At 38.0% G+C, this 257,184-nt stretch overlaps 2 protein-coding genes, 1 long non-coding RNA gene and 1 pseudogene across 6 annotated transcripts; 3 read left to right on the top strand and 1 right to left on the bottom strand.

Annotated features, from left to right (window-relative positions):
• Positions 1-80,361: 80,361 nt before the first annotated feature.
• Positions 80,362-146,345, bottom strand: SPOPL (speckle type BTB/POZ protein like). Of its 4 annotated transcripts, XM_055261439.2 has the most exons (11): positions 145,994-146,345; positions 103,207-103,344; positions 102,897-103,018; positions 102,470-102,621; positions 100,841-100,968; positions 94,293-94,470; positions 94,155-94,210; positions 92,570-92,692; positions 88,656-88,798; positions 88,513-88,566; positions 80,362-84,630 (listed from the first exon to the last, which is right to left on the bottom strand). In XM_055261439.2, the coding sequence occupies exons 2-11, from the start codon at positions 103,282-103,284 to the stop codon at positions 84,486-84,488; spliced, it is 1,179 nt and encodes a 392-aa protein (XP_055117414.1). In that variant the 5' UTR covers positions 103,285-103,344; positions 145,994-146,345; the 3' UTR covers positions 80,362-84,485. The 4 variants fall into 4 exon arrangements, with proteins under 4 accessions (XP_055117414.1, XP_063487386.1, XP_055117416.1 ...); XM_063631316.1 differs by lacking the exon at positions 88,513-88,566 and having other exon boundaries at positions 145,994-146,265; XM_055261441.2 differs by lacking the exons at positions 103,207-103,344; positions 145,994-146,345 and adding an exon at positions 99,020-99,116.
• LOC129472503 (uncharacterized) lies at positions 145,568-184,591 on the top strand. Its single transcript, XM_063631138.1, has 5 exons — positions 145,568-145,627; positions 145,732-146,782; positions 147,222-147,349; positions 169,662-169,738; positions 182,584-184,591. The coding sequence occupies exons 1-2, from the start codon at positions 145,568-145,570 to the stop codon at positions 146,527-146,529; spliced, it is 858 nt and encodes a 285-aa protein (XP_063487208.1). The 3' UTR covers positions 146,530-146,782; positions 147,222-147,349; positions 169,662-169,738; positions 182,584-184,591.
• Positions 184,592-196,859: 12,268 nt separating this feature from the next.
• Positions 196,860-227,883, top strand: LOC134735603 (uncharacterized). Its single transcript, XR_010118857.1, has 3 exons — positions 196,860-197,003; positions 199,712-199,931; positions 227,754-227,883. It is a non-coding gene; the product is annotated as an uncharacterized lncRNA (long non-coding RNA).
• A 4,987-nt stretch (positions 227,884-232,870) lies between these two features.
• On the top strand, positions 232,871-234,124 carry LOC129472501 (E3 ubiquitin-protein ligase RNF14-like; annotated as a pseudogene).
• The last annotated feature ends 23,060 nt before the right edge of the window (positions 234,125-257,184 follow it).

The raw sequence follows: 257,184 nt of genomic DNA, 5'->3' as shown, positions 1-257,184 counted from the left end.
AGGCAGATCATGCTCCTCCACTGTCCACAATTCACAAGACTACTTTCTCATTCAGAGGAAAAACCGAAGTGCCTACAGTCACCCTCACCATCTGACCCCTCTACTTCTCTAATCTCATTTCCTTCAGCTCTACCACAGCTCCACTCACCTCCTCGTCTTCTGCAAACCCAGCTGGCATGTCCCTGCCTTGGGACACTTGCCCTCCCGTCCTCTCTGTGGAAGACTTCTACCCCCAGAGTCACATGGCTCTCGCCTTCACCTCCTTGAATCTCTGCTCTAATGTTCTCTCGCCAAGTGAGGCCACCCTAGCCATCTGATATAGTTTGGATATTTGTCCCTGCTCAAATCTCATGTTGAATTGTAATCCCCAGTGCCGGAGGTGGGGCCTGGTGGGAGGCGTTTGGGTCAAGGGGGTGGATTCCTCATGGCTTGTGCTGTCTTTGCAATAGTGGGTTCTCGTGAGATCTGGTTATTTAAAAGAGTGTGGCACATCCCCTTACCCCCACTCCATGACTCTCTTGCTCCTGCTTTTACCATGTAACATGCAAGCTCCTGCTTCACCCTCCACCATGAGTAAAAGCTTCGAGAGGCCACATCAGAAGCCATGCTTCCTATACAACCTGTAAAACCATGAGCCAATTAAATCTCTTTTCTTTATAAATTACCCAGTCTCAGGTATTTCTTTATAGCAATGCAAGAATGGGCTAATACACCATCCTCATCCCCATTATCTATGCTCCTTTCCTGCCCTATTTTTCCCCACAGTTTGTAGCACCATCTACATTCTGCATATTTTTACTTTCATTTTTCTTATTTCTCTTCCTCACTCCCAAGAATAAAGCCCCAAGGGGAAAGGAGCTTTGTTTTGTCTTCTTAGCTAATCACCTACATCTAGCCGTGTGCGTGGCACATAGTATGCACTCAGTAAATAATTATCGGGAGAATGAGAGATCGAATGAATAGTAGCTAACTGCCATAGGAGAAATATGGATAAAATATTCATTAGTTTTTTTCTTTCTTCTTATACTTGTTATTTGACTCCTCAAATATCGTTCAATAAAAAAATTTTGAGTTTTTTTCATTAAATTAGTGTATCTCTCTAAAATTGTGTTGCACTAGGAAGCAATATTCTAGTACCTCAGTATCTCTAGGTCAAGAATCAGCAAATTTCCCTCTCAAAGGACAAGATAGTAAATATTGTTTGCTTTGTGAGCCAAAGAGTCTCTGTCACAACTCAAGCCTACCACTGTAGCTAGAGCAGCTCTAGGTGATACTCAAGAATGGACGGAGCTGTGGTCCAGTAAAACTCATTCACAAAAGTGGGCTTTGGGCCAGATTTGGCCCTTGGGCCTTCGTTTGCCAACCCTTGCTCTAGATGAAATTCCAACAGATCTGCTGCTAATCCTGGGGTATAGATTCCCACAAATAACTAGCTCTGCCAAAAGATGGGCATGCAATCCATTTTAGGGGGGGCGGGGGGGAGTATAGGGTCTTATTCTGTTGCCCAGGCTGGAGTGCAGTAGCACAATCTCGGCTTACTGCAGCTTTAAACTCCCAGGCTCAAGTGATCCTCCCCAGTCAGCCTCCCAAGTTGCTGGGACTACAGGCATACATTACCATGCCCAGATAATTTTTGTATTTTTTGTAGAGATGGGGTTTGCCATGCTGCCCAGGCTGGTCTCAAAGTCCTGGGCTCAAGTGATCCACGTGCCTCAGCCTCCCAACGTGTTGATATTACAGGCATGAGCCACCGTGCCTGGCCGCAATCCAGTTTTCAATGAACTGGACTCAATAGGATGCAAGCAGAAACCAACTTGATTCTTGCTGTCACTGCCCTCCTGCCTGATCTATGAACCATGTTTTCTTTTCTCTCGCCTGGAGGAAATCTTGGGCTTTTCCAGTCACCCTCAGATAACAGATAGTTTCTGCTTACTTTAAGATAGCAAAAAGTCCCCTTCAATATTTTAATCACGTAATTTCATCACCTGTTCAAACTCCACCACTCCTTCAAGGCCCTGCTCCTCCCTGAATCTCCTCTGGTCATTGTGGCCTATACCATGTCCCACACCTCCTGCCCACTGCAGTGTCACTATGGTCTATGATCTCCATGTGAATTTTGTCAAAATATCTTACCATATGAAACTTCATATCTTTTCTATTTATTGATAATAAGTTCTAAATCTTATAGACCCAGACAGAGGAGTCTCCCTCACCTCCTATATCCCGTCCATCTGGCAGTCTCATTGATTTTTGCTTTCCAATCACCCACACCTCTCCCTCTCCACTAACCACGTGTGCTCCGGCCATTACCCACCCTGTGTGCAGGGATGTAAGCCTACATATCTGTCTCATTCCATCTTGGCCCTCCCCTTGAATTCATTCTCCACTCTGCAGCTGGAATTATCTTTCTCTTTCAAAATGTAAATCTGATCCTCTCTTCATACTGTCCCAGTTTTGGGTTCCCCAACCCCTTATTTAAATCCTTTATTTACTTGCCATTGTTCTTTGAATGAAGACACCTCTCTTTAATTAACTCAAAAGACAATGTGTGCCTGGTCTGATCCCCAACTTTCCCAGGCTCACTTGGCCCCACCTCCCCACCTTCAGTCCCTTCGGCCACCTTGGTTGTCTTTGAGTCCCTGGTAATCATCAAACTCTTTCCTGCCTCTGTCCTCACACTGTCCTCTGCATGTCCCTTCATCAACTTACAGTAAACCTTCCCACTTCAGCCCAGTTGTCACCTCCTCTATTATTTGACTTCTAAAAACATTTGGAGGAATAAATTGTGTACAAAAGTAGGAAATTATCTATGTGTACTTGTAGTTTCATTTACTGCAATTTACTTCTATTTTCACTTAACTGTATCAGCTAAGATGTTCTCATGTGTAAGTAACCCAAATTCCAAATCAGACTGGCTTAAAACGTCAAATAAATCTCTTAATTCATGTAATACAAAATCCCCGAAATAGGGCTGTTTTAAGAATCCAGCTAAATTTTTCTGCAATTCTGTCACCTTTGCCCTTCCCATCGGTTGGCTTCATTCTCAGGCTCACTTCATTATTTGTAAAAGCAAAAAATAGTCTTGTCAGTGTTAAAAGAAAAGCCTTAGACAAATTAAATTTAACAGAGTTTAATTGAGCAAAGAATGATTCGAGAATCAGGTTGCCCCAGATCAGAATAGATTCAGAGAGGCTCCAGTGCAACCGCATGGTCAAAGAAGAGTTATGGACAGTAAAAGGAAAGTGAGGTACAGAAAATGGAAGTGAGGTATAGAAACAGCCGGACTGGGTTATAGTTGGTGTTTGCCTAATTAGAACACAGTTTGAATAGTTGGCCTCCTTTGATTGGCCAAAATTTGGAGACTGACACAAGAGTAGGTTGCAGTCGTTTAAGCATCCATTTAGATCACAATTCACTATGCACAGAGAAACCTTTAAGCCAACCTTAAAAGTTTTAGGAGCCAGCTCTAGGCTAAACTTAATTTAACATCAGTTTTAGACTTGGTATCTATATGCCACTTCATCCAGAAGGGAATCAAGAGAAGAATCATGAAACACAAGCCCTTAGTTTCTATTCTCATGGCCCTACTTAGGAGAGGTGCTTCTCCCCATTGAGGAAGTGGGTGGGCTAGAGGGCTTAAGCTCATCAGAGCTCACCCTCGGGTTGGCAGCTGAGGGATGGGAGAAGCAGGGTCTGTTATTCCCAGATTCCATGGCTGCTTCACCAAGGGAAGGATTGAATTTCTGAATTGGAAGATGAGGCCACTTTGGCAGAAGGAGCAGAGACTTGAATGCTGGGAAAACAACCAACTGTGTACTACAATAACAAAATATGAACACTTCCCATCTGATTTAATCATGAGCTAAAACACTACATTTAAAGTCTTCACAGCCACTGTGGAGTAGTGTTCTACTCCATGATTATGCATGCCTAATTTTCTTCGGCAAAGAAGTTATTTCTAATGTGTTGCTATGCTATTATAAATAATACTGAGATAAACAGTTTTTGTGCATAAGTTTTTTTCTACCTCTCTGACTATTGCCTCAGCATAAATTTATAAAGGTAGAATTAATGGGTCAAAGACCAAGACTACTGACACATAAATTGTCCTCGAGAAAGACTGTACCAATTTGCACTGTACAGGCCGACCCTCAGTGCACAATTCTGCTGGTTTCTTGACATTTTGCTAATTGACATAAGCCTCCCCTCCAAGTGTTGAGTTTTCGTCCCCTGAATGCCTTTGTTTCTGTCATATACTCAGCCTGGCTAACTTCTACTCCCCTTCCAATGCCCATGACCTTGTCTTGAAAGCATTTCCTCACCATCTCTGCCAGGTTCCCTTTGTTCTGTGTTTTCGTCATAACTCTGGCATCCCCCAAAATATAATACATTGCGTTTACTTGTTCGTTTGTGTGTCTCTTAATCTAGGTAGTAAATTGAGGAAATAGACTATTATTATTGCTAATGTTAAGATTATTGCTATTCAATCCTACCTTTTTGCTATTTGGCTCTGTGTCTGAAACACAGGAATTACTCAGAACTGTGCTATAAATTAAAGAGATATGGAAGCTGAACATCTCATGGTATGATCCAAGGGGTCCCCTCAGTCCACAGCTTTGTTACTCCATTCAGCCTGGCTCTGCGTGAATCACTTGGTATCTGGCTCAGCTCTGAAGAAGAGTGCTTTTCTCCAGAGTACCAAGGGGCATTGCTGGCCATGGGATGTTACCCAACCTATTCTTCAGGTGTTGCTAAAAGCAACAAAAGAACATCAGATCAGGGAGATAGGGCTGAGTTCAAGACAAGACTTTGCTCCACCTTCTTTCCTCCAGGATCTGTTTACATTCATTAGTTTGCTTGGCATGAGCTTTGTTATTGAGCAGAGAGGGAAGAGGAGGGGAGGGGAGGAGGATGCTATTCAGAGAGGAGTGGGAGTGGATGAGGAAGCCCTGAGTGGGGAGCTAAGAGACTAAGAGCAGAAAGGCATTGCTCCCCAATCAGTCAACAGACTTGATTTGAGTCTCTATCACTAGAATTGTGAAACTGTCCCCACAGGGTTAACAAGAATTGCATGCCAGGTTCTGGACAGAAATATAGCTATAATGCGGCACTAATCAGGCTACACTCTGGCCCACCCCCTTGTTGCTAAAAGTCGGATACTGACTGGGCACAGCAGCCCACACCTGTAAAACCTGTACTTCGAGAGGCCGAGGTGGGCAAATCACTTAAGCTCAGGAGTTCGAGACCAACCTGAGCAACATGGTGAAACCCTGTTTCTATCAAAAATACAAAAATTTAGCCAGGTGTAGTGGCATGCAGGGGGCAGAGGGCGGGGGGCGGGGGTAGTTAAAAAAAAAAAAAAAAAAGACCATTTTCATCTCCAGTGTTCCTATAGGTGGGATGTCTAACACTAGGGTCATAAGACTGTTTAGGAATTGATTTGCATGCTCATTGTTCCTTTAGACAGGATCTCTGACGTTAGAACCAGATTTTTTTTTAAGGATGGTTTAAGATGTTTTTTCAGGCCCTGAGTTCCAGCAACCAGTTTGAAGACCCCCACAGAGGAACGGAGCAGCATGAGAATGCAGCTGCTTCATCTCCCTGCCCCTTGACTTCACCTTGCACTCTTGACTAATCAAGAACCTGCACACTGGGCCCTCTCCAAAGCTCTTAAATCCCTAACCTGAAATTCCTCAGGGAGGTGGACTTGAGGTTTCCTCCCCTTTCCTCATGCAGTGGCCCTATGATTAAATCTCTTTACTGCGACCCGGTGTCTCCACATATTGACTTGATGTGTGCATCAGTCAATGAACCTATTACAGTTACAATTATAAGACAAGACCCAGAAACAAATAAAACTGGTTTTGTTGGTGTGTTTCCTTGCTGTTTAATGAAAGTAATGGAGAGACATCAGGGCAAGGTGAAAGCCAGAAGCTGATGGTTCCCTCTCCTTCTGAGCTTAGGCTGAGTGGCCTAGGGGTGAAAGGTGGAAAAATGGCAGAGCAGAGAGCATGGGGCGCTGTGTCCTGGGGCTGCAGGATTGCTGAGCAACACTGGCTCTGAGAGCAAAGCTGTGTTCACCCTGTGGCAATTGTAACAGTAAGGTCTCAACAAACCTTGCAAGCCATGGCCTTGCAAGCCATGGAAGTGGACGATAGAAGAGAAACCAGAAAAAACAAGCAGGGAGGATATAGCTGGAAGCACATGAGGAAACCCCTTCAATGACAGTTTCCCAAATAATAGGCAGCTTCCTCCTTCCCCTTCCCCTTCATCAGGTTCAAAGTACACTCAGTGTACCTATACTCAGTGAGGCTTGAATTGTGATGGGAGGCACTAGCTTATCCAGGACCTTATTTTCAGCTGGTGTGGACAGCAGATTCAGCAAATGAATAAATATTTTGAGAATAATAGGAGTCTGGTTTTTCATTGTCAGATAAGGGAATTACAATTAAGAAAAATAGAATGCTAATAAGCCTTATAGTGCTGGACCAAATTGGCTTATAATAAACTGACTTCAGATAGATAGATGATAGATAGATGATGATAGATAGATAGATAGATAGATAGATAGATAATAGACAGATGATAGATAGATAGATAGACAGACAGATAGATAGATACAGATACAGATACAGGTGTATATATGTGCATACTTACATAGATTTCCTAGCACTGCCCTATGATAGACTCTAGAAACAACAGCACTGGGGGTCACATCTTGTTTCTTAATATCTTTCTCCATTAAAAGAAACCAAGTCTTCTTGGAGAAATGGGTCTCTCCAGGGCTAGGGCAAGAAAAATTCATAATGAAATGAAAACATTTTGTGCCAGAGGGCAATGATGGGGATATCAAAGGGAACCAGCTTAAAGAGGCTCCTCTTGGCAAAGTCCAGGACAATTGGAGTGTTAAATAATGACTGTAACATATTGTAACCCCTCGAGTAAAATAAGAACCCGTGAGTACAGGCTGATATAAATGAATAAAAAAATGAAGGGGAAGAGTAAGCTCCACCTTGCAGTAGATTGCCAATTCACAAATCCAGAAGGAATAATGGAGTTAAATTATTTGCCATTGCCTGGTTCACCCACTACGATAATCAGAGGCAGCAGATAGGAATATTCTCCCTCTTCTCCCTGGTGAGGTTCATTTTTCTCTCCACTATATGCACTTTATTTATCATCCTGAATATTTTCTTGGTATACTGTTGATCTTATCACTATTTGTAGTTATTTATTTATTTAGACGGAGTCTCACTCTATCTCCAGGCTGGTGTGCAGTGGTGCAATCTCAGCTCACTATAAACTCCACCTCCCAGATTCAAGTGATTCTCCTGCCTCAGCCTCCCAAGTTGCTGGGACTATAGGCACCCACCACCACTCCCAACTAATTTTTGTATTTTTAGTAGAGACAGGGTTTCACCATGTTGGCCAGAATGGTCTCCATCTCTTGACCTCATGATCCACCCACCTCAGCCTCCCAACGTGCTGGGATTACAGGTGTGAGCCACCATGCCCAGCATCTGTAGTTATCTTTTAGTCTCCAAATTTAACCTCCTCCCAGTTTGATTAGGTGGGACCTGCCCTCAATGCAATATTCCCTGTTTTCACCTCCCTCATGGCTTCCTTTATGTTCTTGCCATGCCCTCACCTCCCCTCATCGCCAACCATACCCTACATACAGAGCCCTCAGACAAGGGAAGACACAGAGTAATTTCTGCTTTATAACATGAAGACAATGGAGACAGTTTTCTTTGTCTTTCAGGAACTCATCATATTCTCCCTCAGTTGAATCTGAAATGTGTTTCCTGCAATATTCCTGCAGTATTGGCTGATGTTTAGTACTCTCCCTTCCCCCTCGTAGTTGAAATAATACAAAAGTCACCTAAAACTGTGTGCTTCACATAGCATGTGTTCTGCATCTATTACAAGGATGAAGGGCAAACAGACGGTCCAGCAGTTTGTTTTCCTCTCTTTTCCTCTTATCCCATTGATCCTCTCCCTCTCCTATCCTTCATCCCAGGAATTACTATTTTGATTATAAGATAGATAAAGAAGCAGCAGGCATGTAACCCAAGGATCTGGATTATTGCCTGATTCTGCAGCACAAATTGACCTTGTATGAGCAATTTAACCATTTGGGCTTTCATTTCTTTGCTGAATAAACGAGGGGTTGAACCTCATAACCTCTTAGAGCCTTTTTATTTCTGAGTCCATGAGCCTATGATTTGAGCTTTAAATGTTGGAATACTCCTGGGCATGGCCCTCAAAATTCTACTCTTCTCTACTGACAGCGGTCTGTTACTATTGGTTTCATATACCAACACACTGATAACTACACACTGCATTGCTGCAGCCCCAGTCTCCCGTTTCTCCCCCTATGAGCTCCCCATATCCAATTGCCCACTTGATATCATCAGCTGACTACTTCGTAGGCTTTATAAACTAAATGTCTAGAAGAGACTCCTTCACGTCTGTCTCCATACCCTCTCTATTCTTCCCCATCTCAGTAAATGACACAACCACTTACATAGGTCCTACAACAAACAGCACACTTCATTGATTCCTCTCTTTCTTTCATTCTCCACATCCAGTTTGACAGAACTTGTGTTGGTTTTTCCCTTAAAAATGTCTTCCAAATCAAACTTCTCAGCACGTCACTACAGCCATGATCTGCTCCAGGCTATCATTTCTCCCATGAAAGATTGCCATAGCCTTTCTTACTCCCTCTAGATAGTCTCCAAAGAGATTTCAAGGTGTTTTTAAAATATTTAAATCTAAGCTCATCACTTTATTTAAAATCCTCCAGTAGCATCCCAATTTACTTAGGAAAACAATACAAAGTCCCTAATGAGACCTCAAGACCTTACCTGCCCTAGCACTTGCCCACCTCTTGAATTCATCTTTTATTCACTCAGCAACAGTCATTCTGGCCTTTTGCATATTTTTTATATCTCCTGAGGAGATTGAGTAGCTGTTTACCAAGCCTCGATCCTCTTTCTACTGGACACACAGCCAGGTTGCATATTCCAGTCTTCCTTGCCGTTAGGGGTAGCATGTGACTAAGTTCTGGCCAGTGGAATAAGAACATAAGTGATACATAACATTTGCAGACCTAACTGGTAGAAACTGCCACATGATCCATTTCCCTTGTTAGATATGAGTTTTAAATTTCTCTTCAAAGAATCAGTATGTCAGTATGTCGGTATGTTCAATTCTTTGCCTGCCTTCTACTTTTAAACTTAACTTCCTCGTAAAGCAACATTTTTCCATTACCTGCTCCACCCTGACTCATTCCAATTATCTGCTCCACCCTGACTCATTCTGATTACCTGCTCATTCTCCACTCTGACTCATTCCGATTTCCTGCTCTGCCATAACCACTTTTCCAGCCAAACCACTCACGCCGTCACTCTCTTTAAATTAGCCAATCGGAATTAGTTTAGCCTGTGCAGTCTAACCCTAGCCAATAGGGGAAAGACACAGCAGTAGGGGCAGCATGCATCAGGGATAAGAGCCCCTTCCCCTCCCTTGTCCAAGTGTGTGCTCACCATTGTTCCATCTGTAAGGGTGCACCCCTCTATAGAAGTACATTGCCTTGCTGAGAATTAAAAAGAAAATTTTATATTCGAATGCTATTTCTTTTGCGGCACTGAAACTTTATTTATAACACCCTCATCAGCCAATGAGCTGCAGAAGATCTGGCAGAGGACTCAAGATCCTAGAGGGCCATAGAGCCACCTAGATGTTTGGAGGAATACATAGGGACAAACTTCTTTTGTGTCAAGCTGCTGAGTTTTGGTGGTGGGGTGGGTGGTATTTATTAAAGCATTTAGGCTCCTCTAACTGAAGCATGAACCAAACTCCTTTCTGTGCCACTTATTTCTTCTGCTTGAAATCTTTCTGTATTCATATGGCCTACTTCATTAAATCTTTACTTAAATGTCACCTCCTCAAGAGGCCTTCTCTGATGACTCATCTAAAAAAATCTAGCTCCACTTCAATCCCTCTCATCTATTTTTCTTCGAAGTATTTACCATCACCGAATGTTGCTATGTATTTAATTATTATTTGTTTATTGTCTCCCTCACACTAACACATAAGATCCATGAAGACAGTGACATGTTTTTTTTTCCATGTGCACTTCATATCAGTGTCTAGTGCACAGTATGAATGAATGAATGAATTCTAGCTGTCCTTGAACAGCCTAGCCCTGTTTCAGCTGTCACCATCACCACAAATCCAATTTCTTCTCACACACCTCATTTTCAGATGTACAGCAGCACCTATGTCGTCACTCTCCATCACTTAAGCTTTCACATCCCTTATCTTAACAGCTCGAAATGGGGCAGCACACCTCCTAAAAGGTGATATTCTGTCAAGGCTGCAAAAGTAGACAGAAGGAAAAAAACAAAAGTGAACTCCAGTAATAAAAATCTAAACCAGCCAAGGAGCCAGGTGATGGGGGGAGAACACAGCACTTGCGTTCACCTGGTCTGGGACTGGACGTACATGTAGGTGCAACCTGGGTCCTGCTTTCAGGCAGGACTTTGCAGACTGCTGGGACCTCCCTCCTCCACTGCGCTATAGTCCCTTGGCAGCCCTTTCACCTCGGTACCTTTGCAAAGAACCCTGGTGTAGTTAGGAGTCATGCAGCCTTAGGTTCAAAGCCAGGGTCTAGCCTTATTGGGTTCATCATTCAAAATGGGGCTACATTCATTAACTCAACACTATTTACCAAGGGCTTTCTTTGTGCAATACTACACTAAGTGCTGGAAAAACAGCCTTAAGATAGATGTAGAGGACACCATTGCAAGGAGCTTACACTGTAGAAGGAAAGACAGGCATAATTTTACAATTGCTTGGTTACAATTGTGATAAACTTCCTAAAGGAGAAGCCACTTGTTCCATGATGGTTCACATCACTCTAGGCTGTGGGATCAGGAAACACTTTCAAAATATAATTGATCTGAAACCTAAAGGATGAGGAATTAACTCACCAAAGCTGGACAAGGAATGAGAGTGATGAGAATGTGCTGGGTGAACTGAGGAAGTACCTGGAATATTTAAAAACATGGCACAAGGACCAGGCGAGATGGCTCACACTTGCAATCCCAGTGCTTTGGGAGGCTGAGATGGGAGGATTGCTTGAGGCCAGGAGTTCGATAGCAGCCTAGGCAACATAGTAAGACCTTGTCTCTACTAAAAATAAAAATTAAAAAACAGAAAATTAAATTAAATTAAAACATGTCACAGGACCAGCATGGCCAGTACCTAGTGAGCAGAGTGGAAATTGGTAGAAAGGAGGCAAAGGAAGATGGTTCCCAGCCTGATGGACCAAATCTAGGACATTGGTGTTATGGTAAGAATATGGGAAATCATTGAAATATCTAAGCAAGAGAGGAGGGCAGGGCATAATCAGTTCTACATTTTGTAATGATTGCTCAGGGTTCTTTGAAAAGAACGAATTATTAGAGGGGCAATCATGGCAAAAGGGAGTCAGTTAAAAAGCTGTTGCAAGATCCAAGTGAAAAATAATGATTCCTTGACTTAGAGTGTTAACTGTAAATATGAAGAGAAGCAGATGGACTTGAGAGGTATTTAGGAGGCAAAATCAATAAGACTTTGTGATGGATTAGATACAGGCAATGAGGGAGGCGAGTGCACAGGGGAAGATGCCTAGGTTTCTGATCTGAGCAACTGGTAAGAGGACACTGCCATTCACTGAGTTAGGCTGCACTGGAAGCAAGATAGGTTGAAGGGAAGATCATGACTGTAATTTTGGACATTTTGACTTTGCAGTTGCAGCTACTTATTTTCTGAGTCTTGAGCCCACATGTGTAATGGTGAGAACATGGCTATCCTGCAGAGTGGTTAGGAAGCCTGGCACATCACCCAGCAAAGGGCAAGAGCTCAACAGTGTCAGCTCCCTTTCCCTTCTCACCCCTTGTCCTTATTCATTAATTCATCCGACATATATTAAGGGATCATTTCCTGAGTATTGGTACTCTTCTAGATACGTGATTGAACTCATAAAGTCCCTGCTTTCATGGAGTTTACTTTTTTTTTTTTTTTTGGAGACAGAGTTTCACTCTTGTTGCCCAGGCTACAGTGCAGTGGCGCAATCTTGGCTCACCGTAACCTCTGCCTCCTGGGTTCAAGTGATTCTCCTGCCTCAGCCTCCCGAGTAGCTGGGATTACAGGCATTCGCCAACACACCTGGCTAATTTTGTATTTTTAGTAGAGACGGGATTTCACCATGTTGACCAGTCTGGTCTTGAACTCCTGACCTCAGGTGATCTGCCCACCTCACCTCCCAAAGTGCTGGGATTACAGGCGTGAGCCACCACACCCAGCCATGGAGATTACTTTCTAATAAGGGTATGCAGATAATAAAATAAGCAGACATATGCTGTAGCTAAAGCCTGGGAGGATAAATTGAGCAGAGAGGGGAGGTGAGAGAGTGCTGCAAAGAGAGTGCTGTTTTACGTATAGTGGGTGAGGAAGGCCTCTCTGTGGAGGTGATGTTTTAGTACAGACCCGAGTGAAGTGAGGAATCTAGCCATAAAGATGGGATGGAAGAAGAGTAGTCCAGACAGACGGAACTGAAAATTGTAAAGAGCCTGAGGTGCAGTTCCTTGTTCTGTTCCAGGAATAGCACAAAGGCCGGCGTGGCTGAAATGCATTGAGCAAGGGGAATGTAGCAAGAGTTGATGCTGAGGAAGTGGCCTGGGCTAAATCATGCGCGGACTTGCAGACCAAGGTGAGGACTTTGGCTTATCTCTGAGTAAGACGGAAACCACTCGAGGTTTGAGTCCAGGAGTAACAAGAGCCATAACCAAAATACAGAATGTTTTTGTCTATGTCTGAAGCCAGAAGTCTTAATCCACAGAACCAACTCTCTCTAATGCTCTCTTTTTCTCCTATTTCCATTTCATCTCAATGAATAAATATAAAACATCTATAGAATCAAATTAATTTTTAATGAGATTTATGGAACATTTACTGTGAGTCTCTGCCAGGCCCTTTCACATGTTGCAAGTGATTCTAATAGCAGCCTCCTCACATGAACCTTTGCTGGAGACCAGCCAGTATTAGTGTGTTTGTATGTTATTTCATTTAGTGCTCATGACAACCTAGGAAGGGGATTTCATTACCTCAGTTTTACAGATGAGGAAACTGAGGCTCAGAGAAGTTAAGTAACTTGTGTAAAGTCACAGAGCCAATAACTGATAGTCAGGGTTCATCACATGTGCCCAGGGCTTCCAGACTCAAGTTCATAACGTTCCATGACTCTATACTGAGTTGTCCCAACAGCACCTGATTCTGCCCCTGAGCTTGCTTTATGTTGAAGGGGATGCATCTGAAAACAGGCAGGTGAATGCCCAGCACATAAGTGTATTCACATTTCTAACAGGATGCATATTAACTGCCACTCAGAAAAAAAAATTCATCACTAACAACGAATAGAGGAGTGCGGTTTGAGGGCAGAGAACTCTTCTGGCAGGAACTTTTCACATTGCATAGGTCATCGTCTGTTTGTTGGGCCAGGTAAGGGTTGCTTTTTAGAATTGCATGACAAACCTCCAACTGGTCTAATTTTCCAGGCAGCAATCATTTACCAGAATAAAACACTTCAATGGAGAAAAATTCCATGAGTTTCAATTCCCCTGAATGACACTTAGTACTTGTTTTTATCCTTCAAACTCCAAATACCCTGGCATCTCTTGGTATAACAACGACAGAAGCAGCTACTGCCAAATGTGCATCAATCACATGTCTGGTGTGCCAGTCACTTTTTGTACATCGCCCCTAGCCTACACCATTCAAATGTTTTGGCTCTCATTTCTACAAATAAATAAACAGAAGCACACACAAAACCCCTAAATACCTTTTTAAAGGTCACTCAGCTATTCTTGCTCTGGTCTGACACCCTTTTCATCATCCCACAGTGTTCGTGCCATCCCAAGGGCTAATAGTTTAAAAGTGGAGACTTTGAGAGTGACACTTAACCTAGAAGAGCAAACACCCAGAGTGGAGTTTCTGACCTTGCAATGCTGGAGGGTAGGAGAAATTTGGACAGTTGAATCGCAAAGACCCCTTGTCCCCTGGCCTGATTCCCCAAACTTGCGGATTGACCCACAACTTGTCCTTCTGCAGCATAATTGCTGATCACATTCCTCTCTAGGTGGCTTATTTGGAGAAGTCTTCTTAATGAAAAAGGTTTTCACACCCAGATCCATTTGTTTTTCCATACTGATACAATTTCCCAACATTTGGGGGAAACTTGGACCCTGTCAAGCAAGCACCTTCCTTCAGCGTGTGATGGAAATCAACTCACAGACAAAGGTACGGCCATCTCAAATTTTCATGGCAACTGATACATGGCAGGAATGAGACTAGGTTCTGGCTCCTCGGAGGAATCAAGAACACTTCCTTCAGAAATTTTCTAGTCCATTCCCTCTTTTCAACCATAACTCAATCTAGATGAACAACCCTCAGAAGAGATGACATTACCTAGCTCCTCAGTCAACAATTCTCACTGATAACAAATCCTACCTCATTTCTCATCTCTATATGCCAAGTTCTGCAAATCTAGTTCATTTCTGTAGACTTGCTCTTATATAAGAAGGTATCCGTGTCTATTTGAAGTGAAAAGTGTTTGAACATTGAAGGCATACAAGTGAAGGAGTTGGTGGTGGTCATATTTACCTTTGGGGATCCCTCAAACTTCCCCACATGGTTGGCCAGCTAACCCTCCTTCTTTGGGGATCTGAGTATCAGCCAAAGGAAGATACAATTAGAAGACCAAAGAAGGAGCATCATGAGTAAAGAAAGCATAGATTTGGAGCTAGACACACACTTGAGTTGAAGTCCACACTCTACAACATGATTGCAGTTAAATGTGTTGAGATTATTTTTATAATAATGATAACAATATGTACCTTGCAGAATTATTGTGAAATGAAATGATTTATTTATTCATTCAAGAAATAGTTATTTTGTTTTTGTTATGTAACGGGGTCTATTTTAGGCACAGTTGAGATGGTCATAATGGCTAAAGAAGAAATCTATAACATGGTAGAGGCATAGGGAGTCCCAGAGTCAGATGGAGGGTGCTGCCATTTTCTATAGGGAGGTCAGGAAAGGCCTCTCTGAGATGGTCTCGTTCGAGCTGAGCTCTGAAGGAGCTGAAGGGATGTGCCACGTGGCTCTCTCGAGGAAGAACCTCCTTCCAGGCAGACAGCATAGCAGAGTGCACATACTGTTTCCATTTTTCCCAGTTATTTTTTATTTTTGCATAATACACAAAGTGTAAAATGTATCATCTAAATCATTTTTAAATGTACAGTTCAGTGTTAAATACATGCACAATATTGCACAACCATCACCTCCCATCGATATTCACAACTCTTTTCACCTTGTAAAACTGAAGCTCTGTACCCATTAAACAAAAATGCCCCATTTCCCTCTGCCCCCAACCCCTGGCAACCACCATTCTGCTCTCTGTCTCTGTGACTGTGATGACTCTGGGTCCCTCATGTAAGTGGAACTGCACAGTGTTTGTCTTTTGTAACTGGCTTATTTCACTTAGCATAATGTTCTCAAGTTTCACCTATGTTTTAGTATGTGTTGGCATGTCCTTCCTTTTTAAGGTTGAATAATATTCCTGCACTTATGCTAAAGAACCTATCATAGTGATTCCCCACCCAAGCCGAAAGAATCACCAAAAAGAGAGAGTGTGCATGCATGCGTGTGTGTGTTTGTGTGTGCACATATTCCACACATACACATATATACTCTGGCGTCATTTAAGACCTATTAAATCAAAATGTCTTCAAAGACCCCAGGTCGATTCCAGTATTCAGCCAGGATTAAAGACACTGAGTTGCTGGGTGCAGTGGCTCACACCTGTAATCCCAGCACTTTGGGAGGCCGAGGCGGGCAGATCACGAGGTCAGGAGATCAAGACCATCCTGGCTAACACAGTGAAACCCTGTCTGTACTAAAAATACAAAAAAAAAAAAAAAAAAAAAAAAAAAAAATTAGCCGGGCATGATGGTGGGCGCCTGTAGTCCCAGCTACTAGGGAGGCTGAGGCAGGAGAGTGGCGTGAACCCGGGAGGCGGAGGTTGCAGTGAGCCAAGGTGGTGCCACTGCACTCCAGCCTAGGCGACAGAGCGAGGCTCCCTCTCAAAAAAAAAAAAAAAAAAAAAAAAAGAAAGCACTGAGTTATATATTGCTAGACAAACTTTATTGTCCACATCCCTGGATTTCTCCTTTGTTGGTTCACCCATGGGGCCCCAAGAATCTGCATATTAATTATTAGCCCTGATGATTCTAATGCTGGTGGTGCCGAGATTGTGCTGTGAGAAGCTTCATAGTCACAATTCACTAGATGATAATAATGATCATATTTGCCAGAGGCAGCCATTTGGTCTACAGGTAGAAGGAAAGTAAAAGGCAGTAGAAGTGTTTAAGAAGATGTTGAAAGTTAACCTGAGTAGCAAAAAGCATGAATCAGCAGAGTTCATCCAGAACCTCAGTGGCCCTCTGACTTCGAATGCACCCACTTTAAAAAATAAATAAACAAATCAAGAACTATTTAATACTTTAGGAAATTTGTACCCAGTACAAATAGGAAATACTGAATTCATAGAATTTCAAACAATTTCAGAAAAAGGTACTGCGTCTTTTCACAGTTTCCATTTTCCAAGTGGTTTCTAAGTGCTTTTAATATGGAGGGCGATAACTTGGGTTTTTTTTATAGTGCACAGCTAATTACCAGACGTACCCATACTGCAAGCACTTAATGCCAACATAAACCATGGGGCCATAATGAAGATAATTGAAAGTATGACTTTCATCAATATTTAATTAGCATTTGGTGCTCACTCATTATTTTGGTACAATTAATTTGACATCTTGCTATATGTCCTGAACAGATTTCAATCCAGAGGGCTGTTTTACTGGCGAGACATGTGTAACATCACACATGCCCCTGCCCAGAGGAAACAATATGAAATATGGGGGAGATGATTGACAATTTAATCTAGTTCTGAATAGCAAAGCCTAATATATTAAAACCAAATAAGCATGTTTACTTAGCAAGGCAAATCCAGTACTAATGAAAATCCTGGCCTGGTTCAAGAGAGTCCGCAATAGAACCCCCGCTGTTTCAGCGCAACTTCGCGGGTGTCAGCTGTTGCACTGGTATCAGGAAATGTTCAGAATAAGGGCGCATTGCTGCTCACCTGCAATAAAAAACGTTAATAACTCACATATCTATACAGCCTGAGAGGCTCAATGTATTATCCTGCTAAAGGCAAGGGATTTAGCAGCAGGAGGAGAGCACAGAACAGGCGTCCAGGAGTCCATGGCCCTGGATTTTATTCAGGTTCTATGCTGTCAACCCTTATCAGCCTTTGGGTATGTTTCTGAACGTCCCTGCGGCTCAGTTTATATACGTGTGGAAATAGTGAATAGGCCCATTAAACCAGCATCTCTCAAACTATCCGTGGTGAAGGACCACACTTGTGTTTTACTGTTTTAAAATTTTCAATTTTAAACTGTGAATTGAGACTTTCTTAAAATACAATAAAAAAATAAACAAAAACTACAGAACTATGGTCCTGACACTATATTGGGCACTGAGGTGATGATCCGACAAATAAATATACAAGCAGGTTTCCTGAGTCTATGACCCTTATATTCTAGCAAGAAGGAAAAAAATAGTACATAAGTAAACAAATAATGGAAAAGATCATTTGAGGTGACGATGAGAGATGTGAAGAAAACAAATCAGGTAATGGGCCAGTCAGTGACGGAGAATGATGAGCTGCTTTGTAACTGGATGGTGCCTGAATGAGTCTCTGAGGCCAGCACTTTGAAAGTTGATACTGGATGGCTGGGCACTGAGAAGAGCCGGGCATGCCAGCCCTTGGGGAGAGGTGCTCCAGTCATATTTATCAAGTGCTGACAACATGCCAGGTACTAGCACAGATTCAAGGGTTGCAAAGAGTGATAGAGCACAGTCCCACTGTTGAGATGCGGTACAACCCTGCTGTTGAGAACATCATTTTCAAATTAACAATCATAAATAATTGGAACATTTTAACGTAAGAAAATCTGGGTTGTTTTATTGTACTCTTGATTTGGTTAATTGTTTTTTAAAATTATTAATTAATGTTGAGTGCCTACTATGTGCAAGGTCGTCTTGTAGGTAATTTTTATATACTCGCAGAAACCCTGTAAGAGAGGTTTGATGAAGATTATATTATTATTATTTAACAGTTAATAAAAAAGCCACAGAGTAGGTAGTTTCCCAAAATCACAGTTAGCAAGTAGAAGAGGCAGAAATTAAAGCACAATAGTCTGATGTCAGAGGAGCACTGTTGACATTTTGTGTTAAACGGCAACTATTCCTTTCTGGGTTAGTAAACATCTTTTCTATATGGAGTTCAGAGGGTTTGTATGTTAAAGAGAGAGAGGAGAGAGAGACAGAGAATCTTTTCATTTTGGAGCAATACATGTTTTTCTATGTCAATATTCAATTCAATTACTCTGCAAAATAGAAGGTAATATAGTTCTCATTAAAATAATTTATAGCTTGAGAAAATACTAGAAAAAATAAAATTAAAATAACATATAAAATAAAGCCCCCAATTGTCATTATCAAATTTAATAGATGCAAAATGGCTCTTTCAGATTGCTCTAACGGTTTCTGTACCTTCATTCTCTGTTGTCGTACCTACCATGTTGTGGATTGGTAAACGTCTGCAGACCACACTTGAGGGGTACTGCTTTAGACTTCCTCAGAGTTGTGAGAACCAGTGAATTTAATTGTTTTAATGAATTTGAAAAAGTGAAAAGCGCTCTATGAATATAAAATACTACTTTTTTTTTTTTGAGACAGAGTTTTGCTCTTTCACCCTGGCTGGAGTGCAGTGGCATGATCTCAACTCACTGCAACCTCTGCCTTTCAGTTTCAAGCGATTTTCCTGCCTCAACCTTCCAAGTAGCTGGGATTACAGGCGTGTGCCACCATGCCCGGGTAACTTTTGTATTTTTGGTAGAGACAGGGGTTTCACCATGTTGGCCAGGCTGGTCTCAAACTCCTGACCTTGTGATCTGCCCTCCTCAGCCTCCCAAAGTGCTGGGATTACAGGCGTGAGCCACCACACTTGGCCAATATTACTTCTTAGAGAAAGAGGCAGCAGTGGCACTTGGCTTTTCTTATGATTCAAGGAAGAATGACAGTGATCCCCAGTTTAAAGTTAGTTTCCTCTCTCAGATCTCCTGAGACACATATTCAGGAATAACATAGTTTGTGTTGAGCCCTCCTATAAACGCAAGGGGAATGAACTGAGTGAATTAGTATGCCAGGAGTATATATGAAATATCAAAACCTTTAAAAATCAGAGAGAAGTCTGGTTTAAAATACCCTAAGATAGATGCTGTGTGTCTTTTTGTTTGTTGGTTTAAAAAGTCTTGTTGAGGTTAACTTGGCATAAAATAAACTGCATAGGTTTAAAGCACACAACAAGACTTTTAACATATGTATACACTGGTGAAACCATCTCCACAATCAAGATAATGACCACACCAAAAGCACAGATGTAGGCTCTAGGACATATAGGTCCATATTCCTGCCTTACTACTTTTGAGTGTGCAAATTTAGAGGCAAAATACTTAATTTCTCCTACTCTCACTTTTTACATCTGTAAGATGGATAGAGTAATTGTACTTCCCTCGTAAGGTTATTGTGAGAATTATATGGCATAATGCATATAAAGTGCCAATAACAATGCTTGACATAAGGGAAATTCTAAATCATTGAGTTCGTTTTAATGATATTGTGTACACTTAATATTGTATTTCTTGTGCCTAATACAGTTTATGACACATTGCATGTATATGCACCCAGTAAATGTTGCTAAATGAATGGGTGTGGGGGTAGGGAGGGGAAATGAACACACTCATCATCCCCCAAATTTTCCTTATTCCTCCTTTAATCTTTCTTCCCTCTATTTCCTATCTTCCATCCCCATCCCCCAACCCATACCCATGGTTTCTGTTTTCAATACTATAGATTGACATGCATTTTCTAGAAACTTATGTAATTAGAATAAAAAATATGTTCTCTTTTTTATCTAGCTTCTTTCATTCAGCATAATTATTTTGAGATTTATCCATGTTATTGCATATTTTGACAGTTTATTCCTTTTGAATACTGAGTAATATTCCACTGTATGGATATAAGACAATTTGTTTATCCATTCACTTGATGATGAATATTTAGATTGCTTCCAGCTTGGGGCTATTTCAAGTAAACCCATCATGAACATTTAGGTATAAGCCTTTGTATGGACTTATATTTTCTCTTTAGTAAATTTTATTTTCTCTTGAGTAAAAATCTGGGAGTGAAACCAGTGGATCATATGGTAGATGAATATCTAACTTTCAGAAAGTGCCAAATTTTCCAAAGTGGTTGAACCATTTTACATTTCTACTAGTTTTGCAGAGTCCCACTTTTTCCATGTTCTTGCCAATACTGTGTGGTCAATCTCTTATTTTCTACTTTAAATTAAATTGCCATAAAATAACATAACTATTTTAAAGTGTACAGCTCAGTACCATTCAGTACATTCACAATGTTGTATCAGTACATTCACAACTACCAACTCTATTAGGTTCCAAAATATTTTTATCTCCTTCAAAGGAAACACAATGCCCATGGGGAAGTCACTCTAGGGATTTACCTGTTTTAATTGTTTGATAGAAATATAATCATATAATATGTGACCTTTTGTGTCTGGTTTCTATCACTTAGCATAATGGTTTTGAGTTGTAGCATGGATTAGTCCTTCATTCCTTTTTACAGCTTAGTAATATTCTGTTATATGGATATAACACATTTTGTTTATCCATTCATCCGTTAGTGGACATTTGGCTATTATGAATAGTGCTACTATAAATCATTCATGTATAAGTATTTGTTTAAATAGTTGTTTTCAGTCTTTTTTGGCATATTTTTTGGTAAGCAGAATTACTGGATCATGTGGTAATTCTGTTTGACTTTTTCAGGAGCTGTCAAATTGTTTTCCACAGTGGCTGAACCATTTTCCATTCCCACCGGCATTGCACAAGGATTCCAACTTCTCATCATTCTTACCAACACTTATTTTTCATTAAAAACTATAGCCATTCCATGGATGTGAAGTCATATCTCATGGTGATTTTGATTTTTATTTCTCTAATGGATAATGATGTTGAACATCTTCTCATGTGCTTGTTAACCATTTGTGTGTCTTCTCTGGAGAAATGTCTATTCAAGTCATTGACCCATTTTTAGTTTGGTTTTTAAAATCTTTCTGTTGTTTAGTTGTAACTGTTTTTATATATTCTAGGTGCTGGACTCTCTCAGACATACGACTTGTGAATTTTTCTCCTATTCTGTATATTGTCTTTTCACTTTCTTGATGAGTTCACTAGTCCTTTTAACTCTTCTAATACACATGTAACGGTATAAATTTTTGGCTTCAATTTACATTTTTCTAATGACTAATGTTAAATAACCATGTGCTTATTTGCCATCCATATATCTTCTTTAATGAAGTGTCTGTTCAAACATTTTGCCATCTTTTTTTAAACTTGGTTGTCTTCTTATTATTAAATATAAATACATGTTTCTCATTGTGCATGGATTCCGTATTTGCAAATGTTCCTACTTGCTTAGATGTATTTGTAAATTCAAAATCAGTACTTACAGCACATTCATAGTCATTCATGGACACACATAGACTGCTAAAAAATTTGTGTGGCTTGGGCACATGCTCTCTCCCAGATGAGGTTGAACAAGGCAGTGCTCTGCCTTCTAGTTTAAGCTCGTGTACTCTCTAAGCAAGTGTCCTTTTCACAGACTATCTTGCACCATGTCTTTTGCATTTTTGTGGTTTCTGTTAGTGTTGCCACTGTTTTAAATGGCCTCCAACCCTAGTGTTGAAGTCCTCTCTAGTGTTCCTAAGCACAAGAAGGCTGTGATGTGCCTTATGGAGAAAATACATATTTTCCATAAGCTTCATTCAGGCATGAGTTACAGTGATGTTTGCAGTGAGTTTAGTGTTAATGAATCAGCAATGTGTATTAAATAGACATATTTGTTTAAACAAAATCACATATAAAACAAAGTTATGTTTTGATTCAGTGATGAAAGTTGTGACCAGAGGCTCGCAGGAACCTAATCATGTATTTCCCCTAGCAGCAATCATTCAGTAATTCAGGTTTGGGGTGACTTTATATAACATAACTACCTTGAATAATGAGAATCAGCTGTATAGAGAACAGCTGAACTCGAGTTCTTTATTGGTTCTTCTTCTTTTTTTTTTTTTTTCTTTTTGAGAAAGGGTTTCACTCTGTCACCCAGGCTGGAGTGCAGTGGCACCATCTCAGCTCACTGCAACTTCAGCCTCCAGGACTCAAGCGATCCTCCCACCTAGCCTCCTGAGTAGCTGGGACTACAGGCATGCACCACCACACCTGGCTACTTTTTGTATTTTTTGTATGGATGACGTTTCACCATGTCACCCAGGCTGGCCTTAAACTCCTGGGCTCAAGGGATTCACCCACCTTGGCCTCCCAAAGTGCTAGGATTACAGGTGTGAATCATTGTGCCCAGCCAGATATATGCTTTTCAAATGCAAGTGTTTTCTTTCAGTTTGTGATTTAGCTTTTTGTTCTCTTAATGGTATCTTCCAAAGATTAAAAGTTTTTAATTTTGATGAAGTTTAACTTATTGTTTTTTCTTTGTGGGTCATTCTTTTATTGGTATATCTAAAAATCTTTTCCAATTCAAGTTCACAAAGATTATCACCTGTGTCTTCTTCTAGATATATTATAGTTGTAGGTTTTACATTTTAGTCTGTGATCCATTGTAAGTTAATTTTTATATATAGTATGAGATAGGCATGAGTTTTTCTTTTTGCATATGATATCTTATTATTTCAACACCCTTTGTTGAATAGAGTATCTTTTCTCACTTAATTGTCTTTGACATTTATTGAAGTTCAGTTGACCATATGTGTGTAGATCTACTCTTTTACCCTCTATTTTGTTCCATTGATTAATTTGTCTATCATAGCACCAATACCACACACTGTCTCAATTACTGTAGCTTTATAATAACTTTTGTAGTTGCAGAGTTTGAGAACTCAAAATTATTTCAGCCATTCTAGGTCTATTGCCTTTCAATGTGAACTTTAGAATTAGCTTTTAAATGTCTACACACAAGCTTGCTGGAATTTTGAAAGGTATTGTGTTGAATTTATAGATCAATTTGGTGAGAACTGACTTCTCAACAATAATGACTCTTCTGTACCATAAATACAGCACGCATCTCCATGTATTTAGGTCTTCTTTATGTTTCCTTAGCAATGTTTAATTTTCAATATATTGTTATCATCCACCTTTGATCTGAGTTATCCCTAAGGATTTTGTATTTTCCCATTTTTATTATACTTTAAGTGGGATTATTTTTTAAATTCAAGTTTTAATTGTTGGCTTTTAGCATATGGAAGTAAAATTGATTTTTAAAATATCCTCACTTATCATACATCTAACAAAACTAAAGGGAGTTCCCCAGGGATGGCAAATTCTAGAAAGTACAGCTGCCTTTGAGAGGGAAGATGGTTAGCAGGACTTGTCATGGCATGCAGCCTGCCTTTCTCAAAGGCAAACTCAGACTGTCTTCATCTCACTTGGGCCCCAGGAGAGTAGCCTCAGGCACTGAATTGCCTGGTGGTCCTGGATGTGTAGGAAGTAATCCCATGAATAAAGCATGCCTAATTCCACTGGGAAAATTGGCTCAGTGCAATGTGCTAGTCATTACCTCTGTTAATGGATCCACTGCTGAATATTCTGAAGACTGTTGGGCTAAATACGGAGTTCAAAAGGAAGGGAATAAATGGACATTTAGGTCATGAGGGGACATGACTATTTAAATAATTCTGGTCCCCATGTAGAAAAGTCTGCACCTCAAAAGGAGTGAGCCCAGCCAGGGGCAGTGGCTCACACCTGTAATCCCAGCACTTTGGTAGGCAAAAGTGGGTGGATGACTTGAATCCAGGAGTTCGAGACCAGCCTGGGCAACATGCCAAAACTCTATCTCTATTAAAAAAAAAATACAAAAATTAGTCAGGCATAGTGGCACATACCTGTAGTCCCAGCTACTTGGGAGGCTGAAGCAGCAGGATCATTTGAACCTGGGAGGCAGAGTTTGCACATGAGCAGAGATTGCACCATTGCACTCCAGCCTGGGTGACAGAATAAGACCCTGTCAAAAAAAAAAAAAAAAAAGGGAGTGAGTCCTGGGATAAAATATTTTTACTGGAATAACCAGCTCTATACAAAAAGATTCAAACATCATTTTATAGGGAGAGATCTCAGCTCCTTGGTTACCTAATGCCAATTAAGTTGTGAGTGTCCAGATATCATGAAGGAGACTTTGAGAGCAACAGTCTTACAGGGAGGTTACAACAGCCTCATCAACAGAGGACTAAGCTGCTAATCAATGATAGACAGACAGTGGCCAAGCTAGGAGTAGAACCCAACCACTGGAGAGTGATATGGTTCGGCTCTGTGTCCCCACCAAAATCTCATCTCAAATTGTAATCTCCATAATCCCCACTTGTAGAGGGAGGGATCTAGTGGGAGGCGATTATATCATGGGGGCAGTTTCTCCCATGCTGTTCTCATGATAGTTTTCACAAGATCTGATGGTTTTATAAGTGTTTGACAGTTTCTTCTTCACACACTCTCTCACCTGCTGCCATGTAAGATGCGCTTGCTTTCCCTTCCGCCATGATAGTAAGTTTTGTGAGGCCTCTCCAGCTATGCAAAACTGTGAGTCAATTAAACCGTTTTTCTTTATGAATTACCCAGTCTCAGGCAGTTCTTTATAGCAGTGTGAGAACGGGGTAATTAGGAGAGATTTTGCCATTAGAGGAATGTGGGTGGTTCTGTTGATCCAGTACTGAGCAAAGAGTACTTACTTAGCTTTTAAAAATGTACCACCGGGCCTGGGATTTGTAGCTTGCACAGATAAAAACATATTGTATGAAAACAATTTGTTTATTCAACGAATAATGCCAAAGGGCCAAGAATTAAGAAAAGAGTAATAGCAATGCTTATATTTATCAAGCTGTTGTTTTTGAAGCCTTGGTTCCTTGGAGATCCGGTGGGTGGGAAAATTGTGAGAAAGTGACTTACATCAGCCTTGGCCCTCTTGCCTCTTTTCATTCAGAAAAGTTTTATTTTTCTGGTTGAGGTTTCTCCATAACATCTTATTTGAAATAAGGGTTTTTTTTTTTTTTTTTTTTTTTTGCTCTAAATTTGGTTGAAATACACTAGACGGAAAACTTTGGAGATTTCCTCTAGCTGAAACACTCTAGGATTCAACAATTTCTAGATTTGAAGCTATAAAACTAATATTCCAGACCCTTGAATTTTAAAATTTATTTCTTCTTTGACCTGGAACTGAATAATTTCTACAAGTGTCCATCTAAAATATTAATGTTCTCACACAAGAATTCTTAATGCATACAGACATGCATACATTATTGGCTTTTCATTATTTCTCAGGGAAATCAATAATTCTCTTTTTTAGTCGGATTTTTTATAACAGCAAACAGGATTTACTAAGAGTGTGATCAGCCCACAAAGCCTTATCTCTGCCAGTGAAAATTTCCAGTGAAAATAAAAATGTGGAAAATATTTTTGCTCCCCCTGCCCACTAACTTCACAGTAAGTCGAGGAGGAGGCACCAGTTTTCTGACAGCACCCACTTCACTTCATTTAAAGATAACAAATGAGAGAGACGCTATCCTAATAGGAATCAGAGGACTGAAGGAGTAATTATTTTCCCTGGAGCTGACTCTCCCCACCCCGTCGGAGGCAGATTTTCCTCCGGGAGCACTCCTGCATTGCTGATGATGCCACCTTGTACAGCGGAACAGCAGCAGTCGTCACTCTAAAGGTTCAAATGCTCAGAGCCTAGGGTTCTAGTGAAACTTAGTTTCCTGAGTGTCATGGGAGAGGAACTGGACTAGGATTCAGGAAAACCAGATCTAGTCTTGGCTTTACCATGTGACTTTGCTGAGTCTCAGATTCCTTATTTTAGAGATGGGAATGAGGATCTTTGTTCTACAAATCTCAAGGGGTCTTCATAAGACAAGGTTCATGAAAGATCTTTGAGGGTGAAGCACTATAAAAATTAATAAACTGTGTGTTAGAGAGTATGGAACAATCTGCTCAGCATTTATTACAACTTCTTTCTAGGATGACTTTCTGTATTACAGAGCCTAGAAAGTTAAAAACGTTTTTCAACCTTGCAACTTGGCAGTCTGGGTGTGACTTGGATTTTGCCAATTATACACATTTATGAGAGACTTGAGTATGAAATTGGATTAATTGACTAGTTTTGCTGTGCCAATCATAACAGAAGTAGCACAGTTCAGCAGCTGGCAGCAATAGAGGCAGCCTCTAGGCTCGGAAGGCAGTTTTCTGACTATGGTTGAAGCAGCAGCTCCCTTGTCAGCCTGGCTCTTGGTGCAGCGTTGGGAATCATTACTGGAAGTTGAGTCTATAGTTAGTTCCCTTAGTCTTTCAAATGATTCTGTCAATTGTTTAATATTCTTCTACATAGCCTGCCTTAAGCTAACTAGAGGCAAAGGTAGTTCTGTTTTTCTTAAGTGCAAGCATCAAGGACAGAGATGATTTCGGACAGAGGTGGAAACAGGTCTTCAGATCAATGTTTAGGAGATGTTAAAATATCTGTGTGAGGCCAGGCACAGTGGCTCATGCCTATAATCCCAGCACTTTGGGAAGCAGAGGCGGGAGGATTGCTTGAGTCCAGAAGTTCAAAACCAGCTTGTGCAACACAAGGAGAGCCCATCTCTACCAAAAATTAAAAAATTAGCCAGGTGTGGTGGCTTGTTCCTGTAGTCCCAGCTACTTGGGAAGCTGAGATGAGAGGGATGGCTTGAGCTTAGGAGGTCAAGGCTGCAGTGAGCTGTGATCATGCCACTGCACTCCAGCCTTGGCAACAGAGCAAGATCTTGTCTTAAAAAAAGAAAAAAAAAATGGGGCTGGGTGCAGTGGCGCACATCTTTAATCCCAGCACTTTGGGAGGCCAAGGTGGGTGTATCATGAGGTCATGAGTTCAAGACCAGCCTGGCCAACATGCAACATGGTGAAATCCCCCTCTCTACCAAATACAAAAATTAGCTGGGCATGGTGGCAGGTGCCTGTAGTCCCAGCTACTTGGGAGGCTGAGGCAGGAGACTTGCTTGAACCCGGGGGGGCAGAGGTTGCAGTGAGTTGAGATCGTGCCATTGCACTCCAACCTGGGCAACAGAGTGAGACTCCGTCTCAAAAAAAAAAATTGTGTAGTTGGAACACAATGTCTCAGAACAGACAGGCAGGAGTAGATTGAGGAGATGATTTGTGGACAAATGGTGAAGGATCGTGTATGTCACACTGAACATATTACACTCTTACTTTGTAGCTAATGGAGAGAAATACATTCTTAAATGTGTTTCTGAATGATCAGCCAGGATAAGCTAGGAAGAGGGAACAAGCCTAGAATTGTAGTGGCTTTAAAGGGTGATGGATTATTTCTTGCTTATTCTGCATGTCTGATACTATTAGACCTTAGCTCAGTTTCACTTGACTTTACTCCAGGACCCACTGATAGAGCAACTTCTACTTGAAATATTGCTGGTCTCATGGGAGAGGGAAAAGAAAACCTAGAAGACTGCACGCAGGTGCTTATAGCTTTTGTTCAGATATGTCCCAGGATACACATTTCCCATTGCACTGACCAAAGCAACTCACACAGCTAAGCCTGACACTGGAGCAGAGTAGAATATCCCCCCAGAAGGATGAGCAGAAACAGTTTTGAACAATAATACAGTTTACCATACTCTGGAAAGGCTGTAGAGAATAAATTGGAGGGGTATCATGAAGCCTTATTCATTCATCCCACAATACTGAACACTTGTTTTATACTGTACATTCTGTTGTGCTTGGCAGCAGGGATGGAGTGGTGAATAAAACAAGCAAGCCCTTTGACTTTATGGAGTTTTAGGATAATACTTTTTATGAGCACACACTATTATAAATACATTTACACGCATCATCTCATTTAATCATCATACTAATATGATCTCTTGTTTATAGCTCCATAAACTGAGGCTTAGAGACATAAAATAGTTTGACCAAGACCAGACAGAATGTGGCAGGTCAGATCTGAAACCAGGCAGTGTGACTCCTAAGCTTCCTGTACTAAACCTTCATGGTAAATCATCACTCAGCTGAATAGTCCTCGGGAGACGTGGTGAAGACCTGTGGCATGGAGGTGAGGAAGAAAGAGCATCAAGAGATATTAATAGTCAGCAAGGAGAAATGCCTGGGCTTGATTACAGAATAGATGAGAGTAGTGAGAGACAGATGTCTAAGCTGAATTAGGAAACTTGGCAAATGAGTGACCAGTTTAACTAACCTTTACCTAATATAAGTTATTCAGAAGAAGCCTATTTACAGTGGAAGATAGCGAACATGGTTTTGAAACACTTTTGAGGCACCCAGATAAATTTTGGAAAAACCAGTTTGAAGCCCAGGAAAGAAAAATGAGAAAGAGAAATCCAGAGAACCATGGCTTTGTAGATTTTTTATTGGTATGAAGTAGGAGAGACTGTATCCCATGTATAGATTTGCTTAAAATGGTCAGATTGGCAATTCTGAAGTTCTGCAGTCACAGGAAAATGTCCAATTGTACAAATCAGGGAGTAGCTTGGTGGATCGTCGCTTTACGAGGTTGGGGGGCATTTTTCAGGTGATGCGCAATTCGGAAGTTACTCTCTTTTCAAAACTCATCCACTAATAGGCAGCTGGATCAGATCCTTTGCTGAGTATGGATTAAAGAGAGTAAACCTTTTCATGTTTTGTAATTGCATGGATCTTACTGTAGCTAAGAGGAGCAGAAATAAGTAGGAAGGCATAAAGAATTGACACATACTCTGTACTTAGTGTCAGAGCTAGACAGATATTCTCTACATCTGGAAGACTAGTGCTGTTATAAGGAAGTAAATACTTGAGTGCATAAAAGTATGAAATATAAACCAGTTTTGTACCAAATATAACCATCAAATGCAGAGCCAGAACGGGGGTCTGACAGATTGGAAAGGGAACAATCCCATCGGGCCACCTTTGGTGACGGCTTTCCCCACTGTCCTCATTAGCATGAATCTGGGTTACTCCTAGAAGGGACTGAGGGTTCAGTTTTTCTTAAGTTGGGCATTTGATGTTATGGCTCTATGCAGTTTCTGGTGTTCTGGTTCAGAAACCCTGATTTTTCTTTGTGCCCTAACTTCTCCATGTTCTGGAAAGAGTCCTTTTCAGTCATGAACATGTAAGATAAGGACCCAAATACTGCCCTTAGGGAAGCTTTGCATGCAGCAAATATAACCACTTAAGACTAAAATATTAAGGCAACTGTGTAGCAAAGTAAGTTGAATATTTTAGACAAGTGTGTCCCTGAAGTATTAAATAAATTCTTCACACTAAAACAGGACTAGCTTGTCCTGTGCTTGCAAATTGTGAGTTGTGGCTGGGCCCAGTGGCTCACGCCTGTAATCAGAGCACTTTGGGAGGCTGAGGCAGGCGGATCAAAAGGTCAGGAGTTCGAGACCAGCCTGACCAATATGGTGAAACCCTGTCTCTACTAAAAATACTAAAATTAGCCAGGCGTGGTGGTGGGCACCAATAGTCCCAGCTACTCGGGAGGCTGAGGCAGGATAATCACTTGAACCCTGGAGGCAGAAGTTGCAGTGAGCCGAGATCACACCACTGCACTCCAGCCTGGTTGACAGAGCGAGACTCAGTCTCAAAAATAAATAAATAAATAAATAAATAAATAAATAAATAAATAAATAAAATTATGAGTTGTGATTGAGAGATGCAAATAAATTCTCTCCACCTGTTCTCTGCTCTGGAGGACGTCTGCACTGGAGGACCAAAGACAATGGGGAGGGCAAGACTGCTCTTTGGCACCTTGCTCTGGGAATGAGATTTGTGGTTTCCATGTGAGCTGCTGCACAGCTGAATGAACAAGCCCGGGAAATTCCAAGAAAAGTGAGTTTCTAGGTGCATTCCTGAAAGGCAGGCATTTTGAGTCATCCCTATCATAGAGCTGCAGGTCAGGACCTAGATGACAAGGGCCCTCTCAAAAGACATTGCAGTTAGACTGAGTGAGATTGGTCCTCCTGGTAGCAGTTGTAAGTTTCAGTTTGTGTTGTACTTCTACTCTCCCCAAGTTTATAGTCAGGTCTATTTAAAAGTCACATCATGGTGTATCTCAGTTGTGCTCAGAGGGTTACCAAGAGCGCGCTGTTTTTCTCCCTAAAGCTAGTGGGGTTTTAACAGCAGTCCCCATCAGAGAACAGACGTGACCAGCAGAGTAGCCATCACCTGAGGGAAGCAGCAACACAGGTCCATGGGAGATGTTGGGCCGTTTTTTAATTTGTGCAAAGGCTCACTCTACTTGGGCTAGTGGCAGCCTGGCTTTTTTTGGTGGGAGGAAACCTTATCCCCAATCTTGTCCGGTGATGGCTCCTGATGCCCTTTTATTTCACATCAAGAAAGCAGTCAACAAACTTCCTCTGTGTCTCCATCTTGTCCTCTCTAAGGACACGAAAAGGTCTCTGAGTTCAGATGTTCAATTCAGTTCCCCAAGAGGCATCCTTTAACCCAATTCATCCACTCCAACCCCAACAATCCCTAATCCACCCCTTCTCTTTCACAGTGAATGTCAACCAAACACCCCCATAAAGGAACATACTTGAAAATGTGATCTTTTGAACAACTTTATTTATTTATTTACAGACAGGGTCTCACTCTGTCACCCAGGCTGGAGTTCAGTGGCATGATCATGGCTCAGTTCAACCTCTGCCTCCCAGGCTTAAGTGATTCTCCTGCCTCAGCCTCCCAAGTAGCTGGGACCACAGGTGTGTGCTACTATGCCTGGCTAATTTTCTTCTTCGTTGTCTTTGTTGTTGTTGTTGAAATGGGGTCTCACTGCGTCACGTAGGCTGGTCGCAAACTCCCAGGCTCAAGCAATCCACCTGCCTCGGCCTTCCAAAGTGCAGGGATTACACACATGAGCCGCTGCACCTGGCCCTGGACAACATTTTAAATGGCAAAATAAAGTTGTAGAGTCCTGACTCTTCATCCTGAAAGAACTCGAGGTTTCTTTACTAGTTCTTCCTTCTCTTATTATTCTAAGTTAGTGCTCTTTTTCTTGGTTCTCAAAGTATGAGAATATTTTGCATTCAATACTTTATCACAAAGTACCTGGACTGCTGTGTGGTACCTCTAGGTTTCAAGCCAAACTATTAACATCGTGTCATGAGACACAGCATCCAGAACAAAAACAGCTCAAATGGAACATTGAAGTTATCTTCCAGGCAGCAGCTTTCCATCGTATCTGAAATTTGAGGTTTATTCAAACTAAAATTATTAAGTTAAAAATTATTTGAGCTTTTCTACCCATTTCAGCCAATATGCTTGCTTTTTCCTCCAGGTACTCATGTGCCCCTCCCTATGTGCTTTTCAACAGGGCGAGGTTTGGAGAATCGAGCAGGGAAGTATCATGTAAGACATTTTGGTTGAGGATCAGAAAGCCTGGACTTTAGACCCCATGCGGGTGCCTTTTTAATGTTTGACTTTGAACACATAAGTTAAACCTCCTATTTTTAATTTCCCTTTATGTAAAAGTAGTATTATTACAATGGCATAAGAAAAAAGATATAAGGCAAAAGAGCATCAAAATTGTTAAGGGCTTGCTGATGAAAGATGCTGACTCTCTTCCTATGGTTTTTTACTGCTTGCTACAATCCATGGGAACACTTCTTTTCTTTCTGTCTTTCTCTTTTTTTTTTTTTTTTTTTTTTTGACATGGGCTCTCACTCTGTCACCCAGGCTGCAGTGCAGTGGTGCGATCTCTGCTCACTGCAACCTCCATCTCCCAGACTGAAGCGATCCTCCCACCTCAGCCTCCTGAGTAGCTGGGATTATAGGAGCCCGCCACCATGCCTGGCTAATTTTTTTGTATTTTTAGTAGAGATGGGGTTTCCTCCTGTTGCCCAGGCTGGTTTTGAACTCCTGGGCTCAAGCGATCCACCCGTCTCGACCTCCCAGAATGCTGAGATTAAATATGCGAACCAGTGTGCCCAGCCATGGGAACACTTCTGATGGCAGAAATTTGGACTTTATTTCAATGGAAACTTCACAGAGTCCTGAAAGTAGTTGACCTTTATATGATTTGGTGTAAACATGAAGAAAAGAAGTGCACACAATAAATATTTAACTTTCAAGTTGTATTTTTCTTTCGATGTTTATTACAATTCCAAGACAAAATGTTTAGATAGTGCTTTATCCTGGGTTCCCAGGAGGTACAGTCTGGGGCAATATGTATGTGCTAATATTGATTAGAGAATACAGTTCCCCGGAGGCAGAAATAAGGAGGAGCCAGTAGGCAGGAAGGAATCGTCAGCACGCTGGCTGCCATGTGCTGGATCTCAAGGGACTGAGGAGATCCAGGTGACCGGGACTCAGGTTGGTCCTCACTCTAGGGGAGACAGAAGAATGTATTTCTTCTCCCTTTCCATGTCTCACTGGCCAAAAGTTTGCCTCTCTGGTTTGTGTTGACTGCACTGTACTTCCAGTTGGCCTCTATCTGAATAGTCCAAGCATCTCCCAACTCTTCAGCAAGACACTTTGGCGAGGGCTGAGCACCATCATGTTGCTCCTGTGTGAATTCAGACAGAGCTGCAACAGCAACTGGGGCCAAACAAGAGCCAAAAAGCCCCAGTGGGAGGCAAAGCCACCAGGACATTCGGTTGTGCTTAAGAGGTGTCAGTTCAGAACATCCTTAGAATTTACTTCAGGATTACTTTATTTTGCCAAGATGTAGCACATATGTATTTATATGTCTCTATTATTGTTCATAAGATAGTCCGTTTGGTGGGTAATCCATCAAAATATATGTAGAACATTCAAAAGACCACATGCTGTCTGAAATATCCAGAAATATTACAGAGCATCATGGAATACTTTTCCTGTCACCCCTAAAAAATAAATTTTCCCTGCTTAATACTCTAGAGCCAGAGGTTTTCTGTGCCCTCAGTCAGAAGATGTGAACTTTCAGATAGTGCTAAGGAGGTGGCTCTAGATATTTCTTTAGGGTTAACCATGTAACCAGGCCAAACTTCTGGCACTGGCTGTAAGGCAAAACTGTGATGGTGGCCTTTCCTTTTCCACTCTCAAATTTTTTTTTGAGAACAATTCTCTCACCTTCCCCATCAGTCAGGCCCCTGGACTCCCAAAATTCTCACCCTGCTCTGTGAGCAAGTTGATCTCCATCCAGCCTTGACTTCCCCAGAGAGCGAGTCCATATGTGCAGACACTAGCACTTTTCCATCCTGTCATCGATTTATTTTATTTATTCACTTATTAATTCATTTATCAAATATATTATCAAGCATCTACTTTGTACCGGGCACCCTCTTATGCTTTGGAGATACAGTGATGAACGGGCAACTCCTAGCTCTTGTGGTGCCACACTCTAATGGCGGGAGCAGATAATAGGAAGGTTAGCTAATCTTTTAAAAGTTCAGATTGTGATAAGAGATACAAGAGAAATAAAACAGCGTAATGAAATAGATTCAGTCTTGTACAGCCTAGAAATCTAACCCTGACGTATTTATTCATGACTGACACTGGTTTTAACGTCTTGCTATGACTATAAGCATTACCAGCTGGGCATGGCGGCTCATGCCTGTAATCTTGGCCCTTTGGGAGGCTGAGGAGGGCCAATCATGAGCCCAGGAGTTCGAAACCAACCTAGGCAGCATGGCAAAATCTCACTTCTACTAAAAATAATAAAAAAAAATTCAGCAGGCGTGGTGGCCTGCTCCTATAGTTCCAGCTGTTTGGGAGGCTGATGTGGGAGGATCACCTGAGCTTGGGAAGTTTAGGCTGCAGTGAGCCAAGATCATGCCATTGCACTCCAGCCTGGGTGACAGAAGTGAGACCCTGTGTCAAAAAGTAAAATAATTTAAAAAATAAAAAAGCATTACCCTGTGAACTCCTTAGGGCCTCAAGAGGGTATTTCATTTTTGCATCTTCAATGTGTTCCTAAGTACTCATTTAAGTGTTGGATGTTAACAGAGACAAAATATTATTAGTCCAACAACTATATCTTCTTGAGCAATGGTGGGATGTAATTTGAAGCATCAGAAGCCTTCTTCCAACACTCCCTCCCACCTCACATGATGCCTGGAGATTCTGCCCAGGAACGTTCTATAGGTGATATCCTATAGTAGAAGTTCAACGGCTTTGAAAGAATTTGGCCTGCCCACTTTTAGTGAAAGTTCTTCCTTTTATTATTAGACCTAGACTCAATATATTGGAAATAAAGACTGTCACAACCAAACTCCAAATTAACCCAATTTTTAGGCTTATTTTTCACCCTTTGAGTGGAAAAACTAAAACTGTTTTTCTTCTGCTCTCAACCATAGTAACAATCAATCAACACAGAAGACTTCTGTGACCAAATATGTGGGGGGTTTTCCCCACCAAAAAGCAAGCAATCAATTCTGCAGCAGACACCACTGCGTGCCATCTAATTCAACTCAATTCTGACACTACCTACCTGGAAATAGCGTTAGATCCCACAGAGTGAGTGCTCAGTCCCTAAGACTACCCCACCCCACCCCAGCTTCTGATGCCGATTGCTAACCCCAGGTTGTTATTCTTGTGCTTCTGACCGACTGGCTATGAATCAGCGGTCTCATGATGTCCCGCCCCTTAGATTTGAATAATTTGTGAGAACAGCTCACAGAACACAGGGAAACATATTTACTGTTTATTAGAAAGGATATTAGAAAGGATACAGATGAAGAGTTACACAGGGCAAGGTATGGGGAGAGGTGTGGAGCTTCCAAGGCTCACCACCCTCCGCGGCTCACCATCCTCCAGGAACCTCCATGTGTTCAGCCATCTGAAAGCTCCCTGTCTTCTTGGGCCTTTTATGGAGACTTCATTGGAGAGGTGTGATTGACAACAGTGTAGAAATGAGATGTGATAAAAAGTGTATGACTTAATACTAATAGGCAGAGTGAGGAACCCAGCAAGTCCTGTCTTTCAGATTTTTCTTGGCCTCTCTATGCAGCATTATTTCCTCCCAGGTATGGGTCAGGGTTCCTTCTGAAATGGGGGTCTTATGATCTACAATCAGACAAGCTAAGTCATAAAATTTCTTTTTGGATAGGTGGGGGAAGATTAGAGTCTTGCTTTGGAGGAAAATAAAGGAGGAGGTGAAACGAAGGCGGGAGAAGATCAGAGAGAAAGCTTCTATTTTCTGAGGCCTGTTTCTGAGGCTCAAATCACCCCAGCATTTTAAGAAAAGCCTATAACAAGGGCTATGGGAGTTATGAGCCAGGAAGGATGAAAACATATATATATATATATTATATATATATAAAACATATTATATAGTATATTATATATATAACACATATATATAATAATATCACACATCCCAATGTACTCCTTACACTCTCAAAGGAAAGAGAATAGACAGAAGAAAAGGCAGAACAATGCAACTAGACAAAAGCTTTAGAAGTCTTCCTTCTTTTACTGTATTCACACATTATTGGTCAGAATAGGCCAGCTTATGCTATAGTAACAAATACTCTCAAAATCTTGGTAGCCTAACATAACAGAGGTATCTTGCTCATACAAAGTCTGCTGTGGGTCCAAATGACTCTACAGAACACCTTCCCTCCAGTGTTACTCAATCATGCAAGCTGTGCATTTCAACACAAGTCCAGTTCAGGTGCCACGGTGGCTTGTCTATGCGTTGGCCTGGAAATGACACACATCTTCTCCAGTCACAGTCCCTGAGCCAGAACCAGTCTTGTAACCCTGCCTACCTGTGCAGGTGCTGAAAAATGTGAGGAAACAACTGGGATGTTTGAGGAACACCACTGCCTTTCCCACATTAGTCACTAAGGGTATCGAGGAAAGAACACTAAAAGCAAGGAAGTGTTCATGGGTCCCTGAGCCTGGTCTTTGTCTGACATACTCTCCTACCAACACCAAAACGGGGATCCTGGGAGGTTCTTACACAGTTTTACACAGCAGGTAGAATCAGTTGGCAATAAAGCCTGGAGACTTGTCTCACTATCTCTGAGATTCTAGCCACCATCACCGCCCCATCCGTGGCTATGTTTATAAAAATCTCTCCTTAAAGTTGTAATTTCCAAATGATAGCTTACCCCAAATATCAATGCTTCCCCAAAACAGTCTAAAAGACTTTCATGACAGATTCTGAAAACAGGGCCGAAAACACATTAAGGCCGGTCATGGTGGCTCATGCCTATAATCCCAGCACTTTGGGAGGCCGAGGTGGGCGGATCACTTGAGGTCAGGAGTTCAAGACCAGCCTGGCCAACATGGTGAAACTCCATCTCTACTAAAAAGCATAAAAATTAGCTAGACATGGTGGCATGTGCCTGTAGTCCCAGCTACCCAAGAGGCTGATGCAGGAGAATTGCTTGAACCCAGGAGGCAGAGGTTGCAGTGAGCATGGATCGCACCACTGCACTCCGGCCTGGGCAACAGAGCTAGACTCCATCTCAAAAATGAATACATAAATAAACAGACACATTTGCAAATAACCTGGTTCGATCATTTGGTGACATGGTTATGGACATAAACACTTTGATTTTTAAAAAATTTTGTTCAAAGTCAGAGGAGTGACTGATAGCCGCTATTTAATATTCCCCTTGGAAAACAAGAGGCTGGCATCTTGTTTCCCACAGATTCTTTGGTGTCACAAACAGGTTCTGCAAACTACAAAAGACCTTCCGCAGGGCCCTGCCCTTGTGACTAAGGGAAGAGAAAGAATCTCTGTGTGTGTGTGTGTGTGTGTGTGTGTGTGAGAATATGAACAACTAGCATCACAATTTCATACTTTTGTCATTTCGCCAACAACAAAACTGTGGATGGTAAGTTCTAACTAGAAACCTCTGGAAAAGAAAAAGGATAGGGAGAGGTAGAGGGAGAAAGTATGTTCCTTCTCAGGATAGTGCCCACCAGACTTTTAATACATACCTATTTTTCCATTCTTAGAGATCTCTCATTCACTCATCCATTCAACAAATATTAAGGACCAATATCAATCCCTGTAAAAAGCACTGAGCAATCAGTGGCCAGTAACATTAACACAGCCCTGGCGCAGTCTGGTATGGGAGACAGATAGTGTACAAATAACCACATAAACAAATATGTAACCTGCAGTCATGAGCCTATGCTTGTTTGTTCTCAGAGCTGTTTTCCTCTCCTCCCCTGCTCTGCTATATTCCCTTTGCCTTCTGTCTTTCTGGTAGGTTCAGTCAACAGAAGACCCTGGCAGGAGATGGGAGGGGAGGAGGAAGGGAAAAGCCAAGGGATGTTTTTCCCCATCACTACTTCTCCTCCCATCACCCAGCAGGCTTTCTCCAGCTCTCGGGTTCTGATGACACCACCTCTCCCCTTCATCCCTTCCAGTGCCAGGGATGGCAGTGGCTTCCATCAATTGTTTCCCACATGTCCATCACCTCTATAGCCGATTCCTTCATGGATTTCCTTCCTGGGCAATCACATAACAATAAAACCTGTGTTGAGGGCCAAAAAGGAAGAGTATGTTGTGAAGAGAGGACAATCAAAGATCTGCTATAGTCTTTATGAGTGAAAAAAGCTTCTCTGAGAAAGAGACATTTGAGCTCAGATAGGAGGAATGAATCAAAGTCAAATAGGCAAAGAATGTGGTTTAAAACTTCCTAGAACAGAGGACAGCACAGGCAAAGGCCGTGCATCAGAGGAGCTTAGAGCCAAGAAGGAACTGAAGTAAGCGGGTGTTACCAGGGTTCGGGGGCAAGGAGAGAGTGGGTTATAGAATGGGATGGCAGTTAGGAAGAGGCTGGATCATGCAGGTCCTATAGGCCATGTTTAAGACTTTGATAGCTATTATGAGGATAATGGGTAGCAACTGGACAGCTTTAAGCAAGAGAATGATAAGATATATATGCATTGTTAAAATGATCACTGTCTATAGTGAAAAGGCTGTGATAGAAGTGGGTGAGAATGGATGTCAAGAAACCAGACAGGATGTACTGCAGGAACCCAGGCAAAAGTAGACAGCAGCCTGAGCAAAGGACAGTGGTATCAGAAATGGAGAAAGATGGATGGACTCAAGGGATATTTAGAAAATAAATCAGTAAGACTTGGCAATTGATTAGTTTAGAAAGGGTGATGGAGAGAGGGATGTCAAGGGTGACTCTAGGGTTTGGCTTATCCAGGTAGGTGGATGGATGGTGGTGCCATCCACCAAGACAGGAGAAGCTGAAGGAGGGATGGGCTGTGTGTGCATGTATGGAGTGAGGAGGAGATGGATCATAAGTATAGTTTTGCTCAGGTTGAATTTAAAGTGACTTAGAGACATCCAAATGCATTTGTCTCTCCTAGGCACCTAGATAAATGGGGTTAGAGCTCTGTGGCATGCTGGATTTTTGTTTCCAATTCTTCACTCGCTTGTAATAGAATTTTACACTCACAGTCCTTGCCATGTAACTTTCCTAGTGGGAGGGGTGTATTTCCCCACCTATTGATTTTAAATTTGGCCCTGAAACTTACTTTGGTCAGTAGAAGATTAGTGGCCAAGATGCCAACAGAGACTTTTAACATGCTTTCATGTTTGGCTTGTCCTCTTGTGCTCTTTCATGAGAAGAGTGTGCTTTAGCAAGCCACTGCCCCCCCAGCCCATGCCTTACAATTAAGATGTGCTGTTGACCCAAACACAACCAGGTTCTTGGGTCTGGCCTAATCCAGCTGAGCAGTGCCTTGCCTAGCTGATCTGCAGAACTGTGAGCGTTGTCGTAAACCACTAAGCTTCTGAAGTTATTCGTTCTCCAGCAGAAACCAAGGAATATAGCTCAAAGGAAAGGACCAGACAAGAAACATAGTTTTGTGAGTCACTGATATGAAAATGGTAACTACAACTTGTGTCGTAGATGAGATCTTTCAGGGATCAGAGTCATTACACGATTTTAAAACAAATCCACTTTGGATAGGGCTGGACAAACTTTTCTTTGATCATCCCTCTGTCCTCTGAGCCAGGTAGTGCATCTCATCTAAATACCTTTAACCTTCTCTTCCGTGGCACTGCAGTCAGGCCTGCTAATCAGAGCCTCAGGCTCCAAACTTGTGTCACTGCCTTCACACCCAAACTCTTTGTCCTCTACCCATCTTTTGGCTTAGACATCTGTGGAACATTCTGATTTGGTATGTCTTTGAGTGGCAATGGCTTATGCCTCTCAAACATTTGCTTTTTAAATGTAAATTTCAATGCCCTTGGGCCAAAGCTAGCTAGATATCAGGCTATGTGGAGTTAACATCTTTGCCAAAGAAACCCTCTGTCTACATCACAAAGGTGACTGCCTGCAGCCATCATTGTAGAACATCATTCAACTTTCTCCAAATGCCCGTGACAGGACTTGAAACAAGATCTTTTTTTTAATTATTTTTATTTTTATAAGTTCTGGGGTACACGTGCAGGATATGCAGGTTTCTTACATAGGTACACGTGTGCCATGGTGGTTTGCTGCACCTATCAACCCATCACGTAGGTCTTCAGCCCAGCATGCATTAGCTATTTTTCCTAATGCTCTCTTTTCCCCAACACCACCCCGACAGGCCCCAGTGTGTATTGTTCCCCTCTCAAAACAGAAACCTTTTGAAGACTCCATTTAGATTTCTTGACAGGAAGAAGAAAAGGTGGAAATCCATGTTATGTATGTTGATTCCTGGTTCCTCCAATTAAGGAATCCACATGGTTGCTCCAGTTTAGAGTTATCTCAAATTCTCATCCTCTTTCTTCCTCTCTCCTCATTATTTTTTCTTTCTCTCTTTTTCATTTCTCTCTCTCCACTCAGGCTGCATTCATTAAGCCCTCTTTGCTTAGGTTTGACTAAAATGAGCACACTGAAATATTTAGGTGATTTCCTTTTCCCTTTCCCTGTGCTAATTCCTTAGCCAATTCACTACCATAGTAGAAGTTTATTTTCACTTTTCTGCATTTCTCTGTTCTCTGTGTTTGAAGAATTCTCTTGAATATTCATTACATCTGGTAATCTAACTCTCTCTATTTCGTAAATGATTCCCTTCATCTTTCAGGGGATATCGAATGTATTTTTTTCCTTCCCTGTTTGAAATCAATCTGCAGTGATATTTGAGTTCTATGTGGATCTAATGGAAAAGATAAGGAAAAAACCCACAACATCCACATCCCTGATGGTTACCACTCAGGCCTCTTCACTAAGTGTTTTAAAGAGCACCCAGGCAGGAGCTGGAAGGCTTGAATACCAGCTCCAGCTCTTACACTGGGTAGCTATGTCACCCTAGATTGTATTCTCCTTATCTTTTTTGTTTTGTTTTGTTTGGAGATGGGGATCTCACCCTGTAACTCAGCTGGAGGGCAGTGGTGTGATCATAGCTCACTGCAGCCTCCAACTCCCAGGCTCAAGTGATCCTCCCGCCTCAGTCTCCCCAGTAGCTAGGACTACAGGCACAATTTTTAAATTTTTTGTAGAGATGGGGGTCTTTCTATGTTGCCTAGGCTGGTCTTGAACTCCTAGCCTCTAACAATCCTCTCACCTTAGGCTCCGGAGTTGCTGGGATTTACAGATGTGAGCCACCATGCCTGCCCCCTCCTCCCTGCCTTTAAAATGGTTATAATATTATGCTAATTATCTTACCTGACTGTTGACCTAATTAAGCTGAATAAGAAAAATTTTAAATATGATTAAATATTGAAAGCTGTAGCAGTTAGGAACATATTTGGTAGTAGAAACAAACTAATCAACTCACAGTAACTTTAATAGCTGGGGTTATTTTTCTCTTAGAACAAGAACAAAGTAAGTGATTATCTGGGTGGGTTCAGTGGATCAACAGCCTTTGTCTTCATCAGGAGAGCAAAAATTGCCCCAGAACATACTCCTAACAGATTTGCACTTGTTTTTCATGGCTGGAAGTGAGTCATAGGGCCACACTTAGCTCAAGGGAGACTGGAAAATTGAGTATTTGGAGGTCAGTGGGTGGTAAAAAGAAGGGTGTTGGAAATATTTTGGGGATAATCATTTAGAATTATCTGCCTCAGGAAGTTTTGAATTAAAATCATATTAATTAATATACCTACAACCTTCCTTTGGAGGGAATGCAGTGCTTCTAGAGGCCTCAAACTTCTGTTTTCTCAGAGAAAGCAGAAACCCAAGAGGACAGCCAAGTGTCTGCTGTGCCTCTTCCTTGGGGCTACATCTTCCCTAGCTCTAGATTGCTGATCCAAGGGAATGTGGCCACTCAGGTGGCTTCATCAATGGAAATTCTCAACACAGAATGCTCCTCTTCCACTGTGAGATGTTTCACCCTGTAAATAAAAGTGCAGAATCTCAAGTCATGGGGCACAGGTGGAATTCTGACTCTTCTTTTTTCTAACTCTTGATCTTGGACAAGCTTATGGTTAAAACACTCACATTGCTAATTTGAAAATGGGAATAACAATGTTACTTATCTCTTTTCTATGGCAGTGAGGATTAAATGGAAAACACTAAATAGAGTGGCTTGTTGCGGGAAGTCAGGGACCCCAAACGGAGGGACTGGCTGAAGCCATGGCAGAAGAACGTGGATTGTGAAGATTTCATGGACATTTATTAGTTCCCCAAATTAATACTTTTGTAATTTCTTATGCCTGTCTTTACTGCAATCTCTAAACATAAATTGTGAAGATTTCATGGACGCTTATCACTTCCCTAATCAATACCCTTAGGATTTCCTATGCCTGTCTTTACCTTAATCTCTTAATCTTGTCATCTCGTAAGCCGAGGAGGATGTATGTCGCCTCAGGAGCCTGTGATGATTGCGTTAACTGCACAAATTATAGAGCATGTGTGTTTGAACAATATGAAATCTGGGCACTTTGAAAAAAGAACACGATAACAGCAATGCTCAGGGAATAAGAGAGATAACCTTAAACTCTGACCCCCGGTGACCGCCGGTGAGCCGAGTGGAACAGAGCCATATTTCTCTTCTTTCAAAAGCAAATAGGAAAAATATCGCTGAATTCTTTTTCTCAGCAAGGAACATCCCGGAGAAAGAGAATGCGCCCCTGAGGATGGGTCTCTAAAATGGTCCCCTTGGGAGTGGCCATCTTCTATGGTCGAGACTGTAGGGATGAAATAAGCCCCAGTCTCCCGTAGCGCTCCCAGGCTTATTAGGACGAGGAAATTCCCACCTACTAAATTTTGGTCAGACCGGTTGCTCTCAAACCCTGTCTCTTGATAAGATGTTATCAATGACAATGGTGCCCAAAACTTCACTAGCAATTTTAATTTCACCCTGGTCCTGTGGTCCTGTGATCTCGCCCTACCTCCATTTGCCTTTTGATATTCTATTACCTTGTGAAGTACGTGATCTCTGTGACCCACACCCTATTCGTACACTCCCTCCCCTTTTGAAAATCCCTAATAAAAACTTACTGGTTTTGTGGCTTGTGGGGCATCACAGAACCTACCAACATATGATGTCTCCCCTGGATGCCCAGCTTTAAAATTTCTCTCTTTTGTACTCTGTCCCTTTATTTCTCAACCCAGCCGACGCTTCGGGAAAATAGAAAAGAACCTACGTGACTATCAGGGGCAGGTTCCCCAATAGTGGCCACCATATGTAACCACTCAGTAAATGGTAACTGCTATTATTAACATTAGTAGTTGCTATGGACTGAATCTCTATGGTCCCCCAAAATTGATATGTTGAAACCTAATCCCCAATGTGATGGTATTGAGAGGTAGGGCTTTTGAAAGTGATTAGGTCATTAAAGTGAGGTCCTCATAAATGGGATAAGCACAGTTTATAAAAAGAGACTCTCGAGAGGCCCCTTGCCCTTCAACCCTGTGAGAACACAGTGAGAAGATGGCTGTCTGTGAACCAGAAAGCAGGCCCTCACCATACACAGAATCTGCAGGCACCTCAATATTGGACCTCCCAGCCTCCAGAACCGTGGAAAATAAATGTTTTTTGTTAAAGCTACCCCATCCAAGATATTTTTGTTATAACAGTCCAAACAGACTAATGCAGTAACCATAAACAGTAACACTTTTTAAATGTATAGATTTTCCAACTCTATGTCAACTTTACTCCAAAAGGTTAGTTAACAACAAAAATTATGTGAATAATGATTTATTTCTATTTGCATCTAAAATTAAACCACATGAGCTTATTGGAATTCATCCTAGAATCTCTGTAATTGTTAGTATTTGAATGACAAGCTCTCCCATACATTTACTAAAGTTGGTAAAGAAAGCTATGCCATTCTGGAGTATGATGATCTGTCCCCGTAACGTATCTAGTAAGTTCATTACTTGTCTGTAGTCATCTCTTGCCAAATTCAATTTGCAAAGACAATAGCTTCATAGCCATTTCTTTTAATCTTGTTTGTAATATTGCTCATTAAATAGAAGATATATTATGCCAGATCTTGTTCATTTCAAAGCAAATTATAGAAGGTGACTAAATTGTGCACCAAGAGAAAGAGTCCAATGTTTTACCAGCAAGGCCACAAAATCAACATCTGCTTTTTGACAAGCTGAGAGATCCAAAAGAATCTTGATGTATCTTAATGCTGTCTGTTATATACCACAATGTTCATCAATTATTTCTTTGTGAAAGAATGACTAATTATTATGCCTACATGGGGATCATTTGCATATTCAAGCTCAAGTGTTTTATGGAGAAAAGAATGTTGATTTGTTGTGAGGGCGAACTCCTTCCCTCCAAATTAAAATACTTCTTTTTACACATGGTTACATTAGGCTTGCTATTGAAACCCAGGGAGAGAGAAAATATAATTCAGGAACTGAGTCCAAATCTATTTTCCCATTTCCAAGAAAAAGGAAAACAGTATATTTTTCATGTATTTTAGACTAAATTTTTGAAAAATGTGCCATGCAGCTGCCATTGTTCATAGGGGAAAATGATCTGGATACAATTGGCCTAATCAACTCTTAATCTGAGAACGTAAGTGGATGATTTCACCTAGTGTTACCCACACAAGCAGCTGCTGACAACAGGGTCCTTTTGAAAATGCTGCACCTGAGATTGATGCCAGGTAGATGGCACTGGGGATTTCAGACTCCAGAACTGAAAACAAGCTGAGCATCTGGTGGAGCCATCCACTGACCCAAAGGCTGCTCTCTACAGATGAATGAGTGTTAAGACAGCTGTCCTTCTGGCCAGCTGGCCAGGGTTGCTGCCTGCCAAAAGGGTGGAATTGGGAGAAACCAGGAGTCAACCACAGCTACCACAGTCTAATGAGTTAGTTTGACACCAGGGACATATTAGGAGGATTTGCTGCTGCCACAAGCTGCACATGACTCTTCTCAACTGCAGAGGAAAACCAATATGATGCCAGGCTAGAAGCAGCATCATCACCATCAGCCTGGTCACATTCTACTTATAGCCCACTCCATCTGACAGCATAAAGCTAGACTTGCCCTGGGCTGCCAGTAGCATAAAGCCAGACCTGCCCTGGCTGCCAACAAAGTCTTCCTGAAAGCCATGAATCGCATGCAAAGGAGAAATATGAAACATCTAAGTGAATATAGAGGAGAGGGCATTTCTGATAGACACTCATGAGTCAGGCTCACAGGCTTAAAACACAATGATACCTGTACTGGTTTCCTATGGCTGCTGCGACTCAAAACGACAGACATTTTTTCTCCCACAGTTCTGGAGGCTGAAATTCTGAAATCAATGTATTTTCAGGGCCATGCTCTCTCTGAAGTCTGTAAGGAAGAATCCTCCTTTGCCTCTTCCAGCTTTTGGTGGTTTCTGGCATTCCTCGGTTTCTGGGAACCTAAATTCAGTCTCTGCCTCCATCTTCATTCACATGGCTTCTTCCCTGGGCCTCTGTGTGTTTCTCATAGTCTTCTTATGATGTCACCAGTTATTGGATTTTGGACCCACCCCACGCTAGTATGATCTCATCTTAACTTGATCAGGTCTGCAAAGTCCGTATCTCCAAATAAGATCACATTTACTGTCACAGGGAGTTAGAACTTTAACATACCTTTTTAGGGAACACAATTCACACCACAACACTGGCACATGAAGAGGGAATAGGAAGTGTCTAGATGAATGTGGGGGAAGAGGGTATTTTCCTCCTCTATAGTCACTTAGAAAGAATGTCATGAATCAAGCCCAAGGGCTTGAAACGCTCCAGTGCTTCTGTAGAAAACCAGCAACGCCTCACTCCTCACTCCTGCAGGATGCTTTACTTCCCCTGTGGTAAGACCAGCAACACTTATGATTATTTGCTCCTTGTGTGGGTAGAAGGGTCACTTGTGTAAGTATAACACATCAGCCCACCCCTAAAATTTTCAGGGCTCAGGATAAGAATACAAATGGAGACCCAAGAAGCATACGTCCAATTATTTCAAAGTTACATTTCATGCTACAAATTGTTAAGCCAAATATGTTCTGTTCTCCTATTTTGACAAATACACCTTCATTACTACAAAATTTTTATAGGAATTGGAAAGCTGTGGTTTTTATTTAACTGAAAGTTGGCAAAATATCAGATGGTCTGTCTGGGTATTCTGTTGAAAGGCTGATGATGTTAGGATGAGTAATAAAATAAAGACATACAAAATTCATAAATTATCATATATTTATTTCACAGAATTTACTGTCTTTCCTTTATTTCAGAAAATGTACTAATTATGTTGTTGCTGCTGGGGGTGATGGCTCACGCCTGTAATCCCAGGACTTTGGGAGGCCGAGGCGGGTGGACTACCTAAGGTCAGGAGTTTGAGACCAGCCTGGCCAACATGGTGAAACCCCATCTCTACTAAAAACACAAAAAATTAGTTTCAGGATTATTTGCACATATTATTTGTTTTTCCTTAGAGTCATTTTTGTTTCCAAATTCTAATTTTCTTATATTTTATTGATATGTCATTTTTATTGGGTAACTCACATGTAGTTTCTATTACTTATAAAAATACATTTTATAATTAAAATACTATGATATGTTATATACATATAATATGTGTGTGTGTTAAATCTCTTAAAAGTAAAAGAAGACTAGATTTGTTTAGGGTTTTGTAAACTTTTTCTAGCATTATTAATAGCACTCATCCATTTATACCAAATAACTGCACAAATTATACTAATTATAAAATTTATACTAATTATACATTACTTTGATTTTCTGTGATGACTACAATTTTCTTTTTGAGCATCTTTTGCTTAACTCTCTTGGTGCAACTTGTATTTCTTTACGTGTCCAAGAGATGCTGTAAGGTTTAATCGAAACATTTCATATTTTAAAAAACCAGAGAATATTACATATAATCTATGTACTATTCCCAATAGTGTCATGGATAAGGGCACAGTAAAGGCCATGCCTCCTAGTAATGAGCACAAAGGAATTACACAAAAGAGTGCCAAGTACAAAGACAGATTTGGAGCAAACTCTTGGCTTGTGCACCTTTTCCTTTATCAGCCATGTTAGCACCATTTTAGGAGGCTTGTCATTGATTAACTTTTATTTTGAAAAAGAGATCTGTTAAAGAATACAAAATTATAGCCAGATAGGAGAAATAAGTTCTAGCGTTCTATAGTACACTAGAGTACTGTAGGATGATTATAGCTAAAAAGTTATAGTTCCAAATAGATAAAAGGAAAACATAGAACATTCCCAACATAAAGAAATGATAAATGTTTGAGATGATGAATATGCTAATTAATTACCCTGCTCTGATCACTCTGCATTACATGTATTGAAACATCACTACCTACCCCAAGAATATGTACAATTATTATTTGTCCATTAAAAATACAAAACATTTAAAAAGCAAAGAAAATCTGTTTTTAATATTTGTGTTTTATTACTGTTCATGTAAAATTAAAACTTAAGAATTCTAGCTTTCAATGTCCTTTTGGTTGCTAAGTTAAGAGGTGATATCAAATTTCTGGCATTACATAGATATATAATATATATTATGCATATTATTATATATAATGTGTATATGTATTATATATTATATATTTTATATGTGTGTGTATTGATACACTTATTGGATTATTATGTATTACAAAATGTTCCTCAGTTACCATGTGTACTGTAGCACAGTGTTAATTCATGGGTCTTTCCCGAATCACAAATTAGAACACGAAGAGAAATAAGAAAATGGATGCTGAACACTACTATGAAAAGATACTTTGTTAGACAAAAATCTAGAGCACTCATGGTATCAGAGAGGGAAGACTGGATAAATTAATTAAGTTGCCTTTTCTCTTATCAAGTGCTCCTGCCACCCAAATCCTCCTCAAACTCCAAATTAGTGTCTGTTTCCAAAGTTGGCAGTGACTAAACCCGCAAATCTTCACAAGTAACTATTCTTTCAAGGATATAGGGTATATAATTTGGCATCTCAGGGACTTGATGATGGGGGTCCTCTAACATACAGAGCCCAAGGCAGAAGCCTGTCCCACCCAGGCCTTAGGGTAATGCTGCAAAAAGTCAGTTCCCTGGGACTTTATTCAGTACAGCTCATGGCTCACTGGCTCAGTACCATAGGAACTTAATGGAAAAAAGTGGCCATTCTAAACATATGCATGAAATAGGACCTCTCCACAGCATATGAGTATGCATATACATACCTATACTGGTAAAGTGAGTTTTAAAAGTCCATGTGCATACTTCATTGAAGTCATTTTGTGATGATGAGGGTGATATAAATAATAATTTTTAAAAAGACAAGAAGAAAGGCAGCTACTGCTTTTCAAATAATTCCTACGTACCAAATACTGTGCTATATACTTTATGCAAATTATCTCATTTACGTTTATTATCCTTATTGTACAGATGAAGAAACGGAGAACAAGAGAAGTTGCATGACTTACACAAAGTCACATAGCTGATAAGTATTAGGAGCAGATTTGGATCACAGGTTAGTCTGACTATATAAAGTTCATGTTCTTAACCACTGTATTCTTGCACAGCATTTAATTTGACAGAACAAGGCAACATGAATCATTACTCTATTTTTCTCTATATTTTAATTATTAAAATGAAAATCATTCACAAGTAATAAAAGATAACATTCTCATGTTAAAAGAGTCAAGAAACACCAAACTATAGAAGTCAAAAAAAAAAAAAAAGCAAAAAACTAAGGTCTTCTTTTACCTTTCACTAGAATTCTTTTCGTTTTTCCAGGTAACTACTGGATGTAGCTTAGTGTATATAGACAAGTGTATAGCTTCCTTTACATAAATTAAGTAAAAAATTATGTATTACTCTGTGACTTGCTTTTTTTAAATGTAGTAATGAGCCATGAGATATTTTTACATTTGTATCTCTAGATGTATTTCATTGGTTTCAGTGGCCCAGCATTTTAACTATTCCTATAGTTCTGGAATTTAGGCCATTTCTACTTTTTGCTTTTAAAAAGTGCTGCACCACGTCTCAAGTTATCCTGTCCCAAATCCTCACAGGCAGAAAGAAGGGAAGCTGGCAGGGCAACAAGTGTGGCCAGTCAGAACTGCTTTGCTGTGAGGAGCTTGGAAGTGAAGGGCTTCAACATGAAGGAGACAAGGAGACTGGATATTGAGTAGGCGACTGGTGGTGTCTGCTAAAGAAAGCCAGTTGCAGAGAGAGAGAAAGAAAGTCTCTATTGGTATATTTTGGGCATTGGCTGGGATCAATTGCTGTTACTACGAGACAGCACGGCTTACACTTGCTTCGATTTGCTTTGGCTCCTAGCCAGCTCTTTACTGCGGTACCCGCAGCTGCCCCTGGAAGGACGGGAACACAAACTTCTATCTTAGGGACAGTGGGGAAAAAAAGTCCAAATAGATTGTCTAGGAATCTCCCCAACTTTCTAAGTACAGCTCTTTGGCAGGAAAGAAAAAACCATCATTACAGCTGCCTCTTCATAATTAAGTATTTTCAAAAAAGAGATGAAAGCTAGAAAACGAAGTAGAAAGGCCAACTGCTTCCTTCACCTACTCTTTTTTTTTTTTTTTTTTTTTTTTTTTTTTTTTTTTTTTTTTTTTTTTTTTTTTTTCTAAAATGTCTTCTCCTTGAGAGTCCAGCTCTTTTAAATCATTGTGGATTCAATCTTCAGTGTTCATATTTTGCACATAATATTGTTCTCTGTGCTGGTGATATAGTATTTCTTAAGAGTGTTCTGCTGTTGCATCCAAGATTTATTCTAAACTGTTGATACTTAACTCTGTAGGTTTCAATGCTAGTTATCTCCTTCTGGAAGTGTCATTCAAAATATTGCCGACATCAACCAGTACTCATACTGCCTCCCCAAACAGTGCTTAAATGGTTTTTTGACTGACATGCCAAGGGATTTCAATCATGTCACCAGGAAAGACAGCCAGGTTCCTACAAGCATAGGCAATAACAACAAGGTCACACTGCTACGTGGTCAACAGAAATTGAGGACACATCCTGATTTCAGAGATGTCAGAATAAAGAATAAAGCAGGCCTTGAATTGATGAGATATGGTAATCCTCACTTCTTGGTTTACTTTATATTTTTGCTATTTTTAAGATAGGGAATATGTTTAGTTGTAGTCTTTCTTCTATAATAGTAAAGATATTTAAGGCTATAAATTTTTTATGAGACTAGCTTTTGCAGTGATCATTAAAGTTTTTGTATAAAGTATTATTTTTACTGCTTTTAAATAGATTGTAAATTCCATTTTTATTTCCAACTGGACCGAGTATTATCTATTTATTTTTATTCTCCAGGTAGTGCTATTTTGGTTACTTTCCAGTATTTGTTTGTTTATAATTGTATTGGATTATGACCATACAACTTGCCTCATAAAATCTCTAACTTTAAATGTAATAAGACATCTTTTGTGGAAATATGTATAACTAATTTTATAAATTCTTATGTACACACAAAAATGTATAAGATTTATTCAAAGAAAATAAAATTAAACTAAAACAGAATTTACTAAGAATCAAAAAAAAAAAAAAAAAAAAAAAAAAAAAAAAAAAAAAAAAAAAAAAAAAAAAAGTGCTGCACCAAAGAGCTTTATATATATGCCTTGGCATGTACATTGCCTTTGAATAGGATTTGAATTGCTAGGTTACAAAGTATACTCTTTTTCAACATTTTGGTAGAAATTTTGGTTGCATCTGCCAAATTGCCTTCTAATACTACTTATTTATATTCACACCAAGAGCAGACATAACTTTTTCTGCCATGGGAGATAATTTTATTTAAGGGGGTATATTTGGAACTCCAGAGCTAAACCAGCACTAACTATATCCAAATGGTGCCCAAAGTTTATACAAATCTGTTTAAAACATCTAGCAGGCCGGGCGCAGTGGCTCACGCTTGTAATCCCAGCACTTTGGGAGGCCGAGGCGGGCAGATCACAAGGTCAGGAGATCGAGACCACGGTGAAACCCCGTCTCTACTAAAAATACAAAAAAAATTAGCCGGGCGTGGTGGCGGGCGCCTGTAGTCCCAGCTACTCGGAGAGGCTGAAGCAGGAGAATGGCGTGAACCTGGGAGGCGGAGCTTGCAGTGAGCCGAGATCGTGCCACTGCACTCCAGCCTGGGTGACAGAGCCAGACTCCATCTCAAAAAAAAAAAAAAAAAAAATCTAGCAATGAGTGGATAAATGAACAATAAACTATTTTTCCATAAACAGAGGTACACCTTTCTCTGCATAAATCTTTGCTACAACATACCGTCTGCAACTTTTTCTTCCTCATGAAGAACAAAACCATGAATCAATTGCAAATTCAATGTAAATTGGGTTTTTCAGGTTTTGGGGTGATGATGATAAAACCTGCATTAGTACTGTGCTTTTAATTTTCAAGCTACTTTTATTAATCTTATTTCCTCCATTAAGTCATAGGATTTTTAAATAAAAAGAATCTGATAAAGTTTTATTGGATTTGGCTGTGTATAAAGGTAGATACTGAACTTTCTCCAGGTTGGAATGTGACCTCAAGAGCAGGGACTCTTGTGTTTTGCTCATCAAAGTCTGCTCATGTCTTTGCACTGTGTTTGACATTTAGGAGACAAATAAATGAAGTAAGAGAGCCTGGTTCAAGCTTTCCCTTGGTAGAATAGGAAACAGAGTGCTAGAGGGTTTGAGTTACTTAAGCAAGGACATGAAATTTATTAATGGCGTTAATCGGAAGTCTTGGCAGCCACAGTTTGCTGTGCTTTGCTGTTGCACACAGCTTTGGTCATAGGTGGCTCTCTACTCACAGCCAAAGTGTGCCTTGATCAATTGGTTCTTAAAATCGAGGGCTCCTCTGAGTATATTTTTTACTGTGTGCTGAATGCAAAGTAGCTATTCGGTTCAATTTTTCCCCCTAATTTACAATCATTTCCCCCCACCCCCACCAACAACCACCACCACTGTTTCATCTCGTAAGTTAAGTAGAGAAAACACACACTCTGTCTGTCTAGGCATCCAACTGGATTTCCCTATAGTCTCATTTGGCACACTTCATTGTTTTACAGCTTCTCCTCTCTCCTTTACCACAGTACTTTCAATTTTCTTTCTGGCATTGCATGCAGATTAGAGATTGGTGGGAAAATACTACATACATAGACCTGTAATTCCTAATTTATTCAGCCAAGGAGCCTGACATTAAGGGAAGCCAGGCAGCAGTATGGAGCAGAATCAGATACAGCCTGTCTAGGAGAGCTTCTCTCTGAAGCTTTGACTCACAGATGGTGCACAGCTGCTGGTGACACTCTCTGACCTGGTTAGGAATCCTGAGCATAAAACACCTGAATACTTGCCTTCCCACTGTTTTTTAAACTTGGGACTTCCATTGTCCAGTCCACAATAACTCTGACAATCCTGGCATTCTTGTTTAAAAGGTTCAGACTGAGCTGGTTCTGGAGCCAAATGCATTATCATATAGGCCACACCCTTCTTCAAGGAAGGAAAGCAGCATCCCTGCTTGACAGCCCTAGCACTGTGTCTCTGACCCTGTCTTCTGGTGATCTAGAGGGCTTACTCTTTTTTTTTTTTTTTTTTTTTTCCGAGAAGAAGTCTCTCTGTCGCCAGGCTGGAGTGCAGTGGCGTGATCTCGGCTCACTGCAACCTCTGCCTCTCAGGTTCAAGTGATTCTCCTGCCTCAGCTTCCCAAGCAGCTGGGAATACAAGCACGTGCCACCACACCTAGCTAATGTTTGTATTTTTAGTAGAGATGGGGTTTCTGTGTTGGCCAGGATGGTCTTGATCTCCTGACCTCATGATCTGCCCACCTCAGCCTCTCAAAGCACTGGGATTACAGGTGTGAGCCAGTGTGCCCGCAGAGGGCTTAATCTTTATACCTCCCAAGTGCTAAAGCAGAGGGCCAAGTTCAGTGACACCTACAATTATGATAAAGACATGGCCTCTGGCCTCCAAAGGAACATTTTGGTAGGTAGAGTAGGTCATGTCTTCAAATAACAGGAAAAACCAGTATGTGATCAACATCTTAAGAGAGAAGTTCTAAGCCTCTAAGAGAAAATAATTAATTCTATCCAAGGTGGCTGAGGAAAAGATAAAAAGCCCAGAGGCCAGAGAAAGTATTTGTTAGCCCATTACCACATGCCCACACCCAAATGGCCAACATGGTCTACTCACACCATCTCTTTCACGGGAATAGTGCTTTCTACTCACTGCTAACTAAGCTCAAAGGGATGCACCAAGCTAAAAAGAACAAGTTCTTCTAAGGGAACATGTTATAAACTCATTCACAGTTCAATCAGAGGAAGACCCCAGCACTCTCACTAGTATTATCTCTAGGAGTTAAGAAAAGATGTCAGCAATTCAAGCCAATTCAAATTACTTATTATAGGTTGAGCATTTATTTAGCAAAATCATAGTTTCTTTAAAAGTGCACTGTCATTGTCATTGATTTCATAGTGATTTGTTATATAGTTGGGTTGCTGGGGCTTTTAGCATGGCCCTAAACATATCTAGTAATTTTATAGTTAAAATAAATATAAGGTAGAATATATAAAATATGCAAATATTTAAACATATATGTTTACTTTATATATTATATATATGCTCATATATATATAATAGGTTAGAATAATATAGAGAAGCAAAGAGGAACTAATGGTGTTGATGAATTGTGTCTGTTTATAAAATACCCTAAGGGCTGGGTGCGGTGGCTCACGCCTGTAATCCCAGCACTTTGGGAGGCTGAGGCAGGCGGGTCATGAGGTCAGGAGTTCGAGACCAGCCTGGCCAGCATGGTGAAACCCTATCTCTACTAAAAATACAAAAATTAGCCAGGTAAGGTGGCACACACCTGAATTACCAGTTACTTGGGAGACTGAGGTAGGAGAATCGCTTGACTCCAGGCAGCAGAGCTTGCAGTGAGCTGAGATCACACCACTGCACTCCAGCCTGGGCGACAGAGCTATCTAAATAAATAAATAAATAAATAAAATAAAACACACTTCAAGTAAATTATTGGTAAGACTGGTTCTTTTTGGCAGTTCTTACACTAGGTAATTGTGTATGTGACTCCCAAGAAGTAATATAGAAGTCAAGGATAGTAATGATATGAAAAAGGTATAATTTCAAATCAACTGTGACGGATATTAAAACAAGGGGTATATATTTGAAAAAAATTAGATACCCACCTCTTACCAGGTATTGAAATAAATTATATATGTATTAAGTATCTAAGGAATAGACCAACTTGACATGTAGGTTTGTTTCTATATTGAACATAGAAATCTATACCCAACAACTGCAGAATGTACATGAAACATTCACCAGGATGAAACATTTTATGCAAGGCCATAAAATAAGGCTCAATTGATTTCACCTTAAGAAGCTACAAAAAAAAGAGAAAGTCAAACCTAAAGTAAGTAAAAGAAAGGAGATAATAAAGATAAATGAAAGCTAAGGAAATAGAAAACAAACAATATAAAAAGTTAAAACAAGAAGTTCACTTTTAGAAAATATTAATAAAATTGATAAACTTTTAGCAAAACTGGATCAAGATGAAAAGAGATAAAACACAAATTACCAATTTTAGTAATAAAGAGGGAATGTTATGACACAGCTTGCCAACACTGAAGAGATAAAAAGAGGATGTTAAGAACAACATAATGCCAACTATTGAATAACACATGAACTGGAGAAATACATTTAAAAAACACAACTTACCAAAATATACTGAAGAAATAGAAAATTTGAATAACATTAGATTTATTTTTAAAATCATGTGTAATTAGAACATTTTCACAAAGAAAATTCTAGGATTAAATGGCTTCATTCACTGAAAACTAAAAACTCCCTGAGAAAAGTTAAAGAAGCCTTAAACAAGTGTGTAAATATAACATATTCATAGATTCAGAGGCTCGATATCATTAAGAAGTCAATACTTCTCAAAGTTTGAATTTATTTATAAATTCAATACCTTCTGAATCAAAATATTACCAGGTTTTACTTTAATAGAAAAATGACAAGCTAATTTTAAGATTTATAGAGAAATACAAAGGACTTTGAGTAGTCAAGATAATATTGAAAAATAATAAAGTTGGAAAACTTTTACAACATGATTTTAAGACTTGCTATAAAGCTACAGTGACCAAAAACTTGCTTTGCTGGCTTATGACTAGATATATAGGTTAATAGAACAAAATCAAGACCCGAACATATTGGTCAGCTCATTGATTTTCAAAAAAAAGTATAAGGGAAGGCAGAATGGGGGAGTGACTGCTTAATGGACATGGGGTCTCCTTTGGGGGCAAAGGAAAGTTTATGGACTAGATATAGGCGATGGTTGCACAATCTCAGGAAGGCACTGACTGCCACTGGACTGTACACTTTTAAATGGTTAATTTTATGTCATATGAATTTTACCCTAACAAAGACAGCAGAAGGGTATCAAGCAATTCATGGGGGTAAAGAAGAGTATTGCCAACAAAATGGCACTAGGATCAACAGAACAGGATATCCATTCTAAATTTAAAAAGAATAAAAGAACCTTGAAACTTTACCCAATGGCATTCACAAAAATCAATTCAAAATGAGTCATAAAACTGTATGTATAATCTAGCATTTGGATGTGTTAAAGGAAAACAGAAAAAAATGTCAACATGAATGTAGGGTAGACAAAAATTGTTTTAGACAGGACACAAAAATTACTAACCATACAAAATAGAAAAATTATATTTTATCAAAATGTAAAACTTCTTGTTCCTCAAAAGTTACCATTAAGAAAATGAAGAGACAAATCACAGACTAAGATTTTCTTAAATGGTATATTTGGCCAAGGATTTATATCTGGAATATACAAATTACTGTAAATTAATGATAAAAATTAATAATCATAAAATAATACAATAAAATAAAAACATTTAAAGTAGATAAAACTCTTGAACAAGCACTTTATAAAAGAAGATATATAGATACCCAACAGTACTTAAAAATGTTCAATGTCCCTGTTTTCCTGTGTGTAATCTGAACTTAATCATGAGGGAAAAATAATCAGACCTATCTAAATTAAGGGACATTCTACAAAATAATTGACAGTAATCTTCAAAAATGTCAAGGTATGAAAGTCAAGGAAGGACTGAAGGAAGGTAAACAGACATCACAACTAATTGCAACATGTGACACTGAACTGGCTCCTTTTGCCACAAAGAACATTGAGACAATCGTTGAATGTGAATGGGGTCTCAGATTAGATGGTGTGATGGTCAACTTTACGTGTCAACTAGACTGGGCCACAGGATGCCCAGATATCCTGTAAAATGTTATTTAAGGGTGTTTCTGGAAGAGATTAGCAATTGAATTGGTGGACTGACTAAAGCACATGGCCCTCCCCAATATGGGTGGGTACCATCCAGTTTTCTGAGGGCCTGAATGAAACAAAACGTGCAGGAAGGTCGAATTCTTTCTCTGCTTGACTGCTTGAGCTGGGACGTTGATCTTCTCCTACCCCTGATGCTCCTGGTTCTCAGGCCTTCAGACTCAGACTAGAATCCACATCATCAACTCTCTGGTTCTCAGGTCTTCAAACTATACCAGTTTGCAGACAGAAGACTGTGGGACTTAGCCTTCAGTCATGGGAGCGCATACTTTATAATAAATCCCTTTATATACATGCACTTATCCTTTTGGTTCTGTTTCCCTGACCTAACTAATATATACAGTCTTGATGCATTGATGCTGATTACCTGATTTTGATTTTATTGCATAACATCCTTGTATGTTGGAAATTCACACTAAAGTATTCAGAGTTATGGAGAATTGGGTCAGTAGCTTACTTTCAAGTGGTTAGTAAAATAAGTTCTTTGTTTTGTGCTTGCAGCTTCTCTGTAGGTTTGTGGTTGTTTCAAAAAATATTTTAAAAGACAACTATGTAAAGGTATAGGATACAAAGTATATTCCAAATATGAAAATATAAAACAAACATGTATTGTTTTATGTAGATAAAGGAAATGCAAATAGCTCTGTAGAGCTTTAGATGAAGAGTGGTTACATTCGGGAAAGATAGTTGATTGGAGAAATTAGGAAAGATTCTAGTTTGTGATTCAAAATCTTTCTATGTTGTTTGACATTTTTATACAATGATAATATAGTCATATATTGCTTATATGAAATGAAAAAGAGGAGATAAAACCACCACTGCTTTCTGATTATGTGATTTTAATATTTGGGGAGTTTAAAAATCAACTAGAAAACTACTACAAGCAGTAAGAGAATTCAATAAGGTAGCAGAGTATAAAATTAATATACAGAAATCAATAGATTTCATGTATACCATGAAATCAGAAAATGTACAAGCCAGGAAATGTCATAGAAGACAAAAATCTCATTTCTAATTGCAATAAAAAAGATATAATGCTTACAGGTAAAAATAACAAGAACTATATAAGTCCTATGTGAGGCAAGCATTTCAGAAGGTCAAGAGACTTAAGCAAATAAAAAGGTATTCTTGCGTGAAAGACTCATCACAAAAATGTTACTTCTCCCTAAATTAATTTAGAAATGTAATCTCAAAAGTACCAAGAGGATACTTTTTAAATAACTTAAAAAAGGTGATTCTAAAACTCTAAAAAAGAAGAGCATTGGAAAGAGCCTTGCGATAGTTTTCTCACTCATAGGTGGGAATTGAACAATGAGAACTCATGGACACAGGAAGGGGAACATCACGCTCCGGGGACTGTTGTGGGGTGGGGGGAGCGGGGAGGGACAGCATTAGGAGATACACCTAATGCTAAATGACGAGTTAATGGGTGCAGGAAATCAACATGGCACATGGATACATATGTAACAAACCTGCACATTGTGCACATGTACCCTAAAACCCTAAAGTATAATAAAAGTAGATATACATAAAAAAAAAAAAAAAAAAAGAGCATTGGAAAGAGCCTAGGACTACCAGATGTTAAAACCGATGATAAATTCTCCATAATGAAAACAGTGTGTTATAGGTGCAAGATTAAGCAGAGTAAGCAATGCACAAAATAAATACTCAGAGACAGATATAAATTAAGGTGGCATCTGAAATGCCACCTGAAAAGGCTGACAAGCTGGGCTTTTCAATAAATGATGATGGAAAAATTAGCCACATTAAGAAAGAAATACGTTGATCCAAATCTTACATTCCATAAAATGAAAAATTTTATATGAGTCAAATAATTGAATGTCTTTTTTGAAAAATAAAGATGCCAGATGAAAACATAGCAAAATCTTTTATAACCTTGGAGTAAGGTCTATGACTCAAAATCTAAACTCTATTAAAGAAAAAACAGATAAATATATATGTTCACACCCATAAAAATAAAATCTTGCACTTGGTAAAACAAAAATATAAGCAGAGTCAAAATATAGGTGAATAACTGGGAAAATAATTACAATTTATATTAGAAACATAGTGCTAATTTCCCTAATATATGGAGAGCTCCCAGAAAATGATAAGACTAAGATCCATACTTTAAAAATAAAGGGAGAAAAAAGATGAATAAACTTCTTAGGGGAAAAATATACAAATGATATTTAAATGAAAAAATACTAAGCTTTATTCATAATAATAAAAATACGAACTAAAACCATACTAAAACAGTACTTTCCCCTTATCATATTGGCAAAAACTCAATCATTTTACAGCACATTTTGTTGATGATGCTCTGGAGAAATGGCATTTTCACTCAATACTCAGTAGGAGCACAAACTGGCTGTGTGGAGGCAATGTGGCAGTAACTATCAAAATTGCAAATATATGGTCAGGCGCGGTGGCTCACGCCTGTAATCCCAGCACTTTGGGAGGCCGAGGCGGGCGGATCACGAGGTCAGGAGATCGAGACCATCCTGGTTAACACGGTGAAACCCCGTCTCTACTAAAAATACAAAAAATTAGCCGGGTGCAGTGGCGGGCGCCTGTAGTCCCAGCTACTCGGGGGGCTGAGGCAGGAGAATGGTGTGAACCCGGGAGGCAGAGATTGCCGTGAGCCGAGATTGCGCCACTGCACTCAGGGCTGGGCAAAAGAGTGAGACCAAAAAAAAAAAATTGCAAATATATTTCCCATTTGATTCAGCAACTCTGCTTCTGAGAATTTATCTTAATCATACAATCTGCATACATAGACATAATGTCAATGTTATTCACTACAACATTATTTATAATAGCAAAACATTTGTCTTATGTTATCAGTAGTCATCTTACAAAAAATATCATAAACCTGAAAAGTCATCAGTCAGGGTTGGTAAAGTATCTCATGCTACATTCTTACAATGGAATACTTACACTATTAAAAAAATAAAGAGGAGGGAGGGTGACAGAAAGCTACTGATATATAAGATACATTTTTTTTAGAGCAAGGCCTATAATGGTGAATATGGTGTACTCTTTCCAAGAAAAGGAGAAAAATAAAGAATAAGTATTTTTATTTGCTTACTTTGATGTACAGATATTCTGGAAGAAGATACAATAAACCATTGAAACGATCATTAGGTTTAGATGGAGATGGGGTGGGAGAAACTTTTCTCTATATAACTGATCTTTTTAACTCCATGAGATATGGGGTTAACCTACAAGAAATTGGCAATATTTAACTATTTCTGACCTACAAAAATGTTGATTTTTAATAGTTACTATTACAGTAGTCCCCCACCTACAGCTCACTTATCTGCGGTTTTACTTTCTGTGATTTCAGTTACCTGTGGTCAACCTCAGTCCAAAAATATTAAATGGAAAATTCCAGAAATAAATAATTCATAAGTTTTAAATTGCACACCATTCTGAGTAGTTTGACGAAATCTCACACCATCCCACTCCAGCCCAGCTGGGATGTGAATCTTCTCTTTGTCCAGTTTATCTGCGCTGTAGATGTTCCCACCCATTAATCACATAAAAGCCATTTCAGTTATCAGATGTGCTATCCCAGTACTGCAGCTCTTATGTTCAAATAAACCTATTTAACTTAATAATGGCAACAGTAATGGTGCTGGCATTTTGTTATAATTGTCCTATTTTATCATTAGTTATTATTGTTAATCTGTTACTGTGCCTAATTTTTTAAAATTTTATTTAAGTTCTGGGATACATGGATGTGCCAGTTTGTTACATAGGTAAACGTGTGCCATGGTGGTTTGCTACACCTATCAACCCATCACCTAGGTATTAAGCCCCACATGCATTAGCTATTTATTCTGATGCTCTTGTTCCCTGCCACTCCCACCCCCTGACAGGGCCCAAGTGTGTGTTGTTCCCCTCCCTGTGTCCATGTGTTTTCATTGTTCAGCTCCCCTTTATAAGTGAGAACATGCAGTGTTTGGCTTTCTTTTCCTGTGTTAGTTATCCTCAGCAAACTTACTGTGCCTAAGTTATAAATTAAACTTTATCATGGGTATGTATGTATAGGAAAAGAAGAGAATACGTAGAGTCCAATACTATCTATGGTTTCAAGCATCTACTGGGTGTCCTGGAACATATGCCCCTTGGATAAGATGAGACTACTACATTATTACCATTTTATAGATTTATAGATCTTCTCATTTATGAGGATATATGAGAGTATTGGAGAACATGGGAGATGCTAGGTTTATTGAAATGTTGTAATCTATAAATTACATTAAGAAATCAAAATTTAGGAAAATGCTATTTGAGGAATTGATACCTTCCTTTGGTAATGGATACTATCCATTAACATTGGATAATGTTAATTCATTAGCTTTCTCTTTTTGCCTTGGCTAACTGGAATCTCAAAAACTTCTTATTTAATGATTGACACATTTTGTCTTGGTTTTTCTTTAATTTTTAAAGTTCCTATAGTATTATAAAGTTTACTTGTAAAAGGTGTGGTATAAAAATAATTGTAGTTGGTATAACTGGTGATCTTCCCTATCTAAGAAAATGGAGGACCTAAATAGTAGTCAGATGTAATTTGATAAATTAAGCCTTGAGTTCAGACAGTAACATAAGAGGAAGAGAAGGACACTGAGTGTGTTATCGAAGAGTCAAGATATACACAAAATTTTGTTGTCATTTGGACCTTTGAAGATAGATCCCTAGTTAGAGTAAGTGGAGGAAGACTCAGGAAATAAACTATTAAGGAGAACCCTGGGGACGAAGTGAGGAATGTGCATTAAACACAGATAAAAATACAGATTAAACCTCAATTTCAGGTGGCTGGAAAGATATACGATCTCATCTAACGGTTTTCAAACTTTTCTGCGCCATGAATGAATATTTTCTCAAAATGACATTTCAAGCAGGATAACATTGGTACCTCTCCCAGAAGCAGAGAGATAAACTCCAGTTCACTACAAGAGAAACTTAAGAAATACTTACCTCTTACTCTAAGTTCATGATAATTCACTTCTATTGGTCTGAAATAAGTGGCTCACAAAGTCTTCTCTCCTAATAAGTGTGATGTTCTGATTTCACCATTGGTTGCAACCCAGCGTCGGATCCCAATGGTCTCTAGGCAGAATCTGTCCTCTTGTTTGATGTCATCAGTAGTCATCTTGTCAAGGTGGAATGAGTCCCACCTTATCCTCCCAGTAGAGAGGATAAGAATTACCAGGTAATTTTTCTCTCTCCAGCTTTGCATTAAACACAGATAAAAATACAGATTAAACCTCAATTTCAGGTGGCTGGAAAGATATACGATCTCATCTAACGGTTTTCAAACTTTTCTGCGCCATGAATGAATATTTTCTCAAAATGACATTTCAAGCAGGATAACATTGGTACCTCTCCCAGAAGCAGAGAGATAAACTCCAGTTCACTACAAGAGAAACTTAAGAAATACTTACCTCTTACTCTAAGTTCATGATAATTCACTTCTATTGGTCTGAAATAAGTGGCTCACAAAGTCTTCTCTCCTAATAAGTGTGATGTTCTGATTTCACCATTGGTTGCAACCCAGCGTTGGATCCCAATGGTCTCTAGGCAGAATCTGTCCTCTTGTTTGATGTCATCAGTAGTCATCTTTTCAAGGTGGAATGAGTCCCACCTTATCCTCCCAGTAGAGAGGATAAGAATTACCAGGTAATTTTTCTCTCTCCAGCTTTTCTTGAATGACAACAAAATGCAGGAGAAGTGTGGCCAGGGAGAATAATAAAGAACAGGGAAATCGAGGGGAAAAAAGTAAGGATCAGCCAAAAAAAAAAAAAAAAAAAAAAAGGTTTGAACATTGTAAGCAGAAGGTCACTTAAACCAAGGCAATTTTGGGAGAGGTTCTGAGCAACTTTTTCATAGAACAGACTCAGAACCCTAAGAGGTACAAGCATTGACCAAGATAGGAAATCACTAAACTTAAATGTAGATGAAATATGGAGGTAAATGTTTTATTATACCACGAGCTCCAAAAGGAATAAAGATAGCCATTACTTAAAGGCCTTTCTACAAAATATAAAATGAAAGAAAATTTTGGAGAGAAAGGGAAGAAATGAGATGCTGCCCAATTGGGGCACACAAACGAGCAGATACCTGATCCAGGCAGAAGGCGTAGAGATGCTGTGAGGAACACTGAATTTACAGATCAGCAAGATGCTGCAGCTTCATCTATTTGTTCTTCTGGAATTTCATTCCCCACCTCAGGAAGTCAACTTCCTGAGAGTTGAGAAACAGAACATAAGTGGTCTTATTAAAGGACAGCTTGTTTCAACTACAAAATAAATAAATAAATAAATAAATAAATAAGTAAATAAATTAACTGATGCAAGTCAAATTTGAAATAATTAGCTCTTCTTTAAATTGATTTGAAGTTGCCCACCTTTTTCTTTACTATCTATGTATTGAAAGTCATTTTTCTCCTAGGGAAACATCAAGGGACTTGGCCTTAGAAAGTAAGAGATTGGTAAGTGCAAAACTCTGAAAAAAGATCAGAGAAAACTACCCAATGCAGTATGACAACTGTCCCTTAAATGAGAATTAATCCTATGGTAAATCAATCTATTGGGCTGGCTTGCTCTTTAGAATTCCATGAGAAAAAAAAAATCACAGTGGAAACCTAGTTTATTTACTCCTTACTATTTTCAATGTGTAATTAATGACAAGATCCTTAGAAGTTTACAGAGATTCTTGATGGCTAGTAATAGAATAAATTGAACACATTCTTAATAGGAGTTTGCGTTTGAAATATTACCTTGTGAATATCTGCAATATTAATATTGCATTTGTAATCACTGAAACACAGTGCACCTGGTTCTGTTTCAGAAAAAATGTAAGCCCAACTTCTAATTAGTAAAACATAAGTGGGATTTCCTTGGTTTACCCTATTTTTTTTTCTCTAAAGAGAGAGAGAGAGAATTAAGGTAAAGTGTTTCCTTGGAGCAATAACAGAGAGAACAACACAAACTTTTATTTTGGTGTCTCAAGGTCCTATGTCCTGATTGCCCCATATTGCTAGAAGGAAACAGGAAGGCTTGAGAAGTCTCATGCTCATTTGAAAGAGAAAGTCATTAAGCACAAAGATACCCAAAGGCTTTGGACAATATCTGCTCTAGGATGCAACTGACCCATTATGCAGAATTAAAGAGTCCATAGCTAGGTACTAAAAGCAAAGAAGTCAATTTCTGAGAGTAGTCCCATCTGTGGAATGATTCATTCCAGTTTAGTAACAAACTAGATGCTCTCAGCAGTGTAAGGAGTGAACTAATGTCCCTTTCCAGAAAACCTGTCCTATCTTGCATTTTCTCACTGTCAGGGGCCATTACAGGTATTGTGAGGCTTGAAGTTTATACATTTTTAGGGGGCCTCTATAAAAAAACTAAATTATTATAAAAAAATTAGGTAGAAAAGTGAAGATTTCAAATGAGAAAAGGAATTATAATAAATTACAAACCTTGAAAAGCTGACATAGACATCACAAAATCAATGTACACAACACAATGTTTTATTAATTGTCTGATATACAATATACTTCTTCTTTTCCCACAATTTGTTTGGCATAAAACCTTTGAACACTTGTTCATATTGACAATTTTCTAATATCTCCAAAAAGGTACTAGAAACAAAATTTAGTCTGAAACATGGCTGATGAAATTTGTGTTATAGGACTGATAGTTTTTTTTAAAAAACTTCTGCCTTCACAACTTGTTACTGGTAATGAGATGCAGTATGTTAAGATGCATAAAACATGACTTCACATGTCATGAAGCTGAACAGCTGTTAGGAGTACTGTACAGGTTTTGTGCCCTACATACATAGAAATTGTGATAAATTTCACACAAATTCCATCAAAAAAGAAAAATATGATTATGCGTTGGTAATTATATATGTGCATTTCTGAAAATATTCTTACAGAACACAACTTCCATTTTGTCTAGGTATTAATGAGAAATGAATTTACCTCTTGAAATGTTACATATCTGAGAGTTGGAAGGCTTTCCCACAGGCCATTTGGCTCCATACATTTCAAACATTGTTTCTCTATTTAATTACCCATTTACTTCGATGCCGGGTGCAATAGGACATGTTTATACCATGTACAACATCTAGCTTTTCACCTTTTTTACATGGTTTCAGAGAGTTAGCCTGGTGGGCAAGATTATTCCTAGAACCTGTTGTGTGCGCCACATGCACAGATCCCACAAAACACAGCAGAAATATATTTCCAACTCAGTTTCCTTAGTTGGAACCTCATAACGCCTGTGGCCACTCCATTACCTCCCCAACACTAGGGGAAGAGTGACAGAAAGTTGGGGAGTGAATAGAGGCCAAAGTCTTAATCAACTGCAGTCAAAATATTTTATTTTGTAAATCTTATGAAAATATATGAATATGCAATTGCATTACTAGAATCCCTCCCAGAGCCTTTAAAGGAGCTCATGTGTGCAGTGATGAGCCTTGAAGCTGAAGTTTCATCAGTTTCACTCTAAACCTACATCTTCGTGCTAGCACATCAGCACAGTTGGGCAATATTGGGTCTGCTCCTACCCTCCGTGCTCACGGCCATGAACTTGAGATGGGACTTCAGCACCTATTGTCCTAGAATTGCTTTGTCCTCTTCCTATTCCCAATCTCAGCCTCTTTCCCTTTCCTATGCTACTGTCATCTTCATTTTGTCTTCACACTTCCCACATCAGAACCTCAAACTGATTGCCAGTGGCCTCAACGAAAGGCGAAAACTCTTGACTCTCTGAAGAACAATTTCTTGCCTGCCTTCCTTTCCCTTCTTTCTCTCCTCCCTTCCTTTCCCTTCCCTTCCCTTTCCTTCCCTTCCTTTCCTTCTTTCCCTTCTCTTTCTTTCTTCTTTTTTTCTATCTTTCTTTCTTTCCTTTTCTTTCTTTCGAGACAGAGTCTCGCTCTGTCACCCAGGCTGGAGTGCAGTGATGTGATCTCAGCTCACCACAACCCCTGCCTCCTGGGTTCAAGCGATTCTCATGCCTCAGCCTCCCGAGTAGCTGGGACTACAGGGGAGTGCCACCATGCCCGGCTAATTTTTGTTTTTAGTAGAGATGGTTGGGTTTTCGCCATGTTGACCAGGCTGTTATTTATGTTAACTACCAAGTGTCAGTTGGTGGTGGAGGGCAACTGACAGCTGTTTTCTCCAGTAGTCAGAATGTATCTGTATGTTTGCCAGTTGTGATAGCTGCATTCACAGGCTGGGCTGCAGTAGCTCACGCCTGTAATCCTAGCATTTTGGAAGGATGAGGTGGGCAGATCACTTGAGGTCTGGAGTTCGAGACAAGCCTGGCCAACAAGGTGAAACCCTGTCTCTACCAAAAATACAAAAATTGGCTGGGTGTGGGTGGTGCATGCCTGTAATCCCAACTACTCGGGAGGATGAGGCAGGAGAATCTCCTGAATCTGGGAGGTGGAGGTTGCAGTGAGCTGAGATGGCGCCATTGCACTCCAGCCTGGGGGACAAGAGAGAAACTCTGTCTCAAAAAAAAAAAAAAAAAAAAAAAAAAGACAGCTGCATTCACATCTACTCTATCATTCAATCCTCACAACATTCCTATGAGATAGTAAAGTTATCAACATTTTTAAAGATGAGGCAATAAACTCAGGGGATAAGTAATTTGACCAGGATTACACAGTAAGTGGTGAAGGATTCAATTGCAGACATTGATTCCCAATAGCTCCGATTAAATCAGTATGTGCTGAGAGCAGGGAAATACAGCTGATTGGCTCATCCAAGTCCTAATCATCCGACTTAGATTGAGTGTCCCTTCAATATCTATGCAGATCTCTCTAGTCACTACTATCAGATTTACCAAATCCTTCCTCCAGGCACAAAACATATCTATCTGGCTCATTAAGACAAAGTTATGCACAGGAGGAGACTTTGCTCTATACCCCCCATTGGATTTTAAGCTTGTTTGAAATCTTGACTATATACCATCCAAAGCTCAGAAGGGGTTCAGAAATTACAGAGATGACATGGACAATTATGATTTTTCCTCAGATGCTAACAGCTCTCAGACAGTCATAAAGCTGATTTGGGTTATTCAGAGAGCAGAAAAAGAACATACCTTTGAAAGCCTACAAATGTCTTTTCAGAAAATAAACCTGAGACTAAGTGGAAGGAAAGGAGAAACCCTAAAAGGAAACACAGATAAAATAAACTAAGAAGTAACATATCAGGCTACAAGGATAAACATGACAACAAAAATAACTAAAAAAAAGTTAATCAAAATTTTGAAAATGAAAAAGAAATCTTATCTTTGTTAGTTCTCAGGTAAAAAGCATTTTGATTCTGCGTTTTCATTTCACTCTCATGCTGATTTCTTCATAGAGAAAACAGAACCAGAACACCCGTTTCCTACCACCATATATACAAAACTGTTACAGTAGGTAGCTAGTCAGGCAGGAGTGGGGCAGGAGATGGTTCCCCACCAACCGCCCTACCCCCCACCCCACCACCAGAAATGTCAGAGGTGACCATCAGATGATGGTCCGGCAGTTATCACACTGGCTTTCTAAAATAACAATTGGTTGCAGCCAGTGCCAGAGGAGGCAGTTTCCTGATGGGCCGGCAGTTGTCATACTAAAATGGTAATTGGTCCAGCCGGTGCCAGGGAGAGGCAATTTCCCAATAGATAAAAACACTTGAGATTGGTAATCAGCAGTTTCCAATAAAATATTCAGGAACTGGGTGAGTGGGCACAAGCATGCACATTAAGAAGCAAAATGGTGGATTATAACCTTCCAGGGGCATTCCACTGGAAATGGGAAGAATGCTTCAGGCAAGCACGCGTACAACTCCAGTAAACACACTGCACATGCTTACCTCCAAAGTGTTAGCAGGTCACCGTGTGGGTGACCCACCCTAAGGGAAGAAACATGGCAAAAGGGATTCAAGACCCTAGAAATATGCCAACATATAAACCCCAAGTCAAAAGGTCAAATGGCATAGTTGACCCTCACAGTGCCCGCTTGGGTCTCTTCCAAGTGTACTTTTCTTTTTTTTCCTGCTCTAAAGCTTTTTAATAAACTTCTACTCCTGCTCTGAAACTTGCCTTGGTGTCTTTTTCTACCTTCTGACCCTAAGTAGAATTCTTCCTTCTGAGGAGGCAAGAATTGAGGTTGCTGCAGATCGGTCGGATTCACTGATCGTAACCTGGACATTTGCCACCATTAACAAAACCTACCATAACCTACTTTGATCCTACTCTCCTTCCCTCTTGTTAAAATGGACAAGATTAACTATCCTTTCTCCTATTTAAGGCCTCTTACTTTACTGAATACCATCACAATGTGCATGAAATTATACACAACCCATTAGCCTGTTTCCTGTATATTCATGCCCTCCCTCTCACTTGGATATTCCCATTAGCTTAACAATTTTTGTTTGTTATCAGAGTAGTACATGTACATAATATAAAGAGTCAAACAGTAAAACAAAACTTATTTTGAGAAAGCAGCCCCATGCTTTGTCACTTCCTGCTTCCTGTAGACAAACCCTGCCAACTCTGAACTCTTCACTCTGGAATTTACCTTCCTCTTTCCAAATTCCAAACTTGTTGATATGGCTATTTCTTGACTGTATATTTTTGTTTGTATATTTGCTTTAGTTGTCTATTTATCAAACATTAACTTATTCACAAACTCCCTGCCAGCACTCTATAAATACATGCAAAAATACTACATGGAAACTCAGATCTGCAGGAATAAGTAAAGAGCATTGAAATAGTAAATATGTGGATAAATAGAATTTTTTTTTCATTTTTCTTCTCTTATTTTTTAAAAAAATATATTAACTATTTAAAATAACTACAACAGGATATTGTAAGGCTTATAATGTATTTAAAAATAAAGTGTATGACAACAGTGGTGCAAAGGGTGGGGAAGCAATAAATGAAATTAAACAGTTGTATATTTTTTATAGTTTACATGAAATGATGCAACATTAACTTTAAGTAAACGAATCTTTTTCATTAAGGATACATATTGTAATGTCTAGAATAACCACTAAAAATGCAAAAAGGTATAGCTAAAAAGGAAACAGAAGAAATAAATTAGGATATTGAAAACTTTTTTAAAAACACATAAGAGAGGAGACGAACAAAAGAATGAAAAACAGAAGGGACATATAAAAAAGAAATACTAAGATAGTAGATGCAAATTCAGACTTATCAGTAATTACACAATAACATTTACGTAACATATTTATAGTTTACACACACCAATCAAAAGGCAAGCTTATTAGACTGGATAAAAAGCTAAGACCAACATTTGTGTTTTCCACAAAAGACTCACTGTAAATATAAAAACATCAAGTTGATAGTGAAAGGTGAAAGTGTGGAAAAATGTGTACCATGAGAATGTAAGCCTAAAAAAGGTAGTGTATATTAATATTGCTAAAGTAGACTTCAAGACAAAGAGTGTCATCAGGGATACAGAAGAATATTATTTAATGATAACAGATCAATTAATTAGGAAAACATAAAAATCCTAAATGCATGTGTATCTAATAAAAAGAGATTGAAATATAAGAAATAAAATGGACAGGACTGAAAGGAGAAATAGACAATTCAACAACTATAGTTGGTGAGATCAACAACCCTCTCTCAGTAACTGATAGAAAACAGCACACAAAAATTAGTAAAGTATAGAAGATTTGAATAGCATTACCAATCAATTGGACCTAATAGACATTTGTGGATTGCTACAGAAAACAACCGACAGTTACATTCTTTTCAATGCATTTGAAACATTTACTAAGAGAAACTACATGCTGAGTACTAAAACAAGCATCAGTAAATATCAATGGCTAGAGTATATCCTTGGGCCACCAGAGAATTAAGATAAAAATTAAAAATGAGATATATAGAAAAATTCCAGCTATTCGGAAATCAAGCTAAAACACTTCCAAATAACTCATTGATAACAAAAAAAATCACGAGGAAGTTAGAAAATGGTTGAAATGGAACAATAATGAAAACACAATAAAAATAATTTCTAAGATGCTATTATAAGATTTTCTTAGAGGAAAGTTTTGGCTTTAAATGCTATGTCAGGAAGGAATAAAGGTGTAAAATCCATGATCTAAGCTCCTAACTTAAAAAGCTAGGAAAAAAATGGAAAAATTAAACAGCATAATGAAAAAGAGGGAAATAATTAGACAAGTTGGAAATCAATTAAATAGGTAATAAACAACAGGAAAAAAATCAAGAGATAAAAAAATTGACCTGTGAAAAGATTAAAGCTGATAAACGTTTACCAAGAGCAATCAAGAAAGGGGAAAAAAGTACCAAAATTAGAAACGAAGAAGGGCTATTATGTCATGTCCTACAAACATTAAAAGGTTAACAAAAAGGGAATATAATGAACAAACAACTTTATGCCAATAAGTCTGACAACATACATAAAATGGTTATGATAGGAAATAGTCAGTAGAAGACCCAGCTATGGCCTAGAAATTGAAATACCAAAGATTTGAAACTACAATAAAAATGTTGAGGACATAGTGGAAAGATGAACAATATGCATGAAAAGAATAAGAAATTTTAGTAGAGGCATTGGAACACTGAAAGAATCAAATGGAAATTCTGGAAGTAAACTCATTAGGTGAGCTTAACAGCAAACTGGACTCGATTTAGGAAATAATGTGTGAACTTGAAAATAGGTCAATAGACAATATCCAAGTTGAAAAACCAGTTAAAGAATGAAACAAAGAAAACCAAAACAAAGCAGAGCATCTGAGATATGTGAGGCAATATCAAATGATTTAATATATGCATAATTGGAATCACAGATGGAGAGGAAAGAGAGCATGAGGAAGAAAAAATATTTAAAGAAATAATGACTGTAGATTTTTGAAAATTGATGAAAGACATCAACCTATAATCTGAAGGAGGATCAATTCAGAGAAAATCATACCTGCAGTAAAACTGCTGAAAACCAAAGATAAAGAACAAATTTTAAAAGCAAACGAAGCAGGGGAAAAAACCACATTATTACACACAGTGGAACAATACAAACCACCACAAAACAAAACAAAACACGAAAAAAACCCCAGAGACCAGGACCCAATGAAATAACATCTTTAAAGTCTTGTGGGGGGCAGGGTGGGAAACGCCTATCAACTTAGCATTCAATAACCAGTGAAATGGTCATTTAAAAATGGATTCTTCACCTACTCATCTGACAAAGGGCTAATATCCAGAATCTACAATGAACTCAAACAAATTTACAAGAAAAAAACAAACAACCCCATCAAAAAGTGGGCAGAGGACATGAACAGACACTTCTCAAAAGAAGACATTTATGCAGCCAAAAAACACATGAAGAAATGCTCCTCATCACTGGCCATCAGAGAAATGCAAATCAAAACCACAGTGAGATACCATCTCACACCAGTTAGAATGGCCATCATTAAAAAATCAGGAAACAACAGGTGCTGGAGAGGATGTGGAGAAATAGGAACACTTTTACACTGTTGGTGGGACTGTAAACTAGTTCAACCATTGTGGAAGTCAGTGTGGCGATTCCTCAGGGATCTCGAACTAGAAATACCATTTGACCCAGCCATCCCATTACTGGGTATATACCCAAAGGACTATAAATCATGCTGCTATAAAGACACATGCACACGTATGTTTATTGCGGCACTATTCACAATAGCAAAGACTTGGAACCAACCCAAATGTCCAACAACGATAGACTGGATTAAGAAAACGTGGCACATATACACCATGGAATACTATGCAGCCATAAAAAATGATGAGTTCGTGTCCTTTGTAGGGACATGGATGAAACTGGAAAACATCATTCTCAGTAAACTATCGCAAGGACAAAAAACCAAACACCGCATGTTCTCACTCATAGGTGGGAATTGAACAATGAGAACTCATGGACACAGGAAGGGGAACATCACGCTCCGGGGACTGTTGTGGGGTGGGGGGAGGGGGGAGGGACAGCATTAGGAGATACACCTAATGCTAAATGACGAATTAATGGGTGCGGGAAATCAACGTGGCACATGGATACATATGTAACAAACCTGCACATTGTGCACATGTACCCTAAAACCCTAAAGTATAAAAAAAAAAAAAAAAAAAAAAAATGGATTCTTTCTGATCATTTTAGAAGGAAAAAATAAATTTTAAAAGATGAAGGAGAAATAAAAGCAATTTGAGACACACAAAAGCTTCAGTAGAAGAAATGCTAATAGAAATTCTTCAGGCTAAATGGAAATTATGCTAGAAGGAAATAAAGATCTGAAAGAGGAACAAAGAGCCCTGAAAGGGCAAATATTTGGGTAAATGTAATTGACATTTTTTGTGGAAAAATAAAAATAAAAAAAAGGGGCAGGTGTGGTGGCTCATGCCTGTAATCCCAGCACTTTGGGAGGCTGAGGTGGGTAGATCATAAGGTCAGGAGATTGAGACCATCCTGGCTAATACGGTGAAACCCCGTCTCTACTAAAAATAGAAAAAATTGGCCAGGCGTGGTGGCGGGCACCTGTAGTCTCAGCTACTCAGGAGGGTGAGGCAGGAGAATGGCGTGAACCTGGGAGGTGGAGCTTGCAGTGAGCCAAGATGGTGCCACTGCACTCCAGCCTGGGCAACAGAGCGAGACTCCGTCTCAAAAACAACAACAACAACAACAAAACTCTGTATGTATAAATATATGTTTTAAATGTACTTTAAAAACTCTTGCCTATTTTAAATTTAAAAAATGTATCTTGTGTTTTATATCATGTGTAGAAGTAAAATATAAGCAGATAAAAGCACAAAAGGTTGAACAGAATTAGACTGCTATATGCGAAGTGTCGTATTAGTTGAAATAGACTGTGCTAAAGGTACTTATTGTAATCTTTAGGGTAACTTGAAAACAGATCAAAGAAATTGTAGCAAAAGTTTGAACATGCAAGATAAAACAGAACATGTTAAAGTGCAATTCACTCAGTATAAAGCAGGAGAGGAGAAAGAGGGGAATAAAAAATGGATGGAATAAATACTAGATATCAAGATGGAAGAGTTAAACCCAAACTTAAAAATAATCACATTAATTGGAGTAAACACTCCAAGTGCAGAGATTTTCACACTGGATAAAAAGCAAGATCCAACTATATGCTATTTACATGAAACACACTTTTAAATATAAAGAGAGAAGTAAACTGAAGGTAAAAGAATGGGTAAAGGTAACTTTTAAAACAGTATAAAAAGCTGATGTGACAACAGTAATCATTAAAGCAACTCTAAAATAAAGAGGGTCTCACTATTGATAAAGATCTTTCGTGAAAATTAAAAAAAATCAGCGAATCAAGAAGACATAACAACCTTAAATATGTGTGCCCTTAATAACAGAATTTCAAAATACACAAATAAAAAATTAACAGAACTAAAGGGAGAAGCAAACCAATCCATGGATAAAGTTAGAGATTTTAACACCATTGTTCGGTAATTGCTGGAAAAAAGGAAACAAAGATGAGTAAACATATAGATTTAAATAGTACTATCAATCAGCTCTGCCTAATCGTCATTTGTAACACACAACACTTAACTGCAGAAAACACATTCTTTTCAAATGCATATAAAACCTTCACATAGACCATATTGTGCCATAAAACAAGTATCAACAAATGTCAACTGATTGAAATTATAGAGAGTATATTATCTGACCACCACAGATTTAAGTAAGAAATCAATAAAACTATGATACCTAGGAAAATCCTTCCAAATATAGAAGGTAAACCCATGAGCCACAGAATAAATCCCAAGGCATATTAGAAAATATTTTGAACTTGTGATAATGAACATACATACGACAAACAAAATATTATAGAATGTAATTAAGGTAGCAGATAGAGAAAAATTAAAAACTTTACATGCTCATAAGAAAAGAACTATATAAAAATCAAAGATTTAAGTCTTCACCTTAAGAAGCTAGGAAACAAAGGGTAAGTAATAAAGCTAAATGAGGACACACTGATGAAACAGAAAATGGAGACCAACAGAGAAAATGAACAAAGTCTGTTTTTTATATCTAGCAAGATTGATCATTATTAATTAATAACTGTTTCTCTAATTGTCAGCAAGGTGAAGTAAAGTAAAGGACATGTCTTTTTTTGTATTTTTCTTTTGGCATCACTGTGTCTTATACCAAATAAGGGCTCAATTGTATAATTATTACTAAAAGGAAACACTTGTCCATTCAGCCTAAAACCTTAACTCCCAAGAGGAATGGATTGGATCAAGACTTTGGTGTGCTGAGTTCTTTTATGCTTGAATGTTACCAGTTCTCCCTCCTCCTCCTCCTCCTCCTCCTCCTCCCTCTCTCTCTCTGTCACACACACACACACACACACACACACACACACACGCACACACGGAAAGTGTTTTTCTTTTTAATTTTTTTAGACAGGGTCTCAATCTGTCACCCAGGCTGGAGTGCAGTAGTGTGATCTTGGCTCACTGCAGCCTTAACCTCCTGGACTCAATCGATCCTCCCCCTCAGCTTCCTGAGTAGCTGGGGCTACAGGCCCGTGCCATCATGTCCCCAAATACAAAATTTTTGCAGTTTTTGTAGAGATGGGGTTTTTGAACTCCCAGGGTCAAGCGATCTGCCTGTCTCAGCCTCCCAAAGTGCTGGGATTGTAGGCATGAGCCACCACACCCAGCCGGAAACTACCATCAGAGAATACTATAAACACCTCTATGCAAATAAACTAGAAAATCTAGAAGAAATGGATAAATTCCTCAACACATACACCCTCCCAAGACTAAACCAGGAAGAAGTTGAATCCCTGAATAGGCCAATAACAGGCTCTGAAATTGAGGCAATAATTAATAGCCTACCAACCAAAAAAAGTCCAGGACCAGACAGATTCACAGTCGAATTCTACCAGAAGTACAAGGAGGAGCTGGTACCATTCTTTCTGAAACTATTCCAATCAATGGAAAAAGAGGGAATCCTCCCTAACTCATTTTATGAGGCCAGCATCATCCTGATACCAAAGCCTGGCACAAACACTACAAAAAAAGAGAATTTTAGACCAATATCTCTGATGAACATCGATGCAAAAATCCTCAATAAAATACTGGTGAAACCGAATCCAGCAGCACATAAATAAGCTTATACACCATGATCAAGTGGGCTTCATCCCTGGGATGCAAGGCTGGTTCAACATACACAAATCAATAAACGTAATCCGGCATATAAACAGAACCAAAGACAAAAACCACGATTATCTCAATAGATGCAGAAAAGGCCTCTGACAAAATTCAACAGCGCTTTATGCTAAAAACTCCCAAAAAATTAGGTATCGATGGGACATATCTCAAAATAATAAGAGCTATTTATGACAAACCCACAGCCAATATCATAATGAATGGGCAAAAATGGGAAGCATTCCCTTTGAAAACGGGCACAAGACAGGGATGCCCTCTCTCACCACTCCTATTCAACATAGTGTTGGAAGTTCTGGCCAGAGCAATCAGGCAGCAGAAATAAATAAAGCACATTCAATTAGGAAAAGAGGAAGTCAAATTGTCCATTTGCATATGACATGACTGTATATTTAGAAAACTCTATCGTCTCAGCCCCAAATCTCCTTAAGCTGATAAGCAACTTCAATGAAGTCTCAGGATACACAATCAATGTGCAAAAATCACAAGCATTCTTATACACCAATAACAGACAAACAGAGAGCCAAATCATGAGTGAACTCCCATTCACAATTGCTTCAAAGAGAATAAAATACCCAGGAATCCAACTTACAAGGGATGTGAAGGACCTCTTCAAGGAGAACTACAAACCACTGCTCAATGAAATAAAAGAGGACAAAAACAAATGGAATAACATTCCATGCTCATGGATATGAAGACTCAATATCGTGAAAATGGACATACTGCCCAAGGTAATTTATAGATTCAATGCCATCCCCATCAAGCTACCAATGACTTTCTTCACAGAATTGGAAAAAACTTCTTTAAAGTTCATATGGAACCAAAAAAGAGCCTGCATGGCCAAGACAAACTAAGCCAAAAGAACAAAGCTGGAGGCATCATGCTACCTGACTTCAAACTACACTACAAGGCAACAGTAACCAAAACAGCATGACACTGGTACCTAACAGAGATATAGATCAATGGAACAGAACAGAGCCCTCAGAAATAATACCACACATCTGCAACCATCTGATCTTTGACAAACCTGACAAAAACAAGAAATGGGGAAACGATTCCCTATTAAATAAATGGTGCTGGGAAAACTGGCTAGCCATATGTAGAAAGGTGAAACTGGATCCCTTCCTTACACCTTATACAAAAATTAATTCAAGATGGATTAAAGACTTAAATGTTAGACCTAAAACCATAAAAACCCTAGAAGAAAACCTAGGCAATACCATTCAGGACATAAGCATGGGCAAAGAAATGTCTTTTTAAAATAAGAGGAATTTACATTATCCTAGTAATTGCATGCCACATTGCTTCCAAATGATTATAAACATCTCATCAGTAATGATGGTCTGCATAAGAATTAAATATAAACTGCCAAATCAACCACATGACCTATAATATTACCTTTCCCTAGCTGGGTGTAGTCAATGATTTCACTAATTTACTGTTCTTGATTTTACCATCTTTACCATTCTGGATAGCTTTGATATACTCACTTGCCCAGAGTGTACATTTTAAAAATATTTAACCTTTTTTCTTATTAATAATGTAATACATTGTTTTATGAAAAGCTTGGAAAATGAAGTACATTGGAACAAATGATCCCCAGTACATAATCTGAAGACAAATATTATCATTATATTCTTGTTTTATATTTCCCTCAAGTATATTTTTATTAAATATTGGTACATAATAGCATGGCTTATTTTTTCTACTTTATGTAGCATTCATTTTTTTCCCTATCTTCCAGTAGAATTTTGTGGGATATTTTCTTCCTTGTAGAGTCCGCAAATCTCAAGACAAGAAAATTCCTAGACTTTTTCTATTTTCTGCCACTGTGATTGGGATTTTATTTCCCATCGATGGTTTCCATCAGTACATATATCTTGTGGATTATCTCTAGATTTTCCTGGCCATTTTACCAAGCTGGCATGAAATTCTAAATTTGAGTCTCCTAGGAAGACAATTGTATATAACTTCCAAATATAGGCCTACTTTCTCCTATACTTGGAGCATCCATTTGCTCGCTCAGATTCTACTTCTTTCCTCAAAGATTTCTTTCATTTCTTCTTTGAAAAATCTTTTACATTTTAACTTCCTATTTGGCCACTGAGCAGTATGTGACACTGTTAGCCATTTCTTTTCTTGAAACATTCTCCTCTCCAACTTCCTGGAGGGAAACTTTCCTGATTTAATCTTATTATGCATCCTCTTTTGCATAACAGTAACATTTTATCTGTTTCTGCCCTGAGCTGCCTTCTCTTCAGCCTACATAAGCAGATTATCATTTGTGTATTGATGATTACTTCCTTTATAACTGAGATCACTTTTATGATTCACATATCCAAGCAGAATGCACCATAGGAACCCTAAGTTCAACAGCCTCCAAATGAAATTTTTTTTTCCAAAAATATTCCCATGCTTGTGATTACTCTATCAGGGAACAGTACTACCCTCCACCCAGTCAGCCAAATGCAAAACCTGGAACCTGGAAGCCACTATTAACTCCTCTTTCTCCCTTCTACCTATGCAATTTATTTTCAAGTTGTTTCAGTGTTTCCTCTCAAATCTCCCGTTAATGGAAAAAGCCCCCTCCAAACTATGTAAAGATTGATAGATTGTTGATCAGCATGACATACCCCCATTTGAAACACTTCAGTCCTCCCAGGTTGTCAGGTTCCTTTAATAAGGCCTATAATAAACTGTAACCCTGCCTTACTGGTTTGTAAGTCCTTTCTTCCCCTTACACAGTAGGATATAGCCATGTTCATTTTCATTTCTATAAATGTTCTATATGAACCTTGGTCAGCCTCTAAGACTTCAAATAATGGGCTGGATGACACCCTCACTAAGCTGCTTAATTCCCACTGAATCTCAATTTAGACGTCGCTTCCTCAGAAAAGCCATCTGGGACTTCCACCCTCACACTAGTCTAGGGGCTCCTCTTGTATTCCTATCACAATTATCACATGCTATTATATGACTGCATTTTCTTCAAGAAAATAAACTTTATGAACACAGAGAGTATTTCTGCTTTATCACTGCAAACAGCTCCACACAGTGCCAGGCACTCCATTTAATTAACTGCTAATATAAATTAAACTGAATTGTCTTTTTCTTCATCTCTCTATTCTTGTCCTTATAATCTGGGAACATTTCTCAACCTTGTCTTCTACTGATTCAAATGTCTGCTTTATCATTTCTGGTGTTGATCAAATTTAATGCATCTAACTTTAGTACCTTTTTTCAACTGCATGCCATTCTCATTTTTCATCTTTGCCTGTTATAATGACCATCACAATTTTTTAGGACTTTATAAAACACATATTCTAAAAACCTCTCCTTATGGCAATATATCTATTTTAGAGCAGAATAGCAGAGTTCTCAGTGCACTTTTTTTTTGTTTTTGCTGTAATTGTTATTTACAAATCCCACCTTTTTTTCTCTTTGCTTGTTATCGATTAAGGCCTGGTTTGAATCTGAGCAAATGGGTAGGATACCATAGAAATTGTTCAGGTGTTATGTCACAGACTGGCACAAGACTACACCTGCATCCTTTACAAAAGGAGCAAGGGGGTGGGGGAAGAGCCAGGGAGAGGTGGAAAGGAAGCACAACAGGAATGACAAACCTTTTGTTTGCCAGTGTACACTGCAGATGCATGCTGACCTCTCTGGTACTCCCCAACAGCCCCCCCAAAAGCAACAACATATTATGTGAAAGATTTCTACCAATGTGTCTTCTATTTAAAAACAGTGATCAAAGCAAATGCCACTCTTGGCCTTCTCTTAGGAACAAATGATTCTGAGGTGGTAGACGGAGACATCACATCCCAATGTTCTCAAAGTATTAAGGGGATTGGCTGCGGCAGAGTAGGAAGCAAAAGGTAACATAGAGTTCATTAGTAACATTTATTTATTTTATTTTATTATTATACTTTAGGTTTCAGGGTACATGTGCACAATGTGCAGGTTTGTTACATATGTATCCATGTGCCATGTTGATTTCCTGCACCCATTAACTCGTTATTTAGCATTAGGTATATCTCCTAATGCTGTCCCTCCCCCCTCCACCACCCCACAACAGTCCCCGGAGTGTGATGTTCCCCTTCCTGTGTCCATGAGTTCTCATTGTTCAATTCCCACCTATGAGTGAGAACATGCGGTGTTTGGTTTTTTGTCCTTGCGATAGTTTGCTGAGAATGAGGTTTTCCAGTTTCATCCATGTCCCTACAAAGGACATAAACTCATCATTTTTTATGGCTGCATAGTATTCCATGGTGTATATGTGCCACATTTTCTTAATCCAGTCTATCATTGTTGGACATTTGGGTTGGTTCCAAGTCTTTGCTATTGTGAATAGTGCCGCAATAAACATACGTGTACATGTGTCTTTATAGCAGCATGATTTATAGTCCTTTGGGTATATACCCAGTAATGGGATGGCTGGGTCAAATGGTATTTCTAGTTCTAGACCCCTGAGGAATCGCCACACTGACTTCCACAATAGTTGAACTAGTTTACAGTCCCACCAACAGTGTAAAAGTGTTCCTATTTCTCCACATCCTCTCCAGCACCTGTTGTTTCCTGACTTTTTAATGATGGCCATTCTAATTGGTGTGAGATAGTATCTCATTGTGGTTTTGATTTGCATTTCTCTGATGGCCAGTGAAGATGAGCATTTTTTCATGTGTTTCTTGGCTGCATAAATGTCTTTTGAGAAGTGTCTGTTCATGTCCTTCGCCCTCTTTTTGATGGGGTTGTTTTTTTCTTGTAAATTTGTTTGAGTTAATTGTAGATTCTGGATATTAGCCCTTTGTCAGATGAGTAGGTTGCAAAAATTTTCTCCCACTCTGTAGGGTGCCTGTTCACTCCGATGGTAGTTTCTTTTGCTGTGCAGAAGCTCTTTAATTAGATCCCATTTGTCAATTTTGGCTTTTGTTGCCATTGCTTTTGGTGTTTTAGACATGAAGTCCTTGCCCATGCCTATGTCCTGAATCGTATTGCCTAGATTTTCTTCTAGGGTTTTTATGGTTTTAGGTCTAACATGTAAGTCTTTAATCCATCTTGAATTAATTTTTGTATAAGGTGTAAGGAAGGGATCCAGTTTCAGCTTTCTACATATGGCTAGCCAGTTTTCCCAGCACCATTTATTAAATAGGGAATCCTTTCCCCATTGCTTGTTTTTGTCAGGTTTGTCAAAGATCAGATAGTTGTAGATATGCGGCATTATTTCTGAGGGCTCTGTTCTGTTCCATTGATCTATGTCTCTGTTGTGGTACTAGTACCATGCTGTTTTGGTTACTGTAGCCTTGTAGTATAGTTTGAAGTCAGGTAGCGTGATGCCTCCAGCTTTGTTCTTTTGGCTTAGGATTGACTTGGTGATGTGGGCTCTTTTTTGGTTCCATATGAACTTTAGTTTTTTCCAATTCTGTGAAGAAAGTCATTGGTAGCTTGATGGGGATGGCATTGAATCTATAAATTACCTTGGGCAGTATGGCCATTTTCACCATATTGATTCTTCCATTAGTAACATTTAGAATATTATTAACCACTTATCCTACTTTACTATACTTGCACAGATGATGTTCTAAATTTTTCAACCCTCTTTTATTCTATTAGGGAAATTTCAGTGCATGTATGTGTGTCTGAGGTACATGGAAGGTTTTTCACTGTGCCTCTCTACTACCACATTGGCCATAATTTTAAAGCACGAATTGTGTTACTGTTATTAAACTGGTTCAGGAATATCCTGCCCCAATTTGCTTTTTGATAGCATCAAATGATTAAATTGTCTGGGATAACTGAAATTAAGACAGGATAGGAATGACAGGGAAAAGGTGATCTCTAAGTGTTACATTAATGGTACGTAGCATTAGAATAAGTCATCCAGTATTGATGGTTCATACATATTAAAATAAATGCACATTAATATTTCACAGTTAAGAATGTCTTCAATTGGTTTCAAAAAATAAGAGCTTCCCTATGTAGAAAAGACAATTACTATGCATGATTTATCATATCAAATACATGGCTCTTTTGCAAAGCAGCATACCAACCTGAAAAAAAGAGTATGTATTTTTCAAATAAACAGAAGATAAGCCAATTAATCTTGAATAAGTAGTAACAACTTTATTTTAACTCAATGTGTTGAAATGCAAAAAATATTTTCAGCAACAAGATACAAGTTTTATGTATCTTATCATTAACATCAGCTAATTAAAAACGAGGCTGAAAAGTTCAATATAAGTTTTTATACATTTGAATCCTGAAAATCAATTTCCCCAGGAACTAATTTTTAAATAATTTTTGCAGAATTTCATTTTCAAAAATGAGACGTAAGTTACATCTTCATTTTTTAAAACTGAATGCAAAATTTACTGCGTTACAGTATACAATGATAAACTCTGATAACAGAAAAATTTAAATATAAGAATTTCTTTTCAAACATAAAGTTCACATACTGCAAACAGAAGACACTGTGTGATTTCATTCCTAGTAAGGAGTTAAGTCTTACATATGGTAGGCACTCAATATTTGTTCAACTGGACCTAAAATTTACATCATTCCATGAACACTTAAAGTAGAGCTCATTAATTTGTATAAAAAAGGTTTGTAAAATACACTTTGTGTGCGGAAAGTGCTGTCTTTATAATCTGAGAACACTAAAACAAACCCACTCACCCATCCACCTTCTTTTGTAAGAATACATTGAATATTTTTATTTTATCCATCAAAAAGCATGCATGTCCAAGTCAGAATAATTCACCTCTTCAAGTATACTTGGCTCTAGGCCAAGTATACTTAAGTATGTTGAGCTGGATTTTCACAATCTGTGTTCTATTTTAGTAACACTGGGTCATATCTATGACCCACATTTTATAAAGAATTCTGATTAAGATTTTAAACTTATGAACAAAATTTAAATGGGTATATTATTAATTCTAATTTTGGCCATCTAAGCTCTTATTTAGATCCAGTTTAAAAATAAATGAACAATGTTAATGACAACTTTTTGAGATCTTTAATATTTTAAAACAATTTTATTATAATTGATGTCCTAAAAAGGCACTGTTTTCACATTTCATCATGCAGTAAATTGATCACATTTTTGAAAATTATCATTTCCTCTGTTAATCAATTGTCCTCCAAAGTAAAGCAATTTAAATGAAATATTTCTGCTAACCTGAACTTTCAACATTTAACTGATTTCTATTTCCAGAAATTCACTCTTTTTAACATACCACACACAAGCCCCAAGCAAATACAGGTATGTACACACACACAGACACACACATGCGCGCGCACACACACACACACACGATCACATATTTCATGCAAGGTTCTCCAATTACCAATTCAAGACAATGACACATGACTATTCAAGGAGGTAACATTGGCAAGCCATATTATGGCACCTTCATTATTTGTGCTCCAAATATCAACACACATTAAAATTAAAAAATGAAAAGGCACAAATATAGTATTTCTAAGTGTTGGTCTAAACAACAGTTACCCAATGATTATTTTTATAGTATGCAACATCTTAAACCATTCATTACTTTCTCAGAAAAAGCCTTGATTAGGTGACAAAGGGAAACAGGCTAACAGGCTAATAGCTCAAAAGGCTGGACAGAATATCTATACCTATTTTGAAAGTAATGTATGCAGTTTAAAAATGAGGGGGAGGAGGCTATTAGAGCACTCATGTCAGAATACATTAAGTGTTTTTATCATTGCCTCAAGAACCCACAATACCAAAAATATACATAATAAATAAAAAAATAAATCAACTACCATATGATTCTGTTAGTATAATGGTAGGCATTATATTATCTGAAAAGTGGACATTTCTACAAACATGGATATTCTTACAGCACAGTGTTTGACATTTTTGGTACAAAATGTGCTACCAAACTAAAGAAAAAAATCTTTATAATAAAATCCTTAAGATTTGCAATAAACTCTCGAGTAAATAAGAAGCTGAAATGTTCATTACATGGTATTTTTACTGAAGTCACTGTGGTTAGAAATACAGATTCAAGCGGTGAATTAAATCACATGTGCCGGGGTGGTGTGCATTGGATATAAATGGATACATCAGTACTTTTCTGATATATGACAACATAATTCTATAGCCTGAGGGAATTTTTGTTTTCTTATAAGACCCTCGCAAAATCTTAAACTGGAAATGTATACATATGTATGTGTGTACGTGTATTTTTTAAATTGTATATTGCAAACTCGAGGCTCAATCTTATGATGGATTTAAGGAAGTGAATTTTTACTTCCCATAATACCTTTGCACAGGATGAAGGATGAAGTCCATCACCAGGTAAGAATCTTTCTTCTATCCCAAGAGATTCTTCCAATTTCAAATTTAAGTTACCACGACAAAGAATGAAACTACATAGAAAGTAATGAAGACAGGTGAAAATACGATCTTTTTAAACTCTAGGTTGTTGTGGATAACAAATGCTTAGTTGAGTTTTTTCAATGTAAATATGAATCCAAATGAATCTGGATATATTAAAATTGCTTCAGTTAACACCTAACAAAGAGATAGCAAAAATAAGCTCTATTTGAAAACACCTCAAGCTTCATTTTTTCTTTTGTCCTGAATTCAAACATTAAATAAACAAATTATACCAATTTTAATCTGAATAGTTATGTTTGCAAACATAGGTATATGCGTTTTTTTCCAGTGACACACTTTTTCCCTTGTGGTCAAATATAAATCTTGCCCTTAAGAAGCACATTGTTACCACCACAGTAAGTCAGATGTGGTACCCCAACACTGACTGCTTCTGCTTCTCCAGGACAATGCACCAGAACAAACCTCCCTTAAGAACACAACTATCAAACACTGAACGTGTATATGCATTTAAAGCTAAAATTCATTTATAATAAAGAACTGGCCCATGAAAAGCAGTTTATAAATAGTTTATCCTGTTCACATTATGCAGAATTTCAGTATCATCCACAATGTTAGTACAGTAACTGAAACACAATGAAGAAAAATGGGGAGTAGGGGGGAGGTTCCTAGTGTGACCTGACATAGTCTAAGAGTTCTCTCCTTTTGTATGCATCTCCCAAAGGCAAGTATCGGTTCATTGTTTGAAGGAGAGTAGACTATCCAGGATTCACTTATTGTTCAGGTGTCTTTTCCAAAGTGTGAGAAAATAGGAGTCAATTCAATAATGAATATCTGTAATCCAAACCAATTTAACTACAATCAAGGATGTCTTTCTCATCTATTATCACAAACATCCCAGTTGCCTCCATCTAAAAATTTCTTTGAAAAGTTAAGACACAATTAATTATACCTTATTAATTCCCTCAAAAGCAAAAAAATATATGTACCATTCAGCATACAAAAGTTACACAGTAAAAGTGCATATATATCTTTCTTAATTGGCCCACTCATTAAATTTGGATTTGGTCATCCTTACTTTTAACATGTACAGAATTCTTCATATAAATGTAGGTCAGTATAAATTAAAAAAAAATTACTTCCACACAATACGTGCTTTCTTCATGAAATCTTAACCTCAATCAGTTCTCAATCATTGTAAACTTAGAATAAACCCACAGTTTGTTGGACAGTTAACATACAAGACAAACATCACAAATGTCACTAAAAATCTGGGCCAACTCATTGCATATGTGCCCCCTGAAATGAAAAATAAATTAGAATTGAAGCAGTGTATTGCCATAACTTACCTTGAAGGTAAGAGGGTTCTCCCATATTTATAGAACTTAGACTGGAGACATTACTGGTAATCTCCAATACAAGTGCTTTTAAAGAGAACTTAAACTTTGAGATATTATAGGACAAACCCCATAGAATTCATATTTCTTTTTGCAAAATAATGGAAGATCCTTTTGAAACTTAGTATCTTCAGTTATCAATATTACTGCATTATGGAGCTAGTGCAATCCTGCATAGCCTTGGTCAAAATGACAAGGCACAATAAAAAAAAAATTAAAGTATTATATGAACAAGAGAAGTCATTGAAGATAATTTAAGGCCTTGAAGTGAATTAATCAGTCTAATTTAAAGCTGAAGAATAAACCATAAATTATCCACCTGAAATGCAAGCAATATGCTTTTTCAGCTTCTGTTCTGTGGACAAAATAACAGAAACAACTCTTGCTTATGGTTTGTGTATTAGAATCCTTCTGGACCTGGAGGAGTGAAAGTCAATTCCATTTTTCAACTGTTCATGGAAGATTTCAGGACTGTTTTAGCCGTTTGCGTGGAATGCCAAACTGTGGACACTGTGCAGATGCTAGTGCTCGAAAGGCTTCTGCTACTAAATGAGGGTGAGACTGAATCATGGACTTCCACCCCGATGTTTCCATTATGTCGGTTGCTTGGCTGAAAAATAGAATTAAAAGATATTTACTAAAGAATACTTTTCAAAATGCACTGTTGCACTGTCAATTTTTTAAAAACTTGCAAATTTCAAAATATTTGAACACTTTTTACCTATGTATTCAAATCATTTGCTTTTATTAAAATACCATCTTTATCTTACTGGTATTTTCTGTGGCAACTGAAACTATTAAATTTTTCTGAAGTTCTGCTCCCTTAAAGTACGTGACACGGGTCTTCATAGTTCAACTCTCATCGTTACCATTTCTGTACCAGCTCTTTCAAGAGCCCCTTTCTCTTCTTTTACATGCCTCTTACAAGGCAGATTTTCTCTTGAGTTACAAATATTGAACTCTACTCTACTCCCTTAACACGCATTATTCATTCTATCTCATCCACTCTTCACAATTTTAACTATGAAATTCAATGGTGTTATCTACCAATTTGCTAAATTCTAGGGCTCCACACAAGGTTCATTTGCAACCACTTGGTTTTTTGTGCCTCAAGACCCATAAATTCAGGATTGTCAGATAAGAGCTCATCATCCCTCTCCCCAACCCCAAATTCTTCCTCCTACCTTTCCAGTCACCTAAAGCTTCCACCATCATCCAGTGATGCAAGCTAGAAATCTGGCAGTCACCCTAGACTCTCCTCTCCAATCATCAAAACCTTATTTTAAGGTTTGAAAGGCTTCAAAGATGTCCTGAATCCCAGTTTAAGGCCCCCATCATCTCACGTTTGGATTATGACAACAGACTCCTAAGTGGTCTTCTAGTCTCCTGCTCCCCTTAAACTGAGCTTCCATAATATTACCTTGATAACACAAATATGACTATATGAGGCCCTCGTCATTGCTCCCCACTGCCCATATCCAAGTTCTTTAGAAAGAGAAATACAGCATCATATTATGTTTGGCTTCTTAGTCTACCCCCCACTTCCATGATCTGGCATTTTATACTCTGATATTGAACTGCTTATTGTACCCTATGTACACTATGCTCTCACCAAACAATAACAGTACATAAATGCTCAAGCAACAAATCTAGTTACCCTTCCTTGCCTCATTTCTCTACTTTATGCCATCTACCATCCAAATAATATCCAAATATTAGATTCTCCCTTCAAAATATTTACTTTCTTTTCTCTCTAGCCCCACTGTCACCAATCAAGTCTAATTTCCACCGTTCATCTCCTGCCTGAGCTACTCCAGTAACTTTCCAGCTGGTCTACCTGTATTCAATCTTGTTTCTCAACTACTGTCGCCACCATAACCTCCCCACAATTCGTTCTCCACCCTGCATGCAGAGATTGTTAAAAATGCAAAACTAATCATGTCTCACTCTGGGTGAAAACCCTTCACTGGACACCCACTACTCTGAATACCTAAAAATTCTAATGTTATTTTACATGGCCTTTCAGGGTCTGACCTCTGCCTGCTTTCTCCAGCTTCTGCTCATTACCTACCTCCCTGCCCACCACACACACACACACACACACACACACACACACACACACACACACTATACTGCTCTTTCTCATTGTTAAAACTTTGCGCATCTCATTTCCTTTTTCTGGGGTGTACTTTTCTTCCTCTCTTCCCTCTTCTTCACCAAGGTAACCTCTACAATATCTCTGGTATTTAGTTTTGTGCTCTGATTCCTAGATTAGGTTAAGTCTCTGCTATATGCTCCTATGGGTATGCTACATATTCTCTATCATCACGCTTTGTTGCAATTACCTATTTAATCTGCTGCTAGACCATAAACTCCATGAAGGGAGGGAAAATATATGTCATGCTCACCACTGTATTCTCTATACTGTGCACCATGACTTGGGAATTTACTGGATAATAAAGGATAAGTATCTGTCAAATGAATGATCAACTACTATTTTACGCTTCTATACTTTGGTTCATGCTGTCCCTTCTCTCTGCAATGCTTGCTACTTCCTTCTTACTTCTGCTAACTCCTATTTGTATTTTAAGACTCAGCTATATCCAGGAAGCCATTTCTAAATTTCCAGGGTTAGTCAAGTGCTTGTACATATTCTCTTCTATTGTATTACTTACCATATTATAATGAAATGATATATTTATATATCTCTCTCTATTAGATAACTTTCCCCAAACCAATAATTTTCCCTTGAATTTTTTTTTATATGCAGCACCCTAGCATTGTACTTGAAACACAGAAGATGCTAGAGTAATGCTCACTGAACTAAATAGTAGCTGATACCAACAAAACAATTTTTTAAGTTGGCAAACATCAAATTAGGTTGGTGCAAAAGTAATTGTGGTTTCTGCCATTAAAAGTAATGCCAAAATCTGCAATTACTTTTGCATCAGCCTAATACCAGTATGTCATTGTGTTCAAAATTTCAATTAGTTGTTTAGAATCACATAGATACCAATTATACCTTTTTCATCTATTAATAAGTATCTATTGATGAATACGAATACAGCTTCTCCAAGGGGGTACAAAACAAGCTATTTTTTTTGACACTGAAAAAGTTATAAAACGTAAAGTATTTCCTTAGAGTAAAACTAGAGCTTGAAAATGGCTAAGTACAAAGGATCATAAATTGCCATTTGATGCTAATATAGTATACTTTAAACTCAAACAATTTTTCTCTAGGATCAAACACCATGATGATATCATATTAGCATACACTGATCAACATATTATACAAGACAACCAATAATTTTAAAGTAGTCACTACTTTTTACTTTCAGAAAACAGAATCTACAAACTAATAAGATGAACTCAGTTAAACAACATATATCAAAACAGATTAAAGCAATGGGAAACAATTAAGTCAACAAACTAATTCATTTCATTCTTTAAAAACTTTTGGCCGGGCATGGTGGCTCACTTCTGTAATCCCAGCACTTTGGGAGGCCAAGACAGGCAGATCATGAGGTCAGGAGATCGAGACCATCCTGGCTAACACGGTGAAACCCCGTCTCTACTAAAAATACAAAAAAGTGAGTGGGGCGTGGTGGCGGGCTCCTGTAGTTCCAGCTACTTGGGAGGCTGAGGCAGGAGAATAGCGTGAACCCAGGAAGTGGAGCTTGCAGTGAGCCGAGATCACGCCACTGCACTCCAGCCTGGGCGACAGTGCGAGACTCTGTCTTAAAAAAAAAAAAAATTTCCCACTTTCTTATATCAACTTTTGACAATTTGAGGAAATGAAATTTAAGGGTTTATAGGCAAAACTAATCAAAAGCAGATGCAAACACTTCAACCTATTGGCTCTTTCCCCATTTTGATTTCAAATAATTACAAAGAATATAAAAGTCATGAAAAGAGAAGGGAAAAAAGTAGAATAGTATGTTCATATTCACAAGATCCAGTCTTAGAAAGATATAGCAACTATCCAACCCCTTATAGCTTCACTAGGGAAAAGGGAATGTCAAATCGGTACCATTTTTGGACTATTAGGAAGCTAGCCTAATATAGCATATTACTCAAGGTACCTGGCTAACCTAAGAAGCAGTGAGTCAGCCTTCAAACATAAAGGCTTTCTCAGCAAATCTGGAGGGTAACATTCCTCATAGGAGTAAATGAATTATTTCCCACACTTTTTGGAATGCTTTCTGAAGGGGCATGGACTGGATCTCTAGCAATACCTGGACTCTGCTATATACTACATGGCATTATGCACTTAAGATATTACAGCATCCATCCGAGGTTGCATTAGAAGCTGACCTACAAGGGAGCATAGCCTCAGGAATCCACTAAGTAGTCTTTGTTTGTTTTTAATAACTGGCAGTTTGCTTCATATAACATTTGGATTCACACTTATTGTAGATGAACAAAAGGCTATGCAAACACTTAATTTCACCTATGCAGAGCAACTTTAAGTCAGAAACTGATGTCGTCTTACTTGCTGTTCCAGTTTTTCCCATCTTTACACCCAAGTTGTCGAAGTACACTGCACCTGCATTGAAGATTTAAACATACTTAAAAAAAAGTCCGGTGAAAAAATATTGAAGGTGTCATGCCCACTGAAATACAAGCATAGCTTACCTATTAATAAAGTCTATGGCTTGTGCTTTCAACTGTTCTGCACTGTGCAAATCTGCAAGGACAAGAGTATCCGCAACATTCTCTACTGAGAGGTTACTACACAAAGCTTCTTCGCACATGACCTTCAGTCGTTCCAGTGCATACTATCCAAAATGAAAACATAACCATTAAACATTTACTCCAACTAAGTTCCTGAATACATGATACATTTGCAATTTGGAAAATAAAGTTAAAGTAGATTATTATTTACAATTATTTTAAAATTCTTTAAGTTACTGTTTTAACCTAATATGAAGTAAATATAAATGAATGCACTTAGAAGAAAGACTAATTTTCTTTAGGAAACTGCAATTTGCATAAGTGTATTTTTAAAGTAAGATTTATTCTAAAAAGCTACCTTATTACTCAATATTCTTATAAATATACTTCTCTTCTCTATTACTTCAAACACTAATGTGTACTACCAAGTATACTGCATGTTGCCACTGCTCAGTATTGAAGGATGAATTCATTATAACGTTAAATAAATCATACTTATAACCACTAAACATTCTTGCAGGTATTAGTGTATGTTATATAACATGTTGAGCAGCTTTATTAAGGTATAATTGACACACAATAAAGTACACATAAGGTTCACACTCTGGTAAGTTTATACAGCCATAAAACCATCATTAACTCTATAGTAAATACACCAATCATCCCTCAAAGTTTCCCCTATCTCTTTGTAATCTTTCCCTCTCGCTCCACCCTAGGTGATACCTCTGATATGCTTTCTATCACTATAGATTAGTCTGCATTTTCTGGAGTTTTCTATAAATGAAATCACATACTACATATTTGTTTTTGTCTGACTCCTTCATTCAGTATAATTATTTTGAGAATCACGAATGTTATTGCCTATCAATAATTCAATCCTTTTTATTCCATCATACATAGATATACAACAATATGTTTTACACATTCAATTGCTGATGAATATTTGGGTTGTTACCAGTTCTTGGCTGTTACAAATGAAGCTATTAGTCATATACAAGTGTCTGTATGGGCACATGCTTTCTTTCTGCTCAGGTAAAAACCTAAAATTGGACTCACTGGATCACAATGTAAGTTTATGTTTAACTTTCTGAGAAACTGTCAAACACTTTTCCAAAGCGGTTGTACCATTTTACATTTCCATCAGCAGCATATGAGAGCCCTAATTTTTCCATGTCTTTAACATGAGAATCCAATTCTTCCACATCCTTGACAACACTTAGTATGGTCTTTGTACTTTTAGTCATTATAATGATATGCAGGAATATCTCATGATGGCTTGAATTTACATTTCCCTAATGACCTAATGATGCTGAGTATCTTTCATTTTTGAGACAGGGTCTTGCTGTGTTGCCCAGGCTGGAGTGCAGTGGCACAATTAGGGCTCATTACAGCCTCGACCTCCTGGGCTAAAGGAATCCTCCCATCTCAGCCTCCTGAGTAGCTGGGATTACAGGCACATGGCACCACACGAGGCTAATTAAAACAATTTTTTTTGTAGAGATGGGGACTTACTATGTTGCATAGGCTGGTTTCAACCCCCTGGGCTCAAGTGATCCTCCAGCCTAGGCCTCCTAAAGTGTTGGGATTACAGGTGTGAGCCACCATGCTTGACTAGAATATCTTTTAATGTATTTCAGATATTATTTCAGAAAATGTTCACGCAAACGTTTTGTCTACTTTTAGAAATGACATTGTTTTCTTAAAACTGAGTTTTGAGAATTCTTTATATAGCCTGAATACAAAAGTCAGATATATTCTGAATAAAAGTTGTTCATTAGATGTCCACTGTGCAAATATTTTCTCCCAGTTTGTAGCTCATCTTTTTATACTGTCTTTTGAAGAAAAGAAGTTGAAATTTTATTGAAGTCTATTTTATCATTTTTTTCTTTTACAGATTTTTTGGTGTCACAGCTAAGAAATCTCTGCCTAACGTAACATCACAAAGACTTTCTCCTATGTTTTCTTTTAGAAGTTTTAGATTTTTAGGTTTATGATCCATTTTGCATTACTTTTTTTTTTTTGAGATGCAATCTTGCTCTTTTGCCCAGGCTGGAGTGCAGTGGCACGATCTTGGCTCACTGCAACCTCTGTCTCCTGGGTTCAAGCGATTCTCCTGCCTCAGCCTCCCAAGAAACTGGGATTACAGGCACACACCGCCACACCCAGCTCATTTTTGTATTTTTAGTAGTGACAGGGTTTTGCCATGTTGGCCAGGCTGGTCTTGAACTCCTGACCTCAAGTGATCCGTTCACTGTGGCCTCCCAAAGTATTGGGATTACAGGCGTGAGCCACCATGCAAGGCCTGCCTTACTTTTTATATATGGTTTGAGGTGCACATGTAGGTATTCAACTGCTCCTGCACCACTTGTTTAAAGATTATCCTTTTTCTACTAAACTGTCTTTGCACTTTTGTCAAAAATTAAATATTCATAATGTGATGGTCTATTTTCATATTCATATTCTTTATTCTGTTCCATTATTTGTCCATCTTAACACCAATACAACACTGTCTTAATTTCTAAAGCTTTATAGTAAGTCATGATATCAAGTAGTGTTAGTCCTCTACTTTATTCTTTTTTTCCCCAAAGTTATTACACATAAAATTTTAAATCGGCTTGTCAACTTCTGAAAAAAAAAAAAAAAGAAAGAAAAAAGACTGCTAGGATCTTGAGAGGAACACGCTGACTCTACTATCAATTTTAAAGACAACTGACATTTTAACAATATTGAGACTTTCAGTCCATGGACAAGATTTATGTACTTATTTAAGTCTTCCTGAGTTTCTTTTAGCATATTTTGTAATTTTCTTTTTTTCAACTTTTATTTTAGAATCAGGGAGATACATGTGCAGGTTTGTTACAAAGGTATATTGTGTAATGCCATGGACATAAAGATGGGAACAACAGACACTGAGGACTCCTTGAGCGGGTAGAGAGAGAGGGGGGCAAGGGCTGAAAACTTACCTATTATTGGGTACTATGATCATTACCTGGGTGATGGGGTCAATCAGACCCCAAACCTCAGCATCACACAATATATCTTTGTAATTTTCAATGTGCAGGTTTTAACCCTCTTTTTCCAAATGTATATATCTATGTATTTAATACTGATGATGTTATTGTAAATGGTGTTTTTAAGTTTTTATTGAGACAGTCGTAGACTCATGTGCAGTTGTCAGAAAAAATAGATTCCATATACACGTGGTCCAATTTCCCCAATGGTAACATTTTTCAAATGATGTGTATATATACACACATACCATCCATTGACACATACACATGCATAAGTACATATATACACACATACATGCATATGTGAACTTGTATACTGAATGTGCTTTTAGGATTGAGAACCATTGGCTTAGAGATTTTTCTGATGTTTTCTGCAGTTTCTCTACCTTCAACAAAATCACCATTACAAAAAAGTATTATAAAATTGTTAATATTGCTTTTGCTCTTTCTATGCTATCATAATGAAAAATCTCTACGTGTAGAGAATTAAGTTACATAATATCCAATATTTTTTCCTTTTTTTAAAAAAGGTCATGCACTACATCTCAAGACTAAAAATATCTGAAAATTATATATGCCAGTGTGTGTGTTCTTTTAAATGAAGTCCATATACACTCAAAACGACTGAGTTTACAGGTTACTCTCCCATGAAAAAAGCCACTTCTTTCTGGCTCAAGATACTTTCACATTGTGACTTAAAAAAAAAAATTTCATTTCCAGATTACCCCACTGTATGCTATTTCATAAAGCTCTCAAGAGCCATCTACAAATAATACAAGTTTTTGGAGTTTTCATTTGATGACAGTTTTCTATATAAATCAAGCTTGAGGGTATATTTTGGTTCCTTAAGACCTAATTACTTACTTTGTCTGCAGCTGCCAACAAGTTGTCAGCCATTTTGTCAAGGTTTGGTGCTTTCCCTGTGTAAATGAATCTCATCATTTCTTTAAAAACTTCAGGGTCTAAATCATTTATTTCCACTCGATTCTGATATCGAAAAACATCACAAGAAAGTTAAAAAAAAGCACACACAAATGAACCAAAGTGAATCTTTGACAGTAATTTAAAAGCCCTAAATCTACACTAAAATAGTGTATAACTCAAATACACATATACAGATATTCCTAAATTCTACTTTAAAATTGAGGTAGGTAAACTTCATTAAGTACTTCGGCAAAGTGAAGTGGACAAGTCCAAGAGGAAAAGCATACACTATCGGAGAGGTGGGAACCACGACCAGCTGGGAGAGCCCATATCCTGATATTCAGACCAAGCCAAGCACCACCATGTGGAAAAAGAAGCCCCGATTTTTCAATTAAAAACAGTTAAAAAAAAAAAACAAGTAAACAAACAGAAAACTATAAGCCAAATAAAATACATCTGTGCTAAGTTTCTGACCACTATTCTAAAGGACACTGGCTATTAACCCTTTCTTTGTTGAATCCCTAGGTCTTAATACAACACCTAAGATCCTATAACAAACAGTTCTTAATTCCCAGAATGAAGCAAAAGTAGGGCAAGGTACTAGAGGTAACAATAAAGCCCACTACCTCAGAATTCTCCCATTTGCAAAAATGGCATGTATTATCATATACTGGCACTTCCTTGCTTACCTGAAAAATAGTCAAGCCCAAAGAGTGCTTTTTTACTGCGTGTTTTTGTATTTAGTTTCTTTTCTGAGATCGATAAAGCTAAATATCTAACTAAATGACAGCAAATTTTTCTGACCCCTTGATGTCAATAGTATATGACATCATTGATGTCTCCCAACTTGGAAGTGATCAGAAGGCTGATCACAGCATCTCCCCAAACCAAATTGGAGAAAGAAAGCAGTTATTTTATTGCAGCATCTAGTTCTGCAGAAAGAATAAAATTGAGACACATGAAAAAACTCTGGAGTTGTCCAGCTGGAGCCCTACGGTTCACAAGTTATGCAAACAGCAAAGAATCAACCTCTGATCTCTAACATAATTACATTTCATGATGACAAGTAAAAGAGAAACATCTGGGGGAGTCAAGTAGGTAACATCCTGATTATAGTTGGTATACAGTAATACTGATGTCATCTATGTTACTTTTGTTGCTAGAAAACAGATTGTAAAAATCAATCCATAAAAGTCTATAAAGGGAGAATATATACCTTGAACAGAGACTTCTCAAATAGCTATGGACCAGAATAGTCCTTTGGATAACTATCCTTTTGGATAACAACTATCCAATTTACCTACCAGATGGCCATAAAAAATAGCTGTTCTCTGGAATATTGACTTCACATCCACATTGAGCTACATCTATTGTTCTATTATAGAACACATTTTTTCCTGTTCATAAACATTTTCCCTGCTTATCACAGTATGACAATGAGAACATTGCACTATTACTTTTAAAACATACACCCAACTACTTTACGTTTACATAAATTAAATATTAGCCTTTAAACCATGTTTACCTTTTTGCTTTCTTCCATTTCATGTTCAAACATGGCGTTAAAAACGGGAGATCGAGCTGTAACAAGATTATGCATCATTATTTTATGCATAAATGTATTTTTTTAAATGTACTATATTACCCCATAAGTAGAAAGTACCTGCAAGCACAGATTTATGAGCTTTAAATTCTTGTCCTCTCACAAAAAAACTGCAGTCTGTAAATCTTGTGTTTTCCCAGAGATTACCTAAATCTTCTGCTAGACGACATTCAGGCACCTTCAAAGTATTTGTATTAGTATGTCCTGATATGTTTACTGAATCTTGGACCACACTCACCTAATAAAAAAGGGACAGCAGGAAAAACACTTTCACAAAGTAATATCAATAATTAGTTTAAGTCTATACTTCAATTTTTTATGTTTAAGATTATTTGGATAATTCAATGTACTCCTAATCAAAATTTCTAATATCCAGAAACTGAAATTAAAAACACAATTTAAAGAAGAGAAATAAAAAAATTAGAAATAATATAGATCTTTTTCAATTTATTTTATGTAAATAAATGGCTTATCAATTGGTCAAAATGCTTGATTATTAAAGTAATTACAAAAATATTTCTCAATAGAAAAGCCACAATATGATATAAACTCAAACAAGAACATATCTTTGTGAGGTGGAGAAAAAAATTTTTTTTATTTTCTTATACTTCAAACCTACCTGCATTTAAATTTTACTATATGTACATAAACATAGTATTTTGTTTAGAAGTCAAAATGACTTTTTACAGTATAAAAAAGTGATAAAATTACAGTCTATGATATGCAAACTGAGAAGTTTTTAAAGTGTTATTCCTAATGTTTCACTTCTAGTAAAACTAATTTAAATACATATTAAACTGATTTAAATTTTAAGGTACAAAAACTTCCACAAAAGCAATTGTAATTATTAAAGTTCATGAAAATCTTTTATGGAAGATCAACAGCAAGAGCAATATAATTTAGTTCAATTTGCAGACTTTTATTTACTTAATAATAAAAGGTATGATTACAGTATTATTTTTATGGAGATTCCAATATAATATGGATCAAGTTATTTCCCATAAAAGATGACTACATACTGAATAATATCCTAAAACACTATTGACTAAGTCTTGCACACCACTTTTTTAAAAAAATTATTTATTTATTTTTTATTTTTGAGACAAAGTCTGGCTCTGTCACCCAGGCTGGAGTGCAGTGGCGTGATCTTGGCTCACTGCAACCGCTGCCTCCTGGGTTCAAGTGATTCTCCTGTCTCAGATCTCCCGAGTAGCTGGGATTACAGGTGTGCACCACCACACCCAGCTAATTTTTGTAGTTTTTAGTAAAGAAGGGGTTTCACCACGTTGGCCAGGCTGGTCTTGAACTCCTGACCTCAAGTGATCCACCTGCCTTGACCACCCAGTGTTAGGATTACAGGAGTGAGCCACGACACCTGGCTGCACACTACTTTTTTAAAAAATGGATTCTACTATGCTATTAAAAATTTCACATTACATTTAATACATGTAAAAAAATACATTTAAAGAAAATACTACCTTAACTAGTAAGTACATGTTTCAAAGTAAATTACTTTTTAAAAAAAAAAACAAAAAAAAACAAAAAGTGCTACATTACTTATCTATTGCTGTTTTCAACTTCTAAGTTTTGGGATCATTTGTTACGCAGCAATAGACAGCTGCATTAATTTAACAAAATTTCATTAGGCTTTTATAAAATAAAAGTATAAATAAGGACATACATATATACAGTAAATTATGCAGAAAACAGAATCAGAAATAAATAAATTTGCTAAACTACCAACATGCTAACAAACACAAAGTCTAATAATGGTCCAATATAAAATGTTTGGAGAAGATTATGTCTCAGAAGTCCCAATACATCCAGACATACAAACATATATCTCATGTGAATGAATGAATACACACTTCTAAAGAAAAACTAGAAAATCTTTATTTTTGTGAGGATATTTTTATTAACCGCTTTTGCCCTCAATTTACATATTAACCTTTTGAAATCATATGTGTCATAGAAATCATCTAATCTATTCACTTTATTTTATAAAGAGATTTCAAACCGTGATAAAGACAAGGCAAAGAAAGTATTCCAAACCACATTGTGCTGGCTTGTACCAAGGGAAGACTAGACCTAAATCTCCAGATTCTTTTGTTTTCTTTTTATTTTATTTTTTGAGACGGGAGTCTTGCTCTGTCACCCAGGCTGGAGTGCAGTGGCGCGATCTCTGCTCACTGCAAGCTCCGCCTCCTGTGTTCATGCCATTCTCCTGCCTCAGCCTCCTGAGCAGCTGGGACTACGGGCGCCTGCCACCACGCCCGGCTAATCTTTTGTAGTTTTAGTAGAGAAGGGTTTTCACCGTGTTAGCCAGGATGGTCTCGATCTCCTGACCTCGTGATCCACCCGCCTCAGCCTCCCAAAGTGCTGGGATTACAGGCGTGAGCCACCGCGCCTGGCCCAGATTCCTTTCTTTACGGCTCTTTGTACAATGTTTTTTGATATTTTTTAAAATTAGTAAAATTAACACAATTATGATTGAAAAGCATTTATTACAACAATCTTATGAGATGTTTCTCTAAGTATGGGAGCCACAAGATATTGTATAAATAAATAAATCTGCCAATAAAGATTCTCCTATCTTACCAAGTTTTTAATCAAATTATGTCTAAAATTTTAATAACTATAAAAGAGAAAAAAAGTTTCACTAATCCTTGCCCAACTGCCCTGTTCTATTACACATTATAACCTAATGATATAGACACAAAAAATGTTGGTGTTAATATTCAAGGTTTCGTAAGGGATCAGCTCTTTAGACCCAAACAGCATTTATTTGTTCATATCAAGCACTGCTCTTGAAATTTCTAGACAGAAAAAATTGGATCTGTTCAATGGCTTGCATGATATATACAGCAGAGTTACAAAATGTGATGATGTATTTAATTTCAGAAATGATTTCTTGAATTCTACTGTCTCTTAACAAATTCAAAATAATGTATTTAATGTAAAAATTTGGCAAAAAATCAGGTAATGAAAGAAAAGGATTAAAAAATAAAGACAATATTATCAGACACAGATATTGGTATTATATTTGTATTTTGTATGAGCAAGAACAATTCAGAAGATTTGTATTATTGACATACCTATCTACATAGTATTATCACAGCAACCACAAATTTTAACTAAGACACATAATTAACACTTCATACTCCAAAGAGCATTCAAGAGACTTCTTATAGAACATAAATTAATGATCTAATTAAAAATGGACATATGCAATGGATTCTGATTATTTTCTTGATACCTATATTTAAGAAAATGTTAAAAATTTGGTTTTATCTATTACATACTCAAATGCAGGTAATGAATACTCTTACTGAATGGAACCTAGAATAAAAAATTCAGGAAAAAGGCTGAGATTCTTTCCTGAGGTCAATGTTATGCTTCTTTCAAAAAAAAAAAAAAAAAAAACAAAAAAAACAGGCAAATGTGCAATCTTCAAAATTGTTAAATGTTGCAAAGCAAAACCTCAAAGTCATTTGACATTCCTTTTTCAAATTTGCTTTTTGCTCAACTCAGAGAATATAGTTAAGACTGACAAGGAACATTTGAGGGATCTAATCTGTGACTATCCTGAAAAACGTGGGTCTCTTCTAATGCAGAGCTAAGGTAACTATTGGTTCCAGTTTTCGAAATTTGAATTTTCCAACTAATTCTAAAAGCCAGGAATTTCCAATGCTAAATAGTACTACAATTTTGCCATTTTAATCAACTAGCCAAACACCCACCACACTGGCTCCAAAGTGAGAAACTTTTAACAGTTGAATTTCACATGAATATCTTCCGGAATAGCAAGTTTTAGACTTTCTGATTTTCATAGATTGGTGTCATTAAAAAAAAAAATCTGGTGACAGAAATAGGGTAGTCAACTTTTCATTTTGCCAAGAAAGGGCTTTTTAGAAAATAAATCCCAACTTCCACCCGCTATCATATATAATTATTTTAAAACAGAAAGGCTATCTGCTATGATTTGAATGTATTCCACAAAGATCATATGTTGGAAATTTAATACTCAATGCAACAATGTTGACAGGTGAGACCTTTCAGAGGTAATTAGGTCATGAGGACTCTAACCTCATGAATGGATTAATGTGTTTACTGAGACAATGGGTTTATTAAAGCGAGTCTGGCCTGCACACATACACACACACACACACACACACACCCTCTTACCCTACAATAACCTCCACTCTTCCCCTCACCTCTTCTGTCTTTCTCACCATGTGATGACTTCCACCATGTTATGACGTGAGAAAAAGGACCTCAAGAGATGTAGCCTCAATCTTGGACTTAGACTCCAGAACCATGAGCCAATAAAAATTCTGTTCTTTTAAAATTACCTAGTCTCAGGTATTCTGTTAATGGCAACACGAAATGGACTAAGACACTATCTTAGCAAAACATAAACAGGATGGGAAAAAAGACGTGTCCTTAAAAATGAGCTAGTTAAACCTCATGAAATACTTATTTATATATATTTTATCTGTACATATATTTTTCCTGTATATCATGAAATGGCATGATATACAGGAAAAAGTCTATAGACTATCAGAGTATTTAAAATCTGTTGGATTTCAAAAGATAAGTTCAACTAACCAGTTTTCTAGTTTTCCTACTTATTTCTCAATTCCTATTTTCTGCATCACTTTGGGAAAGAGGGCAGAGCTGCCTACACACTGCTACCAATCTCCATCTCTGGCTACTTTAACCACTGTAGGGAACTTGCAAGATTAAGTTATGTTTTGTGCAAGAAGGGTAGCACCCAACTGCCTTACCTGTCTACAGCACCACTTGCAGGGGAGGGGGAGGAGGCAGTTCTTTAGGAAGGGTAGTGCAATGCTTCCTCCTCTTCTGCAAGCAGTGCTGGAGATTCTGTAGAAGGAAGGGCATCCGTGAGCGGGGTGGAAGAAACAATGGAGGGCATGAAGCATGTTAGTTAAAAGTACCTTTTGCCCACCTATGCTAAATACGGTGCCCAGGGTATAAATATCTATATCAGCAAAAGGATGTATATTTCAGGATCCAAAAATGAATCTGATCGATGCCAACTTTAAAATATATGTCATGTTGGGTTTTGTTTTTGGGGGTCACTAGCATGTAGCATATGGATACCAAGTATACAAAAAAAAATCTTAAACTTAATTTCAGCCTTATTTCTGAATTTCTTGGTTGTCTAGGTTCCAGCACAGTGTACTTAGGAAAATATCTGTAAACACTGTTTCAATTCTAAAAAAAAAAAAAGTATTTTCTAAAAAGGTTCATTTCTAAAACTATTTTAGCGAGTCATTTTTTGTTTTTGTTAAAATTGGATTAAATAGCCTTTAAGACCCTTTCTGTTCTAAATTAACATTTAAACAATTTACATGTTGAAATTTATGATAACTGCTAAAATTCTGGAAGACTCTACAGTAAGGATGGTAAAAATTTTATATAGTATAACCTATATTTATTTAGAATACTACTTAGAATATCTGCTGATTAGCAACAAATACTGTTTTCTTCCCAATTACTTAATGATAAGACTTGTGCTATGTGTTTTGTCAACCAAATAATTGTGTTCATAATAAATTCATCATACAGTTCATTTAACTTGTCTTAGTAAAAAATAAGATGCAATTATATAGTCTCTGGGGGCATATTTCAGTTATTCTTTTGACATAATGTCATACAATTAGTTTTTAATCTTGCCAAGAAACCTTATACACTTACTATAAAAAGATTACAGCTAACTCACAGTTAAAGAAGTTATTATATTCCTAAGACACTCATCTGTCCATGATAATCTGTTGAAATATATCTAATGTTGAGTACATGATAAAAAATCTTTTCAACTATCTTTCTTATGAAAATTATCAACTGCCTTAAACATTTTGATAAAATTGTTACTGATGTATATTCTCTATAAACTGTACTGGTTAAAAATATTAGATAAAACTACCTAATGATAACATGACAAAAGCAAATCCAAACATCAAATTAGGACAAATCGTAAGTGTACGTTATCGGCAGAGGCAATGCTAGTAACTTTCAAAATATCCCATTCTCTGCACATAATTACACCTTGTAAGCTTGTCAATAGACACAGGCATATCTTAAAAATTTGAGAACTATTTCTTAGAATGCTGTTTAATTAGATTAATCCAACTGCCTGAACAATCAGAAAAGCTTTTCAATGTTTTCCAGGTACTTCGGGTTCAAACTGATAAACTCTGAGTAATAATGTTTAATACAATCAATCTGAAATTTTTTTTTTAATTGACAATCTATGTCAGTTACTCAGAATGAAGAAAATATTTAGGAAAGTTCACATATTCACATTCACAATCTTTTCAAGAGGAAGAAGGATGTAGTATGTTGTAGTATAAGTGTACACACAAATTATAGCTAGAAATATGATAAAATGTTTCCAGACCGTGGGTCATTACATTGATTTGTAGTCAATAATTTTCTATAGCTTTTTCTAGTCAAGAATTTACAAATGAAACTTGATGAACTATACCAATTACTTAATTTTTAAAGTGTTATTAATCCAGTTTATACTTTTGCCATATCACTAAATAAACCATGGGGTTCCTTAGAATAAAAGATGTACCCACCTCACAAAATAACGTAAGCTTGTCATCTGGTAAAAGACCATTAGCTTCGTCAAGCAAAAAGTCCCTTCTAATGAATTTTTTAAAACCCCAGTCCTTCCCTTGCACAAATCGATATGCTCTTTGGCTTTCTGGTGGAAAACAGAACAGAGTTTAAATAAAATAAATATCCAAGAGACTTTTTAAACATGGTAACACAGTTAAATAAAATGTGTGAAAACAGGACTTGTCAATACATCCATCATAAAAATTACAGATATTTGTGTTTATAAATCGAATGTCATAAGAGTTTTAAGTCAGGTAGAAACAGTAACTCCATATGCCTACTCAATTTGGGCCATTGTCAATGAGCTTAATTTCAGACCTCTGGATCTCAAATAGAAAAGTCAGATCAAATCTCATGGAGAAGGAAGAGATCTTTTTAACAATCTAGACCCTAAAAGACAATGAAATAGGATCAAAGTATGTTGGTATAGGCACACTACTCATCATCTAATATCAAAATCTGGTAAGAAACATACATCTTATTTCCTGCTTCTCCCTTCAAAAATGGATGTTCTAAATATCAAGGCATGTTTAAGCTTTCCTGGCATACCCATCCCACTGATTTAAGTTTTATTCAACTATAGAAAATTCCATGAATCTGTGAAAAAGATAAAGTCTTTTATCATTCCTAAGTCTCTAGACATAACTTCCTTTCCCCTAAAAAGAATTTTTCATAAAAGTCCAAAAGATGCTTTTTGTGTAATTTGTAATAGTTTTAATAAATACCTGAAGTAAATATTTCAAATGCCTAAGGTAGTCTATAACAACTATATACTAGGCAGTAAACAAGATCCTCTACAGAAAGTATTCATCATCTATTATACAAAGAATAAAATGGAAGTGGAAAATCAGTAATCAACCTGCCTGAAATACTCCACTATCTTAAGGTGAGACAACGTGAAAATATATATTATTTTAGCAATACATTATTTAAAAATGTATGTGAATGTGAATTTTCTATAATCAAGTTACTTGATTCTGTGATTCATTTCTAGAAAATATGATTCTCCTGTCACACACAATGTACATTTCCTACGTCACTCTTCTATTATGAAGCTCAAGGCTACTGCATTTCAGCTGGCTATATATGTGAATTTTGGACTGAAATTAATAGGCCCTGAAACTAAGAAAAACGGCTCCTTTCAATCAGTGTTCAATCTACTGCTCAAAAAATTCTAGTGACAAAATATCAGGGCACTCTATCTCTTTCTCATTGTTCTTCAGATTTTATTACCTGGCAAAAAAGGAAAGAGAAAAATGCTTCCTGAGCACCTATTATATATGCCAAGCACTGAACCAGGCACCTTGCCCTAACAGCAACTATTTTTCTAAGTGACAACTGGATGTCATTTTAGGACATGAAGAAGTAATATTATTAATCATTTTTACATGTTTTACGAAGTCTAAGACTCAGTAAAACAATTATAGCTCTATGCTGGATTTAAATAATGGTCAAATTAAAAGTTTCAGGTTAAGCAGATTTTAGCAGAAAAAAGTCCCAGACTTTTCTAGGTAAAGGTGCAGAAGAAGTCACAATATGTAGTTATATATACAGAAATGTCTTCGCTCAGTTTACAAATCACTTACCCATTGCTTTTGTTTCTTCCCTTTTAGCATTCAGAAGGGAAAATTTGAATTTTGCTCGAACTTCACTTTTGGGGCAGCTGACTAAAAGCAAATATAAGGACAAGTAGTCTTTACTTTCATCATCTAATCCCTTTGGGTTTACCCTCAGGCACCTAAAATAAAACAATAAGCTCACATGGAGGAATATAATACTTGAAAAGCATTAGAGAGAGAGAACACTGAAATCACGTGTTAATGTCACAAACAACACTCCTGTCAACATCTCACAGTTCTTTATAATTCCCCACACTATTAGGAACATATTACCAATCTAATATGAAATTACATTAATACTCATTCAGGAACAATAATAACAACAAAATCATGAGCAGCTGATAATCACATCAAAAACAAAACAAAAAAAATCCAAAGCAAACAAAAATCTTACCATTTCATTTTGTCACTTGGGCCAGATGAAAATGTTGAACTTTTTAACACTTCACCCATTTCCTCTCGACAAAAACTGAAGTTATTAATGGTCCACATGTAGGAAAATTTTACTACTTTAACCTAAGAAATTCAGAAAACCACTTTTATAATGATGACACTAATACTTTTAACTTGCTATATGTTCAACATCCTATGATCCAGTCTTCTAACACTTCTAATAACTATGGCAAAGTGTTTCACAATAATATTCTCAACATACTGTAAAATTTATAAGTGACATAAAGTGAGGGATTTTTAAGAGCATGTACCTGTGTGTAACACCAGCTTTCTGCTATGGGACCAGTAGACATATCTCCAGGTAGAGGTGGGGTGGGTTCCCGAGACATTGCCACTTTACTGTAGTCTTTTAGGATTTATGTAGTACCCCACACAGTTGAGTACTTTACCTACAAAGGAAAGAAGTTTGATGTACTGATTAAAAAGTTTAAATGACAGAATCAAGAGGGAAAACATACTTAAACAGACATGAAACAATTACTATCCCAAACTAGATTAGGAAGGAACATGTGAGAATTTTAAATAAATTTAATGATTTTAAGAAATAAGTTTTTGTAACATGTAACATTTGAAATCTAAACAAACTTAGTATTTATAGACAAGATTATTTTATAAAGCCATGTTCTCCAAAAAATCACAAATTTAAAAATAACATATAGTTTAAGAGTAAGAGCATATACATAAAATCACAAAATATCATGGAAACATAATGACATCAGTTAATATCTGGTTCACCTTCCTTTACCTTTTATTGACATAGTCATGAAAACCAAAAGGTTTGCAAAGTTAGAACTATAAATACTAGTTACCCATCTGTCAGACTCCAGAAGTTTTTGTCAAGTAAAACATAGAATGGAATGTAACAGGCAACGAATGGTCTGTAAGAAGAAATACAGACTTTCTACAAAAGTCTACGTCTATCTCAGACAACAGGTTCTCTGATAAGACTTCATCCCTAACAGAGTGCTTCTTACCGAGACGTACTGTTATAAAATTTCCTCCCAGTTAGCTGTTCTTGTACTATATCCAATGGTAATGCATAATTACCTCTTCATAACCTAACCAGGATATTAGTGACCAGATGCTGCTGCTTTGTAACTTACTAAAAGAAAGAGGCACAATCAGAATAAGCTACGTAAGTAGTGCACTCTGGAGGTGCAAGAGGGTTTCAAGATTACATGACAATATATGTACTGAAGTCTGGAGAACCCTATGCTACCATAGACAAAACAGACTTTAAGACAAAAATTTTTATGAGAGACAAAGGATATTATATATTGATAAAAGGGTCAATTCATCAAGAAGGTATGACAAGTACAAACATATATACACCACATAATAAGAGTCCCAAACTATATCAAGCAAAAACTAACAAAGTTGAAGGCAAAATAGACAATTCTATAGTAATAGTTGGAGACAGCAATACCCAACATTCAATAATGCACAGAACCAGGAAGATCAAAAAAGAAACAGAAGACTTGAACAGTAGTATAAAACAACTAGCTAGACCTAATAGCCATTTCATCCATCAACAGCAGAACACACATTATTTTCAAGTGCATGTGGAACATTCTCCAAGAGAGACCACAATTCTTTTCTACAGACTTGTGAGTAGAAACAGGAGCAGAAACAAAAGTTGAATATTTATTTTAGGCAAATTCATAGTTAATTAAATAAATGTACTGAAAGAGTAATGATTATTAGACTTATCTGTTAGAAAAATCTCTAGTAATATACGAGAGAGATGTGTCCTGGTCAATACTTTTGCCAGTGACTGTAAAAAAAACCTGATAAAATAAACCATTATGACCAATTTCAAAAACAATAAACCAAGAAAAATATCTGAAATGCATATAGCACATAAAACTAATTTCCTTAATATATAAAGAATTTTTACAAATAAGAAAACAATTAGCAAATAACTCACAGGAAAGAAACTTATAATTAGAAAAATTAAAATTAAAACTAAATTAAAAAGCCACTTTTTACCTATCAAACTAGGAACAATCCAAAAGATGAGTGAGAATGTAAGGAGAGGCACTCTCACACTTTTCTTGTGGGAATATAAATAGTATAATAATCTCCCTTATTATTTCATGGTGAGATTTCTGGCAAGAAGGGAATGATGCTAAAATATAAGCTACCAATTTCTAAAAGTATAAAAATGCAGACGGTGTTATTTGATGTCCATGAAAGCATTTATATGGTTTCTGGCAACTTGCATTGATTTCAAAAACATTGACACACACAAAAAAATGATGAGATGAGTAAGCATTTCACAGAAGAATGATTACCAAAAAAAAAAAAAAAAAGTTTACCTTCACTTGTAATCAATGAAATAGAAAAGGAACCCTCAACATTTTCTACCTACTGCACTGTCCAAGATTATTTTAAACCGTCAAGCCCTACAGCCAGCAAAATTGCAGAGAAGCAGACATCACTATACTGGGGATAAGGCTTTGCTATAGATCAATTTTATAATTAGTATCAAAAGAAATTTTGTCAGATTCATCCTATAAATACATCCTAGGAAAATGATTACAACTGTGAAAAAGATAATTTTGAGCACAGTATATTTCTGTAATATTAATACATGGAAAATGTGCAACCATTAAGAGTGTATTAAATTTTCTTAATGACAGGGAAAAGTGTTCAGCATATGTTATATATCTAAAAAAATCAAACAGTATGCCTAACAGGACATTGCTTTTATAAATATAAATAGTATATAGAGGTACTGGTGCATAAAGAAAAACAGACTGGCAGGTGGAGGCACTGAGTTGTACTTTGGCATTTCAGTGATAATGTCAAATACATCTAAATATTAAAAGGTTATCTCTGGATGATGAGATTTTTTCTTATTTTTATTTATTCATATTTCATAAATGTGTTGTTTTAATTAATACAGAAATACAAGTAATTATTATTATTTTTTTTTTTTGAGACGTTGTCTCGCTCTGTCGCCCAGGCTGGAGTGCAGTGGCGCGATCTCGGCTCACTGTAAGCTCTGCCTCCCGGGTTCACGCCATTCTCCTGCCTCAGCCTCTCCAAGTAGCTGGGACTACAGGCGCCCGCCACCACGCCTGGCTAATTTTTTGTATTTTTAGTAGAGACGGGGTTTCACCGTGGTCTCGATCTCCTGACCTCGTGATCCGCCTGCTTCGGCCTCCCAAAGTGCTGGGATTACAAGCGTGAGCCACCGTGCCCGGCCGACAAGTAATTATTTTTAAAAGTAGTGGAAAACATGGTTATTTTCAAACTCATATGGACTACAGAAAATATGTAATATCTTGTGTCTATGTTACTGTTTAAGTAATAGATCCTGGGGTAGAAGGTAAAAAGAAAGAAATCAAAGAAAACAGTAACCTGAATCTTTAAACTTTTATAAAAAGATACTATTATAATTTAATACTAACAAAAAACATAAATAAAAAACTTTTAGAAACCCTGGAGGGTAAAGGGAAAGTTCTTCAATATCTCTAGAAGAGTTATTATCTTCGGGAAGTATAACTCACAACATACCTCCTATATAAAAATATACTTCATATACACTTCAAATGCAATTCATATATAAAAGCAAACTACGGTCAGGCATGGTGGCTCACGCCTGTAATCCCAGCACTTTGGGAGGCTGAGGCAAGCAGACCACTTGAGCCCAGGAGTTCAAGACCAGTCTGACATGGTGAAACTCTGTCTCTACTAAAAATACAAAATGAGCCGGGCATGGGGGCGGGCACCTATAATCCCAGCTACTCCGGAGGCTGAGGCAGGAGAATCATTTGAACCTGGGAGGTGGAGGTTGCAGTGAGCCAAGATCACACCACTGCACTCCAGCCTGGGCAACAGAGTGAGACTCCATCTCAAAAATAAAATAACATAAAATAAAATAAATAAAATAAAATAAAATAAAATAAATAAAATAAAATAAAAAATAAAATAAAATAAAATAAAAAATAAAATAAAAAATAAAAAATAAAGTAAAAAATAAAATAAAATAAAATAAATAAAATAAAATAAAAAATAAAATAAAAAATAAAAAATAAAATAAAATAAAATAAAAAAAGCAAGCTACATAAAAGGTTACAAGGATTTTTTTGTTTGTTTGTTTTCTCTCCAGCTACTCCTCAAAGGATGTAGTTACAAGACAAGGGTATGGAGAATCTGAGTGAACAGACTGTATGTGTGAGCACTTTACAAGATATTATATATGTTGTTCATTCTTCAGTAGCTCTGTGAGATGGGTGGTAATACCCCATCTTAATGATGAGAAAATAGACAGTTTAGAAAGTTTACTTTAAAGTAATTAGAAAATAGTTGAACACAAATTTGCCTGGCTCCAAAGTCAATGCTCTTTCCATAGAATCATGCTGCCCTTCCAGATTTTACAAAGCTTAACAGGCCTTACCTATCTGTTCCAATTCTTATTTTACAAATGAGGACTGGCACAGAAAATAAGAACTGTCCAAATTTACACTGTTAAATGAATATTAGAACAAAGAACAAAGGCAAAGCTCTCCCAAAGTCCACTTCAGTGCTATTTCCAGGATTCTATTTTTTTTCCTCCTCTTTGTAAGAAGAAAAATGAAAATAAAAACAGTAGACTATCAACTACCTACTAACATTCAGGCCCTCCTACCCTCATTCTTACAGAAAAAGCCTGCAGAGAAGGTACAAGGAAACTAAGATCTAGAGAAAAACACAAGACAATCAATCTATATACATCAACAAATAAGTAAAAGATTCTTCCCTATTCCATCATATAAACTAGTCTTAAGCATTTCAAGTGTGACATTTCCTACTTTTACTTATTAAAGGGAAAGCAAGATTTGTTATTCAAATAAACATATACAATACTTTCTACTTCAACAAAATGCTTGAATGTCACAATGTTTTATATATGTCATATAGACACACACAACTAACTTTATATAAAAATTTCAAATATTCAGAAAACATAAAAAGAATCGCATGTCAAACAATCATGTACCCACCATCCTGGTGCGTCCCTACCACCATCATGTTTCCTCTCTTTACCAGAAGTAATCTGTATCCTGAATTGCTGATTATCATATCAATAAATTTCTTGACATTCTTTAAAAATATCTATGAATCCCTAAACTATATAGGTAGAAATTCATAGACACGTAAAAATGTATATACATACAGATGTCACAAAATAGTAGAGAGCTCCAAAACTCCATCCGTCCACAAAAGAAATGAATAGCTGGTGAAATGGTCAGAATCAGCTTGTTTGAAACTCTGGAACTGAATCAAAAACTTAACAGCTGGCCGGCCGCGGTGGCTCACGCCTGTAATCCCAGCACTTTGGGAGGCCGAGGCGGGCGGACCATGAGGTCAGGAGATCGCGACCATCCTGGCTAACATGGTGAAACCCCGTTTCTACTAAAAAATACAAAAAAAAAAAAAATTAGCCAGGTGTGATGGCAGGCGCCTATAGTCCCAGCTACTCGGGAGGCTGAGGCAGGAGAATGGCCTGAACCCGGGAGGCGGAGTTTGCAGTGAGCTGAGATTGCGCCACTGCACTCCAGCCTGGGTGACAGAGCGAGACTCCATCTCAAAAAAAAAAAACAAAATAACAACAACAACAACAAAAAAACTTAATAGCTAAGGGAATGCTTAATGAAGAAGCTACTGAATTTCAGTGAGAAAGGGCTGTGGCATTTCAACACACCTGCTTACTATGGCTCCCTCCCCAAGTTTGGTGGTCCGCCCAAGTCATCAGCCCTCATTCCTGATATAGGATGCTGATATAAAGTCATTTGCCCTCATTCCTGGTATAGGGTGCTGGTACCAAAGACAGCAAGAGGGACTTTATTCTAAAACACACTGTCATGTACTTTGACCAGTCTGGCAATTCCCTGAAGGACTGACTGAAGGGCCAGTTTCACCTGCCTTGGAGCTTCCCCGAGGTAGGGGACAGCATTCTGGGATCTGGCATTTATCAAAAGCATTAAGAGGCAAATGTATTAGTTATAGCCACCTAGAGAAGGAATCAGAGCTGGCACAAGCAACGACCAGGCAAAAAAGCATGGGAAAGAAGAAGCTAGGGAATAAAAGCTTTGAAAAGCTCTCATATATACCAGGAAATCTAGAAAGCCATGGGTAAGCCCAGGGGCAAACACATGCTTGAAAACAGGTAAGAAGGTCCTAAGCTGGCTGACAGTGCTGAGCCAACAGGAAGTGAAGACTAAGGCACAGTTGTAAATGGCCTGGCTAAGCACTGAAGAAGTGATCCAACAGATAGGCAATCTGAAAAGACTGGAAGAATATTGTTAAGGGTTCTTGTGTTTATGGAAATCAAAAATAGATTGAAAGTGAAAGGATGAAAAAAGATATTTCATGCAGAAGAGAGCTGGGTGGCTATGCTACCATAAGACAAAACAGACTTTAAGTCAAAAATTGTTACGAGAGGCCGGGCGCGGTGGCTCACGCTTGTGATCCCAGCACTTTGGGAGGCTGAGGTGGGTGGATCACAAGGTCAGGAGATCGAGACCACAGTGAAACCCAGTCTCTACTAAAAAATACAAAAAATTAGCCAGGCGTGGTGGCAGGCGCCTGTAGTCCCAGCTACTCGGAGAGGCTGAGGCAGGAGAATGGTGTGAACCTGGGAGGCGGAGCTTGCAGTGAGCTGAGACTGCGCCACTGCACTCCAACCTAGGCAACAGAGCGAGACTCCATCTCAAAAAAAAAAAAAAAAAAAATTGTTACGAGAGACAAAGGATATTATATATTGATAAAAGGGTCAATTCATCAAGAAGGTATGACAAGTACAAACATATATACACCAATTAATAGAGCCCCAAACTATGTCAAGCAAAAACTAACAGAATTGAAGAGAGAACAGACAATTCTACAATAATAGTTGGAGACAGCAATACCCAACATTCAATAATGCATAGAATGAGGAAGATCAATAAAGAGATAGAAGACTTGAACAGCAGTATAAAATAACTAGACCTAATAGCCATTTCACCCATCAACAGTGGAACACACATTCTTCTCAAGTGCATATGGAATGTTCTCAAGGATGCTACCTAGGCCACAAAACAAGTCTCAACAAATTAAAAAAAAATTAAATTATACAAAGTATCTTCTCTGATTGCAGTTGAATGAAACTTTAAATCAGTAACAGAAGAAAAAATTTTAAAATTCACAAATGTGGAACTACCGAAACTGAGTCAAGAAGAAACAGAAAATGTGAACAGACCCCCATAACCAGCAGAGACTGAACCACTAATGAAAGAAACTTTCAGCATGACAACTTGAGGAGTTCCATGGATACACTCCCCAGAAAATTTGGTGAAAAATATAAAAACACTGCTGGAAGCACAGAACAAATGAAGAAACATTTATTCAAGAAAATTTAGTAGAGACTGTGAGAAAAGTGAGAGTCTGTGATCTTTGAACCAAGACCTGCTCTGTCCTAACTCAAGGAGTCAGAAACTCCTAGACTGGTGTAGCCACAAACACTGTGTTCCCTCTTCCAACAGGTCCAGTCAAGTTCTTCCTGTGACAGGAAGCATGTCAACATTTCTCATCCTGCCTCTAAGGGAAAAGACCACCCTTCATATTGTCTTGTGTCCAATTTCTGCCTCCAAAGAAAAAAGAAGTAAAAACTAAAAGGCAGAAATGAAATCCATAGGCAGACAGACCGGTGCCATGCCCTGAGCCTGGTAGTTAAAAATCAATCCATGACTTAACTGCCTGTGTTATCTATAGATTCCAGACACTGCACGGAAAAGCATCGTGAAAATCCCCATCCTGTTCTGTTCCGTTCTGATTACCGGTGCCATGCAGCCCCCAGTCATGCACCCCCTGCTTGCTCAATTGATCATGACCCTCTCACATGGACCCCCTTAAGAGTTGTAAGCCCTTAAAAGGGACAGGCATTGCTCACTCGGGGAGTTCGGTTGTTTGAGATGTAAGTCGGCTGACGCTCCCGGCCGAATAAAGTCCTTTCCTTCCTCAACTCGGTGTCTGAGGGGTTTTGTTTGTTTGTTTGGCTCATCCTGCTACACCTCTAGCTACTTAGTGCTGATGTTCCAGGTGAATGTAGCCAAGAGGTAAGGGGCTGGCTCCCTTCTTCAAATCAGTCACTGCTGGAAAGGTGGAGGCTCTACTTTGGGCATGGTCTGAAAACATGATCTGAAAAACAGTAGAGGCTGTGAGAGGCAAACGAGAAGAGACTGAAGGAATCAATGGATACAAAGGCTAAACTACAGGACAGTTGATTTGCCCAAAAAAAAAAACAGGAAAAGAGACAGCTGAGAGAAGCCCACCTGGGTTCAGAAGAAATTTCAAGCACTGACTTAGGGAACTATTTCTTCAAAGGAAACCAAAGTTGATGAGTCTGTAGAACAACATAATGCCCCAAGGCATTGTTGAAAACAGTGCAATTAGCACTAGATTAATGGACCTTAACAGATGAGTGTAGTCAGGCAAAAAGAGAGCCCTGCCAAACCACCATCACCCACGGTAACTGGGAATACCCAAGGCTGCTTCCCCAGAGGTGCAACATCACAGGCTTAACACTGTGTGTGTGTGTGTCTGTGTGTGTGTGTGGTGGTGGTGGTGGTGGGGGCACTAAATAGACTCCACTAAAACAGTCCATAAACAAAATAAGCAAGAAGCAACAGCATGCACTGGAAGGAAGAAACCAGTTCCAAGAATTTCTCAATATACTACATAAAATATCCAGCTTTGAATAGAAAATTACAAGGCATGAAAAAACAGAAAGTATGACCCATACGCTGGGGAAAAAACAGGTAACAGAAACTGTGATTAAACTTATATGTTGGATTTAACAGACAAAGCATTCCAAACAGCCATTAATAAGTGTGTGTAAAGAACTAAAGGAAACCATAATTAGAGGAAGGTATGATGACAATGTCACATACACAAAAATAAAGAGTATCAACAAAAAGGTAAAGGTTTTTTTTTTTTAAAAGAACCAAATAAAAACTCTGGAGCTGAACAATATAACTGAAATGAAAATTCACTAGAGGAGGTCAACAGTAGATATGAACTAATAGAAGAATTAGTGAACTTACAGACAAATCAGTAGAGATTATACAATCCAGATAGAAAAATATGAAGAAAAATGAACATCTTCAGAAAACTGCAGGACATTATTTTAAGCACACCGATGTGTATATAACGGGAGTATCAGAAGGAGAAGAAAGACAAAAGAAGCAGAAAAAAATAACTAAAAAAAAAAAAATGGCTGAAAACTTCCCAAATTTATTGAAAAGCAATAATATACACATTTAAGGAGCTCAATCAACTCCAAATAGGTTAAATGCAAAGAAATCCACAAACACATAGGTCACAGTAAAAATACTGAAAAAGACCAAAAAAAAAAAAAAAAGAAAAAGAAAAGCCACTAGAATGGCAAAAAAAAAAAAAAAAAAAAAAAGGAGTGGAGATGGAGAGTCACCTGCACTGACAAGGATGTAGAGAAACTGGAATCCTTGGACATTGCTTGTAGAGATGTATAATGTTTTAACCACTGTGGAAAATAGTTAAGGATTCCTCAAAAAATTAAACATAGAATTACCATATGATCCAGCAATTCTACTCCTAGGTATATATCCAAAAGAACTGGAAACAGGTGTTCAAATGACTGAGACATAAATGTTCTTTGCTGCAGTATTCACAATAGCCAAAAGGTTACTAGCTAATAATCCATCCATTGATGGACAATCCAAATGTTCACCAAGGAATAAATGAATTTTTAAAATGTGGTACATGTACACAATGAATCTTCCTTTTTTTAAACAGGGTCTTGCTCTGCCACTCAGGCTGAAATACAGTGATGCAATCACAGCTCACTGCCCACACCTGGGTAATTTTATTTCTTACAGAGACAAGGTCTCACTGTTGCTCATTTGTGGTCCTGAACTCCTGGGCTCAAGGGATCCTTCCACCTCAGCCTCCCAAAGTGCTGAGATTACAGGTGTGAGCCATTAAGCCTGGTCACACAATGAAATAATAGGTAGTCATAAAAAGAAATAAAGTATTGAGGCATGCTACAACATGAATGAATCTCGAAAACATTATGCTAAGTGAAAGAAGATAGGCACAAAAGGCCACATTGTATCATTTCACTTATATTAAATATTGGGCAGATCCATACACACAAAAAGCAGATTAGTAGTTGCCAGGGCCTGTGGGGAGGGGGAAATGGTAAGTAATTGCTTATGGAGTTTCCTCTGGGACTGATAAAAGTGTTCTGGAACTAGACAGAGGTGCTAGTTGCACAACATTGTCAATGTACTAAGCCACTACTGAGCTGTACTTTTTAAAAAAGTAAAAATGATAAATTTTATGTTATATGAATTTTACCTCATTTTTAAAAAGTACCTGCACCTACATGTCCATATGCACATATATACACAATTCTTTTGTGATTAAAAAGTAATCAAAGTTGTCCTTTTGTTTCCATGGGAGACTGATTCCAGGACTCCCACGGATACCAAAATTCACAGATGTTCCAGTCCCTTCTACAAAATGGCATAATATCTGCATTTGATATACACATATCCTCTGGTATCTTTAGATCATCTCTAGATTACTTAACACCTAATACAATGTAAATGCTATGTAAATAGTTGTTATACTGTGTTGTTTTATTTGATTTTTTAAATTGTTGTATTGTTAATTTTTTTTCCCAAATGTTTTTGATCCACAGTTGGTTGAATCCTCAGATGCAGAATCGGTGGATACAGAGGGTCAACTCTATAAAACATCTTCTACAACTATTGAGTCTATATTAGCCACTATTAGAGAATAAAGTACTAATTGTTATTTTTAATCACCCAAAGGAAAAACTATTAAGTTTCTTTAACAAATGTCTTCAATTGTGCAGTATATCAAGTGTGTTAGCTATCAAGCTTCTAGACCAATAAAATATATAAATTACCCAGCAAAGTAGGGTTAAAAAAACATGCTGTCTAAAGAGTATTATCAAAATTTTATCCAGTTATAAAATGAGACTGATGTTTATGAGCTACGTCTTTCATTGTCATCTGCAATCAGCTCATTCATCTTCTAGGAGGTAGCTTAATCAATTGTGATTTAATTATACATATAGTATTTTTGTTTATTCATTCTACAATTAACAAACGGTAAATTACTTTACAATTTTGAAATACTACCATATTTATGCTAAAAGTCCTCTGAACTGCTTCAGGATGTTACAACAAAATACTGCCTGAGGTCAAAACAACTTTATATATATGATGAAAAACAGTTAATATAATACGTAACTTAACATATAATGTTCAACAGTTTTGCTAGGACTGTACCAGGGAGAATAATTAGATTCTAATAAGTGTTTGTAAAGGTGATAAAATAGTAATACACATATAAATTTCTTAAATCTATTCAAATTAAGTATACAATGACTTTAGGGAAATACAATAAACATTTATTATATGCTTAGATATATCACGCACTCTAATAAACCCTGGGGTACAAAGATAAGTAAAACACATTCCCTACTCTTGGCAAAAACTGTAACAGTAGAGGATACAGACACTGAGATCTTTTGAATATGATAATATGAGAGAGAACTGTACAGAGTGATAATGAAGCACTTCAGGACAGAAAGAATGTCCTGAAGATATTCCCTGAGCTGTATTCTATAGGAAGCAAACAAGATTATAGAAAGACCACAAACAATAGCATAGATTTTAATAGCAAGAGTTATATACTGAGACCAATGTGAATCAGTGCTTTGCCATGAATTCTGTGATCTTACAGATAGTGGGCCTCTCCTTTGTCTATTAAATTATTATAGCACCTCATTGCCCTATGGTTGCTGAGTGGATAATAGGAAATTTTATACATATACACACTCTTAGCACAAAGTGAGTACTGGAGTGGAAACAGTAAGTAAAACTTTACTGGTGACAGCTGACGATAAAGATGGGCAGGGGAGATAAGCCTGGTAATGATCAAAACAATTAACGTATATAAAAAGTACTTAGAGGCTATTATGGGATGTTCTGCTTCTGGAGATAATGGAATAACTGGCAGGTAAACTAAATTCTGCTGAGAAATAGAAAAACTTGAATAAAAATAAGTAGGTTTAAAGGTATCTAGAGCTGCTCAAGCAATCAGGACAAAAGGTCACAAGATTCTAGAGAAGGGAGAACAACCTAAAGGTGGTCATTTCAAGTCATTACAGAAGTGAAAAATGAAAAAAGGCCCAGCGCTGTGGCTCATGCCTGTAATCCCAACACTTTGGGAGGCCGAGGCAGGCGGATCACAAGGTCAGGAGATCGAGACAATACTGGCTAACATGGTGAAACCCCATCTCTACTAAAAATACAAAAAAAAAAAAAATTAGCTGGGTGTGGTGGTAGGTGCCTGTAGTCCCAGCTACTCGGGAGGCTGAGGCAGAATGGTGTGATCCCGGGAGGCGGAGCTTGCAGTGAGCCAAGATCGTGCCACTGCACTCCAGCCTGAGCGACAGAGCGAGATTCTATCTAAAAAAAAAAAGCGAACAAAAATTAATAAATAAATTGGGCTGACAGACTACAGCCACTTTTCTCCCCAAGAATATTTGCAGATTCTAACCATAATGCAAGAGCGAGAATCCATACTTTACCCAGACAGAGCCACTGCCATGGGGTGAAACTATCAGCAAAGATTCTGTTGGCCTTACGGCGCTGGAGATAAAACAGGGTACCCAAGGGGCTAAGATCCTGGTGAGGTGGTCTTTAAGACTTCTGCCAAATGCTGACTTTGCATGCAGCAGGAAGCCAAGAAGCAAAGTTTTCAGACATCTTTTTTTTTTTTTTTTTTTTTTTTTTGAGACAGAGTCTCGCTCTGTCGCCCGGGCTGGAGTGCAGTGGCGCAATCTCGGCTCACTGCAAGCTCCGCCTCCCGGGTTCACGCCATTCTCCTGCCTCAGCCTCCGAGTAGCTGGGACTACAGGCGCCCGCCACCGCGCCCGGCTAATTTTTTGTATTTTTTAGTAGAGACGGGGTTTCACCGTGGTCTCGATCTCCTGACCTTGTGATCCGCTCGCCTCGGCCTCCCAAAGTGCTGGGATTACAAGCGTGAGCCACCGCGCCCGGCCCAGACATCTTATATTGCAAACGAGACAAGGATTAGAGTTCAGATTTGCCGGAGAGAGTGTCCCAAGAATTTAAGACTCTAAATTGAAACGCCTGTAAAGTAAAACTAGACTGTATGAAGACAAATCAAATGTACAAATAGCCTTAAAACAGTCTTGATTCACTTTAGTCCCTGACTGGATAAAAGTTATCAGCTCCCACACTAACATGTCTAAGAAAAGAAAAAATAAATCCTGCCTAAAAGAGATTATCATCCGGAGCCTTCACAATTTTTACAATGACAGTTATTCAATCAAAAACTATCAGGCTGCCAAAAAACAGATGCTTATGAATAAAAGCTACGAGGAAAAAAAACCCAACAGGCAACAGAGTTTTACCAATAATTTAATTTTAAAAGAATCAAATGGAAATTCTAGAACTGGAAAATAACTGAAATTACTACTTAATATAAGTTGAATAGACTAAACAGCAAAAGGTAAGACTAGAAAACTTTTTAAAAGATCCATGAAGATATTTTCACTAAACCAGAGAAAAAAATACAGGTATTATAAAGAGCCTAAGGCAAACGTGAGACACAGTGCAAGAAGAGTCTAACATCTATTTAGTGGAGTCACAGACGAAAAAGAGAGAAGCAATATTTGAAGAGGTAAGTAAGAATTCTCCAAAACTGGCCAGCGAAAAATTGCAATGTCTTGGGGCTTAAATATAAGTAGAATTAAAATGCATGCCAACAGTAATGTAAAAATCATGAGGGATAAATGCAGTAAAAAGTGTTCTTCATGGGGAAAAAGGTATTCTAAGGTTTTAGCATTCTCGGGGAAGTGGGGTAAAAATAATGATTGGTAGCAGCTCAAGTAACTCCATGAAGTATACTCTAATCTCTACAGTAATCACTACAAGACAGCATAACTAAAAATAAAATAGATTTTAAAAAGGAGAGAAAAAGGAAAAGATTGTAAATAAGTATATAATTATATTATTTATAATTACATTTATACATAAGCCAAAATACTCCAACTGTTAGACTAGATCAAAATCAGAATTTATTAATGTAATTTATCTCATTAACAGAAAAAGAAGGGAAAAGATCACTTTGATAGTTGCAGAAAAAGCATTTGGTAAAATTCAATACCCATTCAGGATGAAAACGCTGCAAACTAGGAATAAATCCTTAATTTTAAAAGTGTCTTAAAACACACACACACACACACACACACACACATACACCCTACAGTAAGGTTTCCCTGAGAAACGGCAATGAGACAAGAAGACCACTATTACCACTTCCATTCAACATGTACTAGAGGTCCTATCCAGTACCTTAAGGCAAAAATAAATAAATGAAAAGCGTAAGAATTGGAAAGGCATAAAGAAAATGGTCACCATTCACAGATAACATGCTTGAGTCACACAAACTAACAGGAATAACAAGGAAGTCTGTCAAGGATGCTGTATACAAAGTCAGCATATAAAAATCCATTATATTTTTATGCTAGCAACAATCGGAAAACAAAAATTTTAAAAGAAACCAAAGTATAATTTAAAAGTCTACTTCCTAGAAATAAATCTAATGAAGGAGGCCATCTTTACACTGAAAACTACAAAATGATATTAAGAGAAAGTACAGGTAAGCTAAGTTAATGAAGGGATATAAAATATTCATGAATTAGAAAATTCATTATTGTAAAGACATCAATTTTAATATATTCAGACTGACTTCAACCATTGTGGAAAACAGTGCAGTGATTCCTCAAAGACCTAAAAACGTAACTACCATTCGACTCAGCAATCCCATTACTGGGATATAGCCAAAAGAATATAAATCATTCTATCATAAAGACACATGCACACATATGTTCACTGCAGCACTATTCACAATAAAGACAGACATAGAATCAACCTAAATGCCATCAATTGTAGACTGGATTAAAAAAATGTCATACACCACAGCCACATAAAAGAACGAGATCATATCCTTTGCAGGAACATGGATGGAGCTGGAGGCCATTATCCTTAGCAAACCAACACACGAACAGAAAACCAAATATCACAGGTTCTCACTTATAAGTGGCAGCTAAAAGATGGAAACACATGGACACATAGCAGGAAACAACATACACAGGGGCCTATTAGAGGGTAAAGGGTGGGAGGAGGGAGAGGATTAGGAAAAAGAACTAATGGGTACTAGGCTAACTAATACCTGGGTAACAAAATAATCCGTACAACAAACCCTCATGACAGGAGTTTACCTGTATAACAAACATGCACATGTACCCCTGAACTTAAAAGTTTAAAAAAAGTATGTATTTTCAGACTAACATATAAACTCAATGTAATAACAATAAAAATCCCAATGCTGCTTCTTGTGGAAACTGACAAGTTGATTCTAAAACTTACATGGAAATGCAAATGGGTCAAGAATACCAAAGCAATCATGAACAACAAAGTTGAAAGACTTAGAAGTAGAAAACATAAACCTAAAATATAGCAACTGTAATTAGGACAGAGTGGTACTAGTGGAAAAACAGAGAAGTTGACTAATGAAAAAAGAGAGTCTAGAAGCACACACACACACACACGCACATGCATACACACATACACATACCTACACAAACAGTTCATTTATGGCCAAGGTAACAATGAAGTACAATATGGAAATGGGGTGGTCAAAAACATATTCAAAAGGGCCATAAAGAATACATCATATTCATTATAGCTTTATAGAAGTACACACAGAAAAATGATACGAGATGAGTATTACTTATTGGCTTCCTATGAGCCCAGTTATGCAAAGAGCTCTACTATTCCAGCAGGTGCTTCCTAAGAGGGACAACCATTTCTAGTAGCTAACTTCTCTCTGCAAGTATACTTTCTACTCATTCCAGCAAGCCACTAACAAACTTATTCACCAAGAGCTTTCAACCCATAGTTTTTCTCCCCAAATACTACAGAGAACTATTTTGAAATTTGTTTTATAATAAACTGCTTCACAGCCAACTTTGCAGAAACTTATCCGTCCTATAAGGAAGGGGCTATCTAAAATGTATAAATAACATTTTCCCGAAGAGAGGCAATTTAAAAACAATGAGAACAGAATTTTTCTAAAGGTTTTCAACATGCCAGGCTTAAGTATTTATCTAATTGATTCTCAAATTAACTCTAAGAGGAAGATAATAACTGCCTCTGTCAATATTATAGGTAAGTAAACTAGGTCGCAAAAATGCAAAGTAACCTACCCAAAGTTCTAGCACTGAAATTTGGCAGCACTTGACTGGATTTGAGTCCAAGCTTACACTAAATTCTTTAAGACATGTCCTTTCCAGCATGTAAGTAACAGATAATGTTTGGTTTTAATAACCTAGAACAAAAGGGAGTCATACTGTCTTGTCAATTCATATGTGACAAAGTATACAGTTTTTCTATTAATTTTCTGATTTCTAGATACCTGAGTCATATATTGCACCCAAGATGGAACTTCGAGAAAAATGTATATGGTTCAAGGCAGTGAAATGAACACATTTATCAATCTCTTTTATTTCCCAATACGATACTCAATGAGATGACAACAAATTTTTACAAAATAATAAAACCAATAACAACGTTAGAAAATAAGAACGGGTGTGACACTGGTAAATCAGACATTTTTAAAAATTCAAGTCAGAGGAATGGCAATAAATTAGCAGAGACATAAAGGTAGATAAATCACAATCCAGAGTACTGTAAGTATCCATGTTTCTTTCAAGAAGGCCCAAAGAAAAATTAACCTTTCATCACATACACAAAGAGCAGGAAGAGGCCAAGTGGCAAGCCTTAGAGTAATTATTTTAGAAACAGTATTTAGGCTAGATGAGACAGCTGAGGCTCTACCCTTCCCCAAGGGTGGCAGCTGTAGCTTTTACCATCACGCCAAAGCCCAACGATTGCCCTCTAAAGGAAGACGGCCACCTGTCTGGGTATGTTTCTCGTGAGAACGCCAATTCCTGAGAGACAAACAGGATACAGGTTGGACTAACTCTCAATATCACAGCAGACATTAGGAATGAGATGCGAAGAAAAATAAGGAGAAAAGATAACTTCTAACAGAAATTAAATAGTATCAGAGCACTCTCCCACACAAAAAAAGCCCTCCTTACTTTGACATGTGTGACAGTTCCCAACTTACACATGCAACTTCAGGGAAGTCATGTTGAGACACCTTGCCCACTTACAGTGAAAGTGTTCATAACCTTCCCATTCAAGGAAGAGGATGCTGGGGAAACAGATCTACACAAATGCCCTGAAAACCATGACAGCCAGATACCATCTTTTAGCAACACAGTCCCTCATCCTAACACATGAACGGAAAGCCAAGGATAACAGACATTTGGGGAAAACTAAGAGGTAAAAGAGAAGATCCAAAATGAGAAGAAAAAAATTAACAAAGAACTCTCATAGAAATGGAGACAATTCAGGGGATTGAATGGTATACTTTAAAAAAATTTCTCATAAAGTACAATTGAATAAAACAAGAACAAGCGGCTTTGAAAAAGTGGTCAGAAACAAAGACTTCTTGATTAAAAATAAATGACAAAATAAGTTTAATGTGCAAGATAAATAATAATATAGTCATAACTGATGCATAAGTAGAAAATAAAAGATAAAGACGACTTCTGAGGAGACAGATTAAAAACACAAATACAGGAAATATGAGAAATCAGGGAACTGTGGGTCATATCGAGGAGGTCCAGTATTGATCTGACAGGTGCTCTTAAAGAAGGTAAGACTAGGAACAACAGAGATATATAAAGAGAAAAACACAAGATTATTTCCATAATCTGAAGGCAGACACAAGTTCATAGACAGGCCTCATCAACTGCCAAGAATGATTACTGAGAAAAGATCTATACCTAGACACATCTGGATAAAACTTCAAAATTCCATTAAAAAAAGAAAATCCTAAAACTTCTATGTTATCTACAAAGGAACAAGTCAGACTAAAATCTGAATACTGTATTAAGGCAAGGGGTAAATGCTGTTAAGAAAAAAAAAGCTTAACTTAGAATTCCACACTCAGGTTGGGTGCCATGGCTGCTGCCTATAATCCCTGCACTTTGGGAAGTCGAGGCAGGTGGGTCACTTGAGGTCAGGTGTTTGAGATCAGCCTGGCCAACATGGCGAAACCCTGTCTCTACTAAAAACACAAAAATTAGCCGGGTGTGGTGGCAGGTGCTGTAGTCCCAGCTACTTGGGAGGCTGAGATAGAAGAATTGTTTGAACCCAGGAGGTGCAGGTTGCAGTGAGCCAAGATTGCGCCACTGCACTCCAGCCTGGGTGACAGAGTGAGACTCTGTCTCAAAAAAAAAAATAAAAATAAAAATAAAAAGTTCCATACTCAAATTTATTCAAGAATGAGGACCAAATAAAGGACATTTTCAGACAAAACATACTTGAAAAGTTTGACATCCTATATTTAAAATGTATTCTGAACCCAATTAAACTCTCAATTTTTTTGTAAGGCACACCCTTATGAGTAAAAAAAATCAGAATATACTCTCAGCATAGTTTTATAAAAATATACATCACTATATTAATATATGTATTGTAAAACATACCAAAAAATTAAAAATTACAGATAAAAATTACCACATAATTTAATTTCTAATGAATCCTGATACTCCCCTAAATTATTTTGTGTGCCTCCTTTTACATGAATGTCTCACTTTAAAGACCACAGCTCTAACCAAATGAAGAAGAAAACATGGAAGTGAAGACACAACAGAGCTGAATAACCTCAGAGGAAGAGTAGGAAACAACAACAACAATCAGATAAGAGTCCACTAGAATTTTCCACTTGGAAAATTTTCAATTGATGAAATTTTCATGTACATAGGATTACATTTCATACTCTGTGGGGCCATTCCACTTTGTTCTAAAGTAAGTATTCATATAATCATCTATTTCTAGGTTAAAAAATCATTAGAATTGATTTAAAAAGTAAAAAAAGTTATAGTCAGAACAAAATGCAAATACCTTGATGATGCAAAATTAACAACTAATTAAAATTGGGAGATTGAAGGAGTAAGGAAAGGAACAAGACTATGATTCAGAAACATGGGTAATACTATCTAGAGCTAATAAAGAACATATAGAACATTATAGAAACCACTAACACAAGTAAAAGCAAGCACAATAAAACTGGGAGTGAAGGTGAGAATGGATGATATCCTATTGTCTCTACTCTCTAATGTAATGCAAAAATTGATACAACTTTTTTTTTTTTTTTTGAGACAGGTTCTCATTCTAACTCAGGCTGGAGTGCAGTGGCACAATCAAGGCTCACTGCAGCCTCAACCTCCCAGGCTCAACAGATCCTCCTGCCTCAGCCTCCTGAGTAGCCGGGACTACAGCCATGTGCCACCATACTTTGCTAATTGTTTTTTTTGTGGTGTTGTTTTTTTTCTGCTTTTTATACTGATGCAGGTCTTGCTGTTACCCAGGCTGGTTTCAAAGTCCTGGCCCTGAGCAATCATCCTGGCTCACAAAGTGCTGGGATTACAGGTGTGAGCCACTATGCCCAGCCACAACTTCTATTTTTTAAAAATGACTATTAAGTAGGAAAAAAAGCAGTATATAACACAGTATGTCAATTATCTGGAAAACTGAAATCAGTTACTGACTGCCAGTCAGCTCATGTGAAACACTTCTACCACCCTGATACAGTTTGGCTCTGTGTTCCCACCCAAATCTCATCTTGTAGCTCCCATAGTTCCTACGTGTTGTGGGAGGAACCCGGTGGGAGACAAGTCATGGGGGCAGGTCTTTCCCATGCTGTTCTCATGATAGTGAGTGAGTCTCATGAGATCTGATGGTTTTAAAAATGGGAATTTCCCTGCACAAGCTCTGTTCTCTTGTCTGCCACCACGCGAGACATGCCTTTTGCCTTCTGCCGTGATTGTGAGGCTTCCCCAGCCACGTGGAACTGTAAGTCCAATTAAACCTTTCTTTTGCAAATTGCCCGGTCTCAGGTATGTCTTTATCAGCAGTGTGAAAACGGATTAATATAGTAAATTGGTACCAGTAGAGTGGGGTGCTGCTGAAAAGATACCCGAAAATGTGGATGCGGCTTTGGAACTGGGTAACAGGCAGAGACTGGAACAGTCTGGAGGGCTCAGAAGGAGACAGGAAAATGTGGGAAAGTTTGGAATTCCCTACAGACATGTTGAATGGCTTTAGCATACATGAATGCTAATAATGATATGGACAATGAAATCCAGGCTGAGGTGGTCTCAGATGGAGATGAGAAATGTGTTAAGAACTACAGCAAAGGTGTGTCTTGTTACGTTTTAGCAAAGATACTGGTGGCATTCTGCCCCTCCCTAGAGATTTGTGGAACTTTGAAGTTGAGAGAGATGACTTAGGGTACCTGGTGGAAAAAATTTCTAAGCAGCAAACCATTCAAGAGCTGACCTGGGTGCTGTTAAAGGCATTCAGTTTTATAAGGGAAACAGAGCATAAATGTTTGGAAAATTTGCAGCCTGACAATGTGACAGGAAAGAAAATCCCATTTTCTGAGAAGTTCAAGCCAGCTGCAGAAATTTGCATAAGTAATGAGGAGTCGAATGTTAATTCCAAGACATTGGGGAAATGTCTCTAGGGCATGTCAGAGCCTTTTCAGCAGCCCCTCCCATCTTAGGCCTGAAGGTTTAGAAGGAAAAAATGATTTCATGGGCTAGGCCCAGGGTCCCTCTGCCCTATGCAGTCTAGGGACTTGGTGCCCTGGGTCCCAGCTGCTCCAGCTGTGAGTAAAGGGGGTCAAGGTACAGCTCAGGCTGTGGCCTCAGAGGGTGGAAGCCCCAAGCCTTGGCAGCTTCCATGTGATGTTGAGCCTGCAGGTGCACAGAAGTCAAGAATTGAAGTTTGGGAACCTCTGCTTAGATTTCAGAAGATGTAGAGAAACACCTGAATGCCCAGGCAAAAGTTTGCTGCAGGGGTGGGGCTCTCATGGAGAACCTCTGCTAGGGCAGTGAAGAAGGAAAATGTGGGGTCAGAACCCTCCCCCACAGAATCCTACCGGGTCACCTCTTAGTGGAGCTGTGAGAAGAGGGCCACCATCCTCCAGACCCCAGAATGGTAGATCCACTGACAGTTCGTACCGTGTGCCTGGAAAACCCGCAGACACTCAACACCAGCCTGTGAAAGCAGTCAGGAGGGAGGCTGTACCCTGCAAAACCACAGGGGCAGAAATGCTTGAAACCATAGGATGTTGCATCAGCGTGGCCTGGATTCAAGACATAGAGTCAAAGGAGATCATTTTGAAGCTTTAAGATTTGACTGCCCTGCTGGATTTTGAATTTGCATGGGGGCCTGGAGCCCCTTTGTTTTGGCCAATTTCTCCCATTTGGAACAGCTATATTCACCCAATGCCTGTACTCCCACTGTATCTAGGAGGTAACTAACTTGCTTTTGATTTTACAGGCTCATAGGTGGAAGGGACTTGTCTCAGATGAGACTTTGGACTGTGGACTTTTGAGTTGAGACTTTGGGGGTTAACTACTCAAAACCAGTTGGAAAGGCATGATTGGTTTTGAAATGTGAAGATATGAGATTTGAGATGGGCCAGGGGCAGAATGATATGGTTTAGCACTGTGTCCCCACACAAATCTCATCTTGTAGCTCCCACAATTCCCATGTGTTGTGGGAGGGACCTGGTGGGAAATGACTAAATCATGGGAGCGGGTGTTTTTCGTGATGTTCTTGTGACAGTAAGTCTCATGAGATCTGATGGTTTTAAAAACGGGAATCTCCCTGCACAAGCTCTCTTCTCGTCTGCTGTCATGTGAGACGTGCCTTCTGCCACGATTGTGAGGCTTCCCCAGCCACGTGGAACTGTAAGTCCAATTAAACCTTTCTTTTGTAAACTGCACGGTCTCAGGTATGTCTTTATTGGCAGTGTGAAAACGGACTAATACACACCCCCATTAGCCTACTTCATTTATTGTCTTTTACTATAGAGTTTATGTGCATGGCTGTGGTATTACCTAAGTATAATATCATCTCTATTTTATTCATTTCTGTAAGGCAAAGCCTAGCACAACACTCAGTGTTGGTTTAAAAATAAAATGAAAAAGGAAGGGGGCTATTTACATATTTTGAGAATTAATGGAATAGCTAATTTTGACCTACACATGAAAACAGAAAGTCCATCTTGTAGTTTTAATTACTCAAAACCAGTTTACTTAAAGTTGACTAAAATGTGTACTAAATGGAGAGGCTCCTCTCTGAAATAGAAACAGCTGTGTCTTTCAGCAGACTGATTAGACTAAGTGGCAGAGCTGGACACCACTGCTATTGAAAAGAATGTGCAGGGGCAAGAAGAGGGGGTGGTTAAAGATGCAGTAATGGCAACAGCTGAACCCTCAAGAAAAAATAATTGGCTAAGGACAGGAAAAAATATTCCTTCTTCTTAGTTATATATATTTCTATTTAAAGGGGAAGCCAACAGAGCTGGGGGAAAGAGAGGGAGGGATGGGTACACTGAAGTAACTGGCATTGGTAATATATTTACGCAGGACCCCAGTTTTGAAAAAAAGGGTGGGGGTGAACAAAAATACCTTCATTTACCTCATAGTCCACTTACCTGGGTCCTGGAGGCATAAGTGAAATAGCTATTCTGTAGTGTGAGCTCTCTGCCCCAAGCAAAAGGCAACCTCCCTTCAAAGTCTGACAGGGTTTTTCAGTCAATTGTATCAGGTTGAATTACATGACACTGACATTTTTGTATGTCAAAAGCATAATATTGGTAATTTCATGTGGTCCTAAAGCAACAGTCCCCCCCTCTAAGTGATTACAATGGTAGACCTTAAGGCTTTATGTTTTTCTAGGGCAGTAAGTCTCAAAGTTAAGTGTGCAGTAGAATCACCTTGGAGGGCTTGTTAAAATGCTGGGCTTCAATCCGGGTGTTAAGGGTTCAGTGGGTCCGGGTCAGGTTCCCAAATTTGAATTTCTAACAAAGTCTCAGGTGGTCCTGGGATCTCACACTAAGAACCTCTGTTCTACTCTGAAGGCTGAACCAGGAAGCTATCCATACCACTAACACAAAAAAAACTCATCATCATTCCCCCAGCTGTTCATTTGTCCTCCATCTCTGAATAAGTCTTCCATTTTACTTGGGTACTATCCTGAGGAACTGGACTACTTTCAACTTCCTTTTTGGGGCATCTTATTCCAACGTTAGGGAATCTCTTTTGAAATCTACAACATCCTCCAACACTGAAAGCAAGGAAGTAGTTTTAATTACATTTTATAGATACATGAAAAGTTTACAAGGGTAAAGACTTCCAGATATTTTTGGAACAACTCTTTTTCTACTGGATAATTCCTAAAAGCTATTAACACATGCTGTTATAAAAGAGGAGATTTAGAGCCTCTGTTTACTGCTGCCTTGTCACTTACTGCCAGGGTTCTCCCACAAAAAAAAAAAAAAAAAAAAAAAAAAAAAAAAAAACTAAAAATTAAACTAAGAGTGAACCCCTGTGTACCACAATATAACCCCACAAAATCACTTCATTTCTGTTGCTTTAATGTATTTTCAATGAAAAGATTAAAAGCAAGAAATCATCTAACAACATTTCTAGATATGGGCATAATGTCATTTTCCATGGCAATAGTAAAAATGGAAAAAAAAAAAAAAAAGCTCTGGGGGCCATGTGCTGAGATACCTGGATTCTACTTCTACCCATTTCACGTTTCAGGCTGTGTACTCTTTGGCTCATCACTGAGCTTCTGGCTATAGACAGAACTGGAGGCAAGAATTGCTAAATTCTGTCCAGTTCTACCATAAGTTAATACAGATTCATAAACTGTAGTGTAGGATTTACTCAACAACACCAAATAATTTCCTCACACTGCAATTACCTTCTTTTACAATACAAACTACAGGTCATTGCAGAACCTGATTACTTTTCCTATAGATTAACATATTCAAGATATTCTGGATCTCTGGAAACCATTTTTTAAAATCATCATTTGCAAACAACTACATTTATGTGGCATACTAGTTGCGACAAGTCCAATTTTTTCTATTATGTATTAATAATATTGTATAAACAAGGCATATAAGAAAAGACAAAGCCCAGTGTACCTATGTTAATAGTCTTATACAGTATTAGGATTTTTAAAAGTCAACTTTATTCAGTTAGCATCACAGTTTATAACTACAGTTATAAGAGGTAAGATTTCAAATTATAGTAATATATAAACAGGGTAGTAAACTACAATGGGTCAGACTAGCAGTCAGGTGACTACTCACAACGGAAAGTTGCACAGCCTCTTAAAATCATTCATTCATTTGTTCACTCTCCTCTCTTATTCATTGACCCATTTGAGTATTTTGGGGGAACCTACACTAATGTAGGCCATGTAGAAACAAGGAAGAACAACACAAAGACAGCCTCTAACCTCATAATTTGAACTAGCTCTCAGAGGTCCTCCAGATAAAATCTTCTACAACTTCCCATGTGCTTAAGTGAATAAACAAAATAGCAGAACCTGACCATGCCTTTTTTGTTAAAAATTACAAATAGCTGAAACCAAATGTTGTGACCCAAATGTATGTCTGTGTACATGTATGTACGCAGGTATGTATGTATTTTTAAGCAACACAAACACGATAAAAGGAACAGGATCTTAATGCCAAAGCAGTACCTTCAAGTTCACCATAGTCTCTAAAAACAAAGTTACTTGAGCACTGGCCTACAAAGTTTTGCAAATTTCAGCAATGGCTTAAAGCTCTTAAAAGACAGAAGGAATCAGAAATTACCTATGCATAATCAGTCTTTTATAAAAGATTATGGAATACAAAAATATACATCTTTGATATAACAAAATTTTTAGTCAATTTAATTCAAGCTCTAGTTTATAAACTATAGTAATACACTTCTTTTATTCAGCTCATAGAGGAATAGGTTATTTCAACTACTAAGTGATAGATAATTTAACCTTATCTGTTTAAGCACCAACATTGCATTTTAATCTTAAATGTCACCTCTTCCGTAAAACTTTGACTAACCACCCTTTGTCCCTATACCATTTTCCTGGGTAAAAATTACTCCCAAGCTACCTGGGACTTTCACAAAAAATGCCACCCACACAGAATTAATCAAAAGTATTGTAGTTAATAGTACAATAATCTGTAGGAGTTTGCTTTACACATTAAAACTTTACTTTTTAAAAAATTTATTTTTTATTTTATTTTTCTGACAGTCTCTCTCCGTCACTCAGGCTGGAGTGCAGTGGCGCGATCATGGCTCACTTCAGCCTTGACCTCCCAGGCAAGCAATCCTCTCGCCTCAGCCTCCCGTGTAGCTGGCACTACAGGCGCATGCCATACCCGCATAATTTTATGTTTGTTTTGAGACGGGGTCACACTATGTTGCCCAGGCCAGTCCTGAACTCCTGGGCTCAAGTGATCCTCCCACCTAAACTTTATTCTTCACATACATTATTTCATTTGATCCTCTAGACCTGTTAAGTATTTACTTCTATTCTACATATAGGGAAACTGAAACACAGAAAAGCAATGCTACTTAAGGTCACAGAGTTTTTTGTTTTTTTTTTTTTTAAGCCCAACAAATCAGAAATTGAATCCAGAATTTTTAAGTGAAAACACTATGATTTTTTTCCAATTCATCAAATACGCTAAGCTCCTTGAGATTACCACATTTCCATCTTTATGCAACCACTGCCTAGTATAGAATGTGACAGAGAGTAAGCAAAGATATGCTGACTGGATAAGAAGTCAACCACTAGTAAAGAATTAGATGTTTACAAAACGGTACATAATTTAATGCCTTCTAAAATAAAGCACCAAAAATACTTTAGTATTACAGAATGATCCAGAGAACACCATCACAGTTAAAAGTTTAGTTTCTGATATCAGACTTGGGTTCAATCCCAAAGCAGTGTAAGGTCTCGGGGTCTCAGTTTTCATGTCTATAATACGGGAATAATAAATGGTAATTACCTCAAATGACTGGTATATTGAATGGGAATGTACAGAAGACACCTAGTACAGTGTCTGGTAGATAGAAAGCACTCAATAAATTATTCATATGAGTATCAATATAAAACTCAAAGATAGAGCTTGTTTACAAAATAGAAATAATCTTGGGAACTATGAAAGACAGCAGAGTTAAATTTGTCCAAATATAGTTTTAAAGGTTTTATTCTTGCTGTTTAAACTTTTATTGCTTGGCTCTCCATCAGGTATACACCAGCTATTAATTCTGCTCTTCTCACACTGCTTATCTCTAGTAGCTCCAATCTGCCTTTTAATATAAGCAATGTGGAGGTGCAGTTGGAAAAAGACAGACTGATGTCTAACATGTCCCTCAGGAATTGTGTAACCTTTGAGCGAACTTTCTGGAGTAATGTAAACGATCTATATCTTGATTTGGCTGTTGTTACACTGGTGAATACCTCCTTCGAAACTCACTGAAATGTATCTGTAAAGTCTGTGTATAAAACTTTGTAAATTAAAGAAACTTAGGTTTTATACTCTTGAACAAGTTACTTTCCTTTTCTGGCCCTTAATTTTCTCATTTTCAGAAAGAGAATAATTCTTCATTCAGAAAAGTCATATTATAGGAGTATTACAAGAGATAAGGTCTATAAAGTACTTAGGGTAGTTCCTGCACAGTTATTGCCAATTCTGGATCTACTAATATTAACCCTAAGCATTTTTCAAATTTACCTTAGTTTTACAACAAATTCATCTATAATAAAAGCTATGTTCTCTCCCTCTTCCTTCTCTCATTCTTCCCCAACCTCTTCTGTTTCAGAACAATTTGGCTAAACATTTCATTAAAGCTTCCCCCACTTCCAAAGTTTTCTTTCTTTTCTATTTTTTTTTTTTTTTTTTTTTTTTTACAAAATCATAATAGAGTCATTTGCCTTATTTCTCTTCCTTCTTCATTTACCAAGTCAGAATTTCTTTCTTTTTTTTTTTTTTTTTTGAGACAGAGTTTCACTCTTGTTGCCCAGGCTGGAGTGGAATGGCACAATCTCGGCTCACTGCCACCTCTGCCTCCCGGGTTCAAGTGATTGTCCTGCCTCAGCCCCGCAAGTAGCTGGGATTACAGGCATGCGCCACCACGCCCAGCTAATTTTTGTATTTTTAGTATTTTGTATTTTTGCACCATGTTGGCCAGGCTGGTCTCGAACTCCCGACCTCAGGTGATCCGCCCGCCTCGGCCTCCCAAACTGCTGGGATTACAGGCATGAGCCACTGTGCCTGGGCCTAGATCAGATTTTTTTTTTTTTTTTTTTTGAGACGGAGTCTCGCTCTGTCACCTAGGCTGGAGTGCAGTGGCATGATCTTGGCTCACTGCAAGCTCGCCTCCTGGGTTCACACCATTCTCCTGCCTCAGCCTCCCAAGTACCTGGGACTACAGGCACCCGCCACCACGCCCGGCTAATCTTTTCTATTTTTAGTAGAGACGGGGTTTCACCATGTTAGCCAGGATGGTCTCGATCTCCTGACCTCGCGATCCTCCTGCCTCAGTCTCCCAAAGTGCTGGGATTACAGGCGTGAGTCACCGCACCCGGCCAGAAATTTTTTACTTTAAATTACTGAAGATTTCTTTACCCATCTTGCCCCAAAATTAATCTGCTACAATTCAATCCTCAAAAGCCTAATGCTCCAATGAAAGGAAACAACAAAGTAAGCAGCAGTCAGAGATCAGAGGTGTAATAATTGTCGAAAGTTCTAAAAGATATGCATCGATTCCATAATATCCTCCTGCCAACCTCTAAAAACCAAGAATATTCTCTCTAACATCCCAACCACCCTCCACAATCCATCAAGAAACTGTCATCCACCTATTTATGTAAAAAATTATGTAATTTATTTCCCGTATTATGCCTGTAAACATAAACATGTCTCATTATAGTTATGGTACTTAATTCCATACTTTGAAAATATAATTGTGTTAAAGTAACAGTTCTTTTACTAGTTTTCAAATCAGTTTTTTTAAATGTCTAAGCAATGCTCTTTGTTCTACAATTCCAGGACACTGGCACAATTTCACATTTGTCTAGCATTTATGGAACAAACATTTATTAAGTACCTAAATAGGTCAGGCACTGGTGAAACAAAGATTATGAAGATAAGGTCAAAGAGGTAAATACCTAATTAAAGCAGATAAACCAGAACTGCTCAAATAATATTCTTTTCTTACACCTGTGAAGGATCTAGAAAAAAGGAATATGGAGCAATTAGAGTTCTTTCAACTCCCTGATGTTGTTTCCAGACCACTTTTCCAGCCTTCTTCCAAAACTGTTTGGCAACTGTGTGAGTCAAATGCTATATCCTCTTCCCCTCTTTTCCCTGGCTATCATGGGCTCACCTCTTCTATTAATAGTTAGGTTCTCTTATTGAGGACTTCATCAGTACTTGTCTCCCTCCATAGTTTTCTTCACTATTTCTATCATCACCTTGGATGAGTGCACCCTGTGGACTTTGAACCTACCAGCATCAAATTCCTTGACATTCCTGAATGATCTCACCCACATAACATTATAGCAATCTTTTCCAAACAAACTTATTACCTAGAATAGCTTGACCAACTCTGAAAATAAACCTCAGTATATCTTTTACAACAGACCTTATTCCTGTTCTGTCACCAATTTAATCCCTCAATATCTCTTATTACCAATACTTCCTTAGCCCCTTCCCATTTTTTTTAAGTCATTATTCCCATTATGGCTTCACTTCCTTCCTTGTCAAACCTCAAACCCACAATGCATCACCACTTCAAACATGCTCTAGCAAGCATGCTTAACATTTCACTCCTTTGTTCTTTTACCGCAACCATCCTGTAAACCCTCCACTCCATATCAATCTAACCACTCACTGTCTGCTTATTTGAGCTGATGAACAATGCTGTAAAAAATCTTAAAAAGCAGAATAGCAGCTTTGTAAATTATGCTTTCATTAAACATGTACTTCTGCTTTTTGTTTTTTAGCTAGTTGCTGTCTAACAGGTTTATTCCAAAATAAAAATCTTACAAATAATGAATGACATCTTAGCTCTTCTGATGATGAGCTAATAATTCCAAGAGTCCTGTGACTAGCAATAATCAGGAAATACTTTTGAATATGTAGAGCACAAGTATTTATCAAATGGCTGCTCTACCTTAAAACAGTACTTTGCAGCAATAAGAAATGAAGCCAGTTATAAAAATAATAGCTGTAAAAAGTTAGGCATATAAAATGTAGAAAGGGAAAACTATGAGTTTATCTGGAGTTAAGAGTCGATGTGCATATCTTAAAAGAAGAAATCAACAAATATTATCCCCAAAAGGTACAGGAATGACACTTCCCTACATATGATTCTAACATAATCTACAATGATTAAGGAATGAGAAAAGATTAACTACAATCCTGACACTGAAAAGGATACAAGGGAAAAATGTCTTTTGCACTCTTGGATTTTCACTACAAAATGACAAAAAATACATTTTAGCAAAACTTCTGTGAAATTTAAAAGAAAAAGTCCACAAATAACAAGAAATTAGATATAAAACAATACACAGCATGCTGTGAGTAAATGGTAAAATCTATTTTGTCAACTTTTTTCAAGTTCTGAAAATTGAGAAAGACCTGCTTATATAGCGTTTCCCTTCTTTAAACTGTAACAAAACCCCACAGAATAATGAACACAACCTGCAATCTGGGTAGATGGTCAAGTAAGAACAAGCGCATTCCAGCATTGTGTAATTAGAGCTTTGGGCCAGTGTTGCAAACTCACTCAGTAAAATAAAAAAGCCTACAAAACTTTTCACCAGCTTGCAAAATCTTAAAACTCATCCATGTTTAGCAAGTTAGAAGTGCACTATTTGTCAGAAAGTCAATAAACTACACTATGGAGCTATAATTTTCATGACCGTCTCATTTTCCTTAAATTATACTTAAATTTGTTGTATATTCTGCATCTTACCAACTGGCAAGGTGACCAGAATCATCTGATAGGTTTTATGAAAATATACAGGTCTCTGTTCCACTTTCTCCTGGTGTGCACAAAGGAGGGGACCAAGGGTAGGAGTGGGGAAAGAAATCATGTTTATTTTGAGAAAATAGCCTACCCACAACTTAATACCATGTTACACCCACCAGAATGGCTAAATATATGAGACAGAATATCAAGCCAATGTTCCAGAGTATATGGGACAACTAGAAATTCTCATCTACTAGTGATGAGGTTATACATTGGTACAACTACTTTGGAAATCACTGGGTTATACTAAAACTGAACAAGTCACACATATGACCCAATGATTACATTACAAGGTACATTCCCCACGGAAATGCACACATGGGACCAAAAGACATGTACAGACAGGAATACAAGGATATTTTATAGGGACTCTATTCATGACGGCCCCAAACTGGAAACAACCTAGATGTCCATTAACAGTAAAACAGACAAATCATGATATACAGGGTCATACAGTGGAAATTATGAAGCAGTGAGAATAAACTATTGCTACAGACAACATGGTTGAATCTGTGAAAGGAAAAAACCCTTGGGGCCCCAAAATCACTAAGCTAAAGAGAAAAGTCAAGCTGGGAACTGCTCAGGGCAAACCTGCTTCCCATTCTGTTCAAAGTCACCCCTCTGCTCACTGAGATAAACGCATATCTGATTGCCTCCTTTGGAGAGGCAAATCAGAAACTCAAAGGATTGCAACTATTTGTCTCTTATCTACCTATGATCTGGAAGCCCTCTCCCAACTTCGAGCTGTCCTGCCTTTCTGGGCCAAACCAATATTCATTTTACATATGTTGATTGATGTCTCATGTCTCCTTAAAATGTATAAAACCGAACCATGCTCTGACAACCTTGGGTACATGTCGTTAGGACCTCCTGAGGCTGTTACCCCACCGCAGGTCCTCAATCTTGGCAAAATAAACTTCCTAAATTAAATGAGACCTGTCTCAGATATTTGGGGTTTACAGATCACATAACCATATATGTATGTTTAGGGTAAGAAGCCAGGATAAAAGACCATACATGCTGTATGATGATATGTGCATGTCTTTGCATGTTACACTTCAAAAGTTTACCTAAAATAAAAAAGCAAAAAAAGTTTAACAAATAAATAAGCACCCTTGATGCCTTGAAGTGTATAATAAAATTCCGCTCCCAGTACCATATTCCCTCTACCCTAAAATTGGGACAGGATACTTTTTTCAATCTTCCCTCATGCTAATTAATTTTTTTTACATTAAAAATTTATTTATATCAAAACAAAGAAAGGTATGTTAACAGAATGCAAAAGCCAAATTTATTTATTTATTTATTTATTTTGAGGTAAGGTCTAGCTCTATTTCCTAGGCTGGAGTGCAGTGACAAGACCACAGCTCACTGCCTCCTCAAACTCCTGAGCTCAAGTGATCTTCCTGCCTCAGCTTCCTGAGTAGCTGAGACTACAGGCGTGCACCACAACACCAACATGTGGCTAATTTTTTAATTTTATTTTAATTTTTATCATTTTTTAAGATGGAGTCTCACTCTGTCGCCTATGCTGGAGTGCAGTGGTGCAATCTCGACTCACTGCAACCTCCACCTCCCAGGTTCAAGCGCTCCTGCCTCAGCCTCTCGAGTAGCTAGGATTACAGGTGTGTGCCACCACACCCGGCTGATTTTTGTATTTTTCGTAGAGACAGGGTTTCGCCATGTTGGCCAGGCTAGTCTTAAATTCCTTACCTCAGGTGATCCACTGGCCTCGGCCTCCCAAAGTGCTGGGATTACAGGTGTGAGCCACTATGTCTGGCCTAATTTTTAAATTTTTTATAGAGACGATGTCTTGCTATGTTGTCCAGGCTAGTCTAGAACTCCTGGCCTTAGGCAATCCTCCTGCCTTGGCCTCCCAAAGAGTTGGGATTACAGGCATGAGCCACCATGGCCTCAAATCATTTGTAAGAGAAAACACTAAATTGAAAAGAATTTTAACATCAAAGCTCTCTCCCTTCACCACCAGCATTACCACACTCAGATTGTCACCTCCCTTTGATTCCCCAAGAGTTTCCTCTTCTCTGCCATCTATTTAATAGAAACATTCAAGAAGCACTGACCTACCTTAGCAGTGTAGTTACGAAGATTAAATCAAAAGATGTATATATAAAGTCTTTGGCACCATGCCTAAGTACTCAATGACTAGACACTCAATAAATCCCAAATACTGAGTTCTTCCAGGTCAAGGGCTATTTCAAACTCATCACTAAACACAGGACCCTGGCATTTAACAGTCAGTCAATAACTATTTGTGAAGTAAATGAATAACGTGAGTCCAAAATAAACAGAAAAACAAAAAACAATGAAAACAAAGCAAAAGTGGGAATGAAGGAAAAAGCAAGAAGTTCAAAGGAAGGTCTTAACCCATTTTTGTTATCAGGGTATAAGAAAAGATTATATTTTATTTTTATAGAACTGTGGTTCAGAAAGATGACAAGATTTTAAATTTCAAGGTGAACCAACAAAATCACGTGCATATAAAACTATTACAAAACTGTTTCGGTATTATCTTTCCTCTATACACTGTACAATGAAAAAGCAGTATATTTTAACTGAAATTAAAACACGCGTCAATAATACTGAAACCCTTTAAAAAAATTTCTGAATCAGTTTCTCATGAGGTTGACAGGAATCCCAACTATATCACAGGTTATTTTCAAGATATCCATCATAGCACATCAATATTCTGACTAAATATGTCATAACAGAGATGAAAGGAAAGCAGATTTCAGCTAAAACTTTATACAGTATTATTTTTATGAAAATAAAAATGTAATTTAGATGTCAAAATTGTCAAGACTGCAATCTTACAATAATTTTAAAAGACAAATCAATAAAATACTTTAATATTTATTATGTGCACAAAATATCAATGAACCATTTGATAAGGCTCTTTTCCTCTCCCTTTTAAGCAAGCATCTACTTAGATCAGAAACAACAATACTGTTTTAATTAACCAATATATATGCAAAGCATTTAACCTCAGGGAAAGCACATTATAAATATACATACAACTCTTTCAGTTCTCATAACAACTATATGGTTTTACCATTATCATTTCCATTTCCATTTCACAGAAGAGAAAACTAAGTAACTTCCCTAAAGTCATACAGCTATTAAATGGCAGGGTGGCTGTATGCTCCTAGTCTCTATGCTCTGATGCCTGGAGAGCTCTGGAGTGAAGCAGACCGACGTTTGTCCTGACTTCACTTCATTTTGGGAGGTAAGTTGTCTTCAGAACCCTGAGTGATAACCACAAAACAAGGTAGCACTAATTCCACCTTTCACTAATTCTAAGACAGCTATTTTTGTCATATTTTAACATTTCTGAAATTGATAGCATCTTACAATTATAATCCACAGTGCTCTCTCTCTGGGGTACATAAAATAATAATCCATCTGGTAATTGACAGCAATTGTGATTCAAAAAATTATGATATTATTTATACCTCATGGATTAGTGATAAGAAGTAAATGAGATGAAATGTCTTAACTACTCAACACAGTGTCTGGCACAAGTGCTTTACAAAGGGTACTTCTTCTCTTTTAACAAAACAATCTATGAGGAAATTTGATGTAAAGGTTATCTTTACACTGTAGAAAGTTGTCAGTTTCTCAGGCCCATTTGTGAATACACCTGGTATACTCCCATAAGAAAAAATACTGGTTTCATTATATAACTTAAAGATGAAATTTTTGTTGATAAAAGACTTGGGGTAGGGAGAAGCAGAGAGACAACAGTAAAAATAAATCAGACACCTGAGAAAATAAAATGATCAATAATATTAACACATAAACCAAGATACTCCACAATTCAAGCCAGTTCTCAAACACCATTGATAAAATGCTTATAGGAAAAAGTATTTTCATGTTTTAAAAGAGGTACTTTATTTATTTATTTTTATTTTTAAATTCTACATGCAGGATAAAGGTTGCACTTTAAATGCAATCAGAAATGACCAAATCTGCTTAGTGTGTGCCCATGCCCCACTTGAGCTTTTCCACCAAAACTTAATTCCTAAACGGTTAGTAAAGGTTTAAACTGATCCAAAGTGTTGTCACCAAAAAAATTTAATTAAATGAAATTAAATTCATTTAGATATATGGTAGCTTCCTGTATCTGTATTTGCCTTGGCAATCTCAGAACAAATTTATATTCACTGTTATTTTATTTCACTTTTTTGTCTTATAAAAACTACAGAGGAATTTCCTACTAAAACATTAAAAAATATATCCAAATGACAGCTGAAAAAACATCTTGAGACTATTGCAATCTTTACCTTAAAGATCGCTCAATTATACTTAAATGTGAAGAAAGTTATCAGGAATAAAGAGGGGCATTATAAAGTGATAAAGAGGTAAATTCTCCATAATTCTTAATTTGTATGTACTTAACAGAGCATCAAAATATGTAAGGCAAAATCTGATTTGCGAACAGAAATAGATGAATCCACTACTGTAGTTGGACACTTCAACACCCCTCTAACAGAAATGGGCCGATCTGGCAGGTAGAAAATCAGTAAGGACAAATTTGAACTCAACACTATCAATCAACTAAACATAATGGACATCTACAGACTACTTCAACCAACAGCAGCATAATACCAAATACTGACAAGGATGTGGAACAACAGGAACTCTCACTCATTGCTGATGCGAATGCAAAATGGTATGGCCACTTTGAAAGACAGTTGGGTGGTTTCCTACAAAACGAAACATACTCTTACCATGCTACCCATCAATCATGGTCCTTGGTATTTACCAAGAGCTGAAAACTTACGTCAACACAAAAACCTGCACAAGGTTGTTCGTAGCAGCTTTATTCATAATCTGCAAAACTTGTAAATAACAAAGATGTCCTTTAGTAGGTCAATGGATAAACTGTGGTACATCCAGATAACGAAATATTATTCAGTATTAAAAAGAAATGAGCTATTGAGCCATGAAAAGACACAGAGGAAACTTAAAATGCATAATACTAAGTGAAAGAAACTAATCTGAAAAGGCTACACGCTTTGGAAATGGCAAAACAGTAAAAAGATCAATGGTTGCCAGGAGTTGCAGGAAGGAAGAATGAATAGGCCTAGGTCAGAGGATTTTTACGGCTGTGAAAGACATCATAATGGTAGATAGATGTCATAAAAATTGCCCAAACCCATAGAATATACTATACAATACCAACCATGAATCTAATGTAAACCATGCACTCTGGATGATAATGATGGGTCAATGCAGATTCATCAGTTTAAAAAATGGGTCACTGTGGTGGGGAATGGTGATAATGGAGGAGGCTACGTCTGTATGGGTGCAAGGGATGTATGGAAAAGCTTTGTAGATTCTGCTCAACTTCTTCAGTGAACCTAAAACAGCTTCAAAAATATAAAATCTATTTAAAAAAAAAATCACCTAACTGGAGGGTTCGAGGAGGGGAGATACAAATGTATTTTACACATGAAAAAAATTGTTAAATTTGCTTCAGAAAACATACTCAAACAAGAAACAATGGTATTTTCTTTGTCAATAAATACAACACTGTATTTTGTTATTTTTGCTTTTTGAATTTAATCTCAGCTCATACCTATAAAATATTTCAAAAGCATACTACTTTATAGATATGCTATTAACCTTCAGTTCTGCAGAAAATAAAAACACCTCTTTGTTTTTAATTGTTAACCCTAAATATTTTTATTTATTTATCTAACAAAGGATGAAAGCAAATACACCAACTCCAAAGAAGTGTGTGTGTAGGGGGAAGGGGACTATTTTCTAAATGTATTCATACTGCAGAGACGAGTGTCTTCATCATACTTTCACTTCAGGTATATATATATATATATATATATGTATCTCCTATCTACCCTGTCCCAACCATGGTTAGAGGTGCAAAAATTTCATACTTGAGAATAAAAAAAAGATTTTAATCTGCTAGCTTTTACCTATGTAAAATTTAATCTCATGTATTGCACAATTCAGAATATAATGCTAATAATTATCCTGACCTCTTTTAGAACATGTAAGTAGGTATAAAGAATACCAAACAGGAGCTATAGTTATGTTCAACATAAAGATAAAAGGCCTCTAAAAGGGCACCTGTAAGAGCCATAATAAATACATGAAAAGCACACAGTTGTTATATAAGACATACAAAACTTAAAACCAAGGAGAAAGCAAGCGCAAAAGATTTTAAAGCCAGTATGAACTAGTAAAAAGACATTTTCAAAGTTATAATTTTCTTAACTCCCTTGAGGCCAGGAGTTTGAGACAAGCCTGGGAAAGACAGCGAGACCCGTCTCTGCCAAAAAATAAAATAAAGTAGATGTCTTCTAGAACTTTTCATTTACTGTGTTTTTAAAATTCACTTTGGCCAGACCCAGTGGCTCACGTCTATAATCCCAGCACTTTGGGAGGGCGAGGTGGGAGGATTACTTGAGGTCAGGAATTCGAGACCAGCCTGGCCAACATGGTGAAATCCCGTCTCTACTAAAAATACACAAGTTAGCCAGGCATGGTGGCTGTGCCTGTAGTCCCAGCTACTCAGGAGGCTGAGGCAGGAAAATTGTTTGAACCCGGGAGACAGAGGGTGCAATGAACTGAGATCATGTCACTGCACTCCGGCCTGGGTGCAGGGCAAGGCTCTGTCTCAAAAAATAAATAGATAAATAAAATAAAGAATAAAATTAATTTTAACAGAAGTTTCCTTTCTATCCTATTATTTTCTATGAGACCCTGCCCTTGCCAATTAAGGTTTTGCCAACTACAGTATTCTTCAAAAAGTTTATCTATGTCTATAGATAAATTGTATTCTACCCATGGTCCAAGAGAAAAGTCCAGGGATTTGTAGACTCTTTGATGTAATACAACCACCTAAAATAACATTTAAGCTATCAGAGGATGGCTGTCATTCTACTGAGCCCAGAAACACCATCACTGACCATATACCCAAGTTTAGTAGTACATCTTCACCAATCCTTAGCAAGGCTTTCCTTTTAAACTCCCTAAAATTGAGAGAAAAAGTTACATGTATAAAATTTCTCCCATAATAAGTCACTGGAATGTAACTAAAATATTTAAGTATCCTATCAGTTATTGAATGAACCTGTAAGTATAGATTTAATCATATAATGTAAAGCTAATCAGCAAAAATAAAACACTACCTTGGGCAATAAATACTAAAACAAAGAAATATTTAATTCTTAAAGATATTAAAAAGATACCTCCACATTTAGTGACTATATGGGTGGTAAGGATATTAATCAAAAAAATCCAAAAAGGATACCAGTTCAAGCGAGAAACCTTTCAATGGCATGGCCAACCTCCCCAATCTACTACCCGTGTACTGTAGCCCCAATTTCTGCCTTTGCAGGCTTTCAAATTACTTAAAGTATCATTTCTTTAAACTCCTCTGCCACCTATGTTTAACTCGCCCTCTCCACCTATGTAACTTGACTTTCAGAAACACTCTGCTCAAGGGTCATTTTCCTTAGAAAGCCTCCCCTGATGCCCCTGCTCTGTGCTTCCAAGGCAACCTGAATAAACTGCCATGACAGCACTAATCACACAAGAAAAACAAATATTTGTTTAATCGTCTACGGTCCCTAGTCTCTGAATTCTAATCCCATACCTAGAAGTCTAGTATTCAGTGTCTGATAAATAGTATTTAAAAAATACATACTATGAATGAATAAGCTGTGAAAAGTTTAAGCTGTGGAAAGTTTTAGATACTTATAGAACAGCCAGATGATAATAAAAACACGTCTCAACTCAGGAAGACAGATACGGTTCATGTCACAGATTTAACATTTTATTTTAATTTAGGATTGTAGCTTCGGCAGATTAATACAAAATTCATCATCAAACAGTTTATGGGTGTATTGACAACCAGAAATATAAAATTTTCTTCATGTTGCTGAATTCAGCGTATGCTCTTTACTTTGCCATTTAATTTCCCAGTTGCATTCAAAATATTCAACTGGCCACTCCCTTCTTTTCCAGTCTATTGCCTTGGCTTCAGTGATACCAACAAAATTTTCTTCCAACCTCTAGCTTCTTCCGTCTCAGCCTCTTTTGTTCCATTTCTTTTCACCAAAGTTCAAATGTGAAAGATTCACGGGGCTTACTCATAAGCCCCCTTATCTTCTCTATACTCTCTCCTTAAGCAATCTCATCCCTCACCCCCAGACATCAATTATAAACTGTACGCTATTTCCAAATTTATTTCCAGTCCAAACCTCTTTGCTGAGCTCCAGACCTATATATCCAATTGCTACTAGGCATCTCTACTTATATGTCTCAGTCTCAAGTTTAATAAGTCTCAAATTGAAAAATGACCAACACCTCCCCCTTCCCTGAAACTACAAAATAAAAAACTGCTCCTCCCCCAGTACTCTCACCTTAGGCACAAGAAATACTGGCCCTGGAAGTCAGCCTTTTCCTCTCCCCAGGACCCCCAAATCTCATCCATCTCTAAATCCTATCAATTTTTCCTCCCAAATATTTGTCAAATCAGGCTAGTTTAACTCTATCACTGCCATCCTGAACCAGGGTTCCATCAACTCTTGACGACATTATTGTAACAGCTAATCTAAATGCTATTCAAATTGTGATCTGTGCACTGACACTGGTCCACAAACTTTTGCTATTGGTCTGAAATGAAATAAATATAGAAACCTAGAGAAAGCATTTAGGAACGTTTACAGCAGTTTGACACTGCCACAACAAACAGCTTATTGTGTGTTACTAAATACCAGTATGAACAGAAAATTAAAACAAAATTGGTCCTTCAACACAGACAAGTTTGAGAAGCAATGACTTAACTAGTCTCCCTGTATTTACACTTGCCTCTTTCCAACCTGTTCTCTGCAGAGCAGCCAACTGATTTTTTTAAAGCAAAAATTTGGGTAACTTATTCAGCTGTTTAACATTCTCTGGTGGCTTCCTATTGCTCTTAGGATTAAGTACAAAATGCTCAGCATGGATTCTGGCCATTGTGACCTGCTCCAGTCTATTCCCCATTAACCAACCTCACGTGCTAAGGTTCAGTTCTTACTGGACCTTTCAGGTCCAGAAAGTTGAAATTGCCAATATCACTTGGATCACTACAGTTCATCCTTTAGGTTTCTGCCTAAAAGTCATTTCTTCAGAGAAGCATTCCCTGATGGATTGGTGTGCCTTCATTCTTCACAATGATCTTCCTTTGTAGCAGTAATGGCAACTAATTACTTTTTATAATTTTTATTTTTTTTTTTTGAGACAGAGTCTCACTCTGTTGCTCAGGTTGGAGTGCAGCTCACTGCAAGCTCTGTCTCTGGGGTTTGAGAGATTCTCCTGCCTTACCCTCCCAAGTAGCTGGGTGTGCCACCACACCCAGCTATTTTTTTTTTTTTTTTTTTAAGAAGAAACGCAGTTTTACCATGTTGGCCGGGCTGGTCTCGAACTCCTGACCTTAAGTGATAAGCCCACCTCGACCTCCCAAAGTGCTGGGATTATAGGTATGAGCCATGGCACCTGGCCTATAATTTTTTTTCTTTATTTTATTCCCCAAACAGACTTCTGCCTCCATGAATACAAGTAATCTCTTTCCATTACCACATGTCACCAGAGACTAGCACAGTGCCTGGCACAGATGGGTTGTTAATAAACTTTCGTTAAGTGAACAAATCCAAGTAAGGAAACAAAACAGTGAGCATGACCACTAAATGTAAATGCCTTCAATATTTAGTCATATATAAGGTTTGACATAAGACTTTTGATGAAGTGCTTTACAAGAGTTACATCTCCTTTACTTTCTTCACTAAACGACATGAAAAGAGAAGGAAACTCTGCTGTGAAGTGTAAATTTATAAAAAATAAATAAATAAGATATTCAGAAAGGTGAATAATTTTCTCTAATCAACAAGGAAGTGAGTCTTCTCTAAAGTAAATCAACAAGGAAGTGAAAGGTGTGAGAGGCAAAAGAGTAATAGATGAGAACTATGTTGCCTGGCTGCAAAACTTTCTCAATTGTCTGATTTTGCAGAAGTTAAGTGATATGTTTCTCAAATTCCTCATTTGTAAAATTGGAATAAAAAAGCCTTCTTAAAGAATTATTATGGGGTTTAAATAAGTTAATATATATAAACTGCCTGTCAGTGCCACATCAGAATAAAATTACAAAAAAGCAGAGACTGCATATTTCTCTTCTCTGTACAGGAGCTTTTCTCAACTAGGGCTCTGCAGAAATTAAGCCCTACAAAAACTGACTGGAGTAACTACTTCCTTAGTTCTCTCAAGAACGGTACATAGCTAGTACTATTCTAGGTGCACAGGAGATGAGATAACTCATTACGTAGCTTAGATGCCTAAGAGCATTAGGGTTTGATTCTCACCCAGAAACATGGTTGAGAAGGGCCACTCTCATGTAGCCCCAATGTCTGGCACATGGTAGATGCTCATTAAATATTTTTGGAAAGAATATTTACAAAACCAAAGAAATAGTGCTAGGCATAGAGTAGACGCTAAATGTCAATTTTATCCCACCCTTTCAAAGTCCTATAAGCTTTAAAAGTCTGATTCTAGGGGAGTTATTTTTCTTCAACCTGCACTGCTTATATAAATTCATGGCCCAAAATGCAGATATAGACATTAGGAAAGCCAAGAAACTAAATGTTGGCAGGAATTATGTGGAAGCAGTGAGAGGTGAAAATCAGGTAGAACCTGGATATGCAGGAGAAAGAGCAAAGGTTATTCTAGGTCAGAGAACAGCATTACCAAAAACAGTGTCACCCCCCAGTATGGAACATGCTCCATGGTGGCACAAGAATGATTTTAAACTATAAATGGAAAGACATTTTTCTTTTGATAGTTACATATGTACATATTTTTACATGTAATTAGGACAGCAAATAGTGATTTCAAACTTTTACTATTTAAAACAACACAAAAGTAATATCTTCAGATCTTTTAATGTGAGTCCTTTAAAAATGTAATAAGTAAGCAATAGTGCACAAGAGGTAAGCAAATACGGCAAAAACTGTCAGCATTTTTTAAAGTGAGTAAAGTTCTGTAAACACCAAGCCAAGAAGACATGTGAACATGAATGAACATAACACATTAAGAGAAAACGGCCACCAGTCTTCTGAATGAAGAGAAGCCAAAGCTCTATCTCGAGTAGTGACTGAAGATAAAGGTCAGATGAGTATGAAGAATACCACCAGTTTTGAGTATTTAATTTACAGTACTAAAATTTTTATCTGTAAAATCTCATTTTCCAGTATGATGTATCTGTTATACACAGTACTTTCACTTTGTTTACTCTCAAAACAAAGGTAAAATTGTAGAAGTTCCAAATAGACATCTGAAATAAGGACTGACCTATCTGTAGCTTGGTAGTTAGTTAACTTGAAAACGGTGGGCTAAAACCCTGTAGTTTTCAAATCAGAAGGAATTAATTTATACAATAACAAATTATAAATGCTATCTATATCAAAAAAGGATGTTAAATGACAAAGAATAAGAAGGTAGCTTTCCACTCCCACCTTCCTGTCTTAGAATTAATCTACCCACAAGCCAAATCAAGTCAAACCAAGAAGTGATGATAAGGATAACATTTATCAGATATTTGCCCTGTGCCAGGTACTGTTTTAAGTACTTTACTTGTATTTACTTGTGCAATTACTAGCGCCATCCTATGAGGTAATATCATAACCCCATTTTACAGCTGTAAGAATACTGAGGCGAAGAAATATTAAGTAACTTCCCCAAAGCCAAAGCTGGTAGATGGCAGAGCAAGGGTTTATACCCTGGCAACTACACTAGTCTGAGCTCTAGAGAAGAGTTCTTAACCACTAGGCAACATTTCTCACAAGAATGATGAAATGGTAATTTGAAATATTCCACCAATCCCATTGTGGCAGGAGAGATATAATTTTTCAAGGTATGAACCTTTTACCTCTGTCAGTTTCTAGTCGAAGACACAGAGGATTCAACTGCAAGTGGGAAAGTGAGTACCACAATGGGCCAAACTAGGCCCGAGATTATTCAAAAATAGACAAAGCATCAGAAGCCTGGAAAGAATCATTGAATGACACAGTTGTCAGGAAAGAGACAAGAGAAAGTTAGGATAAGCAGATGGTGAATCTTATTTCTACTGAGTTGTGTGACTGCTTTGAGAGAGAAAATGCTACCATCCCTTTTATGTTGAATCAATATACAAATACGTTGACTCAAAAAGAATTAGGAAAAAGGAGAGCAGCAGGAATAAGAGTGAGATCTTTGAAGACTTGGACCCCGAACCGCGCGGTTAGATTGATGGACTCTGGTATAAGTGAGCAAAAATGTATTAGAAAGCAGGTGGAGAGGTTAAAGGCATGACCACCGGAGTGGAGGTACTGAGCGGTCTGCGGAGCTGAGAACTCTGCCTAAAATGGGCTAACAGGGACGAGAGTTTCAAGTGCCTGTGTTTGGGATGAGGAGGTATGAAAGTGGACGCAGCGCGGTGGGAGAGCATGCAGTTTCTGGCTTTGGGCAGCACTCAGGTAAAAAGGGGCAGGCGTGGAGGTATACAGGTATAGAGGAGGAGGGAGGCCAGAGGAAAAGCAGGGGCGAGGCCCGGGGGTAAAACTAAAGGGGATCCTGGAAGGTGGAGGCTGGGAAATCAAGGAGGGATTGGGGGCATCCCCGGGGAACGTGGCGCCGCCGCGCGAGGGAAGGGCGGTCCGGGGACGTGGGAGGTAGCCCCCAGAGCAGGCCGGAGCTCGCCGCCCGAGCGGGGGTCCAGGACCCAGAGGGAAGAGGGCGCAGTGAGGCGCGAGCAGGAGGCCGCCGGTCTACGGCGAGCCGGGGGAGGGGAGCAAGCGCCTGGGGCTGCCGCGGGGACCGGAGGGAGGGGGAGGGGCGCCTACCTGGACGTGCAGGGCGGCAGCGGTCAGTCCCGGTGGAGACTCCTCTCTCGCTGAGGCGGCGGCCGTGTCGGCCCTGGGAGCTCGAGGCTGCGGTGGGTGGCAGCAGGGGTGATGGCGGCAAGTCCCTGTGGCGGCCGCCTCCGCCGAACCGCATCCCTCCTCCCCGACCCGCCCTCCTTCCCTATCTCCCGCTCCTAAACTTCTTCCCCGGGATAAACAAACCCGCCGCCAGGGGCGGCCACCTCCGCCGCTCCCGCCCCCGCGCAGACCCCACCCCCCCGCCGCGGGCCCGTCTGGGCTCCGGCTTCCGAGTTACGACTCCAGCCCCGGCCCCAGCCCGCGAGGGCGCGTGCGCGCGGCGGCGGCGGCTCCCGGGCCGTTGCTCCCTCCTCCAGCGCCGGGCACTTCCGGGCGGGTTCCGATTTGCCGCCGTGCTTGGGGAGCCGCTGCCGCCGCCGCCTGGCACTGGGCTCCCGGCTGGGCAGGCTCTGCAGCCCGCACCGCTCTGGCTAGGCGCACGGAGGCGCCTTGCTTAGCTTGACCCCTATTTGGCCAGCGTAAAACTTGTCCTGCCTAAAAGCCTGCTGAGACCTCCTAACTGGTCTAATCCGCGGGAGACGCCAAAGGCGGCGGCCGTTTGTGCGCACAGGATTTTTCTTGGAGCTGTAGCAGTCTAGGAAGCCAGGGTGGAACTTTTGCTAAGCTCCCGTTGTGAGCCCAGAGCTGTAATAACTGCTGAGACACAACCAGCAGTATACAGGCTCCAGTTGGAAATCGAGAACTTTCCAGGTAGATGAAGTGCCCCATGGAGCAGTTTTCGGGTGGAGGGGATGAGGCTCAGCTGGAAGTCTCAGGCCAGAAGGAGAGCCTGCCGAGGGGCGGCCAGGATGCCTAGGAAGTGAGTGCGGAAGAGCAGGCAGCCTCCTGGGACCGCACAGTGGGAAATAAAGCTGCACCTGCACAAATGTGTGAAGAGAGGATGGGATTGCCTTGTTTCTTCGGACGCTCAGTTTAAAAAGCGGGGGGACAACTGAACTCTTTATTCCCCACGGCCATGGGACAAAGATACTTAATCGAGCTATCAGGAGTAAACTTCGTTAAAGAAGTTTGGGGGACCAACAATCCAGGCTTTGCCAGAACAGACATCAACGTCATTCAAGGATCCCAACTCTTTTTACTTTAACTGTGCATAGGTCAGCAATTTTTGTTTTGTTTTGTTTTTTGACAGGGCTGTCACCCAGGCTGGAGTGCAGTGGTGCCATCACAGCTCACTGCAGCCTCGACCTCCTAGGCTAAAGTGATCCTCCCAACTCAGCCTCCCAAGTAGCTGGGATTACAGGAATGTGCCACGCCCAGGTAATCTTAATTTTTTGTGGAGACGAGGTCTTGCTGTGTGGCCCAAGCAGATCTCGAACTCCTGAGCTCAAGGGATCCTCCCACCTTGGTCTCCCAAAGTGCTGGGATTTGCAGGCATGAACCACCACACCTGGCCATAAACCACCTTCTCATTGCTTACCTGGCTTTCCAGGAAAAGAGAGAGGGCAGAGGGAAAATATTATTTTGCTATGTGCTCAGTATTCTAAGCATAGTCTTGTATCACCTCTGTTCTCTCAACAACCTCTCTAAAACTTCAAGGTAGAAATTTCCATCTTAAAATTAAGCAACAAGAACTAGAAATGGCAAGTAATTCATCCAAGGGTTACTGAAATTTGAATACTGGACAGGCACATCCCCCTCATTTCAAATTAATACTACATTAGCTATCTTTTTTATTTCTTTTTTCTTTTTGTTTGTTTGAGACAGGATCTCGCTTTGTACCCCAGGCTGGAGTGCAGTGGCGCGATCCTGGGTCACCTCCTGGATTCAAGCAATTCTGTGCCTCAGCCACCAAGTATCTGGGACTACAGGCATGAGTCCGGCTAATTTTTGTATTTTTAGTAGAAAGAGAGTCTCCCCATATTGCCCAGGCTGGGCTCAAACTCCTGGCCTCAAGTGATCCTCCCACTTCTGTCTCCCAAAGTTCTGGGATTAGCACCTGACCTTACATTAGCAATCTTATTGACTTATTTAAGACAAAACGTGCTTTAAGACAAAATCTGTGCCAAAAGTTTTCAGATAAAGATGAAGTTAGCAGTGTAACCATAAAATTCAAAGTTGCCTTGGGCTGAGTTGGTAGAATGTTTATGCAGATCAAAGAACTCCAAAAGTTAAAAAACAGAAGTGGAAGTGAGCATTACGGAATGGGGGAAGAGTTGGTGGAGAGAGGAAATATTTGTGCAAACATTTCACCATCTCCAAACACTAGCAAAGAACAGTTGGAACTATTTGCTATACCCACTGTGCAGCCGTGTTAACTTTATGGTATGTGACATACAGCAAAAATTACATGTAATTTTTGAGTAAGCCTTTTAGCTCTTTCAACCCCTTCGTAGTATGTCACCCCGTCTCTTCCAATAATTAAAAATCATAAGACACCTAATAAATATAATACACTCATAGAATTAAATTATAAATGCATCAAGTACATTTCCAATTGGAAGTTAAGAGTGATGCTGACCCTTCACAGTTGACTGGGCTGAAGTTGGGAACTGATTCAATAAACTTCCACCACAAGGATGTCAAATTGCTCCTCAGCGTATTCTCAGAGAGTCTTTTCCCTAGGCTTGATCTCCTTACCCTAAGTGGTAGGACACACCATTCCTCTCTTGCTTGCAGTATTCAGTGACTTTACCCACTAGTAAAATGATAGTAAATAGTAAGAGTGAATATGGCTTGTAAGTAATGCTAACAAAACTGTGATGGCTTAGCAAAGTAAAAGATGGTTTTATGGTCAATAAGCTTGGATTAAAGCTTACTAAAGCTTGATTCTTTATTACCAGTCTGCTAAAGAACTACCTTCTTAATTTGATTTCCTACTTACTGGATACCTATTGGAAAACTAGAGAGATATGATAGGCTTTCATTTATTGCTGCTGTAAGTAAATTTTTAAAATAGAGAAATAACAGCTTTATCATTAGTGTAGAGCACAGTTTGCCTCTGCTAGGTCAGTATTGGGCTTGCTTCGTTTAAGGCATTAACCGTTAGGATCACCCAACCTGTCCTGCCTAAAAGCCTACTGAATAAATATGCATATAACTTTTGCATATTTATTTTGCTACTATTTGTTAATTTTCTATAGGAAACTATTTATACTCCTCAGTGTATATGGCCAACTTGGAAGTTCTACTTCCTATAATTATGTCAGCAGTTAGTGACGATGATCAGAACAGCCGTTCTGAGTTTAATAAACAGATGAGCCTCAGACTCTGGATCTCCATGACCCAACCCTATGAGGCTCTGCCTGAAGAACCAGTCAAGCTTCCCACTTTGATATTTTAGTGACTGTAGCATCTTGTTCCTCTTCTAAATTAAACAACACAGATGCTCCCATTTCATGGCTGTGTAGGCACGATGGACTCACCACTGCCGTCCATACCACCACCTGGTTTATACAATAATTTTCCAATTCTAGTTGTCAAAAATTAAGCTATACAAAACTCACAAATCCATTATTATCTTCCATGTAAAGATAAAAAAGCAAGGAATATGCCTGTTAGCAAGCATGCAATACTTTATGAATCCTCAGTGATGAATATTTTGGGCTCGCTGGTTCTGGAGATTTTGCTAATGCCCCTACACGTTTTAATGCAGTCCACCAAGCTCTTTGCTAGTAAGCTGTTTTCCACTTTTTTTCTTTTTCCTTTTTCTTTTTTTTTCTTTCTTTTTTTTTTTTTTTTTTTTTTAAACAGACAGGATCTCCCTTTGTTTCCCAGGCTGGAGTGCAGTGGTTATTCATAGGCATGATGATGGCTCACTACAGTTTCAAACTCCTGGACTTAAACAATCTTGTCTCAGCCTCCTGAGTAGCTGGTACTTACAGATGCGCCCTACCATACCTGGCATCCCACATATTTTTCTAATCATTATCCCCTTCTTTCCCAAATTTTCTTCAAGGAAACCAAACTCAGTCCCAACTTCCATAAGCTAACACTTATACAATTAAAATGACATTTAGTTTCTGGAATTAATGTGGAAAGAAATGACAACTTATTTGCTAATTATTTTTCACTGTAGTAAATATTAGGCCTTTTATCTGGAAGGAAACACCAAAACCCTTGTTTAATATTAATAACTTGTAAATTATTGTACACGTAATTTCATTCTCTCTTCTCATGTCTTCATTTTTCTGCCTCTGGTTTCTCACCTTGCTTGTGAATTCCTAGTTTTGTAGTACTTTTGTATTACATGATACTAACTTCTTAAGGGTACAAAAAACTTAAGAACTCAAGCAATTCCACCTGTAAGCCTTGTCTAGTGATGCCTATGGCAAGAAAGGACCCATACATTTGATGTACTTATCACTCAAAAATCATTCCCGGAGAATTCTCAGGAAACTCAGAACAGGGCCTACCTTGAATTCTGAGAACAGGACCATTTTTAAGTGCTTTAAGTCCTTCATTGACACCCTTCCTTTCTCTTACTTTCTTTTCTTTCTTATTTTTCTCTTTCTTTTCTTTTTTCTTTTTCTTTTCTTTCCTTTCTTCCTCCTTTCCTTTCCTTTCCTTTCCTTTCCTTTCCTTTCTTTCCTTTTTTCCTTTTACTTTTCTCTCTTTCTCTCTCTGTCTCCCCTCCCCTCCCCTCCCCTCCCCTCCCCTCCCCTCCCCTCCGCTCCCCTCCCCTCCCCTCCCCTCCCCTCCCCTCCCCTCCCCTCCCCTCCCCTCCCCTCTCCTTTTCCTTCCCTGTCCCTTCCCTGTCCTGTTCCATCTTGCTCCGTTACCCAGGCTGGAGGGCAGTGGTGCAATCATAACTGAGTGCAGTCTTGACCTCTTGGGCCCAAGGGATCCTCCCATCTCAGCCTCCTGCAGGCATGCACTATCAAGTCCAGGTAATTTTTTTTTTTTTTCATTTCATTTTTTCTGGAGACCGGGTTTTACCATGTCGCCCAAGCTGGTCTGGAACTCCTGGCTTCAAGTGATCTTCCTGCCTTGGCCTCCCAAAGTGCTGAGATTACAGGCATGAGCCACAGTGCCTGGCCCACACCCTTACCTTTATGTCCCCAGTCACATTATGTCAAATATTTCAGAATACTTCTTTGTTTCAAATTAAATACACATTCATAAATTTACTGTTTTGGTTCTTTGGATAATCTGTCAGGTCTATAGGAGAGATGATTTTTGTTGTTTTTCTTGTGAAAAATGTGAAGAATAAGTTGAATGGTTGGCATACTGCCACATCTTATAGCCGTTCAGTTAAATATTCATTTGAATTAGGTTTAAAACGTGGTTGAGGCTCTTGAAATGCTAGTAATCCATAGATTCTTTATCATTAGTGCCTCACGCATTAGAAATGGCAGTACTTCTGCTGGGGAATATATCATCTGGGAAAAGTCTTGGCTACCCTACCTGCAGGTCCTCTATTCATAGTGTAATAAAAGAAAAACAATAAAAATGATCTCTTCTACAAGATTATCCAAAACTCCTACAGCATCCCTCCAGGCATCAGCTGAGGGCCCTTATCCAAAGTCACTTACTGTTGCTGGAATTATTTTATTCTGCCAGGATCCAGGCAGTCGCTGCTGCCATGATCTAGTCCCTAATGACCTCTCTCTTCAGCTTGGCCAGCTAAGCTCTCTCCTGCTGGTGCCCTGGCCCTGTCCCTTCTCTGCTCTCAGGTAACAGAGAAAGAAGAGTTGTGGTTGACCCTGGAACCTGGATACAGACCCAGGGGAAGTCTAAAGCTCTCCACTCTGTTCTTCAGCCAGAGGCCACCAGCCTCTGCACCAGCCCTAATTGGCTCTAGAGTTGCAACTGATCGGTCTCCTCCTCTTTTATCTCTGCTCAGTCATCACAATGTCTCCAGGTCAGGATCTGTGGTCTCCTCAGAGAGACACACCCTCCTCCCTATCAGGGCTGTACCTGGCTAGAAGAGTTTGTTTAAACATCTGCCCCTGCAGTGCATACTGGGTGGTTTCCTGTTTTTGTGTCCTTCTCCTAAATTGGAGCCACTTCACCCCAGTCACCTTGGAACCTGACTCAAGAAATGGCAGTTCCATGCCTATTTCTCTGGACACACAAAGGGGTCCTGTCTCCAAGGTAATATCAGATTGGATCACCCCTTGTTTCACTTAGACTCAGGTGCCCCTCCTCTCAACAAGGATGCATATAGAATAGAATTAGGCCCTGCTCCCAGACAAGCAATCTAGAAGTCCATTCTCATTGGTTGACCTTCTGTGGTGTTCCTGAAATTGCCTTGTAGCCAATCAGACACTAAGTAAACCCAGGAGCCTTAGAACCTCTGGACCTCAGTGTTCCTTGAGTCACTGATTTTCCACTGGTCTGGTGCCTCAGAAGAACCAGATTCTCCTGTTCAGTCGTCACTTCCCTTCTGCTGCTTCCCCGCTTTAGAAACTAAGCCCTGTCTTGCTTTTGTCAATTCTATGTTTATACCCCCACACAAAACTGAATGGCCACTGGCCTCCTGATGGTTCTCCTACACTTCAGTCTTTCACTGCTAGCCTGCCTGCCGAATTGGAAACCCTGGTATGACCATTTCCAAAATTAGAAACCAGAGTGCACCGTCTCCAGGGGCACTGTGCCTGCATCTCTCAGCACTCAGTCAAGCCAACCTCTGCAACTCTCCCAGACACCCGTCCTTCCAGTCTCTTCTCCTCCCCTCCCTCACATTTCTGGCTGTGGTGGTTTGGGCTTTTTCCTTCCACTGTTTGCCCAACCTTGCTGAAGTCTTAACACATTGGACCTCCCCTGCCTGAACTATGCCAAGCAGAAGAAAGGCGAATTCAAGGGTTACATAAACCCTGGATATTCTTTCAGAGGCCTCATCCCACATCCTATCAAACACTGGAAAATATAGTCCTATCCCACATGAAAAGCACAATGTTGCCGGGCGCGGTGGCTCACGCCTGTAATCCCAGCACTTTGGGAGGCTGAGGCGGGCGGATCACAAGGTCAGGAGATCGAGACCATCCTGGCTAACACGGTGAAACCCCGTCTCTACTAAAAAATACAAAAAATTAGCCGGGCGAGGTGGTGGGTGCCTGTAGTCCCAGCTACGCGGGAGGCTGAGGCAGGAGAATGGCGTGAACCCTGGGGGGCGGAGCCTGCAGTGAGCCGAGATCGCGCCACTGCACTCCAGCCTGGGTGAAAGAGCAAGACTCCGTCTCAAAAACAAACAAACAAACAAGAAAAGCACAATGTTTTGTTATGAAAATTAAAGGAATTCATGTAATTTTCCTCTTGAAATATTTATTAATTTCATTTTATAGTTTGCTTTGTGTTTTAGAGCCAGGACATTTTCTTGTCCAGCTCTCAAACAATTTTATAAGACTGAGAAATGCTTATGAGTTCTGGGCACTGCACCTATAGTGAGAACTTGAGCCTTAAAGGATTAGAAAAATGCCTCTGGGAGGAAAGCAAACACTTACACACGTTTCTATGATGCAGTTCAAGCCCCTCACCCCCATCATCACTTAAATCTCTCTCTTGCCCAGTTTCTATATCCTAATGGGCTTCTTTGCCTGATACCCTGTCTTGGCTACTCACCTTCTGCCAGCAGCTCTCAGGCAGACACTCCCCTTATTCCCAAAACGAGCTGGTCTGCCTGGATTTCAAGAGTTTCACCGGCCCTTAGATTCCCTTTCAAGCCCTTGTTCTATCTCTGAGGACCCTGCCCCCAGGTGACTGCCACTTTGGACTATGGCATTTGTTTGCTTGACCCTGTAGAAATGATAACTGGACTCTCTTAAGGCTGCAGCTTCATCTGGCTCTCTGGAGCCCCAGCCCCCTTCAAAGCCCTGGTCTGGGATTGCATATTGGGTGCTTCAGTCTTGCCCTGCCTGCTGGGACTGACCAGCCATTTGTGTCCCAAGTAGGACAGCTACCAGAAATCGCACTGCACGTTTTCCTACGTAAGGTGCCTGCTTACATTTCCCTGTGCTTTGAGTGTCTCCTTCTCTAAAGTAGCCTTTTATGACTCAGTTACATGTGGCATCCCTGCTACACTTCTCTGTGGCTTTTCTGATCAGTTATGCAGATTAAGAACATGTACAAGAAAGCCAAAATATCCCCAGCAATTACCCCAGATTACATCTGTTGGAAATGTTAACCATTACTCGGTTGAAATAGCCATTAATAGTTGGCTTTTGTGTTCCAGGATTTCTGAGGTCTCTATACTAGTGATTCTGCAATTTCAATATATTTCTTAAAATTGAATTACACATATTTTGGGTACACAGTGATCCAGTTAAGAGGGAGAGTCTGCAATTATATATTTTTGTCTCTTTAGTTTCCTTTCTCATTTTTTTCCCCAGAAGGGAAATCAGACTAGCCTTTTAAAAATGGTGTTCTGCTACAGTCTGCAATTTTGAGAGGAAAGGTGATGAATGCCTTTATTTTCATGTCATCAAAAGCTCAGCAAGAATTTGCCTCTATTTTGACTGTGGAGCCTACTGTGTGCAAAACAGGTGTGACAAAATCCCCCCTATTAGAGCTGTTTTCTTTCTATTTTCTATTTTAAAAAAACTTTTCTCTCTGTGGTAATCACTTAACCCTAAAAGGCCTGGATATTTATACAAAAAGATACCGTGCTTCATTTGTCAAATACTCTTTCTCTTCTGAGTTTGATTTTTATTTTAGTTATTTACTTGTTTGGTCCAGGATAGACTTAAAAAGTCTTATTTTGAAAGAAAACATGATTAAGTTCCTGGAATATTTACTTGATCACTTGAACCAATCCATGGTGTTCCTCCATTGGCATTCCTCCACGGGACATGTGATCACTAGCCTGCTAGTCCTGGAAGATACTCCTCCCCTGCCCTTCTCTGTCCTTATCTCAGCTGGCTTCTACAGGCTGTTTTCCAGACCATGTGTCAGCTGGCTTCCTACTGGGCTAGGCTAACAGGGAGCACTGTCAGGTGACTGGTGGGTGGGAGAAACCAATGTATCTCCCCATCTCTTTCTGCCTTAGGCACCATCCCCTGTTGCTGTCTCCCCAGAGGCTCCCTCTCTTGCTGGACAGGCCTACCATGAAATCAGCCCTGGGATCTGACAATACTACCTCCTTCTGCCACCTACTTAAAAGTGCAATAGTTTCCTGTGGTTGCTTCTCTGGGGAAGAATTTCCCCTGGATTCTTCTCAGTTTTTCCATCACCTGTGCAACAGATTCCTTGTATCACATTCTTTGTTTGAAGAAATAAGTGTAGTTTCTGTTTTTCTAGTTGAATTCAGCAGATTTATCCATTTTGTGTTTTTTTAAGGGTCTTACCCTGCTTGGGGGAGAAGGAATGATTTTCACAGGAAAGCAGTCACATTCAGTTTAGGAATCTGCCTGTGCTTCTCCAGCTGGCTTTAGTAATGTCATTGTTTTTTCCACCTCTTACTCCCCATACTTGCTCCTCACTTCCCATACCCAACCTATGTTTCTCCTGCTTCCTCCATTCTTAGAGCATATGACACCTATCTTCTGGGGTCACATCCCCAGAGGTACACAATGATTTGTTTTTGTTTATTTTTAAATTTCTTTTCATATAGTGTCCTTAACAAGAATGTCACCGCTATAGGATAGGATAGCAAAGGAGCACTGGGTTTTTCATTCAGAATGTGAATCAGTGTGGCTTCTTTGACTCCTATAGCCTTGTCCTGCACAACAGTGCCCTTGATAGCGGAACAGGAAAAAAGATAATTTCACCACAAATCTATGAGGAGAAAATGAGATGAAACATATGAAAGGATTGTGCAAAAGATAAAAGGCTAAAAGAAAATAAAAAGAAAAGGCCAGGTATGGTGTTTCATGCCTCTAATCCCAGCACTGTGGGAGCCCAAGGCAGGAGGATCACTTGAGCCCAGGAGTTCAATACCAGCCTGGGCAGCATAGAGAGGTCCTGTCTCTATTAAAAAATTTTTTTTTAACAATAAAATGCTAAGCAAATAGGAAGTTATTATTTTGAAATAGTAAATAAGCCTAAATTAGTTGTTTTTCTTGAAACAATTGTAATTTTAAAAGTTACCACAAAGGTATTTCTCAACTAGAATTTATACAGAAGCTTAACAATATCACAGTCTTGATTTAACACATGACTTCTCAATCTCAGCTCTATTGACATTTGAGGTTGGATAATTCTTTGTTGTAGGGAGCTGTCTTGTGCATTGTAAGATTTTTGGTGGCATCTCTACCAGTAGCACCCACCTGTCCAGTTATAACAAAACATTTCTCAACATTGCCAAATGTCCCCTGGGGGTAAAAAAAAAGAGACAAAACCACCCCAAATTGAAAACCACTGATCTAACAAAACCTACTTGGAAAGATGTCCCTTCTTTTTAATATAAGTTGTTAAAACAAACAATAATTAAAAGAAGTCTGGCTTTTCATAGATTGTTTGGGAAAAGTGTTTTAAAAATGCAGTTCAGTCATAAAATATAACCTTAAAGATTCATAAACCCTATGGTGAAAGTCAGTGGTGATTGTCACAGCAGTGGTGTATGTTACTAAGTATTTATGTTGGAGAAGCTAATCTTCCTGTTAAGTATTGTGGTCAGACTACCTAACCAAGATGGGCTTTCTTCTTCATACAATTAATAGCATTGTTATTTTTACTAGGTGTTAAAAAAACCACACTAACACTTTATATCTGACAATTGTATGTTGAAATTCTTTGATGTCCTTTAAAAGGCCAGGTAACTCAGATTGAATATTAGTAGGAACATATATTTCACTCATAACATGACTCAGATGTTCTGAGTTTGTACTTGTATGGACTACCTTGAGTAGCTGCAGGACTTAGAATTTTATGAGCATCACAGCTAAGTCATAGTCTGTAGAATCATTCATATTTCAATTCCTAATATGATAGTCTTAGCTACCATTTAATTTCTAGAAAACTGGAAACCAAAGTATAACTATTTAAAGTCTAGAAATTATTGTATTTAAAATATTGATTCCAGCTCTCCAAATACGTCTCTTCTAGCTTATATCAATAGGTTTCTAAAACCAGTTTTCCATCTCCACTGTGTCAGTTAGCTTTCTTCCCAGCTAAAGAAAATATTGACCAAAGCAAGTTGCAAAACAGGTGAAACTGGTTGTAGTAAAAGAGTTACTTTTTGCTGGGAAGATAAAAGAGATGTAACTACTGTCCTTGACATGAATATATTGCTAAGCTTTGTGGACACACATTCTGAGACTGGTAAAATACTTGCTGCTTCAGGAAAATTACACTTATTTCCTCATCTATGATTTTGCATTCTCCTAGTTAATCTTCTTCTAGGGGACAGTGAGCCTCCTTTGAAGGACTTACGGGCATTAATAATAATATCACTATACAAAAATAATATGTATTGCTCTTTTAAAGATATTTTTGTACAAGATATTTTAATAAAACAATCTTATTCAGTGCCACTTATTGTGGTTGGTGAAAGATAAATAAATTAAAACTGTCTTATAACTGAGGCAAGTGGTCAGAGTTTTGGATGCAGACAGTGGGATTAAGTTCAGTCAGAAAGGGCACTTTTATTTGCTGTCATACTTTTGAATTTGAAGGACTTTGGACCAAGCCTGTCTCTCCAGTTCACTGTCATGTTCTCAGTTCATCACATATTACATCTGGCTTACACTTCACATCTGTCAAGCCTCTGTGCAGACATTTGGATCTGTAAACTCTGCCAGGACAAAGCTTGGGCTAGCATCCCATACTATAAATGACTATTACTCAGTGGAATATTTTGTTTCCAAAAAAGAAATCTATTTGAGGTATCAGTGCTTGCCCCATCTGTTTTTAAGATCTGAGAAACAACTATGCAAATATACATAGAAATGATTTGAGTCAAAGCCCTCATTCTCATCATAAATAAGGAAGGAAAGGCATTGACGATGGGCCATTTCAGAGTCCTCCCTGCTATCTCTGATTTAGAAAAAATATATGGTCAAGGTGGAGTAATAGAACTAGATTTACCCTCCTACCTGTAACAACTAAACACGACAAAAACAGACAAAAGACATGAAACAATGGTTTTTATGACACTAGATATCAAGCAATGGACATGGAGATTCTTGAAATACAGGAAATAAAAGGGATGAGATCTACTGTTGCCCCAGCTTACTAATTTGAGAGAGTTTTCAGGTCATGATATGTGGTAGGAGAACAGAGGTGGAGCCCAGTTATGATTCTGAATTGAGGCAACATTGCTGAGAGTCCAGGAAGATCAATGCAGTGAGAGTTTTTAGGAAAGAGTGACAGAGGAGAAAGCTGCACAGAGTGAAGCCCGGGGGCCTGCAGAGGGATCTCTGTCAAGTATTCAGAAGAATTTTGATCATAACTATGAAGAAACTACATGAGGCCTAGAAAAGGACCATCTGGAGGAAGTAGAGAGAACCTGTGGCCGTAACATACATAGGGCCAGAAATAGTGTCTGTTCCCACTACCGGCCAGATTGGAAAAACTCATAATTCATAGGCACTGGATAAAGTACTCGAGAAGGTCTTGCCTCAGTGATGGGAAATAATTAGCCCTAGCCTGAGAACTGCCCTCAACCTGCCAAACAAATCATAATAGCAACATCTGAAAAGATCAAGCTGTTTCCAAGTAACTTAACATCATACCTGAACAAAGCTCAAGAAGATTTATGAGAGTTCAAGAGTATCCAGCACCCAACAAATTCACAAAGTATGCATGCAGTCAAAGATTACCAGGCATACAAAGAAACAGAAAAACACAACTCATAATGGGGAGAGCAACCAGTAAATCAAAACGGACCCAAAATTGGCACAGATGATATAATTAGCAGACACAGACACTAAAACAATTATTGTGACTATGTTCCAAATGTTCAAAAAGCTAAGTAGAGTTGGAATATATTTTTAAAAGACCCAAATCTGGTTGGAATTTCTGGTGGGAATATAAAATGGTGCAGCCACTTTAGAAAAGTCTGGCAGTTCCTCAAATTGCTAAACATGTAGTTACTACATGACATAGCAATTCTACTCCTAGGATGTACCCAAGAGAAATGAAAATACTTTCGCACAAAAACTCATACATGAATGCTTATAGCAGCCTTATCTTTAACAGCTGAGAGGTGGAAACAACCCAAATGTCTATCATCTGATGAACAGATAAACAAAATATGGTATATCCATAAAATAATTGAATATATTTAGTCATAGAAAGGAATAAAGCATGGACACACACTACAACCTTGCAAACATGCTAAGCGAAAGAACCAGACACAAAGGCCCATGTATTGTATGACTTCACTTGCATGAAATGTCTAGAATAGGCAGACTTATAGGGACAGAAAGAAGATAGTGATTGGCAGGGATTGGGAGATTCAAAAGTGACTGCTAATGAAGGTGAGGTTTCCTTGGGAAGTATTGAAAATGTTCTGGAATTAGATAGTAGTGATGGTTGTACAATCTTTTGAATATACTGAATACCACTGAATTGTATACTTTACATGGGTAAATTTATGGTATGTTAATTATATCACAACAATGATGGTTAAAAATAGATGCAATCAGAATCAGTTTATCTTTCTACTACCATATTAGTTGTATAAACTCTTCCATTTCACTCCTCGTATTCTGTCCCTAACCCATCCCATCTTCCCACTAATACGGTTTCACAAGGTTACCAGTGACCTGAATATATCTAATTAATTGTCAGCCTCTGTTCAGTTTTTCCTCAATCTCTCAGCAGCATCAAAATCTCTCAACATTGCATCCTTTTAGTAACAGCAGCATCTTTTATAGATTTCATGAAATACACTCACCTAGTTTTCTCTTACCGGACTTTATAGCTGCATACTCATAATCTTTACTTAAATGTCCAGTAAGTACCTAAAGCCTAACATGTATATGACAGAATTCTTACCTACTTGCTATAACCGCATCCTACAAATACACATTAGGTAGGCCCATACCTACTCTTCCCCTAGTCTTTCCCATGAGAGTTAACACACAATCATATATCCAGGTGCTCAGGCCAAAAACTAGGGAGTTGTTTACCATGTTTTATTGCTCTCTTTCCCTAATCCTACCACATCGAATCCACTGACAGGTCTTAATAGTTCTACCTCCAAAAATCTATGTGGAACCTGTCTCCATTCTCCAGTTATTTATTCAAAGGTTAAAGAGGAGACTGGAATGGTGCCTGAGGGATTAGATTCTATCTGGTCTTGCGAGCCGTTATATGAACATTCACCTTTATTCCAAATGAGGTACAGAGTTTTGACCAAAGTAATAACATGATCTGACTTAAGTCCTAAAAGGATCACTCTGACTTCTGTAGTGAAATCAGACTGTGGGGGAAAATGAAAATAGGGAACCCAATCAGGAGGCTATTGAAATTTTAAAAAAGGATTATGGTTTGGACTAGAATGTTGGGGGCAATGGAGGTGTAAGTGGTGATTGAGTTCTATTTATACTTTTAATATAGAGCCAAAAAGATTTGCTGATAAAGTAGATGTAGAGTGTGAAAGAGAAATTAAATGATGCCAGGACTTTGGTGTGAGCAAATGGAATGATGAATATGCCATTTGCTAAGTAGAAGATCATTGAGTGAGCATGTTTGGATAGGAGGATATAAATTTGGTTTTAAAATTTCCAGTTGGAACTATTTATCAGGTACCAGATAGAGCTATCAAAAAGGATAGTGGATATATAAGTCTGGAATTCAGAGGTGAGATCAAGCTGGATAAATAAATTCTGGAATTTTCATTTTATACGTGATATTGAAAGCCACAGAAATTAACAAAATCATAATGTAAGCAGCATAGATAAAGAAAAGTTCATGGGTTTAGGCCTGGGGGCCCTCCAATAGTTAGAATCAAAGAGACAAGGCAAAACTAGCAAAGTAGGCTGTGGCAAAGTAGCCAGTGATGTAGAATAAAAACCAGTTGAGCATATTATCATTTTCGGATGGGCAAAATTGCAGCATATTTGACTGCTATGAAGAGGGAAATTTTGGGATGCAGGTAGAGCAAGATGAATTGCTAGAATTATATCCTTCAGTAGGCAGGAAAGTATGGGATTAGAACACTAGAAGACATGTTGGTCTGGATAGGCACCGGGTGTTCATTTATAGTAACAGAAAAGAAGGCAGTAGGTGGGCACAGATGCAGAGATACAGGTAGGTATTTGGTAGGAGATTCTGGAGGTTCTCTTATGAAGGACAGATAAGATCATTGAAGAAGAGAAGAGAGAAAGTCAAGGAACTGAGAGGCCGTGGAGTTGAAAGGATCATCCACATGAATATTACAATCACCAAGAATTATTATAGGAATAGCGTTTGATAAAATATCAGTCAGCTAAAGGCTAAATCTTTAAGGAATAAGGAGGAGTAGTCAAGGGAAACACAGGGAATCATAGCAATATTATGGTGGGAAAATATGATATTAAAAGCTGGAGTTTTAGGGGAAGAAGAGAAAATGATCTGGAAGCAGTAAGGAGCCCCCCACTGGCCTAGTGGTATGTGGCATCTGAGAGAAGATATTGGCACTACTTGAGAGGGCTACAGGAGAAGCTGTGTTTCCAGGGGAGAGAGAAAGACATGTGGAAATATGGAAATGCATGTATTACGTTTTGGGCTGTCACAGTAACTAGTGGAATTCTGTGTCCAAAGAAGAGACATGCTAAACATCCTGAAAGGTAATGGCAAGATTGTATGACATAGACATATGCTACCCAAATGCCGGTAGCACCCCTGTTAGGAATCTAAAAGTAGAAAGAACATTCAGAGAAAAGGCTCCGATTGATTGCTTTAGTTGAGTTTCTCCAGAAACAAATTTTGATTGTAAGTAATTTATTCAGAAGTACTGGGAAAACCAGTAAAGGAAGAGGGAAGTGATCCAGGGAAAGAAGGCAGTCATCCAATGGTGCGGTATTGAGCCAAGGTACTGCCATGGGCAACTGGAGTTTAACCTTATGGGAAGCTCAAATGAGGAAATCTGAGAAAGATGAAAAACACACTTCTCACAATTATTTAACCTCAAGAATGAGATAGCTGAAGTGAATACACACCAGCTTCTGAGAGTCATTGGTAAAAGGCTGCAGGTCTGATGAACGTGAGCAGAGCACCGACAGCCTCTGTTATAGGATGTAGAATAAAGGTTTATCTCTAGGATAAATTACAATGAGAAGAATCTTCTGGGTCTAAGAATAAGTACATGTGTGATTTTGATAGATACCTGCAAATTGTCCAACACAGACAGTATACTAATTTACATCCACCCCAGAAATGTATGAGAATATTTCTTTCTACCCTCCCCAAGTTTATATTCTATTAAACTCTCTGCTTTTTGCTAATCTTTAGTAAATATACATTTCATTGTAATTTTCATTTTCATTTATCTTATTAGGAGTAAAATCGAACAGCTTAACATATATTTAGAAGCATTTTTTATTTCCTTTTCTGCAAACTGTTAACATTCCTCGTTCATTTTACTTTCAGTTATCAGTCTTTTTCTTACTGATCTGTAGAAAAGCAATATGAGGTTTAAATATTTTCCCAGTCCATTATGTCTTTGGAATTTTTCTTTTTTTTTCTTTCTGTTTTTTTTTTTTTTTTTTTTTTTTTTTTGGTAGAGTCTCGCTCTGTCACCCAGGCTGGAGTGCAGTGGCACGATCTTGGCTCACCACAACCTCCGCCTCCTGGGTTCAAGCGATTCTCCTGCCTCAGCCTCCTGAGTAGCTGGGACTACAGGTGTGCACCACCACACTCAGCTAATTTTTGTATTTTAGTAGAGATGGGGTTTCACCATGTTAGCCAGGCTGGTCTCGAACTCTTGACCTCAGGTGTTCTGCCCACCTCAGCCTCCCAAATTGCTGGGATTACAGGTGTGAGCCACTGCTCCTGGCCTGTCTTTAGAATTTCTTTATGGAATTCTGTCCATTTCTCTTCATCTCCTCTACTGATCCAAGCCTCCTTCTCTCAGCTCCCACTTACACTAAACCCTCGCCTCCTACTAAATCTCTCCTTCCACTCTGCCACCAAGACACTATTATTTTCTGTGTACAAGACAAGGTGCAATATGAAAAATATGAATCAGATCATACTACATCCCTACTAAAAATACCCCAAGGACTGCTTCTTAGCACACATAAATCTAGACCCCATGCTATGGCCATTTTGGCCTGGTATGATTCACACCTTGCCTACTCATGTCCTACCCTAAAATTTCACGTTGTTCACTTTCTTCTTCATTTAGCAATCAGCATGATATCACCCTCTGAGAAAAGTCAACCCTTGCTTTCTGAGTCAAAATGGCATGCACACCACAGTGTGTGACCAGTGAGATACCCACATCTCCAGCTTTCCGATCTCTTTCTGCCTCTTTGTATTATATTTCTCTTATTATTTAGTATGATGCCAAACACATAGTAGACTTAATACTTTGTTCAAAAGTATTCCTCAGAATAAAAGGATATTGTCTTACATTCAAGTTCTTTTAAGTCTTTCACATTTTAGAGCATTTTCTAAATTATTTTTAACAAATATTATTTGGGGAACACAAACTGAAATAATCCAAATCAATACTAGATTTATTTATTTATTTATTTTTCCTTCAACTTTTAAGTTCCAGGGTATGTGTGCAGGATGCGCAGGTTTGTTACACAGGTATGCATGTGCCACGATGGTTTGCTGCACACATCAACCCATCACCTAGGTATTAAGCTCAGTGTTCATTAGCTGGTCTTTCTGATGGCCTCACTCCCCCAACCTCCCCCTATGAAAGGCCCCAGTTTTTGTTGTTCCCCTCCCTGTGTCCATGTGTTCTCATGATTTAGCTCCCACTTATAAGTGGGAGCATGTGGTGTTTGGTTTTCTGTTTCTGCATTAGTTTAATGAAGATGATGGATTCCAGCTCCCTCCATATCCTTGCAAAGGAAATGATCTCATTCATTTTTATGGCCGCATAGTATTCCATGGTATATATTTTATTAATCCAATCTATCACTGATGGGCATTTGGGTTGATTCCATGTCTTTGCTATTGTGAATAGTGCTGCAATGAACATACGGGTGCATATATCTTTATAAATAGAATGGTGTATTTATTTATTTATTTTTGGAGACCGAACCTCGCTCTGTCACCCAGGCTGCAGTGCAGTGGTGCAAATCTCGACTCACTGCAGCCCCTGCCATCCAGGTTCAAGTGATTCTCATGCCTCAGCCTCCTGAGTAGCTGGGACTACAGGCACATGCCACCACACCTGTCTAATTTTTGTTTTTTAGTAGAGACAGGGTTTCACCCGTTGGTCAGTCTGGTCTCAAATTCCTGACCTCTAGTGATCCACCTGCCTCGGCCTCCCAGAGTGCTGGGATTACAGGCATGAGCCACTGCATCCGGCCTATAATAGAATGATTTATATTCCTTTGGGGATATATCCAGTAATGAGATTGTTGGGTTAAATGGTATTTCTGCCTCTAGATCTTTGAGAAATCATGACACTGTCTTCCACAATTGAACTAATTTCAATTGAACTAATTTACTAATTTGTTGAACTAATTTACACTCCCACTAACAGTGTAAAAGTGTTCCTGTTTCTCTGCATCCTCACCAGCATCTATTGTTTCTGGACTTTTTAATAATCGCCATTCTGACTAGTGTGAGATGGTATCACTTCAAATCCCTATCAAGGTCACTGGTTTTAAATGCTTATAGAACTGGTTTAAAGTGGGGGGGAATAGGGCATGATAACGTAAAAGATTCAGTTTTTCTGGGAGGATTTTACAATTGCAAGAATACCATGTAAACATGCTTTTCAAATATCACTTAGAAAGCAATGTGGCAAGTATAAATATTGTGAAGATAAGATGAATGGAAACAAATCAAGTGAGAGACAAACCTATCCTGCAAAATAGAAAATAGGAGAAAATATTTGCAAACCATATGTCTGTATAAAGAATTAGTATCCAAAATATATAAAGAACTCTTACAGCTCCATGCCAAAAAACCCCTCAAAAGCCCAACAACAAATAATCTGGTTAAAGATTGGCAAAGGATCACAATAGATATTTCTCCAAAGAAGACATGCAAATGTCCAACACTTATATCAAAAGTGCTCAACATCACTAATCATCAGGGAAATGCAAATCAAAACCACAGTGAGATATTTCCTCATACATATTAGAAGGACTATTAATAATAAAAAAAAAGTTAAAAAGTATTGGCCAGGATGTGGAAAAAAAAAGGAGCACTTGTATACTGTTGGTGAGAATGTAAATTGGTGCAGCTGCTATGGAAAACAATAAGGAGATTCCTCAAAAAATTATAAATAACCCCACCATATGATCCAATAATCCTACTTCTTGGTATTTATCCAGAGGAATTAATGTTAGGATCTTGAAGAGATATCTGTATTACTAGGTTCACGACAATAGCCAAGAAATGGAAACAACCTAAATACCTGTTGATGGATGAATAGATAAAGAAAAAGTGGTATATACATACAATGAAATATTATTCAGCCTTAAAAATGTAAGAAATCCTGCTATTTGCAACACCATGGATGAACCCAGAAGATATTATTCTAAGTGAAATAAACCAGACACAGAAATACTGCATTATCTCGGTTATATGATGAATCTAAAATAGTCAAATTCATAGAAGGAGAGAGTGGAATGATGGTTGGCAGGGGCTGGATGGAGGTATTAATTGGGAAGTATTAGAGTGTATAAAGTTTCAATTAGACAAGATGAATAAATTCTAGAGATCTAATGTACAGTATAATGCCTATAGTTAACAATACTGTAATGTATAAGGTAGACTTTTTGTTACATATTCTTATCATACACACATACAATAATAATAAGGGCAGGAGAAAACTTTGGAGGTGATGTGTAGATTTATGGCATAGATTATGGTGGTGGTTTCATGGGTGTATGCCTACTTCCAAACCCATCATGTTGTGTACATTTAATATTTATGACCTTTAATATGTCAATCATACTTCAATAAAGTGGTTTAGCAAAAAAATTACACACAAAAAAATTTAATAAGCATTGACATGAACTTGTTATTCTAGAAACAATTTCAATGTGCAAATACATATAGGCATCATTCTCCTTAAAACACAAAAACAGAAAACAAAAAAATAATATCCTAACATTATATCAATAGATGCTTGTGGCTTAGAACAAAATTTAGAATTGATAGCATCATATGCCATTTAAATAATTCTTTAAGAAAATTTTGACAAAACTAAAAATGATATGCTCTGAAACCCACTGGAAGATGAGAAATGCAGCATCAATTTTTTGACTCTTTGGATGAAGGACTTTAGCCTGAAGAGTCACCTTGTCCTACAACAGACTTAAAGTAAACAATTACAAAATTTTGTTTTATTAATCTACTAAGATATGGTTTTCAACCAAAGTGTAACCTAGCCTATACTGACAAATACAACTGTCTACAGTATTTCCTTGAATTAACCTAGCCATCTGAACATAGATTCATACGGTTTGTATCTTTGTAATGTCCCTTACTTTCTTTTAGGAACAAACCAGTGTATAAAATAACACTTATATAAATAAGTCAGTCTGGACATGCTCTCCAGAAATATTCTTACCTACAAGTGTAAAATTTAAAAGACTATTACTTTTGAAAAATAAAAATATTTCTAAGTATCATCAATCATATCATGTTTATATTAATTTGCCTTTAAATATTGTTACCACAGTTTGAAAAATCAATTTGTAGATCTTGTTTTAAAATGTCTGCATTTTTACAAGCAATATAAAAACCAAAAAATTTTATTCTAAAATAAGTTGGAATATGCATGGTCACATGCACTTAGAATTAGAAATGATAATTTACCAGATAGAGGTCTTTGTCTACACTGTTAATGTAAAGAATCAAATCTCTAGTTTCATAAAATGTGTGTTAAAAATATTTCACAGAAATATATGCTTCAATAACTTTAATAACATTTTATAACAAGATGTATTTTGTTTGTTTGTTTGAAATGGAGTCTCGCTGCGATGGCCAGACTAGGGTGCAGTGATGCGATCTTGGCTCACTGCAACCTCCCCTTCCCAGGTTCAAGCGATTCTTGTGCCTTAGCCTCCTGAGTAGCTGGGACTACAGGTGCCCGCCACCATGCCCAGCTACTTTTTGTATTTTTAGTAGAGACGGGGTTTCACCATATTGGCCAGGTTGGTCTCGAACTTCTGACCTCAAGTGATCCGCCTGCCTTGGCTTCCCAAAGTATTGGGATTACAGGCGTGAGCCACTGGGCCCAGCCTATAACGAGATGTATTTTTGATAGTAAACTGTATTTTCTATATCCTTATTTTTTCCAGTGGAAATAAGGATTTCTCAAAAGCTGGCTTGAGTCACCACCCAACCATCTTGAGATATCTGCAGAAACACCACTTCTCACTTCTTAGTGCATACCGTGTGGTAATCTGCTACCTCGGAAAACCAGGGTTTTGGCTTAGCTATGCTTGGTGGAGAATGATGGCTTTCTCTGGAATAAGGGTAGCATAGTGTAAAGCCCATTATTCCAATTTGGAAATATCCCATTTTAGGTTTCCTATATCCTTCTTTATCAGGTCTTCTAGTCTCATCCACCAAGGGGCACAGGGAACACATGCAAATTTTTTTACCACACTTCAGCAGCATGTGCTACCATATCTTTCTGTATAGTGATTTCATTTTTTTTTGTTTCTTTGATTACAGTCTTGACTTGAATTTTATCCCCAACCAGAATATATTCACTGTGATATGAAGGCATTGTATAATTATAAGCATTGGTATGAGAATATTAGAAATTATAAACAATGACTCTCCTATTATTTACTGCTTTATTAAGAGGAAAAAATGTGTATTATTACCCATACTTACTCTACAAGACCTATTTAAATTTTAATAATAAAGTTGTTTTTGAGAAGACACTCTTTAATCATCTTCATCTAGCTTGGAAATTTCACAAAACTCAATTACTGAGTTAATGTCTATGGCCTGGTTTATAATAACATAGCTTAAATCAGCCACAGATCTAGAAGAGAAGCAGCATGGTGTGGTAGATCAAGGCTCTCCACAAGAGGTAAACATGTCCTGGATTTTCTACCCTCTTATTTGCTGTGAGACCTGAGCATAGCATTGAACTCCGTAAAATGAAGGCATATGTCTACTTATCTTTTATTGGTTAGAATATAGGAGATAGGGCAAGATAATCTTTTCAGACCTCTTATAGCACTAAAACCATTGGCTGTTATATTAGGGTTAAATTAAAAATTAAAAGTTACAGAAATTACTTGACTCTTTGGAGGAGATCTATTTATCTGGAAATGATGTGCCTGTCTATCCCCAAACCATTAACTAGATAGAAAAAGTTACCTATCCTCTTAAAAAAAAAAGTATCCCAACTATTAAAGGATATTTTAATTTTAATTTTTGTTGTTAAATAGTAGAACTCTGAGAAATGAAATAAAGAAAAGCCAGTGAATGAATATTCTGTGAATCAGGACAGCCTTTATAAGGGGTGACTTCATAATTTTTGCCTTGCAAGTGTATCAGAGGGACAGATGAAGATATATTCCAAGTTTTCCAGGTCCAGGTTTACTGTATCTGTGGACTGAGGGGAAAGTAATTGGATTGGGTTGCTGAATAAAGCTCTTTTGGTAGGCCAAGGCATTTTCCCATCCACTTTAAGTCTTCTCTTACCAAAGAAAGTAGAATGACAGCCCATTCAGACTTGGAAAAGTGCTGATTGATATCCTGCCATTCAACATCCTGCCACCAACACTCTGTGGGATCAGTTGGGATGAAACAGGAAAAAACAACAAAAACACCTTCAGCCACTTCATTAAAGATGTATCTGTTTAAAATCTCTTTTTGACTAGTTGCTTTTCTTGATGACTTCCTCAGACATCTGTTTTGGTTTGTTTGTTTTTTTGTTTTTTTGAGACAGAGTCTTGCTCTGTCACCCAGGCTGGAGTGCAGTGGTGCGATGTCGGTTCACTGCAACCCCCGCCTCCTGGGTTCAAGTGATTCTCCTGCGTCTGCCTCCACAGTAGCTGGGATTACAGGTTTGCACCACCATGCCCGGCTAAACTTTGTATTTTTAATAGAGACGGGGTTTCGCCATGTTGGCCAGGCTGGTCTCGAACTCCTGATCTCAGGTGATCCACCTGCCTTGGCCTCCCAAAGTGCTAGGATTACAGGCGTGAGCCACCGCACCCGGCCCAAGACATGTGCTTTTATTTCCCAAGTTTTTTCAAAGGCTAATGAGATTTTTTTTTCACACTCTACTGGAAAAATAAAGTATAGATGTATAGATTATTTACATCCTTGCTTTGATCATCATTTCCATGATTGTCCAGTAGGCTTCATGAACTATTACTGAGATCAAAACATAACAGTTCCTGTTACCACACTGAACAAATATCTGTCTGAGTAAATGTGCAGAAGTTTATTTTCATTCGCCTGCTCAGAAATGTATAGCATAGGACTCCCATAACCCTAGTCATTAAAAACTCTGATTCCTTACTGACAAGGGTTCCTTGGACACAGCATATATAATAGCTTTGAAATAGGACTTGTGTCGCTTCTTTTTATGTAGTTACAGATATGTGCCTGTTGTCCTTAATGAACTTATTTTCTTTACTTTTGTATTTTCCAGGTCCATCCAGCTGAAGTCAAAAATGCACCTCTCAGGCTGCCCCCAGTGACTCCAGTTTCCTAGCAGAGCCTAACCAGGTCAGGTGGTAAAAGCAGTTTTCTTAGCACCGCCTATAGACAGAGTCTAGAAGTATTCTTCCTGATTTGTAATTGGTATGGTCCTGCCAAGCTCCTGGAGCATGTAAACCTTTTGTTGTAGGGTTTTTGTTTCTCCCCTGTTACCCATTATATTAATTCAGATCATCAATCTGCTACGCTTTCCTTGCTGGGCTTGAGATACTCCTCAAGCTGCAATTCACTTGGCTGTGACTCCAACTCCCTATGTGGCTTGTATCAAGCCTCTCTCCTGTGGATCCTGGCTACTGGCAAGAAGCTTGCTGTGACAAGAGTTATGATCAACATCAGATGGATTTCTGTTGCTTTCCCTACCTGACTGATGCGGACCCTTAGTTACTTAGCATTGGGCTTCCATATCTTTTGATTTTTGGGCATTGGAATTCCTGGCTAGTCCCCCAGAAGCTAGCTGTTCAAGATTGGCAGGTCTTACGTTCTTCAAAGTCTCAGCTTTTGCTCCTTTCTTATTGATACAAATTGCTAAGGTACCAGGATGCCTCATGTCTCGGTCTGCCTAATTTGTAATACTATAGTGCTTATCCATGTATACACATATAAATGCATTTGTTTTTATTACTGTAAGACAAAATACACTAAAGAATAAGGCATTGTATCTCCAACTTTCATTAGAATCCTCGGATCATGATGTAGAAGGAATATCTTGAAAGCCCTGAAGCCACTGCTTGTTTGATCCTTGAGAGCCAAAACTACTATCTATAACTTGCTCATGCACTTCTGCATCTATGACTCACCTAAATGAAATTTCATAAACCTACCTGAGGTCTAATAGAATGCACTGCTCTTAATTCCTTGCTTAATTTCATTACTTGATGGTTTCTGGACTACCCAGAACTTCAGAAGGCATTCTTTTCCCTAACAATCTAATTTACATCTAAAGTTGCATTAAATTTAGTCTTTGACTAAGTTGAGCCAAAAACATGATGCTGATATCTAAATAACATGATTTTACTTTATAGACTCTGATAGTTGAGAGATGTCAAAGTTGTCACTCTGGTACGAAAGTTTCCCCACAGCACAACCTGAATAGTTCTGAATTTCTTTCTATCAGCTAAACACATTTTTCTATCAACATATGTTTTAATTCCCCTTTGCCTCCTGGAAACCTTTTCCTTCCTGGCACATTTCCATGATCATTTTTTAAATGCTATTCAGAAACCTTCATTTTCTCTAATACAAGAAACCATGGTGAAGTGTTCATTTCTCAGACTTTCTTTACCTTGGGCTTTTGTAATGGAGAGTAGATTCTTCTTTGGAATGTGAGGTTTATATTAATAGTAATCTCAGGCAAAAGCATAATTATGGCACATGCAAGGCTCCAGAACAGTCTCGTTGATGTCCCTGCTTTCTGGGCTTACAGTGAACTCCAGACAGACTTCTGTGGTTCCACCAATGAACTGCCGGGCAACTGTTGTCTTAGTCACTAAGAATTACTGTCAATATTGTTTTTAATTCTTTCTGACTTTTTTCTTCCTCTCAAGCTACTAACTTCCACTATTCTGACACGTGTGAGTAAACTTCAGCTTGCAAGTATCTGTTCCTGTTTCCCTTGTGGACGTTAGACAGCCTGTTGAATATGGTTCACAAGTGTTGTCCCAGGGATTTTTAGTCAGTTACCATCATCGGGAGATTCCCGTTATCACTCCTTTAAATTTAATCCTCTGTTTGCTTGACACTAGTCTTCCTCTTTCTTTATTTACTTCTTTTTCATGAAGACTTTGCCTTTGTCAGGCAACTAATGGAGAAGTTCAGTCAGAGTTCAACCAGAAAAACAGAACTAATAGGCAATATATACTAAGGAATTTTTTTTTTTTTTTGAGTCGGAGTCTCACTCTGTCACCCAGGCTGCAGTTGTGGGAGCTGGTTAGACAAGTCCAAAATGTATCAAGCTGAAGTTGATAGATAGAATTTCTTCTTCCAGGAAACCTCATTCTGCTGTAAAGCTTTTCAACTGATTGAATTAGGGCCACTCAGATGATATAGGATTATCTATTTTACTTAAAGTCAACTGACTGTAGATGTCTATTTTACCTATTCTTTCTTTCTTGAGATCTGAAAGATTGTCTCCTGTCTGTAAGAAAGCTTGCAATCTGGAATATTGTCTCACCAGGCTGTAAGCTTGGTGAACCACCCTTATTTATTGATAGAATTTACCTCAGGTGACCTAGATATAGTCTCTCTTCTTCTTGGATAGTACAAATTTTTATGAATCTTTATTTTTGATACCACCTTTTCTAGCTTCGGTTTGAATTACTGGGCTTCTATAAACACATCCCATCCTTTCTACAGATGGATTTGATTGATTAAGTTTTTTTTTATTTACATTTGATTATTTGACTGGATTTAGATCTCCTCAGGAAAAAGAATATCTCTTGAATATGAAACTTCTACAGTTGGCGACTTTCAACTTCTGTATTTTAATTCTCAATGGTTTCATTCTCATATTTTGGCCTTTTTATGATCTGGCCTAAGCTTCTGAGAGTTTATAATTGTAGCCATCCAGATAATATAAGCTACATGTAAATTTGAACTTCTAGTATGAAGATTCTAAGAATCTTGACATTCTGTTCTTTAATCACTGGAAAGCAACTTTAAAAGTTTAGCATCCAATTTCCTGCTACTATGACAAATTCCACGCTAAACATCATGGGAAAAATACATTCCAGCTTCATCCACATTAGCAATGAATTTCAATTCATAACCTTACACAGTTGGCTTTAGAAGTACTAGCATTCCCTTCCCACGTTCTTATCTATAGCTGCAGCCTCCAACCCATTTCCCGAGACATATGGTTCGGTAGTTCTTGGAAGGTTCACAACAATTCATTACTACATTCAAAATCCCTTGAGTCCAGCTACAATGCAGGGTAATTACTCCAATGTGGAGAAGAGTCAAACTGCATGTGAATGTGCTTCTCCAATAATTATAACCCATATCTTCAAAAGAGCGACAAGCATTTTTGCTTAACTTTTAGAATTATAGGGTGGAAGCTCAGTTAAGTACTTTGCATAATGCTACTTTAGACAGTAATCATTGGGAGTACATAGGCTTTATTCAGTATTGAACCATTGGTAAGCATTTAAAAATATTTGTACACACACACACAAAATAAAAAACAGGACTTGACAATATCACTGCCCCTGCTCAATAGGAGCTTTGTCAACAAGCAAGTAGAGTCACCGAAGTGAAATATTCACTGTCAATTAGCAGTTGGGTCAATGTTACTAATTGTCAAACTTTTTTTGCTATAAAACACATTTACACACAATCTTGTGTAGAAACCCACTATATAAAACAGACAAGGGCCAGGTGCAGTGTCTCTTGCCCATAATCCCAGCACTTTGGGAGGCTGAGGCAGGAGGATTGCTTGAAACTAGATGTTTGAGACTAGCCTGGGCAACATAGGGAGACCCCACCTCTAAAATCATACAAAAATTAGCTGAGTGTGGTGGCACATGCCTGTAGTCCCAGCTACTCAGGAGGCTGAGGCAGGACAATTACTTGATCCCAGGAGGTCGAGGCTGCAGTGAGCTGTGATGGAGCCATTGCACTCCAGTCTGGATGACAGAGTAAGACCCTGTCTCAATAAATAAATAAAAAGAAAAAGGATTAGGACGGAGTTGCTCAGCTTGAAGGATATGGGATGCGCAGAGCGACGTGAGTTTAGCTTCCTCCTCATATCACAGTGGTCAGTGAGGCACATCTAGAGAATCCCAGAGCTCTGCAGAGTATACTAGGAAACCACAAATTTATGTTATTTACAAGAACATTTTGGTTATTCACTTAGCATATTGGCTATTTTCACCACATAAAATTGTCAAAAGACAAAATTACAGCAAATTTAGTTATAGATAGAATTGGCTTTTATCTGTGACTCATGAATGGGGCAGCTTCTATTCTTCAAGATAGAGTAAAGCTCCCACTGGGCAATGGCAGAACAGTGGGTTTTGTAAAGTGGGGACAAGGAAAAGAGCAATATAAAAATCACTGAGGCTGGGCATGGTGGTTCACACCTGTAATCCCAACACTTTGGGAGGCTGAGGTGAGCGGATCATGAGGCCAGGAGTTCAAGAGCAGCCTGGCCAACATGGTGAAATCCCGTCTCTACTAAAAATACAAAAATTAGCCAGGTGTGGTGGTGCACGCCTGTAGTCCCAGCTACTCAGGAGGCTGAGGCAAGAGAATTGCTTGGACCTGGGAGGCGGAGGTTGCAGTGAGCCAAGATCACACCACTGCACTCCAGCCTGGGCGACAGAGCAAGACTCCATCTGAAAAATTAAAAAAATAAATAAATAAATAAGTAAAATAAAATAAAAATCTGAGTGGGGCTGGGCCCAGTGGCTCATGCCTATAATTTCAGCACTTTGGGAGGATGAGGCAAGAGAATTGCTTGATGTCCAGAGTTTGAGAGCAGCCTGGGTAACAAAGTGAGACCTCATCTCCTCAAAAAACAAAATAAAAAATTGGCTGGGCGTGGTAGTGTGTGCCTGTAGTTACTCAGGAGGGTGAAGGGAGAGGATCTCTTGAACCTAGTATTTCTATGCTGCAATGACCCATGATTGCACCTCTGCACCCCAGCTTGGGTGACAGAGACCCCACCTAAAAAAAAAAGAATAAAAATAACTGCTTATTTAATATCAGGTTACTTTTTTGTGCAGGTTCAAGGAGAGAGGACTTCCTTATTACTCTGACTCAGGTAGACTAGAGTCTCCTATTTTCAGGAGATGTTGGTCCATTTGGGATCTATTTGATTTCTTAAAGCTTTAGTTTGATTATGTGCCATTTAGCATGAGTGACCCCGTTTTGGTTTGGTCTAATTTGTTATGGACTAGTGCAGGAATTCCATCCTAAAACAATGGCCTCCCGTAATTTTTGTTTCACAAAACGTAGCCAGTAAGTACCAGTTAGTGGCTAGTTTTTGAAGAATTCATTGTGCATAGTATTAAAATAAGCATTGAGGGGAAGAAGTTGCTATGAAAAAATCTTGGAGCCTGGAGACAAGCTGAAATGAAAACAAAAGAAGGAGTCTTTTGTGAAAAAAAACTTGAAACATAAATGAATATAATCACAGGAAGACGTTAAACAATACACTAAATAGAGCACAACTGATCTTGTTTGATATGGGAAACTAAGTAGAGCTGATCTTGTTATGTTGACAGCAAATGCCTAGGGTTACCAAGAGCTATCTAGATACCAGATAGTTTCAGGGCAAAAATGTTCTTGGGTTTAGCAGGAATCTATTCAATATAATGCTTCACTCACCAGCACTTTGGCATAGTTGTTTTGCTTTTGTGAGCATCAGTAAAACAGACAAACCATGATCCTAAAGTACTTGATGAGTCACCAGGAGAAGATTATACTACATTCAGCAGAAGTACCCATATATGATTATAATATGATTTAATATAATATGATGTAATAGAATATCATGTATTATTATTGTTGGAAACCTGTTGGAAATGTTATATGGTATGTCAAAAGCATATCTTTCCAGAAGCCAGAATATTGTAGAGCTGGGATATTGCATTCCCTGACTGTATCATATAAGAAAAGTTTCTCTGTATAAGTACTAAAGAGTAGCTAAAGTCATTGAAGGGACCGGAATCAAGGACATGAAACAAAAAGGCTTTGAGAACTTTAAATGTAGTAAGAAGATTTGGCAGAGAAACTTAGAAGAGGGCATTTCTGTTAAAGAATCTCCTCATACTTACATAGCTTAAATTCACTTTGTTTTCCAATTGGTGTATTTAGAAGGCACTTGTTTTCCAAAAGTAGATTTATATTTCAATGATAATGGTAATAATGCTTTCTTTGTAGAACCTATCTGTGTGATCTTGGCCAAATCAGACTGGGTGAAACATAGAGCACACATTTGCTTCTTCTGAATGGTGCTTCATCTCAGTGGCTGAGCCACGTGGATGGCATTCAGAAATAACAGTTGTGCTTCCACACAGCGGTGAGCCAATCCCCAGTGATTCTAAAGGCTGAATGTTCTGGTTCTGCAACCAAATGAATACAATTATAGATACTTAGCCGACCCTGACTAGGTTTCATTCTTTCATTAATTAACGCATGTATTTAGTTTTTTATAGGCACTTATTTGGGCACTGCAGAGCTGCCGTAGATCATCTAAAGTTTAATTCAATGTGGCTTTCCCCCCTTAGAATCTTGTTATGATTATTCTTATATCTTCCCTCCTGCCCATCTCTGAAAATTTCTCACTTCTCCTCTTGGAACACCATACTATGATTAGATTCGCTTCCAGGGACTGGCCATGGCTTAGAAAAATGATTCTCTTACTTGCCAGGATCCCTGCACAGACGTTGCCGAGTCAAATTTAGTGCCAAAGGGAATGTGTGCTTTATTTGATCAGCACTGATTTCTGAGCTGGGCCCTGGAAAAAGAAAACATGGATTTTGTTAGTATCTATGGAGCCAGAAAAAAGTATCCTTATTGAAATCTGTCTTGATTACAGCTGTGCTGGTACCAAGTGTGGCACTCAGAATATCCAGTATGCTCTCATGGCAACCAAACTTAATTTCTGTATGCAGCAAATGCTAGGGCCTGTTAAATGGATGAACTGTACAGCTTGTAAAATATCTGCTTCTTAAGTTGGAAGTGACTTTGTCTTTGATAACTTTGCCTCTCCAAAGAAAATCTTCTACCACCCACTCAGAATGTCAGGTTCCTCCTGGTCTTCATGATGATCCATAAATATCTACCCTGAACTCATGATGATGATTGGATTCAACATTGTAATTGCATATGCCTGACTTTTCCACTCTGTCAACAGCCTTTTTTCTGGAGTATCTCCCAGTGATCATGTCATATCCTGTTAGGTAAATTGTGAACCTATAGGACTGTATCTCCTAGTTTTATGAGTGAAGATCACATTTAATTCTCTGTCATTTTCAGAACAAAATCCATGTTTTCTTTTTCCAGGGCCCAGCTCAGAAATCAGTGCTGATCAAATAAAGCACATCGTTAGTGCTTTAAAAGGATGAAACATGCAGGGCATTTATAAACTTTAAAAGTACTTTTTTATCTGTTATTTTATGCAATCTCTACAATTATCCTCTGAGGGCGGGCAAATCCCGGTTTAACAAATGAGAAAACTGAGGCATAAAGGCTAAGTGACTTCTCTGAAGTCACACAGTGACAGAACCAGATTTAGGATCCAGTTCCCTTGACTCCTAGACTCAGACTTTTTTTTTGTTAAGTATTGTATAGTCATATTACTACTGTCTGAAAGCTATTCCCACCAGAAGTCTCATTTTAATTAGATATTTCATACCTTTAAACTCTGTAGTGTGGCTAGCATTTACAAAATCATGCTGAGTAGAGGCAGTGAACACGGCTTGGGTTGCCAAAAGCAGAAAAAAGATATAAAGATGAAACCACCAGACAGATTTTATTTATGACTGTTTTAGAGAGGGTAGTGCAACCTCAGATTCTCCTTAACACCAAGTTATGCTGAAACTCAGTCTTTATCACAGCAACCACTGGGTGCCTTTCTCATGGCCACAGCAGCTTGGTTTACAACAGTCTTCAAACAGCCAGGCTGTGCCCCAGAACTTCACTGGGCTTCCTTCCATAACTTTGGATCTGTGAGCATCACTTTAATTTCAGAGCGTGGAAGAGACCTTAATAAGAATCATGAATCACATTTTACAAATGAGGATACACAGGATGTAAGGTTAAGTGACCTGTCCTATCAGGGCCACAAAGCCAGTTAAACTTCTTTATTTATTAACTGAGTCACTTAAAAAAACATTTATTTAAAAACCTATTTTGTTCCAGGAACTATTCTGGGTACTGGAAATACAACAGTGGAGACAGAGAGAGGGGAAATAAAAAACAAGACAAAAATTATTGCTTTGGTGAAGTTTATATATTCCACTGGAAGAAGGTAGATAATAAATAAAAGTGAAAAAGTACATTATAAGGTGGGAGGAAGGCTCGAGCCTAGGAGGTTGAGGTTGCAGTGGGCCGAGATTGTGCCACTGCACTCTAGCCTGGCAGGGCAAGATGTTGTCTCAAAAAAAAAAAAAAAAAAAGGAAAAAAAAGTAAATTATAGAGTATCTTAAAAGGTGACATTACATGAAAGAAAAACAAAGCAGAAAAAAGGGTAAGTAGTTCTGGGCACCAAGTACATTTTAAACAGGGTGGTCAGGGAGTTATTGACTGAGAAAGTGACGTTTTTTAGCAATAACTTAAAATAACGAAGAAGTAAGCAATGAGAATATCTGAGGAAAGCCTGTGCAAAGCCCGTAAGGCAGGAACATGATGACATCATTGGGAGACCAGAGCTAGGAATACTGGGGCAGCATGAGCCAGATGCAGAATAGTTTGATATGAAATCTTAGGGGTCATGAAGAGCCAGATTTATGTAGGGTCTTGTAAAGATTTTGGTTTTTAACCTGGGTGAGTGAGATGAGGAAACATTGAAGAATTTTGAGGAATGGAATCATATCTTTGAGCTTAGTTTTAAATGGATTATTCTGGGTTTTGTGGTAAAGAATAGACTAGAGCGAGGACAGCATAGAACTAGGGAAACCAGTTAGAGATCTATCACAATAGATTTATTCAAGAGAAGATGGTGGCTCAGATCAAGTGGTAGAGGTTGAAATGGTGAGAGGAAGTCAGATTCTAGATGTGTTTTGAAGAAGAAGCCAAGAAGATGTGTTGAAAAATCAAATTTGGGGTGAAAAAAGAAAAGGAGAAATTAAAGAAAACTTGAAGTTTATAGCCTGAGCAATTGAAAAGATATATTTGCAGTTAACTAAGATGGCAAAGCCTTCAAAAGGACCAGGTTTGGAAAGTGATGAACCATTCAGGTTTAGAAATATTTAGTTTGAGATGTATATTGGATATCCAAGCAGTAGTGTCAAATAGGCAATTGAGTATGAATTTAGAGTTCAGGTAAGAGAATTGAACTAGAGAACTTAGCTGTCAGCAGAGTATAGGTGATATTGAAAGCCATGAGAATATGAAAGGAGTGAATGTAGATAGAGAAAAGAAGAGCCATCTAAGGATTAAACCCTGAGATACATTTGGTATGTTAGTCTAGAACTCAATCATAGGTTCTTAACATAGTGCGCTCTGGAGTATTGGTTTAAGGCTCATAGAATTGGATTAACCCTGCTTTGTGCTACTAAAGACAAAATTTCATAAAAGCCTCTCAAGAATCCAAAGTTTATTATAAAACAAGCTTTCCTTAAATGTCAAGTATGTTGAAGTATTGTTCATATTCATGGAGTAAAATGAGAGCAACATTTCATAGGGCTGCCTCCACCCCCAACATTTTGGGTCTGGTGCTAGTTTGTTCTTCATTGTTTCTGTGTACTTTCTCCATGAAGACTGCAACCCCTTGAACAATTAGCCCCCAACAGACTGAGTAAGTACTAGCCGAACACTAGATTCCTACAGCTATGTTAATGTATTGCTTTGGGGACTATGGAGCTTTCAGATAACGATGCTCTTTTTTTCTTGTAGAATGAGAGCATTTTTCTAGGAGTTAGTTTTAAGATGGTCGAATCCATATTAGCTTTGTATCCTTATCCTCTAAGCACTAGTTCAAGCATTTAAGTGTATGCAAGAATCAGAATATGCTTATTTAAAATGCAGATTCTCTGGTCTTTTTTAAGTATAATTTTAAAAAATTTCTATTTTTCATTTTTTTATTGATATGTAATAGTTGTAGATTCTCTGGTCTTATCTTTAGAGATTCCAATACTTCAGGTCTGGAGTGGAGCCTATGAATTGGTACAACAAGTGATTCTGATGCTGATTCAGAATCAGAAGAGGCAACTTACTTTTGACAGTGGACAAGTGATTCTGTTAGGCCATTTCTTTGATATAGGAAGAGAAATTTCTAGGGTTGCTAGGAAGATTATGGACAGATTATGATCTTGAAAGAAGTCCTAAAAGTGGACTGTATTAAATAAAGTGTATATTCTAGGAAAGAGGATGTAAATCCATATGGGGAGGTTTCTTTTTCTAATAATCAACTTTATCAAGGGAAAGATGCTTGTGAATGTGTTTCATCTTTGAAGAATAAAAGAAAATATCAATTTGAGATGTCATAGAGGAGGTTCCTCTGTGGGAAATAAGGTTTTACTAGTTGACTTCTAAAGCTGCCATAAATTATTTTTTAGAACAAGACAAAGAATGTATAAAGAAGTAGCCTCTTGGGTTTCTACCAGCTCACAGATTCTTTGGGTGTTTTTAAGGCATTCAAAAGATAAAGGACTAGCTCATATTTTTATTGTAGTTTTTGCCTACTTTCTTCAACATGGGGGCATCCTGGTAGAGAAAAACAATTTAAAACTGTTTCCAGATATTTTGGTAAAAGTTTCCACTCTGCTATGGGTAAGTAGTGAATTAGAATTAGCATGACTAGGATTGCTACTATCTTTGGATGAAACTTATAAACCACATGAATGATAAGAAAGAAACTGTTATATGAAGAGTTTGGCCTGGATGATTTCTAAGAGCTCTTTACTTCTAGGTTCTCTAAGTTCTAAAACTCTATAGGTTCACATGAGTTGTTATCCACCCTTATGAAAAACTGCTAGAGAACTCACAGAATTTCATCGCTGGATGAATGGAATGAGGGAATGGAATGAGGGAATGAGTCAGGGAATGAGGTCTTATCTTTAGAGATTCCAATACTTCAGGTCTGGAGTGGAGCCTATGAATTGAATGGAATGAGGGAATGGAATGAGGGAATGAGTCAGGGAATGAGGTAGGGAGATGACTCCAATAACCCCAGCTCCTTATTCCATCTTTTAAATGATTTTTTTATAAATTTCAGTAGGTTTTTGGGGAACAGGTGGTGTTTGGTTACATGGATAAGTTCTTCAGTGGTGATTTCTGAGATTTTGGTGCACCCATCACCCAAGCAGTGTACACTGTATCCAACGTATAGTCTTTTATCCCTCACTCCCCTCCCACCCTTCCCCCTGAATCCGCAAAGTCCATTGTATCATTTTTATGTCTTTGCATCCTTAGAGCTTAGCTCCCTCTTATAAGTGAGAACATACAATGCATCGTTTTCCATTCCTGGGTTACTTAGAATAATGGTCTCCAAATTCATCCAGGTTGCTTCGAATTCCATTATTTCATTCCTTTTTGTGGCTGAGTAGTATTTCATGGTATATGTATATATACCGCATTTTCTTTATCCACTCATTGATCAATGAGCATTTGGGCTGGTTCCATATTTTTGCAATTGCGAATTGTGCTGCTATAAACATGCGTGTGCAAGTGTCTTTTTTATATTATGACTTCTTTTCCTCTGGGTAGATATCCAGTAGCAGGATTGCTGGAGCAAATGACAAATCTACTTTTAGTTCTTTAAGGAATCTCCATATTGTTTTCCATAGTGGTTGTACTAGTTTACATTTCCACCAGTGGGGTAAAAGTGTTCCCTTTTCACCACAGCCATGCCAACATCTATTATTTTTTGATTTTTTAATTATGACCATTCTTGCAGAAGTAAGGTGATATTGCACTGTGGTTTTGATTTGCATTTCTCTGAAAATTAGTGATAGTGAGCATTTAAAAAATATGTTTGTTGGCCATGTGTATATCTTCTTTCGATAATTGTCTATTTATGTCCTAAGCCCGCTTTTTGATACGATTATTTGTATTTGTTGGATTTTTTTTTCTGGTGATTTGTTTGATTGCCTTGTAGATTCTGAATATTATTCCTTTGTTGAATGCTTCATTTGTGAAGATTTTCTCCCACTCTGATGGTTCTGTTTACTCTGCCAATTATTTCTTTTGCAGTGTAGAAGCTTTTTAGTTTAATTAAGTTCTACCTTTTTATCTTTGTTTTTGTTGCATTTGCTTTTGGGTTCTTGGTCATGAAGTCTTTGCCTAAGCCAATGTTTAGAAGGGTTTTTCTGATGTTACCTTCTAGAATGGTTATGGTTTCAGGTCTCAGATTTAAATCTTTGATCCATATTGAATTTATGTTTATATAAGGTGAGAGATTAGGATCTAGTTTCATTCTCCTACATGTGTCTTGCCAATTATCCCAGCACCAATTGTTAAATAGGGTGTACTTTCTCCACTTTATGTTTTTGTTTGCTTTGTTGAAGATCAGCTGGCTGTAAGTATTTGGCTTTATTTCTGGGTTCTCTATTCTGTTCATTGGTCTATGTGCCTATTTTTATACCAGAACCATGCTGTTTTGGTGATTATAGCCTTGTAGTATAGTTTGAAGCCAGGTAATGTGATGCCTCCACATTTGTTTTTTTGCTGCTTAGTCTGGCTTTGGCTATGCAGGCTTTTTGTTTGTTTGTTTTAGTTCCATTCAAATTTTAGGGTTGTTTTTTCTAGTTGTGTGAAGAATTATAATGGTATTTTGATGGGAATTGCATTGAATTTGTAGATTGCTTTTGGCAGCATGGTCATTTTGACATTATTGGTTCTGCCCATCCATGAGCATGGGATGTGTTTTTATTTGTTTGTGTCATCTATGATTTCTTTCAGCAGTGTTTTGTAGTTTTCATTGTAGAGGTCTTTCAACTCCTTGGTTAGGTATTGTGTAAGGCCATGGGAGCCCACCTCTTACATCAGCATAACCTAGATGTGAGACATAGAGGAAAAGGAGATCATTTCAGAGTTTTAAGATTTGACTGCCCCGCTGGATTTCAGACTTGCATGGGGCCTGGAGCCACTTCATTCTGGCCAATTTCGCTCATTTGGAACAGCTATATTTACTCAATGCCTTTACCCCCATTGTATCTAGGAAGTAACTAACTTGCTTTTGATATTACAGGCTCATAGGTGGAAGAGACTTGCCTTATCTCAGATGAGACTTTGGACTTGGACTTTTGGGTTAGTGCTGGAATGAAGCTTCTGGACAGCAAAAGAACCCATCATCAGAGTGAACAGGCAAACTACAGAATGGGGGAAAAATTTTGCAATCTATCCATCTGAAAAAGGGCTAATATCCAGAATCTACAAGAAATTTAAACAAATATACAAGAAAAAAACAACCCCATCAAAAAGTGAGCAAAGGATATGAACAGACACTTCTCAAAAGAAGACATTTTTGGGAGGCCAAGGCAGGAGGATCACCGGAGGTGAAGAGTTTGAGACAAGCCTGGCCAATATGGAGAAACCCCATCTTACTAAAAATACAAAAATTAGCTGGGCGTGCTGGTGGGCACTTGTAATCCCAGCTACTTGCGAGGCTGAGGCAGGAAAATTGCTTGAACCCCAGAGGCGGAGGTTGTAGTGGGCCAAGATTGTGCCACTGCACTCCAGCTTGGGTGACAAGAGCAAAACTCTGTCTCAAAAAAAAAAAAAATACACCTGTAATCTCAGGACTTTGGGAGGCTGAGGCGGGCGGATCATGAGGTCAGGAGATCGAGACCATCCTGGCTAACATGGTGAAACCCCATCTCTACTAAAAACACAAAAAATTAGCTGGGCATGGTGGCAGGCGCCTGTGGTCCCAGCTACTTGCGAGGCTGAGGCAGGAGAATGGCGTGAACCTGGGAGGCAGAGCTTGCAGTGAGCTGAGATCGTGCCACTGCACCCCAGCCTGGGCGATAGAGTGAGACTCTGTCTCAAAAAAAGAGAAAAAAAGAAGACATTTATGTGACCAACAAACATGTGAAAAAAACTCATCATCACTGGTCATTAGATGAATCAAAACCACAATGAGTTACCATCTCATGCCAGTTGGAATGGCGAACATTAAAAAGTCAGGAAATAACAGATGCTGGAGAGGATGTGGAGAAATAGGAATGCTTTTACACTGTTGTTGGGACTGTAAACTAGTTCAACCATTGTGGAAGACAGTGTGGCAATTCCCCAGGGATCTAGAATCAGTAATACCATTTGACCCAGCAATCTCATTACTGGATATATACTCAAAGGATTGTAAATCATTCTGCTATAAAGACACATGCATATGTATGTTTATTGCAGCACTGTTCACAAAAGCAAAGACTTGGAACCAACCCAAATGCCCATCAATGATAGACTGGATTAAGAAAATGTGGCACATATACACCATAGAGTAATATGCAGCTATAGAAAGGATGAGTTCATGTCCTTTGCAGGGATATGGATGAAGCTGAAAACCATCATTCTCAGCAAACTTATGCAGGAACAGAAAACCAAACACTGCATGTTCTCACTTGTAAGTGGGAGTTGAACAATGAGAACACACGGACACAGGGAGGGGAACATCACACACTGGGGCCTGATGGGGAATGGGAGTTAGGGGAGGGATAGCATCAGGAGAAATACCTAATGTAGATGACAGGTTGATGGGTGCAGCAAACCACCATGGCATGTGTAGACCGATGTAACAAACCTGCACGTTCTGCACATGTATCCCAGAACTTAAAGTATTAAAAAAAAAAAAAGACTTTGGGGGACTATTGGGAAGGCATGATTGGTGTTGAAATGTAAAAGAGACATGAGGTTTTGGAGGGGCCTGGGGCAGAATGATATGGTTAGGTTTTGTGCCCCCACCCAAATCTCATCTTGAATTGTAATCCCCATAATCCCTACCTGTCAAGGGAGAGACCAGGTGGAGATAATTTAATCATGGGGTCAGTTCCCCCATGCTGACCTCATGATAGTGAATTCTTAGGAGATGTGATGGTTTTATATAGGGCTCTTCCCTCCTCACTCAGCACTTCTCCTTCCTGCCACCTTGTGATGAAGGTGCTTTGCTTCCCCGTCACCTGCCATGATTGTAAGTTTCGTGAGGTCTCTGCAGTCATGCTGAACTGTGAGTCAATTAAACCTTTTTCCTTTATAAATTACCCAGTCTTGGGCAGTTCTTTACAGCAATATAAAAATGGACCAATAGAGGTATATTCCTAAGTGTGTTTTTTTGTTTTTTTTTTTTTTTCAGCTATTGTAAAAGGAATTGAGTTCTTGACTTGATTCTCAGTTTGGCCTCTGTTGGTGTATAGCGGTGCTACTGATTTGTGTACATTGATTTTGTATCCTGAAATTTTACTGAATTCATTTATCAGATGGGGAAGCTTTCTGGACATGTCTTTATGGTTTTCCAAGTATACAGTTATATCATCAGTGAACAGCGATGGTTTGACTTCCTCTTTACCAATTTGAATGCCGTTTCTTTCTCTTGTTTGACTTCTCTGGCTAGGACTTCCAGTACCATGTTGAATAGAAATGGTGAGAGTGGACATCTTTGTCTTGTTCTAGTTCTCAGAGGGAATGCTTTCAACTTTTCCTCATTCAGTATAATGTTGGCTGTGGTTTTGTTATAGATGGCATTGATTGCCTTAAGGAATGTCTCTTCTACGCCAATTTTGCTGAGAGTTTTAATCATAAAAGGATGCTGGATTTTGTCAAATGATTTTTCTGCGTCTGTTGAGATGATCATGTGATTTTTGTTTTTAATCCTGTGTGGTGTATCACGTTTATTGACTTGTGTATGTTAAATCATCCCTGCATCCCTGGTATAAAACCCACTTGATCATGATGGATTATCTTTTGATATACTGTTGTATTTGGTTAGCTAGTATTTTGTTGAGGATTTTTGCATCTATAGTCATCAGGGATATTGGTATGTAGTTTTCTTTTCTTGTTATGTCCTTTCCTGGTTTTGGTATTAGGGTGATACTGGCTTCATAGAATGAAATTAGGGAGGATTCCCTCTTTATCTTTTGGGATAGTGTCAATAAGATTGGTACCAATTCTTCTTTGAATGTCTGATAGAATTTAGCTCTGAATCTATTCGGTCCTGGTCTTTTTTTGTTGGTGATTTTAAAAATTACCATTTCTATTTTGCTGCTTGTTATTGGTTTGTTCACAGTTTATATTTCTTCCTGGTTTAAACTAGAAGAATTATATCTTTCCAGGAATGTATCCATCTCCTCTAGGTTTTCTCGTTTGTGCGTATACAGGTGTCCGTGGTAGACTTGAATAATCTTTTGTATTTCTGTGGTATCAGTTGTAATATCTCCCATTTCATTTCTAATTTAGCTTATTTGGATCTTCTCTCTTCTTTTCTTGGTTAATCACACTAATGGTCTATCAATTTTCTTTATCTTTTCAGAAAACCGGTTTCGTTGGCCAGGCACAGTAGCTCACGCCTGTAATCTCAGCACATTGGGAGGCTGTGGAGGGCAGATCACCTGAGGTCGGGAGTTCGGGACCAGCCTGGGCAACATAGCAAATCCCTGTATCTACTAAAAAAAAAAAAAAGAAAAAATTAGCCAGATATGGTGGCAGGTGCCTGTAATCCCAGCTACTTGGGAGACTGAGGCAGGGAGAATTGCTTGAACCCAGGAGGCAGAGATTGTAGTGAGCCGAGATCACACCACCTCACTGCAGCCTGGGCGACAGAGAGACTCCATCTGAAAAAAAAACAAAAAAAAAAAGAAAAAAAGCAGTTTTTTGTTTCATTTGTCTTATGGATTTTTTTGATTCAGTTTCATTTAGTTCTGCTCTGATCCTTGTTATTTTTTTCTTCTGCTGGGTTTGAGTTTGTTTTTTTCTTGTTTCTCTAGTTCCTTGAAATATAACCTTAGAGTGTCTATTTATGCTCCTTCAGACTTTTTGATGTAGGCATTTAATGCTATGAACTTTCTTCTTAGCACTGCTTTTGCTGTATCCCAGAGGTTTTGATAGGTTATGTCAATATTATTGTTCAGCTCAAATAATTTTTAATTTCCATCTTCATTTCATTGTTGACCCAATAATCATTCAGGAGCAGATTATTTAATTTCCATTTATTTGCATGATTTTGAGGGTTCCTTTGGAGTTGATGTCCAATTTTATTCCACTGTGGTCTGAGAGAGTACTTGATATAATGTTGATTTTCTTCAATCTATTGAGTCTTGTTTTGTGGCCTATATGGTCTGAGAGAGTACGTGATATATAATGTTGATTTTCTTCAATCTATTGAGTCTTGTTTTGTGGCCTATATGGTATTAGCCAAAAAACAAGGTCTATCCAGCCAGGAGGTGGAGCTTTCAAGAGAGCTTCAGCTGACACAAGATAGACCTTGGTCTATCTTGGAGAATGTTCCATGTGCTGATGAATAGAATGTATATTCTGCAGTTGTTGGGTAGAAAGTTCTGTAAATATTTGTTAACTCAATTTGTTTTAGGGTATAGTTTAAGTCCATTGTTTCTTTCTTGACTTTCTTTCTTGATGACCTGTCTAGTGCAGTCAATGGAGTATTGAAGTCCCATACTATTATTGTGTTGCTATCTACCTCATTTCTTAGGTCTAGTAGTAATTGTTTTATAAATTTGGGAGCTCCAGTGTTAGGTGCTTATATATTTAGGATTGTGATATTTTCTTGTTGGAGTAGTTCCTCTATCATTATGTCCCTTTTTGTCTTTTTTAACTATTGTTGCTTTAAAGTCTGTTTTGTCTGATATCAGAATAGCTACTCCTGCTCACTTTTGGTGTCCATTTGCATGGAATATCTTTTCCCACCCCTTTACCTTAAGTTTATCTGAGTCCTTATGTGTCAAGTGAGTCTGTTGAAGACAACAAGATACTTTGTTGATAAATTCTTATCCATTCTGCCATTCTGTATGTTTTAAGAGGAGCATTTAGGCCATGTACATTCAATGTTAGTATTGAGATGTGAGATACTATTCTACCCATCATGCTAGTTGTTGCCTAAATACCTTTTTGTTTCATTGTGTATTCTATTATAGGCCCTGTGAGATTTATGTTTTAAGGAGGTTCTGTTTTTTCTATTTTGAGGTTTTGTTTCAAGATGTCAATCTCCTTTTAGCAGCTCTTGTAGTGTAGTCTACCAGTTGGCACTGGTAGTGGTGAATTCTCTCAGCATTTGTTTGTCTGAAAAAGACTTTATCTTTTCTTCCTTTAAGAAGCTCAGTTTCACTGGATATAAACTTCTTGGCTGAAAATTGTTTTGTTTAAGGAGACTAAAGATAAGACCCCAATCCCTTCTAGCTTGTAGGGTTTCTGCTGAGAAATCTGCTGTTAATCTGATAGGTTTTCCTTTATAGGTTACCTGATGCTTTTGCCTCACAGCTCTTAAGATTCTTGCCTTCATCTTGAATTTAGATAACCTGATGACTATGTGCCTAGGTGATGATCTTTTTGTGATGAATTTACCCGGTCTTCTTTGAGCTTCTTGAATTTGGATGTCTAGTTCTCTAGCAAGGCCAGGGAAATTTTCCTTGACTATTCCCTCAAATATGTTTTCCAAACTTTTAGATTTCTCATCTTCCTCAGAAACACCAATTGTTTTTAGGTTTGGTCATTTAGCATAATCCCAAACTTCTTAGAGGCTTTGTTCTTTTTTTTTTTTTTTTTTTTATTCTTTTTTCTTGGTCTTTGTTAGATTGGGTTAATTCAAATGCTTTGTCTTCAAACTCAGAAGTTTTTTTCTTCCACTTGTTTGATTCTGTTGTTGAGATTTTCCAGTGTATTTTGCATTTCTCTAAGTATGTCTTTCATTTCCAGAAGTTTTAATTGTTTTTTATTTATGCTATTCCTCTGGTGATTTTTTCATCCATATCCCATATTTTTTAAAAAATTTCTTTAAGTTGGTTTTCACCATTCTCTAGTGCCTCCTTGAGTAGCTTAATAATCAACATTCTCAATTCTTTTACTGGCAATTCAAAGATTTCTTCTTGGTTTGGATCCATTGCTGGTGAGCTAAATTGATCTTTTCAGGATGTTAAAGAATCTTGCTTTGTCATATTACCAGAATTGTTTTTCTGGTTTCTTCTCATTTGGGTAGACTATGTCAGAGGAAAGATCTGGGGCTCAAGGGCTGCTGTTCAGATTCTTTTGTCTCATTGTTCTCCCCCTTCCCTAGAGATGGAGCTTCCTGAGAGCTGGACTGCAGTGTTATTGCTATTCTGAGACTAGCCACCCAGTGGGGCTGCCAGACTCTGGGCTGGTACTGGGGAGTATCTGCAAAGAGTCCTGTGATTGGTTTTCAGGTCTTTCAGCCATGGACATCAGCACCTGCTCCGATGGAGGTAGTAGGGGAGTGTGGTGGACTCTGTGAGGGTCCTTGGTTGTAGTTGTGTTTAGTGCACTGGTTTTCTTGAGTGCTAGTTTTGCTAGCTGTTGGTTGGTCTCCAGCCAGGAGATGGTGCTCTCAAGAGAGCATCAGCTGGGCCAGGTGCAGTGGCTCACGCCTGTAATCCCAACACCTTAGGAGGCCTAGGTGGGCAGATCACCTGAGGTCAGGGGTTTGAGACCAGCCTGACCAACATGGAGAAACCCCATCTCTACTAAAAATACAAAATTAGCTGGGCATAGTGGTGCATGCCTATAATCCCAGCTACTTGGGAAGGCTGAGGCAGGAGAATCACTTGAACCCGGGAGGCAGAGGTTGCGATGAGCCAAGATCATGCCATTGCACTCCAGCCTGGGGAACAAGAGTGAAACTCTATCTCAGAAAAAAAAAAAAAAAAAAAAAAAGCATCAGCTGATACAAGCTTGCCCTAAGGTTGCCTGAATAAGAATTCTGGTTTCTCAGGTGATGGGTGGGCGGGGGGAGGGGCGGGTCATAGAGGTCCCAAGAGATTATATCTTTTGTCTTTGGATACCAGGGCTGGTAGAGAAAGACCATCAGGTAGGGGCAGGTTTAGGTGGTATGAGCTCAGACTCTCCTTGGGCAGGCTTGCTACAGCTGCTCTGGGGTATGGGGGTGTGGTTCTCAGGCCAATGGAGTTATATTCTCAGGGAGATTATGGCTACCTCTTCTGTTTCATACAGATCACCAGGGAAGTAGGGGAAAGCCAGCAGTGACAGGCATCACCCAACTCCCATGCAGCCAGCAAGGCCGGTCTCACTCCCATCATGCCCCATCAACAGCACTGAGTTTATATCCAGGCAACCTGTGAGCAGGGCTGAGATCTTGCACCAGGCTACAAGCTTTCCTGCTAAGAAAGTAAGCAGGGCTTTCAGGCCCCACCCCTACCTACTGGCCATGGCTTCTGTGCTCCTATCTGCATTTCCCTTTTGCCCCCACCCACCTAACTGTGTCCAGGAAAATTCGTGTTCAGTCAAAATTATTACAAAGATCTGCTAGAAGTTTCCTTCTCCCTGTGATCCTTCCCCCATTTCCACTGGCAGCCCTCCCCAAGGACCCCTGTGAGATAAAATCAGAAATGGCTTCCCTGAGGACTGGCAGTGCCTAAAGGGCTCTTCCCACTGCTTCCTCTACTTTTGTATTTCTCTTGGCTCTCTACATTTGTTTCAGATCTAGGTAAGGTTAGATCTTTCTCCTGTGATCTGGATTGACAGGTTCCCCAGTGAGAGTGTGTGTTAGAAGGTGGACTTTCCCCCTGTCACACTTTGGGCGCTCACAGTTTTTTGGCTGTCTCACGGAGTTTGCAGCAGCAACCTGCTTCTTTCAAAGGGTCTCTTGTATTCTTTTGGTGTTTCTGATGTGTTCCCGTGGTAGTTTTTAGAGCAAAAGTTCACAATATGAGTCTCCACGTGCTGTTCTATCCATCTCAGGTGGAGCTGCAAGTTAGTCCTGCCTCGTATCTGCCATTTTTTTCATCTTTTAAATGATTATAGATATCAAATACTTAATTCTGCCAATGTCTCATTATAATCAAGGAAAACAGTTATGGCAGTTTGCAGAAAAGGTTTTAATTTCTATGTATGTTTTTCAAAATTCATTTCAAAATATACTCACTATCTTGTTTTGAATTCTTACTATCATTTTTCTCTAGGTATTTGGTATATAATGATTTGCCAATCAATGACATTCTTATAGTACATCTCTTTCAGAATTCTAAAAGCACATTAGCAGTGGTAAAACCCTCAGAGGTAGGCATATTTAACTGTAAGATAACATTGCCTTTTAGGCATTGTTTGCCATGTGTCTTTGAACACCTAGGAATTATATTATCTCATTGTAGCAGAAGTCTTAGTGTTTTCTAATGTAATTATGTGATGAAAGAAAGTGTAGTTTGGATTGAACTATATTTTGCTGCTTATGTTTTTAAGTGACAGGTTTAATAACAATAAAACAGATAACTGTAAGTAGCATACTAAGAGAATAATATAAAATTATTCTAACCTGATGTACTGAGAACTTTCTAACATAAGTCTCTGTAATGATTAAATGGGATAATCTTAAATCAGCATAGCTATTGGGTTTATCTGAGGCAAATATCTCCTTCTATAAAATGTTTTAAATCTAAACAAGACATTTTGGTCTGTAATTTAATTTTTAGTGGTCCAGCATTCTTTTCTTTCTTTTTGTTACAATACCATGATTTCCTTTCTTGAGTTACCTTTTGCCCAATGTTTGTAGTCTTATTAACTGTCAAAGTCCCCTGTCCTCAACTGGCCAAGGGGTGAGTATAAGGACCAACTAAACATTCTTGCTCAAGATTTAACTTTTAAAAAGAGTGATATAAAGATAGGAAAAATAGAACTAATTCATCCCCACAGAGGTGACCTAATAAAACCACAGAGTAGTTCCTGCTACTTGGCTCTTGCTACTTGCATCCCTGGGTTCTTTGCTGAGCACACTTCAGCAGTTATTACTTTGCTTCTGTGAGCCACCCATATCCTTCCTGTAAGTCCTTTATTATTTTTCAAGTTTGCCAGTGCTAACCTTTTTCATTGCAAATGAAGATCTCTAATTGGTACAGAAAATCTTGTACTCCTCCTCAATCTTTGTGTTACTTTTGTAAAAGATTATACAGAATTTAACATTTGATATCAGTATACAGATATCAGACATTTACCCATTTCCACTGATATGTATGTGTGTGTGCATGCTTGTATGAATGAATGTGTGTTGGTATGTGAGACTCATCTGCAAATATCAAGCTTCCTCTTGCCTTTTATTTTTTGAGACGGAGTTTCTGGTCAGCCAGGCTGGAGTGCAATGGCGTGATCGCGGCTCACTGCAACCTCTGCTTCCTGGGTTCAAGTGATTCTCCTGTCTCAGACTCCCAAGTAGCTGGGATTACAGGTGCACACTACCACACCCAGCTAATTTTCATATTTTTAGTAGAGACGGGATTTCACCATGTTGGCCAGGCTGGTCTCGAACTCCTGACTTCAGGTGATCTGCCTGCCTTGGCCTCCCAAAGTGCTGGGATTACAGGAGTGAGCCACGGCGCCTGGCCTCCACTGGCATCTTTATGAGACCTTGATCTTTCTTAATTAAAGGAAACAAAGCAGAAACAGGTATATTCTAAGGAGTCTCCCTTCAACACTCTCCAGTTAATCGGTAAGTTTCTAAGTCCTTTTTTATTTGAATAAAAAGAAAAGAGCCCTTTTACAGCCAGAAGTTTCCTACATATTCTTACAGTATTAAATACATACTAATATTATAACAGGTTTGCATCTGATATCTGGAGAAAGTAACTTAAGTTCTCTTAACTATGGTGGATTCTATTTCTATTATTAGACAGTAAATCAACATATGAAAAGATTGTAGAAACATTGCAATGATAACATTTCTGGAATGTTCACGTAGATTTCTTAAGAGGCTCATGAGTATTTAGAAAGATATATTATGGTCTACAGTTCTGAAGCCTGGGAAGACTGAGACTTTGGACATAGTCTTGCGTATGCTAATGGATGATCTTAGATATTAATTTAACCCTTGTCAGCCATAATTTCCCCACCTGTGAAGATAATAATTTCTTTATATCATAAGGTTGCATGAAGATCAAATGAGGTGTCCTCCAAGTAGTTTAATGGAAAATGTACTTTTGATTAGAAGCCTATAAAAATAAAAGTTAAGATGAGAAACAAAGGAAATAGAAAATAAGGTAACCATTGCATAGAAGGACTTATAGAATTTGTGTGGGGGACCCAAAGTAAATAAAAACACTGAAAAACAGATTTAAAGCAGTGCTAATCAAAACTGTATAAAACTTATTCAAAAGGCAAGTTTATGAGGTGTGCAACCATTTTTAAACAAAAGTACCCTTTTTGTTTTTATAATAAGTATTATGAAAATTAATATCTATTAAACATGTACTATTTCTTAGGTTCTCTGTTAGCTATACTTTTTTCTCATTTAATCCCTTAAACCAAGTGAATTGGGTATTGTTATCTTCATTTTACTGAAGAGAAAACTCTTTTGAGACTCAGAGAAATAAAATTACTTGTCAAGGTCAAAAATGATAGAGCCAAGATCCACATTTCTTGTGAATGCCCTTCCCACATTGAGTCTAGGTTTGACCTTGGGACTTGCTTTTGCCAATGGGACATTAGCAAGCATGACATTAATAGAGGCTTACTAAGCACTTGGACTTAGGGAGTTTGTCTTCTTTGTAGTGCTTCCTCTTGGAACCTTGAGACTACCATGATACGAGGAGCCCAAGCTAAGAGTCAGAACCAAGACTCCAGACATACGGCCTCCATTTAGCCATTCCAGCCAGCTCTTAAGTGACCTCAGGTGAGGTACCAGACATCAAAGAACAGAAACAAGTTATTATCATTGTACATTGCCTAACTACTTGACCCACAAACTCATAAGTATATAAAATAGTAGTCATTTTATGCTACCTAAGTTTGGAGTGATTTACTGCGTAACAATAGATAATTGATATTTAACTTAGGTTCAGTCTAAAGCTTGAGTACTCTTTACCCTGCAATATGCTGTCATAAATTATTGAACTTTCCTGCATATTCTCAAATGAAGTCTGGAACCTTGTTTTGCAAAGACTTGAAACAAACTTTTATTAAAAAGTAAAAGAAGCTTAATAGAGAAAAGAGACAATCCACAGATTGGGAGAAAATATTTGCAAATCACATATGGGATAAGGAGCCAATATCCAAAATATATAAATAACCCAAACTACTCAATAACAAGAAAACAACTCTATTTAAAAATGGGCAAAGGACTTGAATAGATACTTCTTAAAGTGGCCAACAGATACATGAAAAAAATGCCCAACATCTTTAATCATCAGAGAAATGCAAATTAAAACCACAATGATATATCACCTCATAATTGTAGATTGACTATTATCAAAAACATAAAAGATAATAAGTGTTGGTGAGGATGTGGAGAAAAGGGAACCCTTATACACTGTTGGTGGTATTGTAAATTAGTAGGCATTTTGAAAATAATATGAAAATTTCTTTAAAAACTAAAAATAGAATTACCATATGATCCAGCAATCTCACTACTGGGTATATACTCACAGGAATTAAAATCAGTATGCCAAAGAGACATCTGCACTTTCATGTTCATTGCAGCATTATTCACAATAGCCAAGATACGGAAACCACCTAACTTTCCGTCAAGGGATGAATAGATTTTTAAAATGTGGTATATGTACATAATGGAATACTATTCATCCTTAAAAGATAACTGAAATTCTGCCATTTTCAACAACATGGATGAACCTAGAGGATATTGTGTTAAGTGAAATGAGTCAGGCACAGAGAGACAAATACCATGTGATCTTATGTATATGTAAAATCTAAAAAAGGCAAGCTCATAGAAGGAGAGAGCAGATTTGCAAGTAATTCTGATGCTAAAATTAAAAAAAAAAAGAAAAAAAATAGAAGTAGGGAGCAGAATGATGGTTACCAGGGGCTTGCGTTGGGGGAGGTAGATGGACAAAAGGAGAGATATTTGTCAACAGGTACAAAGTTATAGTTAGGAGGAATAAGTTCTAGCTGCTCTATTGCACAGCAAGGTAACTATAGTTAATGTATTAGATATTTCAAAATAACTAAAAGAGAAGTTTGTAAATGTTCTCACCACAAAGAAATGATAAGCATTTGGGGTAATGGATATACTAATTACCCTGATTTAATCATCACACAATGTATACATGTATTGAAACATCTCATTCTACCCCATAAATATATAGAATTATTATTTGTCAATTAGAAAAAAGTGAAAGAAGAACATTAAAATGATTCATATCCCTCCATAAAGAGATTTATAGTTGTTGGTTAATATTTTGTCTTGTTTACAGTCTTAGTTTTAATAAAATAAATTATTCTGCCTTGTAAATACTAAGTGTATTTTTAGAAGGAATTCAAACACTGCAAAAAGTACAAACATGGAGATTTAAAAATCAATTAAATCTCACCACATAAGAAGAAACTTGGTTAATATTAGATGAACTTTATCCAGGCATGTTTCTTTAAAAAATAGACAGCTAGACATGAAGGAAATGCTTTAAAATATGATTATATTATAGATGACTTTTTTTTTTTTTAAAGAGTCAGGGTCTCACTTTGTAGCCCAGACTGAGGTGCAGTGGCACTATCATGGATTACTACCACCTTGAACTCCTGGGCTCAAGGAACCCTCTGGGGTATCTGGGACTACAAATGCATGTTATTATGCTGAGGCAATTTTTTTATATTTTGTAGAGATGGGGTTTAGCCATGTTGCCCAGGCTGGTCTTGAACTCCTGAAATCAAACAATCCACCTGCCTTGGCCTCCCAAAGTGCTAGGATTACAGGCGTGAGCTTGGACTATGCCTGGCCTATTATAGTTTTTTTTTGTTTTTTTTTTTTTTTGAGACGGAATCTTGCTCAGTCGCCTAGGCTGGAATGCAGTGGCATAATCTCGGCTCACTGCAACCTCTGCCTCCCAGGTTCAAGCCATTCTCCTTCCTCAGCCTCCCGAGTACCTGGGACTATAGACGTGTGCCACCCTGCCTGGCTAATTTTTATATTTTTAGTAGAGATGGGGTTTCACTGTGTCAGCCAGGCTGGTGTCAAACTCCTGACTTAGGTGATCTGCCCGCCTCAGACTCCCAAAGTGCTGGGATTACAGGTGCGAGCCACTGCACCTGGCCTATAGATGTTTTTTTAAAGTGAAAAAGAAACAAGCAAATTTCTTATGACCCAAACACACACACACATGCATACATACACACCAAACAAAAATTCCCAAACACCCTGATGGAAATGTAAGCTTCAAATAAATATTTTTTTTTCTTTCAACATAAAAAGTTCCTCTAAGACTGTGGAAGAAATTTTGGAAAAACACATATGTTAAGAGATTGGAGGGGCGGGCGCGGTGGCTCATGCCTGTAATCCCAGCACTTTGGGAGGCTGAGGCGAGTGGATCACCTGAGGTTGGGAGTTCAGGACCAGACTGACCAAAATGGAGAAACCCCGTCGCTACTAAAAATACAAAATTAGCCAGGCATGGTGGTGCATGCCTGTGATCCCAGCTACTCGGGAGGCTGAGGCAGGAGAATCGCTTGAATCCAGGAGGCAGAGGTTGTGGTGAGCTGAGGTTGCACCATTGTACTCCAGCCTGGGCAACAAGAGTGAAACTCCATCTCAAAAAAAAAAAAAAAAAAGATTGGAATTGGAGTCTTTTTTTTTTTTAGGTCTCAGTTTTAATAGTGATTCCCTGCTGTAAATGATGAGGACATTAACAGTCACATACTTTCTGTCATCTCATTCTATCTACCTTCCAGGTTTTATTAAAAATTGTTTTTAACATAATAGGACTATTACAAGGTACTATAACTATGATTTCCCCTCAGAACCATGAAGATCTCCAATTATCAAGGAATCTGAGGCCAGTGTGATTACTTCCCCCGTGATAGTGATTGGTGCTTTTGGTCTTTCTTGTTTGAATTCTTTTCCTTAATGCTTGATAGTAGCACAACTAGCATAAAGAGAATAACCTAACTAGAATATGAATTGGCGTTGACTACTCTGCATCATATTTCTTTCAAATTCAGTGTGTTCTTTCAGTCTGCAGCATTTGCCTTCAATTCAGGGAAATTATTCTTGTTTCATATTTTCAAATGACTTTTTGTATTTGTTTGGTTCTTTACAGCCCAGTATCTACGTTAGATCCTTTTTATCTAACTCTCTATCTGTTAGTTTCCCCGTAATCTCTTAGATCGGTCCTCCTTCTCTTCCTTCTTCTTTTCTTTTTTACATCACTATTATTATCGTTAGCCATTTGCCTATGAGAACAATTCTATATTTATCAGAACCTTTTTTATTTTCTTTGCTCCTTTGAAATTATTCATTTTTCTCAATTTGGCCAAAGTCAGTATCTGTATTTGCAACTCAGTTTCGATGCTGTGAGGAAACAGAATTTGCCCTATTTGCTTAAAATTTAGACATATTAAGAAGTACTGTTGAGGTGAGAATGAGATTAAGAGAAAAAAATAAGAAATAGTGAGATTCCAGAGACTAATAACTGCTTGAAGCTGCTACAGGCACAAGGGGAGGAGGTAGCATTCCTGGAGTCAACTGACAATGAACACAGAAAGGTGGGTCCCCTCTCATGCCAGCAGAGTGTGGAGTGCTGTATCTACTGCCAGAGACCTACAAAGCAGCAGGGAAAAATTGGAGAAAAACATCTTGGCCTCTCCCTCCTCCTACCTTCTGATCTCCTGCCCAACTGGAAGCCCAAGGACAAAGGAACAAGGGTGATAAGTCCTCAGGGGTCAGCTTTACCAGACCACAGCATATTAGAGAAGGTCAGAGAATGATAGTGGTGGCAATGGTATTGAGGGGTTGGCCAGTGAGAATGATCAGCACATACTTGTCATTTTATGTGATGTTGCTGAAGGAACACAAAGACTTTAACTCTTCAATAGGTCTCAAATATTTACTCCTTTCCACTGGTGAGTGTGTGTGCATGCACACATGTGCATTTGCCAAGTTTCTACCAAAGTCTTCATGAAGCCTTGATCTTTCCTAATTTGAAGAGAAGATGTATTATCTTTAAAGCAGGAAACAGGCGGTATCTTAGGGAAGCTCTTCAAACAATGAGTCTGCTTTATTTCCTGAGTTCCTAAGCCCTATTTTATTTGAAAGAAGAGAGAAGAGCCAATGAATTTTATGGCCTGAGAACAATGTTATCCATCCTTAATTGTTTTTTTCTCAGACTGACAAACTTCTTTTTTTTTATTATTATTATACTTTAGGTTTTAGGGTACATGTGCACAATGTGCAGGTTTGTTACATATGTATCCATGTGCCATGTTGTTTTGCTGCACCCATTAACTCGTCATTTAGCATTAGGTATATCTCCTAATGCTGTCCCTCGCCCCTCCCCCAACCCCACAACAGTCCCCGGAGTGTGACGTTCCCCTTCCTGTGTCCATGAGTTCTCATTGTTCAATTCCCACCTATGAGTGAGAACATGCAGTGTTTGGTTTTTTGTCCTTGCGATAGTTTACTGAGAATGATGTTTTCCAGTTTCATCCATGTCCCTACAAAGGACATGAACTCATCCTTTTTTATGGCTGCGTAGTATTCCATGGTGTATATGTGCCACATTTTCTTAATCCAGTCTATCATTGTTGGACATTTGGGTTGGTTCCAAGTCTTTGCTATTGTGAATAGTGCCGCAATAAACATACGTGTGCATGTGTCTTTATAGCAGCATGATTTATAGTCCTTTGGGTATATACCCAGTAATGGGATGGCTGAATCAAATGGTATTTCTAGTTCTAGATCCCTGAGGAATCGCCACACTGACTTCCACAACGGTTGAACTAGTTTACAGTTCTACCAACAGTGTAAAAGTGTTCCTATTTCTCCACATCCTCTCCAGCCTGACAAACTTCTTTTTTGATCCCAGACTGTTGTTTGATCAACTCATTTTTCAGTTCATTTTTAAAATCCCTTGAATTTATATTCTTATTAAATTCATCTATAGCTTAAAGCAACTGTGAGGTATTTCCATCTCATTTTTAAGCTATAATTTCTTCCAAGCTGGGTCCTTTTACTTTGCATTAAATATTTGTTTGTTTTTGCCATGAGATTTATTTTAATCTTGATCATGCCCAGTTAATTCTCCATTGATACAGTACAGGTGCATTCTTCCTACCATATGAGAAGAATTTGTTTCCCTCTTAGCCACAGGTCACTACCTGTGACTACTTTTCATTGTCTCCACTTTTCTACAGCCTGAGAGAATGGCAGGGGCAAGAGGCCCACCCAGCTTGAGAGAATGTGTACAATCTTCATCTTCCTTAGAGTGCCTGGTCTCTGTCCTCTTTTGTGAGGGTTTCTGAAAGCCCAGCACCAGCTTTCTATGTTCCAGTCCCATAGAGACAAATTTCCAGCTCTGTGCTTGACAACCATTGTTAAAAAAATATTGGAGTAAAGCATAGGTCAAGCATCAAGGAATTAAGTAAATTGACTTTTCTAGATGAAGCCAGAAGACCTTAGATCTAGAAAGCCTATAGTTTTCTGAGAAGATACAAGTCTTACTTGGCTCTCTTTGGATCTATTACCTATAACTAGTAGCTACATAATTTCATTGTTGGCTATATAATTAGAAAGAGAGGATGGCAACCAAGAAGTTGGGAAAACCTATGAGCATTATCCTGAAAACAAAAACCTAAACAAAAGTTAGGCAGAGATCGTTCTAAACAGTACAACAAGAAGTGAGTCAGTGAAAGGAGCTAAGAAATAGCTGGCTTAATTCCACTGACATTTGCATAAACTCCAGAGGGAGATCTATAAAAAATATTAATCTATACAGTTTTTTGTCATTGTAATTTGATTTTTTTTGTTATTTTGTTCTCTTTATTTAAAAGTCTTTAAAAATATTACAGGGCTTTTGTGTAAAGTGGATATATATATATATATATATTTTTTTTTCTTTCTAGCATTTCTCTTGAGGACAATCCCTGGAATTTTGATGAAACTATGAGGAAAGAGACAATTTGCTGGTGTGGGGAGGGCGAGGGATAGGCTATTGTCTGTAAAGATGATGGAAGCCTAGAGCTGCTGGTGGTCATCTTTGCCACTATGTGGGAAGAATCTGCCCAGAGAAAAACAGAGATAGAATGGGAAGGTCAAATCTTTAAGACGTAATTTGAGCACTATGATCTAGCCATGCCTGAAGTTCATTGGTAGAACTTCCCAGCTAGAAAGCCAGACAAGTCTGTTTCTTCCAAGTAGTTTAGGTAGGCTTTTTCTTACTAAAAGAGTTTTCGTATTAATATATTTTGTTTCCTAGGGAACTAATGGCTGGACTTTAGAAATAGGTAGGCCTGCACTTTTTTCCCTGCTAAGAAAGGGAATACTTAGCAGCTGTGTTGAAGAAAACACAATGAAACAAAGATTAACAACGAAACAGCTGAATAATTTAAGTCACCAAGTGGCTCCTCCTGGAAGCAGGGCAATCTGTGATTATGATGTTTGTCATCCCAGGTGATTTGGCTGATTTGCCTAGCCAGGTGAGTATCCTTTCCCTCCCTTTCTTGTGTTTCCTCAACAAAGTTCCTCATCAGGTAGCGTATACATCAGGGGATTTCCTGATGGGAGGTTGGGATGGGGGAACCCTTAGGAATTGAGGATGGGTGTCACTACTACTGCTTTCACTTGTGTGTGACTTTGATCTTCCTGAACCACGGACTGTGTCCTCTCTTGCTTATTCATTACAGTATTCCCAGTGCCTGGGACAGTGTTAGCCCACCATGTTACTTAATAAATGTTTGTAGCAGAAACTATTAAGTTTACTTCTATGTCAAAATCAGTTCTGCTGGAAGCATTCTTCTCAGAGGAATGGCACAAAAAGAGAGGACTCAGAAAGGCAAGGAACCAAGTATCAGCTTAAAGCCTAGCTTATGGCTAAGAGGTACTATTAGGTACTTGACACATTCTCACAATTACTAAAAAAACCAAATTGTATGCAGGGAGAAAACAAATGCTGCAATGTAATATACATCTGTTTTGCATCAAAATTTTAAAATTATGCTAATTTTGTGAAAAATGACCTATTTTATAGCCACAAATTTTAGTTCTTAAGCTATCACTCTGTGATTATCAGTATTTTGCCTTTTTAAATTACACAATAAAATTCTAAATAATAATGTATCATGTATATGTCATGAAAGTGTAAACTTTGGAAATCAGAAGAAAAACAACATTACTTCATTCTTTTTTTTTAAATGGAAAGTTGTAAAGCATCTTTGAAACATCATGATAAAGATCCCACTGCAGTTGAAGATTTGCTTATCTGATTGCTTGACTTAATGGAATCTGTGGAACAGGCTGACCACAGGCTGTTTAAAATTAGATAGTAGGTTGGGAAAACGTGACATCATAATTTGAGACAGCCTTAGACAAAGTTATAAAGCAGGTGAATTTGGCCTTCAGAAGATACTGCCTTTTCTTTTTCACCTGGTGCTAGCCAGTTTTCAGTAGTCTTCTTTCTATGTTGACCCTGTCTGAGAAAATAAACACACCAATCTGGCCATTTATTTTTTCTTTAAAGTGTTCTAATGACCTTTGACTCCTTACAGGATAAAATCCCACCTCTTTAGCATGATAAATTTTGTTTCTGTGATCTGGAACCTTCTTATCTCAGGAATTTGCCAACATATTTGATGTATTTTTGAGTTCACTGTTTTTTTGTTTTTGTTTTTGCCCCACACTATTGGAGGTCAAGGGGGTCTTCTAAATAGCACACATCTTGTCATACAGGTTCTGAATACATTAAAAATAAGACAAAAACAAAAGTATAAGGCATATGGGAACCCAAATGTGATATTTGTTACCGACAGAGCTGATACTTGAAAAATTGCCTACTGGTGGACAAGTGGGCTAATACTAGTCCCCAGAATTAGATGATTATACAAACCACGTCATAGGCAGTTCTGGATGATAGCAAAAGCCCCCTGACAGTGGGTGGCAATGTGCCCGGATAGTACCATATGGAAGCAGCACAGCATAAGATTCTTCCTATAGACAACTGGCTCCCAAGCAGAAGGAGAGGAAATGGCTGCACTGCTTACACCCAGTCTCTCCTTTCAAATTTTCCCATCATATTAAGATACTTTTCTCAGAGGAGGACTAGTGAGCTGGGGGTGGGGTGGGGAGAGGAAGCCCAGGGCTGTGATGCAAGTGGAAGACCCACCATATGGAAGGGAACACGGGAGTAGAGAAGAAGCATCCCTCCAGTAAGACGGACTGAACCTCCAGCTTCACTACTGTTATTGCCAAAGCACTGAGTTCTTTTAGTGAGGATCTATTTTTAGACTCTTTATTGCTTGTATGTCTGAAAACATCTTTATTTCTCTCTCACTTTGGAAAGATTATCTAGTCTGATGGTTTTCAGAAAAGAGAATCAGATGTTTCCTAGATCTTCCTCTGAGGCTATTGACCGGGAAAAGAGAGGGGAAACTGTTAAGCTGGTAGGATATGGGTTCTACATTGCAGCCGTAGCGATTTCCTCTTTATTTCTTATATATATATTTACATATTGAGTTTCTACATAATATTGTTTAGAAGAAATGATCTTATTAATAGATAAAATCTGAAAGATGTTATTATAATCTAATCCATCTTATAATAATAACAAACACTTAATTAGCACTTATTATGTTTCAGAAACAACCTTAAGTTATGCCTGTGTGTATATGTGTGCATAAACACACATGGTAATTTAATGCTCAAGACAATCTTATGAAATAGTTATAATGATATCCCCCTTTTATTGATGAGGAAACTAAGGCACAAATATTTTATCTTTTCTGAAGTTACGCAGCTGATAAGAGGCACAACTAGAACTTGGCCCCAGTTTTCTGAATTGGGAGTGTATATTATAAACAATTTCACCATTGTGAGTTCTAGAAAGTTAGAATGAATCCCACAGCTAGATAGTGGAATGAGGAGAAAAACAAGAATCTAGATTTCCTCACTTTCCTGCTAGACTTTTGCTACTACGTCATAGCATTTTCAAGGTGACCACCTACTCTGTGCTTACATAATGTTGAATCTGACCAACTTTGTGTTCACTGTTGCTGATGTCCTTAGTTTAGTGGAGATGATGACTCCAGACTTGGATATTTAGCATCCTAATTGATTTCACCTGTTGGATGACTCACACGCATCACAAACTTTAGAAGTCCCAAACAGAACTTGTGATTCCACACCCCATGAACTTATTTGCCCTACTCATCTTCTTTCAGCAAATGACATCATCATTTTGTTAGTTGCTCAAGCCAGGAACTTGTTCATCTTTTTTTTTTTTTTTAAGATGGAGTCTCACTCTTGTCACCCAGGCTGGAATGCAATGGTGCAATCTCAGCTCACTGCAAACTCCGCCTCTCGAGTTTAAGCGACTCTCCTGCCTCAGCCTACTGAGTAGCTGGGACTAGAGGTGTGCACCACCACGCCTGGCTAATTTTGTATTTTTAGTAGAGATGGGGTTTCACCATGTTGGCCAGGCTGGTCTTGAACTACTGACCTCAGGTGATCTGCCTGCCTTGGCCTTGCAAAGTGCTGGGAATTACAAGGTTGAGCCACCATGCCCGGCCTTGTTCATCATTTTTAACTTCTTCCTCTCTTCATCTCCCACATCCAACCCACCAGTGAGTCTTTTTGGTATACACATAGTAATACAAAATACAGCTGGAATCTATATAATTCTCTCCAACACGGTACCATCCTAAGAAGAACCACACAGTAGCTATTACCACCGTATCTTTTTCTTTGTTCTCCCGAAACAGAATGAAATCCCTCTGTACACCATCTGTCCTTTCCAAGGTTTACACTCAATATACTCAACAACAATACTCCATCCAATCCTTTTTACTGTTTTGCAACCCCATATTGTGAGAAATAAAAGTCACAAACACCTCAAAATTTGCCCTCAAGAATCACATTTCACAAAATTTTCTTTTGAAAAGGATAAGAAATTATAAATACACACGCAACTGTCTTATCCCAATTTATTCTATGCTTGATCTAATTTCTAGTTCATACTGTTGCAAAGTTGTTAGAGTAAGCTATTTGGGAATATTATGGAAATTTGCCACAAAAACCTTTTGCTGTTTCAGTATTTAACTTTTCAAGATTTGATATCAAAATATATATTTGGGAAAGTTTAATTTCAAACAAAGTCCTTAAGCTGTACTGAACTTGTTTAGTTTAGTCATATTTTAATCTTCCTGTTATTATATTGGCATGTTACAATTAATGGCCTATTTGAAATTCCATTAAATCTTCTATTATCAGCAGTTCATAACTGCAGCATAAAAATTTTTCTCTAGGCTGAAACTTGTTATACAAAGGTCTCAGCCTAGAACCAATTAAAAAAATTAGTCATTAAATAGTTCGTCTTTGAATGCAGACTTGTCATTTTCATTATTTTTGGACTAAGCTGTTTAGCCAGGTCTATACTACTACATGCTAATGTTCTAAAAATTGTTTTTGAAATGTTAATGGAAAAAGTTATGAAATGCAAGGAAAAATACTATCTCATTTTAGACTGGGGAATGATTTGGCTCTTTATGTCCAGTATTCCCCAGTCCTGCACTCTCTGGCCCTCCCTTACCATCATATAAGTCTCAGTTCCTCTTCCAAGGTTGGGGAGGATCTGTCTATGCAAAGTGCCTGTCTATGCAAAGTGAAGACTAAAATTTTAATCAGATTTTCAATGACTCTACCTGTTTTGGGTCCTACATTCACCTCTCATTTTTAGAGGTACCAGGTACCACCTGTTTCTTTGCCTCCTTGGGGTTTTGCAATGAACGTCTGCTCTTCTTGGTTTGGTGAATGGAATGATAAAGAGTACTGCTACTCAAGTTCACATCTTGGCTATATCATTCACTAGTCTTTTAATCTTAGATCAAATACTTAACTTCTGGCTGGCCCAGTGGCTCATGCCTTTAATCCCAGCACGTTGGGAGGCTGAGGTGGGTGAATCTTGAGGCTAGGTGTTTGAGACCAGCCTGGTCAACATGTTGAAACCCTATCTCTACTAAAAATACAAAAACTAGCCTGGCATGGTGGCATGTCCCTGTAATCCCAGCTATTTGGGAGTCTGAGGCTGGAGAATCACTTGAACCCAGGAGGTGGAGGTGCCTTGAACCCAGGAGGCGAGGTTGCAGAGATTTGAGCAACTACTGGTGGCCACAATCACACCACTGAACTCCACCCTGGGCAACAGAGTGAGACTCTGTCTCAAACAAACAAACAAACAAACAAAAAACAAAAAAAACACTTTTTTTGAGCCTCAGTCTCCTTATCTACAACATAGGGATAACAAACTGTCACAGGGTTTTTGCGAGGATTAAGTGAGCTACTGAGGGTGATGTTTAATGTAACAGAGGAATGGATCAGGCAGAACATGAAAGGCCAGTTAAGGACTTGGCTTTTACTCTAAGTGAAGTGGAGAGCCATTGCAAGGATTTGAGTGGAAGGGTGACATGATCAGATTTTTAAAAAAGAAAACAATCAAGGTTTAGGATTTTTCTGACAGATTATATGTTAAAGAAAGAGAAGTGTCAATGTTGATTCCAAGAGTGTTGACCTTCAGCAAGGATAGAGTTTCCATCAACTGAGACAGGCAAGGCTGTGGGTAGAGTGGGTTTGGAATGGTCAGGAGCAGTAATTTTGTTTTGGTTCTCTGTTGGACATTAAAATAAGTCAGTGGAGAGAGAGTTATGGGCAGGAATGTGACAGTTGAGAGTCTTTGCATTGAAATTGTGTTTAAAGCCCTGAGGAAGAATGAGATCACAAGGGAGTGAGTATAGATAAAGAGGACTGTGCCCTGGGGCACACTAATACCAAGAGCTCTGGATTAAAAAGAGGATTGAGACTGAGAAGGAGTGCTCAGTGAGGTGCGAGGACACCAAGAAAGTTGTCCTGGATGGCAAGGGAATGAAGTGCATTGGAGAGAAGTGAGGGATGAATTGTGTTTCATGTGGCTGATAAGTCAAGTATAACTAGGACTGCTGGATTTAGTACAGTGAAAGTCACTGAAGATCCTAATGAACAATTTTCATGGAGGATTTGAGGAGAAAGTAAATGAAGTGGTTTTACAAGGTAACTGAAGAGGAGGAATTGGAAACAGCAAGGCAGATAACTCTAAAGGATTTTTCTGAAAAGGGAATAAAAGAAATAGAGTAGTAGCTTGCAGGGGTCAGGAATCAAGAAATAACAGCTTATTTGTATATTATAGGAATCAACTCCCATGAACAGAATTCTAGAATACTATACAGTCCACTTCTAGATGCAGAACTTTTACTTATACAGCATATCCTCAAATAACATCGTTTTGTGCAAAGTCATTTTATAATGCCATCAATGAAAAAATCTTAACTCTGGGACAGGGTCACTGTCTGTGTGGAGTTTGCATATTCTTCTTATGTCTGCATTGATTTTTTTCTCAAGTATTTCTGTTTCCTCCCATATCCCAAAACTGTGCATGTTAGGTTAACATGTATGTCTAAATGATGCCAGTCTGAGAGAGTGTATGTATATGTGTGTGTCCGTGTGTGTGTGCATGTGTGTGCCCCACAGTGGAATGGTGTCCTGTCCAAAGCTGGTTCCCTCCTGGTGCCCTGAGCTGCCAGGAAAGGCTCCAGCTACCTGAGACCCTGAACTGGAATACTCAGGTTGGAAAATGAAGAATGAATGGAAATGATGGTAAAATAAAAATTTGTAAAGTATACAATAATCATACAAATCCAGGACAATAAACAATTTGGCATGAAAGCACTCAGTGAACATACCATATTTATGATTTTTTGGACTGTGTGGTGGCTGGAGGTGCTCATTACAACTTTCACTTTGCAAATATTTATTTCTCGATTGAACCCACCACGACTACTACTGCTGTGACTCACTGATTCACTAAAAATTAGATTTCAGTAATTATCTTACTTGTTTTTATTAATCTTTCTGAAATGTGCATGTAGGCCACATTTATTTCAATGTTTACTATTAGAAGTGGGTCTTTATTAAGAAGTTTGGTGATGTTTTTGTGACCAGAAATATGCCACAGGATCTTAACTCTTATTTATATCAATTAGCCTATCGTAAAATCAGTTTTGTTGAATATCACTTTGTTTAAACCTACAGGTTCCAAGAATCCATTGACGATGTTAAGTGAGGACTTACTGTAATAGTTAATAAATGGAATCAATTTGAGAAAAGAACATTTGTAAGCCTAAAGCACAATGGTTAATTGCATGTATCAAGTTATGTAGTCAAAATGACTTATCTTCAAATTCCAACTGTAATATATATTGGCTCTTTGATAGGAATAATTATGCCTACTTTGAAGAGTTTGTTGAAGGTGGCTTCAGTCAACCAACATTCATCATATGCCTAATGTATGTCAGGCACTGTTTTAGGTGCTGTGGATAGAGCACTGGACAAAACAGATAGTAAATGCTAATCATTTGTCACAATGCCGTATCATAGAAAACACTCAATAGATATAGGTTGTTCTCATAATTTTTTTTTCTCTATTGTTATCTTCATCAATATTAATTACAGAATATCTGGAGGGGACCAAGGTCATGAAATATTTAAAAATTTATAGTAAAATCACTGATCATTAGAGAAATGCAAATCAAAACCACAATGAGATACTATCTCACACCAGTCAGAATGGCTATTACTGAAAAGTCAAAAAATAACAGCTGCTGGCGAGGTTGTGGAGAAAAAGAATGCTTATACACTACTGGTGGAAGTGTAAATTAGTTCAACCATTGTGGAAGACAGCGTGGCAATTCCTCAGAGACCTAAAGACAGAAATACACAATGCCATTACTGTGTATATACCCAAAGGAATATAAATCATTCTATTATAAAGACACATGCACACATATGTTCATTGTAACACTATTTACAATAGCAAAGATATGAAACCAAGCAAATGCCCATCAATGACAGACTGGATAAGGAAAATGTGGCACATACTTACCATGGAATACTCTGTAGCCATAAAAAAAGAACAAGATAATGTCCTTTTCAGGGACATGGATGGAGCTGGAGGCTATTCTCCTTAGCAAACTAATGCAGAAACGGAAAACCAAATATTGCATGTTCTCAATTATAAGTGGGAGCTAAAAGATGAGAGCACATGGACACATGGTGGGGAACAACACACACTGGGGCCTATTGGAGGGAGGAGGTAGAGGATTAGGCAAAATAACTAATTAGTATTAGGCTTAATACCTGGATGATGAAATAATCTGTACAACAAATCCCCATGACACAAGTTTACCTATGTAACAAACCTGCACATGTACCCCTGAACTTAAAATAAATAAAAAAATAATAAAATACAATTATTTGACTGTTAAAAAATCTGGAGTACAATGCCTAAAAGAAATGTGAAAATATTAAAGAGAAAAGGAAGCAAAATTAATCAATTTCTCAAGTATCAGAACCAGGAACAAAGAGTAGAAGGAAAGATATTATGGCTAGATATGAAAATAAAATATCTCACGAATTGAATGAGCTGTCTAATTGTGACAGGTGATTAACTCTCAGAGGTAATATTCAGGCAGCACCATCAGGAATGTTGTATTGGGTATTTCTATTTCAGAGTGATATTTTAGACCTGGGTGTTTCTAAGATCATTTGTGGGTCTAAAATGTAATGATTTTATAAATTTCTTTAGATATAAATTATTCATCCTGGTTGGAATTTTGATTGATCTGTTCTTAGGTGGTTCACTTACCTTCTTTAGGTCTCAGTTTGGAACTCATCTGTAAAAAGACTTCTGGTGGGTTTTTAGCTGTAAATTACTTTAGTTAATTAATGAAAGCAACCTGAAAAACTATTTTTTCCATTGCCAGGCATGTTGGTGCTTGCCTGTGGTCCTAGCTACTCAGGAGGCTGAGGCAGGATCACTTGAGCCCAGGAAGTTGAGTCTACAGTGAGCCATAATGGCACTACTACACTCCATCCTGGGTGACAGAATGAGACCCTGTCTCAAAAAATAAAAAATATTTTAAAAAATTTAACAAAAACTTGTCTTCCCATTTGTTTTTAGTTTTTATTTGGAGCTAGGAATGTGGAGAATTCTGGGCTACATGCAGTATATAGTATTACTTTTCCTCTCCATTTGACTTTAAAGATTAAAAGTTACATGAATTATATTTGAAAGAAACTTTGAGCTTTGCAGATAAGCAGAAAAGCCTCAGCAAATAAAAACGATATTGCAGAGAGAATACTGTGCAGTGTAGGTAAAAATCAAACATTTACTCTTTGTTCTGAAATCTAAGTTACTGGAAGTGAACAAAACTGCAAACAATTATTGCTGTGAGAAACAACTCCTGCTGGGCCATCTTAGGATGTCAACTCTAATTCTGCACTGAGGGCTAGTTCCGTAGTGCCTGGGATAATTATTGAGAAGACAACTCTTTCCAGCATTTAATTTTTTTCTTTTTTTTTTTTTGAGACGGAGCCTCGCTCTGTTGCCCGGGCTGGAGTGCAGTGGCGCGATCTCGGCTCACTGCAAGCTCCGCCCCCGCCTCCCGGGTTCACGCCATTCTCCTGCCTCAGCCTCCTGAGTAGCTGGGACTACAGGCCCCCACCACCACGCCTGGCTAATTTTTTTTTTTTTTTTTTTTTTTTTTTTTTTTTTTTTTTTTTTTAGTAGAGACGGGGTTTCACCGTGTTAGCCAGGATGGTCTCGATCTCCTGACCTCATGATCCACCCTCCTCGGCCTCCCAAAGTGCTGGGATTACAGGCGTGAGCCACCGCGCCTGGCCTTCAGCATTTAAATTTTTTAAGTATTTTTTTCTTTCAGTGCTCTCTCTTTATTTCTCTACTGTTATTTTCCTGTGCCATTTCATTTTGATCTTTCTAAATTCACAATTATTTGAACATATGTGCTCAGAATAACTGACAAAGGATAGAGGCAAAGGAATATAAAGAAGTGTAAGACTTGGTCCCTGATCTTGAAGGATTTGTAGATTATTCAAGGAAGGAAGAATGGAAGGAAAATAGAATAAACCAAGCTCTTGCAGTGACCTTGGCATTGTATTAAGTATGAGAAGACTTAGGTAGTTTTAAAGAGGTTATACATAATACTTGGTGGGCATTACTCATTGAATCCCCTCACCAACCCTGTAAAATACTTACCATATCCACATGTTGATTCTAGATTAAGAAATTTGTCCATGGGTGCCTGAACTGAAAGTCATATTTCTTTTTACCACAATGTGCTGCCTTAGAGGAACAATTGCATACAATGGGATCAAGTGCATTGTAGGTTCTATTTATAACATGCATATGAGAGAGAGAGAGGTAAGATATCACAGGTGGTTGGAAAGATGGGTGTGAACTTCTTGAAGAAGTGGGGACTTGAGTCATTTTTTCATTCATTCTTTCATGAAATATTTTTAAGCATTCTATACCAAACACAGTGTGTAGACTTGGCTTAGCTGCTGGTGATACAAATTTTAGAAAGAATTGATGCCTACAGAAAGATTATAACAAAAACTTCTTGAAATATGTATATAGTAGGTGATGACCATGTTTGATAATGTCTTTATTTTCCCAAGTTTTCTTGACAAGCATTAATTTGAATTTCTTGATTTAAGAGGAGCTTCTAAGATCTTTTAAAAAGTCAATAAAAATCTCTGCTTTATTTTTGGTTTCCACTTAAAATGACCATTTAGCACAATGTTTCCCAAATATAGCTGAAAGAAGTAGTCACCTGGGGCACATCTTAAAACTGTAGATTCCAGAAAAGTCTGGGAATCTATATTTTTAACAATAGCTCCAGGTTATTTTTATTTTAGCAAGTTTGGGAATCACTAAGTTAGCCCAAAGCTATTTGAAATTTAGCCTTAGATTTCTTGATAATCAACTCAGGCCTGTACAATCCAATCTGGTTTGACACACAGCTGGAAATGTCAGTCAGATCACTGGGCCAGATAAACTTGAAATTGCCCTTAAGTTTTGACGGGAAAACAGCATTCCAAACCAGATTTGTAAACAAAGTTTAACATAATTAATATTTAATCCTATTAATAAAAAAAAATAACCAACCAAACTCAAATTTGTTCCATTTCTACATTCCTAAGACTAAGCTTTTGGGGCAAGAGAATCAGATGGGGGTAAGTAAAAAGACAGTGGCGGTATCATTCATTTTAATTTTATGCTTGGATACTTGAAGCAAATCAAATATGGAGGAGAGACAGAATCTGGTTTCTAGGAGATCATTGTCTTGTTTTCAGTTTTAATAGAGTTTAAGAGCTGAATAACAACGGGGTGAACAATAATTTTAGTGAAAAAGATTTTAGGTGTTTGAGGAGGGTAGTAAAAAAAGTTCCGTGTTATGTATAATACAATCGATAAATACTTCTTAGTGGAGATTATGATAAACTTTTCTCCAAACCACAGCTTTTCTTTTCTTTTCTTTTTTTGATGAAGCAACTGACGGCTTGTTTGTGGTATAGAGAAGAAGAGATACTTTAGTTTTCTATTCCTTAGTGGTGAAAACTAATGTAATCTATTCCAGATATTAATTAATAGGCTTGGGTTTGTGTTGGTCCTGCAATTAACGTGCTGTGTGATTCTGGGCAATTTACCTAGCTTCTCTGCTTTTTATCTTCAATCTCTGTCAATGGGACATAACAACACATATTCCATGCATCATACAGATTATTGTGAGGCTTGAATGCCATAATGGGCATAAATACAAAGAGTTATTAAACTCACTGGATAATCACAAATTCTGTATATTTCATTTCAAAATCGTCTGAAAATCATTATTCTAAACTGTTTAAAAGGAGTATTTGGTTAGGGAATCTAATACAGGCAAGGGAGAGGTCCGATAAATTATTGAGATCCTACCAGTGCCCAGCTTCTCTCAGTGACACAGCAATAGTTCACCCTATCCCCAGAAATTGTTTCAACATCACAGTACAAAAGAACAGTGGTGTGGGAGCCACTCTTGGAAACTTCCCCAATCCCTGCTTGGCTTGTTTAGCAGCTCAATAGATACCGTCCTGTCGCTGCTGTCCGATTTCACCCCTTTCACGGGCCTGTAACTCAGGCAGTGGCTTGTGTTCCTTCTTAGTTTAAATGCTATTACTCACTTGGAATTCCAAATGGGAAAATGCTGGCAATGCAAAGGTTAATAGAAGCGCTGACACAACTCTAATTGCAGCAGCACAGACATATCTCTGTAATTGTAGCCTGCACTTATCTCAGTTTCTCATACTCTTTCAGCCTATTGAGATCTGCCTCAAGCTGAAGATGAAAAGGGGGCCTCTGGAGTCTCTTGATCGAGCAGAGTCTGGATCAGGCTTTTGCAGATAGAATGCCTACCACTGTTGGATACATTGTCATAATCAGTGTTTAGGCAAAACACCTGGACTTCTGCAAGGACCATCAGCCCCCTCCCCACCACAACACTACTGGTGCCTAGTCATTTGACTGACCGGGAGAGACAGATGAAACGGAAAGGGATAAGATGCCAGTCTGAACTGGTTGTCAGATGCTTCACTGAACGTTTCCCATTAGGTCATTATTGAATATATGTTTATTTTCATACTTAGGAAGGCATTGGAAACATGCCCAACTCATCTACAACAACTGACTGCAGCTTTTAAAGCCCAAACATGCTGATGCTTGTTGAGTGTAATTGGCCATGCTACATGGTGATGGCTTTGGGAGGGTGGAGATGCTAATTTTGCAACTTTGAGAATCTAAAGTCAGCTAATTTAATGAGGACCCAGACTCTTTACTGTCAAAAGAGACTCTCATGAAATTAACCATCATGATTGTTTGTATCCTTAATGTTAGCATTGAACTTGCCTAAGTTGGGTACTTCTATGGTATGAATTAAACCAATGTTGCTGGGTTAATACGTGTGGGTGGAAAGATTGGTACTGACTATCTTTATTTAAATTTTCAGAGTCTTTGTGTATTTGGTTCTGTTTAAAGATTTCATGGAAGTACATGTATGTGAAATTATATATTCTCTCTTTTATTATCATTCTATTTATTTATCTGGTTTGCTTAGGCTAGTTATAGGTTATCCATATGACACTGCTGTGTATATGACTGTAGATATTTGTGCTCAGTATTTTTACCCTGATCCTGGGTAAATCACGGAGCTAACATTTTTCAGGTGAAAATGTGTACATAGACACTTCTGCAACTTTGTAGTGATTTCAAAGGCAAAGGCCTTTGTCAGCTTTTACAGACTAATGTCTAATGCACAGGTTTGCCTTTGAAACCTCCAGTCACCCACTGGAGAACTTTTACTTCCTCTCCCTGAAGAATACAACATATTCAAGATCTACATTTTTCTTTCATTCAATTTGATAATTTATTTACACTGATGATTTAGTAAGTTACCTATTTTCAGTGGCATTTTTGTTTAAAAAGGGGTATGTGGTGAGGAAATAGTTCATCTTAACACCAAAGAATCACTAAAAATGACAGGCAGCAATGATTGGTGGCAAGGACACTTTCAGGGAAAAGATCTTCTGCAGTTATCTTCACTCCTATAATCAGCTTTGGTAAAAAGGCCCAGACTCTGGGATGTGAGTGTGACAACCTGAGTCATGAGAATGAGTGGGTATGTGAATGTGTGGGTTTGTGTCCTCCGGGAGATGAAACACAGGCAGAAGAAATACCTACTGAAAATTAAAGGGGCCCTACAAAACATCTTGAGGAATGACATAAAGGGGAGGAACGTGTTGAATGAATAACTATATGCACAAATGGCAAACCTGGAGCTTAGCTGTAGTATTTTCACATGGCTAATGATAGTGGTAACACTAATAACAATAAGCCAGCATTTATTAAGCATCTACTCTGTGCTGAAACTGTGCTAAGTGCTTTATTGTATTAGTTCATAAAATTCTTGCAACTACTTTATGAAGTAGGTATAGTTATCTTCATTTTAGATGGTAAACCTGAGGCACGAGAAATCTAAATAAACCATTGGACATAGTAAGTTGTCAGAATTAGATCAAATACAGGTGATTCTAATTCCAGAACCTAGTTTTTTTTTTTTAAGTTCATATAATTCTTGCAACTACTCTATGAAGTAGGTATAGTTTTTATCTTCATTTTAGATGGTAAAACTGAGGCATGAGAAATCTAAATTATTGGACATAGGAAGTTGTCAGAATTGGATCAAATCCAGGTGATTCTAATTCCAAAACCTAGTTTTTTGTTTTTTTTTTTTTTGGGACGTAGTCTTTCTCTGTCACCCAGGCTGGAGTGGAGTACAGTGGTACAATCTCCACTCACTGCAACATCTGCCTCTTGGGTTCAAGCAGTTCTCCTGCCTCAGCCTCCCGAGTAGCTGGGATTACAGGCACTCACCATAACACCTGGCTAATTTTTGTATTTTAGTAGAGACAGGTTTCACCATGTTGGCTAGGCTGGTCTCGAACTCCTGACCTCAGGTGATCTGCCCACCTCGTCCTCCCAAAGTGCTGGAATTACAAGCATGAGCCACTGTGCCCAGCCCAAAACCTAGATTCTTAACCAATGTACTGTGCTACTTCCAACAAAGTCATTTCAGAGTCTTTTTTTTTTTTTTTTTTTTTTTTTTTTTACTTTTTGTTCTCTTCTTAGAGAATGTTATAGGTCAGCTCAGGTGAAGAAAGAGAAAATGGCTATTAAGACACGAAATAGATGTATCCTACTATGAATTACTTTACCTCTTTTAAACATCTACTCATTGTCAGGATCAGATTAGATAAAGAGAAGAAAGTCATTTTTAAGATCTATAAAGAACAATTTTAGAGAAAGCAGTGAATGAAATGAGTGAAAAGTCTTTCCTGATCTCTATATTTTCATAGCAAAAACCATTATATGTGTTCCATTTTAATCAGGAAGATTATATACTTATTTGGACTTTATATGTAAACTGATTTTTAAGAGTCTTTAACATTCTGAAGTTGGGAGGCTCTCCTAGGAAGTGGCTTCATCTTTTTCCTTGTTGAATTTCAGCGCTAGCACAGGATTGGCCTTTTGAGAGAGTGGAGGGTGACTGACTCTCCAACATGAGGAAATGGGGTGAAATAAAGTGAGATATTGGCATTCAATGCCTGGATTCAGTTACCAGCTCTGCCTTTCCCATCTGTGTGGGACCCTGGGCCAATCAAATCATTTAAGCTCTCTAATGCAGTGATTCTGACACGTTAGTATGCACCAGAATCACCCAGGCTTCTTGCTGAAACACCATGTGCGGGGCTCCACCCCAAAGTCTCTGAATCGATAGGTCTGAAATGGGCCCAAGCATCTGCCTGACAAGTTTCCAGGTGATGCTAGTGCTATCAGTCCAGGGCCACACTTTGAGAAACACCATTCAGAGTCTCAGTGTTTGCATCTTTAAAAGGGGATAATAGTATCTACCTCATTAGGCTGTTGTAAGTTTTGGAGACAGAACCTCAAGCTGACTTTCTCACCTGTGCGTGTACACCCCACACTAGAACCCTACGTTCGTTTAGTGCTTAAAGTCCACTATTCAAACCCTCCATTTGGATTGTTAAAGGGACACTGGTGATTCAAGTGTTTCTGGAAAGTGTCATTTAAAACTTATCAGCTACCAGATGTGTGGAGTTAACTTGCAAAAGTTACAGGTATCTGAGAAAGAGTGAAAACAGGAGCAGAGATCTGTGCTTGTGCAGCATAAAAGAAAATGTCTGAAGACCTTCTTCCCTTTCTGCATAACACTCATGACGGTCTCTACTGATTTTCAGTATTTTCTAAACACAAATTTGAGAACCAAATTAACTCATTAATTAATTTATTTAGCACATATTTACCGTGCCTTTAAAAAAATCCTTGCGCTATGAACTCCTACAATACCAGGCAAGGATAAGAAAAATATAATCCCTAGCCTCATGAAAGTCTATTAAAAATCCTTTGAATCTCTGTTTCTAGATTAAATTCTAGGTCCTCATCTATAATTTGAATATATTTGTTATTTTACAAGACTTACTGATCTAAATCAATCATCTACATATATTGAACATCACATTGTTCTCTCTGACTTTTATTAAGTTTAGTGATAGCACAAGAGAAATACAACAGACTCTGAATTCAAAGAACTAAGAGTTTATTAACCAACACATATTTAAATATTATATACTATCAGCACTAATACCACATATATTTGCTAAATATTAAGGAGTGTTCAGAGAAGGAAACCTAAAGGAAGATTTCCTTATGATTGAAAGTGCTTTCATCATTTGGTGGGCCCGTCACTGTATTTCAGAGGCAATTTGAGATTCAGTCATTGATACTATGACTTTTAACTTTAATCCAAAGTCAGACCCTAATTGAAACCTAAAACTTGCTGAAATACATGGCAAAGAGAAATCTGTTTGATGTTTTCCCTTATGAGTACTATTTTACACTTCCATTTTCATTTCTTGGGTTCTGGAAATTCCAACTCATCAAAACCTTCACTGACAATATATGAGACTCCCTAAGTTTATTTATTGACTCGGAATTTTTCCTTTTTTTTTTTTTTTTTTTTTGTGAGACGGAGTTTCACTCTTGTTGCCCAGGCTGGAGTGCAATGGTGCTATCTCGGCTCACCATAACCTCTGCCTGCCAGGTTCAAGTGAAGTGATTCTCCTGCATCAGCCTCCCGAGTGGCTGGGATTACAGCCCCTGCCACCACGCCCGGCTAATTTTATATGTTTAGTAGAGACGAGGTTTCTCCATGTTGGTCAGGCTGGTCTCGAACTCCCAACCTCAGGTGATCCACCCACCTCGGCCTCCCAAAGTGCTACAATTACAAGTGTGAGTCACCATGCCTGGCCAACTCTGAATTTTTAAAGTGATTCTACCCAAAGTTGGAGAAAACCTTTATTTGTAACTATATCTGCATACCAGAGAAAATGAATGTGCAAAGCTTACTGTAGAGTTTGACATTGATCATAAAGTCCCCTTGGTAATCTCTGGATATTTAATAAAATGTAGTATCCTTCATAGTCAAATATAATATTGTTGACATAAACATATCAACACGTTCATGCAATAGATAGCACATAATATCTACTATGTTTTAGAAGTCACAAGAATGGATTTGTACTGATTTTTGCACGTGTTCTAGCTTGGTCCCACTTGAACTGAAAGGTTCTCGTTCTCAAATTTTCAATTAGAATTAAGGAGATAGGAAGAAGTCACAGAACAGATTTTCTGTCCTAAGTCCAGCCAGTCATTTTTGTTGTCAGTTACTGGGTTGTTGGTTGGAAAATTTAAGCCTGTAAAGGGAAAGGGGTGGAGGTGAGTCAAATGAGGCTAGGTTATTTTTCATACCTGAAACTCTATGACCCTCCTTATGGCTGGTTAAAAGAGTGCTAGCTAAAGAAAAAGAAATACATTTTTGTTGAAAGTCTGAAAAGTCATTCTGAGTTTACTTAGTCATCAGTGCTTCATTCACATTAGCTTTTGTTTGTTTGCTGTATTTGTCTGTTTTCACACTGCTGTAAAGACATACCCAGGACTGGGTAAATTCTAAAGCAGAGAGGTTTGATTGACTCACAGTCCTGCATGGCTGGGGAGGCCTCTGGAAACATGATCATAGTGGAAGGGAAAGCAGGCACATCTTACATGGTGGCAGGTGAGAGAGAGCCAGCAAGAATAGGGAAAACTGCCTAATAAAACCATCAGATCTTGTAAGAACTCATTCACTATCACAAGAACAGCAGGGGGAAATCACCCCCATGATCCAGTTACCTCCCGCCCTCAACACGTGGAGATTACAATTTGAGATGAGATTTGAGTAGGGACACAAGAGCCAAACCATATCATTTGCTTTGGTTTGCTTGTTTTTTGGTTCCTTTTGGGAATCGTATTTACATGTCAGATTAAACAGAGTCAGGTTATGCTTGTAGTGCTTAGGTAAAGTTCTTACTTTGACAGCAGCTCAGCCTCTGCTACGTTAGATGGGAGCCAGGAAGGACAGGAATAAAGAGGATATCCAAGGTTGGATGGCTTTCTTTATAAGTGTTCTTAGAGCATAAGGGGTGAATATGATAACCAAACATCCTTGGGGGAAATAGAGGTTTAAGAAAGGGTCACAAATTGTGAGAGAAAACTTTAAACTTTAACCATTTGATAGTTACGCCTAGAGCTGATCCTTTTTTCTATTTGTAACTTTTCCAGTTAAGTAATAGATAAAACCTGCCAACTTGAGGTTACACAATTTTTTAAACTTGAGAGCTTTTAACATATTTTAAAGATTTCACTGTAAAATTGTTTTATAAATTGCCACTCAATTAGCATTTGACTTTTTTAATTAATACAACAAAGGAAGAAAAGAAAGCCAATATATCATCTCAGATTCTTATGTAGTTTTTTGAAAGGTAAAAGCAGACCTCTTCATTTCTGGATAATCTAATTTAAAAATCAATAATTAAGAGTCAATATTTTAAAGAATAAGTTAAAGCATTAAGTTAAATTATCTCCATTTTCAGATGATATGATTATGTGACAAAAAATCAATAATCTATGTAAAAATTACTATAATCAATAGTGTAATAAAATTGCAGAGTTAAAACTGACATACAAAATTGAATAAACATATATATAGAGAGAGATATTATTTGAAGTAATAATAAAATTGAAGACCCAATTTATGTTTAAAAACAAACACACAGACACACCTATACATAAGCTCAACATGAAATGTCTACAGCCTTTGTAAAGAAAACTATAACCCACTATTGGAAGATCCAAAGGTACAGATGAACAACCAGAAGATATATGTTTTGGACAGTAAAATTTGACATAATACAGATATCAGTTATTTCTAAGTTAATTAATACATTTAATACACTCCCAATAAAAATGCCATCAGTTTTTTTTTTTTTTTCTGGAACTAGAAAAGTTGTCTATAAAGTTGATTTGGAAAAAAAAAGAAGCAAGAATAGACATAAGAACCTTTAAAAAAACAAAAAAGGTAGACTAATCCTGAAATATATTAAAACATACTATGAAACCTCTAAATTAAAATAGCATAACATTATAGCAAAGGTTGAAAGAAAAAATAGACCCAAATACATATGCAAATGTAGTGTAAAATAATCTTAGTGGGGGAAATAACTTATTTAAATAAATTAGCGTTGGCATAAGTAGATGGCAATAGAGAGAAAATTGGTCTCATTCTCCTTACTGCATACTAGGACAAATTCCAAATGTGCCAGAGAGTTAAATTAAATCAAAGAAATACTGAAACAAATCATAGGTGCAAACCTATATCCTAGGCGTAAGAGAAACTCTTGTAAATATAACTCAAAATACAAGAGCAGTAAGGAAAAATATTAATAATTTGACAGCATAAAAATTCAAAATAATAACATCAGAAAACTTTTCATGGCAAAAACAAGGAAACACTAGGAAAGTGAAAATGAGGAAAGTATTTGCAATATATATCAAAAGACAAAGTTTAATACTATGAGTATACAAGGAGTTTATAACAATAGAGAAGAAAAACATCCTATAAATCCTATAGAAAAATGGCAAGAGATTCAAGTAAGATAGAAAAAAATAAAAATGGCCCTTAACTATTTGCAAAGGTATTCAGCATCATTGGTAAAGGGTTCAACAATTTAAAGCTACACTTAGATCGCTTTTCCCATTTAGGAGATTGGCCAAAATTCAAAAGTTTGACAGCATCCCTGCTAGCTGGATGAGGCATGCTTATACATTGTTGGTTGGAATAAAGAAATGTACAATTTCAAGTGGAGGGCAAGTGGGCAATATTTATTAGCTGGCACAGATATCTTACTTTTAGGAACCTATTTTGAATAAAATGGAGGGAAAAAACAAGATGACATTTGCATAGGCTACTCATTGCAGTAAAAGGCTTAGAAAATCCCAAGTGCCCATCATAAGAGGACTGGTTGAAGGCTATGTTACATCCACATGATGGAGTAATATGTAGTGGTAAAGAGAAGTTAGAAAGATTATTATATACTACTATGAAGCCATCTCTGGAACTAATAGATTAAAGGAGAGACTTGAGAGACACAGTCACCTATCAGGGGAACCAGCCCCCAATATTTCAACATAGGTTCTTTTCTATTTTCCCTAAGTGTAGGCTGGTCTGAGAAATAAAGAGAAAGAGTACAAAAGAAAGAAATTTTACAGTTGGGTCTCCGGAGGTGACATCACATGTCAGCAGGTTCCGTGATGCCCCCTAGCTGCAAAACCAGCACATTTTTATTAGCAATTTTCAAAGGGAAGGGAGTGTACGAATAGGGTGTGGGTCACAGAGATCACATGCTTCAAAGGCAATAAAATATCTCAAGACAATTGGGGGCAGAGCAAGATCACATGGCCAGGGCGAAATTAGAATTACTAATGAGGTTCCATGTCCTGCTGGGCACACATTGTCATTGATAAACATCTTAACAGGAAACAGGGTTCAAGAGCAGAGAACTGGTCTGACTAGAATTTCACCAGGCTGGAATTTCTCAATCCTAACAAGCCTGGGGGCGCTGCAGGAGACCAGGGCGTATTTCATCCCTTATCTACAAATGCGTAAGACAGACACTTCCAGAGCGGCCATTTTAGAGGCCTCCCCTTGGGAGTGCATTCTTTTCCCAGGGCTTTTCCTTGCTGAGAAAAAGAATTCAGTTATATTTCTCTTATTCGCTTTTGTAAGAAGAGAAATATGACTGTTCCGCCCGGCCCTGCAGGCAGTCAGACTTTATGGTTATCTCCCTTGTTCCCTGAAAATTGCTGTTATCCTGTTCCTTTTCTAGGTGCCCAGATTTCATATCGTTCAAACACACATGCTCTACAAACGATTTGTGCAGATAACGCAATCATCACAGGATCCTGAGGCAACATACATCCTCAGTTTACGAAGATGATGGGATTAAGAGATTAAAGTAAAGACAGGCATAGGAAATTATAAGGGTATTGATTGGGGAAGTGATAAATGTCCATGAAATCTCCACTATTTATGTTCAGAGATTTCAGTAAAGGCAGGCGTAAGAAATTATAAAAGTATTAATTTGGGAAACTAATAAATGTCCATGAAATCTTCACAATTTATGTTCTTCTGCCGTGGCTTCGGCCTGTCCCTCCGTTCGGGGTCCCTGACTTCCTGCGACGGCCACCAATTGCATTGTATAGGTCTTATTTATGAGTTGACAGACTTTTTCTGCAAAGAGCCAGATTGGTAAATATTTTAGGCTTTGTGGGTTGGTCATACAGTTTCTGTCAGAACTACTCATCTCTGCCCTTATAATGCAAAAACAGCCATAGAAAGCCGAATGAACTGCATTCCAAGACATCTGTACTTAACAAGAATGGGAGACAGCCAGATTTGGCCTGAAGGCTACAGTTTGCAGGTACCTGTCAAACTGTATTTAAAAAATATCTAAAATGACTTGAACACTGATTGGATGGAAAAACAGGGACAGGATAATGACAGTTAACTCTTCTATTTGGAAAGGAGAACAATGAGATGCACACAGCAGTTACTGGTCCATAGATATTCTGAAATCCTGTTAAGCAATATTCTTCTACTGAGCAGGGGGCGCAGTGGCAGGGCAGGCGGGGTGGGGGTGTGTGGAATTGTTCCAGGTTCACAGCCTAGTCACCTAGTCTCTGTTCTTGTAAGTAGATTTTCAGTCCATTGTATTCTATGACTTTTAGCCCCATCTTCTGGGAGTTACTGTGTTTTTCATGATCATCTTTGGCCACATTTGAAAATGCTCTCCTTGCCCTCCCCTCACCCCCAGCTGCTTCTGAGCCTGCTTCCTTTCTGTGTTGAATTGTCTACTGTTGACTTAGCACCTGGGCTCCTAAGATTAGGAACTACATTTCTCAGAATCTTCTCTGTATGGTTGTGAGATGGATTGGTCCATTAAAAGAAATTTTATGAGATTGGAAGGCAGATAAGAGTAGAGGATATCATTCTTGGGAGGTTATGGTCATCAGGCATCATCTGCAGAGGTGCCTGGTGAGTCTTTGGTTGTAACTCTCCTGCTTCAGCTCATCTTGATGGCTGGCCATGCTGACCAACAGCTGCCTCAGGCCCACCTGACCTTGGCTTGTGGATCCACAGAGGCTTACACAAGACTCTCCCTGAGCTCCTTCTTTGCCAGGTTCTCCAGTTCCTCTTTGGCAGTGACACACACAGGTTACTTATATTTTCCTGCAAGCTCCAACTTGTGCTCCCATGCCAGCATGTCAGGATAAAATCATTAGTGACAATTTCTCAACTACTACATCCAATCCCTTTACTTTTCCAGCTCCACTTATGTTTGTATAAACTCTAATTCCCATATTAAATCCCTTATTCCATTTTCTTTTCTGTTTTTTTTTTGTTGTTGTTTCTCTGTACTTCAATGGATGCTCTCCTCATTCCTTGTAATACATATAGTGGCTCTGGTTTCCTGACTTAACCTCAAATGATACACTACTCACAGAAAGTTCAGGACCAAGACTTACTTTATGTCTCAGTCATTCTTATTTAGTCCAGACTGGATGATCTTTGGAGTACAACTCTGTCAAAAACTTACATGGCCTTTTGTCTATTTTATTTTATTTAGTTCCTGTACCAATACCTACATCAACAATTCTTGATACATGCTCCTTTTCCTAATAGTAATTCTGGACATTGTAAGCTAATGAGATTTTCACAGAAGGCACATCCTTAGTATGTTCTCCCTCTACTGTTTGTCTACCTGAAAGGATTTTTGTTTGATTTCTTAATTGATTCAGAAGTTTCACAATGGGTTTTATGGTCACATGCTTGATTTTGTCTTTCCCATGAAACTTCTTTTCAAATTGGCCTCTGTCACCCAAAGCTTTGTCTTTTGGTTTAATGTTTTACCAGTTGGAGATGAAAAACAGTTGCATCTTTCAAAACTGAAAGGCCCACAAATTTCTGTGCTCTCTTTATTTCCTTTGACTCTTATTTACAAGCCATCAGTCCTTTTCTGAGTTCATTTCTTTGCAGTACCTTACCAAATGCAGCCAATAGCAACCAAAGCATGGTCCTAACATTGTCTCCCAACCTCTCCACTTAAAGCCATAAGCTCATTTGGTACATTATCTTTCTTCCTGGTTATTCCAATTTGCCACTACATGGTAAGGGTCACGTCTTTCCACTGTAAATAAATTTCCTGGTTATCCACTGTCCAGCAGTGAAGCTAATGCCGTGTATTTCAGGTTTTGTGTTATGATAACATTCACTTTGGGGATCAATTTCTATACCAGTAAGTTTAGGCTGTAGAGTATAAGTTTAGGCTGTAAAGTGTTAAGCCAAATCTTAGTTGCTTACAAAGACCAGGATTCATTTCTCATTCATATTACAGCTGGCTTATCAAAGGTCAGCTGAAACTTTGTTCTACATCTCTGATTGTGATCAAGGCAGAGGAAGCAGTATCAATGGGAAATGTGTACTGCCTCATCATAGAGAGAGAACAGAGCATGGCATAACCATACAGCGGTACCCAAATCTTCTTCTTCCAGTGGCCCAGGTCATTTCCAAGTATATTTCATTGGTTAAAAAAGTCCTGGGTTTACCATCACAGGGACACACAATCCTCCTGCCGGGAGGGATACCTCAAGGTATATATGTCTAAAGTCAGCAGGGTAGGGTTGTATAATGCATTCACAGGGAGGTCACTGCTGGGCAAATAACTATGCCTGATACTTCATAAGGTGAAAGTGTAACCTCCCAAATGTAGGGGCAGATAATATTTTGACTAATAATACAATCACTTTTATTTCAACATGTTTCACAAGCAACTTGATAACAGAGTCAGTTTTATGCCTGTGCTCTAACTATATTTGAACTGACCTACTAGAACCCAAATTTCATGATGCCAGAGTCTACCTTTTGTCCAATTAAAAACATGCTTCCTATGATTAAATATTAATTAAATTGAAAAAATGTATGTATGTGTCTTTTGAAAACAATAGTTCATTCAAGGAATTCCATTATTAATAACTCCTGCTTAGTGATTAAAATGTTAATATTAAATTTTTTTCTGAAAAATATTTGTCTACAGAATATAACAGGAAGCTGACTTTTTAAAACAATTTTCCTAGTCATTATTTGAAAAAGAAAATTTCAAAATTCAAGATATGCAATTGCCTGAAGGTATAGACTTAGAAATTTAACATTTAAAAACTTTTCTTCATTTTCTAAGCTTATATTTCATAACTGTACAAATTCTTAGCTATTCTATTACTTGTGGATTTGCTTTAAAGAAAGCTCTTTAGTGTTTAGTCAAACAATAGACAAAACTTTTAGCATGAAACATTATTTTATGGTAGACTCAGCAAGCTGAACTAGTAATATATTTATTTTCTTATTTGCTGAAACATTTGTTTTGTATTCATTATTTTTGTATAAGGTAATACACTAATTTGTGATGAGCTTTTAATTATACATTATTTGTAAAATTACTTTTTTCCTATGTAGCAAATTTTAAAATAGCCAGGGTAAGCCATGAAAATAAGCCTGTGTCAAAGTTTGAAGGTCAAAGTAGTATGATCTAGTAGAAAGAACCGTGCCTTTGAGTGAAGTAGATTGAATAACTGATGCAAAGTTTTCCTTAGCTCTGGTAAAATAATCGATTCATTCCTTTGCTATGGCTTCATTTTAGCCAGAGTGTGCTTCCTGCCTCCTTGACTTGGGTTTGCTTTAGCCAAAGGGAAATTAGCAAGTATGATGTAATCAGAGGTTTGAAATTTTTTATGAGTGGTTGGGCTTGCTTCCCTCTGCACTGTGCTTCTGCAGTGCCAGGAGATTATGCTCCAGGTGCCTCTAGCATGAGTTCCAGTATGAGATGCACAAGAGGAGCTGCCCCAGCCCAGTCTCAGGCACTTGAACCCAAACTATATGCTCTTTGCTGAATGCCACTGAGTTTTTGTGGTTGTGTATCATACTGTAAGAGCTAACTGACACTAGAACTGGAGACCTAGTTTAGTCTCATCTCTGCCTAGATACATGATGATGTCGACAGGATTCTCAGCCCTTCTATGTCCAGTCTCTCAATCTACTACTTGAGGATAATAACACCTCTATCATAGCCTGGTTTTGAGAATAAATTAAGACAATACTATAGATGTGAAAGTGCTTTGAATAACTGTAAGATGTTACTAAAAGACATTTGGTTTTGAGGAGGGTGAGAGAGAGAAAGAGAGTGAGAGAGAGAGAGAGAGAGAGGGAGAGAGAGAGATGTTATATGACCCAACTCTAGGTCATAAAAGAGATGACCTATGTTTGTTGTTTGACCTAACAAGCTTGGAGAAGTTGAATAATAATCTGTGATCTGTCACTGAAGAATGCTTCCTTACAAAACAGTGTTACTCAGACTTATTTGATGAGAATCCTTTCAGGTGTTCATGAAAAAGGGGAGGGGAGAAGAGGGAAAAAAGGAAAAAAAAAAGATACACAAAATTCTCTTTCCTAGATATTTCGATACAGGAAATATGGATATGGGTTGGGATGTAGAAATTTGTGTGTTAGGAAGTGGTCCATGTGATATTTTAGGATTAGGCAGATTTGGGAAATATTATGCACATAAAGTATCTTGTAAATAAAAAATAAAAATGCAGATGATTATGAATAAACTAATGTTTGATTAAAAGATAATCAGATTCTAACATTTGAAAACAGAACAAAACCACCTCTGATTATTAAAAGACTTAGGAAGATAAAAAAGTTACTAGTATAATATTACATTAGGTTGTGGTGCCAAAACTCCTAATAATTCTTTTGTTTTTACTTTTTAAAAAATAACCTTGACATCAGAGAATATATATGAAGACTAAAAACTAGAAATAGTATTAATGAGGTGACAGAGTTTTATCTGACTTATTGCAGACCTCCGTTTTACATTTGTGAAGTCTGCAGCAAGATAAAAAAATGGAGGCCTACATGCCATATGCTAATATTTAAACGTGATAAATCATCCTAAAAGCTGTTACATAACATATATTTTATCTTCCAATTGTTTCTAATATAACTTTTATAGCACATATAAAACCAAATTAAAATATATGTGAATTACATCCATGGTTTTTACATAGCTAAAAATTGGTAAAATACCAAAGACATCTGAATATAATTATTAAGAACAGAAATTTATACTCTCATAGTTCTGGAGGCTGGGAAGTCTAAGATCAAGGTGCTAGCATCCGGTTAGGGCTTTCTTGCCTTGTCCCCACATGACAGATGAGCAGAAGAAAGTGAACCCACTCCTTCACGCCCTTTTTATGGTGGCACTAATCAATTCACATTCCAAAGGGCCCCATTTCCCAACACTTTTGCTTTGGGGATTGTTTCCAATACATGAACTTTGGAGGAACACATTCAATCCACAGCAACTGGGAGGCAGCTTCTGACTCTGATACTGGAATTAGCACAGTCCTCATACATTCACCACATAAGGGCACAGTTGAGTTTGTAGGGCAAGAGGTGTGGAAGAGCAATTACGTGGGAACTGAACAGTACAGGGTTCTAGTGACATGATGCCAGTGTCAAGGACAGGGTCTTGAGTGGCAGAGCCACATATGTGCTTTTTAATAGGTATGCTTGTGTGTGTGTGTGTGTGTGTATGTGTGTGTGTGTGTGAGAAAGAGAGAGTTAGGAATTTGTGAAGACCCCTAAGGTATGAAACCCAGGAAGAAGCCTGAACTCTTTGAGGGTGTGTGTGTAATGGCAAGGTTGTCGATAACATTAGTGCCCATTTTGAAGGAACAAAATGGTGAGTTGTGCCTAGAAAATGTTTAGCATGCCAGGGTTAACTGGCCTGAACCATCACTTACATCTTGGAGTCTCAAAAAAGTATACAATTTAAAGGGCTCCCCTTTCCTTTCCTTAACTAGCAACCACACCTACTCTGAGGTGCACAGTTCCTTGTTGCTTTATGCCCTGTAGTGCCTTCTGTGATTCTTCCAGGCGTACCAATGTCTATTTGAACTTAAATCTGATTACTGAGAAAAATCGCTGAAACCCAGAAAACCTAATAAAATGTTTTTGTACTAGGCCTTGAAGTCCTAGAGATTGTTTTAAGTTCATTATGGATTGGAGGTGGGAAGGAAGCACCTTTTTTCTGGAGATTTCCATAGCATACAGCAGATTTTGTTTCTTGGCCTAGATAGATTCTTATTACTTATTTCTGCTGATCCTTCTGATAGTTTTAATGGAGCCATAACCCACTTGGCTATATTTTAAGCATTATCTGCCTTTCCAAGTGAGTTTATAATGTTAAGGACAGTCCCAGAACGCCCCAGATCAAAATACACCAAAGGAAAAGTAAAGAGACTTGGGGGGATACTTTCACACTGCAAGATGATGACATATACCCCCGATTAATCAAATTCTAGCTAATCATAAATGCCAAGGTGATTTGAACAAATGAATTGCTTCAGCATACTGAAACGCTGATTTAAATTCTCAGGCTTCCATAATTTCAGAATCAATAAACACTTATTATTGTTTCCATTTGTACTGCTGAATAAATCACTGTGTAATTTTACCTCTTAATTCTTAAAGGTGTAATATAAAAATATTGATTTTAATAGCTTTTGTGCTACTAAAAGGATATGTAATTCATACATACACAACTCTTTGGCATGGAGCCTAAGGCAGTGAAATTGTTGCTGCAAATAATTTGTAAAAACCTTTTATTAAAAATATTTTATTGAGGCATAACCATCATAAAGAAATGTGTACAAATTATAAGTTTACAACTTGCTGGGTTTTTGCAAAGTGAATACACCTGTATAGTCAGTCTCTGGACTAAGAAATAGAATATACCCTAGGCACTAGCACCTGAAAAAAGATAACCACAATCTGACTTCTAACATCACTGATTAGTTTTGCGTAGTATTGAACTTTACGTAAGTTGAACCCCACAGTAGAAAAATCTTTGTTCCTGCTTTAAAAAACAAACACTCAATATTATGTTTATTCAGTCATCCATATATTTTGAGTTTGGCAATAATTTGTTCATTCTCATTGCTATTTAATGTGCCTCTGTATGAATGTGCCACAGTTTGTATCCATTTTTCTGTTAACGGACATTTGTTTCCAGGTTCTGGCTATGATGAATAATGGTGCTATCAACATTCTTATACATGTCTATTGATGTACACACGTATACATGCATTGGTGTGAACTACTGGGTCATAAATTATGCCTGTGTTCAGCTTTAGTTCATCATACTGAGCTGGTTTCTAAAATAATTGCATCAGCTTACACTCATAGTAGCAATGCCTCCTGGTTTACTTCCTCACCCACTTTGTCAACACTTGTTTTTTTCCATCTTTTTCATTTCAGCTCTTCTGGCAGGTGTGAAGTGGTATCTCACTGTGGCTAATAGGCATTATTTCTCTGGTGATTATGGATGTCATGCACATTTTCATAAATTTAACGGCCATCTAGATATCCCTTTCTGTGAAGGACCTGCTCAAGTCTTTGTGCATTTTTCTATTAGAATGTGTCCTTTTTTAAATAAAAAATTGATTTGTACATTTTAAAATATCTGGGTTTTAGTCTTTTATGTATATTACAAACATTTTCTCCCATCTTAATGGCATTTTTAAATTATACTTTTTTGATAAACAAATTCTTAATTTTAATATAGTGTAATATATTCACTTTTATTTTATTAGTACTTTTGTGTGTCGTGTTTAAGAAATCTGGCCAAGTGCGGTGGCTTACGCCTGTAAGCCCAGTACTTTGGGAGGCCGAGGCGGGTGGATCACGAGGTGAAGAGATCAAGACCATCCTGTCCAACATGGTGAAACCCCGTCTCCACTAAAAATACAAAAATTAGCTGGGTGTGGTGGCACGCACCCTGTAGTCCCAACTACTCGGGAGGCTGAGGCAGGAGAATTGCTTGAATCTGGGACACAGAGGTTCAGTGAGCTGAGATCACACCACTGCACTCCAGCCTGGTGACAAAGCAAGACTCCGTCTCAAAAAAAAAAAAAAAAAAACATCTTTGCCAAACCCAGGGTGATGAAGATATTTTCCAATATATTTTTAGAAGTATGTGTGAGATAACTTTACTTAAAATTTTTTTTCTTATTAATTACAGGAAAAGGATGCTGTTGAATATTATTAATACCTTGCATTTCTGTCTTATTTAAAGCAGTTGAAATTAATGTATGTGTTTACATTATTATATAAATATTTCTTGAAATGGTGCCTGAATAAGAACAGGGATAGTGAACTCAAGTAGCTTCATATCTAAGAGGAAAGAGAATAAGCATATGTAAGTAATTATGCAAATAAAAAGAAATAATTGCCACAAAAGGTGCAGATAAGGGGACATGGATTTTTTTTCTTTCTCTTTCTGAGTGGGTGACAGGGAAGTCTGCATGAAAGAGATGACATTTTAATCAAGCCCTGAAGTATAGATAGAATTGGGGTGTGAGATAAAATGAAGGCATTTGGGAGAGTGAACACAGAATAAACAAATGATCAGAATAGAAAAGGTGTGGTATACCTGTAAACAGAGAGGTAATTTAACCAGATAGTTTATATAAAATATGACTAAAAAATTACTGACCTTAATTATTGAAAAGCAAACACAACAGGAAATAGAGTCTAGATTCACATGTCATTTTCTACAAAGTGGTTATATTAACACTTTTTAGTCGTATTAACAGAAACCAAATCTAGCCAGTTTATACCTAAAGAGAAACAGGGAAAGTGGTTATTTTGTGGAATCTAAGTGTAGGGAAGCAGACAGAATTCAGAACTAAAGGCTGGAGTTCCATAGTGACCCAGGTAGTCTTCTCTCTACCGATTTATCTCCCTCTCAGGGCATGTCTGTTTTATTCTGCTCCTTTGCTATAGAATGGCTTCTTTGCTTCTCAGGCAAGATACTAGAAAATAAATTCTAAAAGCTCTTAAATAGATCTCCCTAGTCAAGACATCAGACAGATGTATCTGGAATCTGAAATTCCCTGGGAAAGGGGCTCGTTGGCTCAGTTTCAGTCAAGGGCCCATTCCTGGTCCAATCAGCTATGACAGGGCAGGGCATAGGAGGTATGTAGTAGGAGGCGCCATATTTACTAATGTGATTTCTGGGAAACTCACCATTATAACTAAAGGGATCTGGAGGCCAAGGAGGACGTTTTTCTCAGAAAAGGGGAAAGTGGATTGTATAATCAATAGAAGAGGAGTCATCTTAGAAAGCTATGATAATAGCTATTATTTATTAAGGATATACAGCAGTTTTTTTAAAAAAACTTTTTATTTTAAAACGATTATATATTTACAGAAGAATTGTGCAGATGAGAGAATGCCTGAATAGCTTTCATCCAGCTTCCCCTAACATTAGTCTTTTATGTAACTGTGGTATATTTACTAAAACTAAGACTTAACATTGGCATACTATTATATTATCTAAACTGCAGACTTTATTCAGGTTTCACAAGTTTTCCTACTGATGTCTTTTTTCTGCCCCAGAATTAAATCCAGGATATCAGATATTGCATTAGTCATCATGACACATAGTCTCCTCTAATCAATCTCACTTTGTTCTTTGTTTACTTCGACAGTTTTGAAGAGTACTGGTCAGGTATTTGTAGAGAGTCCCTCAGCTTGGGGTTTTCTAATGTTTTCTCATGATTTGACTGAGGTTCTGGGCAAGAAGAATAAAGGTGATACATTCTCTGATAGTGTCATATCATGTTATCAGACGTATGTGATATCAACATGACTACTACTAGTGATATAAGCTTTCTTCACTGAAAACTTACGAGGAATTTGTGAACAAATGTTAAAACCACCACAGTAATTGATAAATATTTTGAGCATAATACTTTAAGTCTAAGCAAATATACTCTTTCCTTATAAAGATCCACCCACAAATTTTAGCATTCATCTGTGGATCCTGTCTACAGCCATCACAGGTTGAGTATCCCAAATATAAAATTCCAAAATCCAAAACTTTTTGAGCACTGACAATGCTAAAACAAATTTCGACTTTTCAGATTTCGGATGCTCAACCAGTAAATATAAAAATATTCCAAAATCAAAAAACATTCTAAAATACTTCTGGCTCCTAGCATTTCAGATAAGGGATTCCCAGCCTGTATCACAGTATGTAGTGGTGATATTATTTTTCCTTAATTTCCTTTCTGTTTCTTCTTTAAAATTCTTTTCTAAAGAATATTCATTTATTTTCCCCAATTTATTTATGTATTTAATCATTTGTTTAGATCAGTATGAACTGGATATTTATTTAATTTTGGGTGGTCATAATCCAGTATTATCTCTATTTATTGTGTTAAAATTATTCCATCTTTGCCCATTTAAAAATGTTTCAGGTTGGCTCCTATGTCCTATTGTTATGTACCCATCCTTTGTTTTGTTATTGTTAAAGTGCTTTCTTTTTTCTGGTACTACAAGATGATCCAGATTTATCTGTATTTTTGCTGCCCTGGTCCTAGAATCAGCCATTTCTCCAGGGACTTCTTGTTCTTTTTATTGAAGAATAGTATTTAGTAATTAAGATATGGACATTAGATGTGCTGATTGATATGGGAATATCTGCTTCTAAGTCCTCTCTGCTCACAAAGCTAGGAAATATGTATATGTATGTTATGTCATGCGTACATACATATCAATAATTATTCCCATATCTATTTGCAAATATTTTAAAATAAACATGAGTTTATGCTGATACCTCTGACTCTAATTCAGTATCATGCGATTTATTTTAGCCTTTCCTCATCATTCCTTGGTAATTTTATTCTACAACAGTGACAATATCTCATGCCAGGTGCTTTATCTATGATATAATATTAAATTGTCACAACTATACTTTAAGTATGATCTCCATAACTGATGGAAAATTACAAACTTAATAAGCTTTAGTAATTTGTCTAAGGCACAAAGAAAGTAAATGGAGCTTCATGGCAGTAGACTCAGCAGCAGGCCCACCTGTGAACATGATGGTGACCCCACCTTCCTATAGACCCTGAAGGCAGCCACACCCATTTGTGGACTCCAGTGGCAGCCCAGGCCAGCCACAGACCCCAACAGCAGGACTGCCCCCTGCAAATACCTGCAAAAGGCCCACCAAAGACACACATGCCTGTGAACACTGCCCCCCAGCTGACCTGTGAACTGTGCCAGTTTATACACCTGCAATCTCTGACTGAGTTGACTGGCAAAGATCTTTCCCTGCTAACACCAGTTAGTAACAACTAGAAGAGGTGACTGCTTCCTCAAGTGCACAGACATCAACAAAAGGTTACAGAAATCCTGAAAAATCAGGCAACCATGATACCATCAAAGAAACTCAATAGAACACTAGTAAATGACAATAAACAAATAGAGATCTAAAAAAAAATTAATAAATAATTGAAAATATTAGACTTAAGGAAACTTAAGGAGCTATAAGAGAAGATAGACAATGAAACTAAATCAGGAAAACAATACATGAACAAAAGGAGAAGTTCAACAAAGAATTAGAAATCATAAGAAAGAATCAAACTGAAATCCTGGAACTAAAGAATACAATGTCTGGCCTGAAAAATTTACTAGCAATCTTCATTTCACAGCAGGCTAAATCAAACAGGAGTCGGTGAATTCAATGGCAGTTAATTTGAAATTATACAGTCAGAAGAACAAAAAGAAAAAAGAACAAAAAAGAGTGAAAAATCTTATGGGAGTTATGGGACACCATCAAATGAAACAATATACCTGTTATGGAAGTCCAAGAAGGAAAATAAAAAGAGAAATGGGAAGAAATCTTATTTTTAAAAATAATAGGCCAGGTGCAGTGGCTCACACCTGTAATCTCAGCACCTTAGGAGTCTGAGGTGGGTGGATCATGTGAGGTTGGGAGTTCGAGACCAGCCTGACTAACATGGTGAAACCTCGCCTCTACTAAAAATACAAAACCTAACCAGGCGTGGTGGCTGGGACCTGTGATCCCAGCTACTTGGGAGTCTGAGATGTGAGAATTGCTTTAATCCGGGAGGTGGAGGTTGCAGTGAGCTGAGATTGTGGCATTGCACCCTACCCTGGGAGACAAAGCGAGATTCTGTCTCAAAAAGAAAAAAAAGAAAAAAAATGACTAAAAATTTTCCAAATCTAGGTAAGAAAAATAGACATTCTGATTTATGAAGCCCAAAGATTCCTAAATAGGCTGAACCCGAAGAGGTATACTGGAAAAACATTATAATTAAATTATAAAAGTCAGAGAGAATTTTAAAAACAAGAGAAAAGAAACTTTTCACACAAAAGGGAACTTCTGTCAGCAGACTTCACAGCAGAAACATTATAGGCCAGCATACCCAGCTTCAGCAGTCTCAGCTCCACCAGCTGGACAATAAATGGGATTTGCACGAACTCCACTCTGAACTGAAACGAGATTGCACTGTTAATATCTCTTTCTTCTGATTGTTATTAACAGTTCCTCAGAAAATTAAATGTTGTCAGAAGACAGAGAAGCTCAGGAGGGTGAATTGTTGGCCCTGGAGAGTATTTATGATGGTGATGAATTTAGAAAAGCAGAGTCTGTTCAAAGTGGAGAAACCAGGTTCTATTTGGATTTGCCACAGAATTTCAAGATATTTGTGAGTGCTATCTGCTCTGTGCAAGCACTTAGACTTCCTATGGGAAGAACACCATGGCAGCATGGTCCTTTTTGCCTGGTTGCAGTTTCTTAAGGAAGAGACCCTAGTGTACTTGAATATTGTCTCTCCTTTTGAGCCCGAGATGGGTTCTCAGAAATAAGTGTAGAGAATGACAGCCCAAGCCTCTCCCAGCACAGAGCTAGATACTGGAGGAGCTTCTGGATCTAATGTAGACCAAGAGGAAATTGTGCATGAGAGAGCTGTGCGGATGTGGAATCATTGTCAAGTCTAATCCAGAAAATCTTGGACTTTGATCAAGCTCAGCACATAAAATGCTTTAATAGTAAATTTTTCCTGTGCAATATCTGTTTCTGTGAGAAGCTGGGCAGTGAATGCATGTACTTCTTGGAGGGCAGGTATGTATACTGCAAAGCTTGTCTGAAGGATGACTTTGAACTCCAGATCAGAGACGGTCAGGTCCAATGCCTCAACTGCACAAAACCAAAGTGCCCTTCGATGGCCACTCCCGGGCAGGTCAAAGAGCTAGTGCCTGTTATCACTGCCTTCTCCTCCAGTCCACTTTGGACCTGATGGCACATGTGGTGTACTGCCCCCGCTCATGCTGCCAGCTCCCTGTGATGCAGAATCCTGGCTGCAGCATGGGCATCTGCTCCAGCTGCAATTTTGCCTTCTGTACCTTGGGCACATTGACCTACCATGGGGTCTCTCTATGTAAGGTGACTGCAGATAAATTAATAGACTTATCAAATAAATCCCTGAACGCAGATGAGGCCAATAAAAGAATTTTGTAACAAAGGTATCATAAGAGGGTGATTCAGAAGGCATTGGAAGAGATGGAAAGTAAGGAGGGGCTAGAAAAGAACTCAAAGAGCTGCCATGTTGTGGAACTCCCGCAGAGAAATTGGTGAATGTAATAAGATGTCATGTACTGGCTGTATGCAATATTTCTGTTGGATTTGCATGGGTTCTTTCTCTAGAGCAGACTCTTACAAACATTTCACTGATCCTAACTCATCATGTTTTAATGGGCTGTTTCATGCTGTGGATGTTAATGGAGATATTTGGGAAGATGGGATTGAAGACTAGTTAATGACTGCTCAAGATCTGGAAGTGGATTGGTTTTCCCTAATCTTTTGTCAAGTACACAAAGTAACCTTTCAGGATATTTATAGCACTATTTATTCACTCTTCCTGTATAGAAGATATGGAAGAACAAGTTTTATATTTTCATGTGGTAGTACTGATGAAGGTGCATTCATACATTTTTAATGTAATGTAAGTTGAGCCAAATCATAAGCCAAAGCTTCAGAAAATGAAACAACAGAATATTAAATATAATGTGTGCAAAGCACTGAATAGTTAAATATTTATTTTCTCTCCAAAGCTTTAGGTAGGAAAAGAGGGGTCAAGAGTTAAACTTAGGCCGGGCGCGGTGGCTCACGCTTGTAATCCCAGCACTTTGGGAGGCCGAGGTGGGCGGATCACGAGGTCAGGAGATCGAGACCACGGTGAAACCCCGTCTCTACTAAAAAATACAAAAAAAAAAATTAGCCAGGCGTGGTGGCGGGCGCCTGTAGTCCCAGCTACAAGGAGAGGCTGAGGCAGGAGAATGGCGTGAACCCAGGAGGCGGAGCTTGCAGTGAGCCGAGATTGCGCCACTGCACTCCAGCCTGGGTGACAGAGCGAGACTCCGTCTCAAAAAAAAAAAAAAAAAAAAAAAAAAAAAAAGAGTTAAACTTAGAGTCCCTTTTTGTGTCTGAGAAGCATCCCTCTAAGGCATTCTGTTGGAGCTCCCTCAGTACTACTGCTTACAACAGGGGTGGGTAGAAGGCTTATGAAAATTATACTGTGAGTCTGATCTAATTTACTCCATGTTACTCACATTCTTTCCAACCTAAATTTTGGCCAAGTCACTTCTCTTTGGAGGGAGCCCTGTATTCTGTAACTGACTGGATGGTCCAGTGTTATTTTGATATACTGCTTTTCAGAATGGAAATTTATAATACTTTAAAAATACTTTTTAATACCACAAATACTGTTGGGCACTTGATATTTATTAGTGGTGTATATGGTCCACTGGTTTCAGGCCAAATCTAGAATTTAGTGATACTGGCTCAGAAGAATTTAAGTTCTATTCAACTTTCCTGGGTATTAGAGCCTAGATTCAAAATGACTTGTCTTTACTACTTTTGTTCCACATTCCCCCTCTTTACCTTTGCCCTACCTTCTGTTTGTAAGGACAATTTTAATATTAATTCCAGCAACACCTGTTTTTATTTCCTCTGCTGGAATAGGAGAAAGACTAGTATATTCCCAAGTTGAAAGTTCTTGAATTATCCACATTTAGCACCATATATATGCCTGTAGTGACAGTATAATGTGTCTATACCACTGTAGTTCCAGTCCTAACTTTCTGAATTCTTTTTAAATATGTTCTCTAACAAGCTATGGGAATTTGGCTTCCGATTTTTTTTTTTTGCAATGGCAGTATTTTGGGTGATAATTTTGGATTGATACCTATTCCTTTTTCTGGGTTTTCTTGGCTTTTTGAAAAATTGTCTTTTCTTATAGTTTGGTGAGTGGCTTGGTAGCAAAGTAAGATTTTTTGGAAAAGAGGGTAGAACAACTGAACTGCTGCTTGAGAACATATTCTTTTTTCCTCCTTTGTCATTGAAAATTGAAGAATCACTTTTAACTGTTTTAGGTGCGTGTATCCAAAGAGTGAGCAAGGACTATGTTTCTGGATTGTCAAAGGGGATGCTTAATCTTAAAAATAAAAATAAATTTTAAAATCATCTTATTAAAAAGAAATGTTACAGGCCAGGAAAGAATGGGATGATATATTCAGCATACTGAAAGGAAAAAAAAATCTGTATTATATTGCTGATGCTGGGTATCTGTATTATACCCAACTAAACTGCCCTTTAAAAATGATGGAGAGATGTCTGGGCGTGGTGGCTCATGCCTGTAATCCCAGCACTTTGGGAGGCCGAGGTGGGCAGATCACGAGGTCAGGAGATTGAGACCATCCTGGCTAACGTGGTGAAATCCTATCTCTACTAAAAAAATATTTTGCCGGGTGTGGTGACGGGTGCCTGTAGTCCCAGCTACTTGGGAGGCTGAGGCAGGAGAATGGCATGAACCCTGGAGGCGGAGCTTGCAGTGAGCCGAGATCGCACCACTGCACCCCAGCCTGGGCAAAAGAGTGAGACTCCGTCTCAAAAAATAAAATAAAAAATGATGGAGAGATAAAGACTTTCCTAAACCAACAAAAGCTAAAGGAGTTTGTCGCCACTAGATCTACCTTATAAGCGGTATTAACAGTGAAACGAAAAAAAAAAGTTAAACAGCAACACCAAGACATATGAAATTATAAATCTCACTATAAAGGTCAATATAACGATAAACAAAGAATATTATAATATTGTAATGGTGACACATAAATTAGTTTTAACACTATAATGAATTAAAAAACAACATTATTAAGAATTCCTGTAACAACAGAAATTTGTTAATGGAAACATAATATAAAAAAGAAGTAATATCTGACATCAATAACATAAAGTTGTGGGGGAGTAAAGTGTAAATTTCTGTATGCAATTGTAGTTAAGATGTTGTCAGCTTCAAATAGACTGTCACAATTATAAAATGTTCAATTCAAGCCCTATTGTAACCACAAGAAAAAACCTCCAGTAGATACACCAAAGATAAAGAGAAAAGAATCAAAGTGTATAACTACAAAAGCCATCAAAACACAATAAAGATAACGAGAGGAAGAAAGGAAGAGAAGAACTATAAAAGAGACAGAAAACAATTAACAAAATGTCAAGTTAATTGTAGTGTACTTACCTATCACTAATTACTTTAAATTTAAAGGGCTAAACTCCCCAATCAAAAGACATAAATGGCTGAGTGGATTTAAAAAAACAGGTAATACCCAACTATACACTGTGTACAAGAGACCCAATTTAAGTTTAAGGACACACATAGGCTAAAAGTGAGGGGGTAAGCAAAAGATAGTCCATGTAAAAAGTAACCAAAAGAAAGCAGGAGTGGCTACATATATATCAGACAAAATACACTTTAAATCAAAGAATTACACAAGAGACAAATAAGGTCATTAAATGATGATAAAGGGCCAATTTTATAAAAATATTAACAATTATAAATATATATTCACCCAACATCAAAGGCCCTAAGTATATAAAGCAAACATTTTGGAATTGAAAGAAGAAATAGAAACATAATACTAGTAAGTAATTTTTTTTTTTTTTTTTTTTTTTTTAGATGGAGTCTCACTCTGTCGCCAGGCTGGAGTGCAGTGGCATGATCTTGGCCCACTGCAACCTTCGACTCCCTGGTTCAAGTGATTCTCCTGCCTCAGCCTCCCAAGTAGCTGGGATTACAGGCGTGTGCCACCATCTCCATCTAATTTTGTTTTTTGTATTTTCAGTAGAGACGGGGTTTTACCATATGGCCAAGATGGCCTCGAACTCCTGACCTCGTGATCCGCCCGCCTCAGCCTCCCAAAGTGCTGGGATTACAGGCGTGAGCCACTGCTCCTGGCCATAAGTAACTTTAATACCCCACTCTCAATAAAGGATAGATCATCTAGATAGAAAATCAATAAAACAGCAGAACTGAAGAATACCATAGGCTAAATGGACCTAACAGACATATATAGAACATTCTACTCAATATCAGCACAATACTCATTCTTCCCAAATACACGTAAACATTCTCCAGCATAGAGTTCATGCTAGATCACAAAACAATTCTCAACAAATTCAATAAAATTAAAATCATTTAAAGTATTTTACCTGATCATAATGGAATGAAACTAGAAATCAATAATAGAAAGAAACTGGAAAAATTCACAAAAATGTGGAAATTAAACAACACATTCTTAAGTAACTATTAGGTCAAATAAAAATAAAAAAGGAAATTAAAAAATATCTTGAAACAAACAAAAACAAAACATACCCAAACTTTTTGGATATAGGCAAAGCAGTACTAAAAGGGAAGTTTATAGAAATAAACATCTGCATTAAAAAAGAAGAAAGATCTCAAATTAACAAAGTCACTTTGTACCTCGAGAAACTAGAAAAAGAAAAAATGAAGCCCCAACTTAGCAGAAGAAAAAAAAAATAGAGTAGAAATAAATGAAATACAGAATAGGAAAACAATAGAAAAAGAATCAATGAAATTCTTTGTTCTTTGAAAAGGTAAAGAAGATTAACAAACCTAGACTAAGGAAAAAAGAGAAGATTCAAATAAAATCAGAAATGAAAGTAGAGATACTGCAATTGATGTCACCAAAATCAAAAGGATCGTAGGGACTCTGACAAACAATTATACATCAACAGATTGAACAAACTAGAAGAAATGGATAATTCCTAGAAACATGCAACCTACTAACACAGAATAAAGAAGAAATAGCACTTCTGAACAGACCAATAACAAATAAGGACATTGAAGCAGTCATAATAATAAAAAAAAAACCTTTCAATAAATAAAAGCCCGGAACCAGATGGCTTCAGGGATAATTTTATCAGACATTTAAAGAATAAGACATACCAATTTGTCATAAACTTAAAAAAAAAAGAACAAGAAATATTTTCAAATTCAGTTTTTGAGGTATCATTCAGATACCAAAGGCACTACAAGAAATGGAACTATAGGCTAATATCTTTTATAAAAATAGATGCAAAAATCTTCACAAAATACTAGCCAACGAAATTCAACAGCACATTTAAAAGGATCATACACTATGACAAAGTAGGATTTATTCCTGGGATGCAAGGATGGTTTACATTAACAGAATGAAGAGTAAAAATCACATTATAATCTCAATAGATTTAAGAAAAGCATTTGATAGAATTCAACACTCTTCCATAATAAAAACTCAACATATTACCTATAGAAGGAACTGACTTCAATACAATAAAGGCCATTTATGATTAGCCCACAGCTAACATCATACCAGTGGTGAAAAGCTGAAAGTTTTCCCTCTAACATCCAGAACATGGTAAGGATGCCACTCTTGCTTCTCCTATTCACCATAATACTGAAAGTCCTAGCCATAGCAAATAGGCAAGACAAAGAAGTAAAAGACACCCAAGTGACAAAGGAAGAAGTAAAAATTGTCCTGATTGCAAATGATGTCATCTTATTTGTAGAAAGCCTATAGATGCCACAAAAATAATATAAGAATTAATAAATAGATTCAGGAAAGTTTCAGGACACAAAATCAACAGGTAAAAATCAATTGCACCTTGATACACCAACAAGGAATTTTCTGAGAAGGAAATTAAGAAAAAATTCTACTTACAATAGCATCAAAAGAGGTAAAATACTTAGAAATAAACTTAAGCCAGGAGGCAAAAGACTTTTACACTGAAAATTATAAAATATTGTTGAAAAAATTAAAAATATGAATTAATGGAAGGATGTTTTGTGTTCATAGATTGGAAGAGTTAATATTGTTAAAATCTTTATACTATTGAAAATAATCTACACATTCAATGAAATATTTATTAAAATCCTGATGGCAATTTTTGCAGGCATAGAAAAAAACCAATTCCAAAGTTTATTTGGAACCACAAAAGACCCTGCGTAGCCAATGTAATTTTGAGAATAAAGAACAAAGCTGTTCATACTCTCTGATTTCATAATATATAACAAGCTACAGAAATAAATACACTATGGTACTTACTTAAATGCAGCCATATAGATAAATGAAACAAAATAGAGAGCCCAGAAACAAAACTATACACATAAAGTCAACTAATGTTTGATGATGGTATCAAGAATACATAATGGGGAAAAGATAGTCTCTTCAATAAATAATATTGGGAAAACTGGATACCCACAGGCAAAAGAATGACTGGATTCTTATCTCATACCATATACAAAAATCAACTCAAAATGATTTAAGGGCTTCAATGCAAAACCTGAAGCAAAACTCTGAGAAGAAAACAGAGTAAAAGCTTCCACACATTGGATTTGACAATGATTTCTTGGATATGACACCAAAAGCATAGGTAACAAAAGCAAGCATAGACACGTGGGATTATATCAAACCAAGAAGCTTCTTCACAACAAAGAGAACACTCAACAAAAAGTAAAGACAACCTACTGAATGGGTGAAAGTATTTGCAAATCATCCATTTGATAAGGGGTTAATATCCAAAATATATAAGATTGAGTAGACATTTCACCAGAGAAGACATATAAATAGCCAACAAGTATATGCAAAGGTACTCAACATCACTAATTGTCAGGGAAATGCAAATCAAAACAATGGTATATATCACCTCACACCAGTTTAAAAGGCTACTATTTAAAAAACCCGAAAGATAGCAAGTTTTGTCAAGGATGTAGGGAAAAGGGAACCCTGTACACTGTTGGTGGGAATGTATTAATGTATTATTAATGTAATAACTTGGTGCAGCTGCTATTGAAAACAGTATGGAGTTTCCTAAAAAAGTAAAAATATAATTACCACATGATTCAGCAATCCCATTTCTGGGTATTTATTCAAAGAAGTTGAAATCTGGATCTCAAAAATATATCTGCACTGTCATGTTCATTGCAGCATTACTCACAATAGCCAAGATATGGAAATACCCTAAATGTCCATAGACAAATGGATGGATAAAGAAAACGTGGTGTATTCATATGATGGAATATGATTAACCTTACACAAGAAGGAAATCTTGCCATTGCGATAATATGAATGGATCTAAAAAGACATTATGCTAAGTGAAATAAGCAGGCACAGGAGGGCAAGTACTGCATAAAACCACCTTTATGAGGAATCTGAAATAGTAAAACTCATAGAACCAGAGAGTAGAATAGTGGTCATCTGAAGCTGGGAGGAGGGGAAAAGAAGAGTTGTCATTCAAAGAGTACAAAATTTTAGTTATCCAAGATGAGTAAGTTCTGGAGGTCTACTGTACAACACAGGGCCCATAGTTAACAATAATGTATAGTATACTTAAACATTTGCTAAGAGTGTAGATCATTAATTAAGACCTCTTACCACAAAAGAAAAAGCTTATAAATGAATGAAAATAAAAATAATAAAGATGGCAGGAAGAAATGTTGGGAAGTGATGTGTTCAAGTTTGTAGCCTTGGTTGTGATGATGGTTTCAAGATTATATACTTATCTCTAAACTCATCAAATTGTGCACATTAATTATGTGCAGTTTCTCGTATGCTGATCATCCCCAATACAGTGTTTAAAAAAAGAAATGGGTGGAGCCCATGGATTGAAAAAGTTACCTTAATGTCATACTTAAGTGACTACACACTTAATAGTGACTACACACTTATCGATGACTACACCCTTAATAGAACTATCCTTGTGAAGATATTTTTAGAGGCTGATATTTTTAAAAAACAGATTGAGATACCACTTACATCTTATAAAATTTATCCTTTTAGACTGTATAATTAAGTGCTTTTTAGTATATTCACAGTGCCTTGCAACCATCAACACTAATTTTTGGACATTTTAATCTTCCCTCCTCGCCAAAACCCCATAGCCATTAGCTTTCTCTTTTCCTTACTCATTAACCCCAGGCTATAGAAACCGCAAATCTAGATATGTCTCTATAGATGTGCCATTTCAGGACATTTTGAATAAATGAAATAACATAATATGTGTGGTCTTTTGTGTTTGGCTTTTTACTTAGCATAATATTTCAAGATTCAAACACATTATAGCACTAGTACTTATTTTCTTTTTAAGAAATTGACTTTTTTAGAGCAGTTTTAGATTCACAGCAAAACTGAGCAGAAGGTACAGAGATATATGTCCCTCTACCCCTGTACTTGTGTGGCCTCCTCCATTACCAACATTCTCCATTGAGTGGTACATTTGCTGCAGCTGATGAGGTTACACTGACACATCACCATCACCCAAAGTCCATAGTTTAAATTAGGGTTTACTCTTGATGCTGCACATCCTATGAGCTCGGACAGATTTTAAATTACACGTACTCACCATACAGAGTATGACACTACAGTATGACACTATACTAACCCCCTGACTCCTGGAGACCACTGGTCTTTTTACTATCTTCATAGTTTTGCCTTTTCCAGAATGTCATATCATTGGAAACATACAGTATGTAGCCTTTTCAGATTGGCTTCTTTCATTTAGTAATATGCATTTATATTTCCTCCCTGTCTTTTTATGGCCTGATAACTTATTTCTTTTTGACATTAAATAACAATTCATTGTGCCTGGACGTACCATCATTTATCCATTCACCTACTGAAGGATGTCTTAGTTGCTTCCAAGTTTTGGCAATTATGAATAAAGCTGCAATAAACATCCATGTGTAGGTTTTTGTGTGGAAGTAAGTTTTCAGCTGCTTTGAATAGATATCAAGAAGTGCAGTTGTGTGGCTGACTGCCACGGTTACTACTTGAGACCGTCACTATGACAGTTACTACTGTTACTACTTGAGACCGTTATTATGAGACTGAATGAAGGGACGAACGTAGAAATGAAAACTTAAGACAAAAGAAACTGTTTTAAAGGAAGGGGTCAAGAGAAGAAGAAGAGAGCTTCCTGCTTCTAGTGAGCAAAGGCAGCCCCTGAGCTTCGACAGCCTTTCTTATTTACTGGGGAGAAAGAGCAGGGAGGAGGTGATGATTGGTCAGCTGCTTAATTGACCACAGGTTCCTTTATTGCTAACAGGCTTCAGATGTGCCTAATCACAAGAAGCACTCGTGCCTGGGTCGTGACTGCCTTCAGCGTTCCTTCTGGGCGGCAGACGCAGTTTGTCAGTTTGCCGACATTCTGCGTTTATGAGAACTGTTTGCTGTTTACTCATATAGCCTCCAGTGGTATACTGAGTTGATCATGACCCTCAATCTTTTGGCCTCCAACACAATTGCTGGATTATATGGTAAGAGTTTATATAGCTTTGTAGGAAACTGCCAAACTGTCTTCCAAAGTGGCTGTATTATTTTGCATTGCCACCAACAGTGAATGAGGGTTCCCATGGCTCTACATCCTCTCCAGCAACTGGTGGTGTTCAGTGTTCTGGATTTTGGCCATTCTAACAGGTGTGTAGTGGCATCTTATTTATGTTTTAATTTACATTGCCCTGATTATGACATTGCTTATTTGCTCCTTGTATATCTTCATTTATGATGTGTCTTTCAGGGTCTTTGGCTCATTTTTAAATCAGGTTATTTATTTTCTTACTGTTGAGTTTTTTGTGTTCTTTGCATGTTTTGGGTAAGAGTCTTTCATCAGATACGTCGTTTGAAAATACTTCCTTTTGGTTTTAGGCTTCTCTTTTTATTCTATTGACAATGTTTATCACAGAACAGTTTTTTAAATTTTTATTTTTTGTGAGTGCACAGTAGGTATATATATTTATGGGGCACATGAGATATTTTGATACAGGCATGCAATGTGTAATAATCACATCAGGGTAAATGAGGTATCCATCATATCGAGCATTTATCCTTTGTATTACAAACAAACCAATTATACTCTTTTAGTTATTTTAAAATGTACAATTAAATTATTATTGACTATAGTCACCTTTATGCTATATTAGCCTATTTGACTATATTTGACTACTATTGAGTATAGTCACCCTTGTGCTATATTCTTGTATTTGTGCTACCAAATACTAGATCTTATTCATTCTATTTATTACACCCATTAACCATTTCTGCTAGCCCCCACCCCCCACTACCCTTCCCAGCCCCTGATAACCATTATTCTATTCTCTATCTCCACTAGTCCAGTTGTTTTAAATTTAGCTTCCAAAATGAGTGAGAACATGTGAAGTTTGTCTTTCTGTGTCTGGCTTATTTCACTTGACATAATAACCTTCAGTTCCATCCATTTTGTTGCAAACGACAGGATCTCATTTTTTTCATGGCTGAAATGTGTATATAATCATCCACTGTGTATATATACCCCATTTTCTTTATCCATTCACTCGTTGAAGCAACAGTTAGGTTGCTTCCAAATCTTGGTGGTTGTGAACTGCTGCAATAAACATGGAAATGCAGATATTACTTTTACATACTCATTTCCTTTATTTTGAGTACCTAGCAGTAGGATTGATGGATCATATGGTAGCTGTCTTTTTGATTTTTTTTTTTTTTTTTTTGAGTAACCTCCAACTGTTCTCTATAGTGGCTTTACTAGTTTACATTCCCACCAATAGAGTAGGAGGTTTCCCTTTTCTCTACATCTTTGCCAGCATTTGTTATTGCCTGACTTTTGAATAAACTTGACTGGGGAAATACGGTTTCTTTCTGTACTTTCCCCAAAGTACAGAAAGTGTACAGTAAGTAAGATGATGTCTCTGTTTTGATTTGCATTTCTCCGATGATCAATGATGTTGAGCACGTTTTTATATCTGCCATTTGTATGTCTTCTTTTGAGAAATGTCTATTCAGATATTCTGCCTATTTTTAAAATCAGATTACAAGGTTTTTTTTCTGTAGAGTTGTTTCAACTCCTTATATCATCTGGTTATTAATCTCTTATCAGATGGGTAGTTTGAAAATATTTTCTCACATTCTGTGGGTTGCCCTTTCACCTTGTTGATTGTTTCCTTTGCTATGTAGAAGCCTTTTGGCTTGCTGTGATCCCATTTGTCCTGTTTGCTTTGGTTGCCTGTGCTTGTGGGGTATTACTCAAGAAATCTTTGCCCACTCCAATGTCCTGGAGAGTTTCCTCAGTGTTTTCTTGTAGTAGTTTTATAGTTTGAGGTTTTAGATTTAAGTCTTTAATCTATTTTGGCTTGATTTTTGTACATAGTGAGAGATAGGGGTCTGGTTTTCTTCTTCTGCCTATAGATACCCATTTTTTTCAGGACCATTTATGGAAAAGACCATACTTTTCCAATGCATGTCCTCAGTACCTTTGCTGAACATGAGTTCCTGTAAATGTATGGACTTTTTTCTGGGTTCTCTATTCTGTTCCATTGGTTTGTGAGTCTGTTTTTATGCCAGTGCCATAGTATTTTGTTTACTATAGCTCTGTAGTATCATTTGAAGTCAGGTAATATAATTCCTCCAGTTTTGTTCTTTTTTTTTTTTTTTTTTTTTTTTTTTGAGACGGAGTCTTGCTCTGTCGCCCAGGCTGGAGTGCAGTGGCGCAGTCTCGGCTCACTGCAAGCTCCGCCTCCCGGGTTCACGCCATTCTCCTGCCTCAGCCTCTCCGAGTAGCTGGGACTACAGGCACCCGCCACCACGCCCGGCTAATTTTTTGTATTTTTAGTAGAGACGGGGTTTCACCGTGGTCTCGATCTCCTGACCTCGTGATCCGCCCGCCTCGGCCTCCCAAAGTGCTGGGATTACAAGCGTGAGCCACCGCGCCCGGCCTAGTTTTGTCCTTTTTGTTCGGGATAGCTTTGGCGATTCTGGATCTTTTGTGGTTCCATATAAGTTTTGGATTTTTTTTTCTATTTCTGTGAATACTGTCATGAGTATTTTGATAGGGGATTGCATTTAATGTGTAGATTGCTTTGGGTAGTATGGAAATTTTAACAACATTGATTCTTATAATCCATGAATATGTAATGTCTTTCCACTTTTTGTGTCCTCTGAAATTTCTTGCATCAGTGATTTATAGTTTTAATTGTAGAGGCTTTTCACTTATTTGTTTAAGTTAATTCCTAGGTACTTAATTTTATTTGTGACTTTTGTGAATGGGATTGCTTTTTAATTTCTTTTTCAGATTGTTTGCAGTTGGCATGTAGAAATAATACTGATTTTTTATTCTGCAACTTGACTAATCTTGTTTATCACTTCTGATAGTTTTTTGGTGGAGTCTTTAGGTTTTTTCAAATACAAGATCATATCATTTGCAAACAAGGATAATTTGACTTCTTTCTTTCCAATTTGGAGGCCCTTTATTTCTTTCTTTTGTCTGATTACTCTAGCTAGGACTTCTAGTACTATGTTGAAAAACAGTTGTGAAAGTGACCGTCCATGTCATGTTTCAGATCTTAGTGGAAAGACTTTCAGTCTTTTCCTATTCAGTAGGATACTAGCTATGGGTCTGTTGTATATGGCTTTTATTATATTGAGGTATGTTTCTTCTATATTCAGTTTTTTGAGTTTTTTAAAATTAAGGATGTTGAATTTTATCAAGTTTTTTTTAGCATCAGTTGGAATGATCATATGGTTTTCATCCTTCATTTTGTTGTTATGATGTATCCCATTGATTGATTTGCGTATGTTGAACTATCTTTGCATCCCAGGTGTAAACCCCACTTGTTCATGATGAATAATTTTTTTAATATATTGTTAAATTCAGTTTTCTAGAATTTCATTCAGGATTTTTACATCAATATTCATCAGATATATTGGCCTGTAGTTTTCTTTTTTTGATGCGTCTTTAGCTAATTTTGGTATCAGGGTAATACTGGCCTTGTAGAATAAGTTTGGAAGTATTCCCTCCTCGATGCTTTGGAATAGTTTGAGTAGGATTGGAATTAGTTCTTTAAATGTTTGGTAGAATTCAGCAATAAAGCCATCAGTTCCCAGGCTTTTCTTTACTGGGAGACTTTTTATTACGGCTTCTATCTCATTACTTGTTATTGGTCTTTTGATGTTTTGGATTTCTTCCTGGTTCAATCTTGGTGTCTAGGAATTTGTCCATTTCTTCTAGATTTGCTGATTTATTGGCATATAGTTGGTCATAGTAGACACTGATGATCCTTAATTTCTGCTGTATCAGTTGTAATGTTTTTCTTTTCATTTCTGATTTTATTTATGTGGATCTTCTCTGTTTTTTCTTAGTCTGGCTAAAGGGTTGTCAATTTGTTTCTCTTTTCAAAAAACAAACTTTTTGTTTAATTGGTCTTTTGCAGTTTTATTTCAATTTCATTTATTTCTGCTCTGATCTTTATTATTTCTTTTTTTCTACTAATTTTGGGTTTGGTTTGCTCTTGCTTTTCTAGCTCTTTAAAATGCATTGTTAGATTGTTTATTTGAAGCTTTTCCTCTTTTTTGAGGTAGGAACTTATAGCTATAAATTTCCCTCTTAGTACTGCTTTTGCTGTATCTCATAAGTTTTGGAATGTTATATTTCCAGTATCACTTATTTCAAGACATTTTTCAATTTTCTTCTTAATTTCTTCATTGACCCACTGATCATTGAGGAGCATATTGTTTAATTTCCACGTTTGTAGTTTCCAAAATTCCTCTTGTTACTGATTTCTAGTTTTCTTTCATTGGGGTCAGAGAAGAAGCTTGATATTATTTCAATTTGTTTGAATTTTCTAAGACTCATTTTGTGACCTAACGTATGGTCTATCCTTGAGAGTGATTTCTGTGCTGATGAGAAGAATGTGTATTCTGCAGCTGTTGAATGAAATGTTCTGTAAAAAGCTATTGGATCTATTTGGTCTGTAATGCAGGTTAAGTCTCATGTTTCTTTCTGGATTTTCTGTCTATAATATCTATCCAATGCTGAATGGGGGTGTTGAAGTCTCCAGCTGTAATTGTGTTGGGGTCTGTCTCTCTCTTTAGCTCTGATAATGTTTGCTTTATATATTTGGGTGCTCCAATGTTGGATGCGTTTATATTTACAATTGTGATGTCCTCTTGCTGAATTGACCCCTTTATTATTATATAAAGACCTTCATCGTCTTTTCTTATAGTTTTTGTCTTGAACTCTGTTTTGTCTGATGTAAATATAGCTACTGCAGCTCCTTTTTGTTCTCCATTGGCATGGAACATCTTTTTCCATCCTTTTGTTTTCAGTCTATCTGTGTCTTTATAGGTGAAATGTGTTTCTTGTATCAATAGATTATTGAGTCTTTTTTAAAAAATTCATTCAGGCACTCTATGTATTTTGGTTGAAGAGTTTAGTCCATTTGCATTCAATGTTATTTTTGATAAGTAAGGATTTACTTCTGCTATTTTGTTATTTGTTTTTTGGTTGTTTTGTGGACTTCTTTCTTTCATTCCTGTCTTTCTTTTAGTGAAGGTGATTTTCTCTGGTGGTATGTTTTTATTCTTTTATTCCTTGCTTTTTATTTTTTACATAATCTGTTGTGTGCTTTTTCGTTTAAGATTACCATGAGATTTGCAAATACTATCTTATAACCCATTATTTAAATCTGGTAACTACTTAGCACTGATTTTATAAACAAATAAACAAATAAGCAAAAAGAAAAATAAAAACTCTTAACTTTAACTCAATCCCCCGGTTTTAAATTTTGTTGTTTCTATTTATATCTCATTTTGCTATGTCATGAAAAGTTGTTGTAGTTATTACTTTTGATTGCTTCATCTTATAGTCTTTCTACTTGAGATAAGAGTAGTTCTATATACAACAATTACATATTATAATATCCTGTGTTTTCTCTGTACTTATTAGTATCAGTGAGTTTGGACCTTCAGGTGATTTCATTAACATCCTTTCCTTTCTGATTAAAGAACTTCCTTTAGCATTTCTCGTAGAACAGGTCTCATGTTAATTAAATCCCTCACCTTTTGCTTGTCTGGAAGTCTTTATCTCTCTTTCAGGTCTGAAGGATATTTTTTCCAGATATACTATTCTAGGTTAAAAGTTTTTTTTTTTCCCTGCAGCACTTTAAATACGTCATGCCACTCTCCCCTGGCCTATAAGATTTCTACTGAAAAGTCTGCTGCCAGACATCTTAAAGTTGCACTGTACATCATTTGTTTCTTTTCTCTTGCTGCTTTTAAGATTCTTTCTTTATCCTTGACCTTTGGGAGTTTCATTATTAAATGCCTTGAGGTAGTCTTCTTTGAGTTAAGTCTGCTTAGTTTTCCATACACTTCTTGTACTTGAATATTGATATCTTTCTCTATATTTGAGAAGTTCTCTGTTATTATCCCTTGAATAAACTTTGTACTCCTCCTGCTCTATCTCCTCTTTAGGCCAATAACTCAGATTTGCTTTTTGGAGGCTATTTTCCAGATTCTGTAGGCATGCTTCATTGTTTTTGTTTTCTTTTTTCTTTTGTCTCCTCTGACGGTGTATTTTCAAATAGCCTGTTTTCAGGCTAGTTCTACCTTCTGCTTGATCAATTATGCTAGTAAAAGACTATGACGCATTCTTCAGTATTCCATTGGCATTTTTCAGCTCCAGAATTTCTGTCTGATCTTTTAAATTATTTCAGTAGTTCTGTTAAATTTATCTGATAGAATTCTGAATTCCTCTCTGTGTTATCTCGAATTCTTTCAATTTCTTTAGAACAGCTGTTTTGAATTCTCTGTCTGAAAGATCATATATCTTTTGTTTTCCAGGACTGGTCCTTGGTGCCTTATTTAGTTTGTTTGGTGAGGTAATGTTTTCCTGAATGCTCTTGATGCTTATAGATGTTTATTGGTGTCTGGCATTAAAGACTTAGGTATAATATTTATTGTAGTCTTTGTGGTCTAGCCTTGTTTGTACTCATTCTTCTTGGGAAGGCTTTCCAAGTATTTGAAGGGGTTTGGGTGTTGTGATCTAAACTTTATCTGCATTAGGGGGCACCCCAAGCCCAGTAATGCTGTGGTTCTTTCCGACACATAGAGGTACCACCTTGGTGGTGTTGGATAAGATCTGGAAGAATTATCTGGATTACCAGAAACTTTTGTTCTCTCCCTTTACTTTCTCCAAACAAATGCAGTGTCTCTCCGTGCTTGGAGTTGTGGGTGGAGTGACACAAGCAACCCTGTGGCTACCACCAGTGGGACTGTGCTGGGTTAGACTTTAAGCCAGCACAGCACTGGGTCTCGCTCAAGGTCTGCTATAACCCTTACCTGGCTACTGCCTATGTTTGCTCAAGGTCCTAGGGCTCTACAATCAGCAAGTGGTGAAGCCAGCCATACCTGTGTTTCTCTCTTCAGGGAGATGAGCTCCTCCAGGCCCCAGGTACATTCACAGGTGCCATCCAGAAACCAGAGACTGGAGTCAAAAACCTTAGAAGCCTACCTGGTGTTCTATTGTACTGCAGCTGAGCTGGCACTGAAACCATAAGACTCAGTTCTTCCCACTCTTTCCTTCCCTTTCCACAGATAGAGAAACCTCACCGCATGGCCACCACCACCTCAGGTTCATGGGGAGTACTGCCAGGCTACCATTTATGTTCCCTTAAGGCCCAAGGGCTCTTCAGTCAGCTTATGGTGAATGCTGTGAAGCCTAGGACTCACCCTTCAGGGCAGTGGGCTTCCCTCTGGTCTAGAGCAGGTCTATAAATGCCATCTAAGAGCCTAGGCCTGGGATCAGAGACCCTAAGAGCCTACCCTATGTTCTCTCCCACTGTGGCTGACCTGGTACCTAAGGTTCAAGACAAAGTCCCCTTTACTCTTCCTTCTACTTTTTTCAAGCAGAAGGAATCTATCACCACAGCCACCACAGCTTGAAATGTGCTGTTTCACACTTGAAGTCAGCATGTCTCAAAGTCTCGCTCAAGGACCATGACTTACTATCTGGGTTTCACTGCTAATTATTCAGGGGCCAAGGGCTCCTTAGTCAGCAGGGAATAAATCCTGCTATGACTAGATGCTTCCCTTCAAGGCAGCAGGTTCCCTTCTGGCTCAGGGTGTATACAGAAACATTTTCCCCGAGGTAGGGTCTATTGTAATGGCCTCATGACTCTCCCTGCTGCCCTATCTTACTGTGACTGAGCTGGCATCCAAGTTGCAAGACAAAATCCTCTTTACTCTTCCCTCTCCTTTCATCAGATAGAAGAAATGAGTCACTTTTCTGGCTGCAAACTGTACTGCCTGGGGTTTGGGGAGATGTGGCAAGAGCACTCCCTTGGCTGCCATGGCTGGTGTCTCATTAGGTCACATGCCCGACAAGTCCACTGGCTCTGAGCCCAGCACAGTGTTAGGATTTGCCTAGGAGTTGTGGTCCTTGTGGCCTAGACTGCCTTTCAAGTTTATTTAGGACCCCAGAACACTTTAGCCTGTGGTGGCTAAGCTTGAGGAAACTCAAGTTCCAGCCTCTGGCGTGGGTGATTCCTCTCTGGCCAGCAGTTGATTAAACCCTCCCTCCATGGATATCAGCTGAGTTCAGCCCAGTTTTGCTTTCTGTTGTGATGGGGCAACACTAAGGTCCAAAGCAAAGTCCTACAGTCACTGCACTCTCTCCCCCCACAACACACAGATTCTCTCTATGCCAGGGCATGGGAGAGGAGTCGCATTGGTGATCCAAGGCTGTCTTTCCTACCCTCTTCAGTGCCTCTTTCAGTGATAGAAAGTTAAAACCAGGTACTGTGATTACTCACCTAATTTTTGGTTCTTATGAAGGTGATTTTTTGTGTAGATAGTTGTTAAATTTGGTGTTCCTGTCAGGGTGATGGTCAGTAGAAGTTTATATTTGGTCAGGCCATATTACTCCACCTCCTTTCTCCAGAGCATAAATTTTTAATTTTAATAAACTCCAGTTATTTCTTTTCTAGATTGTGCCTTTGTTGTTATATATAAAAAGTTATTGCCAAATTCTAGGTTATCTATTTTTTCTCCTTTGTTATCTTCTAAGGGTTTTATAGTTTGGCATTTTACATTTAGGTCTATGATCCATTTTGAGTTAATTTTTGTGTAGGATATAAGATTTGTGTGTAAATTCATCTTTTTTTTTTTTTTTTGCATGTGGATGTCCAGCTGCCCCAGTACCATTTATTGAAAAAGACTATCTTTTCTCTTTAAATGTCTTCGTTCCTTTGTCAAATTTCCATTGACTATATTCATGTGGGTCTATTTCTGGGCTTTCTACCCTGTTGTGTCTATTCTCTTGCCAATACCACACTGTCTTGTTTACTGTAACTTTACAGTAATTCTTGAAATTGGGTAAAGTCAGGCCTCCAACATTGTTCTTTACCATTAACATTGTGTTGGCTATTCTGGGTCTTTTGCCTCTCCATATAAACTTCAGAATTAGTTTGTATTTATCCACAAAATAACTTGCTGGAATTTTGATTAGGATTACATTGATTCTATAGATGAAGTTAGGAAAAACTGACGTATTAACAATATTGAGTCTTTCCATCCGTAGACATAGAATATCTCTTTATTTACTTGGTTTCTTAATTTCATTTGTAGAGTTTTCTAATCCTCATATATGGGTAGAGTTGAGAATTAATATTTAAAGGATTCCATTGTATTTATTCTATGAATTTCAGGAGCAACCATTTTTACATATATATTTAAAGCTCCTTTTTAAAATTAAGAAAATTGGTATCCTCTTTGTTTTTAATAACAGCAGTTAACAATACTACTGGTCATCCCTGTGAATTTTGCTCCCTGAACAGTGCAGATTGGTGGCCCAAAGCCCTTTTGCCAAGAGGCCTCTGAACATGTGCATTATTGGATTGCAATTCTCCCTGCCTAAGCCAGTTGGAACTCATTCTCCATAATGCAGAGAAACATGATTGTTTTTTGAAGGGGTCTTCAGGAAGATGATTATTGATGGTCTTCAATGAACTTTCTGAAATTTAATGCAACATTTTGTAACCTGGGTGTTTTGGGAAAGGAAGGGAGCCCATGTGCAATCATGGACCTCAGGCTACCAATGCACCTAAAAGCTTCAGGATCCCCTACAGGTATGGAAAATGCCCTAGCCATGTGTCACCAGGATCAAATGGTTAAAGAAGAGGCCCCTCCACTTCACATATAACCCACAAAACAGGTAGACTGTTTTCTTGTGTTTTCTGTTCCTGAAGAAACTGCAGTACAGGTATTGCAAAGAAGAACCATTGCCCAAATAATATAGAAACACAAGATCTCCCTTGTATTTGGAGGAGAAAGTGATGAGGCTTGATGTCTCTCAAAACCAATCTGGTAAGAGATAGGAGGGTGGTTCTTGACACTCCAGAAGAAATTTGAGAGTACCTCCTATCTCTTCCCACTATGTTTCTAAGAATGACTTTGTGACAGAGGAAGGTGAATGCGAAAGACTTCAATGTATTCAAGTGTCTTTTCTGGAAGTAAGAGTCAATACAGTTTCCTTTTCCTCTTACCGTACTTTTTGTTCCTTTAGAATTTAAAGAACATTCTTCGCTTTCTGTATTTTGAATCTTTGTCATAGAGTTGTTACTGTTCGACTTCATAATAATGTGCATTTCATTGCTTATGCTTTATCTCACTCAGTAGATAAGCACCATGTGGCCCAGGACACTGCCTTATTACAGTTGCTCCATTTTTTCACTTCTTAGAACAGTGCCTGGCACATATTACATGCTCATTAAATGTTTGCCAAATGATCAGGGAATCTGAGTTCAGTGTCATCTGCCACTTCACTTTTTTAGTCAGCTCTGAGGAAATTTTTGCAATATTCATTCACTGTCTGCATTTATAAGTCTTTCCAGCTAAGACCGTTTTAAATGAAAAAAATTTCAAAATATTGAACATATAAATACAGCCACGTAATGATGGAGATAGGTCTGAGATGTGCATCATTAGGTGATTTTATCATTGTGAAAACATAAGAGTGTACTTATACAAACCTAGATGGTATAGCCTACTACACACCTAGGCTATATGGTATAGCCTATTTCTTTTAGGCTATAAACCTGTACAGCATGTGACTATACTGAATACTGTAGACAACTGTAACACAATAGTAAGTATTTATGTATCTAACATCTCTAAACACAGAAAAAGCACAGTAAAAATACAGTATAAAATACAGTATAAAAAATACAGTATAAAAATGGTACACCTGTACAGGGCACTTACCATGAATGGAACTTGCAGGACTAGAAGTTGCTCTGGGTGTCAGTGAGTTAATGTGAAGTCTGAAGACATTACTGTACACTGCTGTAGACTTTATGAACATTGCACACTTAGGCTACACTAAATTTATAAAAACAACTTTCTTTCTTCAATAATAAATTAACTTAACTTTAGCTTAATGTAACTTTTTTGCTTTACAAACTTTTACTTTTTTTAACCTTTTAATGCTTTTGTAATAACGCTTAGCTTAAAATATGAGCCTATTGTTACAGTTGTACAAAATATTATCTTTCTTTATATCCTTATTCTATAAGTTTTTTCTATTTTTAAAATTTTTATTTTTTTAACTTTTAGAACTCTTTTGTTAAAAACTAAGTCACAAACACACACTTTAGCCTAGGCCTACATAGGGTCAGGAACATCAGTATCAATGTTTTTTTACCTCGACAACTTGTCTCACTGGAAGGTCTTCAGGGGCAGAAACATGCATGGAGCAGTCATCTCCTGTGATAACAATGACTTCTTATAGAATATCACCTGAGGGACCTACCTGAGACTATTTTGCAGTTAACGTTTTTTATAAGAAGAAGGAGAAGTATACTCTAAAATAATGATTAAAAAGCATAGCATAGTAAATACATAAGCCAGTGACATAGACATTTATTATCAAGTATTATGTACTATATGTTATTGTATGTGCTATACTTTTACACGACTTGCAACACAGTGTGATTGTTTACACCAGCATAACCACAAACATGAGCAATGCATTGTGCTATGATGTCACTGGGCAATGGGGATTTTTCAGCTCCGTTGTTATCCTGATGTCACTGGGCAATGGGATTTTTTCAGCTCCATTTTTATCCTATGGGATCACCATTGCACATGCTGTCCGTCATTGACCAAAATATCAATTATATGGCACACAACTCTGTGTATGGTAGCACAACTGAAATATAGCCATGATTGATTCTATGGTCTGGCATACTTCCTAAATGATTGGTAGCTGATTCACAGAATGACAGAGAATATTTGACTTCCTTCCCTGGAATTTCTACATAAAGGCTGGCAGGAAGTGCAGGGAGGTTCAGTAGAAAAAATAAAAAAATCATTGAAATAGGAGCCTAGATATTTGGTAACTAGATTTGGCTCTGCTGCTGTGAAGTCTAGTAGCAATTTGTTTCTCTCTCTGAGTGAATGGGTTGGAATAGTTGATTTATTAGGTCCTTTTCATATCTAATTTTCTGTGACTTTAGGCATGTTTGCTTCTAAGAACAAGTCAGGATGTAACAAATACTAGGCACTGCCATAAGATTCACATCATTTGGAAACCTCACAATGGTAACAAATAGCAAAGGAATTGTTTAAGCTTAATTACAGGCAGTGTATGAGAGACTTTCATGATTTAGTCATCAAAATATCCAGCCCTTTTGATAGACTGTTCCTACTTCCCTATGATTCCTTGACTATATCCAGTCCTTGCTGGGACACAGTACATATTACTCCATTTGTCTCAGATGGGCTTCTATTCATTCTTCATGGGAAAGTCGGGCTAGTTGCCCTTTTTGCTCTTTTATACCTGCCATGCCATCCTGGGTTTACCTATATTCTAAAATGACCCACAGCCTTATCCACTCTGTATTGTGTCTGTCCGCCAACTAAAAAGACTCTGATTGCCTAAGGATAAGTACAGTAAGGACTCGGCCCACAGTAAGTGTTCCTTCAGTGTTGGCTAAATGAATGAGGAAATGAGTGAAATATTTGCTGTGATTACAATGAAATAAGTCAGGTCTTTTTTTCCTCTTATATTGAAATTGGAGTAAGATTAACTTCAAAATAATACTTTTACAGCTAAAATTGTTACTATTTTTTAAAAACCTACTCCCCAAGAGCATCAAAACTTGACATTGAAGTTCAAATGGTAGCTGAACCATATGATGCAATTTTATGCTTCAATGAAAAACACAAAATTACAGTGTCAGGTAGACATCTTATCACATATTAGAGTTAGAAGAAACTGCAAATATAACCTAGTCATTCAGTGGTAAGGAAACCTAGGCCCAATAATTAATTTGCCCAAAGTTCCTTATAAGCAAGCCACAGATCTGAGCCCATAACCCAGGGTTTCTTATTTCCACCTAGCCCATCCACCCTACTGAAGTCCACAGGCTCAAGTTTCTGTGCTTAGACTCAGAATTAAATTGAAATTCCTTTTGTTTTTGCTGTCTCTTCATTTTCTTCAGCCTGGCTCCATTGTGGGAATTCAATGCCCCTAGTAGTGTCCTCTCCTTTATGTACCTCATAGTATTTCGGTGCAGTTCACTTGCTGCTCCAGGGTCCCTCCCTCACCTCTTTCCTTCTTTTTTTTTTTTTTTTATTATACTTTAGGGTTTTAGGGTACATGTACACAATGTGCAGGTTTGTTACATATGTATCCATGTGCCATGTTGATTTCCTGCACCCATCTTTGTACAGTCTTCTGAATGGACCTGTGATTCAGGAAATTGACAGGGAGTGTGAAAGGGGTGGAAAAGCAGCAGATGGAATGGAGGGAGGGCGCGAAGTGGGGAGTCTGGAAACAGCCTGGAGGCAGCCACAACCTGGAGGCCTAAGCCCACAGATGCACTGCTTGACTTTGAAGAAGTTTATACACATATTCTCATGAATATTCTTATATGACAATAATATTGTGCAGCTACAGAGCACTTGCAGTCATCTCATGAGAGCCGTAATACAGGGTGGGAGGCAGTCTGACTTTGAGTATCAGGATTACAATTGTAATAACTCACTGTAAATAATTTACTGGAAAGCTGCCTGTGAGTTTTTGGCAGGCCATTTAACCTCTCTAAACTTCAGTTTCTGAGCTATAGAATGAAGTACACTTTATAGCCCTCTTCGGGTTGTCTGAGGATCCAGTAAGCTTTTATATACAATGTGCTTTTCAAAGTATAATTTGCTATATGAATGAAAAGCCTGGCATTTGGCAGAAGAACTGTTTAAGTTCTTATTTATTCTCAGAACCCACAAGCTGGATGGTTCTAGTGGCTATGTAAATGTTGGGTTTCATGGATTTGTTACAAGGTGGTGATGTTTAAATACCTAAATTAACAACTTCTACGTGTTAGGACATATATATTTCCTCTCCCAGTATTTTATGCACCTCATTCCTCTCCCCATCTCCCACCAGTCAAACCTGTCCCCTAGTATGGGTTGCATAAGGTAGACAGGGCAGGGGTGGGAAGTGTGCAGACATGGATCTTCCCTAGACACAGGGAGCTCACTGTATTTTACAACCTTGGATTCAGAGAGGGAGAGAGTAACACAGATCCAGGCAGTTAGAGCCTTGACAACCCAACAGATGTTTCTGAGCCAAAGTTGGCATGGACAAAGCAGCAGGGGAGTGACAAGGCCTGCAGGGAGAGGTAACAAACACAAGGGATATTGTAAATCTTGA

This window comes from Symphalangus syndactylus, chromosome 22, assembly GCF_028878055.3.
Source record: "Symphalangus syndactylus isolate Jambi chromosome 22, NHGRI_mSymSyn1-v2.1_pri, whole genome shotgun sequence".
Lineage (NCBI taxonomy): Eukaryota > Metazoa > Chordata > Mammalia > Primates > Hylobatidae > Symphalangus > Symphalangus syndactylus.
The sequence above is the reverse complement of the archived record's forward strand: the minus strand, read 5'-3'. Positions and strand labels throughout refer to the sequence as shown.

Bases quoted from the DNA above. Each gene is read 5' to 3' on its own strand.
- SPOPL (XM_055261439.2), bottom strand. From the start codon at position 103,284: ATGTCTCGGGAACCCACCCCACCTCTACCTGGAGATATGTCTACTGGT. The intron at 100,969-102,469 runs GTAAGTGATTTG...GTTTTCCACCAG, and splicing joins GGAAGAAACAAAAGCAATGG to AAAGCCAAAGAGCATATCGA. The intron at 84,631-88,512 runs GTAAGACGACAT...TCTATTTTTCAG, and splicing joins GGGAAAAACTGGAACAGCAA to CCAAGCAACCGACATAATGG.
- LOC129472503 (XM_063631138.1), top strand. From the start codon at position 145,568: ATGAAAGTGGACGCAGCGCGGTGGGAGAGCATGCAGTTTCTGGCTTTG. The intron at 145,628-145,731 runs GTAAAAAGGGGC...GGATCCTGGAAG, and splicing joins TGGCTTTGGGCAGCACTCAG to GTGGAGGCTGGGAAATCAAG.